The sequence below is a fragment of the Lissotriton helveticus genome, chromosome 9 (genome assembly GCF_964261635.1).
Source record: "Lissotriton helveticus chromosome 9, aLisHel1.1, whole genome shotgun sequence".
Lineage (NCBI taxonomy): Eukaryota > Metazoa > Chordata > Amphibia > Caudata > Salamandridae > Lissotriton > Lissotriton helveticus.
The window spans coordinates 960,462,033-960,750,390 of record NC_136070.1 but is presented as its reverse complement, the minus strand read 5'-3'; the positions used below and the strand labels follow the sequence as shown (position 1 = coordinate 960,750,390).

The 288,358-nt window shown below is 46.5% G+C and overlaps 2 protein-coding genes and 1 pseudogene across 5 annotated transcripts; all 3 read right to left on the bottom strand.

Annotated features, from left to right (window-relative positions):
• Positions 1-60,388: 60,388 nt before the first annotated feature.
• Positions 60,389-274,588, bottom strand: MON1A (MON1 vesicular trafficking associated A). Of its 4 annotated transcripts, none has more exons than XM_078661249.1 (6): positions 274,513-274,588; positions 171,784-171,939; positions 149,669-150,139; positions 131,721-132,486; positions 97,795-97,942; positions 60,389-62,439 (listed from the first exon to the last, which is right to left on the bottom strand). In XM_078661249.1, exons 2-6 carry the CDS (start codon positions 171,908-171,910, stop codon positions 62,299-62,301), a joined length of 1,653 nt encoding a protein of 550 aa, XP_078517375.1. In that variant the 5' UTR covers positions 171,911-171,939; positions 274,513-274,588; the 3' UTR covers positions 60,389-62,298. The 4 variants fall into 4 exon arrangements, with proteins under 4 accessions (XP_078517375.1, XP_078517376.1, XP_078517377.1 ...); XM_078661250.1 differs by having other exon boundaries at positions 274,469-274,581; XM_078661251.1 differs by lacking the exon at positions 274,513-274,588 and adding an exon at positions 267,510-267,602.
• On the bottom strand, positions 178,998-186,346 carry LOC144783087 (uncharacterized). Its single transcript, XM_078662249.1, has 3 exons — positions 184,752-186,346; positions 183,201-184,045; positions 178,998-180,062 (listed from the first exon to the last, which is right to left on the bottom strand). Coding segments are annotated over exons 1-2 (1,338 nt in total). The 5' UTR covers positions 186,089-186,346; the 3' UTR covers positions 178,998-180,062; positions 183,201-184,044.
• Positions 274,589-279,658: 5,070 nt separating the features above from the next.
• Positions 279,659-280,331, bottom strand: LOC144783328 (serine/threonine-protein kinase mos-like; annotated as a pseudogene).
• Between the last annotated feature and the right edge of the window lie 8,027 nt (positions 280,332-288,358).

The window sequence follows — 288,358 nt, the reverse complement described above, 5'->3', positions numbered from 1 at the left end:
TTTTTATTGTTCTATATTTGATCTCCTATTTATTTTGTATTTGTGAGAGTTTATCTGCAACTTCTGTTAATCTTTGTATCCCATATTTATGTTGTCTTCATTTAAATTGTATTTTGTTTTTATTTTTTTATTGTCTTTATTCATATGCAGTGTCTACATATTCAGCCAGTGCATCATTTGTAGTCTGTGTTGTAATAACCTTTATGGCTATTGACAGTATTAATTGTATTTGTGATTTAGCTAAATAAGTATTTCAAAACTGTTAGTCTGAGGATTGTGTCTGTGTTTTTTTTTATTGCTGTGTTTTGAAGTTTATTTGGAAAACCAAGTTAAATCCTGTGAATTTTTCTAATCCTAAATTTCTAATAAATGTACATGCTGCACCTTAGGGAGTAAGTCTTATGCACGATCGCCAATAAATGGGTTTTCTAAAATATATTGTCATGCGAGAATACTTTAGCAGTCTTCACAATAATCTCTGCACCCCCACAGACAATTATATTCTGATTGTGCAAAACTTAAATCGTTCAGTGGACTGAACTTCATTGTTTTGGTTTATTTTGGTACATAAGATTTATAAAAATTAAATGTTTTATTAAAAGTAGTGACACAATTAAAGTGACAAATAGGGAGACAGGTCCACTCCTTGGGAGTGACACAAAAGGCAGCAGAGAGGCTTCTCTGTGACTCTCAAAAGAGGATAGGCATGGATTCTTACTTCCTTTCCGGGATGCTTATCGTATTCCAGTACTCACTGGCAGGGGCGGTAGTACAAACGGGTAGTATGGAATGATGCCTCTTGGGTTGGGACTGCAGCCATGTTGGCATTTGGAAGAGACGTGGAAGGACCTTTTATAGGGGGCGTAGTTCCAGGTGCAAACCCTCACATTCCAGGTAAATGGCACTTTCATAGACCACAGATAAAAGAAAAAGGGAGGGGCACGTCTCTCCAACAATGGCGGGAAGAGAAGGGAAGGAGTAGAGAAAAAGGGTCTTAGCCACAGCTCAGTCCTTTATGAATAATCAGTCAGTCAGACTGGGAACTATTCTTGGGGTGGAGGAGGACAGATTCTCCTCCTTCATGTCTTTCCTGGTATGTTTGGGGGATGTGTTTCCTGGACAAATTGTCTGCAAAAGGGAAAGGGGCAGCTGTTCTTTGTGCAGAGAGGACACATATCGTCGTCCATCAAATACATGTAATTGGGGCAGTCACAGCAACGGAGCCGGTTGTTAGAAATGTCACAGTGAAAGCCACAGCTTTTTATGTCTAACTTGAGTTGAGGAGTAGGTGGGAGGGGGAAAGAAGGACATGACACTACGGCGGGAGCAGCTGACTGAGAAACAAAGGGTTCGAGCCTCTGCATTACCTTACCAACATCCCGTGATTATGGGATCTCCTGGCTTTAAAACAAAATGAGATAAAAAATATATAAATGTGATTTGGGAAGGATGAGGGAGTGGGTGGGATAATATGGCATGGAGAGAGTAAGTGAAGGGCAAAGCTTAATCCAATTGGAAAGAAAAACGACGGGCAAAGCTGAAGCCAATCGGAAAGGAAACAAGATGAAGCTCATCGGAAAGATACAAAAGTGACAGGCAAAGCTAAAGCAGAGAGCGTCCGTGGCAAGCAAGAAATTGCAAAATACCATTCAATGGAAAAAAGAGTGCACCAAACATATGATAAATAAAGACAAGAGTAAAGGGTCATGTAACAGGGGCAGTCCCTACAAAAGTCAAAATACACACAAAGGCAAACAATGAGCAGCGTTTCACGAATGAAAAGAAATAAATTTTGACAGGCACAGGAAGGAACAAATTGAAAGTGGTGGGCGTGGTCTATGCCCCAGGCTAGATACAACATGCCTCTCAGTGCAGCGCATGTGCACTGCTAGGCTCGACCTAAAAACCGTAGGTAGCACATCCTTCTCTGTTCAAGCAGCCAAACTATGAAACTCTACCCCCAAACCTAAGATCCACAGATAACTACCTTATCTTCAGACGACTACTCAAGAGTTGGCTCTTCCCCACATAACCACCATGCTCAAACATAAATATACAGCATATCCTTGTGTATTTAAGAAGTTATTTTGGATTATATAGGTGTACCTATATATGTGTATCCCTTTGTATAAATATCCATACTACTATTATAAAGAGAGAGCTGAAACCTTTGAAGCGGGTAAGCTCAAGAAGTACAGCACCAATCACAACACCCAATACAGCATTGGAAAGGGGAGTTGCAACAGATGGACATAGGCTATACAGGTGGCCACCATATACATTAGAAACGTCAAAGAACCTTAGGGGTAAAGTAGTCTCTTGTGGGCGTCGGCGTGTCGGGGGCGTGTTCGTGGGCGTGTCAAACTACACACATTTTACTTTGTGGACGTAACCGTTGTCAGAGGGGCGTGGGCGTGTCAAACTACACACTCCGAGGGCGTGTCCGGGGCATGGTCGTAGCCGTGTCAAAGTACACACATTATACTTTGTGAGAGGGGCGTACCACAACAGCATTCTCAGAGGGGTGTGCCACAAATTTTATAACAAAAAAATGGCCGCGTCATTCAGTTGCACGCCTTTCCATTCACGAGTTATAATCACTTCTTACACGTCTGTATAGAAGACACAAGGTGCGCCGCATTCACGCACATTGCCATTCAGGCGGCGGTAATAACATGTGTTGCGAAGCAACCTTTGTGGGCATAAGCATTACCGATCTCAACCGGGGATAAACGCAGGCGTCTCAGAATGCACACGCCCACAAGTCTCAGAATGCACACGCCCACACACAACAACGCTGAACAGCATGCACACCTCACGACGTGCACGAACGCTAATCTCACTGTGATGAGATTAGCGTTCGTGCACGTCGTGAGGTGTGCGTGCCCTTCAGCGTTGTTGTGTGTGTCCGTGTGCATTCTAAGACGCCTGCTGCATTGGAAAGCGGTGGGGTAGCGTTCGGTAAAGTTTGCCATCCTTCAGGTAAATCTTTTTTATACCCGGACAACGTCGGGACGGGCAGCTAGTGTATAATAATCATGAATATAAATATGTATAGATATTCATTAACTCTGCTTAACAAATGTACATATTACTTATGGTTATATTATTCTATGTTTCACATGTATGTAGGTCACTGCATACATAAGTGAATTTTTATCATAACTATTAATCTACAATTGCTTTACTATTGAATACAAACAAACAAAATTAGCTTAAAGTACAGCAAAACTTGAAAGTATGAGTTTATTAAATACAACTTAAATCTAGATATATTACCTTACTTATACACATATATCTTCCATGTATCTTTATATTTATTACTTTATTCCAAATTCAGCATCTCCAATGCATTACCCTATTTCTCACCCCATAATTCTCTCAATATATCCTCTACTTCCACTCTCTAACTTATCCCAAACCCCACCCTGCTACTATGAGCCCCAAAATAACCCTTTCTAGACTCTTTACTCCTCTACCCCTCCTTGCATCCTCTCAAACCTCTTTTACTCTTCGGACCTTCCAAACAAGCCTTTCTAAACCATTCTCTTTAACTCTTCCTCCCTCCCCTCTACTCATCCCAAACCTCCTCCTGCTGCTATGATCTCCAAATAACTTTATAGACACTTCCCTCTCCTATCCCTCTACTATCCGTTATCAATCAAAATAACAGACTCACATGTCCACTGCTCAAATGAATTTAATATTTCTCAATACTAATTCACCACTAATCCTTTTTTGGTTCCAGAGTAGAATGCTACTCGCCGAAAAGAGCTGTGACGCCTCATCTGAGTTTGTAAGCAATATATAAATACAATTACAATTTCTTTTTCTTTCAGGATCTAGATCACAGAATGGAAACAGGAAAAGACTTCCTCACATAGGGACTAATAGGGACACACGCCACCTTCCATGACAGTTCATTGCAGGCAATCTACAGTACACTCAATTAATTCATTATACCAGGAAGAGACTAAAGGCTGGTAGATAAATGTAGACCATGAAGTAATGTTGTTGGTCCAGTTCCCTCATAATAGATTGAGAAAAACCTATTAACCTGAGATACAGTGAGTCACTTCCGCTAAAGGTCTCACATAGGGACTAAAAATGAAAGGTCAAGCACTTCTTCAGAGGCCCCAGTCCGTGTCCTTCCTCCAAACAGGATCATGAAAGTTCTAGAATATTTCATGAGTGTCCTTTCAGAGCCTACAGCAAATTGTGCTCTCAAATCACTTTTTGACCCCACTTTTTAAAAGTTTTCTTGTTGGGAGAACCCCCTTTAAAGACCCAGAAGAACATGTCTTTCATTATTCTGGTTCCATTGAGTGTTCCAGGGATATGTGTTTTTAGTAGGTGTATTGTGTCACGGGAATTTGATTTGAATATAGCTGGGTCCAAACTGGAATGACATGGGGAGCAAAGAAACAACGGATTTAGGACCAGATCGCTGTACTGTGGTGAATGTATGGCATTGTTCTTCATTCTGTCCATCAATTGTTCTTTTTGAATTTGTCACAGGAATATGCCCATCAGAATTATTTTCTGAATCATTAGATGACTGTAAGAAATTGGATTACTGCTTGAGGGTGGGGGTAAAACCCTACTCAAGCAGTAACCACAATTCCTGTGAGGGGGAGGCACAAGCCAACCGGAAATTAACCTGAGCTCAACCGTCTGATAGCTTGGCACAGAGTAGTCAGGCTGAATTCAGAGGCAATGTGTAAAGTATTCGTGCAACACTTTAAACAGTAAAAAAGTGAAAAACACCACACATAAAGGATCCAAAACCAGTTTAGAAAAATAGTTTTGTTTTTTTCTTTCAAAAAACCTTTATTCGCATTTAGTACATTTTACACAGCTCGACGCCTACAACCAAGTAAAAGCTTGGCCGGCAGCTCCTTCAATGCAACATTTTAAAAATTCGTCATGGAGGCATAGCAAATAGGTGTTATACACAGCAAGCCGCCTACAACCACATCGGGCCGGCCGCGTTTCAAGATTAATTACAATCACATGTCCGTAGATTGGGACTGGAGTGCAATCGCACAATTGTGCTTGTGAAGAACTATAACCTCATAGTGTACAAGCTTGGAGGAGATGCCCCTATCAACCGCCCCACCACTTAGTAAACAGGACCAAGAAAACCTGGCGCAGACGTGTCTTATTCATGGTGGCAAGCTTATGTATATCGCTACACAACTTTAACCAGGAACAACATAGGTCATAACAACAATGTCCATCCGGAATGGATATATCATGTAATAGTCCTTACAATAACAAGCTTATAATGAGCAGACATATTTTGGCCGAACATTTCGGGGGTGCAGCACAACCGGCTACTAGTCATCTGCAGGGAGATAGCCTGGTATTAGAGGGGAGCAACTCTTGTGGAAGCTTGTAAGGACAAACCCTACCTGGATGTCTAGATTGTTGAGGTGAGGTATTGGTGAGGGGGGGGGGAGAGAAAGCGGGTGTGAGGGGTTGGGGGAGAATGGGGGGGGGAGGTGGTGGGGGGTGTGTGGAGCTGTATAGGAGCGGAGGGGTGTAGGGAGGGTTAGGTGGATTTGGGGCGGAACCAGATGTGTTCCTTCTTCTCTAGTGACAAATTGTTATTTTTTAATAAACAAAACAATACCAAAATGACAGTAGAATTGAGGATTTGCAATTTTAAACACTTCAGTGAAAATAGTGCCAAAAAGCACAAAGCAGTGGACATCTGGTTGCACCAGATCGGGACAAAGTCACAAGTTCAGGCCAATTGTGTTGGAGAGCTGGCTGGCTATAGGGACTCAGGCCTGCTGAACAAAGTACCTGAAATCCTGGTTTACGGAGCATTGCGAGAGTCCATGTCAAGCGATGCATTGATTCCGAGGTGCGGCAAAGCTGCGATTTAAGGGCCTATGTGGTTGATTGGGCTTGCGATGTGAAGTCCAGCATTAAGAATGCATTGCGCAGTCAGGGCAATGAGTTGGTTCCGAGGAGCTGTGAGGCTGCAGTGCAGAGTCCGGTGGCGTTGCCAAGGCTGCCATCGACTAGGGATGCAAGGGCCTGGATCAAGTATGCGTCAAGCAGCAGCTGTACCGAAGAGGCTGTGGGCAGCATATACGATGCGGGTCTTTCTGACGATGCGTCAGCTCTGTCCGGGGTTGCGCCGCAGAAATGCGTAGGTTCCACTGGAGTCACATGGGCTGGCAGAGCACCTTAGGCCCACTTCTAAAGGTCCAGGGCTAGGGTGGCACCACTTGGCAGGGCAGACTCACAAATGACTGAGTCCAAGGGCAGGGGTCTAAGGATGCAAGGCCAGCTAGCCCTTGGAGTCACTCTGGGATCCTGGGCTCAACAGATGCAGGTCCAGTCCTTCTCACACAGGCAAGCGAGCAGCAGGTCAGCACAGCAGGGCAGCAGAGTGTCAGTCTTTTCAGCAGCACAGAAGTCCTCCTTCGTGGCAGAGTATCCATAGGTCCAGAAGTGTACTGAAGAGGTGATGTCTGAGGTCCAATATTTACACCAGGTGCTCTTTCTATCGAAGGTGGGAGAAGCTTTTAGAAATTCCTTTAAAGTCCCTAGGCATCACACCTTCCCTGTCATGGTCCAGAATAACTACAGGGGGTATGCAGCCCTTTGTGTGGATGCAGGACACAGTCTGTTCAAGTCTACATAAGGCTGTGCCCACCTCCCCCATCCTGCTAGTGACGACCCATCTGGACACACCTAAGCTCTCTATTGTGTATGGTTGTCTAGGAGGAATGCACAAAGCGCAACTGACAACTACACCCAGTTATGTTATACAGAGACAGGTTGCAGACACTAAACAGCTAAGACAGGAAAATGCCAACTTTTTAAAAGTGGCACTTTTGAAACTGTAATTTAAAATCTGACTTAACCATAAGTTAGGATTTTTCATTATAATTACAAAGACACCAAACATGAACTTGTCACCTGTTCCCATTTGGAAATTACAGCTTATTGAATGTAACGATGAAAATATGGTACAAATACAACATTGCTATCATAGTACTTTACCAACAGTTAATTTGCAACCAGAATTAGTCTGCTTATAGTCGATTCAGTAGGAACTACCGTTTTAATATGTCTTTGCATGGGAATTGACATTGATGCAGCCATGCAAGTAATAAACCATGTACCTTTAAATATTTGCATTTGAGTTAGTTGTAGAGCTAATGTGCCTATCAGAGTTATTGTGCAAGTTAATTTTGCTATGATAACGATGCCACTGGCCAGTACATATGCCCATCAGAAGTATGATGCCCTTGAAGACAATTATCAAAATGATGGTGAGGGACCCTATGTACCCATTATAGTCATTATACCTGAAACGATACACTTAAAACACTTTCCTAGAGAAACTAGACATCAACATTCTTTTGGCAGTAAATATGACTCCTCAAAGTTGATGAGCTAGATAATAAACCAATAAACATGTCAAGTTGAAGTGCATAATACACTAGTATTATTGCTGAGCCTGTGAGTGTGCAATAACCACAGTACTGAAGAATGTCATTAGAATATATGGCTATACAGACTATTGTTCCTGCTACGATGCTCATCAAATGTACTACACTAATGAATATGCCATCATAGTTACTGAACAATTCATGAACAGGGGGGTGCATTGCACCATTATAATTTTTGCAAAGAGTGTATATTCAAAAACAATGTGATAAATAACATTCAAAGCAGAGCTAATGTCAAGTACTGTAGAATACATTTGTTGAGAACAGAAATAAATAGCATTACTTCATTTCCAGTTCCTCTGATTTCACCCTTAGCTAAACATATTATTTACCACTCAGTGTGAAGGTTTTTATGGCTTGTGTTCTGTAAATCCCAGAGACTGAGATAATGAAACAACTCTACTAAATGTCATCCATTTATTTCCCTTATATTTAAGTAAGGGAAAGTAGAGATAATGTGATAGTAGATAAGTGTGGCAGTCAGTGAGCATGCCAATGATTCAAAGCAACTAAGAGCTATTCAATTAAAATGGTTTTACCTGTGCTTTTATGGAAGAAGTGCCTACCGGCTTCCCTCAAATAAAGGGCTGTCCAATCTCCTTTGAACAGAAACTTTACTTCCATTGTGACTGTGGCATTTATGGAGAGTAATTGTAATTGTGTGTGAAGACTTCTTGAGTATAGGACATGGCCATCCGCCTCCTGTTTAACCTGCCTGAATACTCCTCAATATTTCACTATCGAAGCCAGCTACACTGGCTTTCAGGAAGAAGAGGGTCATTTTCAAAGGACGGGCTGTGGCACACACAGCCTTCTACAAGGCTGGTCCTAAATACTAACAGAACAAATTGATCCCCTATTGTCTTAAAAGACAATTGAAGTCTCAATTAGCCCACCTGCTATGTATTCCCTTTACCAGACATAAGAAATGTGGAAGCTCTGCCTGATCAGTACTAGCAGCTAAATATTGGAAAGAACTCCCAGTAGCCCTTAGAAGCACCCCCGACACAGAGACCTTTCGTCAACAACTGAAAACTCACCTGTTCAAAGACTAAACTGGCTTCCCCTCCCTTCTGCATTGGGCCTAGCGCCAGGACACTCTAGTAGCAGCTGTGTGCTCTACAAATCCCAATATTCATTCATTGAGTGAGAGGCTCGTGAGTAAGCTTTGCTGTTAGAATGATGAAGTCTATAACTTATCTAATGTTTTATTTTTTTTTCTAAATTGTTATGTGCTTATATTTCATACTATACTTTTATCTCTTATTGTAATGATTGCTCTCCTTTATTTTCTCTCATATATTTATGCTGGAATACATTTGTGATGTACTGTTTTAATAATTATACACGTGTTGTATTTTGACACCTTTTCATTCTTAAATAAAGTTCACTTTTAAACCTTAAAAAAAGAATGATGAAGTCCATACAACTTCACATTTGTACTAACAACAAGATAGAGATTGACTGTAGGGCTGTTTAGGGTCCATGTTGGACATGGTTGCCATGTGTTGATAGCCTTTTCCCTCTTCTCTCATCACAGTGCCCCTGTGGGTGTGTGAGGAAGCCCAACACCATTTGAGGTAGCTGCAGCTCCTCAGTCAGAGGGATACCAGCTGTTTATCCTCTTCCTGCGGTAATCTGCATACCTAAAGTATCTGGCCTCCACAAAATACCGATTCCGCTTGGACAAGTTAAGCCTAGGAGAAGCCACATGTGAAGCCCTGAAGGCAATGATTACACAGTCTCCATAATTTTCTAGAAGTGGTGGAGTCCCACAACATTCAAAAGGTACAGATCAATCAATCAATCAGCATTTGTATAACGCAGCACTGTCACCCCTAGGGGTATCTGGGCGCTGTGGGTGCAACGTCTCTATCGAAGAGCCAGGTCTTGAGTTTCTTCATAAAGTCCGGCAGGGTGTGTGATGTTCGAAGATGGAGGGGTAGGTCGTTCCAGGTCTCGGCGGCGTTGTAGGAGAAGAAGCAGCCCCCACTGTGGCTGCGACGGATGCGGGATGTGTGCACACAGGCTTGTGAGGAGAGCAGGTGTCTTGCGTGCAGGTGGAAATGCCGTAGATGGTTGATGTAGACTGGTCCTCGATCGTCCAGAGCTTTGTAGGCATGTGTGAGGACCTTGATCTGGCATCTCTTGCTGGGGAGATAGTGGAGGGTTCTGAGGTGGGGGGTGATGTGGGTCTGTTTGGGGAGGTCCAGGATGAGTCTGGCTGCAGCATTCTGTGTGGTCTGGAGTCTTTTAAGGAGCTGGGGGAGATACCGGCATTGAGAGTGTTGCCGTAGTTGAGTCGACTGGTGATGAGGGCCTGGGTGACGGTTTTTCTGGTGTTGACAGGAATCCATCTGAAGATTTGGTGGAGCGTGTGAAGGGTGTGGAAGCAGAAGGAGGCGACTGCGTTGAATTGTCGTTCCATGGTCAGTTTGCTGTCGAGGATGATGACTAGGTTGCGTGCATGGTCTGTAGGTGTGGGTGTATGTTCTGTTGGCCACCAGCTGTGGTCCCATACGGTAGTGTTCTTCCTGAAGATCAATACTTCTGTCCTGCTGGAGTTAAGATTAAGGCAGTTGTCTCTCATCCAGTTGTCTACGTTGGTCATGGCATTGCAGAAGTTGATTCTGGTGGTGGATGGATCTTTGGTGAGCAAGAGAATGAGCTGAGGGTCACCTGCATAGGAAATTATGTTGAGGCCATGGGATCTGACAATGACAGTCTCTCTGCAGTCGAGGAGGGTTCTGATCTCAACAGTGACAGTGATCAGGGTGGTCTCAGTGCTGTGGATTGCACAGAATCCTGATTGGGAGCATTAGGTAGGTGGTTTTGTTCCAGGTATTCGGTAGGTTGTTTGTTGATGGCCTTCTCGAGTACTTGGTCCAGGTAGAGGAGCAGGGAGATCACCAGGGAGAACCCTCTACTGATCGCTGGGATCAGTAGAGGGTTCTTTAGGAGGGTTATGACCTCTGTGTGTTTCCATCTGTCGGGAAAGGCTGCTGTTGTGGTGGAGGTGTTGATGATACTGGTGAGTTCCGTACCGATAGGGTCAGTTCCGAGGTTATAAGACGTGTGGGCAGGGGTCTGTGTGTGCCCTGGAGTGAATGGAAGGCATGATGGCCGTGGTGGTCTGAGTGGTGAGCGGAGGTGAAGTGGTGGTCATTTAACTGGTGTGTGCTGGTTGGTCGAGGCTGTTGAGGTTAAGAACAGTGGGTTGGGGGTCGAAGTTGTTATAGATGGTGGTAATCTTGCTGTTGAAGTAGTCCGAGAGTGTGTAGCAGAGTTCTTGAGAGGGGTGGATTGTGTTTGCAGATAATCTGATCTGGCCATAAGTACTGTCGCCAACAGCACCGCTTTAATTCCACTATATTTTGAATTGGGACTGAAGAGAATTAATGACCCGGCAGTGCTTACACCTCTAATGTATCGGGTTCGTCTCTGGTCTATATCGGAGTTAAGTGGTTATAGAGATGAGCTCAAAGATCTACTAAATTTAATGGGTGCAAAGGCAGTACTCTGGCTTAAATTTGTTTCACGTTGGTTTAAGAGGCTGGGTCTCAATAGGATATGGGATGCGCCAAATGCTATATCCCGAGCCGACATTGTCAATCTGAAAGTTTGCTACTGGGCACCCATACATGAATGTTATATAAGATGTGGATCAAATGGATCGTTGGCTAACATGTACCTTGATTTTAAATTGGTTTTGTGTTTTGAAACATTTTTAGATTCTATATCTCGTCCCCTTGCAAAAAGCCTGTATGTCCATTTTCATTTAAGCATTCTCCCATTGAGATCCTTTACTAATAAATGGAATAAAGATCTGGTCACAAGCCTTTGCCCTGCTTGTGCCTTGGACAAGGAGACCGAGACGCCTATATTGTTTTTTTGTCCAGCATACCTTGGGTCTCGCTGCAAATGGATCCGCCCAATATGTGGGTCCCTGGGCTTGTAAGATATTTAGTGGCCCATAGAATTTAAAAAAGTGATCCGTCTTCAGCTATTGTTTTTGCTGTCAGCAAATTCTTACAAGCTGTTTGGCATAGGCGCAGTAAAAGTTTAAAGGAAATAGCACATTGAAACATGCTGTGCACTAACAAACTATAAATATAACCTCTGTACTACATATTTAATGTACTCTTATAACGTTTTTAACTCCTCACGGTTTTAATCTCCTAATAATTAATTATCTGTATTCAATTTTAAGCCGTTTCTGTATTAATTGATTACAGTGCGGAATTAAAAGTGTATTTACCGAGATTTTACAGTTATGCATTTAGGGAATAAAATGTAAACCGACTTGGGCATGTGCAATTTTATTTATTCATTTAGATATTCTTTTTAGACGTATTTTATTGTATTACTGTATATACACTTTGATGGTTCATGGTAACCAAAATAAAGTATTCTACTATGTTAGAAATGTGGGTCTCTGTTTGGCAGAGGTATGCACCTTTGTCCAAATAGGAACCCTTGCTTCTAGTCAGGATAAGGGGGATACACACTTTAGATAACCCCTGCTCACTCCCTGGGTAGCTTGGCACGAGCAGACAGACTTATCCCAAAGGCAATGTGTAAAGTATTTGTACTCAAAACACACAGTAATACAGTGATAACACCACGAATGGACACCCCACCAGTTAAGGAAAAAATAAAGTATTATTATCTAAACCCAACAAGACCACAACGACACAAATCCAACATACATGTTATAAGAATATGACTTTTCAAAGGTTTCAGGCAACTGGATCCATAGAAAAATATGGATGCGTGATTCTACACAAAGTACATGTAGATGCGTCAAAATCCACAGGGCTAACAGCCACAGAGATGGTAAGCGCTGAGAAACAAAGAGATGCGTCAGTTTCTGAGACCTTGGGGAGGCGATACAACAGTTTTGCTGCACGCAGGAGAAGTGATGCGTCTAATCCGGTCTGTAGGAAGAAGTGATGCGTCGACTCCAAGACGGTTCTGGTCTGTGGATGATGCATCGGGAAAACTTGCTGCAAAGGTGCGATGCATGGAAATCAGAGATGCAGCAACGATCGATGTTGCGGCAAGCAGCGCTGCGTCGGTTTCTTCAGCCGTGATCCCTCAATGCATCATGAAAATTTACCTGCCCATCTCTCTCGTCCTCTTCGCCGCCAAAGTCACCGAAAGACTCGTAAACACCCAGCTGACGGCCTTCATCGAAGAGAACTTCATCCTAGACGAATCTCAGTCCGGCTTCCGCACCAACCACAGCACCGAGACCGGCCTCCTCACTGCCACCTATGACATCAGCATGCTACTCGACCACGGACACACGGCGGCCCTCATCCCACTAGACCTCTCTGCTGCTTTCGACACCGTCTCTCATCACACCCTCGTTGCCAGAATACACGAAGCTGGGATACAAGGAACCACCCTCTCCTGAAACTGTTCCTTTCTCTCCGGCAGAACCCAGAGGATCAGACTCCCCCGGTTCCTCTCTGAACCCACAGAGATCAACTGCGCAGGACACCAAGGATCATCACTCAGCCCCACGCTCTTCAAAATCTGCATGGCCCCCCTCGCTGCCATCGTCAGACAGCACGGGCTCAGCATAGTATCATATGCCGACGATACCCAGCTCATCCTCTCCCTCACCAAGAACCCCAAAGACACCAAACTCTGCTTCCAGCAGGGAATGAGGGACGTTGCAGCCTGGATGAAAAGCAGTTGCCTCGAGCTCAACTCAGAGAAGACCAAGGTCCTCCTCCTCGGACCCGCCATCTCACCTGGGACAACACCTGGTGCCATCTGCCCTCGGGAGCCCGCCCACCCCGACAGAACACACGGGACCTTGCCATCATCCTCTACTTCTCACTCACCATGACAAGCCAGATCAACTCCGTCGCCTCCACCAGTTTCAACTGTCTCTGGATCCTCCACAAGACCTTCAAATGGATCCCTCCTGATTGCAGAAGAACCATGACCCACGCTCTCATAACCAGCAGGCTGGACTACGGCAATACCCTCTACGCCGTAATCAACAGAACTCTTCTTCACAAGCTCCAAACCATTCAGAACACCGCAACCAAGAATCGTCCTTGGCACCCCACAACACAAACACATGACCAAACACCTCCGAGATCTCTACTGGCTCCCCGTCGAGAAGAGAGTAACCTTCAAACTGCTCACCCACTCCTACAAATGCCTCTACCACATCAGACTCAAATACCTCAACGAGAGAGTCTCCTTCCACATACCCAAGAGGAACCTCTGCTCCGCCGACCTTGTCCTCGCTGAGACCCCCCGCATCCGACAAACCAGAGCAGGTGGAAGAGCTTTCTCCTATGTAGCAGCCAAAGCCTGGAATGATCTCCCTGTCGACATCAGACGCTCCCCCACCCTCCACACCTTCAGGAAGAACATCAAGACGTGGCTTTTCGACTGAACCGGAGCTACACCCTCCCCCCCAGTGCCTTGAGACCCTCGCGGGTGAGCAGCATGCTTTATAAACCCCCTGATTGATTGATGCGTGGAGATTCTTTAGTTCTTTGGGTTTCTTCTAACTCCCAACAGCAAGAACAACATCTAGAGGCCCACAACTGGAACATACACCTCCTGATAGGTCAGAACTCTCAGCAGCAGAGTTCAGGGGAGCTGGGGACAAAGTCTTTGTGTCCCTCAGACTTCTGAACAAGGGGCCAACATACACAGGCCCTTGAGGATCTTCTTCAAGCAGGTTCACAGCAAAGTTCCAGTCTTTGTCCGTTTCTTGGCAGAAACAGCAACTGCAGGCCAACTTCACAAAGCACAAAGCAAAGGGGCAGTACTCCTCCTCAGAGCTCTTCAGCTCTTCGCCTTGGCAAAGGTTCCTCTTGAGTCCAGAAGTGATCTAAAGTTCTGCGGTTTAAGGTCTACTACTTATACCCCATGTTGTCATTGTTCTCTTTGTGCAAGGGTCTCTGAGCCCAGTCCAAACCAGATCTGTCCAAACTGGTGCAGTACGACCACAGGGGGTGGAGACAGCATTGTGCAAGGGAGACAGGCCCTGTTAGGATACAAGGAAATCTCCTCCCACTACTCTAAATGCAGCCAAACCCTATTCAGCTCAGCTCTAAGTCATCTAGGAAGGGCCAGACACACCTCAACCCCCCCAGTGGCTGTCTACAGTGAAAGCACATCCCCAGCTCCTGTAACTCCAAAACCAGACAGTCAATCCACTATTCAGGCAGAGGCACACAGAATGTTCGAGCAAGAAAATACAGACTTTCTAAAAGTGGCATTTTCAAACACTTAATTTTAAAAACATCTTTACTAAAAGATGTGTTATTAAATTCTAAGTTCAGAGAGCCTAAAATGTATTCCTCTATCTTGTCCAAATGGGAAGTTATGACTTGTAAGATGTTACAAAGTATCTCCCATTCTAACCTATGGGGCAGATAGCCTTTCAATAGTGAAAAACGAAATTTGCAGTATTTACCTATCACGACATGTCACACACACCAGCACATGTCCTACCTTTCACATACACTGCACCGTGCCTGGGAGGGGGGGTCCCTTGGGCCTACCACAGGGGTGTCTTACATGTAAGAAAAGGGACGGTTAGGGCCTCGCAAGTGGGTGCACTTGCCAGGTCGACATGGTAGTTCAAAACTGCGCGCTGACACTGCAGTGGCAGGTCTGAGATACATTTACAGGCTACTCATGTGAGTGTCACAATCAGTGCTGCTTGCCCACTTGTAGCATTTGATTTACAGGCCCTGGCCACACACACAGTGAACTGTACTAGGGAATTATAAGTCAATCAAATAGCCAATCATGGAAACACTAATCCATAAACACGATTTACCCAGAGAGCATATGCACTTTAGCACTGATTAGCAGTGGTAAAGTGCCCGAAGTCCTAAAGCCAACAACAACAGTCAGGAAAAATTAGGGAGCTGAAGCAAAATGTTTGGGGATAACCCTGCAAAAATGGCCAAGTACAACATACTATAACTATACTGGGTATCTTATTACCATTTTCCTTTTACTCTGAGCCTGATAAACCAATGCGGTGACCGGCCTTAAGATGATCTGCCTACATGTGGAAAAAAGCTTGACTGTGCAGAGCCAGATGACTGAGAACTGTGAGAGGCAGCCGTTGGACTATGCCTCACTGAGGAATACAAAATTGCCCCCAGCCAGCTTCCTACCAATCATTAGCTGCTGCTTAACATCATTTGGGATACAGAGGAAAAGCTATCACTGTTGGGTTAATTGGCCTATTTCTTCTATGACTTTCCCTTCTCTGTGCCTTCTAGTTCCCCCTAGTTTCGAGGATTCCCCTAATCTCCTTCCTGGAAAGTTTAGGGGTGATCTGCTAACTGGAGGTTGAACTGATTCTAGACCGTAATAATTTTGGTTCTAGAACAAGTGATTCTGAAGACATCAACATTTAAATATCTTGGTCCTATATCATGATTGCTATTATCTTTTGTCCTTGCAAGTCTTGTGCCGAGCGGTGGAAACCATTGTCCCCGGGTTTGCTTTCTTGACTGCAGCCAGTTCTTTCAGAAATATAGGCCCTCCTCACCTTTTGTGCCATGTGAGACGAAATTAAGTCAAATTTTTTCCTTAGCTAGCTTTTTTTCCAGTGAACGAAACCTGTGGCTACTGGGACGCAATGGGCCCGTGTCCATCCCGGAACACCGAAAAACCAAAGGCTGGACTTGGTAGGGACTATTTTGCATGCTGGGCTGGATTGGCACTTTGGTCTTTGGGGCAGCGTCCACAGGCACTTTTGAAGGACCTGCACATTGACATATATAAAAAGAAAATCTGCAAATCCTAGAAAACAAATGTTTTACATGGCTACCCTCTGTGTTTTTCATGGTTATTTTGAAAGAAAGGTAAACTAAAATTTCCTTCACCTTGCAAAAAGACTTGCAAAAAGAAAAGTGTGTTTGGAGTCAGACAAACCTGTCAGAGAAACTCTTGCATCTGCAGTGTAACACCAAAATAAGTAAATACACAATATAGTATTTTATAATACATAACAATTTGATATGTGCTGTTCTTGTATAAATAATGTAAACAAGAAGTATCATCAGAATCATTAACATCATAGCAACAAAAAATTAAATAAGTGTGAAAGGTAGATGCTGATTTTTAGCTACTCTGAAACGAGAATGAAATAATTAATCTCTGACTTTGAAACATGAGCAGCAAAAATAAGTGACAATTGAGCACATATAATATCTTTTTAGCTTAGAGACAGAAAACTAACATGCCAACTTTAATAGAAAACTAAAAAACGAAATACTATACCCTAACTCTTACCATGTTAACGTACCTGTGATGCATGTAACATTGTCCAAACGTTTAGCAAAACTGTGTGGTGTACCACCGACATTTTGACTTACATTTATTTGGGATCCAACAATTTGTATTTATACTAATTTTGGATCCACTATTTTCAGATGTCGTAATGGTGTACAGGTGTATGTATGTATATATATATATATATATACACTATATATATATATATATATAGGGTTTTTCTGCGTTGTTCCTCATGTAAGGCGTGCAAGAATGGGGTTAGTAGATCAGAATACCTGTCTTCATTGTTTCCCACTCCCATCAAGATTAAGCAAAAGTTGAATTGCAGATCGGAATACGCAGTATATGTACTGGAATGTCCATGTGGTCTGAGGTATGTGGGGAGCACCAGACCACATGTGTACAAAAGGATCTTACAACACCTGCGAGCCATTACTAATGCAGATCCAGCGTATCCGGTCGCAAGACACTTTGATAAGGTCCATGCTAGGAATGCTTCACTTTTGCTGTATTTTGTGATTGACACTGTACCCCCACAGAGAAGAGGTGGAGACAGGGAGGCCTTACTTAGGAAATTGGAGACTAGGCATATCATTCTCCTAGATTCTAAGATACCCAACGGGCTCAATAACAGTGAAGATTGTTATACTCATTTATGAATTGGCGGCTCCCTAGTAATTGGTCTAACAGTATACTGTATTAACAGCTATAGGTATTGTTATTTGCTGCTACTGAGTAAAAGGTAGCAAATAATTGTGAATTACCCTATGAATAAGTCCTCCACACGACTATAATTACATGAAAGTTAACATCGTACTTATGATTTTATTTTCACAGGTAGCACGTTTATATGAATTGCATAATGGAGTATGTCTTGTTATCATGCACAATGATTAGAGTGCATTTTGCACAGTGGTTTTTGCCCACTTGGGCGTGATTGGTTTACATTGCAATGCTGCATACAGATGCAGCCAGTCTATTGCACTTTATGCCCACTTGGGCTGGAAGTTATGCTAGTCCGTCAAATAATATGTATTGTATTGTTTATACATGTTCTGGCACTAAGATGTGGGATTGCAATATATTTTGCTTCTGTTGTTGTTAGACAAGCATATGGTAGAAAAAAAATATATATACGCTACAGCAGTAGGGGCAATGAATGGGAATATTTATTGTTTTAAGGCAGTCCAATTATGTAATTGTTTTAATATTATTCGTAATTGCCTCGCTCATACCACAGTGTGCTAACGGGACGGCCAAGCCAATTTGAACTGATTGTTTTTGTATAAACATTGTGTGGTAATTGTTGGTTTAGACTGTTAGAATATGGTTAAACTTTTAACCTTATGCGACAAGCGTCTAAGATAGCAATAGTATCTTTTCCAGCTTCATTATGCTAATTAACTGTGTGCACTTTAAAAAGGGTGATCAGCCCCCATGACAGTGTCATGTGATCAAGGCTTGGTGAAGCCGAAATGCGTCATGGCGGACTGGTGTTGGGTCTTTGAATAAAAATAATCCTTCACTATCTATGGGTCTTGCATCGTCTACTTTTCCAGCTGTTGTTCTTTTGGAAGACGTCTACATACCGAATATATATATATATATATATATATATATATATATATATATATATATATATATCAGAGTGGTGGTCACCAATCTTTGGTTATAGTTAGGACTACCATTTAATAGGAAATGGCTTTTTTGGTTTGTTATTAACTCTGGCTGCGTTTGATGAATCTTCACAAAACTTTTTTAAAAAGTGGTCTTTTTTCCTCACCTCCTTCATGGCAAGTTTTGGGGTAATCTGTCAAGTGGGGGCTAAAAGAAATGGGGATTTTTCAAAATGCAATTTCCCCACTCAGTTTCCATAGGAATTTTTGGACAGGGCTACAACCAAAATGGCTGAACAAAATTACAGCAAATTTGGCAGAAAGATCGATCTTGGTCCAGGAAGCATGTTGTTTGTGATTTAGTTTAAATCCGTTCAGAGAAGGCTCGCAAGATTCCAGTGGTTGCACAAAATAAAAATAAATAGAGCAATCTGATTGGCCGAGGTTATTTTTTTTCAATTTTACCGCCTCGCTGTTGCAAGAGCATGAGCCCAGCAAAAACTTGCTTTATGATTGGCTGGCTGAAGAGTAATGTTGCGGCCTCCATTTCAGTATTACAGAAACTTAGTACATATGTCCTAAAAATGAAAACCAAAATATGATCTTGTGGGTTTCGCAAGAGCCAGTGAGGCCCCCTGGACTCCTTCTGGAATCTCAATGGCACACAGGGACTGCGCTGGCTACCGCGGGACAACCACTGGATTAAAAAAATATTTTTTAAAAGGGGCACAGGGCCCGAGTGTTACTGATCGCTTTCTGTGGCCAATCACATGCCGCCGCCAAACTCCACACCTGGTGGGAGTGGTTGGCTACCCATGGGGAGTTGGATTGAGGGCCTGGCATAGGCCAGGCCTGGCGACCCAACCCATGCCTGTGCAGCTTGGGAGGAGGGGGCAAAAGCAGCAAGCTGACCAAGCTGGGCAAGCATGAGGAGCAGTCGTAGGGCAACGGAAAATGGAGGGCAGGGGGAAGGAGGGTGCAGGGGTAGCTAACCAACCATGCAGGACAAGCAAGAGTGGCGGTGGCAACACAACGACCATTGAGGGCAGGAGGGAGAGGCAGTGGCAGTACAACAGTACATGCCAACAGACCGAATCAGATGGGGACTAACAATTCATATAAGCTCAAAAGAGCTTTATTTTAGCTGTTTCCCACTGAAAATCTCCTCTTTTTCAATGTAAGTCAGTGGGGTAAATCAATTCCCCTGATTTCTTTTTCTCAAAATCTCCCTCTTACCAAGTTCAAAATGTTGCCATATTTGGTACAATGGACCAAGGAGGGCAGGAGGAATGGTTTAAGGACATGGCCTCAGACAATAGAGGGCAGAAGGGAGGTGGCAGGGGCATCATACTGACGTTACATGATAGGCACCAGGAGCAGCACAATACAACACACAGGGCATGTAGGAGGGCATTTCAGCTCAATGGACCATGGAAAACAATAGGGAGGGTACAACGCCATGCCCACGAACAACAGAGGGCAGGGTGGAAGGAGGCAAGGGCAGAAAGCTGACCATACAGGGCAAGCAAGATGGGCAGTTGCAGCACAACTGACCATCGAGGGGAGTAGGGTGGGGACAGGACATGCCAACGAACCATGGAAGGCAGAAGGAAGGAAATAGAGGTCCGCACATGGATAACAGAGTGTAGGGGTGCAAGGGGGCGGGGCAGGAACAGGAAGCCTACTATGCAGTGCAGGCAGGATGGGCAGTGGAAGCACAACACACCAGGGACGGCAACAGGGTGACTACAAGGGCATACACATGGACATTGGAGGGAAGGTTGGAGGGAGTCATGGACAGCAAGCTGACCACAAAGGGAATGTGGGAGGGGCCGTGGCAGCAAAAAAGACCATGCATGGCTGGCAGGAGTGTTAGTGAAAGCATAACAGACCATGATGGGCAAGAGGGAGGGGACAGGGGCATGCACAAAGGACCGTGAAGAGCAGAAGGGAGGGGTATTGGGCAGGGGTTTAATAGCAGACCACATAGGGTGGGCAGGAGGAGCAGTTGCAGCACAACAGAGCATGGAGGGCAGGAGGGAGTGGCAGCAAAATAGACCATGGAGCGCAGGGGGAGGCTAGAGGGCATGGTCTTGGACAGTGGAAAGCTGGGTGAAGGGGGCAGGGCCTGGGGCAGCAATCTGACCATGCCTGAGCAGTGTCAGCACCAAGGAACGTGGTGGGCAAAAGGGAGTCAGTACAGACATAGGCAGGGAAAGCAGGATAGGGGCAGCAAACTAAGCACGGAGACTATACAGGAGGGCAGTGACAGAGGCCTAGACTCTGGAATAAGAGGGCAGCAGGAGTGAAGGGGTCAGCAAGCTAACCATGGAGGGCAGTATCAGGACAAAGGACCATGAGAGCAGGAGGGAAGGGGGCAAGTGCATGGACACGGACAACAGAGTGCTGTGTGGAGGTGGGTAGGGGTAGCAAGCTAACCTTGCAGGGCAGGTGGTAAGAGCAGTGGCAGAACAATGGCCACACAGGACTAGAATGAGGGGGCAGAGACATGGATTCGGACAATGTAGGACGAGAAGTGGGGGGGCAGCAAGCCGGGGCAGCGCAGTGGATAATGCCAGGACAGGCCCTGCGTCCAATATCCCTCCCCGTGGATTACAATGGGCATTTTATATTACTTTTGTTTTTTTTAAACTAGAAATTCACTGAATAAACAAAGGTCAAATTGATGTTATATTTAGGAATAATACGAATATCTAACTTGATGTTTAAAAAAACCTTGTAAATTCACAGGAATAAAAAGGTTAAAGGGACATTATAGTTAGGTGAAAATGTCACTTAAACATACCATTTGAAATGAACAAAACCTGGAAAATCACCAGTTATAGTTATCTCAAGTAACTATAACTCGTGCCCTAGTAACTATAACTCACGCCCTTGCCATGCACTGCAGTTAACCTTGCATATTAAATCATGGGACATATTCATTGACTACATTTATAACATACCTAATTACATCTAAAATGGCATCATTGTTGACAATACTATGCATGGCGGGGGCGCGAGTTCTAGTTACGTTACCACACAAGTTATAGTTAAGGTGGGTCAGGGTAATGCTGATTGGTGATGTTCCCAGGTTGCAGATGTGGTGGGGACATGGATCCGTTGGGGCCCCTGAGTAGATGGTCTGCATGATTGCCGCTGTAACGTTCCTGGTGTGAGCTGTCCATTCAGTCAGGTGGCAGTCTTGGTTGGTGGTGGGTAGGTTAGCAACGAGTTCTCTGGTGTTTGATTGGTGTGCAACGTTGCTGCAGATGTTTGCAATTTTGTTGTGGAAGCAGTTGGATAGGGGTTCACAGAGTTGCTGGGAGGCAGCAATGTTGACAGTGGCTGAGAGCGAGGTGAAATCCTTGATGATCGAGAAGATCTCCTTGATGAAACCCTTGAATATTCTCAATCACTGGGGATCACTCAATCAACATTCCAGTTCATCATTTTACCCACACCGTTCCACTCTAAACAGAGGCCTGTCATATTCAAATCAATCTTGGTTCTGCTCCAATAGGAACAGTCTATCTGAACAATCAGGCAAATGCCCTTCCAGATGGCAGGTTTCTGCCATCATTCAATCAATCAATCAGCATTTGTATAGCGCGGCACTATCGCCCCTAGGGGAATCTGGGTGCTGAGGGTCCCTTGCCTCCATCGAAGAGCCAGGTCGTGAGTTTCTTTCTGAAGTCCGCCAGGGAGGTAGCTGCTTTGGAGGTCAAGGGGCAAGTCGTCACAGATCTTGGCAAGGGACCTGGACTGACAGTTCAGGCTGGACCAGCAACTGATCAGCCGCGGTCCGTGCAGGTAGCAACTGGGGGGCAGTGGGGCCCAATAAGGGGGGATTTCGAGGGACCATGCAGAGGGAAAATTAAATAAATAGTTAATTTTCCCTCTGCATCGTCTGTTGAAATACCCCCTCACGCGGCCCCACCGGCCCACTGCTGTTACCTGCACAGACCACGGCTGCAACCAGGCCTGGACTGGCCATAGCGGGCACCGGGCAATCCCCCGGTGCGCCGCAAGGGTGGGGGCCGGTTTTTAGCCCCTGGGGGCCGATATTGTTACAGTGCCGTTTTTGCAGCATAGCTGCAAAATCGGCCCTGCAACAAAATCGGCCGATAACCGGCCCTAGCGAAGTGCTCGGCGGCACCTCCAGCCCCCCCCCCCCCCCCCCCCCCCCCCCCCGAGTGGGGAGGGGGGGCCGGCCGAGCACTTTGCCAGGGCCGGTTTCAGTTCCCAGTCCGGCCCTGGCTGCAACTGATGTTCGTCACAGTCTGCCCCTAACTTATTTGTTGCCCATAGATCTAATGTTGTCTTGCTCGCTCCCTGTCTCTTCTTTCACTCTCTTTGACTGTCTCTCACGATCTATTTCCATTCTACTTTGTCTCTGCCTGTCTCTGTCTCTCTCATCTTTATCTATCTGCCCTGCACTCTCAGTTTCTCACAGTCAGCCTCTCCCACAGAGAGAACCTCTGACTGTCCCTCTCACCGCTTCTCAACACCTCACCCCTTCAGTTTCTCTCTACTCTGCGGTGTCTCTTGTCATCTCTCTATTCATCTCAGAGCCCCTTGTCCTTGGGTATGTGTGTACGACACTCGCCGGTGCGTTTTTAATTTGATCACAAACGAACATGGCCGCACGAAGTAGATAGTAAAAAACAGCAGAATCGATGGAAACTGAACTAATATGCGATAATGGAATAGGAAATGCAAGGCAAAATATTACTGTAGTAAGGCCTTCGGTGGGCCTGAGCAAAAGTTAAATTACGCTGGAGAAATTCATGACATTCCCAAATTTTGTGATAAGCTAAATTTGTGAATTTTTTTCAAAACCTTTTTTTTTTTTTTACCCAAGCAAGCATCTCGCATCAAAACATGTTTGCGATATACTAGTGAGAGAATGGTTGCCGCAGAAAATGTCTTGCAGAGAGACATGTCTCCTGCTGGTTTCTTGCGAGATTTTTTTATGCTAGGTGCATAGTCGGGTAAAAAAAAAAAAATGATTTGCGGTACAAGCAAATTCAATTTTGGTAGGAAAGTCTAATTTCACCAAACGTTTTTGAATTTCGAGAAATTTCATGAGGAAACAAATCCACATGCCCCCTGTACTGACATAACCAGGCATGTCTCTGATGCATTTATTTTATTTATTTATTAATAAAGTTTTATATAGCGCGAACGAGCCCACGAGGGTATCAGAGAGCTTTACAGTATACAATATAAAACATAAAAGGATGAGATAGTATGCAAGCATTTGACATTTGTCATTACGTACAAAAGAGGTATATGGTATATGGATAACATAGGTGACCTGTAACCAGCAATATACAGTTATTGAGCATTAGGTGGTTGTGCTAATAAACATACATATAATATTCTCCTTCGATCGACCATGGGTATGAGGTATAGGGATAATATAGGACAGGGAAGTCTGTCCGTGCCAGGCTTTGCTGTGCTTAGGTACCCCCACTGTGTCCAATGACATTGGAGCTGGGGCTGTGTGAGCACAACAAAGCACAGAGCTCTGGTAAGCCCAGGACTGCTCCTTGTAACAAACACAGGAGTGGGGGGCTGGAGAGAGGGATTGTCCTCCCTAAACCAGCCCCCTCTCAGATTTCCTGTAGAAAAGTGTCAGCTCGCCATGGAATATAAAACTTGTTAGATTATAAGGGTGCATAAATAGTCTTTCTGCAAGAAGCAGTTTCCTCGCCAAAGTCAGGCTTTCTTCTATACTGTAGCATGTTTCTTTTATTGCTCACCAATAGTTTTCTCATACACAGAATCTCATGGTTCTGTTAAACATCCAGCCTTAAGCGCCACCTTGCTGTGCTACATCAGCCATTATTCGAGAGGTGCTTCCATTGTGTCATTGTAGCGTCATATATCAACCAGAAATATTATTCAGGATATATTTCTTCTTCTCTTCTCAGTACCCTTCCTCGTTTTGGCCAAAGCATGAGGAACATATATTACTTATTTTATCTCAGTCTATTATATTGTATGTTGAGAAAATGATTACTTTCTTGTACTCGACTATCATTGCTCATAAAGGCCTTATACTTCACACTCATTAGGATTTTACATTAATGCTATTCTTTCGTTTCATATTATATCCCCGTTGTGTATTGCAGGTGCATTACGTTTGATTGGAGATGCATGTAATACCAGTAATTATCAGATGTAATTTATATAAGGATTTCCCAATCAAGGTGTTGTACAATGTTCGTTTGGCATCTCTTATTTACACCGTGATGTTGGGATTCTTACTATGCCAAACTTTTATATGCAAAAAAATGGCATACAAGGACAATGCATGACTGCCATCTAGCGTTTAAGAAGATCAACAACACTTGAATACTTCTATTTTAGCCACTGAACCACAGTGCGGCTTATATCATGACCATCACATTCAATAGAATTCATAGGCCATGGCACTGAGTCTATATTAAATATGTGATCTCTCGCACAGCAGAAGACTAGCTGGAAGCTGTATCTCAGTGGCATGAGCTTTTGCCTCTGGCACAAGTAATCAATAAGGTCCACCTTACGTAAAGTTAGTGTGTAACCAGGTGTTAATGGAATACACAATGTATGTTAAAATACCCCTCACACACCAAAAGGGCCCTTGGTGTCATGCTTCATCATTGGGGTCTTCCCGCCCCCGCTGCGGGACGGGGCAGTGCTGCGACAAGCGACTACGCTGGAGCACCTTTTAATTTTGAGGGTGCTATGTGGGTGAATGGGAGTGAGTGTCAGTAGGGTCAAGGGTGATACTCAATAAGTGATGTTAAAAAATACCTGGCCTAGTGGTAGAAAAAAATATTTAATAAACACTGGCTGGTATTGTTAAAAAAAGTGAAGCGGAGAGGTAAAGTGAATTAATGTACTAACTCTCCTGTGCGGGTCAACATGTTTCGGGGCTAAAAACCCCTTCGTCAGGACCGGGGGCTGATCCCCCTGTCACTCACTAATGTATTACCACATAAAATTATGGTGTATGTACTAAGTAGAGATCAATGTGTATAAATATAACTTATAAATATACTTGTTCCTGGCTATATCAGTAATGCTGATGTAAATAAGCTCAGGGTGTTTGGAGTCAGTGCCCCATGAGCCGACTTTGGAACGAAGGGTACATTGAGGATCCAAATTGACCCCCAGCACTGCGGTGATTCCTCCTTCGACCGTGGCTCGGAAGCCACGGTCGAAGGAGGCCACGGTCGAAGGAGGAATCACCGCAGTGCTGGGGGTCAATTTGGATCCTCAATGTACCCTTCGTTCCAAAGTCGGCTCATGGGGCACTGACTCCAAACACCCTGAGCTTATTTACATCAGCATTACTGATATAGCCAGGAACAAGTATATTTATAAGTTATATTTATACACATTGATCTCTACTTAGTACATACACCATAATTTTATGTGGTAATACATTAGTGAGTGACAGGGGGATCAGCCCCCGGTCCTGACGAAGGGGTTTTAGCCCCGAAACATGTTGACCCGCACAGGAGAGTTAGTACATTAATTCACTTTACCTCTCCGCTTCACTTTTTTTAACAATACCAGCCAGTGTTTATTAAATATTTTTTTCTACCACTAGGCCAGGTATTTTTTAACATCACTTATTTAGTATCACCCTTGACCCTACTGACACTCACTCCCATTCACCCACATAGCACCCTCAAAATTAAAAGGTGCTCCAGCGTAGTCGCTTGTCGCAGCACTGCCCCGTCCCGCAGCGGGGGCGGGAAGACCCCAATGATGAAGCATGACACCAAGGGCCCTTTTGGTGTGTGAGGGGTATTTTAACACACATTGTGTATTCCATTAACACCTGGTTACACTCTAACTTTACGTAAGGTGGACCTTATTGATTACTTGTACTTTCAGGAGAGGAGGACTCGCCCACCATGGTGCAGTTCAGCACCACCTCTTCACTCCCCCTTCTTGATAATTTTTTTTCTTTTGCCTCTGGCCTCACAGGTCCTGGCAGGACAGGGATTCACATTTTGCCAAAAAGGGTCAGTGCAGAATTTACATCATATTAAAATGTTAAGCATTTTTCCAATATAGATATAATTTCTACTTGGAAAAAACAGGAGAAATTTCAGCCATTCTATTTTGCACTAATCTCCCAAAAGCAGAAATGGGTCTCCTGCGGACTCCCTTTCCCCTTTCATTCAATTGAATGAGGCAGAGAAAAAACATTATCTTCAATTATATATTTATTTCATTCTTTCTATTGTGTGTTCTTGTATAGGAAAATTACTTGGATACTCTGTTGAATGTTTTTGTTTTCTCTTTTTGCTGTGACCCAATGCCTCAGCTGGGTTGGTACCCGCCTGTCTGTTCCGCTCAACACAACGGATGAAGCTGTGTTCTCTCCAAAATTTCTGGGAACACTTAGGAGCAGACCAAACTCCATTTATTAGGCAGAATAAGAAGTAGACATATTTTATTATTCAAGGAGGAGGCATAAACATCCCATGTCCTGACCTATGTATATACTGTGACCGGTTAAATATGGATTGGGTTGTGGCTTTGGTAGAAACCTTCCTCACATTCAAGCCACAAGGCAATATAAAGGAAGGTATGCGACATTAACCTCCAAGGCCAGAATATAGGCTGGGGGTGAGTGTCTGAAAAGTTTCTGAGCTCCATCCATCATCTCCTTGTTTTTGCTTTGTTCGCCTAAAGTTGGCAGGGTATACCCAGACGTGGGTCCCTTGTTCACTTTGCCACTGGATTCAAGCTAGCCTGAAACTGGTCCCAGGATGCTTGTTTCTGGTCCAGGGAAGACATGGGTTGGCAGTTCGGGCTGGATTGTTCCCATGAGGCACAGGGTCAAAACTGATTCGCATATAGCTGTGTCTGAACTGGGGTGGCGAAGTGAGCTAAAGAACCATGAAAAGTTTCAGCGCTCCATCCATCATCTCCTTGGTTTCGCTTTATAGGCCTGTCCTGCCAGGACCTGTGAGGCCAGAGGCAAAAGCTCATGCCACTTAGATACAGCAGAACATAGGGAAAGTGCACAGAGGTGGGCTGAACTATTTACACATGCCCTCACTTCCTGGTCCTGGAAACCAATGAATGCTCAGATTCTGTATAGAGTTTGGCTGCAGCCAATTAGAGTTCCTGCTAAAGGAGGGTGGCTTGACCTTTTGATTGCTGAAACCCGAGCCTAAGACCAGATGTCCTCTTTAGAATGTATTTATTTGTTTGAGGATCCTGTTGAAGACCTTAAATTTGAGTCAGTATTTCAGAGACAGCTTGTGACCCCCTAAGGCCAACTTAAGCTTCTACGGACATCATTTTTATACAACAGCCCTAATCGGTATCCGTATATGATTCCACTGTTGACCCCTAGCATTTCAAGAGGGCAGTATTTTCAACCCTATAGCATACAGAAGGGCTTATTTGCAAGCCCAATGCACCTCTGGTGCGTCACTGTTATTGACGCACGGGCAGCGCAATGCGCTTCCCCATATTTACAAGGCCAGGTAAAGTCACCCTGCGTGACTTTTTATGGCCTTGTAAATACGTTTCCCTTTCACCCATTACTCTGCTTGAAAGGGGCATTTCATGGGTGTTGCTGTGGGTGTTCCTACACAACATCCATGGAATTGGAGAAATACTTTTATTTCTCCTTGTTTTCTCCACTTTCTATGCGCGCTGCATTCTGCAGCATGTATAGAAAGAGGAAAATGCCTTTAATTATTGTTTTTGTGCAAGAAGTTGTCCCTTCCTGCGCAAAAACAATCATACCCTCAGTACAGGCACCATTGCAAAATGACGCAAGCGTGTATGCGCTAGCTCCAGCTGCTGTTTCTGCGCCAGCGCTGGGGAGGACAGGAATGTGCCATATCTTGTAGTTACAGCCCATTCCTGCCCTCTTATTTTGACACACAGCAGTGCAGCAGGGAGGCTTGCTGCGCTGCCGTGCGTTAAAATATTGTAAATGAGGGCCAGAGTCTTTAACCCTTTTCCGTGGAGGCTTTTCCTGACCAAGGCTCTGCCCTTTTTTGATGTATGGTGTATTTTGGGCTTAAGGCTTCAGAATCTTTTCCCACAAAAGATATCCAGGTCAAATTTGCAGCTTTTTTCCCCCTCCAGATTTTAGGGATTTTAAATGTAGCCATGGTATGAATTAACAAAACAGGATACGCTGTTAGCACCACTCTATGTGCAAAATCCACAATAGCGGTAGAAGTCCATTGTATGCCAATGAGAATGCGCTTGGTCCACCCCTTCAGGTCGCAGAACAGGACCAGAACCTCACTTATATCAAAGGACATGTCTAGACCTCTCCCTACACACTAGATTAGTGTGATGTTTGGTACAAAATCAAAAGCTGGTACACCAGATGCACGCAGGGGAAGCATCTGTAAACCAAGCAGAAGACATTCCTGCCCCAACACCCACCACTTCAACACATAAAACCATTCCAACATTAAACCTTTTTCAGCTCAACGAGGGCTTAGTTACATCCTTGTAACTCTTTTACCACTTAATTTCACTCTAAACTCTGCAAGATACCTATGAACAACACATAAATATCACACATCATCTCTGTCAAGTCACCTTTTCCATGGAATAGACTCCAGTTTCCTCCTAGATAGATTCACTTAAGCCTATCTCATAAAACTTTATGGTGCATATTCCGTTATTTATCCCCAACATTAAAATTTCCTTTGCTGCCTTGGGAGTTTTGTGTTTGTGTTTTTTTACTGTCTGACAGCTTTCTGGAAGCATCAGCCTTTGCTCTGTTTTTGGCAGGTTGGAGATTTGGCAAAAGGCAGGCGGTGCTGGAATCTACCCCTGTGGGGCCTCTGCGGTCCAAAGCCATCTCTCATGTCTCCTTTGAAGGATGATGAATTTGTGTATTCCCTGATACAAACAAGCATTCAGCCATCTTCCAGTAGTCCATTGAACAGATGCCTAAGGGGGCTTGTAAATATGTGCTGTGATATCTTGATGACACTGCTGTGTCCTTAAGTGATTGAGATTGAGACTTGCATATGGACATAAGTTGATGGCTTTCTACCAGCCCACTTTTTAAACATAAAAGATCAAAATAAATGTTTGGGGATGTATACAGACTTCCAGTTGCACTTTCACAGTGGAAGGCTCTGTTCTCCCATAAGGTGTGCACATCATCCAGTCCACATAGGCATGGAATGAGGAACATCAAGTCTCAAAGGCAACTTTGGTCCTATCTCGTAAACCATTCTCCACTGGAGTTAAGGGGATAATTCTGATTGGGGAACACTGGGGCATATTACCAAGCAATAGCGATAATTATCGCTATTGCTTGGTTAGAGACAAAAATTTACCGCTGAGCTGCGGCGATTTTTATCGCAGATAAACCTTGGTATTACCAAGGTTTATCGCAAATGCGATAAAAAACGGCCGCAATGCATGAATATCGCTGAAAAGTTAGCGATATTCATGCATTACCGAGCTAATGCTCTTAGCCATGTTATCCACCTCCCATTGGATAACATGGCTAAGAACTGCTCAGGGCAGGTGTTAGTTTTATCTCCAAAAGTTGGTAATAGGAGATAGCGATGTTAGCGACTGTTTCCAGTCGCTAACATCTTGGCACGCCCACTTTGCAAATATCACTGACATGCAAAGTGGGGCCCAAGATGGTCGCTATCTCCTACTAGCTGTCGCTAACTGGTGTTAGCGACAGCTAGGTAATAGGGAGATAATTTTATCTCCGCTTTCTTGGCTTTTAAAGCCAAAAAAGCGGAGATAAACCCCCTTGATAATATGCCCCACTGTTCTCTGGATTTTTTCTTGGGATGGTAGTCTTTAGAAAGCATTGTGCAGTGTGCTCGGTTCCAAGACGACGCTGAAACAAACTTAAGCTGGATGAGTTTTTCCACCTCCTATCGGCTGACCCGTGTGACATCTTGGGATCGCCTGATCAGGTCTATGATAGGTTTTGCAATTGGGTCTCCAGGGCCTTGGACACCCTTATCCCTTTGGTAACCTGTAAAACTGGAGCTGGTAAAGCCAGCCCCTGGTACGACGACTCACTGCGGGCTTTGAAGGTCTCCTGTAGGCGCGCAGAGCGGGTGTGGCGTAAAGCCTACAACAGCACGAAGAAAGTTCTATATCTGTCGACCGTGAAAGTGTACCACCGGGCGATATGTAGAACTCGTGCCGCATTTTATGCTGCACAATTTAGGAATAGCTCGAACCCGTCTAAGGCTATTTTTAAGGTATTGAAAGACCTTACTGCCAAAAAAGTCACTATGTCTCACCAGAGCTCCGTTGAGCACTGTGAAAAATTGGCAGAGTTTTTCCTGGAAAAGGTGAATGCCATCTATCGGGCCTTTCCTTTGGTCACTCCCTCGGCTAATCCATCTTCTAAGCCGTTACCATCTGAGGGATTACATGCCTTACCCATGTTAACATCTGATAGCCTAGACATATTGGCTCGCAGAGTGAAGTCTGGGTCCCCAGAGGATCCACTCTGCCCTGAGGTGTTCAGGGACCTAGCGGCACATGATATCTCACCGCTATGTTCGCTGATCAATCTGTCGCTTACATCTGGCAAAGTCCCACAGAAGTGGAAGCGAGCCATGGTTCGGCCTATTCTTAAGAAACCTAGCCTGGACGGGAGCAAGCCAGAGAGCTATCGGCCGATCTCACTCCTGCCGTGGCCGGCTAAGGTTATGGAGGCGCACGTAAATGCTGTCCTCTCGGAACATCTTTGCCGCGCAGATATCCTCGACGCTACGCAGAATGGGTTTAGGGCCGGTCACAGCACGGAGACGGCCCTGCTTTTTATGGTAGAGCATCTTCGCTCCGTGCTTGACGCGGGACAAACGGCAGCGCTTGTGCTATTAGATCTAAGCGCTGCCTTTGACACCGTCTCGCATCCCATCCTTCTGCTGCGCCTAGAGGAGGCTGGTGTCACCGGCATCGCTCTCGAGTGGTTCCGGTCGTTTTTAACCAACCGGGCCTTTAGCGTGACCGTCCCACCTTATCAGTCCAAATTCCATCCGTTAAACCTGGGGGTCCCCCAAGGCTCCTCGCTGAGCCCTACGTTGTTTAATCTGTACGTAAGGCCGCTAGCTGAGGTTGTCAAACAATGGGGTATGACCATGGTGTCATATGCCGATGACACCCAGCTAGCGGTCACGATCAGCGGGGATGCCGAAGTTGATGCCCCCAGGTTTCAACAAGGACTGCGGGCGGTCGCCAGCTGGATGACGTCCAACTGTCTCCAGCTGAACGCTAGCAAGACCGAGGTCATGGTCTTTGGCAGACAGCCGGAACTGTGGGGAGAGAGATGGTGGCCGGGGGATTTGGGACCTGTTCCCATCCCAGTCGCCGAGCTTAAGAACCTCGGGGTCTGGTTGGACCCCTCCCTCTCGTTTGTGTGTCACACCAAACGCACGGCCGCATGTTGCTTTGGCATCCTGCGCGGGCTCCGTCCTGTGCTTAAGTTCTTCGACGCTCCTACCAGGCAACTCATGATCCAAGCTACTGTCATCTCTAGGCTGGATTACGCGAGTTCCTTGTTGGCCGGGCTGAATCAGGCAGAGATCAGGCGCTTACAGAGGATTCAGAACGCCGCAGCTAGAGCGGTGGTAGGCCTCCCGAGATTCTGTCCTACTTCCAGTACCCTGCGGTCACTGCATTGGCTCCCGGTGGTCCAGCGGATCCAGTTTAAGGTCCTCTGCGTCGCCTATAAAATTCTGAAGGGGTCCCCAGCGACGATCCTTACGGCCCTTATGGCCAATTACATCCCAGCGCGACCCTTAAGATCTGCTGACCTGGAACTGGCCGTGGTGCCGCGCTTCAAGCGGAGTAGGGCTGGCGGACGCTCGTTTCGAGTGCGCGCAGCTGTTCTCTGGAACTCTTTGCCCCCGGCGATTCGCGCTATGAGCGATTTGCTCTCCTTTCGTCGTGCGGTAAAAACCTTTTTATTTCCTTAGTGTGTATACATATGTCTGTTTTTTGTTTAAGTTGTGTTGTGCAGCTGCCTTGTCGGGCGCCAGGACGCTCCTTAGCTGGAGCATCTGTGCGCCAAATAAAAACGCATAACATAACATAACATTAGTTCTGCAAACATTTATGCACCAGAAATGTATAACGGTACAATAGGTGTAAGAAGGGCGAAGTTGAGCTGGTAAAGCTGCTTGGTATTCGATCCATCTCTTGCAACGTGTGGAGAACAAACACTGTCACCATACAAGTTTCATAATGATAAATCTCTCACTCAATCATTCTATTCAGCTATGTATTTAGGATTATTCTGTCCGGGATTCCTCTGTCTCTTACCTTCTGGCACAGGTGTTCAATCAGTGTTGTTTTTTCCACATTATTTTCTCTTGAAATGGCCAAATGGAAAATTCTTTCACAAAATATAAAGAGTGTATACAAATATAGACACTCCGAGTGTTTTTTTCCAAAAAGTCAACCTTTATTTCTATATATGTATACTCATTGCATCTCCTTGAATACATATATTTTTGAAGCATGGCCCTAGTGCCTTTCGGGGTAACATTATCATCAGGTAATGCAATGCAATGCAATTCCTGGTTTAATGGCCTAACCAATCATCAGTCGGCGTCTAGCACAGACTGATATTCCTCAATCTAGGTTTAACAAATGTATGTATTCAAGAAGATTTAGCAAATATAAATATATGGAAAATACTGAATTAATGAAGGAAACACCTACAGTACTTATATTTTTCTATTTTGTCAAATACACTTTTTTTCCAATTAAACGTTGTGCTGCAAGAGAGGCGCTCTCTGAAAAGAGTGCGTAAAACCACTATTCTTCCAAACGAGCCCTTAGACTGGAGGGAGCACTTCTTGCACACAAGTGTGTTAAAATATTTAGGATCAAACACTGGTCGAAGTGAAGAGTGTGCACTCAAACGCTTTCACTCAGCTTATCAAAAGACAGGTGTTGACTCCTCAGGCCCAAGGTCCCAACAGTCTTGTTATCTTTAGGTCTGTTAAGTAATTCAGTAAAACAGAAATACAATTATTTATTTATTTACCAATTCATTTATTTACTATGGTTACTGCTATGTGGTCTGTGACTGGTTCACTGGTGTGCAAATGACGGAGGAAGGCGGAAGCTCTTTAGTGTTGGGCTATGGGTGTGGACGGTGAAGCTATTCAAGGACCTTGAGACCAGCCACGTTGTTTCCGCAGAGGAGGTGTTGCCCGCCATCGAGCCCATCAAGCCTGTTTACAATTAATTCAAAGTTAGGTAACAGGTTGAAAGGGCGCTCTGCAAAAAGTAAGGCCACGGTACACTTGAAACAATTTACGTTCGGTGCTCCAAGCAAGAGAGGGAGGTTACCAAACTCCCCCAATATTCAATGAGCTATGCTCTGAAAATTACAATTTTAAAGTTCCTGCTGAGCACTCAGAATGAAGATGTATAGATTCCGGGTCCAGTAAAAAGTCTTCAAACACTAGCAATTTTCTTCCTGAAAGTTCTGTCAGTATTCGGGAGTATCAATGATGCATAAAAGTAGTATTAATCTTATGACAAATCATGAAGAAAATTGCTAGTGTTTGAAGACTTTTTACTGGACCCGGAATCTATACATCTTCATTCTGAGTGCTCAGCAGGAACTTTAAAAAAGCCTGTTTACAAGTCCTGCAACAGCCTCAAGGAGAGGTGAGGTCTGTGTGGCCACCCGCGTGACCCGCGCTGAGGCGGTGCAGTGTGCTGTTGAGCCACTGAACCTGGTGTCTAGTCCAGTAAGCACACAGAAGTGCAGTGCAGGTTGAGTGCTTAACTCCACGTTTAACCCCCCTTCCTTTTTGGACCACTATCAGATTCCTGCCTCATTCTTCCTCTTGCCTCTCATTCTGCTGCCTCGTATGGCCTCTAGGGAGGCCATTCGGTGAAGCTGTGAGTAAGGCTGAGGCTGGAACTCCTACAGGATCCTCCCTCTGGACTGCAGTGCCTGTTCACTTTGCTGCTTGCTTCTGCCATAGTAGCCCTTTTGACCGGCTGCCAACTAGTTCCATTTGGGTTGTGGTGGAATGATATCTCTGGTGGCGAAAGGACCAGGGAGGTGGAGGAAAGAATTAGGGAGGTGAGGAGATCATTGAGCATGGCGTAAGCCCCCCATTAGAGGGGAGCCTCGCGCGTGGCAGCGGAGGCGGCCGAGCTAGGTCTTGGTGCGGCTTTCAGCCTTGCGTACTCACCCCTATCCACTGCAACCTCCCCTTAGCTGTCTTAGACAATTGTAAAACCTCTGAATAATAAGCCAAGATCACTGTGGCTATCCTCTGTCCCTCTCCAAGGAGCTTTTCTTAAATAATTGGGGCTAGCTTGGAGTGATTTCCTAGCGCGCTTGACTTTGTCAGTTAAATGACCTATTTTTAGGTGGAGAAGGATCAAAATGACAGCAAGGAAACTTCACTCTAGCCACCTAATTATGCCAAGGGTTTGCGTCAAAACCAAATCTAACCCTTTGAGGAACAGATCGACACACATTAATAGGATTAAGGGAAAGAATCAGATCTTCTCTTTTTGGGGCAAAGAGAAAACGACCAAAGGTGATACGAACTGCAACTTGGAAATCCCCATTAGAAAAAGTGCAGGTAATCTTTCTGCCTATTCTCAGCATCCAAGGATCCCTAAGGGGAAAGAGGAGTAATAACCCAAGACGTCGTAGCCTGCCTTTTGAAAGAGGACATTACACTTCTGTGCATACATCTGGAGTTTAGTCGCAGATGCAAGATGCAAGGCGCACGAGAAGGATAATAATTTAAATGCTCTGTTTATGCCTTCATTGACAACTGGCCTGTGACTTTTTAGGAGTACGCCCTCAGAACCCTCAACGGCAGTATCTCAAATATCGGCAATACCTGATCTGGAACAAATTGGTATTTTGTCATGTAATCCTCCAGGTGGAGGCCCAAATCTCTGATTCATTACTCTTGTTTGGAGAGAATGTTATCCTCCATTCTAGCCCTTCTAGAAACATTTGTGGTGGGGTCCGACTCTATTCAAGACACAGTTGTCATGCTCCTGAAGGTACTAATTAGTACCAAAAAGATAGGGAAATCAAGGGAAATCAAGTGTTCCTTGCCAAGGGGCAGCTAATGGGGCTACTCCTGAAGACAAGAATAACGTTTTGCCTCCTTGTGTCCCAAGTCTTGATTTTTGCTTATAAGCAGGAAAGCCCCTTGATAAAGCACCTGGGAATTTACGTAAAATAGGTTCTAAGGTTGAAAGCCCCAGACTTTCAATTAGATATCTTTTTGACCCCTGTTCTGCGGACTCTCTGGCATCTGGTTCCTCTATGAAATCTTCCAATACAGACCTCAAAAGTCTTTTCTATCTCTAAGACTAAATCTGTGCCAGAGTCAAGCGTGGTGGCTCCAACAGAGAGCACACAACCCAAGTGCAATGGCAAATGAAACAAGCATTGGCATAGCCTATAGGTCTCACCTTTGGGACCTTATAAGTCTTTAGCCATGCAACAGCTGATGTTGTTGCAGGAAGGATATTGTGCTGCATAACTAAATACTTGTAAGGTCCCAAAGGTGAGACCTATTTGCTATGCCAATGCTTGTTATAAAATTTCGCCGAAGCAGTGTTTTGCGGAAAGGCAATAAGCAAATGTGGGCCACTTTTTTTAGCATGCATGGCCCAATTTTTAATCCCAATCCAACCCTGGTCACTATTACAACACTAATATTAGTAGCTTGGGGTGCTTTTTATTTAACATAAGCAGCTCTTATTACTGAAAAGGTTGGAGACGCCTGGATCTGTTACATGGATTGTAACTTTTGACATTTGGGTTACAGTGGAACTCTGAAACAAACTCCATTACTCACTGTGCTATGTTGCAAATTGAAATCTGTGACCTACATGTTATACTTCATTCTGTGCCGTGGGTAGATTAATCAACTGTGATCAGAGATGATACACAAATATCGCCAGCGTGTGCATTAACCACTTGCACTATCGTACCAGTACTACACAGAGATTTGCTGGATAAACTTACATCTTTGTGGCATGCACTGTTAGCACCAGAGCTATCTTAAATGCATACTGTATGTTACAAATTAAATTAGTAAGTAATTGATTTGTTTTCTACTTGTTTTAATTGGGAGCAGAGGCTGTGAAAACAATGCATAAGAACAGGTGAACCGCAGGCACTCATTCGTTGACTCTGCACAAGATACAGCATCTCTTTATGTTACGGCTTTCAGTGAGTCTGCCCTCTATTAACTGTAACCCTTTTCTGCCACAGGCTCCAACACATGATGATACACACAATTCGCGGGTTCTGGGACTTTTCTACTTCTTTCTTTTTTGCAGATTTGTATAGCGTGAACTCGACTCGAAAGTATTGGAGCCCATTACATGAGCACCAGTTACATTACACAAAGACACATTCATTTCCAACACTAGCATCAAAGTTTAACTTAGAAAAATTGTCGAGCAACAGAGGTCGTTAACAATATCGAGAGATAGCAATACATGCAACATCTTTCTTCGATGGATTTGTTATGATATTGGGCTTTTCTGCAACCTTTAAAGTCAAAATAAGTGTTGAAGACGTAAACGAAACTAATGAAGCTCAATGTAGTTGCAAAGAAGACTGGCGCGTTTTTGTATGTCTCACAAGACACTGTGTCCCCTCCTACAAGCAGGGCAAATCTGGAACGTAGATGAAAATAAATGACATATAGAAGATCCAGTTGTCACAGCTTTGCTACAGGACGCGTTAACATCAGAAGTGTGATATGCAGCAGTAAAGTTAACATGTTGAATCATTTTCTTTGCAAACAGAGGGAATGTGCACCTAAGTGGCACCGGCACAACGCACACAGCAGTGAGAGCTTCCATTCACCTTTGCATCTTGACGCTGTGCTGCACTTCAAGCGGCAGACTATACAAAACATCAGCTCCGAATAGCCCCCAACATGCGGGAGTAGAAACAGAAAAAGGACAACAAGCGCTGAAACACAAGCGCGGCCCGCGGCCGCAAAAGTTAATTGTTGTGAGAGAGGGGGGGAGCAGGAGAGCCCGCAAGTGCTACGTGCGTGCGCAGTCTGCTCATTTTCAAGCACTGCACTCGTGCTTGTGGAGCGCCCCTGCTCGCTCATGGATGCCGCCACAAGCACGAGTGTGTGCTTGAAAATGAGCAGAGCGGCGGCTAAAGGCCCTCCTAAGCAGCGCATGCACTCTGCATAGGTGAGACCTAAAAACGGATAAAAAAGAAGAAATCTAACCGGTGATTTAAAAAAAAAAAAAGGCCCTAATATACTTCGCTTTCGAGAAGGGGAGGCTATATAAAAAATAACTGAGGTACCCAACCAAGATAACCAACAGGAGTGGTTAAATCTGGGCTCATCGATCCCAATTAACATATCATCTGCAGCAAGGAACGATTCTGGTACAATGATTTCACTCCCCTCCCTTATGCCTATTGTTCGCCCCTGCATACTTAATCCGGCGGCTGTTCTGTTTGTGAAATCATATCAGCGAAAGCAACTCTGATATCATCTGACCAGGAAGATCATCCTTCTCTTCCCCATGATGCTAATACCCTCATGCTAGACTTTGTCCCCCTCTTCCACTCTGACTTGATCCTGCACTGTGTGTCCTTACTTGCATGTTTTGTAGACATAAAGATCCTGAATTTAATTCAAAGCAGTGACATTTTGTTGGTATCCTTGTCCGGTAGTGGGTCAGGGATAAAAACAAGGGCAATTCTCCATCTAAAATTGTTGTGAATATGATACTTTAAAACAGTGAATGTCTTCAATGTGAAGCTATTGATGTATTTCCTGCTTATAAGGGCGTTAACATGCAGGATAAGGATAAGCAATAACATTGTTCCCTTATGACAGGGGGAATGTATCTGCCCCAAGTTCTGTGGTGAATGCCTATATCCCACCCAATGCCTCATTCAATAACATTGTATATAAGGTCTTTACCTATATTAAAAACACTCTAGATAAGGAGAATGCCTCTCATGTAATCTTGTTTGGAGACTTAAATTGTATAATCTCCAACCATGCTCTCAATTTATTAAGTGAAATTGGAAAAGAAGAAACGTTGCTTATTACCCCATATCCTTTCCATCTAAAACTAGAATTGATCAGAGAGAGAAGATTGTTTTAGACCTACTGAGAGGCAATGATTGTTTAATAACTAACGGGAGAATGCCCTCTGATTCCCCTGCACAGTATTCCCATAAATCCCCGATGGGTGAGGCTATTTTGGACTACCGTATTGTTGAGTATATTACCTTTTATTTGCTTGGTGATGTAAAAATAATTGATTCCATTCATAGTGACCATCGTTTGTTGCTTTTTACCCTTGAGGCAAACAGAACTCCCGTTAGCTCTAGGAAATTCGATGGGACTACTTCAAAATTTAACAAAAAACTGGTAGAACTCAGTGGGACCGCAGAATACTAACAATCTTAAAGCACTTATTAGAAAATATAGTTAATTCATCTGGATTCTTGGGAGGTCGATTTTCTGTAGTCTTTTAATCAGTTTATTAAGCAGATTGTAACAAACTCCATCCAAAGACACCCTACGCCCAAGGTCCCTCTAAAGCAGAGGTCTTAAAACTTTTTGATGCCGAGACCCCCCTGTCAAAAACCTTTAGGGTAAGGACCCCCCCCCCTGACAAAAATTACTAGAACTTGAGCCTCCTCCTCATTGCCACCTATCGACAACCATAAACGCCTCCAATTCCCACAGCAAATCATTTATACATTGGGGAAATAAATTAAACTGTGTTCAGCAAACCAAAGGTCAGTGGTTAGGGGCATGGTCAAAGGTGTGGCTAAAAACAAAGGGTCTCATTTACAAGGCATTGGCATAGGTCAGTGCCGCAAGTCTTCTTGTTGTACTGCCCTACGCCAATGTGAAACGGCAGGAATGCACCTTATTTATGAAAGTTGCTCCTCTGTTGGCAAACAAATTGCTGCCTAGCGCCAACATAGGCATGGAGGTTTTTGAGCAGGAATGCAGCACACATGGAATGAGGAAAAAATCAGTAGAAATGAAAACATTTCCCCTCGTTACGCCTGCTGTGGGGAAGCGTAAGGTTTGGCACTGCCCCAGGTTTACATGGTTTTGAAAATCTGGGGCAGCGTGAAAATCCATGGGGTTGTGAAAGTTTGAAAGTTTTATTAAATTAGCGCAGTTACTTAAAACCATAGCTATAAAATATCAGCATTAGCACAGTTATCATATTAGAAAGCGAAAGTGGAAGAACAAACTATCCAGGTTTAAGGGCCTATATATATAAAAGCAGTCTTGTCGTTATCAGTGTAATCGCATTACTGTGCTAGGCCTAAAATAAAATGGATTAAAACAGAAGGTACTAAACCACGGGGCAAAAAAAGTCTGTGATGAGTTTTTGGGGGGGAGGAGCTGGGAGCACAGGGTCCAAGGAGGGTAAAAAAAGATTGTCCAAGAGTCTCACAAATTTTCCAGACCTTGCGAGTACTTGCGTATCTATGGACGTAAAACACAAGGCCGATGCCTCCCAGCATGACCTAATGCCCCGTTTTAAATATAATGGTTTTAAGAGGAATCTTCTGGGGGCATCCAGGGCAGGGCAACAGCACAGAAGATGCAGCCATGATTCAGTATGGTAGTTGCACAATCTGCAGGCCCCCCCTCTCTTGTTGGAGCCCATCGATTGAAGGCCGTAGAGCGCAGACCTAGAAGGCGCATAAACATTATGTTCTTCCGAGCCACTGCTTTTAGATTTTCCAGGAGATAAGATTGCGGTTTCCCGGGAAGGTATGAGGTGTTCAGGGGGAGCAAGACGGTAGATGTTTTTAAAGCCTGAAGATCCATCCGATGGGAGATTACTTTGACCTGCTTATTAATAACCTTTTTCCAGACTGGGTATGGAATAGTGTCTGAAAATAGTAATGAGTTATTGATCTCTAGCATTTTTATGGCCTTTGTGATCGCCGGTGACAGTGTAGCCGAGCTTTTTATGACTGGTCCATAAGAGGAGGGGATAGTTTTTCTCCCTGCTGATAGGCCAACCGATGTAGCGGTGCGTAAGGGCTCTTCAGAGGAGATTGAGATTTGGGACTCTTGCGTGGGTTTCACTGTCCCGTTTCCAATGCTTTTACACTTCACACTGTCCAGGAGTGCGCTCAGGATTTCTTGGAGAGATGATAGTTTATTGATTATTGGAAAGCAGGAACAGGGGTTATAATTGTCCATCGGCCCTGCAGAACTTTCAAGAGACTTTAGCCTGGAGCCCAGGTCAGACAGAGCTGAAGCCAAGGTTTGAATTAGGTCAATCTGCAGTTCCATTTTCTGCGACTGCCATAGCATAGCTGTAGCAATTGCATCTTGCTTTGCATGAAGGGATGTCAGTGAGACCGAGATAGAGTTTATAGAGCCCGATGAGGCAAACACGGGTAGCTCCTGATCCTCATGCACTATGCTAGATGAGTTGGAATGCGGGCTGAAGCCCGGTGTGTGAGCAAGGGATTCTTCGATTCAGGCTTCGAGGGAAGCCAAGAAACGATTGGAAAGATTATTAGATAGCAGAGGACTTTCATAATTTAGGCTCTTTTTTAAAGATGGAGGATCCTTATGACTGATTTGGGGTTCACCTGGGCATAAACTGCATTGAAGTGAGGGCTTCGGTGTTGAGTCTACCACTTTGCAGTTGTCAGGGTGTTCCGAAGATGTAGACAGGACGCTGCCTTGAACTTGGCCTTGGACTTGTAGCTTAGCTGCCTTGTTTAATACGATGGTGTTTATAGAGTCTGAGCCCAAGACTGGTGCACATGAGTTTCCTGGAACTTTGGAGAAAGCACTTAGTAAGGCAATGGAGCTGTCCTGTATCGTGATGGCGTCGTCCTGAGAGAGCATAAGCGTCTGTTGGTTCTCGTGTGAGACAAGGGCTTTGGGCGAAAGCAGGTGAAGCTTCTCCGGAATTGAGCCTTTGATGTGAACAGGGCTGTGAGCAGGGCTGGCAGAGGTATGTTTCTCGTAGACCTGACTATCAGGGTTTGTGTCCGCATCATGCTGTAAAATTAGAGTGGGGGTGAACCAGTTTGGAGAACAGGTTTACCGAAAAAGTCGCTGATCCGAGGTTGCGACTGTGGGCCGCTTGAGTGTAACATTTTATCTTGGGGAGGCGGCGACTGCTGATGAACGACTCCGGGGGAGACGGCACGGAGAGTGGTGCCCTTTCTCCAGGGTAATTTCCTAAGCGGCTCAGAAGTCTCCATGAAGATATTCTTTATGAATTTGTCGGAGTCAGAGCTTGAGCTTACATAATCCCTCCCACCTCCCAGGAGTGATGAGTGGCCCAAGGATAATGGAGAGAAAACTGCGGGGACCACGATCCACCTGAGGGTAGGCCACACAGCCTGCACCAGCCCAAGAATGGTTTGTCAGGAATTGACAGGGTTCCTGCCCGGAATTGAGATTTAAAGTTGCCAATAGTCTCTCTTCTTCTTTTCCGGCTGGGTGGATGCCCGCTCGCTGATTCTCCCCTCTCCGCTCCGCTCCACTCCACTCAGCCCCTCTGAGTACACTATCGTATGTCAGCCCCACGGTTCCCGCAACACCACAGAGTCTCTTGGGGGCGGGTGACGGGCGGTGGGTGGGCGAGGGGCAGGCAGGGCGGACCGGCTGAAGTCCCCTGTAAGCCGCCTCAGCTACAGGTTAAGCAGCAACCGGTAATCAGGCAATCAGGCAGTTGAGCAGCAATCAGTCAGTCGGTCAATCCGCGAGTGAGCAGCGTCTCACCTCAAAGCTCTAAAGAACTGTGAGCATCCAAGCCGACCTCGGCCCTGACAGACCGACAGACCGACAGACCGACGGTAACTTTGCCGCGTAGGTTAGGGAGTGGAGGCCAATTCGCATTCGCAAGCCCAAACCAGCCGCATCCGTGGTAATCTGTCTTCGCCCCACCGGGCTTGGCCGGTAAAGCGACCGGTGCAGTGGCTCCCCTTCCCGACAGATTCAGCCCCGGGCACGGGCGCAAACCTTCCCACTGCACGCAGCCAGAGCCACTGCCGGTGCCACAGCCGGACAGATAACCGATCCGATAAAGTGCCGAGGGGGAGCCGCCGGGTGTTCTGTTTGGCGTGGCGTGGCGTGGCGTGGCGGCTGGAGAAGCGAAGGTAGCGAGGCTCGCGTGCAACACACTGAGGTGGAGTGGCGTTCTGATGATTCTGGCTCTCTGCTGCTCTCTAGCGGCATGGGGTTGTGTGGGAACACCCGCCGATGGAACACCTACTTGGCATAGGGTAAGGCGACGCAGCAACTTGCGCTGTTTTGTCTTACTCCATATCTATGAGGCCATGCAAAGCCACACAGGGTGACTTTGTCTCACCTCATAGATATGATTGAGATGCTTGTGCTGCCGAAGCTTACAAAAAAAACTGACGCTTCAGTGGCGCAAGCCTCTCATAAATTAGCCCTAATATATTTTGTTTGTTTTTAGGTCTTGCACCATCAGGTAGCTACATATAAAATAATGGGTAGCTTAAATGAAAAATACATTAAAAAATTGTTACTCAGTGGGAAATGCACTATATAGTACATTATATAACCTCTATTATTTAATGCATTGCATAGGTCTCTGTGTAACCAGAGAGCCACAGAATTAAAATTGGTTGGTGCAGTGGAAAATAGTGACTTGTGTGTTTTTAGTACTATGAGGTCACAGCCTGTGACAGAAAGCACTGTGAATGTGTAAGTCATTATTTTATACTTGCATTACACACATTACAAGATAGACTGCTACAAAATGTGCAAAGAGTTTTAGGATAACATTGAACTTCCAAAATGTAGATTTGTGTAATATCAGACAATAAATAATGCATTTTTTTCATAACTGTCCCTTCAGCACCCTTTCAGGGGAACTAAGTGCTGTGTAAATACAGTTATCATTAAATGGACAAACTTCACAGCTCAGTTGCTAACCACCACACAAAAAAACACCTCTTTGCAATGCTTGAAGTGATTTGGCTAGCAGGCCCCCTGGCATGAAGGCTTAGTTGGAGGATTGTTTTACCTATATGCTGGGCCTCTTACTTTTACAGCACATGACACTCAACTTCAGCTGAAGCATTTTAAGGATCCGGTTGTGTTGGTCTAAAAGGAAGAGCACATTTTGTATTCTAGGCAGAAGTTATGCCTGGAAATGTGCGACCCCCTTCCCAGGACTCCAGGGACCCCCTGGGGGTCACGCCCCACAGATTGAAGACCTCTGCCTAAAATCAATTCCTCTCCCGATCCTCCAATTGAATAAAGAAAGAAATAATTTGGTCAGGAAACAATTTATTGTAAACGTAAATGAGAGAAATAATTGCTTGTCCTTGCTGAAAAGCCACAAAACTCGCATAAAAGCAAGCCTAAAAAAGCAAGCCTGTGAGCAGATATGGATACATCTCAGAGAGGCAACCTCCAAGAACCATATACGAAACGTTTGGGAAATAGTTTCCGAAGGGTGCGGGACAAGGGTTAGATCCACCCCCTTCCCAACTGGAGAAATAGCTGGGTCAATTTTATTTCTGGATTATATGCAGCAAATGGTGAGATAGCAAGCGGCCCTTGCTCCGGAATCCTGTACATTCTCTTACAATCACTATGAAGGAAATTGAGGCTGCTAGGCGATCCTCTGCCACCAGGGGTGTGGATGAGGTACCAATCTCTGTAGTAAGACAGAAAGCTACGCTTTAGGCCACACTGATGTTCTCGATCTTTATATTCTGCTATACGAATACGACCGTTCCAACCTCTTGGACTGGAAGTATTATTGTCCTCTACAAAAAGGGGGACCATATTATTCCTGTAAGCTATCACCACATTGCCTTATTAGATGGGGTAGGTAAAGTCTTCTCCAAATGTTGGCACAGTTATACACCTGGGCGGACGACAGTAAAATCATACCGATGGAGCAAACAGGTTTTAGGAAAAAACATGGAACATTAGATAATTTAGCTGCCCTACACTTAATCAATGAGAATTATGTGGTCACTAGAGGTTGTGTGGTAAATCCCACTTTTATAGACTTTTCCATTGCTTTCAATAAAAGAGATCGCTCTGTGCTGTGGAAAAGTGTGATGGATCTCGGCGTGTCCGGGACCTTACTGCATCTAATCATCGCCCTCCATTCTATCACTTAGTGCAAGATACTATTATGGGGCAATCGTGGTCTTTCAAGGGTAATTCCAAAGAAGAATGGCTTAAAACAAGGCGGACTCCATGCCTTCTGCTTTTTTCTTTATATATTTTGGACCTGCCCTTCTCCCTTTCACAAAGTATAGGCTTATCAGGATTATTGGGGGACAGTCAATCTCATGTCTTCTTTATGCGGATAACATAGTGATACAAGAGCTTATCCTTAAAGGGCTCAATAATCAACTGGGGCACTGCCAGATTACCCTGATGCACAATTTGAAAATTAACACCACTAAAAAAAAATACTCTGCTTTCATGGTAACAAAAAAAAAAGAAATATGCCAATTTCCCCTACCATTTGGGTTCTCAAAAATTGGAAGTGTTGAAGACTTGTACCTTTTTAGGGAAAATAATGTGCAGCAATCTTAGAGACAGTGATCATATTTTAAACAATTCGAGTAAAGTTCAGTCTCAGGCTAAGGGTCTGGGTGCATATTATGGGGCCACAGGTAGAAGACAGTTTTTCCACCTTTTCGCTGTCTATCGGGCTAAAATCCCTGCCAACCTGTTATATGCAGTGGAGTTTATAGATATTGCTTCCTGGGTTTAAAAAAAATAACATTGAGGGGCAGATCTTGGGAAAACTCACTTCTTGTAACACGTCAATATCCAGCACTAAGGTTGGAAATGGGGGTTAAAAGTGGCTATGTCCAAGGCCTGTCGAGATCGTTCGCTGGGCTGCTGTCTTGAGAAGAGTGAAGGGGATACCGTAAGGCATTACATGGGAAATTAAATGTTTGTGGATAAGACGGATAAGACTCTACCATACCGGAGTTTCAAGTATGCCGCAGCCCAACTTGGGCTGGACCACAGTTTAGTACTTTCACTCCCCGCTTTTCAATTAAAGGCCTATTTTTAAAAAAACTTGCAGGCCTTAAGCTTTTGCTTGGAAAGTGAGGTTTGTGATAGGAAGAGGAGTTTAACAAAATAAAAGCTACCATCTCAATGAAAATATGTAACATTGAATATGCCCCATGGGGTGAGACGTCTCTGGATATTGTTGCGTTTGGATATGCTACCTTTAAATGGTGTCACATCCAAATGGTATGGTATTTCTGAAGCTTGTAATTTTTTCCAGAATGGTGTTCAAGAATTTAATCAGGTTTTATTTGTCTGTCCTGCTCTCATATTGCACCACCGGAAATGGCTGAGACCTATTTTCCTGAAACTGTCGGTAAATATCATCTTCAGAAGTCTTACAGCTATTAATGACACTCCTAATGAATTGTATTTGTTGTTGAATGTTTAATGTTTTAAAATGTTTCTAGATCCATATTGATCCTACTGTGAACACTGGGGTAGTGATGCTAATATTTATTAGTTATAAATGAATGTTATGATTTTTTTCTGAAGGATTTTAAAGTAATAGAGCGTATTGTATTAGCTTGTATGAAATTGTTTTATGTGGACCTCTTTGGAGTTCTGAATCATGAATTAACAAATTTGAAACTTGAACTTTTAAGATTTTTTTTTAATTAGTTATGACTGCATTGTTGCCAGCGTATATTTACAACAGCGTAGTACAATTCCTTGCTCATGCTAAAGATAGCTCAGAAGAAGGAAGAGCTGGTGAAGGGTATTCCACCCCACCTTAGTCTAAGGACAGTGTATTCAGTATTATATTAGAGCGATGACTAAACAGTAGAGTTTCCCATATACATGGTCTAACATTGACTTACAGGTTTGACGTAGATAATATCCTGGTTGAGTCTCATCACTTTACTGCTGAGAGGAAATTGATTTCAAAGTTTAATCCTTGGTTCTCCATTCAGAACACCATCTAGGTTTGCGTAATGATTGTTATATTGCATCAAGTATAACAACGCAATCTCAATGAATCAAATAATTGATATAACATTGACCGGTCGAATTTCTGCTTATTTTTTTGTTGCCCTTAGAACTATTAATGTAATAAGGAATTCAAGGTGTGTATCTGTCATGTCGTTTGACTAAACAGATTAATAACCTTATTTCTATTGAGTAACTTGCATTCAAATAATATGTATTTCTTATTTCTCCTTTGCAGGCTATGATTGGTTCCCCTTCTCCCCCACCCAGAGTACTTCACTGTCCTGGGGCACTTGAGCTGCACTGGGGAGTGGCATTCAGCAAAAATAGTGCAGGTGAGCTGCAGGGAGGAGGGGTTTGAGAACAGCATATTTCTATGTTGACTTTCGTGGCCTCACACAGCAGTGCAGGTGGGGTGGGAGGCAGGACACAATATGGCACTGCAGCTATTTTCAGACCAAGGCATCCGTTTTTCAATCACATCCCCCTGCAGCACAAACATTAGACGTAAAGTTGCAGCTGCTTTGCCTAGATTTACTTTTTTAGCATCTAATGTGCTGCCTATTTCTGTGGTTGCTGTATCACAAATACAGGTTCAGGTAAGATTGTGGACCTGCATGGTATTTTACCAGAATATTGTATTTTAAACTTCATCCTACTAAAATATCTTCAAGGTATATAGATGTGGAGTAAAGAATACTAAATCTATGTTTATCATTATACTTATCTTTATGATATTGTGGCAATAGATGTGGGTGAGACACTGAAGGCTTAAGCCAGATGCCTGGCTCAGCTCTTCTTGGACTCACAACCCAAAAGGAGCAAAAGGCTTCTTATGGCTTCTGCCACCCACACTGTTACCTCATTCACCAAACACCCACGCTCCGCCCTGCCCTTTCTCCAGCAATGGAGGTGCTGCCCAGTGCTGTGGTCATTTAGTGGATGGCCTGAGCTATGACGCCATGGAAGTGCTGCGAAAGGGCTCGGAAACGGATGTCATGTTAATGATTTGAAAAATAATTTTATGAAAGACCAGACGATTTGTAAATTCATTAACATCATCTCTCAAAACAATTTCACATCACTCCACAGTTTCTTGATATCCAGTCCATACAAGCTGCCTTTGATCGTGGGACTATGGCGGGCCGGAAAATCAGGCAAGGAGGCCGTATGTGGTGTGCAATGATGGGTCTTTAATCGTTTCAAGAACAAAGTCTTTACAAGCGGGGAGAAGGTATTGCGGGAATGGAGCTCCTGGCGATGATGTTCGGTCGTCTCCTTCGGGCGATTGAACAGGTACTCCGGTGAGGGGGTGGACTGGGCGATCCTCGGAGGAAAGGGAGAGAACACAAGGAGTGGTTAGTTCAGTCTGTTTCGCTAGGTTCTTGTCCCGTAACCAGCACCAGGAGTGCATAGGAGGTGAGAGCGACAGTGAGGGACGGGTAGCGGGACGGAAATCGGAAGGGAAAAGGAAGAGGGTGTCAGGTGAGGGATCGTGAGCGGGAACCTATGAACTACGTGCTATACAAGTGGTGACGTGCTATACAAAGTCTATACAGTGAAGGCCAGGCCTGGTGCGACTAAAGAGAGAGGTACAATATTTACAAGGCACCTAGTGTGCTACTGAGGTGGATTAGGTAGTACTCACACGCTCCGCCGCAACTCCCAAGTGAGTTGCGGCCGCTCTCCAGCCTCCTCCTCTGGACTCCACCAGTCTTCGCTCCACTCTTCTTCTTCTTCCTTCGTCTGGTCTGCTACAACGCCGGTCCGAGCCTCCTGCCACGAGATCGCTGCTCCGACGGTTTCTCTGTCTGTGCTTCTGCTTTTTCCTGGTTCCGGCGGTGATTCCGAGGCGGGACTTCCGGGATCAGGTGGTTGTGGTTCCGGGAGTCGTCCGTTCCTGATTGGCCCCTGGAAGACAGAGAGGGGTGGGGTGCTGGTTGTCAGGGCCGTGTCCAAGGACGCTTCCTCGCAAGCTGCCGTGAAGGGTGAGCGCCCGAAAACGGGAGGTACGGGCGGGGCTGGTGATAAACCCGTACCACATTCCCTTCCCCTAGCTGTCCTTCTTGTACGGGTTGGACTGAGGGGGTACCGGGAGAGGAAGTCGGCGTTACCCTGATCCGAACCCTTGCGATGGATGGTTTTGAATCGGTAGGGTTGAAGGGATAAAAACCAACGGAGGACCTGGTCATTGTGTCCTTTGTTCCGGGCCATCCATGCTAATGGGGCATGGTCTGTGTAGATAGTGAAGTCCCGTCCATCCAAGTAGTAGCGGAGGCTCTCAACTGCCCATTTAATGGCCAGAGCCTCCTTTTCTACGACCACATAGTTCATTTAGCGGGGAAACAGTTTTCGGCTCAGATATAGTATCGGTTTCTCGTTTCCATGTTCGTCTGTTTGGGAAAGAACGGCCCCTAGGCCTTGGTCTGATGCGTCCGTCTGTAACAGGAAGGGATGGGAGTAGTTCGGACTGGTCAATACCGGCTCTGAGGTCAAGGATGTTTTAAGGTCATGAAAGGCCTGCAAGATGGAAGGCGTAGGGTTTCGCAGGGTGACTTCGGTCTTGGCGGTCTTCTTCAGTAAGTCTGTAAGGGGAGCAGCTCTTTGGGAGAAGTTGGGGACGAACCTCCGGTAATAACCTAGGAGACCTAGGAAGGCTCGCAGGTCTTTTCGGGTTTTGGGGAATGGAAGGGCTTGAATGGCTTCTACTTTGCTCTGTTGGGGTCTGATGACTCCGTCTCCCAATAGAAAACCAAGGTACTTGACGGTTTGAGCCGCTAAGGTGGTTTTAGCGGGGTTGATGGTAAACCCATAGGAACCCAATGAAGCGACTACCTGTCCCAGGTGTTCTAGATGTTGTTCCCAATTGTCACTGAAGATGATGATATCATCGAGATATGCCCCTGCGTATTGGGAGTGGGGCCTCAGTATTCGGTTCATGGCCCTTTGAAAGGTGGCAGGGGCACCATGTAAGCCGAAGGGCAAAACAGTGAAGTGGTATAATCCTGCTGGAGTGGAAAAAGCTGTCTTTTTCTTATCCTGCTCTCGAAGGGGGATCTGCCAATATCCCTTGCAAAGGTCGAGCATGGAGATGAATTTGGCTTGCCCTATCCGCTCGACCATTTCGTCCACACGTGGTAGGGGATAAGTGTCGAAGGATGACACCTTATTCACCTCACGGAAGTCTATACAGAAACGGACCGATCCGTCAGGTTTGGGTACAAGAACAATGGGCGAATTCCAATCGCTCGTTGAGGGCTCAATGATTCCCATGTGTAACATTTGTTCGACTTCTTGTTGGATGACGGTCCGTCGGGCTTCGGGGACCCTGTAGGGCCTCAGTCTGACTACTGTCCCTGGTTCGGTATGGATGGCATGCTCCGTGATCGTGGTGTGCCCCGGAGAGGAGGAAAAGACGTGGGACGAGGGAAAAAAGGCCCGGTGAAGACCTTGTTTTTGTTTTACTGATAATCCGGGGTCAAAACAGGGTACAAAGGGGGGGTTGTGTGGCAAGGCACTGTAGTCAAGACGGTCTGGGGCCCCTCCCACTTCTTAAGGAGGTTGATATGATATATTTGGGTCATACCCCGTGTGGGGTCTAACTCTAGTTCATAGGTTACTGGGGTTACCTGTCGGAGAATGGCATAGGGGCCCTGCCATTGGCCCAACAATTTTTGATCAGACGATGGCATCATTAAGAGAACCAGATCTCCGACAGCCAGGGTACGGGTTTTGGTGCCTTTATCATATTGTCCCTTCTGGTGGTTCTGGGCGTTTTGCAGGTTTTGACGGACAATGTCACGTATGACGGCCAGGTGGGTTTTTAGATTCTCCACGTATTCTGGAAGGGGGCGAGTCCTATCTGGCTCGGCTTCCCAAGCCTCTTGGGCCATGTCCAGAAGGGTGCGGGGGGCCCGACCATACAGGAGCTCAAATGGTGAATAGCCAGTGCTGCTCTGGGGTTTGCAGCGAATGGCAAACAAGGCCAATGGCAGCATCTCTTCCCAGCGCCTGGCCTCTAGGGCTAACAGTTTCTTTAGAGTCAGTTTCAAGGTGGCATTGTAGCGCTCCACTAACCCGTCTGTTTGGGGGTGGTATGCTGCGGTTCGGATCTGCTTTATCCCGAGGTGGGAACACACTGATCGCATGAGGCGGGAAACACAAGGGGTGCCCTGATCCGTAAGGATCTCCCTCGGAAACCCTACCCTAGAAAAGATAGTGATGAGTGCTTTAGCTATAGTCAGTGTGGTGGGCTGCCGTAAGGGAACGGCTTCGGGGAAGCGGGTAGCGTAGTCCACAAGGACCAACGCGTACCGACAACCACTTCAGGAGGGAATAAGGGGACCTATAATGTCCATCCCGACCCGGCTGAAGGGGACATCGATGAGGGGGAGCGGTTGCAGAGGAACCCTGGGAGGCCGGTATCGGCTGTTTTTCTGACAAACCAGGCATTCCCGGCAGTAGGTTTTCACCTGTTGATGGACACCCGGCCAATAGAACTTCTCCAGGATGGCCTGACTTGTTTTCTCGTCTCCGAAATGCCCCCCCAGGAGGTGACTGTGGGCAAGAAACAGAACTTTATCTCGGAAAGGACCGGGGATTATCAGTTGGGGTACCTGCTGGGGCCCTTCCTTTCCGTACAACAGTCCTGCTTTCTTAAAAAAATAGGGACCTACATGTAAGGAGTCTTCGTTATCCACAGCTCTGGCCCATGCTTCCTGCAGGAGGGGGTCTTCCCTTTGGGCGGCCCTGAATTCTCTGTCGGTCTGCCAGGGGTGTTCTGCAGGAATCACCAGGAAGGCGCTAGAGTGGCTCCTTTTTTCGTGGCGTTTCTGGGTTCGCGTTTTCTTGGGTCGAGGCGTTGGAGCCATCACTGGTTGTTCCTGTGAGAAAGGGGCTTCTTTCCACCAACGAGACAGAGTCGGTGGTGTCTTGTAGGAGTCCGGGGAGCCCAGGATAATCACTCCCCAAGATCGCCTGTTCTGGGAGACGCGGGACCAATCCGACGGTGAGATCGGTCCCTGATCAGTGGGGTGTTGCACTCGGATCCGCGCTGTTGGATACCTTCTCGTGTCGCCATGAACACATTGTATATACGACCATACCCCGATGTGGTCCAACGGGGTTGATCATGTCTTGAGGTCGGAGGACACTTTGCCGGCATCCTGTGTCAGCCAGGGTGAGAACGGGTTGTCCGTCGATGTGCACCGGAATATGGAAAGGAGGAGGGGTAGCCCCCGGGCTGACACAAACATAGTTCCGAACGAGGCCCACCTCCATGGGCTCCTCCTTTTGTGGGCACATGCGGGCAATGTGGCCATATCCTCCACAATTATAGCATTGCGGCCCTGGGTGTGGAGGTCTATACATCAGGGGAGCTGGTAGCAAGGGAGGCGGCTCCGGTCTTCGTGGGAGCAGGGGTCTGGGTGGACGGCTGCCGCTTGAGTTGTGCGGTCGGGTATGAGGTTCTTCACGCCCTCGTTGTAGCTCTTGGGCTCTGTTGTAGGCAGCGGCTATCTCAACCGCAGTATCGAGCGTGAGGCGGGCGTGTTGTCGCACCCACCGCTGAGTTGCCGGATGTAGAGAGGCCAGGAACTGTTCCAAGTATATCTTCCCTAGGATATCGTCCTTTGACGACGTCTCAGGTTTCAACCATCGGTTTGCCAAGTCTTTGATGCGGAAGGAGAGGGCTCTGGGGTTTTCTTGCGGTCCCTCTTTTGCTTGCCGCAGTTTAACCCTGTATGTCTCATCATCGATACCTAAGCGCTCCAGGATACAGGTTTTAATATCTGCATAAGGTGTATTCCCCTGAATGTTGGCCTGTTGGTATGCGGCCTGGAGATCCCCGGTCAACAGCGGGCCCAGGTATTGACCCCAGCGGTCTTCTGGCCAGATGGCTGCCTGTGCGAGCCTCTCGAAATTGGTAAAGAAATAGTCCGGATCCTCCCCCGGCACGTATTTCTGTAGAACGATAGAAGGGAGGGAGGCAACCGGTCTCTGTCGACCCAGGGCATCACTAAGCTTTCCCATGGCCTGATCGTGTGCGGCTCCTTGGCCTTTGAGGACGTCATGCAGTTGACCTCGGTCGTCCTCCGCGGTTTTAAGGAACCTCTCCATTAAGGCTCCCCACTGTTCTTGGGTTTCCGCCATTTTCTTGACGACGGCCTCCATGCTTCCAGCTGATCCCACTTCTGACACCACCTGTGATCGTGGGACTATGGCGGGCCGGAAAATCAGGCAAGGAGGCCGTATGTGGTGTGCAATGATGGGTCTTTAATCGTTTCAAGAACAAAGTCTTTACAAGCGGGGAGAAGGTATTGCGGGAATGGAGCTCCTGGCGATGATGTTCGGTCGTCTCCTTCGGGCGATGGAACAGGTACTCCGGTGAGGGGGTGGACTGGGCGATCCTCGGAGGAAAGGGAGAGAACACAAGGAGCGGTTAGTCCAGTCTGTTTCGCTAGGTTCTTGTCCCGTAACCAGCACCAGGAGTGCATAGGAGGTGAGAGCGACAGTGAGGGACGGGTAGCGGGACGGAAATCGGAAGGGAAAAGGAAGAGGGTGTCAGGTGAGGGATCGTGAGCGGGAACCTATGAACTACGTGCTATACAAGTGGTGACGTGCTATACAAAGTCTATACAGTGAAGGCCAGGCCTGGTGCGAATAAAGAGAGAGGTACAATATTTACAAGGCACCTAGTGTGCTACTGAGGTGGATTAGGTAGTACTCACACGCTCCGCCGCAACTCCCAAGTGAGTTGCGGCCGCTCTCCAGCCTCCTCCTCTGGACTCCACCAGTCTTCGCTCCACTCTTCTTCTTCTTCCTTCGTCTGGTCTGCTACAACGCCGGTCCGAGCCTCCTGCCACGAGATCGCTGCTCCGACGGTTTCTCTGTCTGTGCTTCCGCTTTTTCCTGGTTCCGGCGGTGATTCCGAGGCAGGACTTCCGGGATCAGGTGGTTGTGGTTCCGGGAGTCGTCCGTTCCTGATTGGCCCCTGGAAGACAGAGAGGGGTGGGGTGCTGGTTGTCAGGGCCGTGTCCAAGGACGCTTCCTCGCAAGCTGCCGTGAAGGGTGAGCGCCTGAAAACGGGAGGTACGGGCGGGGCTGGTGATAAACCCGTACCACACTGCCGTTCCCAACCCCTGGGAGTAATGGGAAAAATGCAAAAAGCACAAATGCGTGAGCTTTGTGTGTATGTCTGCAACCGCCTCTGCACTTCACTTCAGTGGCGGCTCCTCCGCAATGGCGGAGAAGCATCGCCCCACTGCAGAATGCTGCAGAGTCAAGGGCAAGGCGGGGCAAGGCAATCCTCTGTTCACAGGCCAGAGACTTGGAGGAGGAGTGGAGGGCACTTGTAAGTGTGCATGTCTGTTTGGCCGGCCAGACATGCACACTTAGAATCTCTCCAACCAGATGTATTGTAAATTCATGAACATTATCTCTTGAAGCACTTTCACAGCACTCTACAGTGTCTTGATTGCCAGCCCACGCAAGTTGCTGCTCCCTACCCCTAGGAGTAATGGAAAAAATGCAAAAAGCCCAAATGTGTGAGCTCTGTGTGTATGTCTGCAACCGCCTCCCCACTTCACTTGTGTCACGCGAACATCTGTAATTCTGTGCTGGACTGTCCCAGAACTCTGTTTTGTTAATGCATCTGATTGACATCAGCCTCTCCTGAAATCAGTCTCTTTATTAAGTCCAGGAAAGCAGGTGGTATTAGCATTACAGTAGAGTATCCTGCATTCCCCAAACTTTAATACCTAATTTTGTTTAGAAAGGCTACTTGTTTCAGCGTGATTAAAAATGTTATTTGTGTTTTTATTTGATACAGTGCAGTACTTGATTTGAACCGGTGGTTTCCGGTGTCCAACACCTTCTCTTAATCATCAACACGGGCTCTTTTCATGAGCACCAGTTACGGACACATTTACATCCATTTATGGTAGGCACAGGGAGATTAAGTGATGTGCCCAGAATCACAGGATGTTGAGCCGACACTGCGACCCGAACCTCGTTCCCCAGCTCTGAGCCCCGGCACTTATGTTTTTTTTTTACAAATTAACCACTTATACAGCACATTGATGTGGCTGTTCACAAAATTAAACACAAAGTATTAACCTTTAATGTACCATGGGACAGAGAGAGGGATTCCTATTTGGCAAAGTAATTGCCCAATATGAAACTAGGGATCATGGGCTGAATGCCAGCTTCCTCACTCGACCATCTTGTGTGATCCTAGGCAATTACTTTCTATCACAGTGCCTCCTTTTTCTTCAAACTCACATTTAAGACCACCTCAAAATATATCAGTTCAGGATGGGTGCTATCAGTGGTCGAAGCGGGGAAAAAAGAAGTAGGGGAACTGTGGGTGGAGAATCAGGGGGCGGGACCGAAGATTGAATCAGTGGGCGGAGTAAGGAGTGTGGCTAGAAATAGCAAAACATACCAATTTTTAGTACGTTTAGCATTTCACTGACCAGTTACAGCTTATAACGTTATTTAATTAAAACAATGGCTAAACATGTTTATTTGAGGTTTAATTCAGGAAAAAACAAACACTCATAGGGAATACAGGTTTATGTAAAGCGTGTGAAATATAAGCAGGAACAACATGTTACCTTAATGCTTTTACTTTCATTGCTCCGAAATCCATGAGTATTTTTGTCTCAAACATTGAGGACATAAATACAGGGCTCCTCCTGTACACATATGTTAAGCGGGGTTTAGAAGAGAAAGGGACTCTTCAGGAGAATCTAGACTCACGGAAACCCTCAAAGGCTCCTTCATATTCATGTCAGCCAGCTAGCTGCTCAATCATAAGATAGCAAAAAGAACAATTGGTGGACAGAATGCAGAACAATGTCATACATTCACCCCAGTACAGAGATCTGGGCCTAAATCCATTGTTTCTTTGCCCACCATGCCATTCCAGTTTGGCCCCAGCCATATGCAAATCAGTCTTGATCCTGCACCCAATGGGAACAGTCCAGCCTGAACTGCCAGGCCAGGTCCTCTCTGGACTGGAAATAAGCATCCTAGGACCGGTTTCGGGCTTTCAGCCCTCATCAGCCAGGATAGCTTCATTCCAGTGGCATGGAGAGTACGGGACTCACGTCTGAGCATACCTGTCCCACTCGGGGTGACAAATGCAAAAAGAACAATTGTTGGACAGAATGCAGAACAATGTCATACATTCACCCCAGTACAGAGATCTGGGTTTAAATCCATCTTTTTTGCTCACCGTGCCATTCCAGTTTGGACCCAGGCATATGAAAATCAGTCTTGATCCTGTGCCCAATGTGAACAGTCCAGCCCAAACTGCCAGGCCATATGTATTCAAGTGTCCTTTCATTCGGGAAGTGAACACAAAGCAGTACCCACTGAACTATGCACATAACATATTGCTCTTTGATATGCATGGTACATGTTCTTTGCAGCAGGCATATTACCCATCTGCAGTATTTTAGATGAGTAAAACAGCTACTAGACAAAACATGCTCCCATCTCTCTCCAGCAGGTACATTGATCAACAAAGTTATCTTGGCACTTGTATTATTGACCGAAACCTGCTGAATATACAAAGAAATTTGCAGTGTTTTTAAAACTCCTGCACTTGTACAAAACCGGTCCCCCAAACTAAACTGGCCCCCTTTCCTTTCAGTCGCCCTGGGAAATGCCTGATCCTGCCCTTTCACTGCTCCTGTCCAGTCAGTACTCCTGCTCATGCTCGATCAACACTCCTGCTTCGTCAAATCCCCTGCCCCCTCCTTTCTCCTGATTCAGAAAAGGGGGTGGTGATGAACAGAGTGCCTGAATTAAGCAGACTACTCTTACCCAGTCCAAAGATCAGGGCTTGATCCATCACCGTTTTTTAGCTCACTGCACCATCCCAGCTCAGAACTTGGCTATATGCAAATTAGTCTATTCCTGTCCCAGTGCATGATGGGAACAGGGCAAACCAAACTACCAAGCCAATTCTTATACTGGGAAGGAAACAAGCTTCCGGGGACCGGTTTCTGCCATTTCAGGCGTCGTCGGCCCGGCTTGCTTGAATCCTGATGGTGCAATGAGCAAGGGACTCACATCTGAGTATACCCTTCCACGCTTATGGTGGACTAAATGATTCAGAAAAGGGGGTGGTGATGAACAGAGTGCCTGAATTAAGCAGACCACTCTTACCCAGTCCAAAGATCAGGGCTTGATCCATCACCGTTTTTTAGCTCACTGCACCATCCCAGCTCAGAACCTGGTTTCTGGCATTTCAGCCTCGTCGGCCCGGCTTGCTTGAATCCTGATGGAGCAGTGCTCATTGCACCATCAGGATTCAAGCAAGCAATTACCTCTCCTGCCCAGTCACCTCTCCTTTTCTATTGCCTGTCCTGCCCCGTCACTGCTGATGGCCCGTCACTTTTCCTGCCTTGTCACATTCCTACCCCGTCTCTTTTCCTGCCCCATTACCGCTCCCGCTCGTTCACTGCTCCTGTCCGGTCAGCACTCCTGCCCGATCACCGCTCCAGCCCCATCACTTCTCCTGTCCCATCACATCTCCTGCCCCGTTCACTCCCCCTATCCGTTCACTGCTCCTGCCGGTTACCACTCCTGCCCATGCCTAATCACCGCACCTGCCCCTTCACTTCTCCTGCCCCTTCACTTCTCCTGCCCCATCACCTCTCCTTTCCTGTCACCTCTCCTGTCCCGTCACTGCTCCTGACACGTCAACTCTCCTGCCCCGTCACTTCTTCTATCCGTTACTTCTCCTGCCTGTCACTTCTCCTGCCTGTCACTTCTCCTGCCCTGTCACTTCTTCTGCCCTGTCACTTCTTCTGCCCGGTCACCTCTCCTGCCCTAGTACCTCTCCTATCCAGTCGCCTCTTCAGTCCGGTCACTGCTCCTGCTCAGTTCACTCTTGTGTGCATTAACAAATTACACAAGATGTCAAGTTCCCCACAGTACTCTGTCTGGGGAAAGCTCCTCTGTAATCACCAACTCCGATCTCACTGGCACTTGATATGCTAAAGGCAGAGGGCGGGCGCATTGTCATTCGAATGGGGATAATCTGCTTTAATCGGAATGACAATGGGCCTGCCCTCGGTCTGTGTGAGCTCAGGGAGGGGCTGCTGCAGCCTCTGGAGTTCAACAGAGAAGTGCGAGCAGCCCCTGGAATCTGAATGAAAAAAGTTATCGTTTTTAAGTAGAACTATTCTTGCCGTCCCGGAACACTTTTTTGAAAGTAAGAAGTAGGGGAACGGACTGAAATATTTTTTAGAAGTAGGGGCATGCCGTGGCCTTCCGTTCCCGTCCAATTCTACCACTGGGTGCGATACAAAATTCTCTTGTGTATAGGGTTTAAGGCACTATATTGTTGTTCCATGAATAACATCGTAGGACACAGAAAATGTACGTATGACAGCTGACTTACCTGTTGGTTCACTCATGACAGCATCAGAGCAGATGAGTGGGGGTGATGAGTGTTTTTAAGTTCATGTTTAGAAACAAACACTTCTAATAGATATGCCACACAGTGCAGTGAAATAGTCTAATGTACTAAAGTGAAATGCTTCTTTCTGTTAAAGAAATACATTTTTTTCAATTTTAATGCGTCTTAATCGTATTTTTACATGAATTTTGTTGCACGATTTACGTTGCAAAGTTGGCTAATGGCTCTGCTCATGTTTCGCCTCAGCGTCAAGTCAGACAGATGGGCTTGGCTCCGGCTGGACTTTTTTTTAAAATTAATTTGCTGGCCCGCCCACTCCTGTGTGGTAGTCGATATTCTGACTTCAATATTTTTGCAGGAGGAGAATTTAAACATGATATTCTGAGCTACAAGAACCTGTAAGTGTGATACATTACAGTAATCTGTGGCCAGTACATCGCTGACTGGACAGCTATAAATGCTCAACAGTCATTTAAAGGCAAGTGGAACTGGGCGCATCATCTTATGCAACAATCCTGTCATAAACACTGCGTGTCTGCTTTCCTTTCCTTTTACTAGGAACGAACAGGGAGAAAATGATGCATTAGACAGGATATGGACTAAACTTCATAAAGCCTCTAGAGCTGCTAATACCACCCAAACTCTATATTTCATTTATAACAGAGCTTTATTCTCTCCATTGGCTCTCTCCCGTTTTTCATCAGACACTCCCTCTACTTGTTGGTCTTGTCCTCATTCACCTGCAGATCTCAAACATATGCTTTTTGACTGTCCTCCTACTGCCCAGTTCTGGCAATTAGTTTGGAAGCAAATACAAAAAAAAATTCACTTCCAGGTTCCCTTTTCCCCTACACTAGTTTTTCTAGGTTCCCTCGCACTGGAACTTCCTCTCTCTCCCAGTCATTATCTTTTACTTGACCTCTTTATAGCTGTAGCTTTCCATACCATCACATCCAACTGGAAACAAGCTGCAAATATTTCCTACCAATCTTGGTGGAATGCGGTCTGTTTTCATCACCGTCTGGATACCAACTATGTTTCCCCTATATCCCTGGCTATTAAACGGGACCTGATTTGGCTTCCCTTGGTAACATACCTTTCTTCCACTGCTCCTGCATATCCTTCTCCTGATCTCACCACGGTTGAAGTACGTAAACCCCCATGATTTTCTTATTACCTGATTGCTGTACCTATTAATTTTCGATATATTGTTTTTACCTTTCATTTATGTCCACATACCATTGTTCATAATTCCTCATGCTTGTTATGCTTACTTTACATGAGAATTGTTGTTGTATTGCTTATTTTATATATCTGCTTACTGTAACTCTTACTCCCCATTTCCTCCCTCCTCTCCTCCCTCTTTATTTTCTTCAATAAATCAAACTTAAAAAAAAAAAAAAGACTTAAATTCATACCGCCTTGTGCGCCCTCTAGTGGTTTAGGACAGTAGTCCCTAGTAGCCAAAAGGGAAATACTTGTAAGTTGATGTAGGACACCAAATACCGGTCGGCCGTTACCGACCGGTATTTAGTGTTTGACATGTAGGGGGCCTTATATTTACAGAATCGGTAGATTTACCGATCGGTACATTTACCGATTCTGTAAAATTCCGAATCGGTAAATTTACCGAATCGGTAAATACAGATGTAGGTGGCACTTTAAACAGTGCCACAGGCCCTTACGATTCGTTATTTACCAGCAAATACTATTTGGTGGTAAATAACGATACCTGTGTACACCTGTGCCAACACATACATGCCCTAAGGGCATGTATGTGTGTCACATGGCACACAAGCAAGAAACAGGGGTGCAACAGGGTGTCAAAGTGACACCCTGTCCCCCTTGGCAATTCGGTAATTTTACCGTTTCAGTAATTACCGAATCGGTATTTGCCATTGAATCCTATGGGCTTCAAGGCCCATAGGAATCAATGGCAAATACTGATTCGGTAATTACCGAATTGGTAAATACCGAATCCTACCGATTCGGTATTTTTTTACCGAATAATTACCTACATTAGATTTACCGATTCATGAATACCGAATTGGTAAAATTCGGTATATATGAATCGGTAAATCTAATTTACCTACATCTAGCCCTTAGTGCTATGAGAGGCTTTTCCTTTTGTACCTTCGGCAGGGTCCTTGATACTCCAGAATAACGATCATGAAGGAGAAGGACTAAAGAAACTGTGCATTATTGGCTGCCATTGACCATACAGCTGAAGTCTGCGACGGGCACACCTAATACGGCGACTCCAATGCAGACCCAGACTGTGGCTAGATTAGTGTCGTCCAGCCCCAAATTGTACATTGAACACTAAATGTACTTTTTGTAACTGCATTGAAAATTACTTCTGGTATAAAAAGTTTATCTGTTGGGTCAATACAGCCTTATTGCGTTGAGCAAAACCCACATGAGAGTTTCAGCATTGACTTTCTTACAAAAAGGATTTTGGGAGAAAGTATATGTTCTCATTTCCAAGGGTGCACAGTACTAGGTAGTCTTTCTGTCATTTTTAAGCACACACCCATATCTAAAACATTACCAATAAACAGGGTCTGACTTGAAAATATTACCACTTTTATTAGAAATTATCATTTTTAAAATTGATTATCTTTACAGTGATTTGTACTGAAGAGGAGCAACGCTCTGCACAGCTTGCGGTAGGCAGTTCTGAGGCTTGTCTCTGGAGCAAATGCGCACAGAAGCCAGGCTCTCCCAACTCTGTCAGAAAATAAACTTCTGAAACCCTCTGGTGGGTAATTCGGATGGGCCACCACTTGACTGAGAGGTATGGGGTAAGTATAGGAATTTGGGTAGAGAGTGGAGGAGGGTCTATAGAAATGTAACTGTCTGACGTCCATTGTGGATTCCTGCATAGACTTCCAGGGATCGATTAAACAAGGGGTACAGACTATAAGGCATGCAAGGAGTTCTTCTGGAGGGGCCACCAGCATTCTACTATAGAGACTGCATACACTTCTTTGTGTTCTTATTTCATTTAACTGCGCTGTCTGGCCAGGTTGCCATTTTGAGCCATTCTAAGAACAACGTCTGGGAGAGGGACATTTTCTTCTGAGCGCCTGCTGCTTATTGCGATTCCATGCCTGCTCGATCATGACCAAGATCGACCAGTTAGGAGACTCCGAAGGTCACAAAGGGTGTATTGTCTGAAGCGAAAAAGTAAGGATGCAAGGAACACATCTTATCAGGACTCATGGTTACCACCCCCTCGTCACCACCAATGTGCCTTTTGTTATGACTATGTAGGCGATCATTAACCATCAAAAGTACTCCAAAACTGCATCTGTCCCTAGAGGCCATTACACCATCGTCAAGAGAGACATGCATCACCAACATTTGCTGGAGGAACTGGAAACCATGGAGTATTTCTCCAGCGCTGATTTGATGCTCATGAAGCCTCTGGTATTTGTGGTCTGTTCCTCTCACGATAAAGATAATGCACAAATTTTAAAATCTGTTTCCAGGATCCAAATTGAGATATACGAAGAATTTACCTTTGAAGTATAAAGGAGCGACACTGTATCACTTGGTTGGTCCTTGTGCGAGTCATTTTGACTAGGAAGCTGTATGTCACTATCCAAGGGCAAACTACAAAAGCTCTCTTTGACACTTGTTTTCCGTTGTTGTCTTAGAGTTACTGCTCCAGAATTAATTGTTATCATAATACCCTGTTTAAAACATCAACAATGGGTTACACTAGACGCCCTTGGGCTGCTAAACTTCATCATGAGATAAGTCTGAAATCCATGGTTTCAGTTCCAATAATAATCCTACCAGCTACTATTGTTGTATCATGTATCCCCTATTTTAAAACGGTTCGACAAGGCTGTTTGGCATGGTCTATCACTGGTAGTTTTCGCCTTGCAAATCATCTATCACTTGTGTTGTACTTTAAGAATACCTTCTCTGGCTGAGACTTGTTGTGACTCTGTTATTCCATACCAGTGTTCTTCTGGGCAGTTACAGTACTGCTGAGTGCTGGAATGTAGTTCCAAGTCTCTGGTCTCCAGTGTAAGGATTGTGTCAGTTTGATTAAAATTTGAGGTCCATAGTGCACGGTTACACAAAACCCAGAACACTGCTGTACGTTGAAGACAAAATGAAGTTACTTTTGACATATTACCACCTCCGACTGTTGTCCGCAGTTAGGATGCACAAGCAGCCACCAGCGAGGATATATTCTCAAACCTGGAAGCATGAGCATCTTCAGGTGGTTTGAAGTTTCATGGTCAAGAAATAGGAACTCTCACTTTCTCTGGACGTATGTACACAGGAGGTCCAAGGAATGAGGATGAAGAGATGTTCATCGGTGCCTTGATGAAGCAAGAAGATCTGTTCGTTCGCTCTGTATACCTCCATTCCATCAAAAAATGAGAGAATTAAAAGGCAAGCTGTAAGGAGGAACCTCTCATCCCTTCCAGACAACAGAAACAAAGCAACCTCCATCAGTAGGTCTGTGGTGTGAGAATGAAGAGGCGGTCTTCCTCCTTGCGGATCCATTTCATTAGTTTGCTAATGCCACTGGCAGCTGAGGCTTTGGTCCCCAAGGGGCTATAACACATATAGAGCTCAAAGGCGTTGGTGACCTGTCGAGGAAAGTTGGGAAAAAGTCATTATTTTCTCACAAACTCTGAAAAGGCAAACAAAAAATGTACATTACACTTTATACTGGATGCTACCTAAACAAGCATTGGCAATGCAATAGGTCTCGCATTAGGCAAAGTTTGAGCTTTTAGTATTGTAAATGGCATTGGCTATTTTTTTTTGCAGTAGTTACGTTTTGTTTTTAGAAAAAGGGACATATAAAATATGTTGCATATTGACATATAATGATGCAGCCCACCTATGACTTATGCAGCAGCAAAATGGAGCAGCATTGAGATCAGAGTGCAGCTCTGGAGGCCACATGTCCACCCACATAAGAAATGTTAGAGGTTGTCCACTGACAAGTTTCCGAAATGGCGCCACCTCCTCTTCGTAACTGAATAATAAACAGATACAGAAAATACACACCACAAGCACTGCAATTTGGCAGCTGCGGCGTCTTCTGCATGATTATAGCCCCTCCCCTCCACATAATTCATCACTTGCCAAATAATGTATCACTTGCCACATAATTCATCGCTTGCCACATAATTTATCACTTGCCACATAATTCATGACACACAATTTATCACTTGCCACATAATTTATCACTTGCCACATAATTCATCGCTTGCCACATAATGTATCACTTGCCACATAATTCATCGCTTGGCACATAATGTATCACTTGCCACATAATTCATGACACATAATTTATCACATGCCACATAATATATCACTAGCAAAATAATTTATCACTTGCCACATAATTCATCGCTTGCCACATAATGTATCACTTGCCATATAATTCATCGCTTGCCACATAATGTATCACTTGCCACATAATTCATGACACATAATTTATCACTTGCCACATAATTTATCACTTGCTCTACAATTTGCAGATTTTAGCAAAAGCAAACATTCCTTTGTATCTGGAAAGGATCAGAAGTTACATCCTTACGGTTCCCCTACTTTCACTTATTGTAATGCGGTATTTAAAGCACATGCATGCATGTTCCCGTCCATATAAATCCCATTAACGGTTTCACGAGGAACAATAGTTGATAGACTCTGGGAGAGTTAATGAACCAGTGGAGGGGTGAGAGATGCAGAGTAGGGAGTTTTCAAGGGAGGGCTCGACACATGAGAGAGGAGTCCATGAACTTCAGAAGAGAGAGATGAGGAGTGATGGTAGTAAAAGGGAGGAGGCGGTATTTTTCAATTCTCGCCTAGGGCGGCAAAACACCTAGAAACGGCCCTGGGCGTAAGGCAGGTCCCCGCAGCCCCTGTGGTGCAGGGGAACACCAACAATTCATTGGGCCCCAACCCTTCAGTGGGGCCCCTTTACCCCAAAGCCAACAAATGCCTTTAGAATATGGGAGAGTCGAGCCCACATCATCACATTCTAGGGGGGGGGCGGTTATTTTGCGTTACCAGATGTTTCATTCGTGTACTCTCCTAACTCTGCCAACATTCCCACCCAGGCCCTGCCTTCTCGGTGTCCCCTCACTCCACCCACTGGCGCTCAGCTGCTCGCCCGGCGCGCTGCACTAATGCATTCTGAGTGCTGCGCCCATTAGTGCCAGTGCTGCCTCTGCTCCCACCACTCCCAAGCTCTGCCTGCTCCCTGGCACAGCCCTGGCACACCGGGCAGCGGGTGTATTTATAGCCGAGGTGCGCTTGGGCTTCCGCACATCAGACATCCGGGGGAGTCCGGGGGGCGCACAGGCTCGCGTTACAGGTGCAGCTGCCCTCCATGGCGGGCAGGCGGACCCGGCCGGGCTCTGGCGCGGTAAGTACCCTGTTCCCGAGGAGCTGCTACCGGCGGGGGGCTTTCCTGGGGATGGTAGCCCTCCGAGGACAGCACTGAGCCCTCCATGCTAGCAAATGGCGCTTTATTCCTGCGCTAGTGTTTTTATTTACAACCTGGCTCAAGGGTCGGGAATGGGAAAAGCAGTTGTGGGGCTGGGATACCGTGCCGGCTGCCAGGGGCTCCCGTGCTGAGGGCCGGGTGTCTGCTGCAACGTATCTTATTTACACCCCTCAGGCCAGTGTCGCGATGCAACAACCACACACAGTCTTCGGAGCCCCTCGAGGCATTAGGCAGAGTCTAGGGGGCTGTTGTTGCTAACAGGTGCCCAGCGATGTCCCCTGCCCTGTGCCGGCTCCTAGCGCCGCCCACCGAGGGCCGCACTGCCCCTTCTATGGCCCCAGCTTTGGGCTGCTGTCCAGGTAGCGGCTTGCAGAGTTCGATGGGCTGTGCGCGCCTAAACCATAAAAGCCCCCTCGTCTCCATTCTAGCCCAGGCCGTCTGCAGCGTGGGGCTGGTTCGAACACTTTAGCCAGAACTGATTTTTGTTTCTAATCCGGCCCTGGGACCATCGGTGCAGGCTCCTCACAATGCCCCAAAATTGTCATATTCTCATATATGGGCTCTCGGTTCCAGCTGCTTTCACTTCACCAAAGAGTGGCATTAAACAGTGGTCTGGCGACAACGGTTCAGCTTCCATAGGTATTTCACTTATTGGCCTCCACAAGTGGTAATTACTGACCTGGCGGAAATGCCCAGTTGAGGTGACCTGTCTACCTTTATTTATTTCATTTGTTTGCTCCCAATTGTCACTATTACCTTATGTAAGTAACACTCTGCCGGCCTGCGACCAGGAAGTCAGGCAGGCCGGCGCGACAACAGGAAACAGGAAGTAGGAGGGCGGGAGCCTACCCCGCCTCCCACGGAAGAGCCGGAAGAGCCGCGATTGGTTGCAGCACCGGAGCAGGCAGGAGCCTACCCTGCGCCCCGGTGCCGAAGAATGGAGGAAGAGTCCTGCTGCCGGTGAGTGGGGCTTCGCTTTGTGGCTGGCCTGCGAGGGCGGGAGGGGGGCATGTGTGGGCACGCGCGCGGCGGCGGCCTGTGTATGTGTGCGTGTGTCTTGGAGTCTGTGTGTATGCGTGTGTGACTGTGGGGGAGGAGGAGGAGGGGGTTGCCTGTCTGGGTGCCTGCGTGTCTGTGTAAGTGTAAGTGCGAGTGCGCGCGCGTGTGTGTGTGTGTGTGTGTCTGTCTGTGTCTGTCTGTGTGCATGCATGCATGCGCGGTAGGCTGGGAGTATTGGAGGGCGGCGCAGGACGGAACGTGCGCGTTCGCGCACACCAATCCAGCCTGGACTGCGCTCGTGCACCTTCTCGTCCGTCCTTCCCTCGAGACAGCTGACTATACGTCTCCAACCCTGGAAGCATCCTTTGGATGCTAATTCCAGGGCGAGACCTAAAAAGAGTCAAAAATAGTTCCCCTTGGAGGTCACTTGTCATTCAGATGAACCTACAAACATCAAATCACCTAACATACATTCACCCAGTTTAGAAAGAGCCGAGAACTCTACAGAATATTGAAATATTTATACCTCCAGATTTAATCTCCTTAAATCTCTGTTATCTCTTCTATTTATTTGTTATTATAGTATTGTTGTGGATCTCATGTACCTACTTTGATATTGATTTTTAAGCTAAATTTTAACAAATACATTGAAAAACATGTTTTGTTGAGGGCGTGGCTTCGAGGGCGACGATGGCGGACGTGGCTCCTTAGAGCTCCCGCCGGCCCGCAATTTATCCTGCCGAGTTATCCTTCCCCAAACCCACAATCACCCTTAAAACGACGGCGGCGGCTGCCGGAGACCGAAGACACCCTCCGGTGGTACTCTTGAGACCCCCGGTCGCCGGCTGCAGATAATACCCGCAGTGATACCCGCCGGGCCTACTTGCCGCCTGGGACGCCGGGGCCTCGATTTCGGCCACACCTCGCCTGCTGGCGCTGGTCCCTGGGCGGCTGGATTGCTGGCGGGCTCCTGGGCCTCGGGAGGCAGGGGCCTAGCGGCCGGAGTACAGACGGCGGAATCTCCTGCTGCAGCCCGGCTTGCGGACACTACTGGAGGTGCTGAGGAGGGCTCCGTGGACCCCGGGACTGGTCGGGTCCCCCTGGGCTGCCGGAGACGGAGCGGCGGCCGGGCAGGCGCCGGTGTGCCGGCGGAGAGGGGGCACGTCCTGATGCTGTGGATCCCGTGCTGTGACCCGTGGGGGTAGCTGGCCCGGAGATTTGCCCGCGCCATTGTTGGGGGCGCCTCGTCTTCCCGCCTTGCTGGTGGAACGGCCCGTGGAGCTGCAGCGTCTGCTTTCCCCCCCCGGCGCTGTGCCTAGCTTGGGTGACCGGGAAGGTCCAGAGAAACAGCATCGCCTGGCCGCCCAGGTCCCGGCGTTTGGTTGTACCCACCACCCACGGCGGCGGAGTGCTCCATGGACACAGGACACTGGTGGAGCCCCCGAAGGTGAGGAGCCGGGCTCATTTGCTGTTGGGGCCTGGAAGTTGCATGAGGCCATTAACTGTCTGAAACGGGCGCAGTGACCGTGCCCGGTAGTGGCATGCGGGTGTGGCGAAGCGCCCTGCGGGATTCCGGGTCCTGGGCCTCACCCCGGGTGGCGGCTGATCTTGGGTGACGGTGTGCGGAGAGACTACCAAAGACACTGGGCGGCCCAATACAACTATCCGGACCATGACCAGACCAGTAGCATTTTAAAATTGATATTGTTTGTTGCACTCCAGGCGACACTGTCACTATTTCTTTTCATTTATAAGTGCCCTGACTTGCTCTTTTTTCCTTGCCTGAAAACACCCCTTTCACTTTTCTCTATCTTCTCTTTTTCAAAGTACGGCACAGGCTTGTGTCATACTACTTGTCTGAAAAATATTGTGTTTAAATCTGACATTTATTGGTAAATAAATTCCTTGCCCGGCTGGGCAGGGAGAATTTAACGTATAGTAGTCCACTGTGTGCTATACTGTATTGTGACTATTTCAAATAAGCTAGGAACCCTTGTTTCTATAACGCAGAGGCGGAGGTGGCACGAACCCCGCCAAGCAGGGGCCAATCGACAAATTCACCGGTCCCAGTGGGGGCTCGGGGGCTGCCGGGGGTGGCCAGAACACCGGACCAGACAACGCGGCTCTGATGGCGGCCATCACGCAGTCCAGAGACATGTTAGATGCCAAAATTGGTGCGGTGGGTGCCGATGTAATGTTGTTGCGCCAAGACCTCCGCAATGCTGTTGCCCGCATCACGGAGACCGAGACCAGGATCACGGGAGTGGAGGGAGACGTTGGCGATTTAAAACGGAAAGTGATGGAGATGGAGAAGATCCAGAAGGGGCTGGCTCTTCGTGTGGAGGACGCGGAGGGGCGAGCGCGACGGAATAACCTGCGCTTCGTAGGTTTTCCGGAAGATTGCGAGAAGGGGCCCATGGATGCCTTCCTGACGCAGTGGCTGGAAAGCTGGCTTCCCCCGGACGCTTTGTCGCGCTGCTTTGTGGTGGAGCGCGCGCATAGGGCATTGGCACAGAAACCGCCGGTGGGGGAACGGCCTCGGCCAGTCATAGCAAAAATCCTAAACTTCCACGACAGGGACACCATACTCCGGGAGGCGAGGGCTAAATAAACTTTGCTGTTCGACAGCCACAGGATCATGATCTTCCCGGACTACACCAGGCAGGTGCAGCAGCAGCGACATTCTTTTCTGGATGTGAAGGCCAAACTGCGCGGCCTAAAGATCCAATACTCGTTGCTGTATCCAGCCCGCCTTCGAGTGGTTTTCAATTCCAAGACTCACTTCTTCGACTCCCCGGAGGACGTCTTCAAGTGGACGGATGAGACAGTCAGGATCCGACCGAACGCCCAGCCGGGACTGGGCTCTGGGCCATCGCGTGGATCATCGCAGGAGAGGAGGGACTCCGCCGGCAGGGGTAAACGACATCGGAAGTCCCACTCACGACGGCGTTCCCGGCCCAGAGAGGGACTACTGAATGGGACGCAACCTGACACTGACCAATCGGGGAAAGAAAACTGAACATGGGGTGATTCCATATATCATTGCTTCGTCTGGCTCCATTGGTAGAACCTGCGGAGGGCCTTGATCGGAGGCCTGGGTGGAGGAGCAGACGACGAATGGTGCAGTATAACCCGGGTCATGGTGGGACATGGGGCCTTCAGCTGGGTGGCACCTGACTGCTACGCTCTCCATGAGATCTGGGTGCTTAGTACGATGGGGGTTTGGGGTACTCTTTGTTTGGGCCGCCCGATCCTCCCTTGGCTGGGGGGTGACCCTGAGGGAACGGCTCTGTTAGTTGGGGGGAATAGTTGGGATCCATTGGTATGGTGGGTTTTAGGCGCTCTGTTTTGGGCCTGAAGCTCCCCATGCCGCGACAGGTACTTCAATGTTTTCTGAGGTATAGGGGTGAGGGGTGGGGGGTTGGGTTGTTGGGGGAACAGGGTTGGTGGAAAGGATCTGGGTGGGGGGTGGATGTTCCGAAAGGGGTGCACGTGTTTTTGCTGTTTTGGCTGGTATGGTGTGGGTGGCCTGGGTCGGGCCCTGGAGGCCTCAGAGACTTGTTCCTTGTGACTATGGTTGACACCCCCGGGCAGGACCTTACTAATGACTCTATGCGAATATTGAGCTGGAATGTTCGGGGGATGTTGGACAAAATCAAGCGCGGGGCGGTACTGCGGTGGGGTAAAAGGAACGTGGCTGATGTGATGCTCCTCCAAGAAACACACATGTTAGGCACAAAGGCACTGAGTTTGCAGCGATTTGGTTTCCATCAGGTGTTCCATGCCGGGATTTCCAGGGGCTCGAGAGGGGTTGCTATCCTTATCCACAGACGGCTGTCGTATACTCACGAACGTCACTGGCTAGATCCTCAGGGTCGGTATGTGTTTGTGAAAGGGACGATTGGCTCGGAACCAGTGGTATTTGGCTGTGTCTATGCCCCCCCCGCTGCAGTGGTCCTTGGCTGAGAAATTGTTTGACCTTTGGGCGGAGATCCCGGACTCCTTGGCTGTGATCGGTGGTGACTGGAATGATGTGGTGGATGTAAGCCTGGACAGGCAGAGCTCGCGGGGGGCCGCGGCTGCGGCCTCCTCTACGCGGCTGAAGGCAATGATTGATGGGCTGGGCGGATGCCTGGAGACACTTGCATGCCAGGGCGCGTGAGTATACGTATGTGTCGGCCGTACACGGCTCCTTCTCACGACTGGATTGTGTGTTTGTGCCGGGGGCCTTCCTTGACAGGGTGAAATGGGCTGCGATTCGGCCCAGGGGGCTGTCGGATCACTCCCCTGTTACGGTACAGATCGACTTGCGCAAGCCACGACGGCCCTTTAGGTGGAGGATGTCCACGTGGCACCTGCAGCAAGCTGACTACACACAACATATGCGCAGTGCGATAGCCCACTACTGGCAGGAGAATCTGGCGGAAGGGATTGACGCGGTGATTGTGTGGGAAGCCATGAAACCTACTATAAGAAGCCTTGACATTGCATGGTGTGGGGCTGCCCGTCGCACTCGGCAGGAGACCATTGTTGCTGCTGCTGAGCGGGTGGAGGTGCTGCAGGGACGATGTCGGGGAGAGAGGGATGATCTAACGCTACGCTTGCTTCTGCAGGCACAGCACTCCTACGCCTCGGTGTTACTGGATGAAGCTCGTCAAGCGTGGCTGGCCACGCGGAGCAGGGTCTACCAATGGGGAGATAAATCCTGCACTATGCTCCATAGGCTATGCCAACACACACTACAACCAATCACCCTGCCAGGCCTCATGGACGGGGAGGGTACCGCTTTAACTGACCCTGCGACCTTGGCGGCGAGCTTTGCGCGATATTATGCCGAGCAGTATGCTCCTCGGGAGTACCTCCAGCCAGAGGCGATTGCTGGGTTCCTCGCGGAGATTCCCCCTCGGGCAGTCCCGGATGAGGTGAGGGAAGCCCTGGACCTCCCCTTGACAGCGGAGGAACTGGGGGATGCGCTAGGCCAGCTCAATGTGGGCAAAGCACCGGGACCGAGTGGGTTCCCCAGTGAATTCTATAGAAAGTTCCACTTGCAGCTTGGGCCACACTATCGGCGGGCGTTGGAATTAGCGCGGGAGCGGGGTAGCCTACCGTCGGACTGGCGTCAGGCCGAAATCGTGGTGTTCCAGAAACCGGGTAGGCCCCCCGACCGACACGAGTCCTATCGTCCCATATCCCTGATCAACTTCGAGGCTAAATTACTAGCCAAGGCTCTGGCAAACCGTCTGCTCCCATATATTGCAGATCTGGTTCACCCGGATCAGGCAGGCTTTATGCCCCACCGGGCGACGCGACACAACATTAGGCGCGCACAGGCGGCGGTAGATGCTGTGGGGGCGACCGGGGATCGGGCGGCGTTGTTGCTAGCAGACATCGACAGAGCGTTTGACTCAGTCAGCTGGACATACCTCTTTGCCCTTCTGCCGCTCCTCAACTTGGGACCGGTGTTCATCTCCTACGTGAGGCTGCTGTACACAGATGTCACCGCCTCGGTGCGTATCTCTGGCGCGATCTCGGAGAGGTTCCCGATTGCCAGGGGAACCCGACAGGGATGCCCCCTCTCCCCTTACCTCTTCGCCCTGGCCATGGAGCCGTTGGCCACACGGGTACGTCTTGATGCACAGTATCGTGGCTTTGTGTGGGGAGCAGACCTCACAGATCGAATCGCTTTGTATGCGGATGATGTCCTTTTCTTTATGACTGACCTTCACCGCTCTGGCCCTCGCATACTGGACATGATGCAAGTGTTTGGCGAGGTTTCGGGACTCTTTCTTAACCCAAGCAAATCGACCCTTTGGGTGCTGGGCGACGAACCGGAGACGTGCCCCTGGGCTTCGGCTCTACAGGTGGCGGTCGGTGGTCTAAAGTACCTGGGTGTCTTCCGGTCGGTGTCTGCCACGGTCGCATGGGAGCGTAACATACAGCCGGTGTGGGATAAAGTCCAGTCGGACGTCAAAACCTGGTCTCACATGCCCCTTAATGTATATGGCAGATCAGCCATCTTCAAGATGGTCGCCCTGCCACGGCTCCTCTATCAATTACAGAACCACCCGTATAGGATTGACCCGCAGTGGTTCCGTCGCGTGAACTCGACGCTTGGCCGGTTTCTGTGGGCCGGGGGTGCCTCTAGAGTGGCACTGCGGACCTGCTTTCTGTCCACATACTGTGGGGGCCTGGCTTCCCCTGACCTCCTGTCCTACTACCAGGCCGCTCACCTGCTGGTTTTGAATGAGTGGTGGTATGGCGACCACAGCGACCCGGCTTATGCGCTAGAACACTTTTTGATGGGCGGTGCCACTCTACACACGTTATTGTACTCGGCCGGGCGGCGGAGGAGGATGCCGCGGGTCACTCAGGTGGTCTTTGTGATCTGGAGGCAGGTGCTGCGCCGTATGGGTTGGTGGGGCAGACTGACAGCCGAAACTCCGCTGTGGAATAACGGTCGGCTTCCGGCACTGGCCTCCTTATCGGGGTTTGGTGGCTGGGACGCCATAGGGATTTCCTCCCTTGGCCATGTCCTCACAGGGACTACCCTCAAATCCTTTCAGGATCTCAGCTCTGAATTCGACATGCCCAAGACCCAATTTTTCAAATATCTTCAATTCCGCCATGCACTCGCGCCGAGTCTGGTGGGGCTGGACCAGCTTCCCGAATTCAGCCCTGTGGAGGCCAAGATCTTCATGGGGGACCTGGGAGATAAGAAAGTTTCTAAAATTTACCAGACGCTGGTTATTCACTGCTCTTCTTCTCTCCTGTCACTGAAGGCCTCCTGGGAGACGGATATTGGCCCGTTGGATGAGGATGACTGGAGGGAGGCCCTTGAATCCCCCCGCGGGGCTGCTATTGTGGTGCGACTCAGATTCATACAGTTTAAATACCTACATAGAGCATACTATACCAGGGAGAGACTGTGGAGGGCAGGCCTCATTGCCGCTCCGGAATGCTTGCGCTGTGGTACTGAACGGGGAACGCTGTTGCACTGAACGGGGAACGCTGTTGCACATGGTGTGGTCTTGTGTGGGGCTGACCCGATTTTGGAGTGGGGTGTGGAATTGTCTGTCGGAAGTGTTGGGGTGGGATCTCCCCCGTACACCCAGGCTGGCCCTCCTCCATGTCCTGGAGAATGTTGGTGGTAACATTTATAAACGCCATCTACTGTTCCTGGGTTTGGTGGTAGCAAAGCGAGATCTGGCGAGAGCTTGGAAGAGTGACCGTGCCCCCCCACTTACCGCCTGGAAGGCGGGCTTAGACTTTCTTATGGGATTGGAACTGCCGGTGTTTGAAGCCAGGGGGTGCCCCCGGAAACATTATAAGATCTGGAAGCGGTGGGCGGACTACAGGGGACTGACTCTGGAACCCCCAGCTGATACGGAGGATGTGCCGCCTCTGGAAGGGGACCTTGGGCCCTAGGCCGATACCCGATACCTACTTTGCCTTACCTGTATATTTGGTGACCTGTGAACACGTGCACGGGGTTAGGGTGGGATAAGGGGTGGGTAGATGGGGACGGGAGTTGGGGTGTGTTCTTGGGGGTGGATGGGACGTGGGACGGGGAGGGGGTAATTTCACTTTTAGGCTCTCTAGGCATCCTGCTATATGTTTACTGTGGACGGTATCCTCCTGTTTGTGGAGAACTGTACCTATGCTCTGCCTAACATTTAAATAAAGACGGTTGTGAAAAACATGTTTTGTTAAATTTGGGGGTATAAATATGTCAACATTCTTGTTGAGAGTTTAGACATGACCTATGTTTATAGCTTTGGACCAAGCACAAGCACTTACTGTAGTTTGACATAAAGCCCAGTTACATGTCCAGCAATTTAACCATCATCGGATCCAGCATACCCCTTTGTTACTGCATAATTGCGATAAGGACCTCTGGAGCATCAGAACCATCTGAAGGCCACCCCCTCTACAACCTAGGCACATCCTAACTGAATGAACTGCTGACACCTAACTGTGTGGTATATCAGTGAGGCCTAATGTTTTTAATATTCCATTGACTAACTAGAGCAAATAACTCCACTCACCCAAATGTGTTCACATTGAATAAAGTAAACACCTCAGCTAGAGCACATGCAAAAGGGAACACTAATAAGAACGCTGCCACCACAGAGCTTGGCAGAACATCCACATGTACATATTTGTGTTCCCAATCAAAAATGAGCCTTCAGGGCAAAAGTTATGTCGGATTCAGAGAGACATAGACCCTGTCACACAGTATTACATAAAAGGCAACCTATTGATTGCAATGGATATTCCTTGTAGGTATCAACACAAAGTATAATAAAACAGGCAAAATAACATTTAGCAACAAAAGAATATTCTAATAATATTCTAGGTATCACAATGCATTATGAAAGCACATCTAAGGAGAATATTGGTTAAAAAAGGAAAATGTATTATTCTTCATGTATCATCAACCTAGGGCCTACCTGAGGGTTACACTCTAAAAAGTTAAAAAACGTGTGTCTTTTTAGTGAGACAAGTGTAATATGTTAAAAACAGTCGATGCAGCGTTTCGGTGTACAGTAATTTCCACCTTCATCAGGACGTAACAATTTCTTGTATTTAAAATCTTATTATATTCATTGGGTTATGTATCATCAATTTCATAATCCCTGGAGTGTTTCAATTAACCACCTTGATTTTGGCTGTTGGATTGGCGCCTCTTCTTCTATATGCAATGACTCCCTCCTGTAGTTATACGTTGGAGCCACCGTCTTGTGGGGTCAGGTATTTGGTTAAAATTTCAGCCCTTGAACGCGGCTTGGGTATACCAATGGTAATTTCTGGTTCCTCTATTGTGGGTCACCAGGTTTTATCTGGTCTTTTACATCAATTTAGACCTCAGGTGCTGATAAGTGAGTAGCGGCCTCCCTGCTCCAACATATGATTCCGGAAGTGCTTAGTTTGTAACCCTCAGGGAAGCCCTAGGTTGACGATACATGAAGAATAATACATTTTCCTTTTTTAACCAATATTCTCCTTAGATGTGCTTTCATAATGCATTGTGATACCTAGAATATTATTAGAATATTCTTTTGTTGCTAAATGTTATTTTGCCTGCTTTAATATGCTCTGTGTTGATACCTACAAGGAATATCCATTGCAATCAAGAGGTTGCCTTTTATGTAATACTGTGTGACAGGGTATATGTCCTTCTGGTTTTGTACATACCCCCTCCCTGTAAAGTCTATAGGGGTACCTTCCTTCCTTCCTTTTGATGGATTCAGAGAGAGCCATAAGAGATTTGAAATGCAATCACTTTAACTCCCAATCCCGCAGAATCCCATCTAAATTTACTTTATGCATTTTCACGCCTCTTATCATGAAGGCCTTGCTTACCCACACCCAGATTTGGAGAAGCAGGAAGAAAATGTCTGAAGGATCTGAATCAGCATTATGCACAGTCTGCCTTGGTTTGTAAAGAGGACCCGTGTCACATAAAAATGAACTGCTTCCTGCTGGCAATTTGTTTTAAACTTACACCCGAAAACTTTCCTGCACTTTGTGATTTACTAAGAATATATGTATAACTTCTTTCAACTAAGGCAACACCCACTGTTACGCTTTTCACTGAAAGACCCATCTGCCACGCTACAAAATAATTTTACTATATTTGATGGTGCGATGGCTCTTGAAGATGAAAATCAATGTCGTGAATTCAGGTTAGGAGGCTCATTGCTGCGATAGTGTGAGAGGAAATGCGCAGGACCATAGTTTAGTGGGGCATTGGAATGACTAATGCCAATGAAAAAGAATACTTAAGAATTTTGGACAAATGTAAGTAGTAGGAGTTGTGATTATCTTCATCAAATGGTTGGTAACACCATCACTAAGATCTCACACAGGGATTATGTGCAGATTTGAATTTTGCGTTGAGGAGATAATCAGTGCTCCGATACTCTAATGTCAGAAACAGCACTGTGCACAGGGGCGCCTCCTCCACTGTGGCGAAGAAGCGTTGCACCACTGCCAGGGAGTAGCTAAAGAAGGAAAAAAATAAAATGATAATAACGGAATGTTATTATCATTTTATTTTTTCCTCCTGCTGCAGCAGTGCGTGAAGGGGCGGGGCTGGGCTGCAGGGGAGGAGTGGTAGACACTCCTGTGCTGTGCGCAATGACTGTTTGGTCGGCCCTCTTGGGCCGCCCTTTACAGTCATGCGCACTCCCCTGTTGTCCATGCAGGCTGTGCCTACCCCTCCAGCCCCTGGCTAAGCGCCATGTCACGGTGCTCACACCAATCACAACGCTCCACTGAAGCCTTGTGATTGGCTATGGGGTGGGAGCCGGGCTGTCTGTTTCCTGTTCCGACCTGTAGTCTGATACAGGAGAGCAGGAGAGAGGACGCAGGACCCGGAACCCAGAGGCGGCAAGGTAAGTTTTATTTCTTTTTTGGAATGCAGCCCACGCCCCCCGCCCCCCTGCAAACCCACCACCCCAACCGCAAGCCATGCCGGCCAGCTGCCCCTGACTATGCAAGAGGTTACAAACCCAGTGGAAATGAGGAATCGATAATTATGTCTGTAGAACACTCAGAGTATAGGGTACAGTCCATCTTTGCCTAACCCTGTAATTCACAAATTAGAAAACTGTGCTCCAGAATTAACTTAAAGCTGAATCTTGGCTACTGGACAGTTTTAGATAAAAGGATATGGTCGTACCATTTATTAGCGGTGCGCCCAGACTTATATAAAATTAGATTAATTGAGGTCCTTCTAATGTATAGCCAATGTTGCCAGACTTTAATGTTCATAAGAGCTTTTCAGACCCACACAGTAGGCTTTAGTAATATTTTGAACATCAAAATGTTTCCTGCCATTTCGATTTTGCTCTAAGAACATCCCATATGGTTTACAGGGAATAACATAAAATATCAACCTGGGTCATGAGACCAATGATATCCTGTAAAGAAGAGAATGTTTATAAATGGATTTAAATTGACTCACTAGGGGGCATATGTAGGTAATTTCCATTTTGCGATTCTCAAATAGCGATTTTTAAGGAATAGCTATTTGAGAATAGCAAAATGGAATGTAGGTAATAATTCGCAATTTTCTTGCGAATCTCTAACATTCCTTATTTGCGATTAGCAAATTGCGAATCGCAATTAAGGAATGAGTGCCCAATTCATTCCAATGGGCCAAAAGGCCCATAGGAATGAATGAGGATACATTCTCAAATTGCGATTTTCTGTGAGAAAATCGCAATTTGAGAATCACAATTCCAAGGGTCAATCTACTAGCATTGTTTTTATTTACAATGTAGTGAAGCCACTTGTTCAGGCCGGTAGGCTCGTTTTGCTTTCCTTTTGTATAGATGACTCTGTTTTGTTAATTAGGGGCCCCCTTTTGATTAATACGGTTTTGTTCCCTTCCACCCCCCTCCCTTTTTTGTTCCCCTCTACAGAGTATTCAATTGTCACACACTCCTATTATTTTCCTCGTGGATAACGCGTCCACCGGCAATGATATCGTCATCTGCGGGTTCCTATGTATAGGTACGCATGTTTATCCCCCTTAATAAGACAGTTTAATCACCCGACATGGCCCTGCCGTGTCGTTTCCTTCCTTTGTGAACTATCACATATTGTCCTCCCTCTTTCTTAACTCAGATCGTGTTGGTTATACCGTATTCACCCCTTCATCATGATCCAATCTCTGATGATATGGAATAACATTGTTTGATTTCACGAGTGACTTCTGCTGTAAGTTCATTGATCAACTTAACTTGATGTATATATAAACCGCTATTCAATGGTTTATTCAATTTATTATTTCTTTTGACCTAGAGAGACGTTTCCACTTCTTTCCTTCAGTTGTGCCTGATATAATAGTTCGGCCATCCTTGGTTCCACCTAGTCTGCTGAGTGGGAATCCTAGTTTACTTTCCACCTAAATAACAAGCATCTTGGTATGTTTTATCTATTTTGATGTGCGTAGTTATTGCTAATATTATGGATTTATTCCTAACCATATTATCCCGTTTTGTACTAAATAGGTTTGTGTCCGTGTTCCCCGTCCTGATGAAGACCCCAATGCAAGGGATCTATTTCTGCCTGCGATCACAATAGGGGTCGAAACGTCGACTTTTTATGTTTACCAGCTTCATTCCAATAATCCTGTTAATGTAAACACATATGAAGCATGTTGGTCTGTAGTAATATCCTTGAACTTGTAGTCACTGATAAAATTAAATCAGTCTAATAGTTTCGGATGTTTGTAGCCTTTGGCTCTGGTTTTATGTCACTTACCCTTCCTACTCCACATTAACACTTTCCCTACCCCCCCCTTTTCTTGGGCACATTATCAAAATTGTAAAATGCTTCAGTTAATATGGTTGCCTGAACAAGTGGCTTCACTACATTGTAAATAAAAACAATGCTAGTAGATTTACTTTTTTTGTCCTCTTAATTGATTTTTCCTGATGGTTTGTGAATAATTTTCTGTGTACTTACTGGGACCCCCTCTTCTCAGTCATATACTTACCCAGGTCCCAGTGACGTGATTGGGTTAACCCCCCTTTTTGAATACTTACTTCGAGCAGGTGCTTCCTGCGAGGTTTCTTTTTCCTTTTGATTTTTTCTTGATTATAGCTTAGCACATCATGGTGGAGAGTGAGCTTCTCTCCTACTCTGAAGCATACATTGACCAACTATTGGCCAACCCTGAAAACAACTTTCTTTCATCAGACATACCTGAGATTGACTTCACTTTGAAAGATAAGATCTCTCGGTTGGAACGTCTTGAAAAGAAATTGATAAGAACTCGGTGGCATGGCCACCTTTTAACTAAATACTTGAAAGAAAACATCATCCCCATTGGGCTGCAAATTAAGATTGAACCCGCAATTTTTACTGAAGTCCCCAAATTCAGGGAAGGTTTCATCCACGTCTCTAACAACTGTTCTCGCCATTGGATGGTGTTGGGGGTTGAGACTGCTGCTGATCAGATTAAAATAATCACTGCTGAGATTGTCCAACTAAAGGCTGATATATCTGCCCACGCCAGGTTTGCCTCTGCCAAAGAAACTCTTACTAATCTGGACACTTCTCTCAAAGACTTTGAACTAACCACCCAGAACAAAAAACTTGAGAAACTGGCAAGCGACCTGCGGCTATACGATAAGAAAAAGACCTATGCGTATTTACAGGACGATTATTATCGTCAAGACAATCAAGGTAGATTTTCTTACAGAGGCCGTGGTTCCTTCTGCGGACGACGTAATTATTCTACCTTCTCAGACTCCTCATATAGTTCAGAGGGTGAGCAGGATCAAGCAGGCTCTAGCTATACATACCCTGGCCCCAACAATACCTATCCATTTCAGGATTTCGGTTATTTCCCACACCAATTCAATCCTTTTTTAGCTCAAGGCCCTGCACCTTGGCGACCACCTCGGGGCAGAGGCTTTACCAGACCCAGAGGTCAGACGCGCGGTCAATCTCCCAACACCCCATCATGGGGTGTGGGCCAAGGCCCTCCTACCAAACAGGTACAATTCCAACCCGAACAACACGGGGAACGGACAACACGTCGCAAGACCTATCGGTGGTAAGGTTAATCACCTCTAACCCTCCAACCAACCCAGTGGTCAATATATCCTCTTATACCCTGACCGACAGCGAGCAAAAAATACTCAACAAGGGACTATCCTATGTTCCTACGAACATACCTGACAACTTTTCTGTCAAAACTGAATTGTGTAAATTTTTCCGGAAGATCCGACTTAAATATTTTTTCAGAAATTTAAGTCCTTCACTCAAACAGTCCCATACTGGGTTCAGGCTACCATCTACCTTCGTACCACCAGCATATGCCATGTCTCACAAAATCCTGGCCTATGAAGACGTGGTATGGAGAGATGTCTGTCAGACATTAGACAAACGGACATATGTCAAATTCAACACTAGCAGGTCCGAAAAACTTGCTCTACAATCTCTTTCATTAAATAACAAAGTAGTCATCAAGCCCGCCGACAAAGGTGGGGCAATTGTTATTCAAGACGTAGTCAAGTATGAAAATGAAATTCTGCGCCAGTTGGATGACGGAGTCAGTTACCAGCGACTCCGTTCTGATCCATCTGCACCCCTGGCACTTGAAATTTTGGAGATAACCCAGGAAGGGTTGGAACTGGGTTTCCTGTCAGAGCATGAATTTAATTTTCTTAATCAAAAGAACCCCAGACTCCCCACTATATACACGCTACCCAAAATTCACAAAAGCATGCTAGATCCCCCCGGTCGACCTATCGTCTCGGGGTGTGGGTCAATGTTCGAACCTTTGGGTAGATATGTGGATTTTTTCCTAAAACCGATCGCTGAAACCACTGGTACCTATCTACGGGATACGATGCATACTATCGTATCGGCATTGTAGAGAACCTACCGTTTGATACCAATAAACAAATTTTGGTAACTTATGATGTGGTCTCATTGTACACCTGTATTCCACAGGATGAGGCACTAGCTGTAATGACCAGATCTTTGAATCAACGTCCTGTCCCCATGGCAGTTCCCACTGAGTTTATTATAGCCCTACTGAGAATTGCCATGACAAAAAATGTCTTTGTCTTAAAGGATCAATTTTTTCTCCAGACGAAGGGGGTCGCAATTTGCCCCAGATGTGGCTATTATCTACATGTCTACCTTCGAAGAAAATGTTGTCCTACATTATCATAATCCATTCAGAGACCATTTGGGTCTCTGGATGAGATATATCGACGATATTCTCTGTATATGGAATGGCTCTTCTGACCAACTGACATCTTTCCACAACTGGCTCAATCAACAGTCTCCACACCTCCAATTTACTATACACTCAGACCCCTATAAAATAGATTTTCTAGATATTTCAATCTTTGAGGATGATGGTGCATTGAAAACTAAGTTATATCGCAAACCCACCGAACGTAACTCCTTGTTACAATACAGTAGCCATCATCCTCGGGCCCTCCGGGATAATCTACCCTTTGGGCAGTTTCTTCGTATCCGGAGAAATTGCTCCTTCAAAGATCATTATATGGCCCAGTCAGAAGATCTGTCTATTCGTCTTTTAGAACTTGGTTATCCAAAAAGACTTGTCCGACAGGCCAGAAAACGCGCCTGGTTCAATCCCAGGGAAGAATTGCTTATCCCTGGAACTAAACCAGATAGTTTGAATGAACGCATTGTATGCGTACCTACTTTTTCCACCAAAAGCAACGACATCAAACGTACCATTAATCAACATTGGACACTGGTGGCTGATGATATATGCCAACCTGAACCACCCCTGCATGCTTTCAAGAAGGGGAAGAGTGTACGTGACTCTGTGGTTCGTTCTTTTCTACCATGTCCGCAAACTCCTACTCTGTCCTCTATGTGGAATTTACCACCGGTAGTGGGTCACTACCGTTGTGGGCACTGCAAGGCCTGCGCTAGCACCCTACAGACAAAGGAATTTGAGTATTTGCACATAAAAACATCCTTGAGATCCCACACAAACTGTAATTCTACCAACATTATATATGCTATTCTATGCCCATGTGATTTGATATACATTGGACAGACCCAACAAAAAGCCAAAGTCCAGATGCTCCAACATATGAGCAAGATTCGCTGTGAGGTCCAGGGGGCACCGCTTGTACAACATTTTAAGTCGTCAAGTCACTCACCAGAAAGTTTCAAGTGGGTCATCTTAGACACTTGGTCCCAGGGGTGGGAATATTGCAGAGATCCTGAACATAAGGGAGCTTAAATGGATGTTCCGTTTTGATTCAATTAACAAGGGCCTGAATGAATACGATAGTTCTTTTTCCCAGTTAGCGTTGCTCCGATAGTAGGTTCTATTTCTGGTATGAATCATGTGTTTTACCCGCCAATGTGAGTATTTGAGGAACTTGGCAGGCAATACATGGTTAATCTATCTATGACCCTTACCGTCATGTTGACAGGTATGACTAGATTTAATATATAACATCCTTTAACGTCCAGGCAGCTTATGTTTAATTTGTCGATGGGCCTTTACCATCTTGTGACAGGTACGCCCATAATGTCATATCATTCTCTGTTTTAAGACTGTATAATCCTTACCCCTGGTTGGCTTTTACCGTCATGTGACAGGTACGCCAAACTTTGGGTATGGTATTTGCATTATTCAATATATTTTGTATGTATTTTTATGTAGAATCAATTGTTAACCACTCTCCATGATTTACCCCTGAATATGGTGCTAATCGTCTCATTGTGGTATCTGATTGATCCTGTACATGCCCTTGCCAACGGTCTCGTAATTCGTTTAATCACTAATCCCTTCGCTCCTGAGAGTGCCCGAGTATTTTTAGCCTGTACCTATGCATTAGTGCCCCACTCTAAGATGGCCGCTCTATTTGGTATCCCATCTTCCTTGTCCCTTTTCTATTGTGTAAACCAATACACCACGTGACCGCCAATTTATCTTGCAATGCACGGGCTGGCCTCCGCTACGCGAACTCCGCTACGCTGCCGAGTCTGATACTTGGATTGAATCCCTGCAGTCCAGGTACATTTTGTCCTATTATTGCGAATAGTGCGCTCATTTCATTACTAAGACATTTGTGTAACAAAGCGATCCGGTTTTTCTCCTTGACAGATGCCGGTCCTTTGAACTTTCAGCTCGACTTTTTTCTATCGAGCCTTGGTGAATCCAATTCCCAACAGGAGACCGGTAGGCACGTTTTGCTTTCCTTTTGTATAGATGACTCTGTTTTGTTAATTAGGGGCCCCCTTTTGATTAATACGGTTTTGTCCCCTTCCACCCCCCTCCCTTTTTTGTTCCCCTCTACAGAGTATTCAATTGTCACACACTCCTATTATTTTCCTCGTGGATAACGCGTCCACCGGCAATGATATCGTCATCTGCGGGTTCCTATGTATAGGTACGCATGTTTATCCCCCTTAATTAGACAGTTTAATCACCCGACATGGCCCTGCCATGTCGTTTCCTTCCTTTGTGAACTATCACATATTGTCCTCCCTCTTTCTTAACTCAGATCGTGTTGGTTATACCGTATTCACCCCTTCATCATGATCCAATCTCTGATGATATGGAATAACATCGTTTGATTTCACGAGTGACTTCTGCTGTAAGTTCATTGATCAACTTAACTTGATGTATATATAAACCGCTATTCAATGGTTTATTCAATTTATTATTTCTTTTGACCTAGAGAGACGTTTCCACTTCTTTCCTTCAGTTGTGCCTGATATAATAGTTCGGCCATCCTTGGTTCCACCTAGTCTGCTGAGTGGGAATCCTAGTTTACTTTCCACCTAAATAACAAGCATCTTGGTATGTTTTATCTATTTTGATGTGCGTAGTTATTGCTAATATTATGGATTTATTCCTAACCATAATATCCCGTTTTGTACTAAATAGGTTTGTGTCCGTGTTCCCCGTCCTGATGAAGACCCCAATGCAAGGGATCTATTTCTGCCTGCGATCACAATAGGGGTCGAAACGTCGACTTTTTATGTTTACCAGCTTCATTCCAATAATCCTGTTAATGTAAACACATATGAAGCATGTTGGTCTGTAGTAATATCCTTGAACTTGTAGTCACTGATAAAATTAAATCAGTCTAATAGTTTCGGATGTTTGTAGCCTTTGGCTCTGGTTTTATGTCACTTACCCTTCCTACTCCACATTAACACTTTCCCTCCCCCCCCACTTTTCTTGGGCACATTATCAAAATTGTAAAATGCTTCAGTTAATATGGTTGCCTGAACAAGTGGCTTCACTACATTGTAAATAAAAACAATGCTAGTAGATTGACTTTTTTGTCCTCTTAATTGATTTTTCCTGATGGTTTGTGAATAATTTTCTGTGTACTTACTGGGACCCCCTCTTCTCAGTCATATACTTACCCAGGTCCCAGTGACGTGATTGGGTTAACACCCCTTTTTGAATACGCAATTCCAAGGGTGCCAGGGTGTTCAAAGGACACCTGTTGCACCCCTGTAATGTGCCTGTAAGTACATGTGGCGCACATACATGCCCTAAGGGCATGTCTGTGTGCCACATGGCACTTTGAATTTTTTTTTAAATGCATTTTTAAAGGAAATCACAAAATACCATCTACTTGAAGTAGGTGGTATTTTGCAATTCCTTATGCCAAAATCGCAATTTTTAAGGCACCCCTACATAGCATTTAAGGAATCGCAATTTTTGCGATTCCTTATTTTGCTAAGTGCCACCTACATACCAAAGGGGCGTTTGCGATTCGCAAACGCCGAAATTCGGTGAATTTCGGCGTTTGCGAATCACAAACGCCTACCTACATATGCCAATAATTGAGGATAGCAATGAGAAGGGGAGAGGCCGAAAGCTGCCTCTGGCAAATATACCGTGTTCAGAACAAATGCAGAGGTCTGGCTCTAAAAGCTACCTATCTAGTAAGTGTCGAAATATACAGTTAAGTCTGAGAAAGAAGCTACTAGTATGAGAACCACATAAAATAATATTTCAGTTTTATATCCTAGAAGTGTCACAATCTTGACTGGCTTCAGATGAAGGACCGTGTTGTTATAGGGTTCACCTTTTACAACTTCATTATATCCAGTCTTCTGGCTCAGTAAGCCACACCAATGCATTATGGTCATTGTAGCACAACAAATATATTTAGTGCAATTCTCGATGCATATTTCACGTTTTTTGTAGCTCCTCAAATATATCGAGCAAAGCTGGCCTGAAAGCATTTCAAATCTAAATTTTTCACAAAATAATTTGAGTACCAGTTTAACAGCAGCCTCTCTGCATGGCATCAACTTTCCCTGTAACACAGCCACATTTTGCCTCTAGGAAGCCACAGTGGAAAATACGAGAACAACAGAATGGGGCATGCACACCATCAGGCCAGCAAATGCATCACACGTGCAGTTCACGGCTTGATTTCTAGGCTTGTTTGGGATTATGGACCATGTAGTTCTGCAGTTAAGTTTTATCACGTCATTTGGATCAGTGGCCTTTGTCAGTGCATTATGATCATCATTGCAGTAGTACAATTAATACACGGAGTGCAATTCCTGATACACAATTTACTCTTTTTGAAGCTCAGCAAAGGATCGTAGGATGGTCTGAAAGCAATTCAAATTTCAAAATATTATAATGCCCCGGCGTGGGTCACTGAGCCAAAAGGCTGGATGTAAGGAAGCTATGAAATATAATTTGTATGATCCTTAACTATATGGCGTAGAATTCAAGCAAGTCTAGAAAAAAGAACGGATTATTTAAGGCATGAACAGCACCTGTACATGATTTGGTTGAAATCTTCCAGCATGACTTAATTGATTTTGAATACTACATTCTATTCCAGGCAAGAGACTTTAGTGATACTGTATAAGAGTCCTACAACTTGAGGAATCGTCACTGAAGAAAGATACTGATATTTCTAAAGCGAGGAAGTAATAGTAAATGTTCTGAATCTCCAAAGCAATACGGGAAGACCATACAAACTGATGGAGAACTCCCACAGAGCTTCAAAAGTGAGGCACTTGGTGTCCCAGAGGAAGGTGAGGACCAGACACGTTTTTTGGTGACATAGATGAAGGAAGCTTTGGGTAATCCCAACAAGGCACTCACAGAAGGAACTCACCAGTATTTTCAGCTGTAGACGTAAAAAGCATCCTTGTCTGAAGGGGCTTCGGACAATACAATCATGTTAATCTTGCAAAATGAAGATTTGAGAGACGTAGTTCTAGAGGCAAGGCGAAAGGACCTTGGGCGTAACGCAGGCCCCTGCAGCCCCAGTGCTGAAGGGGAAGGGGGGCTGCACTCCAGGGGCCCCCTCCGCGGCCACGCAGCCAGCAAGCATTACACAATGTGTGTGGTGCCGTGGTGATTATGTTACACTCGCCGTCATTGGACCAAGGCTCAGTCATAAATTAAATGGTGCGCAGATGTGTCAGCGCTGTCTGCGTGGTGGTCGTCTTCACCCTTAGGGTGGGGCATAGGGTGGGACTAGGCTTAGTGGCAGTGTCATGCTCAATTAAAGGTGCGCGTGACGTGAGGCGTCCGAGAGGGCCCATGCAGGCATAATTTATCAATTGCCAGCTAGCCTAGCCTTCAATCTGCTGCCTGCCCGCGCCTGTCACCGAAGCTGCAGGCCTCAGGTGAATCGGAGTCTCTCAGTCAGAGGGTGGGGTGGGCTGGGCTGGGCTGGGCATACAAGACTCGTAGTTGTCACAGTCACATCATGGATGTAACAAGCATTTACAATGCAATGGTTTCGCCTTTGGAAAAGTTAGAGCTATTGGCATTGTAAATGACAAAATTTGTATTTATGTATTCGTTTTGAAAACAGATAAATAAATGGCATTGTCATTTACATTGCCATTAGCAGTATGTGTTTATGGGCCCAGGTGAGTATGGTAAAATCCCGAGCAGGTGAGCCTGTGCTCTATCAGGCCAAATCAGTGGGGGCAGCGCAGCTTTTCTACAAACTGTAACAGTGACAAAGGGGCACTAGGAGTGGCAAGGATGAGCCAGTCAGACGATGCTTCAGAGCAGGCTGTTACAGGTAGCGGAGGCCAGTGAATGGTGCACAGCGGTGAAGGATGACTGGCCCTGGGAGGAAGGGCGGGTAGCAGGTGAGGCACGGCCCGTGTCAGCGTGCGCCTTGGAGGCTGGATTCCACAGCACTAAGGAGAGAAAGATGTGGCACACCTCATGGCATCCCTTTACATGTGTTATGGAGTAAGTGCCGGACTGGCCGTAGCGGCAGGGAGCCTTTTCCTGGTAGGCCGGAAGGGTGGGGTTGGTTTTTGTGCGGTGGGGACAGTTTTTGTTACTGGGGGCAGTTTTTGAAGCATTGCTGCAATAATCGGCCTCCAGGAACAAAAGCAGCAGCAGCGCTTCTCTCACTAGCTCAACCCCCCGGTTCTAAGGAAGGAATGCCTGATGGAAGGAAGGCCATAAAGTGGTAGAGCGTGGATGCAGTGGATAAGAATGAAAGTGAAAAGAGGACGTGCTGGGACCGTGTCACTGGTACTGCAATTCCCGCTTGATAACATTTAGAAAACCCACATTAATGTTATTCATATACTAGAAGGGCTGGAACAGTGTCAATGGCACAGCAAGTAGTGGTTTACGTGCAGCACACTGGTACATTTCAAATTTAGAACATTTGCAGAAAAGCTAACAGTATCAAAAGTATGTGTATAACACTACACTAGATTAGTGAATGTGGCGAAACTCCGATGCTGTTGCCTAAGCAAGTTTTGTGCGTTAACTAAACACGAACACACCATATAATCAAACATAACTAAAAAAGAAAAACAGTAAAGCACCCTTTTAAACGTAACATAAAAATCTTTTTTGAGGCAATTTAGAGAACCCATATTGTGACATACATACTGGAAGGGCTGTGACGGTGTCAATGGCACAGCAAGTTGTGCTTTACATGCAGCACATTGGCACTGGCCCATTTCAGTTATATCAAATTTGTCAAAAAGCTAACAGTATCAGAAGAACGAGTAGATTAAAAACTTGTAACAGTTCATGGGATTAGTGAATGTGTATAAACACAGATCCTGTTGCCTAATAACTTTTTGTGCACAAGCCAAACACGCACACACAGTGGCAGGCACGTTATCCTTAACGTTCAATTTTTTTGGCACAGTAAAAGGCGAAAAATATAGTGCCTTATTGTAAAATTTAGAAATCCATTATTATAGCATTTGAAACACTGGAAGGGCTGAGACCCTCTCAATAGTACTGCAAGCCCGCTTGAGAAAATGTATCGACACCCACTTTAATACAACGTATATGCTGGAAGGGCTGGGACAGTGTCAATTGCACAGCAAGCACACAACACTGGCACACTACACTGGCCCACTTTGGAGATTCAGAACATTTACTATTACTTCCTCGCTTTAGAAATATCAGTATCTTTCTTCAGTGACGATTCCTCAAGTTGTGGGACTCTTATACAGTATCACTAAAGTCTCTTGCCTGGAATATAATTTAGTATTAATTTTTAAACCATTTATTGAAAATCCAACAGTTTCAAAAGAACGCGTAGATTAAAAGAACTTGTTTTAACACTACACAGAATTAGTGAATGTGGCAAAACAAAAGATCCTGTTGGCTAAGAACTTTTTGGGAGAACCCATAATAATGCAACATATATAATGGAAGGGCTGGGACAACAGCAAGGGATTAGCCAATGCGCCTGTACACAGATCATGTTATAGCACACTGCTACTGGGCCATTTCAAGTTAATAGCATTTGCCGAACAGCTAACAGGCATGGACAGCGGGAGGGGGGCGGGAAAGGCACGAACAGCGGGAGGGGGGCGGGAAAGGCACGGACAGCGGGAGGGGGGCGGGAAAGGCATGGACAGCGGGAAGGGGCGGGAAAGGCACGGACAGCGGGAGGGGGTGCAGGAAAGGCACGGACAGCGGGAGGGGGGTGCAGGAAAGGCACGGATAGTGGGAGGGGGTGCAGGAAAGGCACGAACAGCGGGAGGGGGGTGCGGGTCCATTTATGGAGCTAGCCAATGGAAGAGAAGGCGGGACCAAAGCCAGTACTGTTCTAACATTAGATTTCGCCTGCGCGAACGCTGCTGCGCAGTGGACGCCAGGCGAAACCTAAACAAGCATTTACAATGCAATGGTTTCGCCTTTGGAAAAGTTTGAGCTATTGGCATTATAAATGACAACTTTTGTATTTATGTGTTGGTTTTGAAAACAGATAAATAAATGGCATTGTCATTTACATTGCCATTAGCTTAATCTCTCGCAAATGTGAGACCTATTGTACCCTACGGACGAGCTCATCAGACAGCAATTACTACCACACACACACACCCAGAGCCACACACACACACACCCAGAGCCACACACACCCAGAGCCACCCACACACCCACACCCACCCAGAGCCACACACACACACACCCACCCAGAGCCACACACACACAGAGCCACACACACCCACCCAGAGCCACACACACACACTTTGCTCTTCTGAAATGTTGGCATGTATGGTAGTGAGCTGTGTGTGGTGAGCTGTGTGTGGCGAGCGCCAGGCGAAACCTAAAAACCACAATCCTTCAGTGCAGGAAGTGATGACAGTGAAGGCCCAGCCAATGGAAGCCCCGAGAAAGAACAGCGATCATACAGAGTGTAATTCAGGGTAGTAGTGAACCTGCTACGTTAAACGATGTTTTAGTGAGAGGCAGGCTATTCAAAAAGCACCTTAAGGACGACCAACACCCACACATTGGAAACACAGAAAGGTGAGGCAGCTAAATAGTGCCAACCTAACACTAATAATACATCAAGACACAAACATTGCATTCTAGACGTAAGCTATTAGTAGCGATAAAAATTAGAAATGTATTACATTTTCAGAAAACAATACCCCAGATAGATAATTCAAGCGCTTCAACTTGATCTCACGTTGTGACAACCCGGCAGTATGGACCCAATACCGGTACACATCAAGTGTGGCAACCACCGATTATGTGCCAGCCTTATTTATTGTAGGGGAAAGACACTTAAAGACAAGGGGAAAGACGGATGGGCAAAAACTTACCAACTAAGCATCAGTGCAGAGAATGGAACCACGAGTGGCATCAAGCAATAGCTCTACAAAATAAAGTGAATATCTACATATGCTCGTAAACCTTACGTTAAAACCGTGATGTCAATTAATAAAATGAAGCTCTAAAAAAGTAACCGAAACTACCTTCCTGGTGGAGCCACACAGAATAGAGGGTGCGGGGTCTTTTACCAAGGCCTCCTGGCGTAGCGTTTGCTTAAATCCAGGCGTGGCACTGGTGTCTGCCAGACATGGGAAGAATTTTCAGTTGCTGTCGGTAAAACCGGTCCTTCCCACTCCTCGTATTATTTAACACAAAGGTTGTGGCCGCACCTTTATAGCAGGCATAGAGCTTTCTTTGCATCTCCGTGCGCGGTGCCGTATACAGTCAATAAAGCATGAGTGTGAACGTCCAAACGTTAAGAGCTGTTACTTATTAGCTTGGTTTTCTTTCTATTGGCCTCCTTCATAGACCTGTCATATGCAGCCTGCCTGAGGTAGCTGTATCTGTTCCAGGTCATATCAGGATATGGTTACAATGCCAACTGCCAACACCAGTACACAGTACACTTGTGAGTGCTTAGTAGGTTATGTCGACGCTTCATTCTTTCGGTCTCAGACTGTGTTTGAAAACATGGTTTACACTCTAAAAAGACAATATTCTTAGGTTTCAAATGTGTGCATAGGTAACATGCCTATTGTGTATTCTGGGAGTGTAGTATCCAAACTCCTAAGACCTGAAGACTGACTTCTGCAGCATATGCACGCCGTCATCCTGCAAGCCACCCTACTTGTAAACACGGAAATCCAATTTAAGAAACAACGCGGTTACCTTCCGCCTCATTACCCCCATGTTTTCTACATACCCAGTGAAAACATGGAAAATGCCGTTTACGTTTAGTAATCTGCTACCAGTTTTACTGCCAGCAAATTAGCATCGCCACAGACAGAGACGGCTGTTTGCGGTCCGGTTTGTTTGTTTGCTGGGGCGGTTTTTCTGTTGACTTACCTGCTATTAAAAGCCAACATTGCCTGAAGGAAGCTCAAATCATACATTTCAAAACACTTTATAGTGTGTCTTTACAAGTTGCAAATTGCCTAAATTTGCAAAAAACGGACCCACTAATGGGGCAACTTTTATTCTGGCACCGGGCATTTGTTCTGTCTCAGTCCAACCCTGGCCACTGGTAGGGCAAGTCACCTATACTCACTTAAGTTCAGTAGCAACTAGCTTGCTACAGCATCACGAGATGTGAGCTTCTCAACTCGCAGCATCCTAGGGGTTTAAGTGGGAAGAAAAAAGTGGGGGTGGGGGCCTCTCAAAGGGGCGTAGCAGATGTAATTAAGGGCATGGCTTGAAACACCGTGTTTAGCACAGTGCGCTGCCGACTAGTATTTTGCTACTTCTGTATTTTCATCCAGATATATAACACAATAAGTAACATTACACCTACAACAAGCCACCACTATTGGCCTTGTTAATGCTTGTTAGTCCCATAATGTAAATAATCAACAGCTATGGCTTTGTCGTATATAATACTGAATATGTTTCAGTTTTAAAATGCTGAGACTGTGAAAGTACTATAACGAGTCTCTTGAAGTTACATCCCAGTAAAGGGTGTTACTGCTGCAGAATTAAAATTTAAAAATCACGCTGACAGTGAGGGCAACTTTGGAGAACCCGATAGAGACCCGGCCCACTTAAAGCCCTGCCTCGGTCTCTGTGATCCTGGGCAGATCACCCAATTTCTCCCTCGCTCTCTAGGTCCAAGTTCCCTAACCTGTCAAACGTGAGAAAGCCTGGAAACAGACTCAACCACGCCCTCGGCGAGGCTGAATTACAACTCCGGTCTCTCACCTCCATAAGCGTCTCGTAGGGCGCCGAATTGTTGATTTGGTGCATGTTGCCCAGCAGGGGACATGGCGCGGGACTGGGCGGCAGGTGCTTTTTCTTCTTCCAGGAGGAGAGGAGCACGGCGAACAGAAGCAGGGCGAGCACCGCGGCCAGGAGCAGGGACAGCATGACTGCGTCCCCTCGGTGGACAGTTGATCTGACTGTTGCTGCCTTGTGCGCCTGCCCCGTAAGTGTGGCCACGCCCACGCTTGCCCAGCGTTTAACAGAAAATTAGACTGCCTAGTACGGGTTTTGCGTGGAAGTAGAATGTGGTGAGAGTCAGAACGACGTCAAGTATTCGTAAACCGCATGCCTCAGAAGTTTTGCTCATAAACCCAACATAAAGGCAGTTATGATACAAAAAAAGCACCTAAGGGCACACGGACAGCGGGAGGGGGGGCGGGAACGGACAGCGGGAGGGGGGGCGGGAACGGGCACACGGACAGCGGGAGGGGGGCAGGAACGGGCACACGGACAGCGGGAGGGGGGGCGGGAACGGACAGCAGGACCTCGCGCAACCCACCCCTGAAAACTACACTTACAAAATGGCGAAAAGAAAGCTTTAAAAAAAAAAAAACACCGCCCACCGCCTCATGACGATAGCAAGGGGGCGGGATGAGTAAAAATCGCGGGAACGCCCACGAATCTGCTCGGGAAATGCGCGATGCATCTCTGTTCCAATGGCTAGCCTCCATTTATGGAGCTAGCCAATGGGACAGAGAGGCGGGACGAAGCCCCATACATGTAAACATGTAAACAAAAGTTGGTTCGGCGAGGCGAAACCTAAAAATGTAACATTGCCCCGCAGCCCCTGTGCTCCAGCGCCCAGGGCGCAGTAGCTGTAGCGCACTCAGCACTACACTCTCTCGCCGGCGTTGCTGCCTCATAAATTAAATGGTGCATGCGTGCAGGTGACTTGAGCTCCCAGCAGCAAGGGGGTTGAGGACAACTGCCTAGAGTTGAGGCCAGAGATCTCTCTACTCCTGAAAGAGCTCAATGAATATATGGCAAATGTGCACTCCTACTGTGTCAATAGAGTGTCAAGTCAGGAACGTTTCAATCCCCCAGTTCTCGCTTCTCTGCATTGTAAGGTGCCCCAAGGTGTGACTTCTGTTGCCGTGTTCATGCTGGAGGCCACACAGACAGAGGTCCCACACACAGCTTGGCCTTCACACCAGGACGTCCGTACGTCCATGAGGTTTTATGCCTCCTGTCACATTTACATATACTTCTGAGCTGAGAAAACCAGTCCATGATGTTGGTGAGATAATATAACCTTAAAGAGCATGGCCAATATGACCATAAGCCAATGCGACTTGTTTAACTCAAAATCTAGAAATATCCTGATTGATATTACGTTTTATCATCTTGATCACCAACGTGGTGCCATCGACAATGTGAAGGAAAAATATCTCCTTTCATATAAAGGATTTCTTGAAGGCCTGGGGTCATGACGTAAATGTCTGTACTCGAGCACAGCACTGCGGTGCACCTGTTTTTTTGCATTTGCACGGTCACAAGGGAAATTATGTATTTTTTCCTGATACTTATTCGAATCTTAATACCCGCAAACGGTACTGCTCTGAATATCTGTTTATAATTGTTCTGGAAGATGTGAAAGGCAGAAAAATCAGAAACTCTAAAAATAGGATGCCTATTCAAAGTAAACTCTACCCTCCGCCTGATGCAGAAATATCTGAAGCCATTCTTGCAATCCATGCCGAAGTGTTGACACAGATATTTGACGTTTTTGAAGTCACAAGAAAATCATGTGATAAGACGTTATCGCATGGCAGATCAGGACATGGCACGAATGGACCTGGCTGTGGTAGCCACAGATCTCCACACACGGCCAGCATAACAGCAATGAATGGAACTGATGGAATCAATCAGAACCACTAGTAGCTCCCCAGGGGCATTCCATTCACTGGTTTAGCTTATATGTCCCATTGGAGGCCAGCCATGTGCACCACATGCCCCAAAAGGCACAGCTCAGTAACAAATGCTAAACTACCTCTATTCGGAATGGGAAGACAAGCAATCCCAAATTTGCATCTTCCTGACTACGAACCTCACTGTATACTCTTGTTAGTAAATACCTTTTTTATCTCAAAACAGAACCTGTTTACTTTTACTAAATAAAAGTGCACAATTGTGACATTCAGAATGATTGTGCGTCAGTATGGTAGGCATGTAGTGTAAAAGTGCACATTCTCTGCAGCAGTATAGCCTAAGAGGTTGGCCTCTAATGAAAGCAAGAAGATGGTCCTACCTTCCCAAACATTGTGGGTACTATAAAGCCATAATTGTGTTGTACAGGGCATCTCACATGCCAGGGTCCAAGAGCCATTGCACTAATGATAGCAACACGGTTTAATGTCTGGATAAGAAAAGAACCTAAACCAATATAAAAAACGTTGTGGTTGAAGGGGAGTAGTGAGAATATTTTCCCAGTTAAACTATCACGGGTGGTAGAGGACAGGAGGTACATGTTTTTGGACCTGGAAGAAGTAAATAAATTGTTGCTATCCATTAAAACAAGCGGGGTCCCATCATTCTCACAAGATAGATCTCACAAGTGGCAAATGTGCTAGCCATACAACCAAACTCCTCCAACTATACTTGAAGGAGCCCAAAGTAACGAGATGAAGATCTACTTGACGTCTGTGTAGCTTCAAGGTAATAATCAGTTGGATAGAAGCAAGATGATTGGATTCAAGCTCTTGGGAACCAGTCAATGCAACACACAAAGACTCACAGTTGGACTGAAGGATGTGATGAAGCCCCGCTGCTTCGTCCCATCCATCTTCTTCCCCTTTTTGACCCATCCTCATGTGTTCCTCTCACTTACCAGACCCACTCCAGTATTCAAAACAATCCCTTTATTTTACCCACACCCAAAAATGGAATCCAGCAAGACTCCAGGCATGGAAAGCTTAGAATTGAATGCCTCATCCCTTGCGGGAGGGATAGGAAACGCGAAAGGACCATGTTAATTCAGCTGAACGACGAGCAATCACAAAAAGAACAAAAATAAATAATGACTATGCATGTAACATGGTTGGCATAAATATCTATCTACATTATATGCAAACTTGGCCCCATTGGGGTAATGGATTTTTGATGGAATATTTATGTTCGAAAGAGAAAAAATGTTTTGTTAAATAAATGCTGTCACCTGTAAAAGCATATCTATATGCTACCTATAGCTAGCTGATTATGAAGAGAAGTAGTACCAACAATCCATGTTAATGTTCAATAATTTTATATAGATTTTTAACATCCATGCTAACCAAGAGGTAGTTTTCTTCGCATAGTATATCATATATATTTTCAGTAGACGTAAGGAATCTCTGGTGTAAGAGGGTAAGATAACTACAAGGGGAAGGAAGTGAAGTGGGGAGCTGATGGTTTGATATTGGCCATGTCAGAAACACTTACTTGAACTAAACAGAAACAATTATTCGTATTAACTTTGTAATTTTGCAAATTGTAGCTGATATATACATATATATATATATATATATATATACACACACAAACGTTTTTGGATTATTGGATTAACTTCAAACAACTGCCTGCCAGAGTACTAAACATTTTGATGCTGGTGTATCAAAATTACTTAACATATTTTAGAGAAGGTATTGTACTCGCATATAATGTAGATAGATACTTATGCCAAAGAGATTCCATCTATAGTCACTATTTATTTTTGTTTTGCCCTTACTCGGCCCTGAAGATGAGGATGATTCAACGAGACACATGTTGACTGACTATAACATCAATTTCGATCTCTTGGCCTACAAATGAACAGAATGACTGGGCTGGCTGTGAAAATAATTGTGATCCAATGGCCTATAACGGAGTGGAGTGCGAGGACTGGGATAGAAGACAGTAAATGTGGTTATAATCAAATGAAATAGAAGAGATGCATTTTAAAACCAATTATGCGCTGGAAATTGAAACTTTGTATAGCTAGCTGTTTGAAACTGATAAAAACAATTACATAAAGTGGATCTTTTCATGTTTTCTGTATCAAATTTTTTTTTGTACTTTTGTAATATGAGAATAAAATACATGTATCTTTCAAATGCAATGTGAAAATGAGCAATTTTTGCAACATGAAGTAAACCCCTTTCTTATTGAATGAATGGTTATACCAGTTGGAGTTCTGGTACTCTTCGGGTGGGGAGCCACAACTCCATGAAAGGTTAAATCAATACAAATTATCATGAGATTCAACCACAGAAAGAACTTGAGGTCCACAATGTCAGTGACCAATAGAGTGGTCCGACAAAAACGATGGAAATAAATGTTCCGTGTTGGGATCCTTCCTAGTTTACCCACTTGATTTCCTAGAAAGTAAGAATACATGAGGTATAGTAGAGCCGGGATAAGTGCCCGAATTTTTTTATGAACAGTAAAATGTAGGTCCATGTACCAAAGTGATAAGCATACTTTCTCCCTATTCAGATGAGCAGTCAAGGTGTTGTGTAGAGAAGCAACATTCAGATGAGGACCCAATTCTGGATAAATGGAAATATTGCAACATAAAATTCATTTTACAGTAGGAGAAAATAATTTAGGGAGCACAAACATACAACATAAGTTGGGCAAAAGTAATGTCAATTTTAGAAACCAATGAGGTGCAAAGGTGTAGAGCTATACATGTAATTTTTTAGATATTTATAAACATAGCAGACTTCTTGGAATAGTAGTATATGTACTGTATTACGTTTTTTACCCTTTCAAGATGGCTACTTCGTTTATAATCAATCCAGTGAATGGCACCACAGCCCTGGGGAGCAAACACGTCTGAAAATGGATGCCACAAAACAATAAATCAACCTCTTTTTGTAGAACCAATTTAACATGCTTTGGTCTGCACTCAGTACAGTAGGTTTGACATCTGCAACAGCCTGCAGACAGCTGATCGGCATACCATACAAAAATCAAAACAACCTATGGCTCACATACTAAGGTTTTTCTTTCAATGGTGGAATAATGGGTTTCATGTATTCTTTATTTACATGATGCAAAAGGCGTCCGTGTTCTTTCTGTTACCCAGTATTTGCACCAGCTCCTCTCCTAAACCCAAGAACTCGCATCAACTGTGGTTACACAGGTTCTTTCAAATCATAAGGCTACAACGCAGTGCCTCCGCAATCACCTTTCGCATAATTAAAATGTTACTCTTCTTGCGGACTCTACACAGTCCCTTTATATAACAATTGCTTCAATGATTCTGTGAGGCCTGAATACCAAAGCATGAACTTTCTTTAAGCAAACTTCCAAAAATTACTGGAGCTGGACTTTATTCCTGGAGAGATTCCATGAGTGATGGCCTTCAACAGATCAGTTTTGGGTTCCACTCCTCCATGCATTAACAGGTAACACAAAGTCTGCACTTCAGTTGAGTGAAAAGTGCACTTGTCTTTCAACAGTAATTTTTCGCTCCATAAATAGATAGCTAGCATTTTCTTTAATTCCATGTAGTGCTGAGAACCATTGGCCACAAATATTAAAATATCCTGGAATGCTGTTGCTCATAGAACCTTTTGGACCAAGTTTTAAATCCATTCCTAGAACATAAGAGGATGCTGCAGATACCTGCCAAAAGGGTAATCTCACATATCTAGATGCCCCCAACTGATGTTACAATCATGTAAGTTACCATAACTCCAGGACGCACTCCATCTGATGGTAATGCCATCCCTCAGTGGTTGGGAAATAATTAGATGATACCCCCTACACAATTAAATCTTTAATTTTAGCTAATTAATGGCAATCCATATGAATGTTTTTGTTCACAGAGCACACATATTTGCAGATATGTAAATCACCGGGTTTTCCTTGCCTTTGCCAACTGGGGAAACCCACAGAGTAGATTCAACTTGCTCAATATTCTTGTCTTTGCACATTTGTTCTAAAGGGTCGGATGACTTTTCTCTGATTCAGAGCGGTTTATGACACAGCGGAATGCTATTTCTTTTAATAGATTTTATCATCGACAAGCCTATGCTGCAAAAGTTGTGTAACGTCCAGCGAAGTACACCATGCAAAAAGGTACGAAGTAGATGACTAATATGGGGCGAAGAGGAGGCCTGAGGAGAAAGGTCTGGGTGTGGCAGCCAGATCTAGTAGTTGAGTGAATGGAAGAGCTAGTATTTCTGCACTCATGAGAATTATCTAGTGTGCTATAGTATGGATCTGCTGTTTAATTGGGTTCCAGGAGCCACAGTTGTGAGCAGTAACTTAATATTGGAGAGTAGTTCCTTCTCTCTATTGAAGTTTTATCCAGAGAGCGATGGGAACTTTGTGTATTTGATGCTAACTCAAAGGCAAACAGGTGTAAGGCACACATGAGCTGACAAAGGTGAGGTGTTTAGTTTGGTCTGTGCTTGGGATACAGCAGGTCTGGCCTAAATACACAAAGCTGTGGCTGGCACTGGCTGCAGTAGTGGTAAAGTGTAGCATTGCAAGGAAATGGGGGGCCCAGGTCTTGCCGAATACGAAGGTCTGGGAAAAGGATCTTGATTGGTGCTGGCAGGAAGAACACACAATTTATTTTAGTAGAGGTTGCCTGAAGAAATGGGAGAAGATTTGGGGGAACTGGCAGGGTTATAGAGGGGAATGAGCAAAGACTGTTTCCCCACTAAGTGGATTTATCATTCACTACCTAACGCAAAGCTAAATGTAAAACCAAGGTACGACAGAAGATGCGTTGACATTGTATTTTGATATATTGTTGTTCAAATACACTGCAATAAAAATACATTTTTTTAAAAACGTTTGCATCCCTGCTGTTCAGCAAAAGCAAGTTTCATCAGGACTGTCGTACCTCAGCACTTTTTCCTGGACGAGTTCCTTATTGTTAAAGTTTGAACTATTTTAAGCAATCCTTAACTGCTTTCAAAATCCAGGTTTCTCTGACCATATAAAGAATTACTAGCATGCTTTAACAATACATGGACCCGCTGGCTCCGTAGCAGAAGGATTCATCCTTACCCATGCCAAGAGATTTTCACTGGGCCCTGTGTAGTAGATGTTATTCAATGGATGTGAAGAACTGTGGGCTCGACTGTGCAAATACTGGTACAATCCCAGAAGCCTCTCCTTCTCTTCTTCGGTAACATATGGCGCTTCTATTTCAGGGCTAGTAAAACAAAACCGTAATTAAATTTTAATGATAGCCACCACATTTTGAAACTCACGCGATGCAACCCATTTGTTTAGTCATTGCTTTCTTCCTGGTTGAATAACATCTTGCTCTACAGAACCTTCCAATTATCACCATAAGAGTTACCAGTGGCAGACAAACAGCGGAGTATAAATGCCCATTTAATAACTGTTTATTGTGAATATAACCACTATGTTGAGACCATGTCCTGAATGATGGAATCTTTCACTCCTGAACAATTAAGTAGTGCAATAGGGAAGATGTATCTTACTCTAGCCAACTCTCTTTGCATGCTTCATCAAAAGAGAAGATATGGGAGCTATTTCTTCACAGACAGTCAATAGTTGACCTTCCAAGGTAATCTCCTGCAAGAGACACCAAAATATTAAATATCCAATGCAAACATAAAACAATCATCATTAGCTTCAAAGTGTTTGATTTAATGATAAAGCGCTGAGATACATTGGTGACCACTATAGCTTGGCCTACATTGAAAGTAAAACAAGTTACTTGTTGCTTATGACTGCTCCCAATCACTGGAGATCTGGTTTAATGTAGCAATTCTCTTTGTCTTTTCAAGCAGTTTCAAAAATTTCCAAATGGTGTGCTTCAAATTGAGTTTGGTCTCAGACACTGGTATGGCATTATGGAGCACTGGGGACGTGACATGTTCACTGTGTCCTAGCCGAGACCTGAATTCACCTCATGGCAATGTGCTCCAAGCACCTTACAATGTATCCCCCTTTTGTGCTGTCACATTTTTGGTCCCTTCATGTCAGGACATCACCACTCCCTTTATTACAAATAAAACTCTCGGCATCTTAAACGTGTTTGGCATGCTTCACATTCTATTTAGAATTAGCTTTCTCATTAACCTTCTCCATTTTGGTTTATGATCGCCCAGATCACTGAAAAGTTCCTTCTATAGACACCTGTTTCCAAGAGTGATAAGATTTACAGGATGCACTATATATGTTAAAGCCCACACATGCATTAGCGTGTGACTTCTGTAACATATGGTGTGCCGTAGTATGTAGAATGTAGAGGTGCTTCCGATTGGTTGTCCTCTGTGTGGCTACTCCACTGAGTTTTTATGTGGTGCTACATGTCAGGGTGAGACAACTTCAGACTCCTTGTTCCTTCATGATAACATGGGCAGCTTTCTTTGCCGGTAAGGGTACCACTACAGAGAAAATCAATGATGCGGATACCAACTTGTCAAGCCAAGATCAATTAATACTTTAGTGCAGATTCCTGTTCATCTGTAATAGCTGGTAATACCATAGATTAGCCGTGACATTGGCTTGATATATACTAATGGCAGAGGAGGACAAATCCCACATGTAGGTTGAAATTTAAGGTTCTGTTTCAAATTGTCAACTACAAAACGACACCAACTCTTGCAAGACAGGTAAACCCACCAGTCAATTGTCTATAAATTGAAATCCAACAGCCAATGAAACTATTGAGCCATCAAATAACACACACACTGACAACCTGTGTATGGATTACCAAGGTGCCTGGGTTGTCAATTTCCTCATTTCTTCGCACAGTAGACGGTAACTGAACGACCGTGCCTCATTGAGACATTTTGATCTAGATATCATGGACTGTGTTTCTGCGTAAATACCAATCACTTAAGCATAGAAGCCACAGCCTCTGCATCTCTACCCCTGTTCCTGGAACCTATAATTTTCAGAAATGAAAATGCTCTCTATATTTGTGTCAGTTGCATGGACCACCCACTTCTAGTGGCAATTATCATGTGCCCCTACAGTCTTTCAATGAAACAAATCAGTCATATTTGCCAGTCCACTCTGGCAACAAGACCCAGCATCGGTCCTCCTCGAGGAGTTGTGCCGGTTTGGAGAGGTCTCAGGTCTCCATATAAACCCAGTGAAATCTAAACTGATCCCCATTGGACGACTAGCCAACTTGACGCATATGGAGTTGTCACAGGTAGGGTTGCCATGGGTAGGAGAGTGAACATTTTATTTGGTGATAACACTGGCAAATACAGCCCCAGCTTACCTAGATTCAAATATTGGGAGAGCAATTGAGGGAATTAGATGTTTCGTACGATTTGGTGTGAACGACCACTCTCTTTATTGGGTCGAATAGCACTGGTGAAAATGATCATCCTACCTCGTTGCCTATACGCACAATGACACTAGGTATATGGTACCATGACATTACTTCAAAACATAAATGCCACAGTGTCGGGCCTCTTATCTGGCAATCAACATAGAAGAGTGAAACTAACAACACTACAAAGAACATGGGCTAAGGGGGGGGGTGTTGTAGGTGCCTTGTTTGGAATTCTACTATATTTGGTTCTGAACTACAACACGCTGTACGTTGGCTGGACAAGAACGACAATTGGGAACGACGCCCGTTGGTGGGCACACATGAGAACTGCCCGCTGCCAGAGCGAACAATGCTTTGAGGGGCGTCCCCCCCTCAACCCCATATATCATGCGTCATGTGGTCACGGTATGGGACAATGTTGTGCGACGTGTTCGACGACGGGCACCTTTTGCACAGCAAAACTTTGAACATGTGAACTTTGCATCCTTTCACCTGTATAGCTGACTCTATGTCGGTGGAAGAAAGGGAGCTGGCATACGATAGGTGACTTATATGTAGAGGGAAGATTTATCTTACATGCAGAAGCAGAAGTTGCCTTTAACTTCGGGACAGGTCAATTCCTACAGTACGAAAAAATCTCGAGTGTGGCAAGAGAGATCTGGCCAACATCCCCCAAGGAATACCCTAAGACTAACACGCTGAAAGTGATGCTATACATGGCAATTGGCAGAAGACTGATATCGCACCTTTATAAGGCCATTTATTTATTTATTTATTTATTTATATCATTTCTAAAGCGCGCTGTAACCCTACGGGCATCCTGGCGCTGAAAAATGCGACTGATGGGCTGGTCAGTAAAGCAAGGACAGGGGGGAGGCTTTAAGGAGGTGAGGCATTAGGAAAAAGCCAGGTCTTGATCCTTTTGCGGAAGAGCATCAGTTCGTTGGTTTTCCTGATTGCCAGAGGCAGGCTATTCCAGAGGTGGGCTGCCGCTATGCTAAAGGCTCTGCCCCCATAGGTGGCTTTCCTGATCCTGGGTATACTAATGAGATTGGTGGAAGAGGATCGGAGGGCCCGTGTGGGTTCATACCACTTGAATTTGGCCTGCAGGGGCTTGGGACCCAAACCATGTGCAGCCTTGAAAACGGTACACAGAGATTTGAACCGGATCCTCTGCTGAATCGGTAACCAGTGCAGCTCGGCCAGAGCAAGAGTGGTGGAAGAACGACGTCCTCGAGAAAGCACCATCTTTGCAGCTGCCGCCTGGATGCTCTGAAGCCTGGAAATCAGATAAGCAGGAGATTCCAGTAGCAGAGCATTGCAGTAATCCAGGCGGCTAAGGATGATGCTTCTGACCACGGTTGCTCTGGTATGTGCTGGTAGTAAGGGCAGCAGCTTACGAAGGCCACGTATTAATGTGAAGCAGCTGCTCACCTGTCTGTTAACGTTGGACTCAAGACTCAGTTTGTCATTGAAGTTAACCCCCAGGTTCCGTACAGTTGTTACTGGTGCCAATGGCTCACCTGAGTCCAGAGGCCAGAAGTCGGTGGGCAGGTTTCCATAAGGGAAGAACTGCCGGAAGGGGAGCTTCTGATACGAAACAAAAATGGGCCAGGTTCTTGGAGAAGCCTCTGACAGACAGGGGATGGGAGAAAATTCATGAGGGGGTGAGAACAGTGAGCTTCAATGTACTCTTTAAACTCCTTCAATATATTATGATCCACCAGACGTATCTCAGCCGTCGCACCTTACATTTAATATAGCCCGCTCGTACGGATGAATGCCTGAGATGCAAATATAGTGCAGCAGACTTCCTACATATGGTCTGGGCCTGTCAGATGTTTCGCACCTACTGGTGCAACATGCTGACATGTCGTCAAAGAGCCACGGGATGGACGATTCCTGGGAAGCTCCATCAGTTACTGTTAAGTTTACTATCCTCATCCAAGGGTCAGAAGCTAAATAGACAGTTTCTTATGCTGGGACTCGTGCTAGCAAAAAGGTGAATTGCTATAGCATGGCTCTGTTATAGACCCCCACAGAGTGAAAGCTGGATGAGAGATATGCATGAATAGGCCACAGTGGAGAGGGTTTGAATTACGTTTTAAAGAAGGGATGAGGGGAGGAGCCAAGATGGCGACCAGGACGGTCGCGTAGGCTCCCGGCTCCGTGACCCTCCGAGCCCCGCACAACTATCCTGCATATCATCCTGTTATCGCGCTATGTTCTGTATTGGGGAAGGAGCGCTGAAATTGATGGCACGATTCCCGGCTCCCTGCCGGCCCCGAAATCGGAGACGTCCGCAGCGGTAGTTAGCGGCCCTAAAGTCTCTTGAGCCGGGACGTGGGTTGCAGGGCATGGCCGGACGAAGAAGCAACAACAGCGGCCATCTGTATAGGGGCGGAGTCGGTCTACTAGTGCGAAGTGGCCATCGGTCAGGTTTTGGCCGCGGACGCCTTAATTGACCGGCAACGTGGCGATGTAGCACCCCCCGAAGCGCTGGCCTGTTGGATACATTCTATGTCTGCGGAGCACATACTGTGACGACCCCGACGCTGTTTAGGATTCGGCCCGGTTTTCGCGGGCCGCTCCCGAATTCTCGGCTGGCGCCGCTCGGGGCGAGGACGATCGCTGCTCTCACGGGCGCACAACCGACTCTGCAGATCCTGCCGGAGATGAGACTGTTTCTGGGATACTGAGGTGCCCCCATTGCTGGCGCTACGTGGTCTCCGGGAGTATTCACCTGCAGGCTGGGAACTAATGCTTGGAACGCCCGACGACCCCCCCATCCCCAAGATGGCGGTTACGATGCAAGACATCATGGCGGCCATAGCTGATGTCCGAGTCTCTCTTGATGAGCAGTTCGCAAAGCTGACCACTGCTCTGGATACAGGATTCATTGCGCTCCACCCGACAAGAGCTGTTCCCGCCGGGGCCGACGAGGGGGAAGAGCCCCAGCTAGTAATGCCCTGTGGGCTTGTTGACGACGTGGTTCAGACGCAACTGGACATGTTCCCCCCTACATCTTCCCACGGTCTTGTTCACCATGAGCACAGTAATTGTGTAAGCAGGGCTTGGCGATCTGAAGAATGTCTCTTGGGGGTCCCCCAGGGATCACAGGGGCCGATGTCAGACTTATTGTCTTTGAACTTTGTGCAGGTGCTTTGGACATCTTGTCGAACAATCCCCGTTGGATGTTGTGAACTGCTGTTGCTTACGGCTGGCTTGGGGGGACAACCCACCGATCTGTCCTGGTTGCCCTTGTTGCCCACGTCGACTAACATGGCGGCTGGCCGGTTGATCTCTGCTGACGTTTTGGATCGAACGGGAAAGGGTTGAGGTCATGTCCTGGATTGTTAGCCATTGTGTCTTCTCCAGCGTCTGTAGGATTAACCCTCTGCCTCTTTTAGTGAGTGATCAAAACCGCTTTGCAGATTTGTCGATGGTGGACGGTGGCCCTGCTTTGACTTTAGACTCTGTGTACGTCTATCCTGTTTTCCCTTCTTTCGAATTGACTTTGACACTCTACTGTTTTCGGTTACTTTTGTGCTGCTGGCGGTTCGGATGGATAGAACCCGTGTGAAAAATCGCAACAATTCATTTGTACGGGACGGGGTCTTTGTGATGGAACGTGAGGGTTTGGGCTGAACTGGACTGGACTTTGATGCAATGTTTCTTTTGTCTTTGCTGGGTTATATCTGTGGGAGCGAGGGCCAGACGTGGTTCTGAGTGTTTGATATTTATGTGTCTGATGTGTTCGGGACGGGACTTGCTGCCTCATGGAGCCGGGGATCGGGCGGGATGGTCCTTTTTCTGCTCGCGACTCCCCTACGAAATGTCTCTTGCTTTGCTGTAACTTGCTTAACATTACGGTACGGGGTGTCTGTTCTTGGCGGGGGGATGGGAGTCCGGGAGCTCGTATTGATTTGTTATATTCTCCTCCTCCAACTTTTTCCCTTCCTTGGGGTGTAGTTTAGGGGGCGACAGGCACGCTGCTAGTGGGGTTAAGTTGTAGCCATCTGCAGGGGTGTAGGGTGGGGGGTTTGTGGGGGGGGGGTTTATTTTTCCTTTGTTATTTTCTATGACCGTTCTATTTCCCCTTTCTTTTCTTCAGAAGAGCTGTGGCGTATTCTCCTGATTCTTGCCTAACGTATCCGGGTGTCACATGTTTGCTCCGTACATCCTGTACTCCTGGTGGGCGGGTGCTGTTGATGGGTGCCTGCGGTCATTGCTATCCAATTGTTTTGCTTCTGGTTCACGCTGCATTTGATTTTTCTGCTGATTATGACTGTACATTATTTTGTCACTTCATTTGCCCGTCCACAACTGTGCTGTATTTTGTTTAATGACACCCGATATGTATAAATTTTCCTCTTGTGTTATAATAATAAAAAGATTTATAAAAAAAAAAAAGAAGAGATGAATAAAGAGGATGACCTACAGGCAAGGTCCCAAATGATTGCAGAGATAAAGGTGGACATGTCGAGCACCTCAGGTAGCGTAGAGGCTGATGCCGAGACGCCTAGTATCCATTAAGTTAGCGTGAAGAATAACAGATGGGGAATACTACCTGACCTCAAAAGACCATGTGAATTGGTATAGAGCCCTCTTATTATTCTTGGATTTAGCACACAACACGGAGGAGGTGGGAGGGGAGAGAGATAACAGTTTGTTATGGCATAATAATTGTTGGCAGTCTGTAGCGGGGGCTTATTGTCCTAAATGCTATTAATAGGAGAAATGACAGTAATTTGGTTTCGGTGCACATGTCATGATGTATGTAAAGCTTTAAAATGCCAATACAATTGTTAAAAAATAAAAATTAAAAAAACAAGACCTAGCATCGAGAAACTCAGAATCCCTGTGCCAAAACCTTAAGCAACTCAGTACTACAGAAGATAAGCTCTATGAACCCTACTTGTTCCCTGAGCTTTCCAATATTAGAAGGGGCAGGCTTTGTAACCTGAGCTAGTTATCAAAGCCAATTGTTTCTTGGAGTAACAGGCTTTGAGTACAATGCAAGCCCAAATGGGGAGCTCCGTGAATTTGTGTCTTTAAAAGCATCTGATTGGCCTGACGCGTTTCGCAGTTAGCTTCCTCAGCGGCCGTCAGAACGAGTGCATGATGGTAACTCGTTAACCCCATTACAGCAATATCATGCGTCCTGGATGGGCGGGTCATATGACTCAACACGTTGCATGTTGGGAAACTGAGTCCTTTCTTTACTCCTATATGGATGCACCCAAAGTTTTTGCTCAATAAAAGGCTCTCACATGAGCCCCGAATGCGGCAACTCCCCTCAATCCATCACGCATGTTCCACATCAAGGACTCCACTTCTCTCAGAGTCCTGTAGCCCCCCATTTTCTTTACCGGGGTGGTGCGGCCCAGCGACAGGACGGCCGCATGTTACATCATGCTCTTGGGGTGTCCAAAGATGGAGCCACACTCAAACGTGTGTGTGCATTCCCCTTAGCATTTTATCTGGTATGGGGAGCTCCGTGAATTCGTGTCTTTAAAAGCATCTGATTGGCCTGACGCGTTTCGCAGTTAGCTTCCTCAGAGGCCATCAGAACGAGTGCATGATGGTAACTCATTAACCCCATTACAGCAATATCGTGCGTCCTGGATGGGCGGGTCATATGACTCAACACGTTGCATGTTGGGAAACTGAGTCCTTTCTTTACTCCTATATGGAACTCTGAGAGAAGTGGAGTCCTTGATGTGGAACATGCGTGATGGATCGAGGGGAGTTGCCGCATTCGGGGCTCATGTGAGAGCCTTTTATTGAGCAAAAACTTTGGGTGCATCCAAATCAGTGCTTTCTGTGTGAACAGGACCCTACCTATTGAAGTGTGTCAGCACCTCCCATTCCTCCCTGCCCAGGAAGATACATCAGAATGCAGAAGGGTGCTCAGAATGCAGATGAGTCTCACCTTCCTGTGTTTGTGGCTGTCTAGAAGGAATGTGTAGCTGTCACCCAACCCAGACATGTATTGGAGACAGACTGACGAGTACAAAGAACAGTAAGTACAGAGAAATGTCTACTTTCTAAAAGTGGCATTTCTAAAACAGTAATGTTAAATCCAACTTCGCCAGTAAGGAGGATTGATCATTGCTATTACAAACATATCAAACATGAAAAACCTACTCCTCTGATCAGGAAATAAAGCTTAAAAGTGTATGAAGAAATTCCCAATGCTGGCCTATGAGAGGGGTAGGACTCACAGTAGTGAAAAACAAAATAGGTTGTTTATCACTACCAGGACATGCAAAACGTAAAGATACATATCCTACCTTTTACTTACATAGCACCCTGTTCTTAGAGTTACTTAGGACCAACTATAGGGGTGACTTATATGTAATAAAAGGGGAGTTTAAGGCTTGGCAAGTAGTTTTAAATACCAAGTCAAAGTGGCAGTAAACTGCACACACAGGCAAGGCAGTGGCAGTCCTGAGACCAGTTTGAAAGGCTACTTCGGTGGGTAGCTCAATCAGTGCTGCATCCCATTAGTAGCATTTGAAGTACATGCTCTGGGTATATGGTGCTCGACTTTACAAGGGACTTACTAGTACAACAAATATTTCCAATCATGTATACACCAATGTCATCATATTTAGGGGAGAAGCACATGCACTTTAGCACTGGTTAGCAGTGGTAAAGTGCTCAGAATCCTAAGGCCAACAAAAAGAATAAGCAATAATGAGAGGCAAAAGGCAAAAGGTTGTGGGAAAGCCCACCCTAAGGATGCCAGGTCTAACACCTATGTAGCTTCAAGACCTCATGGTCTAATCAACATGTAAGGAGAGAGATCAACTATTTATGAGAAACGTCCAGCAAACTATGGCAGTTATAGGATATGGTGGGTTAAATTTTTGAAAAAGGTCAGTTTCAAGCAGAATTTAAGTCTGAGGTTTCAGTATTACACCCGTCAGCCCAACCCTATATGGAGACCATCTCGGGCCCACTGAGCAGGTTCTTATATTAACGCCTTAGGCTATCCACTGCCCAGTTGATTTGCATCGGGAAAGCATGCCATCTATTTTACCATAAGTCCATCTTACTATGGATATCATCTGCTGCACAAGAAGACATCGAGATAAACATTGTATGGGGGTAGTCACTTACTATTCGCAGCCCAATGAGCGAATCCTTTTCGGGATACCAATCACCATCTACATCTAGTGAGCCAATCTTGCAAAGGGTGAAGAAGCAATCCACTACACAGCTACCCAATTGTGCTCTAAAAGCACATATCGAGTGCGAGTGATTTGACTTTTATATGAATCACAGATGCAACCCACTTCTAGTTTATAGACTAATGTACCACAGCCACATTTCATTCAATGCCCAGTAAACCCATACCAGATGCCATTTACTATTTTATTTATTTTAATTGAAAGGTTTTATATAGCGCTGGCTAGACCCGGAGGTATCAGAGCGCTTTACATTAGTATCAGACAATAGTTGCAGGTAACATCGTTACAAAGGTTACACAGTTATAAGAACATAGCTACATAGTAACATGTTAGGTCGAGATGAACAATAATGACACATGGCTCAGGGAAAATGCAGGTAAGGTGAGAGATTCAGGGGAGAGGGGGTAGGAGTAGGGAAAGTAGACATCGAATGAAGGAGGGAAAAAGGGGGTGGGTGAGAGACACAGCATGAAAGAAGAGGGGGAGGGTGACGAGGACACAAACCGGTAGACTAGTAATAGCTACGTCCAAAGTCTGGTAATAAGTGATCCCAGGGGAAGTGGTATTATTTCCCCAACTCCGTTGTGCGAGGTTCCCTTTACGCAGTTCATAGTTTCAACGATTGCTCCATAATGGAAAGTGAAAATAGTGCTTGTGAAAGGGTCAAAAAGTGATAGCAGGAATGAATTGCCAATATTTACAATATATACATTTGATGAAAGAGACCTGTCTAACAATGTTTGAATAGACTAACTAACCACCCCAAATCACAGGATGCCACGAATGCATAGTAAATTATCCGCTTTAGGGCTTTGAAAAATAAGTACAGGTCTGAATTGAATGTAAAGTCGATGTTTCGACCCCAGATATTGGAAGAAAGTGATTCAACCCTTACAAGGGGGTCTTCATCAGGACCAAGGGGGAGCAACATAGATAGAGCACTGCAGTGAAGTTAGAATGATGAGGCTGGGTCGCTCCTGGTGTAAAAAAATGTAGAACAGGATTGTGGGCTAAACAACACTTAATGAAAGAAGGCCACAGGAATAATCCAATATAAGTCTGTGTCCAACCTCTATGGAAAACTTGTTTCAAAATGAAGGAATATGCCAAATGAATCAGCTTCGTTCTCGTAAGAGGAGATGTATCACCACAGGCCTTTCACAAGCACTATTATGAGCACTATTTTCACTTTTCCCTATGAAGCAATCGTTGAAACTGTGAACTTACTATCATTGTATTATATAAATCGTTTTGATTATCAAGTGGATCTGATCAGTGGTTAATTATCTCATTGTGGGGTGGTTTGTTTCACTGTAGTTCCTTCTTGAGATTGTCATTGTTCAGTTGGACCAGTCTTTATATGTACCACTATTAGCCCAGGTTCAACTGGGTACTGGGTATACCCCATTGTTATGTAACAGCCATTTACTATTAAGCAACTTGATTCTTGTATCAATGCCCGATGTAATCCCAGGATATTAATGAAAGAATCATTGACTGCGATGATCTAATGACAGAAGTAATATGTCAAGACATCACTACAGTTCCCAATATGATTGTCAAGTAATTACTGTGCACTCACACTCCTATTTCAAGCATTACACATACTAGAGACTCTGAATCATGACGCGCACCAGAACATATTGCTTAAGGCCTCTAGTCACCACCCAGAAGATTCCACAGCACACGGCAAAAGACCGTTCATGATGTGTCACTTGATGGGGTCGATTTTCAATTGTAGTTATTGCTCCAGTACCCAAAGATGTGTGGAAATGCCTGGCTTACAAGCTCATCACTGGACATGTACAAAGTTAAGTCAAGGGTGAATTCAAGATAATATCCACCTGATCCGGTAAATATCTTGGCCGACACCCTGGACATGAAGGTGACCTCTGGAGTTGCTCTTATTTCTATTATATCAATTAACAAGATTTGCCCAGCTATGGCCAACCTGACTAAATGAGTGGTGGCCAGAATGTAAACTGACATTTTTCACCCTGGAGCAGTTCCTGTATTCATGGTCAGAGCTACTTCCATGAACAACGTGGTGCCAGGTTCACCGTGCCATAGCATCACGACGAATCAGCCTTACCTCAACATTTTTGAAGACCGCCCTACCACCCAAAGTAGGAGTTTGTCTTCGAAAAGGACATAATTAAATGCCTCCATGTGCTGCAAGTTTTTTTCAGTGTGTCAGAGGAGTAGTCCTAAAGAGGGCATCTGCTTTAATACCTTTTCCACTGCTGATGGAGCCACTACAAATGTGTTTGCAAAGGCGGAGCCAGCATCTACAGCACTGCTGGGCAAACTGCATTCTCCACTAAAAGGGTTTGGAGAAGCGAAAGAAGGGCAGCTAGAATACACGCCAATGCTTGGGAGATGTTCCAGTACAACTTTGTGAGTAGATGTTCGCCAAGCACTGGCACATCCTGGCTGTACTCTTGTTAACATGATGATTGCTACTAAACTAGATGATTATCCATTTAGGGGACCTTGTTATTCATCAGTTTTGCATTTGTTTTATATAGTGTTTAAAAAAAAGATGATGAATGGGAGGGGTTTTAGGTGATGGATAGAGATGATGGGAGAGGGTGCAGAGGTAAGGAGACAAGCACTGGGGAAGAGGAGGTAAGGAATGAACTAGAGGGCAAGGAGGGAATAAAGAGGAAAGGGAAGCGAGAGACGAGGATAGGAGAAAGCGGATGTAATAAAAGGGAGAGGGGGTATTAAAAGGGAAGGCTGTGGAGGGGACTGGAAGAAGATGGCAGGGCCGGCTTTAGAGCAGTTGGCGCCCCGTGCAACAATCATGTTTTACCCCCACCCTCCCTTCCTATCACCACCTCCTTGGATTCCCTCATGACCACCAGGCAAAAGTGCCCCTCATCTCTCCATAGCCCCTCTCACATACATTTCATTTGTTTTAAAGCACTACTAAAGGCTGACATTACTAATAAGAATGTATATATATCCAAACACACACTTTTTTTTTACCAACATTAGGAATGGATAATGAAAGACTGGGTAGAAAAGAACAGAACATCCTAAGCTATTTTATGCAGTTTGCCTGCGGCTCTTTAATGACAGATCGTAACAGTCACTCTTCTGTATTAGGGTTGTAGCTGATGGACAACGGTAACAAAAGGTTCTCTGTGTCAAACGTAGTAATCACCTCAGCTATCCACTCAAAATACAGATCTGTGATCTGCATGATACGCGTTCTTTGTAGCAGCCATATTAACCCCCTGCACTACTTTATGACCAGTCAAAACTGCACCTAGACAAATCTCTGATCTCTCTCTCGCAATAATATTAATTACAAGAGTTATCTTGGCATTGTTAATGCTGCCTGAAAACTGGATGCATAAGGAACTCTGCTTAAGGTGTTTTTGAATTGTAAGTTATTGCTAAACACTGCTTACTCCCACCCGCCCCACACAGGTCAGCGCCTCTCTCCAGGTCAGTGCCCAGTGGGGCTGCACCTGTCGCACTGCCCTACAGCAGGACCTGGTAGACGGTGATGGCAGGGGTAGTAGGAGAGGTAAAGGAAGGGGAGGCAGAAGAGAGATGAAGAGAAGGTAGAATCATTCTGTATGGGAGGGAAAGTGGATGAGGGCAGGGAGATTAAAAAGGCAGGCAAATGAGGCAAGGAAAGGTTTAGAAGAACAGTAAAGAGAGATTAAGGTTAAGGTAAGAGATTGGGAGAAAATAAAATGAAAAAAGAAGGCAAAGACAGGGTGAAAGGCGGGTAGGCGCACAGTAGATGCAAATAGGGTGAGATAAGGCAAGGGAAAATGACAGCTGAGACAGTGGTAGTGAGATAGAGGGCGGAGAAGTGAAAATAACAGTTCACTGAAGGGAAACACATTGAGGGTGAAAAGAGGAAACGGATGGGGCGGTTGCAAGTAAAGCGATTTGTAAGAATAAAGAGGAGGTGAGAAAAGGTGCTATGAGAATAGGGACAGAGAAGCAAAGCAGCTAAGGAGGCCAATGGAGGGAGAATAGAAGAGCTTAGGAGGAGGCTGAGGGAACCCAAGGATCACAATGCTGAATGCATCACTGTTCTAAGGCTTGATGTGACATCTCTCTATTTGAATATGCCTGCCTACGGTTTTTAATAGAACTCTAGAGGTGGACTGGGCCGTGTAAAGAGCAGAGTTAGACTCACGTCAGAGCAAGTAGCTTGAGTGTGCATTGCATCATTGCAGTGCCTCTGAAAGCCCAACTTTAGAAGAGCAAATGTAACCCCATACTTAGAGTAGAAGTGCTATCTTGAAAGTATGTAAAATGGCCCTTTACCGCCCTCAAATATAAACATGGCTTACTTTATTGGTAACACTTTGATGGGTTGGCAGATAATGACCACATAACAGTGTTGTCATAATAATACTCATCATTTCTGCAGTGCACAAAAAGGCTTGACTTGCCTCCTGGCGCTCAAAGAGCAGAAGCTCTTATTAGCCCACTGAGTGGTATTCACATACTCAACTTGACACCATTTTCCGAAAGACCTGGTGAGGCAAGAGGTGTTTTTCAGGCAAATGGGTAGATCTAAAACACACAGAGGAGGTTTCAGAGGGGTGGCAGAAGTGGGGCTTTGAATCCTTAGGTGTCAGTCACCCCTACCAACAGGAGGAGTCAAGTGAAGGATGCTGGACTCTGCTCCTTCTATTTCCTGGCTTCAGATTTGAGAGAGCCAGCACCTTCATCCTGAAATCTTTGGGCCATATGTAGGTAGCTTAATACCGGTCGGTTACTTGCCGAAAATCGGTAAATTTGCTGTTACCGACCGGTATTAAGCTTTTTCTAATGTAGGTGGCTTGATTTTAGGATTCGGTAATTTACCGATTCGGTAATTTAAGGATTCGGTAAATTACCGATTCCTTAAAATACCAAATCGGTAAATTACCGAATCCTAAAATCCTATGTAGGGAGCACTCAAGTGAGTGCATTTCCGATTCAAGGATTCGTTATTTACCACCAACTACAAGTTGGTGGTAAATATCGAAAACCTTTAAGAAAGCAATTTTGTGCTTCTTTAAAAGTGCCATGTGGGTGGTTGGCGTTCCGGAGAATCCAGAACCGCACTCTGTTGATCTCCTGGTTGAGGACCTGATCCAGAACTACCTCTCTCCGTCTGGGCTGAGTAAGTTCTTCGCAGTGGAGCGTGCCCATCGTGTTCCGGGAGGCCAGGGTAAGCCTGGCGCCCCGCCGAGGCCTATTGTTGCGAAACTCTTCCACTATAGGGATCGGGACGCTATCCTGCAGGCATCACGTGTGAAGGGCCCGGTGGCCTTTGAGAATGCCACGGTGAACTTTTATCCGGACTTTTCACAACAGGTGCAGAAACAGCGTATGGGCTTCCGTGGAGTCAAGAAGCGTCTCCGGGACATGGGACTGCGCTACGCTATGCTTTTTCCGACCAGGCTGCGAGTTGAGTACAATGAACGAACCTTTTTCTTTGATCGGCCTGATTCTGTGAATGACTGGCTGGACTCCCTGCCGGACCGACCTCCTGCGGCTGAGTCCGCCGCCCACCCGGGTGGTGCTGAGGGTGGTGTAGAGAGCTGAACTATTTGTTTATGCCCGGGTCCTCGTGTAAAGTAACTTCTTCTGGGGTTCTATGCCTAAGTGCCTCTGCTGTCTGAGTGTTTTCCTTGTGATTTTTCTTGTTGGGGTGGCGGGTGGGTCAGAGCCTTTCCTCCTCCGGGGTCTTTTTGTAGAATGGGGGTTCTTGGGCGACAGGCACACTGCATGTTGGGGTGGCTTTTTAGCTTCTTGCAGGGGTGCAGGGTGGGGGGTGTTTCCTCGATTGTCTGGGGGTGGGTGGATGGGAAGTTTGATGTTTGTGTGTTGTGTTCTCAAGGCGATTTTATCTTGCTAATGATGTTTTTGATGTCATGCTCATTGGAGGGGGGTTGCGGCGTTGCTGTGTGGGATGGGGGTAGCGGGTTGAGGTTTATTTCGTGGAATGTTAATGGTCTGGGGGATCGTATTAAGCGGGGTGTGGTGTTGCGATGTATACGACGTTTGTCTCCAGATATTGTTTTTCTACAGGAGACTCATTTGGTAGGCAATACATGTCGTGCAATGAATAGGTGGGGCTACCGCCTCGCCGCACATTCGGGGTTTACCACGGGTTCCAGGGGGGTGGGTATCCTTGTTCGGGCTTCCCTCCCCCTAGCTATTGATGATGTGATCCTTGATGATCGGGGGCGTTACGCCGTCCTCGTGGGTAGCTATGAGGGTCGAACCCTTTCCTTGTTTGCCGTTTATGTGCCCCCCGGTCTACAGACCTCTACCTTTTCCGATTTGGGCCGTGTGTTGTTGGACCTCCCTGATAGTACTCTCTTCATAGCAGGTGACTTTAATTCTGTGCTCTCCGGTCTACATGATCGTCACCCCCCTAGGGACACCCCTTTGGCCCAACAGTGGCTGGGTGGGTTTCTGGATACGTTCGGCTTGGTGGATTGCTGGAGACTTATGCATCCTACTCAGCTTCAATACACTTTCCACTCTGGGGCCCATGGGAGTCTGTCTAGACTGGATTATTTCCTGATGCCTGCGGCACAGTCGCCAGCGGTTCGTGAGATTAGACACCTCCCCCGGGGCATCTCTGATCATTCCCCGCTCTGGCTTTGTTTTGAGGTGGGGCGGAGGCGGCGGGCCGGGTGGCTCCTATCAACCCATGGTACCTCACCTCCCCCCGAGACCCGCAGTCTCTTGATTAAGTCGTTGGACAACTATTTTTTAGACAAAGAGGGTTCCGTCTCCTCTGCGGTATCCCTGTGGGAGGCCTTTAAGACAGTGATTCGCGGGTAGGCCCTTTCCCTTATTGCCGAATCCAAAAAGGCGAGGAATCGGGAGGTGGTAGACCTTGAGAGGGAGATTGCTGAGATGGAGGCTGACCTAGAATCGAATGTTACATCTGATAAACTTCACGCCCTGGGTCTGAAACAATTTGCTTATAAGTCTTTGGTCACAGATGCGGCTAAACTGATGTTTCGGGAGCAACAGGGTCGTTTGTATGATGTGGGGGACAAAGCGGGTAAATTACTGGCATGGTTGGATAAGACGGAGAGGGCGAATCGTGTAGTGCCTGTGATTCAGACTTCGAGTGGCGTAGGAGTGACAGACCCGGTTGGAAGAGTTGAATGTTTTGCGGATTACTTTCGTGCGGTTTATACCCCTGTGTCTGAACGGGATGTTGATGACTCTCGCCTTTTGTTGCGTGATATAGCTCTGCCCAGTGTTTCCGATTTAGACCGAGTCTCTTTGGAGTCCCCTTTTACTACGGACGAGATAGCGACGGCCATTCGCTCACTCCGTTCGGGCAAAGCTTTGGGCCCGAATGGATTGCCAATTGAATTGTACAAGCTACGTCCTGACAGGGTGGCGCCCTATCTTCGTACCATGTTTTTGGAATCCCGCGAACGGGGTATTCTCTCATATGATCAGCGTTTGGCTACGATAGTTGTTATTCCCAAAGAAGGTAAACCTCGGGACCTTTGTTCGTCTTACAGGCCCATTTCCCTGTTGAATGTTGAACCCAAGGTCCTGGCTAAGCTCCTGGCAACCCGCCTCTTGACGGTCATTAGTGGGTTGGTTAATCCGGATCAGTCCGGATTTATCCCGCATCGCAACACGGCTCTTAACCTACGTCGTCTCCACGGAGCTGTTGCAAGGGCGGGGCTTCTGACGGAGCCGGCCATTTTGGCTTCGCTGGACGCCTCGATGGCCTTTGACACGGTAGAGTGGCCCTATCTTTGGGCAGCTCTTGAGAAATTCGGTTTTGGACCTGAGTTTATTGGTTGGGTGAAGTTGTTATACGCCGAACCCTTGGCACAGGTAGTGGTAAACGGTCGGGTTTCTGTCCCCTTCTGTCTTGGTAGGGGGACCCGTCAGGGGTGCCCCCTGTCTCCGTTGCTTTTCGCGCTTGCTCTGGAACCGTTGGCTGCGTGGCTTCGATGGGAACCTTCACTCAAAGGGATCCGTTGGTCACCGGATTTTGAAGACCGCGTCTCGCTTTACGCGGATGACATTCTTCTGTATCTTACTTCCCCGCGTAAATCTTTAAATGTCTTATTTGACGTTCTTACTTCGTTTGGTGTTAACTCGGGTCTGGTTATTAATTGGGCTAAGTCCTGTGTATATGTTCTCTCGGGTGTTTTGCCCCCATTACCGGACAGGTTTCCTATCCAGGTTGTCCAATCTGGCTTCAAGTATTTGGGGATCTTTATTACGCTGGACTCCTCACTCCGGTTCGAGCGTAACCTCCTCCCCCCGCTTCTTAGACTGCGACTGGATGTGGCCCGTTGGCGTACGCTACCCCTGTCTCCTCTGGGCAGGGCTGCCCTTTTTAAAATGATGTCTTTGCCGCGATTCCTATACGCGCTTCAAAATTCTTATGACGACATTCCCGCTACCTATATCAGGGAGATCGAGAGTCTTCAAAGGCAACTGATCTGGGACGGACGCCCACGTATCGCCCTTGCGAAACTTACCATCCCTTGGTATGACGGGGGCATGGCGCTCCCCGATATCAAGAGATATTATTGGGCTGCCCAGCTGTCTGCCATTAACCACGCAATGTATTCCCCGGGTCGAGATCCGGCCTTTGAGATGGATAGACTCCAGCTGCCGGGAGGGGATTTTAATAGAGCGCTTTATTCCAGATCGGCCGGGCGCCTTCTTGCAGGCCCGTCCAGGATCGCAGTCAATGTGTGGCGCGCCGCGAATGTGAGTTTGGGATGGGAGAATCGACTGACAATGGCGACCCCGCTTTTTGCTTCTGAACGTTTGGGGTGTCTCTGGTCTACTAAGGGCTTTGACCGCTGGGATATGATTGGGATATGTAAAGTGGGTGATGTCTGTGTGAAGGGTAGAGTGAAGTCTGTCCAGGCCCTTAAGGCAGAATATGACTTGAGTGATAGAGAGTTTTTTCGGTATTTGCAGGTCCGGCATGCCCTGGCCTCAGTTCTGACTCCTGATGTGACCCTGCCCGAGTCCTCCCCCCTTGAGGATCGTATACTGGATGGACACTTGCCCGATAGCACTATCTCCCTTATTTACAAGAAACTGATTAATAATCGCGCTGACTTATTGGTCCGACTTAGGGAGGTTTGGGTCGGTGACGGATTGGACTTGGATGACGAGGATTGGCAGTCGGCACTCTCTTCTCCGAAAGAGGTCGCCATCCCCGCCCGTCTCCGTTTGGTTCAACTTAAGATCCTCCACCGGGTGTATGTAACTGGTCCGCGTCTGGTTGTGATGGGTTTTTCCCCGGATGGCTTATGCAAGCGTGGTTGTGGGATGAGTGCTACATTTCTACATATTCTTTGGGAGTGCCCGGTGGTAGCAGCCTACTGGATTGATGTGCTTGCGGTGATGACTGTTGTGACTGGTGTTACCCTGCGGCCTGAGGCCCGACGATGCCTGTTGAACGTGTGGGAACCCACCGACTATTCTGTGGCCCAGACCAGATGGGCGACCTTGGGATACATGGTCGCGAAGCGGGACATTGCGCAACTTTGGGGCGCATCCAGACCTCCCGAAGTTTCGGTGTGGGAGGATAACATGGACTGGTCCATGTTCCGAGAGAAGGCCGTCTATGTGGCTAGGGGCAGACCCAGGGCGTGGACGAAGATTTGGGGTCAGTGGAATGCATATCGTGGAGATATTTGTACCCCTCCCTTGGTTGACACTCCCGATGTTACCCTATCTTCCTAGGCTGACGTTCCCGAAAATGTTTCATATTGTTTTAGGATTTTCCTGCCCTCCCCGCTGGCCCCCCCCCCCGGCCATGCCGAGTTTCATTGATTTACTTTTGTCTTCCTGATTAGTTGCTTCCCCTCCGCCTTCTGGGCTGACTTGACTACTGTGCATTCGCCTTGTTTAGAGTTTGTTGTTTTTATGACTAGTATAAAAAATTGTTATGTCCTGTCCTATGCTTCGAGCAATAATTGGTATGTGTTTTGTGCCTGGCCACGGGAATGATCGTTTGCTACTTATGTTGTGCGTTGCTATTAGCGGCCAGCCCGTGTGGTTGTAGGCCCATCTCTGTAACTCTTATTTTATTGCTCAATAAAAGTCTTTAACCAAAAAAAAAAAAAAAAAAAGTGCCATGTGGCAGACATGCATGCCCTTAGGGCATGTGTGTGTGCCACATGTGCACACATGCACGATTCAGGGGTGCACCAAGCTGCCAATGTGACACCCTGCCACCCTTGAATATATTCCCCCTATTACCGATTAGGTATTTACCGAATCGGTAATGGTGAATGGCTTCCCATTCATTCCTATGAGCCTCCAGGCCCATAGGAATGAATGGGAATTACCGAATCGGTAAATACCGATTCTTAAATACCAAATATTACCGATTCGGTAAAATTTACTGAATTTTTACCTACATACTATTTACCGATTCTTAAATACCGAATAGGTAAAATTCGGTATTTAAGAATCTGTAAATAGAGATTAACTACATGTGGCCCATTATTGTGCCATCTGCTTATAGCAGGTAGAGCCGTGGCTTTGGGTTCTTCACAGCCTTTAAGAAAGGATCTGCAGAATATCAAAGCAGGACCAATGAGAGCATCATTAAAGAAGCTTATCTTATTCTAGCACACGTTAAGGAAGATAAATCCAATATCATAATATCCCATGGGCATGTTTATGTGAAACAATAATAGAAACGTGTTATACTAATGGTTGTAATATACCAATATTCTGTTAACTGTGAAAACGTACACCAACCACTGGATACAAATAGTTTTGATTGAGGAAACAGGAGAAAAGTCTTCTAGCCTCAACCATATTCTTACATAAAATTCCCATGTATCTTCATTTTTAACGTTTTCATTTTTACAGTTGGGCATATTCCCACTATATCAAACGCAAACAAAAACCACAGATAATGCTAGTTAGAAATCTCTGTGAAACCTTTCACTTATTAGCTAAAGAAGTTTGGGAAAATATGCTAAAAGTTCACATTTTCTCCTTTGTTACCAAGCATCAGCGAAAACCCTGAAAAGCCCTCCTCAGAATGTCCAGATTCATGCAACTAGGAATATTCATAGCTCATATGAATTTGCATAATTATTTCACTATCAAATATATCAGTTTAACGAGTCAAATCTGGATCACAACTAATTAAAATTCTACAGCAGATCAGGCCGACTACTGGGACACACTATACTGTTGGTCAATATAAAAGTGCCTAACACGGATAGCCCGGAGTCCTATCGACACTTACAGGTGCAGACTGACTAGTTAGAGGTGGACCACATCTGTGTAGGGGGTATTTTAACTTGTTTCTTGATCCCACGTTTGATAGTACCGCAGACAACCCGATCACTAAACCACGATCTCGATGATCATTCAGGAACTCTGTGAAACACATACACTGATTGACGCCTGGCGGCAACATTACGCTTCACACAAGGCCTACACCTACTCCTCAGCACAGCGTTACACTTGGATTCACCTGGACTACTGGCTCCTTACGCCCACCTTGACTCCTTGGATTGATTCTATACTGCACCTTCCACGTACGCTGTCAGACCACTCCCCGGTAATCCTGAAGCTCTGCGAGCCTAAGGCTGGTGGGGTTGAGCGACAATGGCGGCTCCCCACAATGGAGCGCCAGGATGATGTAGTCAGGTCAGCACTCCGCACTGCTATAATAGAGTAGTTTCAGGTTAATAAAGGGACTGTAGAATCCTGGGCCACTTTATGGGAAGCCTTTAAAGCCTATACGAGGGGAATTTGCATTTCTAAACTTGTGGGAATCTTAAAGGACTTGGGCAACACCTTGGCTCACCTAGAAAAACAACTATTCGACCATGATAAATCCCAGGTGACACACGACTCACCTAAGTAGTTGCACCACCGTGTGTCCCTGATAGCTGATTTCTGGGAGGCAGTGGAAAGAGAAACTCATTTCCTGGGGAAATATGCAATGGCCAGGAAATGTGAAGAGGGTTAGAGACCCGGTCGCACACTGGGCAGACTGCTACAACCCGCCCCCCCACATATGTCACAGATACATTAGGCATTCAGGACAAAATACTTACCTACTATACCAACCTATAGACCACTCGGGCCTCTGCCGATACCACTGGCAGCGCCAGTTACCTGGAAGAAATATCCATGGTGTGGCTTTGTACTGCACACCAGCAGTTCCTCTGTGAACCATTCACAGTGGATGAGATAACCTACGCGATAGAGGCCATGGATGGCTCGAAGGCACCGGGCCTCAATGGGTGCTCAGGTGTCTTCTAAAAGACATATAAACATCAACTAGATCCGCATCTCCTAGAACTGTATCAGGAGGGTTTGGAGAGGGAAGTCCTCCCACCCACCATCCATGAGGCAGTGATAATACTACTCCCTAAACCAGGGAACGTTCCGCAGTATTGCAGCTCTTACCGGCCACTCTCATTTTTAAACTTTGACAATAAAATTTTGGCCAAAATGATAGCTACCCGAGTCGCCCTCCTGATGGATCAAATCATCTTGCAGGCACAATCTGGGTTCATCCCCCATAGATCCACAGCCCTGAACCTTCGCATGCTGTTCACGGTATTGCACAGATCTCCCAACATGCTGGCCGTGGAAGCTTTGTTGGATGCTGAGAAGGCAGTCAACTAGTTAGAATGGCAATTTTTGCATGCTACGCTGTGCAAGATGGGCCTCTCTTTAGGATTCACAGCCCTCATCATATTACTGTACACACAACCCACAGCTCACATCCAACATAATGGGACGCCGACTGCCCCTTCACCCTAACATGGTGAACACGACATGGCTGCCCGTTGTCACCCCTACTATTTATTATACCCTTGGTACGGTAACTGCAGGGGCAGCAACTTCACAGAGGGCTTCGATTCAAAACCGGGCCACTTTTGATTACACTTTATGCTGCTGATATAATTCTTTATGTGCAACACCCGAACGAGAACATGTCACACATCCTACGTGAAATAATACGCTATGGTACCTTTTCGGGCTACACATAAACTGGGGCAAATCTGTACTCTTCCCCCTCACATTAATACAGAGCAGAGTAAACAACGAATTCCCACTGTTGTGGTGTGATGAGTCAACTGAATACCTCGGGATACATGTTCACAGGGATAATGAATAGATAATAAGGCTTAACTACGGTCCTGCGATAGATAGGTTGAAGACATGGGTGGAACACTGGTTTAAACTTCTCCTGTCCATGGAGGGCGTCGTGCCATTGTTAAAATGGGGGTCCTACCACAGTTTTTGTATCTGTTTCATAATATTCCTATCCCGCTGACCAACACGTTTTTCACGACGCTCCGCACTACCCTTACACGCCTCATATGGTGGCGCAAACGGCTCAGAATCAGTTGGCACACAATGGTCTTTCCGTACAAGCATGGGGGCTTTGGAGTCCCCCATTTCCATCTCTACTATTTGGTGGCCCAGTGCAGCTTTGCTCAGGACTCGTCCCACCCAGATGCTTGGATACCTTACGCTAAACCTGAAGCTGACCTCGCTGCCCCTACACCGCAGGCTGCATTGCAGCAGGCCGGGCTGCAGCGAGACCCACACAATATACAGACTTTGTCCACCACCAGCTGGGCCTAGCAGCAACTGATTTGGATGATGGGCAGCCATTTGTGCTACTCCTCGAATATAGCTCAAGCTGCGAACCCATGGCTTCCCATCACGCAGGAGGCCCTGGTACGGAGAACTCTCGCCAGATACTCATTGTCCACAATTGGGGACCTTTTCCCCAATGGACATGCATTCTCACAGACGGAGGATACGAGTTTCCAAAATGCTCCCTCGATGGACCATGTTGTGCTACAGCGACTGCAGGGGGCACTCAGAGCCCAGACCCCTAGCTGCCCCATAGAGCCAACCAATTTCCCACCTCTGACGTTACTCATAACAGATACTGGAGGGAAACCACGTAACTTCCAAGCTCTACCGCACAAGCTTGACCTTGTTCCCTACTCGGGACGTCAAGATACGGGCCGCATGTGAACAAGACCTAAGGCACCCTCTAACGGATTTCCAATGGCATAAATGCTGTGCACAAACGCGTATTATATTCGTTAATTATCGCCGTAAACACTAACATTTTAAAAAGCTTTGGAGGGGGTATGCCACGCTGGCTAAACTACATTGAATAGACCCCACTAGACCGCACACTTGTTCCAAATGCCAGACTCCCATCGCAGACTTTACCCATATGACGGGAACCTGAGATAAGATAGCAAAGTTTTGGCAGACCATATTTACTGGACTGACAAATATGACACAAATTGACATATGTCCTACCCCATTAGTGGTACTCTTGAAAAATGTTCATGACAACCCTGCCACCTCACGACAATTAATCGCATTAGCCTTACTGCTCGCCAAAAGGGAAATCGCTATACAATGGGGCAGTAGGAAATCGACATGCATGGATTTACACTCTCATACACGGCAAAACTAACAGCGAGACCATGTGACATATGGCAACCATTGCGGGCTTATCTCCTCACGCTCTAAACCTCGACCAGCTCACAACCCCAATAACCATACCTGTAGTTTATACATTCGATGTGCCTGATTGGGATTCTGTGTGGAGGGGGGCTCTACTATGGGAGTGTACATCGGGCGCAGCACCACCCATCTGTGGAACCTGCTGGCCTACAAAGTATGTAATGATGTTCCTACCGTTGCCTGTCCCATGTCAGTGTATAACAAAGGGTGAAACTTATTGTGCACTAGGTCATTGCATTATGCCATTTATATACTGTGCCTTATACAAAACCGAAAAATAAAGTTTTTTAAAAACCCACTGGAATAATGTTTCATTGGGAAGAACTGCATCCATTCAGAACATATTCAGATTACCCTAAAAGAAATGTATTGTGAAGTGGACATGTTAATGAGGTACAATGGAAAAGTTGTAGGCACTAGTATAAGTCTCCAACTCAGAACATTTTAGCCATTTTAATTTTGAAAAACACACTTTAAACAGATACGAAGCCCAATTTTTAGTGACACTGGGGCTGTACTTCCTATGCCCCCTTTCACATATCTGGCTTCTTGCAATGGTTTGTTTGCATTTGTTTTAGTTTATAAGACACGTGCGAGCCAGCCTTGTGGTGCTGGATTTCAACTAGCTGACTATGAGACAACTAGATAAAATAATTCGAAACACAAAGATAGCCATACCAGAGTAAAAATATTGATGCCATACCAAATGCCTTGGACAAACAATTATTCAAGGGTAGTGTACCAAGTTAGTTATTACTTTGCCAAAATGGGAAAGAAACATTTGGACCAGGGTGCTATTTCCAGGAGAACTGTAAATGAGTGAATATATTCCTTTCAGCATCTTTACTGCTCCGTAACATTACTTCCCCACATTTTGCTTGGTGCCACCTTCAATTCACTAATTGATACATAAGATTACAGTGACCATTACATCATCCACTTTATTTTGTTCAAAACTTTACTATAATAATACCCATTTCCTTAATTTTACTGTGAAGTAAATTACATTAAATGTCAGTATTGGTAAACCTTTCCTAAGCCTAGACAATTATAAATTACATTTTAATGAATTAAAATAAGCCTCCTTGTTACGGTAGTAACCCTAAATCCAACAACAGATTAAATTAGGAGAAATAATTTGGAATATAGGAAATTACTTACTAGCAAGTCTAGTCCATAACCTATTTTTAATTTATATGATATGAAAAACTAATATCGTTTTGTTATCCCAATGCTATCCTTAAAAATATGATTAATTAAAAAAACAATTAAATAAACTGTATTAAATTAATCCTTATCCTAGCTCTACATTAAAATTATTATAAACCTTAATGTAACCCTAAAGCCAATCCTAGCTTTACACTTTGGTAAAGACATTTCATTTTAATTTAATATCAGTATTGTAATACAAACTCTAAATGTAACAGAATTATTTAAACATTGATGCCACTTGCACACATGATCTGAGTCCTTGGTCTGCAGTTTCAAAAGTACATTGACGGATCTTTACACGATGTCAAAGTCTAGATGACAGTCGATTGGCCAACGACTGATCTGGAGGCAGGATGTGTGTTACGACAAACAGGTTTGTTCATTAATGCCCAAACTCAGATTTCACCCCTTCATGCATATCCCATTAACAGGAGTTATTTCCGTGAACTGTTAATTTTTACAGTCAGGGTTGTTACTGTTTTCTTACCTATGAATCCCAGGTAATGACTCTCATATTCTTAGCTTGGGCTTCCTTAGGGCTAATGTTTATCCTGCACTTGAATGGCAGTCCCACCCCCCTCTTGGCCCACAGGGATTGGGCTCCTCCTCCTGGCTTCTCACTCTCTGTATTTCTCCAATTCCTGGCAGGCTCTACCACCTTTCTCCTGGAAGGAAGTAGGACCTACGGTAAAGAATAACCAAATCCCCACCCCCACGCTGCTCTTGTACCGGCCTGGAAAGAAGAAGGACCTATGGCAAGGAAGGGTAGCCAATCTGTGTAGCCAATCTCGACCTCTGCAGATAGAAACCTAGCTTTCACAGCTCGAGTTGTAGCCTTCTCCCCTTCCACACTCCTTGGTAGAGGAACATTTTGGCAAATTCTTGCCCCTCTATTGAGACTCCACCCCTATAAAATTCCAGCCCAGCCCCTTTCTCCTCACCAACAGTCCAGGGCTTTCTCAGCATTCTGATGTTTCACCGCTGTGGGGATTATTACGCTCTCTGAAACCTGCCTACTCTCCCTTCTCAGGTAAGTATTTCTGCTCTCCTCATTCTGGAACAGGAGTTCTGGTGAAAAATGAACATAGCTATTTTGTTTTGACATAACTAAAACACTAGGATGTTGGGCTGGGAAAAGGAACTGCCCAACCTTAGGTCAGTGGTTCCAACCGCACTATTATGTTGCGGCCGCCCATAGGGCAGTGGCAAGCCTCCATTTGTTAATGAAAGCTTGTGAGGGGTGGAAAAGGCCTGTAGCACAAGCTTCCATTTTGGAGGCTTTGAAACATCCCTGCACCTTGTGGCAGGCACCACGCTGTGCCTGCCACACAGTGCAGTAATTTTGAGGGGAGCACCATAGGGTCCCCCCAGGCCCCAGAGATGAAGCTGTGGAGGGATGGGGGCCCTGCTGGGGGCCCCAAAGACTCTTTCCGACATCAGTTCCATGTCAGAAAGGCCGACATGGTACTGCTATCGCAAAGTGCAATCATAATCATGACGGCAGAATCGAGGCTGGCTGCGTAGTCATTGTGAATTATGGATGGCTTCCAATGCACCGATGGGCTCCTTGAGCCCATCGGAAGCACCATGGATGGTCCCAAGGCCCGATGGCTCTGCCCGCTGTTAATCAAGGTTCAATGAGAAATTGTTCCGGTCAGAATTGTCACTTTTCCGTGGTCAATTTTAATGGTGCTTTGGGAAGCCTCCAGTTGGAGGCGTGGAGGCCGTGGGGGAATCGGAGCGATGATGTCCTTAGGGTAACTTGTGGGTAGCGAGATTAAAGCGGCGTGGGAGGACCGGTGTAATCCGTGTCCTGCCTGGATTCAATCCAGGCAGGACACGGATTACGCCGGTTTACGCCGGACAATTCTGACCGGAACCATTCCTCATTGAACATTGATTAACAGTTGCCTCACGCACTTACAGGATCGTTTGTGCTCACAGGCTCTTGTCCTGAAGATGATCTCGCTAATCTGAAATCGAAACGCCGTCGACCGCCCCAACATAAAACTCCATCACTTATTTCATTTAACTGTGGAGTTTTAACAAACCATATTGTTGTACAATGCGATGTAAATTTTAATATGTCACCTACACACCTTCACTTCACACACTTTTAACTATTTTCTGCGAGCACAATATATCACAAAGTCAATATATGATATAGCAAATTTATGGAGATAATAAATTTGTTGTCATAACCTATCCATATCATGTGTCTGTGCATAATAAGTAACTGTGTCGTCTCCGGACCCCTATGTGAAATATGTGTGCACTGATTTAACTCCTCTCCAAGTCTCTGCAGCCGAGGCTGGTAGAGGACCAGATAGGCCTCCTCCAAGACCGTTGTTTCCAGAAACACTATACTGTACCCCAGGTCTTACTAAGGGGTTAACCTTGTTTTGCTAAACTCTTCTCTAACACAAAGCAGCCCTCATTCCTGTCCCAGATCTCTGGGACGCTGACCGCAGTTCTGACGGGATCAGTAGTACTAGGGGATAGCTTTATTTATTTTTATTTTATTGATAATCAATTTTATTATTATTTTGAAAAGCAAACAAATAAAGTGACAGCACACATCTTACAAGGTAAAGCAAAATCAGCCCCCAGCGGGCAATAAAAACCACTGCCATAGTATGAATAAGGAGGCAAGCCACCCAAGCTGGAAAGCAGTACAGTGTTACATGGAAGAGCCAATGCAAGGAGTTTAAAACAGTAGGTTCAACCATTTGCCCCAAACCTTGTGGAATTGTGCTGGACAGCCACGCGCCTTAAGGAGGGGCTCCTCCTGCGCCATGCACCAGTCCACCCCCAGCGCCATTTTCAGAGGGTAGGGGGGTGGGCCTGAGCCCAGTCTGCAGCAATGTCTCGCTTGGCCCCAGCGACTGCCGTCCCGAGAAAGTGTTTATCCGCTCTAGAGCCGTCCAAGCCATCAAAGACGCCCAGGAGAAGGCGCAGGGGGTCGTGGGGGACCTGCCAACCTAAGGTTAGGGGCTGACTTTAATTGTATTACGGATATTGGGCTGCACCCTCCACTCCCTGACGCTCCCATACATAAGCTAGCAGAGGCACACCGACAGTGGCAGCAGCAGTGGGGACTGTTTTACTCAACATATGTTGAGTTATTAGCTTCTAGGCTGGTGGACATATACAATCAGGCGAAGCAGGGGGGGCATCTGCCTGAGTCGACGAGAGAAGCGATTATCACCTTGCTGCTTAAACCAGGGAAGCCAACATGTGACAGAACGGCATACCAATCGCTCTCCATGTTTAATTTGGATTACAAGATCCTGAGCCAAATCCTGGCTACCCGCCTCCTCCCTCATATGGCGATATTGATACACAAAGACCAGGCAGGCTTTATCCCCACCAGAAATATGGCAATGAACGTTCGGCGTCTCCTACATGTGTTGGAGGCGGACTCCTACCGGAAGGAAGAGGCGCCTGTTTTCGCTGTAAACATTGAAAAGGCATTCAATAGTCTTGAATGGCCATATCTATTCCAGGTGATGTGGAAATTCGGGCTGGGAGCGGAGTTTGTGGAATGGACAGCTCTCCTTTACAAAGAATCTACCTCCAGGGTCAAGATGAGAGGTCTGATATCGGACGCTTGCACAGTGGGCCGTGGTACGAGACAGGGAGGACCACTGTCACCTCTCTTGTTTGCCCTGGCTATGGAGCAACTGGCGGCTTGTGCTAGAACAGGCCAACACTATCAGGGCCTGGAGGTGTCCGGGCAGCTGTATCTTATTGCATTATATGCAGACGACTTATTGATGTTCCTGGCCAACAGGAGAGATGCACTATGGGGGGCTAAGGAGCTCCTGTATAGCTTAAGAAGAGTGGCGGGTCTCAGAGTAAACTGGGCGAAGTCATACCTCTTCCCTACTAAGACGAATAGAGTAGGTCCACAAGAGACAGAAGGAGTGAAGTGGGAGGACCGGTGTTTGACATACCTGGGCACAGATATATACCATGCACAAGGGAATTTATTGGAAGGCAGCATAGAGGGTGCGCTAAGGGGAACCAAAAGTAGATTCAACTTCTGGGGGACCCTCCCACTATCGGTAGCTGGCCGGGTTTCCCTCCTAAAAATGGTGACATTGCCAAGGCTTTTGTATTACTTTGGTACATTACCAGTTTGGATACGGGTGCGACTATTTACCCAACTTAAAACAATGATCTTGGGGTTCCTGGCAGACGGAGAGTAACGCTCAACACCCTCATGAGGCCAAGAGCGGAGGGATGTTTGGCTGTGGCTGACTTTGAAGCCTATTATCTTGTGGTGCAGTTGCAATGGCTCACGAAGTTGGTGGCAGGACAACTCAGAGGGACGGAATACCTGGGAGATGACACCCCGAGCCTACGACTGCTATCTCAAATACTACTGAAGCTCCGCATACAGGACTACACCATCCCCTCTGACTTAAAAACAGCACACAAATGCTGGAATAGGAGTTTGAGACAAGCACGGATCAAATGCCCTTATGCCCCGGAAATCCCATTGGCTCTATGTGAGGCACTGCCCCATGGGGGAGATTGGCGTAGATTGGAGACCTGCGGGGAGATGGGAATATCTACAATAGGAGAGTTATATGAAGAGAGCACTATAATCCCATTTAACAACCTCCGGGAAAGATATGGCCTACCAGGGGGGGATTTCCTATTACATTTGGCCCTCACAGCGACCATACGGAAGCACTGGCGGGAGGGACTCACAGAACCGCAGGGTGTCGATATATGGTGATAGCAGCAGGTACCTTTAAGGCGGTCACATGCCTCTACAGACGCATAACACACGAAACACTCTTACCTCTGACCGAGCTGCATCAAAAATGGGAGTTGGACCTGGGTGAGGCCATAGCCGAAAGAGCGCGGCGGAGCTAGTGGAAAAGGCATGGAAGAGTACATATACATGCTAGGTTCCAATTGGTACATGTCTATGTATTGCACAGAGCGTACCTTACCCCGGGTAAGATTAATAAATACTTTCCTAAGCAAACAGCCGATTGCCCGCGTTGCAATATGCAAGGAACAGAATTTCTCCACACGTTCTGGGATTGCCCGAAACCTGGGAAGCTTCTGGGAAGGGGTAACCACAGTATTAACGAACGTGACCGATAGAGAGGTAGTAGTAACACCGGGACATTGCTTATTACCCTGATTCCCCCACACAGCCAAGAACAAGGTGACAAGTACGTTTCTGGGTCTGGGACTGGTCTTAGCTAACATAGACATCACCAAGCATTGGAATGCGAGAGGGGTCCCTAACATAGCCAGATGGCAAAAATAATTTGGTAAATGGGCAGAAAGCGAGGGGGCAGTCAGATTGCAAAGAGCAAAAAGAACGGGGAGTGCGAAGACATTGGAAGAAGCCAGGGTATGGATAGCATTAGTGGAACTGCTAAAGAATCCAGATGTGGAGAGGGAAGAAGACCTAGCGGAGGAGGCCCCTGAAGACGAAGGTTGAACCCCACACCCTAAATCAAGATATATGCCGAATATTAGTCAGGCAAACCAGGACAACTGCCCCTTCACCGATAGTCCATTGATACAGAATTACAATGGCGGATAGCAGAGCGCAGAATAGGGCAGTCCCGGTGTAGAAGGATACAAGTTTGATCACATGTGACATGCCTGGGGGGCGGAAAGGGTGGGGGGGTTAGTTGTGGGTGGGTAAATGTTGTACAGTGACTACATGGACTACTTGAAGAGAACTTTATGGACCAATAAGGAAGTGTCCTGTACTACTAGTATGCATGGGCACAGGGAGAGGGGGCCTGGGCCACCGATATGATATTCCAGACCACTTTAGAAAGTAACAGACACCTACAGGAAGGAATCTTGTCTAATTGTAAAGTGTATCCAGAAGTCTTCTAAGAAAGATTGTTTAAAACCCAATAAAGTTTGTATATATATATATTTTTTAAACCTAATTAGGCCATTAATGTTCTCGCTTGTTGATGGTAATCTACTATCCTCTCACTATGGGTCCCCTTCCCAACCACAGAGGTCCCCGACTTGGAGAGTTCTACCTCCAGACTTTGGTCCCGGGGTATCTTATCCTTCTCGCAACAACAACAACTATTTATGTTTTAATACTGGATAAACAGAAAACATTTTAATTGGAAAGGTTAATACAACTCGACTTGGTTTCTATTAGCAGTAGTAACTGGATGATCCCCTAATGGTATGATAATCAATCCGGGGTCATATTTGATTCAACCATGTTTGCAACAGCTACAACTGATAACTATCATCTCTCTTTTTTATATCAAACATGAACCCAGCCCCTTTTCTGACTAAAATATCCTTAATTCAACTGACTCAGGCAGTTGCATTTTCTAGATTATTTCCCTGTGCTGAGGTGCGTGTGAATAGACCAAAGAAATATTCAAAACAATAGTCTGGAGTAAATATTGTGGAATACCATGTCATTAACAAAGGGCAGTCCTCAATAGATACCTATCATGTCACAGGGCCACAGTCCATTATAGAAAAAGGGAGAAAAGTAAAGAAAATTCAAATAAACAGATCAATTTTAATCATTCTATAAAAAATGATGGTTTGACGTACATTGTGCCAAAGTGCTGGAACCAGCCGGCTCCTCACACATTGTCAAAGGAGTTTGCTATGCTCCAGGCAATTTAAAAGTAGGCCAGAAGAATTATATTTGGCTTAAAGAAAAGCAATCATATCTTACCCTTTCGCACTCACTGTAAAGAAGCCTATAAAAACTAGATTCTTGGGTGTGGTGTGGACATTGATATAGGGCTTTTCTCTATATAATTATCAAACCAGTTTCACATTCTGTAGCACAACATGACCCTGTCTTCTGTTGCAGATCCAAAAATTATTTTTCCCAAAATGGCATCCTGAAAGTTTTGGTTGTAAATTACACAGGGTATTGGGAGTACAGCATATGTACCAATATCTGTCTACCACATGGCACACAATGATTTTTCAAAGTGTTAACTTTAATCAGAAAACATATTTACTGAGCGTATTAGAAAACGTTTAATTGTGTTCTTGATTTACTATTGGTATAGTTTTGGTTGTAAATTACACAGGGTATAAGGAGTACAGCATATGTACCAATATCTGTCTACCACATGGTACACAATGATTTTTCAAAGTGTTAACTTTAATCAGAAAACATATTTACTGAGCATATTAGAAAACGTTTAATTGTGTTCTTGGTTTACTATTGGTATTTCTTTCAAGCTGTACTTGTTGTAATTGAATGGTTTGTGTTGGTGTGTCAAGTTTTTATCTTTAGGACAATAGTTTGTATTTTAATATATTGTTTGTACTTTGTCACCCTGAAATGGCATATTCTCTGGCACAATTTGCACAGCAACACATACTAATAAACACACACACAATTCAGAGTTTTTTTTAAATCTACTACCAAAACATAATTAACTTGGAAGCTATTTTCCAGATGTTTGGGCAACATGATGGTGTAACTCCGTAAATGCAGAAAGTAACAGTACTCTTGAAATAATAGCAGGAAAGTAAATTTCAAAACAAAAGGGACGAGGTAAAGGCCAGACAGCCTCAACAGAGAACAGTACAAAAAGCCCAGTTCTCATTCACCTTTTCTAAATCTTGAATCTGACAAAATGAAATCAGAAAAGGTTATCACTAAAGATACTGTTTTCTTCCAGGAAACAGTAACTATTCCAACCCTCTACCCTTTAAATCCTATCGCCAAATGGAGGTGTATGGGGAAGAGATTATTAAACCTCAAAGCAGCCACGTTACAAGCCAGAGTACAGCCTTCAGTGTGCAATCCAGTGGTCACACAGACTTCAAAGGAAAGGAGTAATTTTTATGCAGGAGTTTTAATGCTGGCTAACTCGATGCTGTGGGACTGCCTTGAAAGCCACCACGTGCCTGTCATCTGTTAAGTAGCATTGGGTTCCATGGACCTCCTTGTCAAAAGCTAACAGTTCTTGACACGTTAACATGTCCCTCAACATACCCCACCCTTGCCCACTCACTGTACCGTAAGCTGTGTCCCTTCACCACCCTTCCCCTACACCTCCCTTCCCCATCATAGGGTCTTTCATGCTTCAACAATGCACCTTTGTTCCATCGAACACTTCTCACTTCCCTCAATATGATTGTATTTTTTTCCTTTCTATCACTGTCCCATGTCGCTCTGTTTCTCTTTCTCCTCTCTGCTCTCCAGGTAAAGAGCTTTAAGCCTCCTCTGTCCCTCACTTCCAATGCTTCCCAGCTCTGCTCCCATTACTGTGTACCTTTCTCACAGCTGACTATGTTTCAGCTACACCCCAAAGACCTGAAATATTGCTTAGTTTGCAAGTCCTAGATAGAGTTGTCTAATTAAAAATGCCATGATTTCTCATTCCCACTGTAGGTGAGAAAACTATTTATTTTGCCTTCTTGAAATGCCCCTCTAAGGGATTTTATCACGGAGTCATAACACAAAGGCTAGTACCTTTAATGACATATTTGTAGAGGGATCTATTATCCACCTTACGTTTGCAGTATTTAAAACATGAATGAGCAGCATAGTTATCTTTGCCTTTCCTTACTCAGGAAACACCTTCATATCACAGCAAGTACACTTCCATAAGTTGCCCACTTAGAGAAAGCAACCCTTAAATGTACTACTAGTTTTCAAACAAGTTCTTGCATGCAGACAACATGAAATAATTACACATTTTGAAAGTTCTTTTTTTTTCGAGAATACATCTTACCATGTAAAGAGCCCAGAGCTCTTGGATTTGTAGATGAAGTGCCTAAGTTCTGGGATTCCCACCAAGGAGACACTGTAAAAGGGGCTCTGCAGTGCCTCTTGTAGTGGATTGTATGCCCCTCGCTTCTTCATGCGCTCCAGGAATCTCTGCTTGCAGTCCGAGACGGTGAAGAAATCCTCACGGTCAGTGGAGATCAGAAGCAGGCAGAGGTCAGTCTTTTGCTCGATGTAGGAGATGTGGGCATGAAAGAAGCCACTGGAGTTGAACTTGGGCAGGCAGATGGGTGTCCAGGCCTCACCTTCCCGGAATGATGTAGATGAGCTTATGAGGTTAAAGAGTAAATGAAGGTCAATGGGGTGAAGGAACTGGTCCTTTTTCCTCACCAAGGAAACCAGCTGATTCTTAGACAATAAAATTGAGAAGACTAAGTTCTTGGCTTTGGCCTGCTGAAGGCTGGTGCTCACAACGTCCCTAATGCTAGCGGAAAGTGGAAGGCAACGCACGGCGCCCATCAAAAAGCTTGGGTCATGGGACATCAGATCCAGTAGGTTGTCCGTGATTCGCTCAGACCCTACCAAGAGTCGCCTGAGGTCATAATTCTGCTTCTGCTGGAAGATATGGTTCAGCTGTGTCCAGGTTAGCAGGCTGACAATCTGGTAGTAGATATAGAGGAGTTCCTGTGCAATCTCTTGCTCAGACTGCCGTGTACGAGCCACAGCCACCAGCACCAAAGGACTCCTGCGAACAAAGACTACCTTATACCCATCTGTTCCCAAAGGAAGAAAAATGAAACATCAAATGAGCATTATTATAAAAAGATGTTGGATTCATAATGCAAAGATATCCATCTTAAGGCAAGACCAACATTTATAACTCAAAGTTAAATTAAACAGCAACATGTGTAGTTCTAATACCAATACAACAGGTGATAAGATTGCTGGCTCTTTGCCTTATAATTTCCACCCTTGATAGGAAGCTGCGAGACAGCCCTTGAAGGTATCATAGCTGTAATTGGCCACCATTTTTCATTGACAGGAGCAGTATGTCATAAAAACGCGTGTATTGTTTTCCTTCGAGAAAGTAAAATTTCAAACAAAAAGTTCTTAAAAATCCAGAAGATATAAATAGAACTTATTTATAGGCAACAGAAATGCAAGATATAAAGAAACAGTGCAAGGAAAAAGACAAGAGTTGTAAAGAAAGGTTGCTTGAAAATAAAAAGGGCACAAACAGAAAATTCAAATAAAATGAGACCTAATGAGCAGAAAAACAACAGAGGTAAGATGAGCATTGTTCAGACATCCCGCTTTGAAGAAGGAAAAAGGGATCAGAGGTGGGTCTATGTTTTTTAATCTCCAAGACATGAAGATAGGAAGCAAATGTTTAGTGCCCAATGACATGTTGGGGTAACAAATGTAGACCATTAGAATCACATAGCACAATATCAGAATGTCACCTGCTGACCTATAAAGCTTTCCAAAATATTGGGAGAGTTAGGGCAGGAAGCCACCTCTTGGTCTTCACTTACAACAGACTGTATTGTAACTTATTAACGCCACATGGAGTAGTCGTTAAAATGCAGCCATGAATCACCACTCGGTTAGCGGTCATCCCTCCACCCTCACGAAGTGGGCAAAGCAGAAAATGAGTAGACAAGTCCTCACTCCTATACATTTCCCATCAGAAAGGTTTGTAGGTTATGGCCAACAAGAGAAAGTAATAGTGTTGCATCTAGCAAATGAGAGGAACTGACAAAATGCACTTACAGATTTTTTTTTGGTGGAGTTTTATATAGCGCTAACTAGATCCGGAGGTATCCGAGCGCTTTACATGAGCACCACGTTAGATACGGGGGCATTCATTTTTGTTTGGCACGGGGAGATTAAGTGATTTGCCCAGAATCACAGAATGTTGAGCGTCCCTGCTGAGACTCGAACCAGAGGTCGACCACCCTAACCATTAGGCCACATTCTCTCCCCAAAGATGGGGCACCCTGAGGTGTGGTTTTTGTGTTGAAGAAGTCAGGAAGGAGGGCCTAAGCTTTGGGAGTTAGGCAATGTCTGGCTGTGGATGAGATGGCAGAGGGTGCCATACTGTTAGTGAGATAAGGCAGGTTTGCAGATCAAGGGAGTTAATATCCCTCTGCACACTATTGGTAACTCAGGGCATCAGGCTCAAGTTTGACAATGGAAAGAAAAATATGGTATCAAGTGGAAATAGTTTAACAATGGCTTCTATTTATGTTAAAATGATGCTTGTTCACAAGAGTACTGTTGCATTTGGAGCTTGCGTAACACCTTGGAACACACCCTCCACACACTCTGTGTATAGGCAGTTATTGTCATGTTATTTCATGTTCAAGAAAAGAGAAAGTCCGGTTAAACATGAAGGGCCTTACAATGTGAACTCTTCTAAATGTTGAATTGGTCTTATTTTGTCGCAGTGAAGTTTCACCAGATGTTTTGTTGATGATCCGGTAGGGATACTTTGCAGTAAGAGGTCATGCTTTTGCTTTGCATTTTTTAGAGTAGTGACAGCTTCCCACTATCTCGATCATTCACCACAAAATGTCTCCAGACCACCTACTGTTTTTATCTTAATGGAATATCAAGGATATGGGATTCAACCTCCAAGTCGGCGACCTCATAACCAATATACCCAACTGGGAGAGGGCAATAGCAGGTTTAAGGAGATGCATCTGTTTTTATGGGCCTTGAAACAAGACATTAAACTTCAAATTCCCCCCAATTCCGCCTTTTGCCCTAAGAAGCATGGAGAATATGGACCTGATATGCACTCTCTGTGATGTGCTACCGCATGAGATTGCAAAGCACAGCTTTTTCTGCTGCCAGCACAGGTGTATTAGAAAAAAAGACAGCTCATCCTTAAATTGAGTAAATTGCGAACTACAAGGCAAATAAAAATAGTTTGATCTGAAATAATGTAGAATTAAAGTGCTACTAGGATCCTCACATTAAGAAATACTGAGTATATAATCAGAACCATCAGTCTGTCAATCATAACTACTAGTGTTAAATTATCCAAATGAAACATTTTTGAAGATGTAAGTATACATTGAAATGCAAGATATACAATAGTGTGCTGCATTTTTATGTAGTTATATTAAGTGTTTTAAAATTCAAATACAGTTGCTTAAAATAAAGAAACAATATTTATCAAAAGGCTGTCTGTCATTGTGCAGATGGTAAAATATGGCTGCTTTTGAATCTGGATAGATCCCTTATTTGCAAGCAGGTGAAGAAAAAGACAGAAAAAGACCAAGCCAGAGACATAGAACTAGACAGAAATTCTTGAGAAAGTAGTAGATTGAGCAGATTAGTTGCCCCACATACGATGGGAGAACTACAAGCTGTTTTCCAAACAGAACATCACAGGGGAATAATGGCCTACCATAAGAAAGATATGTCTTTTGGAGGAACTCGGTACAATTCAGAGTGGCAGATACTCCCAAAACACTACAGCAGAGTTTAAGAAAGAAAATCTAGACTATGTCACAAACAAGAGAAGAGCATTATCAGTGAAATAGCATAAAAAGTCATGGGTCACACCCAAGATCAAGGAGAATAAAAAAAGACACACCACATTCCTTGGTCAGTCCAATTGGTGAAGTGAAGTAGAACAGGTGGAACCTAAAAAGTGTTTCAAAAACCATGTACGGCCATATCACTGGTTGGCAAAGGGCAGATGGTAACAGTCATATGCATGTACAAAAGAGAGAAATCTATATTCTATACAAAAAATTGACAATGAATAGGAGCACAGTGAATGCCTTTATGGATTCCCAAACACCAGGATCCTGATCAACACCATTCGGGTTGTCAACCAGGTCACAAACTCCTCCTCACACCTATGTGCATCGAAGAATATTCACTGTGTTCAGAAGTTGACTTACTTAGTTTATACCCTGTGAAAACGGAAATCTTGATGTACCAGGGAACCAGAGGTTACAGGGCTCCTACTGTAATAACTAGAGTAGTTTACATTGGTGTCCAAGGGTAAAAGACATCTGGGGCCAACAAGTGAAATAGCCAAATACATCCTTTTAGCACTAGATTCTAAATGGTAATGCAGCTGAACAGCCCAAAACTAACCGCAGGGTGTGATGTAGTTTAAGGCATTCAGAATACAGGAAGACATTTCAGTAGCCATACTAATTGTCCAATCGTTCCTTAACCCAATAAAGGAAAAGTAAGAAAATGTACTATACACAAAACAATGACTATCGAAGAAAACCAGAATTCTCTAGCCCCTTACGATCTCCGAACACCACAGTCAACAGGTCTTGCAAAAGCTCAGGTAAATAAACTCCTATCAACAGCTTGACAGTGGATGGGACCTTAGGTAGGATGCTGGGGAATGCCTAGACGAAGACAACCCATTAGTAAATACTGGCCCAAATACGTAATGGCTATCAACATTGATTAACCTCTTGGAACATTCCCAGCTACAGACACAAGACTGTACAAAAAGACAAGTATCCTGAGCTTCTGCTAAACGCAAATGATCACACTCTTGTCCAAGACGTTTGGGTTGACCAGTGACAGATTAAATATTCATTAATCAATTGGTGCCTATCTTTTTGCTGCCTTTTGTCAATGTTTCAAATCCAGTTTAAACAAGCTAGATTTTCCTGCATTTATCTTCAATTTTCGGCTACAATTGTGAAAGTTACCATGATAATCCAGTGCAGGGCCTTTTTAACTTGGCAAAAGGCATGCTGGCCCATGACATTTTATCTAAGTGCATAGACTAATCCCTTTCATTGCAGATCCCGCTGCTACATAATTCATTACCTCTTTGTGTGACATTATTGTGCAATAAATATTTTTCTTAAATCAGCCATGATGCAGTCTTTAGAAGTCTGGATCATGCTTAGCATTCAAATACTACTAAATCAATCAACCATACGTTATAAAAGATCCCTTGGTGGCATGTTACTTATATTACAAAGAGGGTGTGAGCCACTGGAGTGGTGCGAGATGTGTGGCACTCCACCATAGCAGTGAAAAGAATGGTTAATTACAGGCCCATCAGCCCAAAAGGCCTTAAAACAGCCAGCCACGGGCCTCTAAAAACCATTGATGACCCTCTTTCAGCTTCCAATGCAACACTCCTTGAGCAAATGTGTCAAAAAACAAAGCAACCAAAATGAGTAACATAACTAAGTCTTTCATAATTTTGGATGCAATGCGGGAAGCTCCTTTCACCAAGGCTGTTCAAAGGTTTAACTGTAGTTGGTTCTGCTTAGATAATTTTGCAAGAGTGGACCAAGACCTAAACCTACTTCTTAAAAACTTTCACTGGGAGATTAAGCTGAACCTGACAGAGGGTTCTCACTGAGTCTCTCTGTAGAACAACTGAAACAAAAAGACAGGGTTAATACAAATTGGAAGCACCGAAGGCACACGGTAAACACTCAATCTTGGAAAGACCCCCTTGCAATACAAGTGATGCTAAAACTCATTAGAGAGACATCATTTTACAGCCATTAGTTATAGGCAGGGAACTCCGTTTTGGGTAAAGCAGAAAGATGCTTAACACAAACACAATTAAATGCATCCTTAAGGACATTTGGATGGGGCTTATAGCAGGCAGGACTCACTAGAATGGTTGGCTCTGGCTCCCCTTTAGCAAAAATCAGGACTAATCTTCTAGGAAAGTGTAAGCATTCTGCTGCAGACCTCCTAGTTTCACTTTGAATACTAAAAGGACAAAACCCTTAAATCTACTACATTGTGTTCATCACTAAACTTTGTCAGCTGTCTCTTTCTATCCAGACTGCTGTCTAAGGAATTACATTCAGGGAAAAATCACCAAGTAACAAATGTCACCAATGGAGTAACTTTATTTAATTTAACCCATGGCAAGTGGAGTCACTGTGGGAGACATGTTACCCTTCTTGACCAGATAAATGCAAATCTAAGTCTCTGGTTTTTGTACAGATCCTACTAAACGGTATACAGCCAACTGTAAGTGTTCTCACCATGGGCAAATAACGAAACTATTGAGCAAGTAGAGACTTTCTGGGGTTCATCAAACAATACGATAAAGTGGAGATGCTGGATCAGAAATTTGGTCACCTGCGCCATAGTCATTAACAAGGACACAACTCTACAGCTTCCCCCGAACTTTGAATTGCCACATGAGAATCCAATAGTTGAAGAAATTTGTCAGAGGTAATTCCATTTCAAGTTGTAGCCTCAATGGACTCAGCCACAACAACATCTTTGGTCACCTTGAATGTGAGAAGGTTAAGTACAATCTCAAGAACCTTAAGACCACTAGAAATAAATAAACCAATGTTCTGCTTAAGACACTGTGAACCCTAAGCACTTTATAACCCCTTTACATCGAATGCACCACCAAAGGGTGCTATAAAACATGTGTTGTAGTGTTTGTCTTTCCTGTGTGTCCTAGTGTCTCATCTTCCTCTCTAAAGGTTCCTTACGTTTCTATGAAGGCATCTTGGTGGTCGAGCGTCACCAGGGCCTGCAATCACTGCTCTTGGTTGTGGATTCAGTGCCGGCTTATGTTCTAGACCTATTTGTAAATTGGAGGAGGAGGACTTCTGCTAATGTGCTTTGGGACTCTGAAAAGATTAACTTTAATCAGCACGACTTGTTTCTTTCACATTTTGGCAACAAGAACTTTTCGAGAGCTCCAGTGACCACAAACTTCAGCAACCACATCCCAGATGGTCGAGCACCCATTGCTGAATCTAGTGTCTCATCATTTGTCCAACTGATGTTATCTGAGACCGCAGAGCATCAACCCTTACAATACCATCTACTGACTTCTGCATCTAAGGTGCCTAGCGATGTGTTGTGCAATCAACTGGCTCTGTGCTACCATGCTCTATACAGCCAACATAATCCTCAACTGCTAAGCAACACCGTCAGCTTGCTGCTGATCTAAGACCAGAAGGTGGTGAGTACAATCACCTTGACTTTCCTCTCTATGCTATCAATAGAAAGCTTGGGGCAAGTGTGTTGCAAATTTTGTTTCAGTAACTTGTTAATGGATTTCCTTATCTTCCATGTACTGTTTAAGTACCAACAGACTGACAAATATTACTTACAGCAAACTTCTAGTCAGCTGCTTTTTTTCTGGAAGATGAACTTTCTAGTAAACCTATTTTGTGCAGCCAAATTTATAATCCGTTCTGGGCAATTTCTGCTGTCTTTTTACCATCTCCAACTAGTGATACACTCATTATGTAATGGTGTTAATCACACTTCATCAAAAGCTATCAAATAAAATAAAAATATTGCAGTGCCTATTTATAGTACTTCAGAGGAGAGTGATGATTTATCTCAAGTTCTATATCAGTATAGTAAGGACAAAAGTCCAATGTTTTGCCCAAGAGGTCAAGATAAAAATAATGCTGTTTCAGTGAAACACAAGTTAAGCAATGTTCTCTTAAGGAACTCTCTTGAATGCTAAAATATATAAGCAGAAAAGGTTTGATTGGTCCGGAAGAATAATCTCAAAAGGTCTTACCCTTATGAGAAAGAAATATGTAAATTTGAGACTGTGTGCCTCCGCAGACCTTTAGATAAACAAATTCTGGTAGAATGCCACCAAAAAATCTCAAGCATCCAAAATGATGTGCTGCAATGGGAAAAAGTAAGTATTTTACTATGCTCAACCTTCGTGCTGCATATCCCCTGATTTAACTCACAGTTTTGAGCATTTAACTATGTTTATTACCTCAGATGGTGCAGATTGTTACCTGAGCATGCATATTGGTTGGCTGTTTTCATGTTGCAGAGGTTTATGGGTAACATGTTCAGGAACACAGACGAGATTTCTGCTTTCCAGGATGTCATTTTAAATTCTGCACTGTACTTAAAGAATTATAATAGCAAACGTATTGGGAATTCATAAAGACAGAAGTATGACCCTGCAAATAACAACATTTACGTGTTTTACGCAACTAAGCACTGTATCTAGGGCAAACAACTTTTAAGGGTGGGATACAATTTGAACAGTCCCTTCTAAGAGTCATATGAGAAGTACCAATGACCACTATCAGGGAACAAAGATCTGACTTTCTGTGTTTATTTGAGTATTACGCCCAACTTGTTTATGGTTTTTATACAGTTACTTTATCAATGTTTGTTTTCATTAAGAAAAAGTATTAAATTTGAATGGTTACAGGAAATGATGCAAGATTTTTTAAAGTTGTGAGATAGGACTGTTAAAGGTCCAGCATTTGCTCCATTTAATGAAAAGTTCCAGATGTATGTATGAGGGCAATGTCAACACAGTATTCATCTAAGGCACGGACAACTAAGAATTGATTGATTGCCAGATTACGAGGCAATTTGCTGGCAGTCCACGAGCATGCCAGTAAGAAACATTGTACAGCAGTGGCTGTTTCAGATACCGGCCTCCAGTGAAGGAGGAGGTTAGTCAGGAGGGCTGGTTAAGAGGGGTGATTTCTGACTGACAGTAAAACCAATATGGATATTTATTGTAGAGGGGCATTCAAGGATGAACTGGCAGTTGAGGGTAATCTGATTTTTAGAGGACACACATCTGTACCTCCTGAGGATAGGCGTGAAAACAATCAAGGTGCCCCACAAAAGTCATTTAGGAGAAACATCTACCAAGAAGTTGGTCAGATCCTTGTTCTGGTGACCTTACATGGATTACACAATTGTTTATTTTGTCAAGGAGTGTGCACATTGTTCGTGCTCAGATTAGTCTCTGAAGTTGAGACGCAAACCTTTGAATAAATAATGCACTGTGTTCCAATAGACTGTGGAAACTGTTAGGACTCGATTTTTTGGGACCACCCTGCGATGGTGTGAGGGAAGAAGCGAAGCTCATTATTCTGCTAATTGACTACTACTCCAAGTAGCACTACAGAAGTTGTTTTACAGAAATGGGTTTGCGTTTTTTTAAAGAGTGGTTTTATAGTGAAGCCCCCCATCATCTGTATTCTCTGAGAATGGAGTACAATTTACCTCATCCAAAACGAAAATGCTTTTCGCTAGGCTTGCTAATGTGCATACATGTATACCACTTTACACACCACCTTCAAATGGTCTGAAAGACAGCGTGAACTGTATTTTAAGTGAGAGTGTACAGTCTGCTGTGGCAAGGATGTTAAAAAATGTGTTTCAGGACAAAATTTGAAGTTACTATCTAAACCCACAATGTTCCACAGGATTTCTCCCTTTTGTGCTGCTGAGGAGCTGTATTCCTTGTTATGTATTTGTACTTGTAAAGCGCACTAATACCCCAACTGGGGTGTCCTGGCGCTGTAACGCATACCGCTGTGGATCCCTTTCTGGCTTTTCCCTGTGAAATGCCCACTCCTGGGCACCCCCAAGGTGAAGCCAGGCATGCAAGCGCTGTTGGGGCCGTTGTGGAGATTAAGCAAGCTATTGCCCAGAGTAGCAGAGTGGGACCCATGATTAGAATAGGCACCGAGGCGAGAATTATCAGGCCCGAGGAAATTTAGCCCAAGACCCGCCGAGGCGGGAATTGAACCCTGGTCCCAGGCTAGACCGCTGCATCAGGGTCTGCCGCTCTAACCATTGAGCCACACTTCTCTGATCTAAACCTCAGTTAGCTATCTAAAAATCATGCATGGAAAGTTCTGAGCAACGTGCATGAGAGAATGACAAAAATGATAAGTCCATGCAATATAAAACTAAATATTGGTAGGATACAAAACGTGGTACTAGGGAGTCCAAGGTTAATTCTAGAGATTGGATTAAGGTCAATAAGCCTATTTGGTGGGAAAGGGCTTCTACAGGTGTTTTAGTCTAAGTAATGTATTAACCAGGTCACACTTTTTGTCAAGTTAGATGGTGAGAGTTTGAACAGTTTGACCCTATTCTGGGAAAAAAATCTTTGGATGTTTGGAACGCCTTTGAGGATGTCTGGGAAGACTGTGGAATTGGAAAGCATGCACCTTGTTCTTCTTGAGAATCAAGTTGTTCTTCCTCTGCATTACATCTGAATCCATTGAAAATGCATGCGGATAAGGAGGTAAGAAGTAGCAGAATTGTCAAAAGAGCTTGACATTTGTGTGTTAACTTAAATATTTTACAGTCCTTTTTTGTATACAGAAGAATTAGCTTTCTATGCAAAAGAGGAAGATGTGTTGTCCCATGTGTCTTTCCCTTGTGCAAATGTCTTGTGAAGGGTGTCCTATTGTTTCCTCGCCAGGGGCGCGCTGATTTGGATTAGGGCGGGAGTTTCAGCTGACTAAGCAGACAATCGACCCAGACGGCAGGTTTGTGGCCATTGAAGGGAAATTAAGAGGTAGAGAAGTGGCCTTCTGTAGTGTGTACGCGCCCAATATCAACCAGCTAAATTTCTTGGCGGGACTGTCGGGATCTCTGGTGCACTATCTTGCAGGTCCGTTAGTGATGGGCGGGGATTTTAACTCTGTGACGGATGTCTTCCTGGACAGATCGCACCCACCACTGGCCGACTCCCCAATACACAGTTTAATCAAAGGGAGATTAGACTGGCAGACGCGGTGGGGACTGATTGATATCTGGAGAGTACACCACCCGCAGGACCGTGACTACTCTTATTTTTCGGGCATGCACGATCTTCACGTCCGGCTGGATGCGGTGCTGTGCTCTGCAGAGGTAGCGCCAACTATTGTGTGATCCGAATACCTGACCAGAACGCTATCGGACCACAACCCCTTATTAGTCGCCATGCAGTGGATGCCTGGGGTCTCTACGTTCCTACCTGGAGGTTGCGACCTGAGACACTGAAGGACCCGATTTTCTCTGCCACAATAGAGGAAGGGATTACGCATTATTTTGCGGAGAACACTGGAACGACTGCAACGAGGGTGGTGGAATGGGGCGCCTTTAAGGTGGTTGTCAGAGGGCTCTGCATAGGGAAGCATGCAGGAGTGCGGAAGGTACTCTTAACCGACTTAGAAACCGCTGATAAGGCGTTGAGGGAGGCAGAGCTGGCGCGACCCGGCCACCCGGAGCTTCAGGAACAAGTCTGCGCAGCGAAGGAAGCAGTAGCAGTAGAAGTGGAGCGCTTACGTAGATTTGATTATAGAGCGTACACGGTGAGCAGGGCCGGACTGGTAGTTTCGGGCACCGGGCAATCCCCCGGTAGGCTGTATGGGGTGGGGGCCGGTTTTCCAATAAGGGGCCGGTTTTGTGGCTGGGGGGCTGATTTTCAGTCCGACCGTCAGACCGTGAGTAACGTGACACATGAGTCACTTCAGAGAGAAGTCACTGTCCACTTCCAAGCAATACTACTACTCCGACCGAGTCTGCTCGAAGTTGTTATTTGCAACCTTTGGTTTTAAATAATGAAAACAGCGCCGAAAGGCAGGAACGGGCAGATCAGTAAGTATTCTGTGATGGTGTAGGATGACGGGTGTCAGAAGCCAGGGTCAGTGGAAGGAGGGAGTAAAGAAAGGCCTCTCTGGGTGCACTCCAAGCAACATCCCGAATCACAAAGAATTTCACTTTGGCTGAGGATACTGGTCCAGTAGATGGTGGGTCACATTCTGGCTATAAAGCATTACTGTCTCTTAAATGCTGGGACAGATTAGGGCCACAACACACCACTGTCCCTGCGGATGGCGAGAAAGATCTTGGCCCCGCCGCAGTATAGTTCCCACATATACAGGAACACAATGTGGCCACATGGCACCACACTTCTTCCCCACGTATGCCGGGACAGATTAGGGCCGCAATTCGCTGATAGATACATCCCCAGGTGCTGAGACTAAATGTGGTCCAGTGAGAGCTTGCCAGATAACCAATGTATATGGACTTTTTAAAAAGATGTCGAACAAAGCCATTTTCTGCTTGTTCAATGTATGAGGCTCGGCCGGCTGTAAATTGAACCTGGCAATTCTTGTAGAGGACTGGCTGACCAGCAGCCCTGATACTGCTGCATGGACAGCAGCGCTGGAATGGTGGAAGGGCACGGCGGGACTGCGGGTGCCCCTGGGATGAAATTGTGCAGGCAGAGAGAGGCTGAAGAGGGGGCAGGAGAACGAGCATTCCCACATGATGCGAGGGCCCATTGCCCAGGGGCTATTACTGACAGCTGAGCAGCGGTGGGCTGGCCCGATGAGTGGGGCCATGGATACTTCCGGAACAGGGCCCTGCAGGTGGTATTGAGGGGTGAAGTGAAGTTGGATGGCAAGGCAATAAAACGTATGGCCCAAAACAAGACCCCAGGGCTAGATGGGCTGCCCATAGAATTCTATGTGAAATACGTGGATCTATTGGCGCCGAGACTCAAAGAGGTCTACAGAGAAGCGAGGGAATCAGGACAGTTGCCGCAATCAATGCGGGAAGCATTGATAATACCGCTGCTGAAGCCGGGAAGAGAGAGCAGGGATGCAGCCTCTTACAGGCCACTGTCGATGCTGACAGCAGACTACAAAATTCTGAGTAGCATCATGGTGACCCGATTGTTACACCACATGACAGCACTAGTCCATGAAGACCAAGCTGGCTTCATACCAACGCGAAACACAACTACAAGCTTGCGTCCTGGTCTGACTGTCTGTGACCAGGTGGGGCCCTAGAACCGCGAATGGAGCCTGGGGGACTGACTGTCTGTGATTTGTGGAGGTTGTCTGGATCATACGCAGCAGGCAAATTCTCCCACACATCCTGAGCAGAGACCATCCTGGGACCCGGCACCTGGAGCTGATACCACAGGAGGGGTACGCTGGACTTGGCAGATGCTTAAAAGTAGGAAAGAGAAAGGGGAGAAACTGGCTCAAGCCAATAAAATTGAGCAATACACAGTGACGAGGCCGGAGGCACTTCACGTAAACCAAGACTGCGAACAGCCTACAGGAACACCTGATCAGGGGCCTACCATTGTGGAACTCCTAGTGGCAATTCAGGGCTGTCACGTTGGAAGGGAAAATGGACTATATGGCCATTGAGATTAAACATCTGTGAAAGGATCTATGGAAAGTTGCAGATTGTAACACGGCGATCGAAGATGATGTGGATTATGGACACTCTAAAACAGGAAGGTAAGTCATTGAGAGCCATGGAGGAGGAATTAAAATGCAGTGCCACGCATGTGGTAGAATGCCTGGAGGATGCTGAAGGCCAGTTGTGGCGCAATAAATGCTTGGTTTGCTTCCCGGAGTATGCAGAGGGCCCCTCGGTGGAACTCTTCCTGGAGAACTGAGTCACAAAAACCCTCAGACCCAGGAACTATCCAATTTCTTTTATTGAGAGGGCACATAGAGCACTGGCAGAGGTGCAGTGCTCGGGAGGGCCCCCGCTCCCCGCCATGATAGCTTGTCTTTTTAATTACCGCATTGCTATTTGCCAGCATGTGTCACATGCAGCCCCCCTCTAGTTATGAAGATAAGCAAATATTTATCTACCCTGATTACAGAGTCCAGAACTTGCGCAATAACATTTTACCTGTAAAAAGGAAACTGAGAGGCTGCAACATCAAACACAGCCTGTTATTCCCAGTCAAATTGTGTGTAGAATATGATGGCTGTGTTCGTTTCTATGAGTCCCAGCATGAGGTTCTGGACTGTCACTGGCTAGACACCCTGGGACAGAAAAGCTCTACTGGTGCTCCTAGTTGACATCAGACTCGTGCGAGCCCGTGTGGCGCTTCGGCCATAACAGGAAGATGCAGCTGGGGAATTTAGTTAGGTCAGAACCCCTACTGGTGATCACATTCTGGTGTACTTGGATTGCACCCTGAGGTCGGAGATTCCGGGTTTACTAGAACACAGTGCTTTTTCACAGATCAGACTGGTCCCTGACACACTGAGTAATAGCACAGATGCTGGGTAGGCTCTGCAGGTTTGGGATGGCACCAGGCAGGGCAATGAAGAGCTTTGACTTGGAAATTTGCACCATGGCTGGGGGAAGTCATGGTAGAGGACTCTCCTGCATGTATATGCCTGTGGTGTGATGCCAATGCCCGGATGGTCAAGATGTCCCGGGGAGGACTGGAGAAAGATGGTGAGCTGGTCACAAACTGTAATGTTAAAACACTGTTTGCATGACTGTGTTTCAAATTTCTTGCTGCATGAAATTCTATTTGATGCTCCATGAGGGTTGGCAAGGCAGCTAGGGGTGCCAACCTTGATGAAAATTGATATTGAATGTATGATGGATGAGGCAATGTACTGCTCTGTGGCTGGAGATGGCGGAGAGCCAGTCCACTTGCGGTCTGCAGAGAACCCCATGTCGGTCTTGCGGATCGGTTGAGACATAGATCCTCAGCCTGTACTACACCTAGTTACCACTTTAGCTGAGGAGCAGGAGGGGAGGAGGGAGGGAGTTGGACCGGTGACCAGTACCCTTCTAACCAATAGTTGAGCTGAAAGGAGTTCTGCATACTCTGCCCGGAGGTGGGGGATTGGGTGGGACTTAGGAAAATGTTGATTGTTTTTGCTGTTCATGTTGTTTTAAGGAAAAGTGCTCTTGATGCTCGTGAACCTCGTGTTAAGCCACCAGAGATGAAACTACCCAGTGGGAGGGCTTTGAAAATTAGTGCACAGCAGGGCCGGACTGGCCATAGTGGGCATCGGGCATTTCCCTAAAAGGCTGGAAGGGTGAGGGGCATTTTTGATACTGGGGGCCGGTTTTGCGGCAGTGCTTCTATATCGGCCCCCAGTAACAAAAGCAGCAGGGGGGCTGGTCCGTCAACATTGCCAGGGCTGCTTTGGGTTCCCAGTCCGGCCCTGACGGTGAGAGCCACACTGAGGGTGACAGAGCTGGACCTCTGTTGGCCTGGCTGGCAAATCCCCTGAAGAGAAGCTCCCCTATAGTGGCCCTGGACACGGTGGAAAGGGGGGTAGTCCACACCCAAAATGAGATTCTGCAGTGCTTTACGAACTACTATGAAGCTCTGTATAAGAGCAGGCTGACGACCGAAGGCCCGAACGCAGACACTTTTCTCAGTGACTTACAACTACCGGCCTGGACCAGGAGCAGGCGAAAGCCTTGGGAAAGGACATAGAGCTAGGAGAAATAAGAGGAGCAATAAAACGTATGGCCCAAAACAAGACCCCAGGGCTAGATGGGCTGCCCATAGAATTCTATGTGAAATACGTGGATCTATTGGCGCCGAGACTCAAAGAGGTCTACAGAGAAGCGAGGGAATCAGGACAGTTGCCGCAATCAATGCGGGAAGCATTGATAATACCGCTGCTGAAGCCGGGAAGAGAGAGCAGGGATGCAGCCTCTTACAGGCCACTGTCGATGCTGACAGCAGACTACAAAATTCTGAGTAGCATCATGGTGACCCGATTGTTACACCACATGACAGCACTAGTCCATGAAGACCAAGCTGGCTTCATACCAACGCGAAACACAACTACAAACATCCGGCGACTGGTGCGACTGCTAGGAGATGACGACTTGGGGGCACAACAGCCAGTAATACTCTTGGTAGACATCGAAAAAGCCTTCGATAGTCTGTATTAGGACGCTTCGGGTTAGGGGACGGTTACCTACAATGGACTAATGCATTGTACACGTCGGCGGTGGCCCGGGTGAGGATAGGTACGCTGGTCTCCTCACAGTACCCTGTAGAGCGGGGTACAAGACAGGGATGCTCGCTATCCCCGCTACTTTTTGCCCTGACAGTGGAACCTTTGGCGGTGGCGATGAGAAAGAGTGCCCACTATGGGGGGCGAAAGGCAGGGATGGTCAAAATTATATATCACTGTATGCAAACGACCTGTTGCTCTTTTCTGGAAAATGTCGACAGAGCATTGACAGGGGCCGAGGGAGTGCTTTCGGTTTTTGGGGAGGTCTCTGGACTGAGAGTGAACTGGTCCAAAACGTGCTTATTCCCACGCGACAAGGAGAGCCGCAGCCTACCCAGCTGCGAGCGGTGCGGTGGGAGCCCAGCTGCCTGAAGTACCTGGGAGTGCACATTTACCACGGGACGGAGAACCTGTTTGAAGGCAATATTGTTGAGGGATACGGGCACTGAAGGGCAGCATGGCCTTCTGGGCTATCCTCCCACTATCAATGACGGGCCGCACAGCATTGCTCAAAATGATAGCGCTCCCTAGGTTTCTTTATTACTTTAGGACACTACCAGTGTGGATACCCGGCGCTATGTTCAAATTACTGAAATCAATGGTGGTGGCCTTACTCTGGGGCACGGGACGTCGTAGAGTGGTATTGATGACGCTTATGAGGCCGAATGTTGAGGGGGGTTTAGCGGTCCCAGACTTCGAGCTGTACTACTTGGCGGCCCAGCTGCAGGTGCTTACGCAAGAAATAGCGAGAGAATTCAGGGGGCCGGATCTGGAGAGAACGGGAGGCATCCCTCGCCACGTCCTCTCGTTCATAGCACTGCAGCAGAAACTGGATCTTAGAGCATTGACCTTAGAAGAGAAAACACTAAGGCTCTGCTGGAACGGTTTTTAGCGGAGGGCGAATATAATGCACCCATATGCACCTGGGATCCCCCTGGGGATGGTGACGGCATTGCCGCATGGAGGTGACTGGTCGCAACTGCAGCGCTGGGAAGAGGCGGGAATCCAAATGCTGGGGCACCTTTATGACGATGGGACTTTGTTGCCCTATCAGGCCCTACAGGAAAGATATTATTTACCGAGGGGGGGGGATTCCTGCTGCACGCGGCGTTGACCAGAGCGATACAAGCGTATTGGCGGACTGGCTTTGCGGGACCAGAAACATCGATGGCCTGCCAATACGTCATGATGGCGGCGGGAACTTTCAAAGCGGCCACATGCCTGTACTCTAGGATGCTGAACGAAAAGCTACCACCTTTGGACACACTAAAAGCAAAATGGGAACTGGACCCGGGGAAAGACATACCGGAAGGGGCATGGGCGCTGGTAGTGCGAAGGGCCTGGAAAAGTACGCGAAACGCTCGGTTTCAGCTCGTACACTTCTATATCCTACACAGAGCATACCTCACACCACAGAAAATTGGGAAGTACTTCAAGGTAGTGGACACAGCGTGCCCTAGATGCACGAGAGCGGGGGCGGACCTGGCGCATATGCTTTGGATTTGCCCAGTGTTAGGCCCATACTGGAAGGAGGTGGGGGATACCCTGAATGCGGTGACAGACCGACAACTGGAGTTCGATATGGCCATTAGTGTATTACACTGGTTCCCCCACACAGCTCAAAAAAAAATCACGAGTAAGTTTGTAGACATGGGGCTCATATTGGCGAAAAGAGAGATCACGAGGCACTGGAAGGCAGCGGCGGGCCCCAACAGCAACAGGTGGTCGAGTGAGCTCCTGAAGTGGGCCAGCAGTGAGAGCACACTACGATACCAGCAGGCGCGCAGGCAAAACAATGAGAGAGGGCTAGAAACAGCGGCGGCCTGGGAGGCACTAGTGCAGGCGTTGCGGGACTATGGGACACCGGATGATAGCGCAGAGTAGGCGAACACCTGGAAAACGACCCTGGAACACGACAGGTGCATCAAGCACAATGACACACAATCACCCCTGTACGCTAACACTGTGTGAGCACATTACGATCGCGCGCGCCAGTGATGAGGATTGGGGAGGTGGGGAAGGGGGAGGGGGGACTGAGGGGAGTTAACAGAGGGACTGTTTTTGGAACTTAGATTAAAATGGTACATAGATTGTAAGAGTTGATGTATCTCATGGTATGACACCTGGGGACTGAGATAGGAGAGGTATTATAATGCTCAATGTTTGCCTTGTAAAAAAAACAATAAACTACGTTTAAAAAAAAAATGGGTATCCTATTGTTTCATCTTCATCACTAAGTTTCCCATGAGTTTCTGTGTCCACATCCCACTTGCATTCAAATAGTTGTCGTTCTATGTTTACACTTAGTGTCAGCTAAGGTTCTATTGTTCAGCGCTCTGGGCCTCTAATTAAGCAATCAACTCTTACCTACATGACCTCTTTGTTACACAACCAGCTAATGTGCTATCAAGCAAATTAATTTTACCTGCATGAATGGACCTGATTGCATTCTTTTCTGATTCCAAGAAGGACACCAAAGCCATCATTACACCAATGGTGCTGGAGAGTGACTCCTCAGAGCCATAGCGGGAATAGACCGGTTTGCCTGCCTCACTCAGTACAAAGACATGCTTCTGGTGCAGGCGCCAGGCCTCCATGGTCATATCCTCCTCTTCCTTTTCCATTGAGAGGGCCGAGTGTCGACGGGCGTTTTGTGAAGGAAGCTCCAGCTGATTTTCAGAGCATTCCCGCATCTCCTCCTCCATATCCACAGGTACGCCAGTAAGTTGGGTGCTCAGCTCACTGAAGTCCTTGCTGATCTGTCGCATGTTGGTAAAGTTTGCTCTCTTCTGTTCCCCTTCCTGAGACAGGTTCTCCACTGCTGAGCCTTCATCATCTGCGGTTAGGTCTTCATAGGATTTTGTGTGAGCGAACATGGTCCCATCCTGTCCAGCACCTACAATGCAAGCAACATAGAGGAAATGCTTCAATTAACTGATCAAATACACAAAACAGAAAGTGAAGAAAGTGAAAAGTTAGATGTGTGAAGGGAGTGAGAAAGGGAACAAACAAAAAGGTGAACAAATAATCTGAGCGAAAACACAAGGAGATTGGAGGAGTCCTGTGATTTAATATGTAAAAGACTTAAGAGACACAACAGAAAGAGAATTGAAAAAGTCACCAATGAAGAGGATACAACAGGAAGTAGTCGAAAGATTTGGGGCCAGGCAATATCAATTAATAGATGTGAAGATAGAGAGCAGTGGAACTGCAAAGCCAGAGACAAAAAAAGTAAGAGACAAAACAGAGGAAGTGATGGTGCCCAGTTCAGTCAAGGTTAAAACGTCATCCACACCAAAACCTCCAGACTGGGCTCTTTGTTACCACATTATACACTATTTTATAGATACACAATGTTGGCTCCCAATTGCTTGTGTCGTCTAACATCATGTGATCACTTTGAACACTGAGCACTAATCAAACTTCACAAAACTGTATTTACATACTAAGTTCTACTGCTTTATGAAGTGCATTTAATTTTTTTTGAAATGCAGCATGTCATAACATTTGCGTTTTTGTTAAGTGAATCCATTTTGACCCACTGCTCTAGTATAAACAGTTTACCAAGGTTGCTGTTAGGCATAATGGGTTGTCTTTGCGTTATGTGATGCTCTGTTTGGGAGGCCTCACTGATGATGCGTTTTCCAGCACCTAGCATTAGCTTCTAAGATGAACAGTGTGGGAGAGGTGGAGTTATGCCAAGGAGGTGAGGTCCTCTTGCAGATGTGCACATCTTGATTTCTTTTCCTTGCCTCTGATGGCATGTTTCCAGTCAATTAGATTCTGGCTGTTCCAGGGTACAGAGGCTTGGCTTTCATGAAGTACTTATTTAGTGGGGAATGGGTGTCTGCCTTCAGCTAGATGGAGTTTCTGAAGACCTGTAGGAGGATCTAAATATCCGTGTTGTGATTGGATGAGACATCCAAGCCTCTTAGGCCTTCAAGGATGATGGCATGAGGAAAATTCACCAAGGATCTGATCATTATACTTTTCATAATTTCCTAGGTAAAATGGGTTGAGGAGGAACAGGACACACACGTTTACGGAGGCAATCCTGTTGAGGTGCAGTTAGAGGTTGCAGGTATCAATTTCAGTAATTTACTGATGAGTTCCAGAGTGTTACCTTGCCTTGAGTTGGTGGAGTAAGAAGCTGTGTGATGTCAGCAGTGGCCAGTACATCAAGAAAGGGCACCTTCAAGATCTTTATGGAAGAATTACTATTGAGTGTGGAATGGCCAAGGAAGAATATATTAGCACAACTATCAATCAATCAATAAATCTAGCACAACTATTATAAGCTACTTGTATGAGATCTGTCATCATGGTTCTTATGTGGAGTTGTCTGGGTTATCAATGAATTATACAAATCTTTGCAGCTTCTGTGGCAGAGAAAGGTGGCAAGGATTATAGTTTGAAAGTGTTGCACACACGTTGCTGCTGCGGTATACAGACCATGAAGGTTGGTAGAGGTCTATGACCCCTTTCTCTATGTCGATTTCTCCAAACATTGCCTTGCAAGATCAGGACATCATGGATGTTGGTATGGATCAGAGGGAGATCCAGGTTTCCGTAACGAGTACTGATGTAATTATTTGTAGTGTGGTCTGTACTTACATTGACATGTGTAAAACTTCTCAATACGCATCGGCTATCAGAGGATTTTGGGAGTGTCCACAGTGCTTGATGTGGATGGTGATTAGCTGGATGCTTATATGGTTACATGGATTACTGACTGACATGTGGTGTGCCCGTGTGTTTGAGCTGTGATGCAGCATGGTGAGGTGGGTAGAATACACCCTAAAGGAGCATGGCTATGTTGTAAGTTTACTGAGGAGTAGGAGTCCCCGCCAGTGGCTCTTACCTTGCCCGAACAGGCCTAAATTGGAATTGTTATTGTTCTCCTTTAGCCAAAGACAATTGGGTGAGTGATGCTTTCAGAAACGCGCTTAGGAACTGGCACTTGTAATCTCGGTGTAGAGGTTGGAGCACCTTTATGATACTTCTCCAGCGTTTTTTTAATAGTACTTCTTCCATGAGTAAGAATATGTACGCAATTAGGACACATCAGATGGAGATGGAAAAAGCCCTAGACTCTGATGGCAGAAAAACAATCATGGGCATAAGCGATTGAATATGCTACTTACCAGTATGCATCTGTTCTTGGCATGTAGGGCTGCTAACATTCATATCTTAGCATTAGATCGCCGCCTAGTGTTGGGTCCGGATGATCGCACATTGTTGTCCTGGAAGAGTCTTCGAAGTATCCTGAGATAGGTGGCTCCTCCCCTGGACTACAGTGCGCATGGGCATCGGCTCCATCCCCAGATTGTTTTTCGCCATTGTGGCAGAAGATGGAGTGAAAAGTGTAAAGGATGTCCATGCTAATAAGTGAATACAATAGTATATCTGCAGCTGCGACAGGCACCGGGGAGGAGGGTGGGCGATATGAATGTTAGCAGCCCTACATGCCAAGAACAGATGCATACTGGTAAGTAGCATATTCAGTTCGAGGCATGTGGGCTGCTAAATTCATATCTTAGCATAGAATACATAGCAGTCCCTCCATTAGCGGCGGTTGCCTGTGCCAGCTGCAGAAACCTGAAAGAGTGTCTTGAGAACAGCCTGTCCTACAGCAGCTTGCTGCTTGGAATGTACGTCAACACAGTAGTGTTTTGTAAAGGTATGTGGTGTAACCCACGTGGCTGCTCTGCAAATATCCTCTAAAGGAATGTTCCCTAGGAAAGCCATGGATGCCCCCAGTTTGCGTGTGGAGTGCGCCCTTGGGGGTATCGTTAAAGTGCGCTTGGCCTTTTGATAACATATTTGGATGCACTTAACAATCCACCTGGCTATTCCTGCCTTGGAAATAGGGTTGCCTTTGTGTTGTGGTGCGAAGGCAACAAAAAGTTGTTTTGTCTTTCTAAAGGGTTGTGTCCTGTCCATGTAGTACATCAACGCCCTCCGTACGTCTAACGTATGGAGCATTCTTTCCGCCACCGTTTGTGGGTTTTGGAAGAATGCCGGTAAGTCAATAGTTTGGTTGAGATGAAACTGTGACACCACCTTCGGAAGGAATTTGGGGTTAGTACGTAGCACTACCCTATTTGGATGAATCTGAATGAATGGCTCTTGGATTGTGAGCGCTTGCAGCTCACTAACACGCCGTAGCGACGTGATAGCGATTAGGAAAGCTACTTTCCACGTTAGGAACTGGAGTTCACACGAGTGCAGTGGCTCAAAAGGTGGTCCCATTAGTCTGGTGAGGACCACATTGAGGTTCCACACCGGAGCTGGTGGTGTTCTTGGGGGAATGACTCGCTTCAGACCTTCAAGGAAAGCCTTAATGGCAGGCACTCTGAAGACAGAGAGATGCTGCCTGTTCTGAAGATAAGCCGCTATGGCGGATAGATGTATCCGAATGGAAGTGTACGCTAGATTGCACTTGTAAAGATGCAACAGATAGCAAATGATGTTAGGGATAGATGCATCTAGCGGGTTGATGTCATTGGCTGTACAGTAAATGACAAAACGCTTCCATTTCGCAGCATAGCATGCTCTGGTAGTTGGCTTCCTAGCCTCCTTGATGATGTCCATGCATTCCGGAGGTAGGTTAAGGTAGCCAAACTCTAGGACTTCAGGAGCCAGATTGCCAGGTTGAGCTGGTGCGGATCTGGATGCTGAATTTCTCCATGGTTCTGCGTCAAAAGACTGGGCGTGAGGCGTAGTCTTTGATGCGGCACCACTGAGAGTTCGAGGAACGTGGTGTACCATGCTTGGCGCGCCCACGTTGGAGCAACTAGGATGAGAGTCATCGCGTGCTGCCTTAGCTTTCTCGCGACCAGCGGTATCAGAGGGGCTGGTGGAAAAGCGTACGCAAATTTGCCTGACCAGTTCATCCATATCGCATTGCCCTGCGACTGTGGGTGAGGGAACCTGGCGGCAAAGTGTTGGCATTTTGCGTTTTCTTTTGTGGCAAACAGGTCTATCTCCGGATGACCCCACTGCTGAAAGTACGGGTGGAGTACAGATGGGTGTAACTCCCACTCGTGCATTTGATGGCTGTATCTGCTGAGCAGATCCGCCATCTGATTGTCCTTGCCCGGGAGGTGTTCCGCCATGAGGAAAATGTTCCTCTGAATGGCCCACTTCCACATGCCCTGAGCCAGATGAGACAGCTGTGGCGAGTGGGTGCCCCCCTGTTTTTGAATGTAGTACATCGCGGTCATGTTGTCCGTCCGGACTAACACTACCTTGTTGCACAGATGTACAATGAAGGACTTGAGCGCCATGAAGATTGCCATCAGTTCCAGATAGTTGATGTGCATCTTCTGTTGCTGCGTCGTCCATAGTCCCTGCACTGTGTAAGTGAGCAGATGAGCTCCCCATCCCTGGAGAGATGCGTCCGTTGTCAGGATAATTTGTGGCACTGGCTCCTGGAACAGTCGGCCCTTGCAAAGGTTGTGTGGAGTCCACCAATGCAGAGAGTCGTATGCCCGACTGGTAACCAACACTAGGTCTGTCAATTGTCCCTGAGCCTGTGTCCACTGATTTGCGAAGCATTCCTGGAGCGGACGCATATGCAACCGTGCGTGAGGGACTATGAAGATGCAGGAGGCCATCATGCCAATCAACTGCATGAACACTCTCGCTGGAAGTGAGTGTTGTGGTCTGAACCTTTGGATTAGAGACTGCATGCTGTCTATCCTGACTTGGTTTGGCTGAGCCAAGGCCGTCAGGGTATTGATCGTCGCACCTAGAAACTGCCGGACATGTGCCGGCTGAAGATGCGACTTTGGGTAGTTCAACGAGAAGCCCAGATCGTGAAGGAGGTGAATGGTAGTTGACATGTCCGCGGTGCACTGTTGTTCCGACTTGGCCTGAACGAGCCAGTCGTCTAGGTAGGGGTAGACATGAATGTTCTGCCTCCTGAGGTGCGCTGCTACTGTCGCCAGACACTTGGTAAACACTCTTGGGGCTGTGGTCACTCCGAAGGGTAGGACCTTGAACTGATAATGCTTGCCTTGGATAGTGAATCTGAGGTATTTCCTGTGGGACGGGTGTAGTGGAATGTGGAAATAAGCATCCTTGAGATCTAAGGTTGCTAAGAAGTCCCCTTGGTTCAACAAGGGCAGAATTTGTTGCAGTGTAAGCATATGGAAGTGTTCTGATAGTATGTACAGGTTGAGGGGACGTAGATCTAGAATGGGTCTGAGAGATCCGTCCTTCTTTGGAATAAGGAAGTACAGGGAATACACCCCTGTGCCTTCCTCTCCCACCGGCACGAGCTCGATTGCGCCTTTTTGCAGCATCACCACTACTTCCTGCTGCAATAAGAGCAAGTGCTCTGCGGACATAGGCCTTTGCCTTGGCGGGATGTTGGGTGGAGTGGATTTCAACTCTAGGCAATAACCATACTGGACTAGTTGTCGCACCCACCTGTCTGTGGTGATGTTTCTCCAGACGGGCAGGAATTGCTGCAGTCTCCCCCCGACAGGTGTTAAGTGGTCGGGGGCAGCGACAGAGAGTCACTGTTTGCTTGGGGTAGAGGAGCGGGAGCTGTTGTTTCCTCTGCCGCGACCTCTGTTGCTGTTATTCCTGTAACCTCCCTTGTTCTGTTTTGTGAACGAGGATTGTGCTCCACCTTTTGAGAACTGAGATTGTTGACCCATTTGTCCTCTGGTGACTCCACGTACACCTGAGCGACGAAAATTGCTGCCACGAAACTGTTGTGACTGTAGGGCCCCCATGGACTTAGCAGTTTCTGTGTCTTTTTTTAAAAAAATTTCTAGGGTGGTGTCAACATCTGGACCAAACAGACTATCAGGATTGACTGGCTGATTAAGAATGGTTGTCTGAATATCTGGTTTAAACCCCGAGATGCGTAGCCACGCCTGTCGTCTCAGCATGACGCTAGTGTTGATAGCTCTAGCAGCTGTGTCTGCGGCGTCAAGTGCACACTTGATGGCTGCGTTTGAGATTAGCTTCCCTTCCTCAATAAGCAGTTTGGTGCCTTCTTGGAACTTTGGAGGCAGGTGTTGTATAACCTGTTCTAGGGTGTCGTAATGCGCCCTATCGTAACGTGCTAAGAGTGCTTGTGTATTGGCAATGCGCCAAAAGTTTGCGGCCTGTGCAGCTACTCTTTTGCCCCCTGCCTCTAGCACTTTGGACTCCTTATCCGGGGGAGGAGCTTCACCCGTCGTCTGGGAGTTGGCACGTTTCCTGGCATTGGCGACCACAAGAGAGTCCAGTGGCAACTGTCCCCGAATGTATGCGGGGTCTGCAGGTGCAGGTCTGTACTTCTTTTCAATGCGTGGATTGACCACTCGTGCTCTGGTAGGCTCTTTAAATATATCCCCAGCATGCTTGAGGACTCCTTTAAGCATAGGCAGCGTCTTTACTGTCCTTTCAGAGACTGAAAATGTGTCGAAAAGGAAGTCTTCCTCTATCGGGTCAGCATGCATGTCCACATCATGATTGGCTGCTGCCCTCTCAATTAGCGCATGAAAACCTGCTGAATCCTCAGTTGGGGATGCACGTGCATTAAAAAGCTGCAGGTCCTGCCCCACACTTTGGGTGCCCTGGTCACCAGTGTCATCATATGAATCCGGTTGTGCATCTGGTTCATTGATAGGGAAATTGTATTGCTCGTCCTCATCATACCCCTCACCCGCAGAGTGTTCTGGTGAGGGAGTAGGGCTCCGTCTCGGAGGAGGCTGGATTGGTTCCATGAGGCCTGAAGCGTCAAGGGGCACCCTTTTCTTTTTCAGTGGGATGACATATGAGTCCACTGACTCTGAAGTGATTTTTCTCTTATAGAGGGTCAATTTGCCTGTGTCAGCGTCGATGAATTGCTCTGAATCATCCTCTGATTCGAGTACCCGACGTGGAAGTGGGCCAGCCGTTGAAGAAACCGTCTTCTTCGGTGCCGATTTGGTGGAAAAGGCTTTCGGCGCCTCTTTTGGCGGCAAAATAAAGAGAAGTTTGCCAGAAGGCTTTGCTGGATTGTCCTTTTGCGCCTGCGGCGATGATATCGGAGCCGACGGAGCAGAGGCCTTCTCCCTGATTCTCTGTAGTGAGTCGGCGATGAGGGACGTCTCACTGGGTTTAGGCGCCGACGAGGATGGTTTGAACTTTCCCTCGGATCCGACGTCTTTGTGGGCCTTGTGCGCTTTCGACGCGGATCCCGCTGTCACCGACCCCGAGTCCTGGGACCGGTGCGCAGACGTGGCAGTCTTCGATCCGTGCGCCTGCGTAGCCTCCGTGGAGCCGGCTTTGGCGTGCTTGGACGGCGGCGCCGCTGTTGACCCGTGCCGACCATCTTTCTTAGAGGACCCCTCCTCTGGCGTCGATTTTGATTGTGCAGCAGCGGAATCGACGGACTTCTTCGACTTCTGCGGACCGGAGGTCGACGGAGTCGATGGAGTAGCGGGTACAGACGTTTTCGCCGGCACGGCAGCCATCTTAGGGACACTCGAGTCCTTAAGTTTCGGTTTCGTTTTCGGGTCGGCCATCTTAGATGTAGTCGATCCCGATGCTTTCGGTTTCGGTTTCGATACAGTCTGCTCAGCAAGTAAGTCCGTGGCCGGGCCAGAAGGCGGGGCTGTGGCTTGCGGCATCGGGTCTTGGGTAAGGCCTACAGGCGATCCCGTGACCCGGTCGGTATCCTCGAAACCTTCGGGGCAGAGCTCGTCCCCTGAGCTATCCGCCGCGGCCCCATAAATCTCTTCGTCGTCTCCTACCTCATCGAAGTATTCAAGGCCTTGACCCACGACTCCGTCGTCGTCTACCGGATCCGCCTCGACCTCCGTCTCGGGTGGGGAGATTTGAAGATGATGACTCTGGTCCTCTTCATCTTGGTCGCCGAAGATGTTATCCGGATCCGGGGCCGCTTGTCTAGCTTCCATGCGCACCGCGCGCCGAAGCTTGAGAGTCTTCTTAGACCGGAACTGTGCACAGGCTTTGCACTTGCCGTCGTCGTGGTCAGGCGAAAGGCATTTGTTACAGACGGGGTGTAGATCGATGTGTGGGTACTTGGACCCACAGAGCGGGCAGTACTTAAACGGGCTCCGCTCCATGTTCAGAAAAGTTTTGCAGTCGTGTCGCGATGAGAAGGCCTCAAAGTCCGAAGAGCGAAAGAAAACTCCGCTTATTCCGGCTCCAAGAGACGGAAGACTCGAGACCGTGCGCAGACAATACCGACGCAAAAAAAGCGAGGCCTTTTGGCCGCTAAAAGTTAGTTTTTCTCGGTTTCGACAGGAAGACGTCGAGACCACATCCGAACCCAATGGCGGAAAAAAACAATCTGGGGATGGAGCCGATGCCCATGCGCACTGTAGTCCAGGGGAGGAGCCACCTATCTCAGGATACTTCGAAGACTCTTCCAGGACAACAATGTGCGATCATCCGGACCCAACACTAGGCGGCGATCTAATGCTAAGATATGAATTTAGCAGCCCACATGCCTCGAACATAACACTTACAGATCCTTTTCTCACAGTCCTCAAGATACATTTACACAAACAAAAAAATGTATGCCATGAGAAACATGGTTGGCAATTTCAAGAGACGGGTAGAATCAGGGACCCAAAAGCCTAGATCCCCTGTCTGTCAAAGAACCTGGATGTTTCCAGAAGTTAAAATTGTAATCTAAAAGCTACACTAGTAACGGTAAAATTACTAATTAAGGGATTGGTTAGGTTTGATTCCACCACATGCAGTAGGCTCTTTGGTTTACTGTTAGAAACTGACCCCAAGCACCTCATATTTACACAAATTCAGAACTCTTGTGCAAACTAGCCTAAAAATAATTTCTTCTTGTGTTGCATATTTGTGTATATAAACACGCCCAGAGATATAGACCGAGGCTAGGGTGGTGCATTTTACAAAGGCTCGCATGAGTACCTTTGACCTAGGCGTATCTGAACTGATAAACAGAGCAAGGGAAAGCAACCCAGCCAATGAGAAACAAGGTGAGTTAGCAGAAAGAAAAGCGAGAGTAGAAAAGTGGGATAAAAGAGTGGGAGGAAAAAGGGCACTAGACAAAAAAAGAGTGAGGAAGAAGGAGACATGAAAGCAAAGAAAGAGAAAAAACTAGTCAAAAACCTGGAGTAGAAGAAAGCAGAGAAAGACAAAAGGGAAAAAAAAGAAATAGTAAGAGAGACAAGACAGAATGAAGACAGGGAATGGACTACATAAAGAGGGATTCGTTAGAAAGGGCTAATTAATGTAACAGATCGAGGCAGCGAGTAAGAAGGACAGAAGAGAAGGGTTGCAGCCGGAATACCAAACAATGGTGTTGTGATGCTTGATATCGTGGATGTTACTAGTACAGGTGTTACAAAGCTATTGCCATGATATGTTGTACTGTCACGCTATATATTAAGGGCCAGACGTAGGAAGCGTAATTCCGGTCGGCAACGGCCGAAATTACCGATTTTCGGCCGTTACCGACCCGAATTAGGCTACTGAGATGTAGATGCCCAAATTGCTAATTCCGTAATTTACCGATTCGGTATTTTAAGGAATCGGTAAATTACCGAATTAGCAATGTAGGGAGCACTCAAATGAGTGCTTTCCCCTTTTGGGATTCGTTATTTACCACCAACTACAAGTTGGTGGTAAATAAAGAAAAAAAAACAAAAAGCAATTTAATGCAAATTGCTTCAGTGCCATGTTGCAGACAAATATGTCTGCAACATGTGCACCCATACACAATTGAGGGGTGCAACAGGGTGTCAAAGTGACACCCTGCCACCCTTCAATGTTTCCCCCAATTACCGAATCGGTATTTACCGATTCGGTAATTGACATTCATTCCTATGGGTCTCCAGGCCCATAGGAATGAATGACAATTACCGAATCGGTAAAAACCGATTCGGTAATTACCGAAACTTACCGATTCGGTAATTTTTTCGGTAAAATTACCTACATCCCATTTGCCTGTTCTTAAATACCGAATCGGTATGATTCGGTATTTAAGAATCGGTAATCTGGGATTACCTACATCGGGCCCTAAGTGTGGTGAAAAAACAGTGCAATAGGGAAAAGGCGGATGTTATTGTTTTATATTAGTGATTAATCAAGTTTATTGATTATGCACATGTAATGCTACCTTATGTCATTGCAATGTCGTCTTACGAAAATGTGCAGTGCTGTTATGTTTCATTACATGCAAAAATCTCAATAAATAAAATAAAATAAAATAAAAAAGAAAGACATAAGAGAAAGAGGGAGATCTGTGTAGATATACCAGATTCTTCAATATTATGTAGGACACACTGCAGTGTCGAGACTAGGCTTCCAGTACGGTGCATTTGATAAGGAACTCGAGCAAAGAAGCCTGCCTTGAACTAAGGAACTCCATTATCTCCATCATCCATTTTCAGATCTGTTGCTTTTTTGGTAAAAATTGGTACAGCCTTCGCAATCAGTTAAAGGCACATAAATTTGATATTAACATTTTCTGTCCACTTTCACCTTCTAACTCTAAGGAGAAACATGCCTCCTAACTTTGTCCTACACTCAGAAAATGTAGCTAGCGTGATGACTTGACAATTTATTGCTCCACAAATCCAACTTTCCTCTTCTTTCGCAGGGATATTGACAATTTTTAGTATTCCCAATTTGTATTTGCTATTTTCTTGACTATTGTTGTTACGTGTTCTATATTTTATTTCTCCAGGATTCTTAAGCTTGGAATTACTTTTAGTGTACATTTTGTGTTAGAATGTATTAAGTTGATTATGTATGAAAATTCCAGTGAGATATATTGTGAGGCTGAGCTTCTGGTTAAACTAGCTCACCTGGGTTGGTTGTGTATAGTGGAATCAGAAGTAAATTTGGAGTTCTAGGCTACAATTTCCCTTTTCGTTTGTGACTATTACAATGTTTTGATGGTGACAAGTTAGTGAGCCACCCTTTCATTGTAAACTCACCCACGGGGCATATTCATTATTACCTTAACAGTCATCTTGTATATTGACAATTGACAGGTTCTGGTGAATAGCGTAAAGCGGGTGAATCTTCTTGTATTTGTATCATTTTCTCCAAGTGTTTTTTTCTTTTGCCAGCAAAGGACACGCTGAAAAGCTTGTTGCGTCAAAGACAATTGACATATATGCCAGTAGGTGTTTCTCTAAAAGAATCAGTGTCCACAGTAGAATGCATTTGTGTTTCAGCACACTCAACAAACCAGCAGTGTAGCTCATTGTGCATTCCAACACAAGCCTAGAGCGCCACTGCGTCATCTCCATGCCACAGGCCCCTGGAAAGACAATTAAATATAAATTTCAACTGTGACACTCGCTCCTCCGCATACTGTGTTTGCTCAGCTTGGCTTTGACACACACCTATTAGTTGTAGCGAACACTTATTCACCAGTGTCTTTTCCCGAGCCTATTGTCCAAATAAAGGTTAATCGTCTAGGCGGAGACACACTCACCAATATTGGCATGTCACAATAATAAACCAATTGAAACCAATTTGGGAGCAATAGGTGCATTTAGATTCAAACCAAAAAGGCAGAGGTTTCTAAGGTTACATTAGGTGGAGTTTGAAGGAAGACCTACCTTTAAACATCTGCCAGCTATTGTTTCGGTGAAGACGATTTTCAAGATGAATACCAAGAGAATTTTAAAATCCGACTTCACCATAAGTTACAATTTTAAATTCTGAATCCAGAGACACCAAACTTGAAGCAGTGATCTCTTCCCATTCAGAAAATACTTTATTACGATGTAATACGGTAGCTCCAATGTTATCCTATGGGAGAGATAGGCCATGCAGTAGTGAAAAAACGAATTTAAGAGTTTTTCTATACCAGCACATGTAAGGCTTAAAAGTACATGTTCAGCATTTTAAACACACTGCGCCCTGCCCTTGGGATGTTCAGGGCCTACCTAAGGGGTGACATATGTATTCAAAAGAAGGAAGGATTGGGCCTGGCAAAAGGTTTATTTTAACAGATCAACAACTGCACACACAGTCTCTGCAATGGCAGGTCTGATGTGTTTAGAGGGCTACCTAGGTGGGTGGCACAATCAGTGCTACAGGCCCACTAGTGGTATTTAATTTACAGGCCCTTGGCACATGTAGTGCACTTAACCAGGAACTTATACACAAATTAAATATGTCAATTGGATATAAGCAAATGTTACCATGTTTTAGGGAACAAGCACAAGCATTTTAGCATTGGTTAGAAGAGGTAAATTGTATAGAGTCCTAAGGTTGGGTAATTGACCTAGCATTGCCGGCCACCAAGATTTGGCCCAAATAAATGGTTGAAACCCGAAGATCAGGACCTCAGTTTTATCACCATTGAGTCTGTGGTAGTTTTTTTTACCATGCAGATGGCCTGCATGCAGTTCTTCAATTTGGTGGCCAATGCCTCTATGTCCTTTGTGATGGACACCATTATTTGTGTGTTGTCAGCGTAGGACAAGAAAACCTATAAGTTGAACAATGTGGGGCTCAGGGAAGAACCCTGAGGAACTCCACTTGGGGTAGCTATGAGCTCTGAATAGAACTGATCCACAACCACTGTCTGTGACCTATCCATCAGAAAGGATTACAAGGGCTTCGGGGCCAATTCAGCTACCCCAATTTCCCGCAAGCGGCCAACAAGCCAGGAGGGAGAGATGGTATCAAAGACTGTGGAAAGATCCAGAAGGATCAGCACCGCAGCCTGTCCTGCATCCAGGATGTTATTGACTGCTGATAGCAATGCGGTCTTGGCACCCATTGTCACTCCTGAATCCAAACAGAGAAACATCCAACAGATGATGTTGTTCCAGATTGGTCATCAGCTGGATGTTCAGGTGTTTCTCCAAGATTTTAGTGGGTGTCTGCAGCAGAGAAATGGGCTGATAGTTTTTTTTTATCTGAAGAGTCTAGGTTGGGCTTTTTAAGAAGAGGCTTAACAACTGCTTTTTGCCAATTTTGGGAGCAACAGCCCGAAGTAATAGTGTAATAGCCTTATTAAGAGTTGATGTGAGGTGAGGAATAATATTATCAGCTTCCAGCTGTATCGCTTTAGACGAGCAGGGTTCCAGCTGGGAGCCCGATTTCACGCTGAGAAGATACTGCTCAGTCAATTCACAAGTCAAGGGGGAGAAAGAATAGTCCACGCTCTTGCTAATGCTCTTGGACTGTGAGGAACCAGAGGCTGCATAGATATCCATTTGAGCAGAAATAGAGGGCTCAGAGTTGAGACTATCCAAAATTGTATAAATATCGGAAATTTTGGTATGGAAAAAAAATGCCATCAAATGGTGTAGGTATACTCACTAGCACATTTCATTTTAGGAAATACGTTACATACGGAAGGCTTCAAGTAAACAGAAAGCGGGCTTTCCGAAGCGAACGTCTATGAAAGAAGGTAATTGGTGGCAACATTGTAACCGCATATAGATACAAATCGGTTTACAGAAAGGATTAAATAAAACCCTTTTCCCCCTCTAGTTACGAAGAGCCTGCAGATTAATATAAGAGCGATTAAGAGCGGTCAGCTCAAGCCACACAAGCAGTTCCACGAAGGCTAGAAAAGACATAGAGAATTGGATCCTGCAATAAGAGAACTACATAAGGTAGGCAGTGGCAAAGAGAAAAAGTGTGCTTGTGTTTAAAACACGCTTGAACATCATTAGTAAAGTGTTTCTGTCATGGTTTCAGAAATCCTTGACAAACGAAACAAGGAATCATCCTATCCAGTGGTATATAACAGTGTGGAGATTGAAATCACACTGTGACAGGTACTACTAATAAAGAAGTGTATTAGGGTACAGCTCAGTTTGTGAAAAATCGACAATAATAGAGAAGACACTAAACATTGTTTTATGTTACTACTTCTTTTTTAGACCTAGAAGAAAAGCCCTGATGAGGGTCCTGTGAAGAGTTTAACAGGACTTGAAACGTGTCGGCATATGGTTTAATCCATTCCAAATCAGGGGAGAAGAAATATCCCTTGCACCCAAAACGTATTGTCCATTGTAGTTTATAAATTAAGGAAACACTCTGTGGACAGTATATGAAGAGTCAAAAATAGGGCAACAAGACAAAAAGTAGTTGTTTTAATGTATTTGTCCTTCACAAATTGTTTGTTTCATAATTTGTCTATCCAAAGCGTCTGGTGAGTTTGTTTGTAAAGTAGGAATTATAGTGTATAAATGTGTAAATGTCTTTTATGAAATGTTTTTGTGATATGGAAACTAAATGACATTGTTTTTCAATTCTCCATGTGATTAATGTGTGAAAATACAACTGCAAAATAATAAGTGAGGTTGTTTGTAAAGTAGGAATTATTGTGTATAAATGTGTAAATGTCTTTTATGAAATGTTTTTGTGATATGGAAACTAAATGACATTGTTTTTCAATTCTCCATGTGATTAATGTGTGAAAATACAACTGCAAAATAATAAGTGAAGAGGTTTGAATAAATAAACCAGGATAAACACAAGAAGCAGGTGTTTGTCTATAAAGCTGAAATCATTTCAGCTTTGAGAGATTCGGAGATATAGTCTTACCCCCAATTGTGCTAGTTTCAAACGCCCCTGCCTATTCTTTGTCCCGAAGGCCTAACTCCCCCCTTTTTTTCAAAATATGATTACAGAAGGCCTGAGAGCTCTCAGTACTGGGGAAGCTGTGGGTGTGGATAAGAGGTTAATCAACTCAAAATGACCTCTAGAAGAGTTGGCTGATGCAAGCTTATTATCACAGTGTAGAGATCTCTCTTGCCTAATGGCCGCTTTGTATTCTGTCCGGATGGCCTTATAACTGGTTCTTTAGTGCGGTTCATAGCCGTTATGCCAGGCACGGGGGCAAAGAGTGAATGGCTGAAGTGAGCCATGTAGAAACCTCTATCGCTGCCAAATCTGTATCATCGTGGTCTGTCCAATTACAGCATAACATCGTGTCTTTAAAGGCCTGAGAGTCTTTAAACAACTCACTGTCCAGATGGAAGTTAAAGTCTCCCAAAAGGGTGAAGTTTTGTCTCCCACGATAGCCCCCCTACTCTGCCAGTTCGATCGAGTAATGGTACAGGCTGGAAGAAAGGCATCCACCAAGTCAGGGCCATATGAGTACTTATCCCAGGTCTCAGTGACAAAGATCTAGTCCGGCTCATGGGTAGTGATACAATCGGCCACCTCAATTCCAACACAGACAAAGTGAGAAAGGATGTGGGGTCTTGGATAGGGACGATAAAGCTACAGAAACTGAGATGTGAGGCAGGGAGGTGAGAAATCTACACAAACCATGTAGGATGCACATGTTAGCTTTTCTGGGAGGCAAGAAAACTAAATAGGTCTTATCTCACTTAGTTATGAAATCGTCTAATGGACACAGTCATGGTGAGATGTGCAGAATAAACAGCGACTAGCAGAAGAAACATGACTCAGGCATGTATAGATGTGGGGTGGCGGGGAGTACAGCACCCAGTGCTGAATGAAGTTGGGCACACCACCAAGGGAGTCTGGCATTAAGAGGGTATGGAGAATCCTCCCCTCCATATTAAATCCTAAATCAATGTATTATACCAGTATACGTATTTATTGTTATGAGGGTTCAAGAGGAGTTATTGAGGATTTAAGAAGTCAGAAATTGCTGGGTGGACCTTTGCAATTTACAATTACACATGACTGCCCGTAATGGGGAGAGAGTGGGGAGGATAGTTACAGAGGTTTCTAAAGAAGCCTTCAGAGCATGGTAGACTTATCCAAACATGAAGCATTGCAGCGGCACACCTTGACATCCAAGCAGCGAGACACCCGTGGCTCACCAAAAGGTAGAACAAAGGCAGATAAATGTATGCACAACTTACTAAGTATATGGTAGGTGAAGCAATTAGGATCCTTAATTAGAAGTTGCCTTAATAGTTATACCAAATGCTCATAGTTAAGGCAACACAAAATTGGCATAGTTGCCCTACAAATACCACATGTAACTGAAGCAGAAGAGGTCAAAATGTAATTGGATGTGTATTCCACATTTGTGATGGGAGTAACAACATGGGTCACACCAGGGGTACCATTTCACCACATTAAACAAAGGCAGCTCCAGATGGACGATATGTACTAACATATGCCTTTTTGTTGGGAAAGAGATATACATTGTAAATATTTATTTACCGAATGCTGATGGCAAATGTTTTTCAGGTCTGTCCGGACACCGTTGTGCAATATCTTGATACATCCATGTTGTTCACGGAGGGATATGAATTGTTTATTAGTTGGGGAATGTCAGGACCCCTTGCAAAAAGGCCATGGGGCAAGCAGGAGCTACTGGGTCCAAATGTGGTCCACTCTGACAGTAAAGTCAACAGCTTTCCAGCGATACCGCGCTAACTTAAGCAATAAGTGTCCCTGCGCCAGAGACAAGTCTTACCCACACCAGCAGGCGCGAAGAGTCTGGAGTCCCGGAGAACCCCTTCTCCACAGGCACTAGCAGCAGGTACAGCTAATTTCAGGTGAACCGGTCCAGATGACTACACTCAGTTGGTACAGAGTCTTTCAGTTGTGCTTCCGAAGTGACTTGAGGCTCTCTGCGGCTTCTGTTGTGGGGTAACTGTATGGTTCATCTCCCGGAAGGGGTTGGATGAGACGATCTGGTCTTTGGTCCTTTGTCTGGGTGATGGAGCAGAGATGCTCCCTCAGCGTCCCCACTTCTCCAACAGGCGATGGCAGATCAGATCTCAGTACCTGATGATCCCGGTTACCCACCTGGAAAAATGTTTCACAGAGTCTCACAGCACAGGGATGATCTTGTGCCCAACCGGCACAATGAAATCTTCACCTCGGCCCCTCCTGGCATAAGGGGTTGCCATCTGATACCGCACAAGGCTATGGCCTTTATTTCCTGTGGCTTGCATATGGAGTCGCCACCTCAACACTACAAACTGGCTTTGGCCCCATCGACGCAGCAAAATACACAGCTCAATTCCCTGGGGTCCTCTCCTGGCATACTGGAGTCACCGACTCTGTCCTGCATACGGCCAATAACCCAATCGGCGCAGCAGCTGTTTCCTCACACAGGGAGTCCACTCGACAGACCTCTGAACTGGACCTCAATCCCTCAAACTGTCTCCTGTTCCTCACAGGGTACACTGGTCTTGGCAAGCAGACAGGTGCTGGTTTTCCTGGGCATGTGGTCTTGGAATCCCTTGTTGATTTCCTCTCACCCAGCAGGGAGAACTGAAGGCCTTGGTCCCCAGTCCTGGTCACAGGCAGAAGTAATACAGAGCTTCCCCTCCTCACACCTTCCATCTGGCTGCTTGGCAGATAACACTTTTTGGTGTCTCGCACTCCACTTTTTATAGTCCATTTCCAGACACCAAGGGGTCGATTCTGATCCGTTAAATTCACGTCCGTACGATTCGCATCCGGAGCCGTTTCCGTACGACTCGTACACACACAGTACGACTCGCCGAGTACGATCCGGACCGGGGTATCAGGACGCGATTCGTACGGTCCACATCAGGTAAGGGCGATTCGTACGGTAAAGCACACATTCACATACACATGGAACGGTGCGTACCCCTCCATGATCGCAGGGGTACGCACTGTACCCCTGCGATCATGGGGGGTACGCACCGTACACCCGTCGGACATGGGGTACTCACCGTACACCCGGCGTACATGGGGTACGGTGCGTACACCCAAAGATGGCGGGGTACGGTGCGTACACCCAGTGATCGCAGGGGTACGGTGCGTACCCCTGTGATCATAGGGGGTACGCACCGTACCCGGGAGGGGCCGTTCCGTACCTGTTTCGGGGTGAACTCTGCTTTTACGGCTGTTTTCAGCTCCCGTAGAAAAAGGCTCGTATGGTGCGTACCCAACACGAATCGTACTTGCCGGTTCGGAAAAAGCAGCCGCGAACCGTACAGCTGTCGCGTACAGCGGGTTCCGAGGGAGAATCATACGGGGATTTCATTTGTACGGATCGTACTTCGTCGTACGTACGGGGGACGTTGCAGGGTACGATTCGTACGGGAAAAACGCTCCGACCAGCAATTCAGAGCGCTTTTTACCGGATCGGAATCGACCCCCAAATGTGATTTAGGGTGTGGGTCTTTGAAATTTTAGGTTGGGGTTCTACTCCTCTGCTCCCCTCTCAAAAAGCAGTCTATCACAGCAGGAGTGTCTCCAAAGTTGATAACTCCACAACACAGGTCATGGGAGTGACTGAAGTTCACACCTGGATATCAGCAACAGTCATATGTACATCAAAAGATTAGGCCAAGGCTCTGGCTCACAGCCCTATTCCTTATGACTCTCTTTTCAGCCCCATCTCCTCTTCCTGAGATGTGCCCACGCATTTTCCTGTGACCTCTCACTGAATAAATGAGCACCTTTTGAAGTGTACCGGGAAAGCCTGGTCTCCCTTCTCCAGTGTGTCCCACCCAGCTTATAGGACTGCAGCAATTCACAAATATCTCTGGGGAAATCTCTCCACCTCCTCTTCATGTTTCACCATACAGGCCTGGGTCTCCCAAAATGGAACCCAGGGCCCTCTATGCATTGCGCCATCGACAGGCACACACCCACTGCATGTATACAATCTACACACACTGCACAGCACTGTATCCTTCATGTACTGGATTACTCCCAGGCACAGATATATACAGCATATATATTTAATGTACATGCACTGCACAGCACTGTATCCTTCATGTACTGTACCACTCATAGGCACACATACATCCAGCACATGCAGTTACCATGCACTCACTGTTCAGTACTGCATTATCCCTGTATTGTACCATTCCGAGGAACACACACACCCAGCGGAGAAACACCACTTCCTGCGCTGCATAGCACTTCACACCAAACAGATGCCAGGCAAGGGTGAGTTAAACCCACAGCGGCTAAACTTTAAGAATAAGGGAGTCTGTAGGCTTCACTCAGGTGACACAGGTCAATAAAGACCAGTCTACTCCTAGTGACCATTATACAGTATGCTGCCACCACAGCACTCATGCTGCTTAGCTCCTGTTGAAGGCGGTAGCCTTCAACCACTATGAGGTAAGTGCTTTGGGCGCCCCTTAGGGGCCAACAAGACCACAATCTGTGAAACAGGCCTAGGTCATGGAGCACACATGTGATTCGTGCTTGCCTGTGACAAAAAAAAAATCAGCATTAGGGAGCCAGACATCAGCACAGTTTGGCACTCAGGGCAGGAGTGCACGTATATCACCATGTAGAATACGTTCCCGTCCCAACAGGGAAAAATTAAGAAATCTAACCAAGGCCCAATCCAAATGAAGTATGGCTGACTAACTATGGGAGGGATGTATAGAGTGGACATAGTGAACATCTGAAGGGTAAGACACCTGTTAGCACAGAAATCTTCTGTTTTTAGCAATACATGAAATCACTAGTAGGCGGGATCATATCCTGATGACATAGGAAGACTATTTCAATACGAAGACATAAAATACTTGGGAAGGTACTCGTTTGATGTTTTTTTTACAGGCACTTAACACAGGAGGATATTGCCATCCAAGCAAAGTCACATGGCACCTACATTCAGAGGCACTACAAGATAAGAGTGTTTTCAAGCAATATCAGGGAAGTGATCAAGCAATATTTTGAGAGCACGAAACACTGGGATCTTCCCCCTTTCTATGAGAAAGGCAGTCCTCACTATGATTCCTATGCAGAATACAAAGCCTTCTGAGCAGGAATCAGATCACCCAATATTCATAATCAAAATATTGAAAAGGGCCCTGGCAAAGATGGTAGAAACCCTGATACATCTTAAACAATGTGGTTTTAGACTGCTCAGAACCTACAACAACTGACATATCCTGCACTAATTGTCATTGGCATAAGGACACTATGCACTCACGGTGACAGCTATAGTGAAAGTTTTTGATTCCACTGGATGTGCTAATTACAAGTGATAGAGAAAATAATATATGGATCTGGCTTCTTAGGTTGTGTTAAGTAACTGTATTGACAACCAATGTCAACAGTGAAGACAGATCAGGGTCACCAAGCAGCTGGAGGGTGGAGAGAAGGACAAGGCCTGGTTGTACCCTTTCACCTCTAGTGTTTGCACTCATGGTCAATCCATTGGCGTCTACACTTAGATTAGTGTTGTGGGATTAGGGCATCATATCGGAAATAGCCACTTGATATAGGGCCTACATGGGGATGATACAGTTATTGATGAGCCAGCCTGACATACCTGCACCACTGCTTTGGTAGAATTAGAAAGATTTGGCAGGGCTGCTAAGTGCATTGGTTCGCTTTTCTGTAAGATTATATAACATAGTTTACTAAAGTATGTATATCAGTGGTATTAAACACAAGCATCTTATAGGTCTTTGTGCATTGGCCCCAAAACATCGAACAATGGAATGAAACGTTAATAATCAGTGAATATTTATATACAATTATGACACATATATATGGCTGTATCCGCATTGAACTTTTGATAAATGGCGATGGACGTTTCGGGCCAATTCACAAAGGTATAGGAGTATGTAAAGAGCATTCCTATAGTATTACTTGGTGTACTCAAAAATGCTTTTGTGACTCATCTCCAAAGAAAATAACTGGTATCAAATGTCGCTGTTTAAAATTTAGGGGGTCATTACAATGGCGGAAGGCCCGCCACCGCCAGCCGGTTTCACGTTCTAGGGTGGAAGTCCCCCCTTTCCGCCCGAGCCGAGGAGGGCGCCGGGAGGAAGGAGACCACATCCAGAGCCTGCGGCAGCGAGGATACAGAAAAGAGCATCAGGCGGCAGGTAAGTTCTTAGTATTTTACTTTTAATTTACATTGTTGTTTGTTTTCCTCCCCTGCCCACCGCCCACCGTCCCCCGCCCCACCACTCCACATGCACACCAGCCACTACTGCTTCCCATGCATAGTATCTGCCTCCGTAATCACCCTTTTCCTCCGTATTTGACAATGGCAGAACTTTTTAATGAGCAGTCGTAACACCCTCTTAATAATCATTTCCTTGCAAAGGTGTATTTTCCGCATCATTTAATGCGCTCACAATTCAGGACCCATATCCAACCATGTCTCCTTATTAGCAACACAAAATTAGGAGCCATCGGCTCACATCACCCGGAGCTGTAAGGTGACCTGGTGTATATTAGTCAAGGCCAGAAAAGACAGAAATTGATGGGTGACTCACCTTGGTACAAGTGTGAACCAAAATGCTGTGCTCTTTTGTGTGTGGCACAGTGCTACATTTGGGTGTTTTTGTTTCAAAGAAAACTAGGGCACTGCTAATGGGCAGTTGAGGATTTAAGTGAACTGATCCACAAAGAGTAGGCATCATGGGGATTCTAATCATTTAATTATTGAGTAGGCAATTAGTTCTTTCTTTTGACCAATTTCCATAAGCTGGTAAAAAAGCAAGGCATGGCACCTTTTTAATGATTAGTACACATGCCCTTCTCAACACGTCTGCCTAGTAATATTCATGAGAAGCAGAGGATGGGATCAAGTGCTGATGCAACTACGGTTCCTGTCTAACATCCTCCTCAGGAAAGGACTCCCCAAGGAGTGAAAAACCCTGTTCACTGTACCTGGTTCGGTTCCCTGGACCAGTGCCGGGGTTGGGCTCTCTGACCTCTCTGAAAACCGCGCCTCCACTGGAGCCAAAGAGCAATCAGACAACGCGGAAGACATCTTCTTTTGGACATCGGCAGCCATTTCACCAAGACGGTTCCAATGTGAAGGCCCTGTACAAAAGTCAGAAAATAATCTATCACGCCACGTTGTGCATGTGAATAGGTGAAAAGGCTATGGAATGTCCAAACTCATCCACATAAACTTTCATACACATACTTACTATTGTTGCACCAGCAGGAAGAAGATTTTGCCACTTACTGTCGCTACCGAGTAAGAGGAAGGTCTAAAACTCACAAGTATTTAGGTAGAAAAGTACTTATTCTTAACTAGTGCCATTTAAAAAAACAAAACTCTGCAATAAGTGGCTTCCAGCGTCTCATAAACACACAATACATAAATATTCTAGTAAATATGTGGCTCTTTTAGCGATAGAGGCAAAATGGTGGATAAAAGTCAAACAATTGATGATGTTAAGCATGGGTTAGCATGGGTGTTCCTCAATTAACATCGGAATAAAGCAAAAACAACAGGCTATGGCTTTCAAGACAGGGGGTTGAGGTAGAATCCGTAAGCAATTTTGAGTAATTGGACTAAATTAGCATTCCTGGAGTTCATCTGTGCGCTGTATTAATAGCGATCATTATTATGCAGTATTTAAAAAAACACAATCTGGGCAACTTTGTAGACACTCACTTGATTTAACCCCTTCCATGCTGATGACGGCCCCCATGCGTCATGCAACACGGTGGGCGTGTGCTGATGACGGCTGGGGGCCGTCATGAACCCGCCCACTCTTCAGAAGTTTTAAAGGCGACATTAAGGAGAATCTTTATAGCACTGTGCTAAATAAACTGTTTAGTAATCCAGACATATGTTTAACCCCTTGGGCGCAGAATCGCGGCCGCGCCCAAGGGGTTAAACAAATGTCTGGATTACTAAACAGTTTATTTAGCACAGTGCTATTAAGATTCTCCTTAATGTCGCCTTTAAAACTGGACTGAGGTTGGTAGCAAACAAGTCATTTTTGCAACAGAGTGCCCTTCCCACTGATTTGATTTGGATTTTAGCTTCAAGAGTAGTCTGCAGCACAGATTATAAAGCTATAAGTATACTCTGGCCTCAGAAGGCAACTCCTTACCCTCCTTAATATCCACAGTATCCCCACACCTAGGTTTGAAAATGCACATATCCCAGACAGAGTTTCCAAAGACCGCCTCCCTCTTTTTGCCAGTAGGCCACAAAGACCCCACATGGAATAAGAGGAAAGTTCATTATTAGCATCCTTGAGTGAATTCTTGGCACGTTAGATTAAGGTACATCCTACAAGATTAACGCTGGAAATAGGGAGTTTGAAATTAAGTGCTCCCCGTGGAATATACAATAACTAAGGAAGGCCTACTTTTAAATAAAATAGTTTCATGAAGAGATCAAGAGGGAAATTCGATGAGATGCACTTTGAATGGTAATGGTTTGCTGCTAAATCCAGCACAGTTGCACTTTTTTGAAAGTATTCCGAAGTATTTATTGTTGAAATAGTTTGTTCATAAATCTAGCACAGTTGCGCTTTATTGAAAGTAAACCAAAGTATTTCTTGACTACTGTGGCAATGTAACTATATTTGGTTTTTCATGGTAAATTCGAACTTTTTTGGAACAAGTAAGGATTTATTGTGATGATGAAGTAACTATTATTAATATTGTCTATTATGGTATGCTCTATATATTGTGGAAAAACATATCAACGTATGAAAGGCTTACTTTGTTTTTCTTTTGCACTTCGCTGGAAAATGTAATGATTCATTGTGAAAACAAAATGATGATTATTAATGTTATTATTATGGATTGCCCAGTGAATTGGTGAAAAACATATTATGGTAGGGAAGGTTTATTTGTAATAAGAGGGCCTCATAAAGAAATCAAGATGGGAACTTGACGAGTTGCACTTTGAATAGTAATAGTTTGCAGCTAAATTTAGCACAGCTACACTTTATTGAACGTATAGCAATGTATTAACTGACTATTATTTCTTTTTTATTGCAGATTAGCATTTTGCTGGAACAATTAAGGATCTATTGTGCTGATGAAATAACAATCATTAAAGATTATTGTGTAATATGGTAAGACCTATGTATCTGCGTAATAAAAAAAAGAATATGCAAGAAATAGAGTTTTCAGAAAATGTATATGGTGACAACGGATAGGATGTTGTCGTCCCATGTGCAGAATGATATTAGTATTCAGAGAACCCTTTTCAGATATGCAGCTTTTGCAGTGGTACAGAGCAGTCCTTTTGTACAAAGTAGACACCAAATATCCAATACCGCTTCAATAACTCGGTTAAATCTTGCAAATTATGAGAAAAATTTGGAAAACTACTTCACATGTAATGTTGAAAAAGAAATGCGTATGTCCAATGTTTCATACAAGACTTTACCTTTCAGTTATCGACAAATATTTTGGCAGGATAAACTCAAAGTGATTCTTTGAGTTTCAGAAGACCTAGCGGAATAGGCAGACATTTTGATACAAATAATTGAACCTTTGAATAAAAGACCTCCCTGAGGCGACTTGGGGCATACTTACGCAGAGACGGTGTGTGTGGGGTTTCTCTCTCTTTTTCTGCCTCTGTTGTTTACTAATTTGATACTTACTTGATCATAACAAAAAAGAAAATATACATGGAAAATGCAATTGTGTAAGGATGTACTTGGCCAGAAAGTTGTGATACTGATTATGAGTGCTGACTTATAATCAGTGCTGACTTATAATCAATCAAAAAATATAAAACATTTTTAAAGTTGCTATTTGAAAAATTACACAGTCTCTTACTTGGCACTATTTAGAAAAGTATTTTCAGGTGCAAGCACATTTTTACGATCGACATGTCAGGAATTCAAAAAAAGATTCCTGGATGGTGTTAATGGACTTACTACTTCGGATTTGTCTGCCTCAAATGCAGAGAAATTCAGTTGCAGATCCTACTCAAGGAGTGGGAGGGGCTGTTCCATTGAGTCGTTTGCCTTGTGAGTTTGGGAACACTCACAAACATGGACGTTTGTGGGCACTTCCAAACTACTTTTTTAATTACATTTGTTATATTTGTTAAAATGTATATTAAATCTAATTTATTTTTTTCAAATAATTATTTAATATTTTTCATATTATATATGTGCGGCTCAATGCTTTCCGTAAAGGGGGAGAGAGTGAGGAAATACATAGCGGCGTGGTCCCACCGCAGAGCTACGCACCGCCAGCTAGTGCGTCATGATTACCCAACTCTGGACTAAACTGTGTTGAATCGGTAAAACGAACTTGGGGTAACGGTCGCTGCCAGACACTGGAGTTTGGAATGGTTCCTCAGCAGCCTCAAATATAGGACTGCAGTTGAAGCAACACTAATCTGGAAACCACAATCATTCCGGTGAGACAGTAAGAATAACGGACAACCTGCTGGATGGTTTTTAATCGGACTGAAAACGCGAGACTACAAAGTCCATCATGCTTGGCTAACACCACACTATGGGTGACAACTAGAGGGCCGGTAATGATTAAAATCAGCAATTGTTGTGGCTCGCGAACAGTTCCTATTTGCCTGTGCTGACCTTTGAGAAAGTTCACAGACTGAACGAAACGTGTTAGGATTGCCCAAACTGCTCACAATAAATGCTTGCAGCATCTGTGTTGCGTGTGCGGCTCAATGCTTTCCGGAAAGGGGGAGAGAGTGAGGAAATACATAGCGGCGTGGTCCCACCGCAGAGCTACGCACCGCCAGCTAGTGCGCCATGATTACCCAACTCTGGACTAAACTGTGCTGAATCGGTAAAACGAACTTGGGGTAACGGACGCTGCCAGACACTGGAGTTTGGAATGGTTCCTCAGCAGCCTCAAATAAAGGACTGCGGTTGGAGCAACACTAATCTGGAAACCACAATCATTCCGGTGAGACAGTAAGAATAACGGCACAACCTGCTGGATGGTTTTTAATCGGACTGAAAACGCGAGACTACAAAGTCCATCATGCTTGGCTAACACCACACTATGGGTGTCCACTAGAGGGCCGGTAATGATTTTTTTTTTTTTTTAAACTTTATTTTTTCAGCAAAATAAACAATACAGTCCCCCCAAAATTGGCATCAGTATAGATAGATACAGGTGTATACAGTTCACAGTCCTAGTATGGCTCCAACAGTTGCAGATATAACAGGAGATGCAAGATTTAAATCCTCGGGATACAATGCTAGTATAGACACTGACAATAAGTGACTTGTGCGCAGTCAACAGGGTATTACTCCACCACCTACTCTCCCTCCCCCCCTCCCACCGCCCCTTCCTCAGGTCCTGATTCCTCGGAGGAGAACAATGCTGCACTAGTTGCATCGGAGTCGCTGCCAGCCGACCCCACAGCGCACATCATACGCCATGCAAGTAAGTCCTCCGGTAACCATTCATCTCTACGCGTATGCTTCATGTGCGTTTCTTGAGCCAATGTCCATTCCCCCACATCTCAAAGCCACAGTGTCACATCTGGCGCCCTTTGCCCCATCCAGGTAATAGCCACCCTCCTTCTAGCCAGTACCAAGAGCAGCTGTAGCATTTTATATGACAGATTCCTCTTCCTAGGTCTGGGGACCAGGGCTAACAAACAATGGAGCGGGGTTAGGTCAAGACTCAGACTCGTGACCTTCCGGATATGTACCACTACTACTCTCCAAAAGTCTCCTACCAGTGGGCACTCCCAGGCCAAATGGAGAAATCCAGCTCCGACTGAACCACACCTAGGACAGGCATCCGATTTATCCGCAGCAATGCGGTGCAAACCAACTGGGGTTACATAAGTGCGGTGCATGAAATTAAAATGGATCAGTTTAAAACGTGCATTACACGACACCTTCTTGGTAAGCGCCCCTATCCGCTTCCGCTGTCCCGGGTCTAAGGCAACTCCTAGAGGGCCGGTAATGATTAAAATCAGCAATTGTTGTGGCTCACGAACAGTTCCTATTTGCCTGGGCTGACCTTTGAGAAAGTTCACAGACTGAACGAAACGCGTCAGGATTGCCCAAACTACTCACAATAAATGCTTGCAGCATCTGTGTTGCGTGTGCGGCTCAATGCTTTCCGGAAAGGGGGAGAGAGTGAGGAAATATATATATATATATTTTTGCAATAAAGAGCCTTCGAATTGTTCCCCTATTGTGGCCTCTGCCTTTCCTTCGGGAGGGGGTTTTTGGACATTTTGTACATCGCTAGCCAGCGGCATGTTACAGAGGCCCCTGCACACAAGTTGGCCTGATCAACACTGGCTTTTTCCGCCTCGGCGAAAAACATTTTGTCTTCAAGTTATTGAATGGATCAGGCCCACCATTGTTGAAAGGAGGAAAAGAACCGGTGTCGGAGCCTTGAACTCCGCGTCGGGAGAGTCGCATTGTCGGACTTACCCCCGTGAATTGGATCCCTGTGGGCGACGGTGGTGCAGTTGGGGACTCGAGGAGGAGGCTGAGTGTTTCTGCGGGCACGGCAGGAATATGAGAGAGGGTCCTACCCCATTCTGTCATTCGCACAACCACTTGGCCGCCCGATCCCAGCTGATTGCTGCATGCTGGGATATGCAGTTCAACATACAATCCAGGAACTGTGTTAGGTGATATTGCATCATCAGAAGGGGCAGAGCGAATTGCGGCTATTTCAGTTGTTGCAGGTTCAGCAACTTTGTGGCAAACGACTCTCCTCCTTGACCATACTGGGCGCTGAAGAGGCTACACAGCCGAAATGCATACACCCGTTGTTGCCTTTTTTTTTCAATAAAGAGCCTTCGAATTGTTCCCCTATTGTGGCCTCTGCCTTTCCTTCTGGAGGGTTTTTTTGGACATTTTGTACATTGCTAGCCAGCGGCATGTTACAGAGTCCCCTGCACACAAGTTGGCCTGATCAACACTGGCTTTTTCCGCCTCGGCGAAAAATATTTTGTCTTCAAGTTATTTAATGGATCAGGCCCACCATTGTTGACAGGAGGAAAAGAAGCGGTGTCGGAGCCTTGAACTCCGCGTCGGGAGAGACGCATTGTCGGACTTACCCCCGTGAATTGGATGCCTGTGGGCGACGGTGGTGCAGGTGGGGACTCGAGGAGGCTGTTTGTTTCTGCGGGCACGGCAGGAATATGAGAGAGGGTCCTACCCCATTCTGTAATTCGCGCAACCACTTGGCCGCCCGATCCCCGCTGATTGCTGCATGCTGGGATATGCAGTTCAACAAACAATCCAGGAACTGTGTTGGGTGATATTGATGATCGGAAGGGGCGGAGCGAATTGCGGCTATTTCAGTTGTTGCAGGTTCAGCAACTTTGTGGCAAACGACTCTCCTCCTGGACCATACTGGGCGCTGAAGAGGCTACACAGCCGAAATGCATACGCCCGTTGTTGCCTAATTTTGCTATAAAGAGCCTTCAAATTGTTCCCCTATTGTGGCCTCTGCCTTTCCTTCGGGAGAGGGGTTTTGGATATATAAATATATATATACATACACACAGACACGTTGGTTTGAGTTAAGCAGGAGTTGTAGCGCTCACCATGGGTGCCTCTCCCTGCGGCGGAACCACGCCACTTTCAATATTGAAACACAATCCTTCTTCCGAAAGAAAAATGGGGCACACACCATTAGTTTTCCACAGCAAGCGTGATTTATTCTTGGATCCTTACAATAATGCAGGGTGAAAAGCAAGTGATCTACACGTTTCGGTGTCCCTGACACCTTGGCCACGATCAATTCTTTGCTTTTTTTTCTCATTATTTAAAAGCATTGTGAGATGGTCGTTGCATAATTTCCTGCCCAGTGATATTTAACGTCCAGATGCATTATGGTTGCTGTAGTTGTTTTAAGTATATATGAAAACTGAAAAAAGCAATACAATGTACTTAATATGAGAAAACAGATTTTATGTTGTTTTTAAGAGCTTTTCACTTGAGAATGTCACCTTTAGTAGCAAAGCCTATTAATTAGGGATTGCATTCATTATTTAATTCCCTTACTGCATGTTACTCATTTCATCATTTGCCTCTAGTGGAACAAAAAGGTGCATATTCTTCATCTCTTTCTCATTTTATGAATTCCTTGTTTATTGTCTTCCCTTTCTTTTTTTCTCTTCATTTCCTTCTAACATTTTTTTTTGTTACTCATTTTTTTTCTTTTTTGTTTTCTTTTTCTTTTATCCAAACATATTCATGTGCCTTTTTTTAAGTGAATGTATAATTCCTCTGACTGATTTAGGCCGTGTGGATTCAGAGTTCGAAGATTTAGACTGTGGCGAGATTCTTTCTGGCGTAAGAGTTTCTCTCTGCCTCCTCCTCGCACATTCCTCGGAATTGTTTCAATCCCGTAGAATTTCAATCGTTTCCATTCTCCTTCATGAACCTGTTCCATATGTTTCGCAATTGCGTTTGATCTGTCTTTATGGATCGTTGCTCTTACATGTTCCAGTATGTGTTTTTTCAGTTCACATATGGTGCTTTCCACGTACAGCAGTGGACACGGACATTCCACCACATTTACCGTGTATTGTGTTTTGCACGTGATCAATTGACGTATCTCCCTCATTTTGTTATTCGCCATTTTGACTTCTTTTGTTTGTTTTGCGATTTGGCACTTTTTGCATGTATGGCATTTCAGAAATCCCCTTATTTTCAACCATGTTTCATCCCTTTTCTTTGTTTTGAAATGAATGTGGATGAGGTGATCCTTCAAATTTCTTGCCCTCCGGTAGGTTATCGTCGGATGTTTCCCAACTATTTTACTCACAGTTTTGTCCAAATGCATGATTTTCCAATTTTCTCTCAAAATTTGGGCAATTTCTTTGCTATTCTGTGAGTAATCAGTTATTAGTCGTATGGGTTCGGGCTCTTCATTTCTTTCTTCACTTGGACCATTTAGGCATTCTTCTCGAGATTTCTCATTTGCTCTTGTCCAACACTTTTCCACATTGTTTCAATTTCAAATCTTTATTTCGGCATATATGCCATAAAAGAACAGTGCACACATTACATTGCATTCCATTGGATAAAACAACATATCACTACTTAAAAGCATTAGATAAAAATACAATTCATGTTGGAAGATAATTTGAGCGGAAACAATACATTCATATGTCGTTGGGTGGACCACCACATCGGTTCCAAACAAATCAGTTCAGTTACAATTGATGCCCCATTTTTTTCCTTTGATAAAAAATAGAAAGTAAAAATCTACTGACACAGAGTAGGGGAGGAGGAGATGAGGTAGCGGTACGGCTGCTTCTCCAGGCGCAGCAGTCCTATGCCTCTCTCTTGATGGACGAGGCTAAACAGGCGTGGCTGGCCACGCGGAGCAGGATATACCAGTGGGGAGACAAGTCCGGTACCATGCTCCATAGGTTGTGTCAGCAGCGTCTCCAGCCGATCACGCTGCCGGGCCTCACTGCTGAGGACGGAGTGACGATTACAGAGCCGGCCGAGCTTGCAGCGAGTTTCGCCGACTATTTTAGGTCACAGTATGCCCCACGAGACAGTCTCCGCGCTGAGGATGTGGCTAAATTTATTGACTTGCCGCCTCGGGCGGTGTCTGATGAGGCCAGGCAGGAACTAGATGCTCCACTTACGGCCGAGGAACTTGGGGAGGCACTGGGCCAACTTAATGTTGGTAAAGCACCGGGTCCGAATGGCTACCCTTGTGAATTTTTTAAGAAATTCCAGCTTCTCCTTGGGTCCCATTACCGTTCTACTCTGGAGGCTGCACGGGAGCGGGGCAGATTGCCACCTGACTGGTGCCACGCCGAAATCGTGGTTTTTCAAAAACCTGGCAAACCCCCTGACAGACACGACTCTTATCGCCCCATCTCGTTACTGAATATAGAAGCCAAGATTCTAGCAAAGGCACTAGCGAATCGCTTACTCCCCTATATGGCGGACTTAGTCCATCCAGACCAAGCAGGCTTTATGCCCCATCGGGCGACGCGGCACAACATCCGGCGAGCGCAAGCAGCGGTAGACGCGATGGGAGTCCTGGGAGAGGAGGCGGCTTTGTTATTAGCGGACATTCATAAGGCGTTTGATTCCGTCAGCTGGACGTACCTTTTCGCGCTCCTGTCTCGCCTCAACCTGGGCCCGGTGCTTCTGTCGTACATCTCGTTGCTTTATACAGACGTCACGGCGTCCGTTCGGGTCGCTGGGGCCACGTCGGGGGTATTCTCCATTGGACGGGGGACCCGTCAGGGGTGCCCGTTGTCCCCGTACTTGTTTGCTCTAGCTATGGAGCCTCTAGCGGCTTGGGTACGCATAGACGCACAGCTCCGGGGTTTTGTTTGGTCTGAAACCCTTTTTGATAGGATTGCCTTGTATGCGGACGACGTCCTCTTCTTTCTTACTGACTTGGATCGCTCGGGGCCCCGAGTGTTAGAAATTATGCGAGTTTTTGGAGAAGTCTCGGGTCTTTGCTTGAGTTTAGGCAAATCTACCTTCTGGGTGCTAGGAGGCGGGGCGGAGGTGGGCCTCTGGGCGTCAGATTTACGGCAGGCGACCGACGGTTTGAAGTATTTGGGGGTGTTCCTTTCAGAATCCACCCGTGTTACGTGGGAGCGTAATATCGTACCTGTGTGGGATAAGGTTCAAGAGGATGTTAAAACTTGGTCTCGGATGCCTTTAACCATTTTTGGTAAATCGGCGATATTCAAGATGGTGGCTCTTCCCCGTCTATTGTACCAATTACAGAACTACCCTCATCCCATTCCTCCCCAGTGGTTTCGACAAGTTAATTCTACCCTGAGTCGCTTTCTGTGGGCTGGGGGCGCGGCCAGAGTGGCCCTGAAGACGTGCTTCCTCTCCACGTATTGTGGAGGTTTGGCCACCCCAGATCTGTTGTCATATTATCAGGCTTCACAGCTGCTCATACTCAATGGAGTGGTGGTATGGCGATAGAGGAGACCCGGCATATGCCTTGGAGCGCTCATTGATGGGCGACCATACGTTGCACACGGTGCTCTACTCGGCCCGGCTGCGGCGGGCACTGCCATGCGTTATGAGAGTAGTCTTTGCTGTGTGGCGGCAGGCGTTACGTCGTATGGGTTGGTGGGGTAGGCTAACTGCTGAGACACCGTTGTGGCATAATGGTCAACTCCCCGGCCTGATGACACTCTCGGGATTTGATGGCTGGGATGCAGTCGGGATATCAACGTTGGGACAGGTCATGTCCGGGACTACTCTTAAGTCCTTCCAGGACCTTAGCGCTGAGTTCAGTATGCCCCAGACCCAGTTCTTTCGCTACTTGCAATTCCGGCATGCACTCACGCCCAGTGTCGCGAACCTCGACTCGCTCCCTGAGTTTAGCCCCATTGAAGCTAAGGTATTCATGGGGGACCTTGGCGATAAGAAGATCTCTCGCATTTATCAGACGATGGTGACCCACTGCTCTTCTACCTTGCTACCTTTGAAAGCAGCTTGGGAGGCTGACATAGGTCCCCTAGATGACGATGACTGGAGGGAGGCCCTGGAGTCCCCACGCGGAACCGCAATAGCGATGCGGCTTCGCCTAATCCAATTCAAGTACCTTCATAGGTCTTATTATACACGAGAGAGGCTCTGGAAGGCTGGTCTGATTGGCTCGTCGGAGTGTCTGCGGTGTGGCGCGGCTGTGGGTACACTGCTGCATACAGTGTGGTCATGCCCTAGACTGATTGGATTCTGGAGGGGCGTATGGAATTGCTTGTCTGAGGTCTTGGGATGGGACCTCCCACGCACTCACCGGTTGGGCTTACTCCACATACTCGAGGGCGTGGGTGGGAACATCTACAAGCGCCACCTATTGCTACTGGGCCTAATAGTGGCCAAGCGAGATCTAGCCAGAGCGTGGAAGGGTGTCCGGGCCCCCCCCCCCTGTGTGCATGGAAGGCTGGTCTGGATTTTTATATGGGACTGGAACAACCTGTGTTTGAGGCGAGAGGCTGCCCTCATAAGCACTTTAAGATCTGGAAGAGATGGGCGGAGTACAGGGGGCTGCTTCTTGATCCCCCGGTGGTACATGAGGAAGAGTTATAGACAGAGGTACCGGAGTGCCTCCTTACTGTGTCATGCCTTACGACCGATGATAATCTGTGTCTACTGCACGTGCATAGGGTTAGGGTGGGATAAGGGGAGGGTAGTGGGGGAGTTGGGCATTGGGAGTTGTTGGGGGGGACAGGGGTAGGGGAGGGGGATCCTTACTTTGATTTCTTCTCCTTTTCCTTGGTTTTGTTATGATGAGTGTACACTATGCTGCAATGTTTGGTGGCGCTCTCCTGATTGTGGAGAACCACGCCTTTTGCTCTGCTTAAACTCAATTGAATAATAAAATTACGTTGTGAAAAAAAAATCTACTGACACTAAATGTTATCGGTTGAGATGTATTAGTTGTTAGGATTCTCAGAGCCTGTGAACATGACCTCAGGCCTAAGAGTAGGCATATTGGTTTGATCCATCTCTTTCTTGCCTGAGCATACAGAGGGCAAAAGAGGAGGATATGCTGCTCGTTTTCAATCTGGTCAAGTTCACACATAGGACAAATTTCGTCCATTGCTTGGGACGATAAATCGCGATTCCTAGCCCAACGAGCCAAAGTTGTTTTAATTAAAAGGTTTCCATACCTAAATTTTAAAAATAAAGTTTTCGCAAGTGGGGGCTCTATTTCATCCATAAAAATCTCATAAAGAGGTTCGTCCTTAAAGTTTAGGAACTTTGAGACTAAGGTCCCACTAGTTGTATTGCTTACAGTCCTATTTGCTATAAAGGTCCAAAAGGCCCTTTTTAGGATTTGTTTGGGGTTGGCTGGTAATTGCTCAGGGTTCTCCCAGAAGTGTTTCAATCCTATACTACTCAACCAGGTCTTAACATGCCTTAGCCATGGGGTAGCAGTCTGGCTGTCAAGTGCCATAATTTCTTGTAACCCGTCTCTGTAATCTTGGAGTTCCGGGACATGCCATAATCTGACCCACAGCATTAGAGGTCGAATCAGAACTTGGTGGTCAGTTCTTTTGAAGTTTAGGTCCAATTCCAAGGGTACTAGTGGGGTGCCTCTCGGGACCCTCACCAGACTTCGCATAAAATTATTATCTGAGGCTTTAAAAGTCTCCTTGGCCCCAGGGCCCCATATCAACAAAGGCAACATATAAGTGGCACCCTTTGATCATTACATACTTCCAATAGAGGCAGCAAAATCTAAAGATCTGATCTATTGTGCTAACTTTTGATCTGAATCCAGCTTGGAATTTGGTTAAAATTTTGTTTTCATCCAGCCAGTCACTCACACGTAATAAAATGTGTTGTGAGTAGATTTTCTGTAGGATGTCCATTAAACTTATTGGCCGATAATTGCCTTTTTTAAAGATTAAAACAATTTCCGCTCCCTTCCAACTTTCAGGGAATTCTAAAGAGCAAGATAATGTATTGCACAAATAATTAATATAAGGTGCCCATACTTCTAGGTCGTGCTTGTATAGGTCCCCCGGGATCTTGTCCAAACCTGGGGCTTTCCCAGATTTGATTTGGGTTATTGCCAGCTCTGTTTCCCCTAAGGTAAAAACCAAATGGTCTGCTAAGAGGTCATGGTTTACCACATTCGTGTCCATCTGTGAGTCATCATATTTTTTATATAGGTTCGTAAAATGGGTAACCCAGGTTTGCTCATCCAGAAAAACATCTTTTGCCACCCTACCTACATGATTCCCATTTGCGACCAGCCTCCAGAAAGCCACGTTATCACGCGATCTGGCGGCTAGCAACAAATCAGCCCATTTGTCTTCCTCCCATTTTATCTTTGAGGCCCTTTGGATAGCCTTATAGTTATTCCTGGCTCTTTTTACGTCTCTTGGAGACTTGGTTTTTATTGCCATTAGTAATTCCCTCTTTGACTCTCTGCAGGATCTATCATACCATGGCTTGCCATGGGACAGATTCTGGGTCTTTTGCTGGGATTTTTTGGGTATTTTGGTGACTAATAATCTTGGGTCAGCAAAAAATTTCTGATGTAACAACATAAAGGACATTCTAGATTCGTCCTCAGGCTTTGCAGCTAAATAGGGTCCAAATATCCCAGCAAGAAGTGAATATATTTCACTAAGGATGTCACTGTTATCCAGTATAAACTGCCATTTTAGAGATCTTCTGTTGTTACTAATATGGATCTCAAGATTATCAGCACTATTTTCCTCGAATGGAAATTGCTGAACCGTATCGCTAAACAGTGAGACATCTAAAGTCAATATTAGGGGGAAATGGTCACTTTCAAACCGTTCCATAACTTCAAGGTCCAAAAGGTGTGTCCAGAGGGGTATAGAGGCGATCACAAAATCTAAGTTATTTTTATAATTATTCCTGGTAAATGTTGGTTTCTTAGAGCTATCGGATGGTAACTGTCCGTTACAAGCCCTAAGAGAATGATCCGTACATAAGTTAATCATTTGGAGACCCTGTGTTGAACATTTGACCGATTTAACGTTCTCAAGAGTAGGGATTTTGTTCGCCTGATCCTCTTCCTCAAAGATTTCACTAAGGCCCAAAACTGGCTCAAAATTACAGTTTAAGTCACCAGCCAGGATAACAAAATCTTCTCTGGGATCTAATCCACTCAGAAAGCAATCCAGTTTTATGATGGTTGGTGATTCTCTTGAAGAGGGTAAGGGCCTATTGTAGACATTTACTAGAAATAAATTCTTCCCGTTACCAAGCACAATTTTTAAAGCTAGTAAATCTACAGAGTTTGTATCTATCTTCTCAACTTTTGCCCTTAAACTTATTTTCACCCACAACAGAAGTCCCCCTGACGGCCTTCCACTTTTGGAGGGTATCGCACCTATACCATAGGTCTTATAGCCCACCCTGTGAGGCGTCTCCACTGCCCAGGTTTCTTGAAGTAAACAGAGATCAAAAGACTCTATAAAAAGTGCCCACTCCGGATCCCTCAGATTTTTCACAACTCCGGCTATATTCCAACAGACCAATCTAACCGGCAACTCAAGAGCAACTGACCTCTCGGGGAGAACCCTTGGCATCTCTTCATAACAATTGGAAACCACAGGTTGTATTACCAAGGGTGTTGCCTCTAATGATGTCTTGTTACTCAAAATGGTTGTGAGTGATACCTGTTCTTCTAAAATATTTACATCATGAGGTACATATGCATCATGGAGAGCAATCTTATCCAAACCAAAAGGCACAGAGTTCGCCAGTACATCAGGTATATTGACAACACCCACATCCCCAAGACTCATTGTTTCTGGCCCCTCGCCACCCTGAATCAAAAAACATCAGTCGCAATCATCTAGACCACTAAAAATGTCAAACCTATTAAAGGTTTCTAGAGGTGTAAAAGGTTTTAGGTGGTCCATCCTTCTATTCTGGAAATTGCGTGTTTTGGCCGGTACATAGTTCCATCCCAAAGAATCTGGGACTACCAAAGGACGAGGGACATAGTGCAAATTGCTTGTATTCTGTGGTATAGGGGGATACGTGACATATTGATTACTACCAACATTCTGTGCAGTAGGACAATTGATTGATTGAGTTTGGGTTGTATGCTGTAATGGTTGATACTGGGATGGATGGTACTGAGATGAGTGGTACTGAGATGGAAATACCACTGACCTTGGGTAGAAGTATGTTAGTGGTTTAGGGATTATTGTGTTCTTTGAGCCACCTAATTGCCAATTTAATATAAATTGGACAGCAGAAGGATCCCTAAAATTCACGACTACCACATCGCCATTAATGTCTTTGGGTCTGCCCCCTAGCCATTGGAGCCGACGAACATGGACGACCTCACCATTTATGTTATTTGCAATTGGCCTGTAAAACCTCAGCCAATGCATGATCTTATTCTTTAATTGTATGAAACCCTCTCTCTTGTTTTGTCCCAGCACAGGTACCCCTGTTAAGACGACCACATAGGGTACTGCCTCTGGCGGAAGTTCGGGCAAGGGTGTCTTTCTAGGTTCCCCCCCAAGTATGTCTGGTTTCCCCCACCTCCCTTGATGGATTCCCTGGGAGTTTATTAAGGATATTCTCAGTGGTTTTATTTACAACATTAATCGACAGTTGTTCATGGTTTTTTTGGTTCATTTTAGGGGTAATGTTGGGTTGTGCAGATACTGAAGGTATATTCCCCATAGGGTTGGAGGATGATGCCAATGGGGAAGGAATGGCAATAGGGATAGTTAAGGGTAATTGAACTGGTACTAGTATGTTAGATGATACATTGTTTGTTAATAAACTAGTAGCATTGTTTGGTACATTTTTAGATACAACATCCTTACTACCCAATGCATACTCAATTTTACACAATCTACATTCTACTTCCATCAACCTCTCCAAAATAGATGCAGAATAAGATTTAATTAAACTCTCTATATTGAGTAATGTAGCATGATCCTTATCCTCAGTAGGCACATTAACAACCACATTAACATCCATGTTGTCCTCATTGTCTGCTAGCAAATTTGGTAGGGGAGAAGATGTAACAAGGGACCCCTCCATATCTACTTGAGGAATACTAGGTTTCTTCACAGTGCTAATAATAACTTTTTTCCCAAAATCAGTACAGCTCAACTTAGGTTGTAACAAATCCCCCCTTTTTCGCCTTTTTTTGTTCGGCGGCGGACCGTAAATTTTCTGCAGGGGTATGGGTTTTTTTGCCCTATTACACAGTAATTTCACAGAAGGCAGAGCATTTCCCTTCGTCATACTTTGGCTACTGGTATGAGGAACTGGTGATAAACCATTCGAGTCCGTTTTTGGCGGAGTATTTGATATAAGCGCTATCACACTCCCATCCAAATGCTCGCTGTCCAAATTATTGACCGGCTCATTAACTATTACATCATTGTCAATATCAGTAGAGCAGGAAACAGGAAGCGAGGTCAGTGAAACTGACCTATTCTTTATACTTTCTATGGAGCGGCGGCGATCCGCACGCCGCTCCGCCATGACAATTTCCCTGGGGATATCAGAGGAAGATTTGGTAAAATAGTCATCAAGGGTCCTATTTAACAATACACCCTGTTTGTCTGCCGCCGGCTGATCAGGATTCGTAATAGACATTGTTTATACTTAGTCCAACAGAGCTACAGGGTAAGCCTAGTTGTAAACAGCTTCGATAATAAACAGTACCTGTCACTCAAGGGGACAAGCCCAGTCCAGTCTCCTCAGTTCTCGGAGGGTCTCAGAGGGTCCGCCCTTAGTCCGGGCTTTGTCCCGGGATGAGTCCCGCACACGCGTCCCGCTGACGCGTTGTGACTCCAGGTCTTATACGGGACGTTAATTAGGGGGTGGAGACACGGGAAGAGGCGGCAGGTGTGCTAGGTGATTCACGCACAGCCTGGTGGGCCTCGCAGTCCCGTCCTCCTGTGGCAGCAACTCTCTCCCCCAACGCAGCTTCAGTTACCCAGCGGGGCTCCAGGCAGGCAAAGCAAAGCACAAGGTCCAAATCTCCTCTGCGAGCGGCACCCGCATTGCCTGTGCTATATTTCCGATTCTTAAATCGTTTATTTGTGGCTGCACTATGTTTGTGCCATTCCGTTTCTTCACTGCAAATTCTTTGAATGCGAAGAAACTCCCCATATGGGATGCTGGAGATAAGTGACTGTTGATGAAAGCTGGTAGCTTCTAATGTGGCATTAGTTGCAGTACTTTTTCTATGCAGTGTGGTTTGGATCTGGTTTTCCTTGATATAAATTTCAGACCTGGCATGCTGTCATTGATGATGTTAAAATATTCTTGGAATTCCAGAGCTGACCCATCCCAAATGATGAGTAAATCGTCAATAAAGCGTATCCAACTGACGATTTTGTCTGTCATTTGGTCATTTCCTGCATTCCATGCCATCTCCTTTTCCCAGTATCTCATTGCTAAACAGGCATAATTGGGACTAAAGGAAAATCCCATGGCTGTCCCATTGTTTTGGCGATATACCTCCTCACCAAATAGGAAAATGTTCTTAGTTAGATATGTTAGTAATGTCACATGTTAGTTCTTAGTTAGTGATGTCACTGACCATGTCATGCATGATGTAATATATGACATCATCACCAGTGGATTGCGGGTGCGACAGTTACAGTTAGTACAACTAACTATAACGGAGGAATTTCAATGGTTTTGTATGAGTGAAATGTCCAGCTAACTAGAACACCCCTGAAACCTATGCTTTTTTCAATTAATTTCTAAGGTTTTTTAAATGATAATTCCTAACTATAACCTGCCTGAAACCGATGTTTTTTTCAGTGAAAAAAAAAAAAAATATATATATATATATATATATATATATATATATATAGCCGGTCAGCTCTCCTGTTTGTGCACAAGAAAGAAGCACTCTCTGGGGTTTCTTCACAAAATCCGTCAATGTTTTGTTTAGGGAGCAAACATGACGCGTTTCGGCATCCTCCTTAATCTAATGTTTGAATCGCGCGCCTCAAGCAGTGTATCACATGACAAGGTTCGCGACATAGTCAGTAAAAACAAACCTAAGCCTTTGTTTGTTTGTTATCAACACAATCAGCGCCATCTTGATACATATATCTTAGTACTTTAACATTGTAACAAACATTCGTAAATACGAATCAATTGTGTATTGCGTATTTGTCGTCACAGTGATTCATCTCAACAGTTATTAATGCATTATTTATACATTGCCAGCGGTGTTTCTAGCTTTGTACCGTCAACATAAATATTAAGCTTAATCAGACATCTCCATCGTACTACTATATCACGCCATGTATTGGCTTTAAGATACGATCAAAAACACCTCGTAATATACCAGTTCATAAAGCCGTATATCGGCAAATGATGTCATATAAAAATAACAGTTATCGGTCCAAGATAAAACTTCTCATCACAGGAACAAAGTTTAAGAAACAATTGAAAAACTCTTACAGTTAACATTACATATTGTCATACCCCTCACAATTATCTACGATCCCCCAAGCGCACTGTCAGCTCTTCGCCACTATTCATCTCATTTCGGATTTTTGTCTGTAGGTCTATAATATACCTAGATTCCAGTCTGCTTAGTCGCATCACTCTATCACCCCCTCTTACATTCGGTGGCACAAAATCAATGTAAAGATTCTGTAATAGGTCCCTATTGCTATGATGTTTCTCTGAGAAATGCCTTGCCACAGGGTATGTTACATCTTTTTTGGTTATTGCACGCATGTGCTCTAGGATGCGTACCGTAACCTGATGAATCGTGCTTCCAATGTACTGTAGCCCACGTGGGCAAACTAAACAGTACACTACGTAAGTAGTGTTAAATGTTAAGAAGTTAGTTATATTCTTCTGCTTTTCTAGGCCTGGTATATTGTAAGCAAGTGTTCTTTTACTAAAGGTACAGGCCTTACATTTCCCACAGGGATAAAATCCCCTTCGATCTTTCAGGGTCCCTGTGGGTTTGGACTCTGCCTCTAGGTGGCTATGTACTAGGCAGTCTCATAGTGATCTGGCTTTTTTAACGTTATTTGGGGTGATTTGGGCACATCTACCACACTATCTGTTCTAAGGATATGCCAGTTCTTCTTCAATATGATCCGTAGATCATTTGCATTCTCCGAAAAAGTTGTTATCCTTCTGAACTGTGATATGTTCATATTCTTGTCACATTTTTCTTTATCCTTCAAAAGATCTTTCCTTGGAATACCTTCAACCTTTTTTAATGTGGATTCCAACAGATTTTCATCATAACCTCTCATTAAAAGTCTGTCATAACTGGCTTCCACTGCTATTCTGTAATACTCATCCTCAGTGCTGTTCCTTTTTAACCTCAAAAACTCCCCATAGGGGATACTCTTTATCAGTCTTGGGGGATGACTACTCTTGGCGTGCAATATCGAGTTGCCAGCCCTCGGTTTGCGATACAACAACATCCTTGGCTTCCCCTCGATAATGCTAACCTTGAGATCCAGGAGATTTACAGATTCAGAGCAGACCTCGCCACTAAAGTGAAGATTGATGTCATTGCTATTGAGATGATTGATGAATTGCATAGCAAGTTCTTCCGTCCCTTTCCATACTATGCACAAATCATCAATGTAGCGATGCCACGGTATTAAATTATTCATCCACTTATCATTTTGTGGCGACCTGGACACCTGCTTCTTCCACCAGCCTATGAACAAGTTCGGGAAGCTGGGAGCGAAGCAGGTGCCCATCGCTGTTCCAGATACCTGTCTGTAGTATTGTTCTCCGAACATAAAAATATTGTTCGTAAGACAGAACTCAGTAAATTGTAATAACATCGTTATGTTCTGTAAATTTCATTGTTTTTTCCAATACAAAATACTCTACAGCTTCCAACCCATGATCATGGTTGATGCAGGTGTATAAACTTGTAATGTCAAGAACAATCAATTTATATTCTGGATCCCATTGCATGGCTTCCATATGACAGAGGAAATCTTTAGAATCTTTGATATATGATGGTAACTCAATCACAGATTTAAACAAAAAGTGATCAATAAAAATTGACAAGTGTTCCGTTAGACCACCCTGTGACGAGACTATGGGTCTACCCGTGGGTTGTGTACAGTTCTTATGAATCTTGGGGATATGGTAAAAAGTTGGAACAATAGGGTTTAGGCATCTGAGAACAAGATATTCCTCCATATCCAGCATTGTTTTATCATGCCAAATTTTTATTCATTCATGATATCTAACAATGCTTTCTTGATAGATCTCTTTTGTTATTTTCTTGTAGCAAGTTACATCAGAGAGTTGTCTTTCAGCTTCGATGCAGTATTGTTCTCTCGTTTGGAGAACAACATTCCCCCCTTTCTCCGAGGGTTTACAAATGATTGTCTCATCATTTTGTAAGTCCATCAATGCCTTTTGTTGATTTTTAGTTACATTGTACTTCCTTTTCTTAACTTTCATCTGCAACATGAAAGGTTCTTTATTGACTGCCTTCGAAAAAGTATCAATAGCGTCCATAGGTAATTGGGGCAGAAACTGAGACGATAGTTTAAAATGACTGTTGTCCTTAACTTGTTCTATTCCCAATTGTACCGTTCTTTGTACATTGTCTGTGTTTGATCTTACATTGTCGCTAGTCTCTGTTCTTAAAGATTCCAAGTCTTCCAATGCCTCCAGATCTTCTCCAGTCAAGGCATATATTCAGCCCATCAGTCTTCCTTCCTGGTTCCTGTCTTGCGCAGGTAAAACTTGAGACAGTATCAGGAAGAACAGGTGTTCTTGCGGCAATTTGACACAAAAGATAGCTGCCACGTGATAAACTCTGTTAGAAAGGCACTTGTAATGAGGAAACAATCTGAAGCGCTATACCTATGATATCATTATATTGTTCCTCTTGCCTATGAAATTGAGTTTTTTTTTCTGTAATGATTGGTGTACTGTATTTTTTTGAATATTTATGTCAATATTTTATATATGGTGTTTTTATGACTTTCATGGCTTATGTCGAATAAAGATTTGAAGAGAGTGCAATGCAGTACCCCAGCGGCTAGATACTATGTGGATATAAATCAAGAGGGGATACAGGATTATTTGATCGAGGTGAAGAACACCTATGACAGATTCTTGTTCACGAGACTCCGCCTCGAGTTGATCCATCATTTAGTGGTTTTCCCCAAGTCCTTGCATGGCACCAGTATTTACCTAGGTGCCCATGTAATGGACAGGCAAGACAGATAACTACGCATGTTTTACTGTTTTGCAGATTTTATAATGATATTAGGTCATGGAGATTGTGCCCCCTCTTTCTATCTCAAGGTATTATCCATCAGGAGATGGCAATTAGCTTTTTTTAAAAAAACTCTCAAACATACAGAAATGTTGTGTCATTCTTGATTATATCAAAAAGGCCCTTCGTAGAGCATATTCCTTAACCTACTTGGATGATTTATGTTTTGAGGAAACCTATGATGATCTTTGAGAACTTTCCACTTCTTTTTTTACAACCAAAAGATACAAATTGAAATCAAATGGGATCCTTGGACATTTCTGTAGAAATGTTATAAAAGAGAGATGGACATGTGAGTGGATTCCTTCCGATTTGTCGCTTTGCCAACCTATATCTTCTGATTAGTTCTTGAATGTGTAAATAAGAATGTTTTTAGACAAGTGAAGTGCATTTTATATTTTTAACGAATGTTTTAAATTATGAAATTATGATCTTTTAATTGTTGTTCTTTTATGGATTTGTATATAAATCCGAATAAAGAATTGAATGCAATGCAGTACCCCAGTGTAATAAACTGGGTGTCATCAAAGTTCCTTTCACAGAAGATCAGAGCTTTGGGTGCCAGTGCCACGCAGACAGATTATCAAAACTACATCTAGAGCATTATTACACAGGGTGTCAATTCTTATAAAGGTATGAAAACTGCACCGAGTCAGAATCAAGGGCCAGTACCCTCTCTAAAAGTTAGCAACTTCCACCCAGAAAATCTGAGCCCGTGCTGTCAGCATGCCATCAACACTCATCCAGAGTATCAGAACCCATGCGGTGAGTCGTAGCAATGCTCTCATCCAGAGTATCAGAACTCATACGGTCAGAGTAGCAATACTCTGAACCCAGAGTATCAGAACCAAATGTGTCAATACCACCTCCTCAGCATAGCAATATCTCACCCAGAGACCAGAATCCCTGGTGCCAGTGCTACATTTAAAGCTGATCAGTACCCAACCCGAGAATCAGAACCCAATGTGTCAATACCCCCGGACGAGTTATCAATACCTGATCCAGAGCATAAGAAACCAAGGCATTAGTATCTCCTGGAAGCAAATCAAGTAACTCGCCCAGAGTATCAAAATCCTGGAGTCCCGTCACAGGGTAAAATAAAAATCAAATACTCTTGGGTATCAATAAAAACGCACTACACAAGAGTTTCAAAACCTAGGATGTCTGTCAGTACCCCTTACGGAGGGAATCGCCATCTCGCCTACAAGTATTAGAACCCTTAGTCTTAATAACCAGCAGTTTCGTAAAGCAGGGATGTTGCCCGCAGTATCGCTGTCAGTGGACCCGCCCCTGAGAGCCAGGGTATCCGGTTCCCCGTGCACAGGGCATCAGTGCCTCCCCCCGCATCCTGTCACAGTATCAGTGCCCTTAGGGCAGTGCTCTCTGCCTGCAAACAACCGTGTATCCGCATCTGCAAATTCAGGGGCACGGGATGTTTATTCTGCACGCCCCTCCATCGACAAACACACACACCATCCTTCTCTGCCCATGAGGAAGAAGTGATATCGCCCTGCCCCCTGCCCCCTCCCCTCCCCTCCCCTCCCCTCCCTCCTCTGTGGCCCCTCCCACACCGGCTGTCAAATGCAGGAAGGAGCTCCCCGCCACTGACCTTCCCCTCCGCTTCCTGGAGGGACCTTCTGGAGTTTGGGGGTACTCGGGGGCGAGGGTCTCGGGCGCAGCGCGCGCCGCCTGAGCACTGCTGCGGCAGCGCCTGGCACCGGGCGGTGGGGCTGGAGGGGGTCGACGAAGCCCACAGGAACCGGCGGCGCAGTGTCAGGAAGCAGTCCCTCCTCTCAGAGGTCTTCCTTCCCACCTAATCTCTTATGCAGGCTCGCTCTCCCCGCCTGCTTCCAGCAAGGAAAGCACCCTTTAGGTAGCTCTCATCTCAAATGTCAGCGCCTTGGCAAAACTGCATTATGGGGATTGTAGTTTTTCTGTGATCGCATTATGCAACGTCCCTGCCCATTTTTTTGCGAGTACTTTGGGAAAGAACTATTAACACGAGACATAGCCGCCTGCTGGCCTTATTGTACAGATTTAACCCAGAATTGAAACCGACAGGCTGTAGTCGCTGCGTGTGCATATTTCATGGGAACTTGCTCACTTCACTTCACTTCCCTAATTGTCTAGTACCACTACTAGAAACTTTTTAAACACATGGAGTGATTTGAGAACACATGACTAAAATCAATAATCGCTAGTGCTTTATATTGAGGTGCAGGTACTCACTCTTTAGAATGCCAGTTTGCTCCTCAGAAGTACTGGTACTCTCCCATTAACTATATTGCAGCATCGCTGAGAAGTGCAGGTACTCTCCCTTTCAAATTGAAGAAGTGCAGGCACTCAGTACCGAACATTATCTGACCATTTAAAGCACTGATAATCACTGAATTAACCACTAAGACTAGGTTCAGAGTACTATTCGCCACAAAGTGCCTCAACGTCTCTTCAGGGATAATAAGCGCTGTAAAGTAAACGCCAATATAATACTAATCAGTTATGTTGTTTCCAAGCAAAAGCGCCAAATACTCTCTCGATTTACAGTAATACTGTCAGTCAAGTCTTCTGCTCCTCAGCAGTGTTTTTGTCTTGAGCCACAACGTTCTAAATTCCTTTCTGAAAGAGTCAAGAAATACTGGCAGCCTGGCACATGCATAAATTGTTTCATTTTACAAACGCTGCTGATTTGGAAATGCACAATTTATATTTATAAATATTGTTTCCAATGTCACTGCAGAACAGATTGAAATTGGTGTGCGTTCATGTAAACAAATTATTCAAAATATAGCTTAGTTTGAATCACTGCGGAATTGGGAAAACAATTTCTCCAGGAACCCATAATAAATCATGAAATGCAGAGTCTCACAGTCGACCGATACTTTATTTTTTTTAATCAATCAATCAAATCAATCAATCAATCAATCAATCAATACACTTGTAAAGCGCGCTACTCTCCCGTGAGGGTCTCAAGGTACTGAAGGGGGGGGGGTGTGCCTGCTATTGTTCAAATAACCAGGTCTTGAGGTGTTTCCTGAAGGTGAGATGGTCCTGGGTCAGTCGTAGGTGTGCGGGGAGGGAGTTCCATGTCTTGGCTGCTAGGTAGGAGAACGATCTTCCTCCGGTGGTGGTTCTGCCAATCCGTGGGACGCTGGTGAGGGCGAGGCTGGTGGAGCGGAGCTCACGGGTGGGAGTGTAGAACGAGAGGCGGCTGTTGAGGTATTCGGGGCCCATGTTGTGGAGCGCTTTGTGTGCGTGGGTGAGGAGCCTGAACGTGATCCTCTTGCTGACGGGGAGCCAGTGCAGGTTCCTCAGGTGGGCGGATATGTGGCTGTGGCGAGGGATGTCGAGGACGAGTCATGCGGCGGCGTTCTGTATGCGTTGAAGGCGTTTCTGAAGTTTGGCTGTGGTTCCTGCATACAGGGCGTTTCCGTAGTCCAGTCGGCTGGTGACGAGGGCCTGGGTGACCGTCTTTCTGGTTTCGGTGGGGATCCACCGGAAGATCTTTCGGAGCATGCGCAGGGTGTTGAAGCATGAGGATGAGACTGCGTTGACTTGCTTGGTCATCGTGAGGGAGGAGTCCAGGATGAATCCCAGGTTTCGTGCGTGGTGTGTGGGTGTCGGTGCGGTGCCAAGCGTAGTGGGCCACCAGGAGTCGTCCCAGGCGGATGGGGATTGTCCGAAGATGAGGACCTCCGTCTTGTCCGAGTTGAGCTTCAGACGGCTGTGCTTCATCCATTCTGTGACATCTTTCATTCCGTCCTGGAAGTTGGCTTTGGCGGTGAGAGGGTCTTTGGTGAGGGAGAGTATCAGTTGGGTGTCGTCGGCGTAGGAGATGATGTTGATGTTGTGTTTGCGTGCGATGTTGGCGAGGGGGCTCATGTAGATATTGAAGAGAGTTGGGCTGAGTGAGGAGCCCTGGGGTACGCCACAGATGATTTTGGTGGCCTCGGAGCGGAAGAGAGGGAGGCGGACTCTCTGGGTTCTGTCGGAGAGGAACGATGTGATCCAGTCCAGGGCTTTTCCTTGTATCCCAGTGTTGTAGAGGCGGGTTATTAGGGTGCGGTGGCAGACAGTGTCAAAGGCTGCAGAGAGGTCCAGGAGGATGAGTATGGCTGTCTCTCCGTTGTCCATCAGGGTCCTGATGTCATCGGTGGCTGCGATGAGGGCGGTCTCGGTGCTGTGGTTGGCTCGAAATCCGGACTGTAATGGGTCAAGCGAGTTGTTTTCTTCGAGGAATGCAGTCAGCTGTTTGTTGACGGTCTTCTCGATGACTTTAGCCGGGAAGGGGAGAAGAGAGATGGGGCGGAAGTTCCTGAGGTCTTTGGGGTCCGCTGTTGGTTTCTTCAGAATGGCGTTGATTTCTGCGTGTTTCCAGCTTCCCGGGAAGATGGCTGACGTGAGGGAGCTGTTAATGACGTTCCGGAGGTGGGGTCCGCTGATGGTGTCGGCTTTGTTGAAGATATGGTGAGGGCATGGGTCGGACGGGGAGCCGGAGTGGATGGTGTTCATGACGCGGGTGGTGTCTTCAGTGCTGATGGGGGTCCATGCGTTGAGGCTGGTGGTTGGGGTCGTTGGTTTGGTGGCTGAGGCGGAGTCTGGGGTCCGAAGCTGTCGTGTATATCTGCGATCTTGCGGTGGAAGAATGTGGCGAGGGAGTTGCAGAGGTCTTGCGACAGTGTGATGTCGTTGTTGCTGGCGCTGTGGTTGGAGAGCTCTTTGACGATGCTGAAGAGTTCCTTGCTGTTGTAGGCGTTGTTGTCCAGACGCTCTTTGAACGATGTCCTTTTTGGTGGGGCGGATCATCTGGTGGTATTCACGGGTGGCGCTTTTGAGGGCTGTCATGTTTTCTGAAGTCCGTTTGTGGTGCCAGGCTTTTTCGAGGGTTCGGCATGATTTCGAGGGCGTCTGTGAACCATGCGGTTTTTCTGTTGCTAGTCTTGCCTGGGGGTTTCTTCAGAGGGGCGAGGTCATCGGCGCAGTTGGTGATCCATTGTGCGAGATTGTGTGCTGGTGGGAAGGTAGATGGTGGGGCTGCTGGCAAGTTCCACGGCAGCCGCCGGGACACCCGCAGATAAGAGCAGGGGGGATGCTGCTGCCTCAAAACTCGTGCCTCCCGGGGCGTACCGCCCCCCAAGCCCCACCTTGCGGTCCTGTTCCATGTATCACTTTGTTGGTGATACAAAGCAGTTTGAATGTGGATCTTCTGGCAACCCGTAACCAATGTAGGGCTTTCAAGGCAGGGGAGATGTGGGCTTTTGGCTTTATATGTAAGAGTAGTCTGGCAACAAAGTTCTGAATCCATTGTAGTATTTTCATACTTATTAAACATGATCTGTGGTAGAGGCTATTTGCATAATCGAGTTTTGACAGAACAAGAGAGGTAGTAGCCTGGACATTGTGTGGAAATCAACCAGATTTTTCCAGACCCTGCAAGAGATTTGGAGCTGGATCGACCAGAAGCCTCAACCCGGTCTCATCTGGGATCCCCGGAACAGGCATTCACGTAGGGCCCAATCGAAATGCAGGACCAAGGCTCGCACTTCCGCTGCCCCATCACAAGCCAAAACGGTGATGGATCAAGCCCTGATCTTTGGACTGGGTAAGAGTGGTCTGCTTAATTCAGGCACTCTGTTCATCACCACCCCCTTTTCTGAATCATTTTTGTCCACCATAAGCGTGGAAGGGTATACTCAGATGTGAGTCCCTTGCTCATTGCACCATCAGGATTCAAGTAAGCCGGGCCGACGACGCCTGAAATGGCAGAAACCGGTCCCCGGAAGCTTGTTTCCTTCCCAGTATAAGAATTGGCTTGGTAGTTTGGTTTGCCCTGTTCCCATCATGCACTGGGACAGGAACAGACTAATTTGCATATAGCCAAGTTCTGAGCTGGGATGGTGCAGTGAGCTAAAAAACGGTGATGGATCAAGCCCTGATCTTTGGACTGGGTAAGAGTGGTCTGCTTAATTCAGGCACTCTGTTCATCACCACCCCCTTTTCTGAACCATCACAAGCCAAAGCACAACGAGAAAGGCAGAAAGAAATGGCAGCATCACTGAGCAGCAGCGGGACAGGACCCCTGTCACCCAAGGGCTATGGGGGTCAAACGAGACTCAGACTCTGACACAGCTCCACCTTTTCTGGGGGATCGAGTCTTGAACTGCCTAAGGTGACCCCAGGAGCAGTGGATGAAATCTTCTGAAACAGTGGACATGTTGGTAACCTATTTTGTGGAACTATGATCCTTACTAGTGGAGGGAGCAGTCCCAGTAGATTTACTACCTTTCGATCAGGGAATTATGCAAATATACACATCACTGGGGGGAGGACCTGGTGGTAGAGCACCTTTATGGCTTCACCCCCCTGATAGTGAGAAGCATGGGTACTTCCTCGAGTTGTTGTAATCTGAATGATCATTTGGATGGGGTTTTAGGCCAGTTTGTCCTGGGGAGTGGGAAGTGGGGTGATTGTTATTTCTTGAGATTTTGGGAACCCATGAGTTGCGACATTCTACAGCATTCTCCCACGAAGCACACTGGGGCACTGGGTGCCAGAAGATAGATGAAGGCTGGAGGAGCACGCTGTGCAGCGACTGACATACAAGCTAGGTGGCGGCTCCATGACTTATACATTCCTCTCCTGAGCCATACAAGGTATGCCTACAATGTCCAAGCACTATAAAGTTTTTCCTATTTGAACAGAAGGGGCATTCACTGTCGTGTAGTACCTATAGTACCCATGCAGGACCTGCGCATTTGGATAACATAAAATGTGGGATTAGTGGCAGACTGGTTCCGTACACCCCCACGAGAAATGTTACCCTATTTACATTTAAGCTAGCTCACAGTGCCACTAGTGTCTTCTCTTATCGGGGAGAGATTCGTTTCTGGCAACCTCAGAACATGACAACCCTGATCCCTCAAGATCATGGAAACAATGTACTACTTTTCGCTCAGTCACTCGTGCTCATTTAGTTTATCTCAGAGATACACAGAATAAACAGTATGGGCATTTCAATAAGGGTTTATTGAACAGTTGTTATTCTTGTGTAAAATATATAAGCTGCAACAACCATTAGACAGTAGCAGAGATATATCATTAGCAGTACTATGAATATAAAAGGATAGTACAGTTCTACCATCTTGCGATAAGTATGAATAAATACATGAATATAAAATGCATGATAAAAAGGTGCGTACTCCTACAAGGCCTATCTAGATGTACCTAAGTGTACCTAGCATTTGAGTAGGTGTAAAAGCCAATAATCCCTCTAGGATTTAGTCGAACCCTATTAACTGAAGTGTGAGAATGTAGAAGCCTTTCTTGGTCCCGATTTGGACACCCTGCGAGGGATGTTCAGACCACTGTCAGCTGGAGCGTCTGCATGCAGGAGCCTCAGCGTCTCTGGTCAGTGTGTTGGCCTGGAAGTCTCTGTTCCCTCTAACTAACACTAGCAAGAGGTGCTATATTTATGCAGAAAGTATCTTTGGCTCCATTGTCCCTTGTTGCTTGTATTAGCCATTGTTGGGTTTGAGGATGACGTATGGGATGAACCGTGTACATAGATATGGGAAGGAAGGTGGTGTAGCCCCAGCGTGGTTTCTAAGAACCCTTATGAATATTCATTCATAGTGTGTGAGTCTATTGATGGAAGTATAGGACTCTATTGTTCAGGAGAAACCCTCCTTCTGCACCCAGGACAAGAACTAGGTAAAGGTTCAATCCTAAAAGACTCATTTACAGTGTAGTGTAGGGGAGGTAATGTAAGTGAAGGGGTACAATGTTACCCGGGCCTATATTAGGGTACCTATATGAAACATAACATCAAATAGCACTCCTGCAGGAGACACACCAAACGGCCAGGGAAGGGTTGGCGCTGCAGCGCCGATGGAGAGGCCAGGCATATTACACAACTTACTCGGCCTACGCCAGGGGCACACTAGTGTGAATATGAGCTGGGGATCCATTCCAACAAAAAAGGTGACTTAATCGACCCTGGGGGCAGATATGTTGTGGTGACAGGCCGCCTAGAGGGCCAGGACGTAGTGATAGTGAACATATATGCACCCAGTGTAGACCAGTTGTAAAAAGAACAATGGTCCAGAGCAATTTCAAAAATAAGGTAAAATGATAGACAGACCATAGTAGGCTGCTATTAGTTTGTCCATGTCCAGCCGGACGTGGAGTTTATTGATATTCAATGATCAAGAGATTTATAACATTTCAATTTAAGAAACAGTGTTTCAAAAGTAACGGGCACAATCCTGTGCTTAACTCAGGACAGAAAGTAAAGTGAGAGATAGTTGGTAGAGAAGAGAGGAGATTTTTCAGGCAAAGAAGAGTAGAGCAAACTGGTGCACTTTTTAAATCAATGTTGCAAGTGTATACCAGAGTAGTGCATACAGAAATTAATGCAGAAATAATCACACTGTATGGCTACTTAAAAAGGTCGACGTTTCGATCCCGCGCTCTAAATTACATAGGGATCATCATCAGGACTTTATGAAATTGCTATGCCTGGTTTAAACAATGATGCGCCTGTGTGGGAAAGGAACAGGGAAAAAGAGAGAACGATTTACAATTAGTTATTTACTGGAGAGTTTAGGGAGGAGAGACATCAGTGTGCGTCCAAAAACAATTACTTTACATTATATTCGGAATCGCAGTGAGTTTGGATACTTAAAACAAGATAAATGGCATTGGGACTGGAATTGTGAATAAGGGTTATTTCCAAAGGCTTAAAGCATCAGATGGGTGATCGTGATAACTAGAGGGGTGGACAGGGCGACAAAACAATTACTTTACATTATATTCGGAATCGCAGTGAGTTTGGATACTTAAAAACAAGATAGATGGCATTGGGACTGGAATTGTGAATAAGGGTTATATCCAGAGGATTAAGGCAACCGATGGGTGATCGTGATAATTAGAGGAGTGGACAGGGCGACATGCAGGTGATCGCAACAGAGTGAGGGGTTGAACAGTTACCTCCGGGCTGTGCGGTCGGCTCGTAAATGACGCCGAGCGTAATGGTAGTGCAGTCCGTGCAGCGCAAACTTAATGTTTCGGTTGCTTCCCTTCCGAAATTAGGATGGGGCCGGTATGGATAATTGGAAGACCGGCCCGAGTGGCGCGGTGTTTCTGTTGAAATTAGAAAACATTAGAAAGTGATAGAACGTGCGCTGGTGAAAACTGATCGGGGGAGAAGGAGGTTACCTTAAAGATTTGGATAATTCATTTCCCGAATAAAATGGAACCGGGATGGAAGTGGCAGCCCGGGTGCTGGGGTGTTTCTGTTGGAAAGCCACAGCATGAGAATTAGGTACGGCGAGGTGATAGGTCATGCGCGGGGTAGGAAATAATAATAAAACATACCAGGGGATGTTCACGGTTGTGTCCAGTGAACACTGCAAGGGCACAATGGTCCTGTGGTAGGGTAAGCGGTCCTTCAATAATTAGATCCGCTGTATGGGGTAATGAGGAAGGGTTACATTTGGGAGTAAACAAACAGTGGCGCTACGGAGGGATGCCACTGGGCAGGGCAGCAGACTCACCAGAATGGCGGAGCGATGTCCATGTGTGTTGTGCACGCTGGCACGTCAGTCCACTGGGCTAAAGCTACGGGAGCCATGACAGATAGATCGGCCCGTGTCGAGAACACGTGACCAGGTCGGGCGGGGCAATGAACCCGTAAATGCAAGTGCAAGCATCGGTCCAAAGCGGCGGCCATTTTGAAGTGGTGAAGATGACATTGGGGAAAGTGCTGCTTAGTGCAAGGGTAGTGTCATGCAGTGATGTTGTGACATTATTCCAGTATACCATTAACACAATTATAAGTAACATGGCAGATTACACAAGATTTAATTTTTAAACGAGGGGCATGGTCCTTTTGCCTCAGGAGTAGATTCAATGAGACAAGGTTTGTGTTTATACCAGGGTCGTCCAATCCTCGCTTTTGTTGAGCCCAGTCCTTATGGTATCAAATTGGATTATACTTTTCAATTCCTCTCGATTTAGCATCTGGGTTAAGTTGCCACCTCTTTGCGGTAGTTTGATCAGCTTCAGAATTGTCCGTCTGATATCATCTTCATTGTGGTTTGCTTCCGAAAAATGTTCAACCAGTGGCGCATTTGGAGTTCTGCACCTGATGCGACTCCTATGTTGGCAAATGCGAGTCTTGGCCTTTTGGGTTGTCTGACCAACGTACATTTTGGGGCATGGGCACAATATTGCATATATAACATTGTTGCTGTTACAATTAGTGAGGAATTTCATAGAAACAGTACATCCTTTGTGAGTAAACTCTCGGCCTTCCATAGTGAATTGACATACATTGCATGCACCACATTTTACATGCCCAATTATAGGAGGAAGACCCCAGTTGGATTCGATTGTAGATTGCAAAGGTGGGGCAGGGAGTGCAGCCCTGACCAAATGGTCTCTTAGATTTTTGCTTTTACGGAAAGCGAAAAGTGGTCTTTCCAGGTTGATGCTGCCAGCATTAATTGCGGGCCAGTGTTTCAGAATGGATTTTCGAATTTTGTGTGACACTGGGGAGAACGTGGTAACGCATTCAATTCTGTCACTTTTCTCGCGAGTTTTTGGTGTCAGCAGTACCTCGCGCGGGCAGTACCACGCCCGTTTGGTAGCTGTTTTGACCAATCTTCGCGGGTACCCACGATTTCTCAATTTGTTTGCCAAGGCGCTCGCTTCCTTAAAGTAGTCTGTTTTGGATGAGCAATTACGTCTGATCCGCAAGAATTGGGAGTATGGGAGGGAGTCTTTGAGGGCCCTAGGGTGATTGCTCTGGTAGCTAAGAAGCGTATTGCGTTCTGTGGGCTTTCTGTAGAGCCTTGTTAGGAGTTCGCCTTCCTCATGATAAACTGTGGGATCTAGGAAGTCAATTTGGGCCTTGTCATGGGTCAGGGTGAATTTTAGGTCAGCACAGTTGCTATTGAGCCAGTGTAAGAATTGGTGTAGCATGGCTATATCGAGATTCCAGATAACAAAAATATCATCGATGTAGCGACGCCATAACCTGATCCCTTTGCAGAATGGGTTGCCATCTGTGAGGATTGTGCCAGTCTCCAGAGCGTCCATGAAAAGAATAGCTAGGTTGGGGGCAAAAATAGCCCCCATGGACGTGCCCTTAATCTGTTGATAATAAACATTATCAAAGATGAAGAAATTCTTGGAGAGGCAAACTTCTAGTAGTTGTAAGATGAACAGTGAAGGTACCCTATGTGGGCGTGGGCGGGAGTCAAGGGTTTTTTGTATGACTAAGAGAGCCGCTGACGGGGGATGTTTGTGTAGAGCGACTCTACATCCATGGTGCACAGGGTGTCTTGTGAGGGATCAAAGGGAAGATGTTCAATTAGATTAATCATTGCCATGCTGTCCCTTATATAGCATGCAGTGAGGGGCACGAAATCTTTGATAAAGAAATCAACATACGATCCCAGAGGCTCTAGTATTGAGCCGCACGCAGACACGATGGGTCTGTCGGGGGGGTTAGTGAGATTTTTGTGAACTTTCGCAAGGGTGTAAATGACAGGCAGTCGTGGAGTCTTTACATTAAGGAAGTTAAATTCTTTCTTACTCAGAAAACCTTAATTGCAGGCATCTGCAGTGAGTTTGAGTATGGTTTCCTGAATGTCCTTGGTTGGATTCCTGGGCAATCTTTGGTAATGATCTGTGTTATTGAGTTGCCTCATGATTTCGGCTTTATAGGAGTCCAGGTTTTGGAGGACAATACCGCCACCCTTGTCCGCGCTTTTGATTATCAGAGAGGGATTGTTTTTCAATGTGCCTATAGCTTCCTTTTCTTGGCGTGTGATATTATAAGGAATAAATCGCTTTTTATTTTCCAAGTCATGTAGATCTTTTAGTACTAATTTCTCGAATGTTATAATTTCGGACACGGGCCGATCTATCTGTCATGGCTCCCGTAGCTTTAGCCCAGTGGACTGACGTGCCAGCGTGCACAACACACATGGACATCGCTCCGCCATTCTGGTGAGTCTGCTGCCCTGCCCAGTGGCATCCCTCCGTAGCGCCACTGTTTGTTTACTCCCAAATGTAACCCTTCCTCATTACACCATACAGCGGATCTAATTATTGAAGGACCGCTTACCCTACCACAGGACCATTGTGCCCTTGCAGTGTTCACTGGACACAACCGTGAACATCCCCTGGTATGTTTTATTATTATTTCCTACCCCGCGCATGACCTATCACCTCGCCGTACCTAATTCTCATGCTGTGGCTTTCCAACAGAAACACCGCGGCACCCGGGCTGCCACTTCCATCCCGGTTCCATTTTATTCGGGAAATGAATTATCCAAATCTTTAAGGTAACCTCTTTCTCCCCCCGATCAGTTTTCACCAGCGCACGTTCTATCACTTTCTAATGTTTTCTAATTTCAACAGAAACACCGCGCCACTCGGGCCGGTCTTCCAATTATCCATACCGGCCCCATCCTAATTTCGGAAGGGAAGCAACCGAAACATTAAGTTTGCGCGGCACAGACTGCACTACCATTACGCTCGGCGTCATTTACGAGCCGACCGCACAGCCCGGAGGTAACTGTTCAACCCCTCACTCTGTTGCGATCACCTGCATGTCGCCCTGTCCACTCCTCTAATTATCACGATCACCCATCGGTTGCCTTAATCCTCTGGATATAACCCTTATTCACAATTCCAGTCCCAATGCCATCTATCTTGTTTTTAAGTATCCAAACTCACTGCGATTCCGAATATAATATAAAGTAATTGTTTTGTCGCCCTGTCCATCCCTCTAGTTATCACGATCACCCATCTGATGCTTTAAGCCTCTGGAAATAACCCTTATTCACAATTCCAGTCCCAATGCCATTTATCTTGTTTTAAGTATCCAAACTCACTGCGATTCCGAATATAATGTAAAGTAATTGGTTTTGGACGCACACTGATGTCTCTCCTCCCTAAACTCTCCAGTAAATAACTAATTGTAAATCGTTCTCTCTTTTTCCCTGTTCCTTTCCCACACAGGCGCATCATTGTTTAAACCAGGCATAGCAATTTCATAAAGTCCTGATGATGATCCCTATGTAATTTAGAGCGCGGGATCGAAATTTCGACCTTTTTAAGTAGCCATACAGTGTGATTATTTCTGCATTAATTTCTGTATGCACTACTCTGGTATACACTTGCAACATTGATTTAAAAAGGGCACCAGTTTGCTCTACTCTTCTTTGCCTGAAAAATCTCCTCTCTTCTCTACCAACTATCTCTCACTTTACTTTCTGTCCTGAGTTAAGCACAGGATTGTGCCCGTTACTTTTGAAACACTGTTTCTTAAATTGAAATGTTATAAATCTCTTGATCATTGAATATCAATAAACTCCACGTCCGGCTGGACATGGACAAACTAATAGCAGCCTACTATGGTCTGTCTATCATTTTACCTTATTTTTGAAATTGCTCTGGACCATTGTTCTTTTTACAATTGATCACGCACCCTTGGTCCAAAGCCACCTTAAGGGTCCCCCCTTGTTTTTTCTAGAGCCCAGTGTAGACCAGGGCGCTTTCCTGATGACTTTGTTGGGCCCCTGGTCCACCCAACCATAATCGGAGGGGTTTTAACTGTGTAGCAGACCCCCAGACAGATCAATCTCACCCACCATTGATAGACTCCCAGGGCTTCAGAGTAGGCCACACTTTTGCAGGCTGGCAAGCTAGGTGGGGACTAATTGACTCTTGGAGGCAGACCCTCCCACAATCTTGGGATTACTCCTTTTTTCGAGTTTACACGAGCTCCACATTCGTCTGGACAAATTTCTCTGCACTCCTGATGTGCATAGCTTGGTTTATTCCACAGAGTACTTGGCCCGCACAATTTCAGATCACAATCCTATGCTTCTGCATCTGCAATGGGCACAAACTAGACCATGCATTCCAACATGGAGGTTGAAACCGGAATTATTGGAGGATCAGGTGTTTCTGGAGGTAATAAGAGGTAACATTGGTCAGTATTTTGTGGATAATAATGGCACAGCCTTCTCTTTACACCGGTGATGCGGGGCCAATGCAAAGCAGAGTCAATGGGGGTCAAAGACACCTTACTGGGGAAGGTGCTGCAAGCAGAGAGAGACTTGTGTAAAGTGGAGACCTGCAGGCCTGGGTAGCCAGACTTGCAACAAGCCCTCTTAGATGCTAAGGAAAAAGTAGCAGCCCAGGTCGAACGGATCAGGTGGTTTGATTTTAGACAATACATATTGCAAACCCATGCTGAATGGGACCATACCGGATCCTTGCTAGCCTGGTTAGCTAATCCAAGGAAGTGTGAGTCAACTATAGTTGAAATAGAGGAAGAAGGGGGGACCCGCGTATATAGCTAAGAGATCAATACCCTCTTTTTTCAGTATTACTCGGAATTGTACAAGAGTACCAGGCTGCACGATGGAGAAGCAATACGAGGTTTCCTGATGGTGTTGCCCCTCCCACACCTCACGGAAGAGGAAGAGGAGGAGCTAGGTGGGGACATCACTCCAACAGGAGATAAAGGTGGCAATTAAAAGTATTGCACATGGAAGGACATTGGGGACAGACGAGTTTCCGACCAAGTTTTACACAGCCTACGCTGAAGAGTTGACCCTCAAGCTGGTAGCTCTTTACTGCGCAGTCAGTGACTCCAGATACCTACCTGATAACACCAGGCAGGCTCTGATAGTACCACTGTTAAAGCCAGGAAAACCTGCGTATAATCGCACAGATTACAGGCCTTTCTCGATGTTAAATATCATTTACAAGATCTTGAGCAGAATCTTAGTAACTAGATTCCTCCCCCTCGTGACCAAATTGATACACCCTGATCAGGAGGGATATATTCGCAGCCGGAACACAGTGCTCAACATCAGAAGCCTCTTGGCATTGTTGGAGGCCAGTGCCGGACTGGCTCTAGCGGGCAGCGGGCAATCCCCCGGTGCGCCACACGGGTGGGGGCCGGTTTTGGGCCCCAGGGGGCCGTTTTTGCACCATAGCTGCAAAATTGGCCCTGTAACAAACTCGGCCGAAAACTGGCCCTGGCGAAGAGCTCGGCGGCACCCCGACCCCCCCCCCCCCCCCGGGGGGAGGGGGGGCGGGGGCGGCCGAGCACTTTGCCAGGGCCGGTTTTGATTCCCAGTCCGGCCCTGTTGGAGGCCAACTATTATGATCACTAGGACGCAGCAGTGTTTTCTGTAGATATAGAAAAGGCCTTTGACACTCCAGTCTACGCTACTCCACTCTACGTTATTCCACTTTATTTCACCCCACTGTACACTACTCCACTCTATGGCACTCCAGTGTACTCTTCTCCACTCTATATACCTCCACTACTGCATTCTATGCCTCTCTACTCCACTCTAAACTGCACTGTCCAAATTTGCACTTGACTCTATGCTCGTACACTCTATTATACAACACTCTACGACAATTTCCAACACTGCACTACTAAGCACTCCACTGTATATAACTCCACTCTATAAAAGTCTATCGTACTTCATGGCACCCTACAACATTCTATTCCACTCTATCCCTTTACACTCCACTGTCCAACTCTATACTCCACTCTATGCCCTACACTTCAATGTACAACCATCTATTTCACTATACAACACATTTCTGTGCGACACAGCATTCCACTCTACTGTACGAGACCCACCTCCAATTTCTAACTTTACTACTGTTGAATATATTCAATGAAAAAAACAAAGGTTAAAGCTTAGTTTTAGTTAAGAAAACGTATTTTCCCTATACAAACCCAGTTTAAACTACACAAACTTTAAAAATTCTAAAGTTATAGTTATAATTTTCATTTACAATTTTATCCACCGCCTTCAAAGTATTATAAGTAGCGGCCCTCTCTACACACTTTCACCTCGCTAACCTGACAACACTAACTATAACTCGACACTCTACCATGCTATACAACGAATTTACAAATATCATATATGTTTATACAACCACCCTCAGTCTCCTACAACCACTTTCAGACCTCTCTGAGACTCACCAAACCCACTCACAGACCCACCCAAAGACTCATGCATCACTCAAAGACCCACACAGACACTTATGTACCCAGTCACAGAACCACTCAGACATTCACGTACCTACTCACAAACACACTCAGAAGTCATGCACCCACTCACTCCTCCAGTCAAATGCTCATGCATCCCCTCATAGACTAACTCAGACACTTATGCACCCACTCACTCACTCAGAGGCTTCTGCACCCACTCACAGACCCACCCAGAGACTCATCCACCGACTCACAGACCCACGCAGACACGCATGCACCCACTCACAGATCCACTCATATTCTTATGCACCCTCTCAGTGACTAAGTCAGACTCATGCACCCACTAACAGACCCACTCAGAGACTCATGCGCCCACTCAGAGACACACTCTCTCACCCACTCAGAGGTTCATGCACCCACTAACAAACCCACTTAGACATTCACGCACCCAGTCACACAACCACTCAGAGGCTTACACACCCCCTCACAGACCCACTCAGACACTCATGCACCTACTCATTGACCCACGCATAGACTCACACCCCCACTCACAGACCCACTCAAAGACTCATGTACTCACTCACAGATCCACTCAGGAGCTCATGCACCCTTTCATGGACCCACTCAGACACTTGTGCACCCACGTAGAGACACACTGAGATACTCACGCCACCAGTCACAGACCCCCTCAGACATTCATGCACTCACTCACAGACCCACTCAGTCATGCACCCACTCACTCACCCAGTCAAATGCTCATGCACCCACTCACAGATCTACTCAGAGACTTATGAACACATTCTGTCACTGATTCAGAGGCTCATGCACCCACTCACACATAGATTCACACAACCACTCACTTAATATATGTTAGAAGTAGTATCACTCATTAATAGTTCACCATGTGTACTAATTTAGCTTTTATAGTAGCTTAGTGTATATGTTTAACAATCATAAACTCTTAGAAAATACACTCACTGGGTGATGTTATCAGTGATGTGTTTTGAGATGTCATCAGTGATGTAGAGAGAATGTGTGTGTGTGTGTGTTTTTTAAATGCTTGTGTTACAACTGATATTCATACCTAAGCACTGAGCTGCCTTAGATGGCAGGGTCCATTCCGTGGACCTCAGGTGATTAATATCATTTGGTTCCAGCATGCCCAAAGGAGCTCTGATTCTGGCACCACCCTCTTTAGGCTTATTGTCCACTTTGGGTTGTTTGGGACCTCAATTTAGTTGCCATGGTCTGCTGGGATCTGGCTCGTTGCCCGTGTTTTCATTTTGGTAAGGGACCCTATGACACCTCCCCATCCTGGAGGTCACCCAAAAAATGGTGAGAAGGTTTATCACCTCTCGGGGAATCCACAGGGCGATTGCCCTCATGGCATAAGCAGTCAGTTTCATAAAAGACAGTCAGAGCCACTCAAAGGAGTATGAGGGGGGGGGGGGAAGAGTTTGTTTCTTTTTACCACAGCTTTACTATAAGCTTTCTGAGCTCCACGAGGTTCAACGGGCCGAAGGCGCCACATTCCTTACCCCAAAGGACAGTTACAGCCACACACAGAAAGAAGCTGGTGCGAAGATCTCTCTTCCCAGTGGCCCCAGCGTGGATGAGGACATGTTCTGAAGATATGTTATGTTATGCATCAATAAGATTGACAAATTCCTCTCCATATGAAGGAACACCTGGTCCTCACTCTCCTGAAGTACCTCCTCCCTTTTAGCACCTGCCATGTACTTCAGGTTAGCTTTCCTCCTAGGGCACAGATTGTACTCCCAAAAAGCCATCATACCATGTTTGTCATTGTACTGCCACCCTGATTATTTTGCAACTTAATTGTTTTTCTTTTAAGGCAGAGAATCTGGGCGATATATTGCTTGTCTCCGCTTCCCCCTAAGGACGTTGCAGAGTTCTGATAATTCACAAAATCAAGGTTGAATAACCCGCTCTCTCCGAGGCGGCCACATTTTGAACTCTGCTCTAGTGGAAGTAGAAACCCTCAATATGCGATGGAGCCGGCTGCTGGTTGAGTAATCCTGTCTGTGGGTGCATGCCACTGCACCTACAGCTGCCAGATCCACCTCTGCAGTTCAATTGCAGAGCTCTGCCCAACCAATCCCATTCGCACGCAATGTGTCGGGCCTATGCTAGGATCGGGATCATCAAAGATGTGGTCATCCTCTGAGCGTCTGTCGAGCACACCCTGAAAACAAAAGGAGTCAACAGGGAACTTGGATACACCATGCAAGACGGAAAACATCCTTTACGACGCAACTTTTACCACGCAGTGCCTTTACAATGCAGGTTTTTCAACGCAAGTCATTACAACGAATTGCGCTGGGGGGGCGCTCTAGGATAGGTAATAGTTTAATTTACTATCCAACACCTTCCCTACTATCCACGGGAACTGAAGTTGGAATAGTAAATTAAACTATTCACTATCCAGCACCCACCAACGCAAGTCGTTGTAACGACTTGCGTTGAAAAACCTGCGTTGTAAAGGCATGCGTAGTTAAAGCATGCGTTGTAACAACGTACATCCATGCAAGACAGAAGAGCCACTTTACCTAACAAACCGCACATTTATCCCCCAAAACCTTATAAATTAGTTCCCAAGAATAGTACTTATCTGGATGGCGAGTAACGAAGAAAGAGGAAGTGATTTTCTTGAGGACAATTTATATGCACCCTCCGAGTGCAAATGAGATTGTTGTTATTTACTGAAGGACTCACGGGATAAGGAGTCCTTTGTACCGTCTTATAATGTTGATGTGTTGCGGCTGCTGAACAATAAAAAAAAAAGTAGGTGCATAATCTGAGTCTCCGGCTCCTGATCCAGAATTGCACAGATGACTATTGAAAATATTATAGCATGTAAGAGTACTTTCAATTTCCACATCCAGTGAGAGGGACCACGTTATAATCTGTGTGAGCTGACTGGCAATATAAACAATAGGGAAGTTTGATGGGTAGAGCAAGATCCTGGGTGGTAACTAAGGGTGGGCGTAGTTCGCGAAGTAGCGCTACGGGAAGCTACGCGAAGTGCACTTCGCACTACGCGAACTTCACGTAGCACTACACGAGCTGCGTCGTAGCATGTTCACACCATTCAAGATGCATTTTCAATGATTGCACAGTGCAAACAAGCATCCGGCACTGAGCAATCATTGAAAACGGCATCTTGCACAGTGCGAGCTGTAGTTTTCTGCCGCTTGAGTTGATTTTTACTCGAGGGCAGCTTTCTCAACGCGAACTAATAGTTTCTCATTGCGAGCGGTCGCGAGCATGCACGACCACTCGCAATGAGAAACCTGACCTTCCCGCGTTGAGAGTCTCGCCGAGATGTCATTTTGCTTGCTCGCGGTCGCGAACATGACGCTGAGGACCGCGAACAAGCAAAAAATGACCGCTACACTGCACTACGCGTGTTCGCACTGTGCTACGTGCAGCTCGCGTAGTGCGAAGTTGCGCAAACTTCGCAAACTACACGAGCGTAGCGTAGTGCTTCGCCCAGGGTTAGTGGTAACCGCACAGTGTCCGGTCCCAGTCCCACTCGGGCCTAAGCAGAGGTGCCTTAGGCAGAGCTCCTATTTTTATAATCCCCAATCGGTGACCAGCTACAGAGGTTTCAGCGCGGAAATATCCTCCTGCCCCAAGATGGCACCCGGATAGAGCTATTAAGCCTAAAGGAGGGCTAGGCGGCTGGGAATCTGAGCATACTGCAACCCTTATTAGTTAATGGGTGTCCACCTCAGGCAAAGCAACCCTCTGTGGAGAGCAATCACCTACAACCAACTCCTCAAGGAAAGAAGTAGACAACAGTTAATAAAGACAAAATGCGAGATGCATGGCAAAGAGATATGTTACCAACTGCAAAATGGAAACCCTATACAATATTCAGCGAGTGTTAGATAAAATAACAAAAGATAAAATATAGCAGTTAAAGCAGACTATAACTGGTGTGACAGAGTTAAAATTATGAACTATCAATCTTCAGTGCTCCGTTAAGAGTAAGCAATGAAATAAGTCAGGAAGGTTCTAAGAATCATCCTCAAACTATACACAGGACTGTGCATTGTGTGTACACATCTTGATGGTATCTAAAATTAGAGTAAAAGTGCAATATAGGCACTAAAAAACATTGAATATAAGCATGACCCTTGTGGTACCCAACATGTGATGTTTACAGGTTTTGAGAGGAAAGGACCCAATTTAACTTTTCAAGTTGGGAGTCTCACAGTGGTTTAGAATGTAATAAATAGTTCCAGCATCTATCGAATAACATCCAAAAAGGTCTGTTATATCTGTTACATGTAACCTGTAAATACCAATAAAAAAGAATGTAATAAATAGAAATTGCATGAGGAAAGAACATAAAACAATTTTACTTTATTGGCACAATCCCCTCATTGGAAAAGACTCAAATGTAACACAATAAGGAGAACATTAATTAAACTCCTATCCCCTCAGAGGGCACCACATTTCAGATTTCTCTAGCAACAGTGTGGAGAAATATGGATAACAAAAGCCTATGTTAGGTAGAAGGGATGATTGCATGTGACTACGGGCTCTTTGCCTTGTGCTAAGAACTAGGCACTATAGTTTACGTAATTCAGTTTTAACAGAGCATTCAGTGGGTGACAGATGGCAGAAAGGCTCGTACCACAACAGAGGTACAAATACCAGAGGTTAAAAAGCAACAAACTGGGGATTTACAAAGGTAAGAAACATTCCCAAAATTCCTGCAATAATATTGCCAAGTGTTCCTGCAGTGGAAAAAAAATAACAAGTTATTACAAACTTTATGATTGGTAATTTTTACACCAGCCTCATTTTAAGTCTTTGGATCAGCAATGCTGAATTAGGACATTCTCACGGAACGTTACTAAACAGCACATGTTCAGCAAAGGTCTGGCTCTTTATCTTTCAGTACTGAGCAGAATAGAAAAGGCAGACAATAGTAAACCAGAGCTAAGTCGCATGAAACACAAGACACAAAGAATAGATTCAGAAGGGTAGAATCTACTGGCTCAAAGGACCAGGCTAAAGGAATTGTGATGCAATTGGTTGTGGTTTATATACTTTTGTGAAATGATATACTTGATATTAAGAGGAAGGTTGTTGGCAAGCTACTGCACATCAATTGGAATGTCTTTCCATCCACACGTGGGACACTGGCATGAGGGCCTAGGTAACGTGCAATTGTTTATAGGATGAAGTGCCTCCATCTGAGGTTTATCTTCGCCTTGTTCTACCACTGTCACTCCACAGCAACCTCCACATCCACTGCTAAGTCTCAACTGCTGAAGGGACTGGCGTAAACCCATTTGCAGGAAGTGCTCGTTTTGTAGACTATTCGTTTAATTTGACTGCCTTGATTACTGATATTCTGGGGACAACTTGTACCTGTGTTTATTTCATTGATGTCTTTCTGCAATCAGTAGAGTATGATGTTTAGAATCTTTCACATAATTTACTATTACCATGACACACATGCAATAAGTATTTGGTTCTATTTGATTTAGAAACTATCTTCAAAGCTGCAAGTACAGCGGTACATGCAAAGGACACATTTGAACTCTTGAAGCGTGTGCCCTGCATGGTATGCAGTCATATTCCACAGCCATAAGAACTCAACTACATGTATTTGGTATGCAGATTTTTTAGTTTGGCCTTAGCCTCTTATAATCTTGTGTGTACACAAATGCCTAGGCTTGTCCCATGACTTGGGGGGAGGGGGGGGACGAGGGGCAAACCAAGCGTGCCTTTATTTGTGGACTGTGGACTACGTTACTTGTCATGGGTTTAGCATGAATCAATAGTTTTGACCAGCCCTTTTTAGGTCTCGCAGAGAGACCTAATGCCACCCATCCACAAAACTGACTTTTTACGACCCGGATTTGTAGAAGTGCACATGCTCGTGACCGCGCTTCTATCCCCCTGCCTTGCTCTTCAAAGGCTCCCCTTACCATTTGCTCCTGCCTCACTGCCCACTAGTTCACACTTCACGGCCGCAGGCCGTGACTCGCATCTCTACTCCCCCCTGGTCTCACATCAAAGGCATTAGCCTCCCACAGGCTTCCCCCTCCCCCCCCCCAACGTCCTCTTTGGCTCCTTAACTTCTGCCCTCTTTCCCCCCTTCCCTGTTCCTTTTTGTGTTCTTCGATGGTTTCTCTTGTTTTCTTGCTTCCTGCACTCTTCTCTTATCTTTCCTCTTCCTGCTCACTTTGAAATTTTCATTTCCCCCCTTTTCCTTCCTCCTCTAATTCTCCCTTATGGTGCTTTCCTCAATAGCTAATATTTTCTCCTTGTTTTCCACCCACATTCTCCATTTCTCCTTCCCGCTGCCTGTATTTCACAGCACCTCTTAAGAGGTTGCGGGGAAGAAATGCCGTGTAACATGCTGGCCGCTTCAGCAGGCTTGTGCTGTATTTTTTGTAATCAACACAGCGCCCACTTTTCTGCTGGGTGCTACCATCGAGCCTGCCGTGCCCATCACTAACCTCTAACTAACAATTCAGTGGCATGCTTTATGCTCTGTTCGTGTTTTTTAGCTTGGCGCCCCTTCTCTGTCATGACTCCACCCCCCCCCACCACCACCACCAACCCGCGGTTGCTGCGCTTCCTCTACTTTTCTCCCCTTCCTCAGCAGAGCGTGTGCGAGCCTTCTTTTTAAAAGGAATTTGTATGTTTTTTTTTTTTAACAGTTACGGAGTGTGTGTGTGTTTACAGGGCAGTGGGTAGCCCCTGACACAGTCTATGCTGAGGGTCCCACTTCTCTGGTGGTAGGACAGCATTGGTAGCGCAGGAGACTCACCCTGGCAGGCTCCATAAGTGCTGCAGCGGCTGCGCTGGCACGGCCTCCTTCTTGGCTGGGTTAGGACTTTGCTCTCCCTGGCTGTAGCTACCATGAAGCCTGCTGCGCCCATTACTCCGCTCTAAGTAACACTTCAGTAACTAATTGGTGGCAATCATTTGTCGCTATTGCCTCCCCTCGCGTTCTCCATGTGACTTGCATTTCTGCCCAGCCATCTGTTCCCCAGCTCCAGCACCTCCCCTGCATTGTAAATGCTTGTTCATACCTGAGAGCTGCCTGTTTAGATACATGTTGGCCAGCGAATCCTGCTCAGAGAGCTGTAAAGCCAGCAGGTTTAGTTTGGCATAGTGGAATTGTATCTGAATTCATAAATGGTAGTGTTTCCTGCCATGCGTGTTCTCACGGAATACATTTTTAAATGTGCATGGTTTCATTTCATCCTTTATTATGCAGAATCCAGTCTACCAGATGAGTCGTTCTGGGATACATGTTACTGAAAACGTCACTTTGAGAACAGGATTGTAAAAGAAAGAAGGAAACGTGGTGTGGTGTGGTGTTTCAGTACTTTTTGCTAAAACAATGAACTTCGACCCTGCCACTTAAGAACTCCGCACGTTGCTCACTTCCATCGTGCAGTGAAGCAGCTTGTGTTCCACCCCCCCCCACTCACTTAGGAAGAACACTTGACACTTCTGCCCCTGCTTAGTGATGTAGGTTTTACTAGAAATACATTTCCCATGTGATTTTTACCAGCACATAGTTTTCTAGGACCGTCTGTTAGAAGAGCTGCTTTGATGCTTTTTCTAATTATGTTCTTTGATTCAGTGGCTTGCCTTCAGGACTATTAAACTGTTAAGGAATGTGGCCATTGACAGAAGATGCCATACAGATTCATCTCAGTCATAATAGCAGTAGTCACGTGTTCCTGTATAGTCCATTTCATTTGAAGCAGCCATACTGCTCATGCTCCCTCCCAGAAAAAAAACGAGATCGAGGCTTGCTTTGATCTCTCTCCCCCACATCAGCCGCTAGTGAAAGTCAGTGTTTTTGTAATTAATCATGGCATCATAATAACTACATGAGCCCAATGTCTTCTTGCCACAACTATATAATCAGACTGATAAGACTGGTAATGATTCTTGCTGCCTTTATTTGGGAAAAAAATGTGATCATCCTCAGCCTTTCTTTGTAATACTTTGGATTTGATGTTACAGTTTAAATCGCTTTATTGGCATTTTCATATGAAGATGGCAACAGGTAGAGCGCAGCACTGCTGAGTCCTGGCCTCTGTCTCATCTCGGACCCCGACCATCGCCGGAGACTCTACCTACGGCGCACTCACCCGCCTGTCACCTCTGTGTCAGAGCGCACTCTGCTGTCACCGTCCCTGCACTCTCGTCTCAGTGTCAGACCTCTCTTACTCTCGTCTCAGTGTGTGTCAGACCTCCCCCCTTACTCTCTGCTCTCATCTCAGTGTCAGATCTCTCTCCCCTCTCACTCTCCGCTCTCTCTTCCCTCTCACTCTCCGCTCTCTCCCCTCTCACTCTCCACTCACTCTTCCCTCTCACTCTCCGCTCTCTCTTCCCTCTCTCCGCTCTCTCTCCCCTCTCACTCTCCACTCTCTCTCCCCTCTCACTCTCCACTCTCTCTCCCCTCTCACTCCCCACTCTCTCCTCTCCTCTCACTCTCCGCTCTCTCTCCCTCTCACTCTCCCCTCTCACTCTCCGCTCTCTCTCACCTCTCACTCTCCACTCTCTCTCCCCTCTCACTCTCCACTCTCTCTTCCCTCTCACTCTCCGCTCTCTCTTCCCTCTCTCCGCTCTCTCTCCGCTCTCTCTCCCCTGTCTAGGCTGCTCTCTGACTGTCTCCAGTGGCCTCTGTCTGTCTCTGGTCACCCCTCCTCACCATCACACACCCTCACATCCACTCACCCTCACACCCTCACCCTCACCCACCCTCACACCCTCACCCACCCTCACACCCTCACCCACCCTCACACCCCCTCACCCCCTCATCCTCACACACCCTCACACCCTCACCCCCTCACAACTCTCTCACCCTCACTCACCCTCACACCCCCTCACCCTCACACCCCCTCACCCCCACCCACCCTCACCCCTCCTCACCATCACATACCCTCACATCCTCTCACCCTCACACACCCTCACTCACCCTCACCCACCCTCACACCCTCACCCACCCTCACACCCCCTCACCCTCACACCCACACCCTCACTCACCCTTACCCCCTCATCCTCACACACCCTCACTCACCCTCACAACCCTCTCACCCTCACCCTCACACCCCCTCACCCTCACACCCCCTCACACCCCTCACACTCACACACCCTTACCCTCACACCCTCACCCTCAGTCACCCTCACACCCTCACCCCCCTCACCCTCACCCCCACACACCCTCACTCACCCTCACACACCCTCACTCACCCTCACACCCCCTCACTCACCCTCACACCCCCTCACTCACCCTCACCCACTCACCCTCACACACCCTCACACCCCCTCACCCACCCTCACACACCCTCACACACCTTCACACACCATCACCCTCAGACCCCTCACCCTCACACCCCTCACCCTCACACCCTCACCCACCCTCACTCACCCTCACGACCCTCTCACCCTCACCCTCACACCCCCTCACCCTCACTCACCCTCACACCCCCTCACACCCCCTCACTCACCCACACCCACCTTCACCCCCCCTCACACACCCACTCACCCTCACACACCCTCACCCTCACACCCTGTCACCCTCACACACCCTCACCCTCACACCCCTCACCCTCACACCCGTCACCCTCACACCCCTCACCCTCACACCCCTCACCCACACACACTCACCCACCCTCACTCACCCTCACGACCCTCTCACCCTCACCCTCACACCCCCTAACCCTCACACACCCTCACTCACCCTCACACACCCTCAGCAGCATAGCATAACAAAACCTAGCAAAGCATAGCAAAACATAGCATAGCATAACAAAACAAAGCATAGGATAGCAAAACCAAACCTAGCATAACAAAACAAGAAATAGCATAGCAAAACACAACAAAGCATAGCATAACAAAACACAACAAAACATAGCATAACAAAACATAACAAAGCATAGCAAAACAAAACATAGCATAACACACAACAAAACATATCATAAGATAAAACATAGCATAACAAAACAAAGCATTGCATAACAAAACATAGCAAAACACAAAGCATAGTATAACAAAACACAGCATTCATAACAAAACATAGCATAACAAAGCATATCAAAACATAACATAACAAAACACAACAAAACATAGCATAACAAAACACAACATAGCATAACAAAACAAAGCTTAGCATAGCATAACAAAACATAGCATAGCATAGCATAACAAAACATAGCATAGCAAAACAAAGCATAGCATAATAAAACACAACAAAACATTGCATAGCATAACAAAACGTAGCATAGCATAACAAAGCATAGCATAGCAAAACACAACAAAACATAGCATAACAAAACATAGCATAGCATAACAAAACAAAGCATAGGATAGCAAAACTAAACATAGCATAGCATTACAAAAAAAAGCATAGGATAGCAAAACAAACCATAGCATAACATAACATAACATAACAAAACATAGCATAACAAAACACAACAACACATAGCATAACAAAACATAGCAAAACACAACAAAACATAGCATAGCTTAACAAAACACAGCATAGCATAACAAAACAAAGCTTAGCATAGCATAACAAAACATAGCATAACATAGCGTAGCATAACAAAACATAGCAAAACAAAACATCTATAGGCCCTCCCTCTATCTATCGCCCTCCCTCGATCTATCTATCGCCCTCCCTCGATCTATCTATCGCCCTCCCTCGATCTATCTATCGCCCTCCCTCTATCTATCGCCCTCCCTCTATCTATCGCCCTCCCTCTATCTATCACCCTCCCTCTATCTATCGCCCATACTCACTCCCTCTATCTATCGCCCATACTCACTCTATCTATCTATCGCCCTCACTAACTCTATCTATCGCCCTCACTCTATCTATCTATCGCCCTCACTCTATCTATTATCGCCCTCACTCTATCTATCTATCGCCCTCACTCTATCTATCTATCGCCCTCACTCTATCTATCTATAGCCCTCTCTCTGTCTATCTATCGCACTCACTCTATCTATCGCTTCACCACAGCATCACTCAGCACCACCACAGCATCACTCAGGGGAAATACAACATTACTAGGCGCTACCACCGCATCACTGAACGCCACAGCATCACTCGTCGCCGCCACAACATCACTCAGCACCACCACAGCATCAATCTGTGCAACCAATTAACAACTGGTTCAAATATGTTCTCTCAATGTTTCAAGCTTTATTACAAATGTCACAAAAAGATGTTATTTCACTTCTGTGCTTGGATTTTCATCACAATAAAATACAATTAACAAAATCTTCACAAACATTATTATTTACAAAAGTTTAAGCTATTGCCATTATAAATTACAATAACTTTTATTTAAGTATTAATTATTAAAAAATTTAAAAAACATTGTTATTTGTAATATCAATACATCTAAGTCACGCAAATACAACACATATTGCATTACAAATGCTATAGGTTTCACATTTGCAAAATTTAAACTATTGGCATTGTAAATGACAAAGCTAATAATTTCGCTATTTTCAAAACCAACACATAAATAAAAAATGTGTCATTTACAATACCAATAGCTCAAACTTTCCTTATTTATTTTTTTTTTGTCCTCATTTTTTGCCATGGTGGTTTCTAGCCTCTGCGACACCCAGCAAGGGAGGATGGCATAAGGGAGAGGAGTCGCGCTGTCTCAGTTAAGAACTGGGTGGGATGCAGGGTAACGAGGTAAGGCCATATCCCGCAGCCACGACATACTCGATGCCCATAACGAAAGAAGACCTCATTGCCGAGCTTGCAGCTGCCAACCACAGGGCCAGTTACTACCATTACTGTTGCCAGCCAGAAAGTCCACGGAAGGGGACAGGGAGGGACAGGAAGGCGCAACAGGAAGATTGTAGCCATGGCCGCGTAATCATCGGACCTGGGGGAAAATAAAACCAAAAAAAAAAAAAAACAGTACCGTAAAAGGCATCAGACAGGAAGATACCAAAAAGCTCTTCTATCTTGTCTTCCAGCCCTGGCGAGATCTAATTTTGAGATTTGAAGAATTGATTTATGCCAGTCATGAAAAGAAGGAGGAGAGGGATCTTTCCATCGCTTACAAATCTCTCTGCGGGCAGCCAGGATGGAATAAAAGATAAGGGTCGCGGCTGAGCTTCTAGTGTGGTCCACGACACCAAAGATTACAAGGCGAAGGTCAATTATAACACTGTAACCCAGGGAGGATGTGAGCCTGCTGCCTATAGAGTCCCAGTATAATGCCAAATGAGGGCAGTCGAAGAACATGTGCGCGTCAGAGGCCTCTTTTAGACCACACCGTGCACATGCCACTGAAACACCCGGGGAAAACTTAGACAGTCTTTGTGGCGAATAATATGCCCTATGTAGTGTAAAAATATGATTTCTACGAAGCCAGGCTGGTTTAACTAGGTCCCACAGAACCTTGCAGGACACTAGCCACAGATCTTTCACATTCAAGCCTGGCATCAAAGGCCCCCACAACAGTTCAGGAAGATGGAATTCACTGTCAAGTTCTTCCAGAATTAGGTTGTACCATAAGGATGTCTCTTTCTTTACAGGTGGTTTGTCCAGCAGCAGAGATTCAAGATGACACCCTTCCCCTAATAGTGGGTAGTTCCTGTGTGGGGATTGGGTGGTAAATGCTTGGGCCCAGCTCGATATTTGCAAATATTTAAATCTTGAAAGATTGGGCCCCACCTTATTTACTAGACAATCCCACGGAAGCAGGGCACCCCCTACAAACAGATCTCCCCAAGCTGCTATTCCGGCTTCTCTAAGAGGGAGAGCTAAAGTGTCACCAACCCAACCTGGAGCTGCGGGAAGATCCCAAATTGGAGATCTACAGGAATAGTAGCCTAGTTTTATTGAGGACCTTAGCTTAGCCCACATTTTTGTCTGACCCTGCAGCACCTTCAATTTTACCTTTTTAAAGAATTTCGGGTCGCCAAATTTGAAAAGGAAACCCGACTGGCCTACCCCTTCACCCTTCAGTAAGGCCAAAAACATGCTCCCCAATCCCTCGCCTGTCGGTGTTTTCAGTAGCATTCGTGCATGTGCAAGTTGGAATGCCCACGCATAGATCTGCAAATCCGGTCCTGCGAGCCCCCCTTTTCCCTGCGGCGCCTGATTTTCTTCCATGCTATCCTGGGATTTTTCTTATTCCAGATAAACGAGGTAATATCACCCTGTAGCTTAGCCAACCAAGCCGGATCAAAGTAAAGTGGAATTGTGTTAAATAAAAAAGAGACCTTGGGGAGAATAGTCATTTTCACCAAGTTTACTCGGCCTAATAATGACAGGGGAAGATGCATCCAAGCTCCCATAAGCTTACGACATTCTTTCGCAACTACAGCAAAGTTTAGGTGAGCGATCGAGTTAATATCCTTAACAATGTTTAACCCCAGATATCGCAAGCTGGTACTAAGTTGCTCCTTGAAGCCCGACAAATCTTCATTCCACACCATTATCTCAGTCTTTGAGGCATTAACCTCATATCCTGAGACATCCCCAAATTCCCTCGCAAGCTTGATGGCCGCCGGGAACGCAGTAGTAATGTCTGATGTCATAATCATTACGTCATCTGCATAAAGGGCTACCTTTTTTACCCAGTCTCTATAGATAAAAGGTTTGATGGTATTATCCTCTCTTAATTTATGAGCAACGGGCTCGATATAGAGATCGAATAATAAAGGGGATAGAGGGCAGCCCTGTCGTGTACCTCTTGTAACCGCGAAGGGTTCGGATAAACCCCCGTTTATCAATACACTGGCCGTAGGACTCCGATACAACAGTTTTACTGCTCTACAAAAATTCTTACCCACGTTGAATTTGGCCAAGGCCCCCGACAGGTACAACCAATTTACCCTGTCGAAGGCCTTGTATTTCGATTTATATAGCGCACGAATCACCCAGAGGTCTCAAGGCGCTTGCTTAGGGAACCCGTCCTGGTATTTCCCTGTGAGATACCCCGGCCGGGTATCCACAAGGTGAAAGCCAGGCATCCCGCCGCGAGGGGCCGTAGTGGAGATTAAGCAAGCTATTGCCCAGAGTCGCAGAGTGTGACCCCGTGAGTCGAGTAGGCACCAGAGCTAGAATTGTCGAGTCCGTGGAATTTTTGAGCCCGAGACCCGCCGAGGCGGGGAATCGAACCCTGGTCCACGGCCGATCTCAGCTTCCGGGTCTGCCGCCTCTAACCACTGAGCCACGCTTCTCCACGCCTTGGTGGCATCCAAAGTGAGAACAGCCAAAGGGATACAGTCTAAGGTCGCCATGTCTATGGCTCCGATGAGATCATAAGTCAACTCAAAAAGTTGACGACCCCTAACGAAACCCTTCTGACTAGAATGTAAAATATCAGGGGCGACCAGGCTCAACCTCTTAGCTAAGATGGAAGCAAATATTTTGTAATCCGTATTCAGGATTGATATAGGGCGGTATGAGCCACAGTTGGTGGCTGGCTTACCCGGTTTCAGTATGAGTGTTATGGAAGCATTATTCCAAGATATAGGTGGAGGTACCCCCTCTTGTAAGATTTGATTGAATAGAACCACAAGGAAGGGGGATATTTCTTCCGTCAAATTTTTATAAACCTCGGCCGGCAGGCCATCAGGGCCAGCTGCCTTGCCTCCCTTACTTCCCCGAATAGCCTCAACAACTTCCTCCACTGTGATCACATCGTCCAAAGAAGCATTTTGTTCCGAGGATAATGCAGGTAGGGAGGTGTCGTTCATCCAGTTATCTATACTTTCTGGGGGAATATCCTTATCCTCCTGATATATATCCTGAAAAAATTCTTTAAAGGCAGTTCTGATGTCAATGTCGGAAGAAAAGGTCCCCGCGTTAGTTGTTACTGAGTCAATTATATTACGTGCCTGGTCGGTCTTTGATTTCCAGGCCAATAGTTTACCGGCCCCCTCTCCGTATTCGAAGAGAGCTAATTTGCTCGCTTCCCATTTCTGTTAGATGCGTTGGTTTAAGACGGAAGTCAGCTCCCCTTTAAGGGTAAGCAGTTCCTCATTCAAGAGTGATACGTTCGGGTTGGAATCATTGCTACTAGTTTCTATGTCAGCTTGCGTAGTAATTATCTTAGCTTCAATAGAGGCAACTTCTTGTACATACTGCCTCCTTCGATATACCACCTTATTTTGGATTATACCACGCAAACAACATTTAAAGGCGTCCCATACTATGCTAGGCTCAGCAGAGCCAATGTTTTCCTGCATAAACTTCAAGGTCTCAGATTTAATGAACGTAATATCTTCCGATGAAGAGAGAAGGGATCGGTCGAAGGACCAAGACCTAGAAGAAGGTTTAATGACTCCTTCAAGAACCAAAGATACTGAGGAATGATCTGACAGATGGGAAGGTGAATAACCCACCCACTTGACAGCATCAACCAAATTGCGACTTATTAAAAAGTAGTCAATTCTAGATTGATGGCGATACTTGTAATTCCGAAATGAGAACCCATGCTGTTGCCCAGCCCTAGCTCTCCACACATCCACATAACCATACTGTTTCATAGAATTAAGAAGAAAAGCTCTGGACTTAGATAATATTTGCTGTCTGCTACTCGGGGTCTTATCTAAAAGGGGGTCCAGCACTATATTAAAATCCCCTGCTATGATAGTTGGCTCCGAAAAGTGTAGCAACTGGGAAAATAGTGACTCCAAAGCTGTGGGGTCATCCCGATTGGGTCCATAGTAGCCCACTAATGTCAAGCGTGCATCCCCTATAACTACTGTGGTAATAGCCCATCTACCTTCGGGATCTACCTTCTGCGCAATCACTCTTGTACTAATGTTTTTTAAAAAAAAGATAGTCACACCCCTTATATTAAGTACTTGTGAAGAGGACACTGAAACATCTATCCATCTGTTCTTTTTAACTAGATCGAGAATCTCTGCTTCGACTAAATGTGTCTCCTGGAGTATAATGACCTGCGCATCCGAGTCCTTCAGATATTGTACAATTCTGTTTGCTCTTGGCTTGGTGCCCAGGCCATTAACATTCCAGGAGAGAATCTTTAAGTTACTCATACAATGTGCCCCATCAGCTGAGAGCAGATAAGAAAGAAGTACTGCCTAGAACTCTTGCCAAAAATAAAGGTACTAACCTTGCTGTAAGATGAAAAAAAGATATCAGAAACCAATCTGAAAATGAGGAAATGTTCATGCTTTTTTCCCAACCCCCTACACCCCAGTGCCCCAACCTACCACCCCCCCTCCCATGAGAAACCCTTGTTCTAACTAACCGGAACAAATCCGGTTTGTGGTACCCCTAACTCTAGCCGAGCCCCAGCAGAGAGGCCATGTGTAAATAATTCAAATTATTCAAGATTGGTTGTGCCTTAAAGCTCAAACTTTCCTACTGCGAGACCTATTGCATTGCAAATGCTTGTTTATCTGTGTAAGTGTGTCCATTGGAGGGCCACTGAACCAAATGTTTGAAGTTTTGATGCAGTCAATTAACCCAGATCCTCATGGTAACATCCCAAGTGTATGTTGTGCATGACTGTAATAGTGGCCTGCGAGGTAAATGCATTGTATGTATAAGTGAACCAGAATCATTGAGGGCTGTAAGAATCTATTTTGCAAGAAGGTCAAGGTGTTTTCCCAGACAGTGAAAGTGTATTGCTGACATCCCTGATGCTGGAGGGAGGAGACCACTTGTTGTTCCAGTCCCAGGTTCTTTATGACCAAGGAAAGGAGTGCTCCGCAGAGCACTCAGAAGAATGCTGTGCAACCAGGGCTAATATGTGCCTGATAGTCAGCTAGCTTCCCAGAGGTGAGGGGGCATTATCTAAAGTCTGGCCTTACTGGAAGAAGCTGTTCATCAGACCTGTGGTGCCTAGTAGCCAACTCTCCTGCTGAGAGAGGAAAGACGTGAGACAACTTTGCAGAAGCAGTGACTATACAGAAAGAGCCAGAAGCAGCAAGACTCCAGTACTGGTAGGGTCTGCCAGAGGAAAGAGGACAAAGGAGAACAATCTGCATGTCCCAGGTATCAATGGGTATGAGACTCTCCTCGCTGTGGTTCCAGGCTGGAAGCACTGAATCAAGGCTGTCCACTGATGTTACACCAAGAATTGAAATCACAGCTGGACCTGTGCATCTGGGACTCAAAGAAGTGTGACCAGGGGCGTGGCTAAGACTCCGATGCAGTAAGACGCACTCTGTGTCTACTCCATCTCACGGTGGCCGGCCAAGCACATATAGCAGCTGCGAGACCTCGGGACAAGGCCTGACCCTATCCTGGGGTATGTGAGACCCCCACGCCACCTTGGTTGCCCCGTGGAAGACTCCGGTCCCGTGCCGGGAGTTGGCGTGAGAAAGTTGCCGGTGGGAGCGACTTCATCTGCCATCTTGGTTCCAGCCCTGACAGAGGCTGACGATTTTGTCGCGGCCTGGGAGTGTGGTGTTTGTGATAGCGCTGGCGCTTTTATTAGCGGCGCATAAACACTCAATAATACACGGAGCCGGTTGTTGGTTCGATCGCGGCTCCGGACTAACTCTCCGGGCACGCCCCCTTTATTTTTAATAGTGGGCGCGTTACATCACGCGCCCGCGCTTACGTGTCCTGACAGGCGTGGGTAAGCTAGACCGCTACCCTGCGCCGCAGGACATTACATCCTTCTAACCTTTATTTGAACAAAAATACAAACAGCATTATAGAAAAAAAAACGAGGGTCTGTTACCAGTCTCTTGGTTTGAGTCTCTGGGTGGTCACACCATGAAATCAGCTAGCTGGGATGACGGGGCTGGATTCCGGCGCAAACCATACCTGGATTGCTCCCCTCGCGATAGTGGCACGGACGGTGTCACTCTCGGCGAGACCCCAATTGTCGGAGACTGCATGGGTGAGCTGGGCAAGCTCTCCCCCGGCGTCTCTAACGGATGTACGTTGTTACAACGCATGCTTTTACCACGCATGCTTTTACAACGCAGGCTTTTCAACGCAAGTTGTTACAACGACTTGCGTTGAGGGGTGCTGGATAGTGAATAGTTTAATTTACTATTCCAACTCCAGTCCCCGTGGATAGTAGGGAAGGTGTTGGATAGTAAATTAAACTATTACCTATCCTAGAGCGCCCCCAGCGCAATTCGTTGTAATGACTTGCGTTGAAAAACCTGCGTTGTAAAGGCACTGCGTGGTAAAAGTTGCGTCGTAAAGGATGTTTCCCGTCTCTAACATCGGCTGGGTTTCCAGGTCCATTCGGTTCTCATTTTCGGTGGGGTACTGCCTTGGTAGCTCATATTCATCTTCGTCAGTTTGCTGGCTGGGCCTGGCTGGCGGGTGACCTGGTTCGTGACGATCTGGTGCTCCGGGGTGTACCTTTTTGAAGAATGAAACGTTCCTAGTGACAACTTCTGATCCTCTCTGTGCAGTCACCATGGTGCCTGTCCGGCGTAGAACGGTCCAGGACTTGTGCTCGAACGGGAGCCGGAATTTGCTTCCTGGATATCGGTCTTTGACAAATACGCTGTCCCCTTCTTGGATGTCCGATTCTCTAGCTCCTCTTCTGGCACTGGCTTGATCATTGGATCGGGTCCGGTTTTCCAGGGTCTTGTCTACATCCACTCTAGCGGGGATCCAATCGGGGTGGTTTGGGAGAGTGACCTTCACTGCTTGGCCCATGGTTGCTGGGCCTGGGGCTGCTTCGGTGGTGAGATGAGGTGTCTGCCTGTACTCTCTCAGGAAGCTGTATATGGCTCTTTCCACAGGCGATCCGTCTGCATGTGCAATGCGTATTGTTTTGTTGAGCGTACGCATGAATCTCTCCACTTCCCCGTTGGCTTGGGGCCCGTGGGGGGTTACTTTCCGGTGTTTGATTCCCCAGCTCTGTAGGTAGTCCGCAAACCCCTGTCCCTGAAAAGGTGGGCCATTGTCGGTTTTGACTACCTCAAATATTCCGTGCGTGGCAATGGTTTTTTCGAATTTGGTGATGACTTCCGTGGCTGCCTGGCTTGCTACGATTTCCACTTCGGGATACTTTGTGAAGTCGTCGATGATTACCAGCGCATAGTGCCCGTCCGGAAGGTGTCCAAAATCAGCGCTTACACATTCCCACGGCCTTTTGGGGTTCTCCTCCGTGATGATCGGGTGAGGGCGGTCAGGTTGTCCTGCTGCTTGACCCCATGTACAAGTCCGGACTTTTTCTTCCACCATTGCGTCCATTCCTGGGAACCACACTTTGGCCCTCAGCCTGCTCTTCGTTTTTACCATGCCTTGGTGTCCACGGTGTGCCAGGTCCACGGCTTGCTGAGCCAGGCTGAAAGGCATTACCAGTCGGGGTCCTCGCAGGAGGCAGCCCTGGCTGTCGACCGACAGTTCGTCTCTGACCCGCATCATGGACTCTAGTGCCCCTTTTGCTTGCGGCGTCCGCCTGTTCAGGGTAGCTTGGATCGGACGCCAATCGTTCATTTGGACCGCTGCGGTGACTAGTTGTAGACACTCATCTCTCTGGGTTGCTTCAATGATGGATTCCAGACTCATTGGCAGGGGCCGGGCTCTCTCTAGTACCAGCCGGATGTACTCTTCGGTATCTTCCGCCTCCTCCCTTTCCTTCTTTGTGGCCTTTCGGGGATGTCTTGAGAGATAGTCGGCAGGGTTCGACGAGCCAGGTTTGTACTCGACCCGGTAGTCATAGCCCTGGAGCTGGAGTATCCACTTTTCAATCCGAGGTGGAGGTTTGGACACTGAGCCTTGGAATAGGGGTATGAGTGGTTTGTGGTCCGTCAACACCGTGAAGGGATCGCCATACACATAAACGTGGAAGTGTCGACATGCCCAGTGGATGGCGATCGCTTCCCGTTCTATCTGTGAATACCTTTGCTCTGTGTCTGTTAGAGAGCGGCTCGCGTATGCAATCGGGGCCCATTCTTCATTGTCTTGTAGTTGCGTGAGCACCACTCCCAATCCATATGGGCTGGCGCTACTGCGACGTTGGTGGACTTGGTCGGGTCGAAGTATGACAGTGTAGTATCCGCTGACAGAGCCTGTTTTGTGGCATTGAAGGCTTGTTCCTGCTCTGGGCCCCACTGCCATGTCGTGGTGGATTTCGTCAGTTACCTCAACGGTTTGTTGAGGTTGGAAAGATCGGGGACGAAGCGTCCGCAAAAATTCACCATGCCTAGGAAACTTCTGGTTTCAGAAATGTTAGTGGGGGCTGGGGCTTCTTGGACGTCCTTCACCTTTTCGGGGTCCGGGGCGATTCCTTGATCTGAGAACGTGTAACCAAAAAAACTGATCTTTTTTCTCAGGAATTGACACTTCTCCCGATGTAGGGTCAGGCCGGACTCTTTGATCCTTTGTAGGACTCCCCTCAGCCTCTGATGGTGATCTTCCACTGATGATGCATAGATGAGCAGGTCATCGCTCACGTTCAAGACTCCCGGGAGACCACTGAGTACTTCGCGAATGGTGTTTTGGAACACCTCAGCGGCGCTCGAGATCCCAAAATTGAGGCATCGGTACCTCCGGAGGCCTACGTGTGTGGAGAAGGTGGTTAGGTATCTCGAGTCCGGGTTCAGCGGCAGTTGGTGATACCCTGACCTGAGGTCCATCTTTGAGAACCATTTTGCGCCGTTCAGCTCTCCCAGGATGTCATCAATGGTTGGGGTTAGGTGACGTTCCCTCTTTACTGCCGCGTTTGGGAGGCACATATCCACACAGATTCGGACCTGTCCAGGCTGTTTCGGTTTCCGAGCCACCACGATCGGGGACACCCACGGGGTGGGTCCGCTGACTTTCTCGATAATGCCCTGCTTCTCGAGCGCCTCCAATTCTTCTTCGACCTTCTTCTTCAAGTGAAACGCGATGCGTCTGTGTCTCAGTGCCACCGGTTGGAACGATGGGTCAATGTGGAGAGAGACTTCCTTTCCTTTTAGGCATCCTATGCCTTTGAAGACATCTCCAAATTCCTCTAAGATGGCCTCTAGTTCGTCTTCCAGCACTGCCATGGCGAATGATATGAGCCTCAGCTCTTCTGCTGATTGTCCACTAAGCAGCATGCCGCTGCCTTCCTTGGTTACGTATACTGTGGTAGGGACCTTGAGGTTGTGATGTCACAGCTCCATTTTGAAACATCCTATGAGTGGAATGGGCGTCTTCTGGCCATATGCGAATACCCTGATTCTTGCTTCGCGGAGGGGGGGCTTATTGCTAAGCTGGTTATACACGTTGGCCGCCATCAGTTCAATGGATGCTCCTGTGTCGATCGTGTCTCTCACCTCTTGCTGATGAATATTGATTCGGCATTTTGGCAGGCGTCGCTTCTTTTGTCGCGGCTGATCAATCGCAAACACATAGTGAACCGGATAGTCACTAGTGTCGTCGTCCATGTCTTCACTATCTCCTTCCTCCACGACTGCTTGCGCAGCTTCTTTCTTTGATCTCGTCGACCTGCATACCGCCGCATAGTGGTTCATCCACCCACATGCGCTACACCTCTTTCCTTTTGCTGGGCAATCTTGCATGCGGTGGGGCGGTCCTCTGCAGTATCCACATTCCTTGTGCTTGTCCTGCTGTTTCTTGCCGCCATATTGGCGCACTCTTGGCTTCACAACGTTCGCCGTCTCCGCCTTGTTGACTTGCTCTGTCTTGATGGGCCGATGGAGGGCTGCTTCCATATGGGACGCTCTGGCCTGCGACAGCTCCTTGGATCGCCCGAGTTTTAGGATGTCCGCCAGCGGTTTGCCGTCTTCCTGGAGGATGGTGACTCTGAGTTTGGAAGAGTAGCACCCTTGGATTATCTGTCCTCGGATTTCTTCCTGTTCGTCCTGGAATCCACACGTGCTGGCCAATTCTTTCAATCTCCCATGGAAGGCGTCCAGTGATTCTTCTGCGTCCTGCTTGACCTGGCGGAAGATGAACCGCTCGTAGTCTTTACTTGCCATAGGCTCGAATTGCGCGTTCAAAGCGTTGAGGAGGGTGTGGTATGTCTTCAGCGTGGCTTCCACTATCGTTTTGTATATACGGTGGATATCTTTCCCTCCCAGGTGAAGTAGTAATGCTCTGCGCTTCTCCCGGGCCGTGCCCGCCCCTTCAAAATAGATTTTGAGGCGGTCTACCCAGTCTCTCCATCGCAGATAAATGGCTCTATGGCGGGAATCATCGCCATTTTGGCGCGTGCTTGGTGCTCTCCGCGGCACGTGCGCTGTTCACCCACCTCACGGGGCGTCAGTGAGGGGTTGGCCGGGGGGTTGGCCGGGGTCAGTGATGACTACGGCGGGCAAAACTCGAGTGGCCGTCTTTCCTCCCTTCTTTGCAGATGGTAGCCTGCTAGGTGCACAGCCCTGACCTCAGTGGGGCTCACGTGGCACTCCGGCACGGGCTAGCCACAGGGGTGGTGAGGGTCTCCTTATTGTGATGCCGGGGGCTTCCCACGATGGCTGGTACGAGTGGGGCTCCTCAGGCTTACTGGCAGCAGCGTGTGGCACTTGGAGACAGCAGCAGGCTCACACGAGGCCCTCGTGGTCTTCCTGGGCCTAGATAACTCAGATCTCAGAACCTGCTTCCCAGACTGCAGTGGAGGGGGGGCACTTGGCACAGCATGGGATCATTAAGACCCTCGTCGCCAGTGTGGTGTTTGTGATAGCGCTGGCGCTTTTATTAGCGGCGCATAAACACTCAATAATACACGGAGCCAGTTGTTGGTTCGATCGCGGCTCCGGACTAACTCTCCGGGCACGCCCCCTTTATTTTTAATAGCGGGCACGTTACGTCACGCGCCCGCGCTTACGTGTCCTGACAGGCGCGGGTAAGCTAGACCACTACCCGGCGCCGCAGGACATTACAGGGAGCTCAGCAGAGGGAACCTGGCTACTGACTCACCATCAGGGGGCTGGCCTTTGGGGACTGGGGGTCGCAGACTGGGCTCCGCCCACCACCTGCGCTACTTTGAATAAATTGAGCCTTGAAGCATTTGAGGCAGTCCTCTGGCCCTGCGGCTGTTCAGGGGTGGACTTTCTCCGCCGGAGGCTGGAGACTGCCGACATCGGACCCTCCTTCTCTCACCCTGCAGACCTCTGCATCGGGGAGGGAGCCCTGAGAGACTGGGCTTCTCCCTGGAGGTAATGGGTGCCTGCGGCCGGCAGGTCCTACATTGAGCCACCATCTTGTGGGCCTTCTCCCCGTGAAGGGGGGAGGGCCCGCCACGCTACCACCACTGAGGCTGAGCTGCGGCGCACCCAGTGGGGGTGAAGTGAGTGATCCTGCATCCCCCCAGAGTGGGTGAGGCACTGATTTCTTGCCCTTGTACCCGGAGGGCCTGAGCACTGTGGCGGAGGAGGAGGGGGAACTGACTTCACCTCCAGGCCCACTTGGACAATCCTGAGGCCAAGTGCATGGCACCTTGGCGCGAGAGCAGAGGTGAGGAGGGGACTCGTGGCCGGAGTGGGGGGGCCATCTGTGTGCCCTACGGGGGCGGAGAGGATCTGTTGTGCACTTGGCCAGCTATCTAGGTCCCCTTCACTCCTCCACCAATCCTTGACTTTTGCTGGCAGTATGGAGGAGACATGGGCCTGTATTTCTATGAGAGGGTTCCCTTGATGCCTCTCAGTTGGTTCCTCTGGGGTGACCACTTGAGGAGATCGGTTTCCCGATTTTGGCAAAATACCATGATATCAATTCTGAATCACAAACTATTACAGTCAGATAAAATTATAACCACTGCTTTTTTTTGCTTTTCGGTGTCTTTATTCATATAACATTTCAACACTGCTCCCATCAGCCAACATGTGTTTCGCCGCATCAGGGATGTAGTCCCGCGACTTCCTCAAGGCTAATAGATCCACGTATTACGTCTTTGGTTAATGGAGATAATTCTGGACCACAAAGGGTTTCTGTTCTTGAGCGGCGTCCCAATATGAAAGTCTCTTTCAGATCCTAGTGTTCCTGTTATTTCCAAAAGTCACCAAGCTCAATGAACTTGATCTTTATCTTATCTGACGCCGCTCCATGTCGTCCGAGTAAACCGAAACCGTAGTGATTCAGAATTGATATCATGGTATTTTGCCAAAACCTGGAAACCGTTTGAACAATAATAGATGTGTGCTGGGGAGTGAAATCTATTTCTATGATAGCTGAGGCTTTTTCTGTGGAGTTTGGTAGTTCTCCACACCTTGCAGCACCAGCAAAATTACTTGAGAGACTTAGATACACTGTGAGGATCTTCCTTAGGGCGCCTTATACCTATACTAGATACCACTTTTCAGAACAGTGCACTTGAGGAGATCGGCTGCACAGTCAGGCAGCAAATCGGAGCCTGATTGCATTTCTCTTTCCCTCGACCACTGGCGAGATCATGGCCCGCAGGATTGGATCGTGCTGGCTTCCTTGACCCTGTCCGTGCCCCATCATCCCCGCTGCATCCCTCATCATCTGAATCTTCTCAGGGGACACAGCTGGGGCACTATTGACTGCCAGGCATTCTCCCGCCCCTATATGGAACCTTGATGGGAGCCTTGGCTGTGGCACTGGGCGGCAGGGGTGAGAACACCCAATATCATCTCTCTGGGATCTGGGCCACGCTTCCCCCCTTCCGAGAGGATCCCTCGCCTTGTTGCCTCCCTTTTGGGTCCCTCTTGATAGCCCTAGACTGGGGAATTTCAGGGGTAACTCTCCTGCCTCCCTTGGACTAATACCCTGGAGATCGCCCCCGAGAACGGCTCATATGGATTAACGGGAATCCCGGTCGAAGTATGCCCGCACCAAAGGGGGAAAGACACTGCTCCTGCTGCCTCTAAAGAAACAACAGTCACTTCTCTCTCTGGGCGAAACCACTTTCTATTGCGGTGGCTCAAAAGACCCCCAAGATGGCGGCATCCCCAGCGGGGACTGAGGCGAGCTCCCTCACACAAGCCTTCATGACCAATTTCCTCGAGGAGATAAAGACAGAAATTGTCTCACTCAAATCAGAGTTCAAGTCATGCCTGCAAGGCATCTGGCACGAGGTGACGGAAATTGATGCCAGGGTTGACAACCTCAAACGAACACTCGACACATGGACGAGGGACCAGGAGGAACTCTGGCGCCACATGGCAACGCTCAAAGACCAGCACATAGAACTCCAGATCAAACAGGAGGACTTGGAAAATAGGAGCTGGAGTAATACCCTACGTATTAGAGGGGTCCCTAGGGGCGCGGACAGCCAAGACATAATGACTTATATGGCGGAACTTCTCCAGGAGATCAGGGCTGATGAGGACGCCTCCCCCTACACTAGATAGAGCACACCGAGTGCTAGCCCCCGTGCCAATTCGAATCTAACCCCTGATATCATAACCCAAGTGCACTTCTTCACAGAGAAGGAGGCAATTATTTGCGTGTCCAGGGAAAAAGCAGATCTCTCTTATGCAGGGCACCCCATACAAATTTTTTAGGATCTAGCCCCAATCACTCTGCGATGACACAGGGACTTTAAACAAGTTACTGACAAAATGAGGGATCTTAAAATCAAGTATCAGTGGGGGCACGCTTTTCCCAAAATTTCACATGGGAGGGTAGACGTCAGTCTCTTAGATCCTTGAAGGAGGCTCAACAGCTGCTCCAGCTTCAGTCCGATTCCCGACCCACTAGTCCGACCTCGGGTGCTGCCCGCCCTAGGACTCTCTTCGCACGGAATGGCCTACTGTGCCTCCCCCTCGGGGTCGGTCTCGGAGGCCAAGCAACACTTCACAGCAGACCCAACAGGACATTATCTACCATCTTCAATCCATGGGTGGTGCGTGGTCCCCAGCCCGCTCTCGGCCGGCCTCTGGACCCTCTTATCCTGCTGCCTCTTGAACAAATGAACATAGTCTTTAGAGTGCTTCGAACCCTCGGCCAGGGGGCAATGAGTGCCAAACCCTATGTGTTCATGATCTCCCTGGATTATTTGATTGACTTGTGGGTGTGGTTGTTTGACCAGTGAGCTCTCTTTAATCTGGGTTAATTCACCTCCAGACATGATTTCGTATTAGGGAAATCACAGAATCCTTTGGGGGGCACTAAGTCTTATTTCCCGTCATTATAGAGTGGACCGGTCTCTGGACACAGTGGTAACGACCAATTACACGATCCTGCTGGCCCCCGCCATTCAATTGACCCATATGAGGAGGAACTTCCTCAGAGTCGCCCTGGTCCATACCAATAAGCTTCCCCAGGACTGGAATGGTCTATTATGGCCCGATTGGCCTATTCTTTATTTGAATTGTTTTTTCCTTTCTTTCTTTTCCCTCTCCCCTTCCTTCCTGTGGGTCCCTTAGGGGGAAAAAAACGCAATTCACCCTGCCGCTCGGCCTACTTATTGCAAACGATCTTTGGCCTTGGAGAGTGTGGTGTTCAGGGATCTCAATCAGTAGACATACCTTTTTTTCTATTCTCCATTTCACAGTCATGTTTCGTTGGTTGGGCTGGAGGGGCCCTTGGGAGAGGGGTGGGGAGATACAGCTTTAAAATGGCGTTCTCTTTCGCACACGACTGATCATGGCGCTATCTCCTGATTCAAGAACCAGATACCATTTTCTTACAAGAAACTTACTTTCTACAGGCAAATAACACAGTGCTTGACTCATTCTAAATACCCGGGCCAAGCATGGGCCTCTTCAACATCTAAAACAGCAGGGTGGCCATTCTTCTTAAGTCAGGCATACGCATACAGGGAGCCCGGATGGTCCGAAATAGGGGGGGGGGGCGGTATTTAAAGCTTTAGGTGCTAGTTCATAACGGACCTCTTACATTGATCAACATTTATGCTCCTAAGCAGTCCCAAGACGCATATATCAGGAACCTATTAAAGGAGCTGGTCTCTCAAGAAACGGGACTGATCCTTCTTGGGGGGACTTTAACCTTGTATGAGAACCATGCCTAGATCGCAGTTCATCTTCTTTTCAAGGTACTGGGGCTATGTCTGGAGCGCTCAAGCAGGACTTTGAGGCCATGGGCCTTCTGGATGCGTGGCGTTATGTGGAATTTTAGTTCGTGAACTGAACATCATCTGCGCCATCTTGCCCATTCCTCAGACTCACGTATGAACATACACGACAGCCATTTTAGGTACCATGGTCTCCCTGTTCACGATCGATCATCAGCGCACTCCCTGACCCTGCAAGCATCCCCCATGCACCCTGGCTGCCCCGCGCTCACATGCACAAGTCATGAACCCTCCTCTTCCGCATGACTCTGTCTCTGGGAATCACACCCCGCGCCTGACCAACACCTCCTTTCCTTCCATGAATACCCCTCTTTTGATAAACCCCTCCTCTATGCTCGATTGTCCACACCGATCCTTTCTTTCATGAATATCTCTCCTTTGATGACCCCTTCCTCTGAGCCCGATTGTCTGCACGGACCGCTGGTCATCCCTTGGCCTGAGGATACAGTTTATTGCCCACTACTGTATGCACTCGCCCCTCTTCAAAGGAGCTACTATTGATCATGACCTCCCCACCCCCTGAGATTCGATCAGGCGCACACATTCCAAAGGAATCGGCGGAACACTCAGCTGCGTGATAGCCCCATCCTATTGTATGGGGGGTGAGGACCTCTACTGTAGCCACGTGTTGGAATGAGCCGGAACTGGGGGGTACCGGGGATGTCTTTTTTCATTACTTCACAATGTCTTTATTGTAATAAAGAGCGGTCACATGTCGTAAACCAGTGTATAAAAGGCCAGGCCTCAGAGAGGCTGTTAGAGAGCACCTCGAGACGATACCTTGTTGTCCGATCTGATGTGTTCTGCTCCATCGGAATAAAACTTGTTTTCTGTCTTCCTGTCTCCAGCGCCTGCCTCTTTATTTGATAAACTTCGTATGGTATTAGAGGCGTTTAACGCCGGGCAAAATTACTTAAGAAACATCGACTAAATCGCCTGACCATTTTTCTGATTTTCCTCAATTGGCGTCCCAAGTGTGGGGCCCATCAGCGACACGTGGATCCAGTGGGAGAGGTCCCGACGACAGAGTGAACGACTGCAACGATCGGGAGAGCTCCTGTCCGATAGACCCTCGTCTGACAGCCGATCATCCGAACTTCACTGGTTCCAAGCAGACCTCTCCCGAGTGATCTACGGTCCTGACTGGGAACCATCAGGAGTGCCGCGGTAGCAGCAGAGAGTAGAGGACGATCGGGCGCTGGAAGCGGAAGACGAGAAACTGTCCATGCGGTCCGGGTAAGGTCGTGACACACGACGAATTGCGAATTGATTGATTGTTTGATTGATTGAAATACTAGTATTTGCATTGTCGCTCTTTGAGATATTCGCTGCCTGCAAACGGGGAGGAATAGGAATATTCTATCTCCCTTTGCGGATAGTGAAGGGTAGGTAACGCGGACTTTTGTCCCCCATTGTAATCTGCTGTACCTATTTTTCTCCCCACTGATTGATTGTCCGAACATAGATTGTTTGGAGTATAGTTCTTTTGAGGTTCTCTGCTTGCAAATAACGTAGAATAGCAATATTCTGTCTAGTCTTTGCAAATAGTGAAAGATAGGTAGTGCGGACCTTTGTCCCCCATTGTAATCTGTCATGCCTGTCTTCTCCCCACTGATTGGTAGTTGGTACAACCCGGACCGCTTATTAGAGATGAACCATCCAGCTCCATTGGAAGGCACCCCTGATAAGGACATGTTCACTAAGCAAGGACTAGTCGCTATAGCTTATAGTAAGTTATGGCATAAATATACAAAAAAGGACCCCGAAAGTCAGTGGCCACTGATAGGTTCCTTTGATGATCATAAAATAAAAACGTTAGAAGCAGCTGTTAGAACAAATAAAGCAACGCCCACCATGCTCGATAGTATCGGCATGTGGCGCAAAGAAGCAGAGCAACGAAGGAAAAGAGAAGAAGCAAAAATAGGGAAAGAGTTACGAAAGGCAGCCCACCTGGCCGCTAAGGAACTAGATGAAGAAATAAGAAGGAGAGAGGAAGTTAGAAAAACGCAAGAATCAGGGTCGGCAGGCCAATGCCCTGTTAGGACCCCCTCTACGCTCTACCCGGAGATGCCCTCCAAACAACGGGCAAACGACGAGTTACTGCTAGGTCCTCCGATTATCTACATGCCCCCTCCTTATGCCCCCTGCCAGCCTCTGGCACAGCACCTACCAGTTCTGAGTGCGGGCGAGGGTGACCCTAGCGCTAGTGCCCCGGCTCTTACGGCCTTCGCACCGGCCACATTGGTAACAACATCAGAAGAACTCGAGACTAGCAAGCAGCCAACAGCCAGACCAAATAGGTTGAGCAAAGACGAGCGGGATGGGATTGACAAGATAGCAAAGACACTGGTAGAACGGAAAGAGAGCGAAGAATATACGATGGATATGCACAATTCACATGCCGGTAGCCACAGACGGCATTTCATTTTACGGTTCAGCTACCACACCCTGAACGCATATGAGGATAGGTATCAAACTAAGGGTCCTGCTAAGCTGACGGCTCTATATAGAAAGGTCGATGTTGGAGATGGGACTGAACGCGATGTGACGGACCTCTTCATGCAAACGCTTGAAGTCTTCCGCCACCTCACGGAACAGAAACCAGAGGTTAAGATCACAGTCCCTGAAACGGCTGAGTCCCCATTAGAAGTAGCCAACACTATGATGCCTATCAGAGAAGCCGCCCCCTACTCGGTTCCCCCAAGAGGTCAGTGAACAAACGACGATATCAACCACGCAGATGCAAAAGGAAGGGTTGTGTACAATTGGGTTTACCAACCCTGGGATCGACAAGATATTTTAACCTTTAGGCAAACCCTGCCTGATTTAAGGAAGAACCCGACAGCATTTTACACCGAATTAGGCACAGCCTTGGGCTCAACGATAATGACTCTAGCAGACATTGATTTGTTTTTCGGGTTATGTCTGCCGGCTGACGTGTGGAAGCAAATCCGGAAAGCCGAACACACAGATCTGTTCGGACATACCTGGAATCAACTCAGTGAGCTAGATAGACGACGAGAGCCCGGAAGGAAACCGATAAAAGACATACTGGAACTTCCGGACAAAATAGTTCAGAAGTTAAAAACCTTGATCCCAGAGAAAAAGGTAGATTGGTCAATAGTCACGGCTTGCCGTTAGAAACCCCAGGAAGACGTATCAGAATACTTCTCCCGATTTGAAACGGTGTTCTCCGACTACAGTGGCCAAGACATGACCACCGCAACCGGACAACACCTATTTGTGCAAAACTACGTAAAGGGTCTGTCACGAGAGGTTTCCCAAAAGTTACAAACGAGCGAGAGTAGTTGGGGGGCCTCCAAACCCGCCGCTATTCTCCAAATGGCTCAGTACTACGAACACCAAAAGGATGAGAATGATAGGGCAATCGAGAGAAAGAAGAAAGATTTGAAAGAAAGGGTGATGATAGCCCAGATACAAGGGGTGGCAGTCGGGAAAGAACTACACAGGGGGAGCTACCAATCGATCGCCCCTAGAAATCCACCCCCAAAGGACCGCACACCCACTCCCTACTCTGGACGAAGGGACATAGAAGATAATCAGTGTGCATTTTGCAAAGGATTCGGGCATTGGAAGTCTCAATGTCCGGCTCTTCTGGAACTAATTAAAAATAAAGAAACGAGGGACATGATGAATGGCCCCAGGACTAGAGGACAGGGACGGGGGTACGCAAACGACACCAACAGCGACAGACCAGGAAGATCGAACACATTTGACCGTCCCCGACAGAACCAGTACCAACTATCTGACAGTGAGAACACTCCCGACTTCGCATAGGACTGCCAGGGGCAAGGGAGGGATCCAGTTGAGCTCTGTGTTGACCAGCAAGGTCCTTACGTCACCGCTAAGGTCCTGGGTACAAAGTCTCCATTCTTGGTAGACACTGGAGCGACACGTAGTGTATTATCAAAGCGACTGATTCCAAGGGCACCCTTGTCTGGCTCACACATTACATCGATAGGTTTCGATGGAACGCCCTCCACTAATTCCCTGTCTGTACCTATCTCCTTTGACCTAGGAAACAACCCCACTGACACAACATTTCTGCTCTCCTCCAACTCCCCTGACGCCATTATGGGTATTGATTTACTAAAACATTTCCGAGCTACTATTAGGTGTTCCCCAGATGGAGTCCGAGTCATCCTGTACGACAACCCGAGCATGTCCAGATCCCGCCCCGCACGACATATGTACTCTATAACTGATGCTGACCTAACCTTGCTCGACACCCTACCCCTGTACCTATGGGCCAGAAACGACTCGGATGTAGGACGAATGATGATCGACCCTGTGCACATAACTGTTCGACCAGACGCAATACTCCCGAAACTCCCACAGTACCGGATATCGCCCGAAGGCGAGAAGGCATTGGTAGCGATTATTCAGTCCCTGGTAGATGCAGGAGTGGTAGAGGAAGTGGTTAGTAATGTCTGCAACAGCCCTATCCTACCCATTGTTAAGAAGCAAGGTGAGGGAGATGAGAAAGCGTACCGCTTCATCATCGACCTGCGAGAAGTCAACAAAGTGGTGGTGCCACAGTACCCCGTAGTCTCAGACATCACCACCATTCTGACCCTCATCCCATCCACTGCCACCACCTTCACCGTTATTGATCTCAAGAATGCATTTTTCTCTATCCCCATCCATCCAGACAGCCGTTATCTCTTCGGCTTCACCTTAAAAAACCGTTCGTACCGATTTTGTAGAGCTCTCCAGGGCTACACTGAAAGTCCCAGCATTTACAGCCAGGCCCTCAAAAGACAGCTGGACGCCGTCCAGCTACCAGATGGAGTGGTGTTGATCCAATATGTCGATGATATCCTTTTGGCGGCCGACACCACTCCACTTGCAATCACGGCCACTATCCAACTCTTGCACTTTCTTGCGGAGAATGGCCACAAAGTCTCCAAAAAGAAACTGCAGTTCTGCCAGCCTCAAGTGACATACCTAGGCCATCTCCTGTCCAAAGAAGGGAGGAAACTTACGCCCGACCGAATCCAAACCATCCTAGACACCCCCATCCCAAAAACACAGAAGCAAGTCCGTTCATTGGTGGGACTTACCTCTTTTTGCCGACAATGGTTACCAAATTTCAGTCTCATTATAAAGCCCCTACTTTCCCTGTTGGCCAAAGATGTTCCCTTCCCACTCCCTTGGACCCCCGAATGCCAAGCGTCCTTTAAGGAGTTGCGGGATGCCCTTTGCTCGGCACCCGTCCTAGGAACACCAGATTACTCCAAGCCCTTCTCCCTCTTCACTCACGAAAGGGAGGGATGCGCATTGTCTGTTCTAACTCAGCCCATCGGCTCCAAACAACGCCCTTGTGCTTACTTCTCTGCCACTCTTGACCCAGTCGCCAGAGCTTTACCTGCCTGCCTTCGAGCAGTAGCCGCCGCTGCTGTCTCTATCCGTCAGAGTGAGGGAATAGTACTTTCGAACTCTCTCACGGTGTTAGTACCCCACGCAGTTGACACCCTTTTGAACCAGACCAAGACCCAACACCTGACTAGTGCACGACTGACGGGGTACGAATTGACCCTACTTGCACCCCACATCACTCTGAAGAGATGCACAACTTTGAATCCTGCTACACTGTTGCCCTTGCCTGAAAATGACCCCGATGTGCCCCCTATACACGACTGTGTGACCCTCACGGACGAACAGACTAGGAGTAGAATTGACCTCCGAGACATTGCTTTTACAGACCCTGATGGAGAACTATGGGTAGACGGCTCTTGTATCAAACTCCCAGACGGCACCACTTCAGCTGCCTATGCGGTGACGACAGCCCGAACAGTAGTTGAAACAGCCCGCATCACGCAACGATCCGCACAGGCGGCAGAGCTAGTTGCCCCCACACGAGCATGTATCATAGCAGCAGGAACCACGGCGAACATTTACACGGACAGCCAGTATGCCTTCGGGGTGGTTCATCATTTTGGGCTCTTGTGGAGGGAAAGGGGATTCCTGACGTCCCACGGCACGCCCATCCTTCACGGAGATCTAGTCTCCGCCCTGATTAAAGCAGTTCTCCTCCCCAAACGATTAGCAGTGATCAAATGCCAGGCACACAAGAAGGTGACGGAATTAGTTGGACAGGGAAACGCACTGGCCGACATCACTGCCCGAACCACAGCTGAGAATAGGACGACGACACGCATATTTGTGACCAGGTCACAAGCAGAAAAATGGACTGACGCTAGGGAAATGATTAGGGACATCCAGTCGGCCAGCACACCTCACGAACTGACTGAGTGGGCTCGGGTGGGTCTAAAGGACGATGAAGGCTGCTGGCGGACAAAAGACACAAACAAATGGTTGCTGCCTGACTCATACTTGATTCCCATACTGACTATGGCACACTCCCCTGCACACATAGGTTCTGCCCCCATGATTAAACTCATTTCCAAAGTCTGGCACAACAACAAAATCCCCGACTCAGCCAAACGCCTGTTCCAGCAGTGCCTTATCTGCCTACAACACAACCCCGGGAAAGGAACTGTGGTACCCCGGGGAGGGTTTGGGATCCCCGACCACCCCTTTGAGGTCCTCCAGATGGATTACATCCAGCTGGAGAGATGCCAAGGCTTGAAGTACGTATTAGTCATTGTATGCGCCTTCAGCAAATGGGTGGAAGCCTATCCAACCCGTGATAACACTGCCATGACTACTGCCAAAGTACTACTGAAAGAGTTTTTCCCTCGCTACGGCCTTTGTCGAATTTTATGGAGCGACAATGGCCCCCACTTCATAGCTGAAGTTATTCAACTAATCTTGAAGGGGCTGGGGGTAAAGCAGAGGTTCCATGCGGTCTTCCACCCCCAATCCGCTGGCCTAGTTGAGCGACACAATGCTACACTGACACTGTCAAAAATAGTGGCCACCACAGGACTTAAGTGGCCAGATGCCCTCCCACTGGCATTGCTATCGATGCGCTCCACTCCCACTAAGCACCACTTGACCCCCTACGAGGTTGTGTTTGGGCGACCAATGAACCTCTGGACTGCCCCCAAACCAACATCCATTCACGACGTCCCCGACGTCCTGCTGTCAGATTATTTATACAAGTTAACTAAAACGTTGTCTGTCATTCATCAACAGGTGCAGCAGGCCATCCCCGATGCTTCCAGGGGTCCCGGTCACGATATCCAACCGGGAGATTATGTTTTATTCCGGAATTTTCAACGGGCAAAGAGTCTGGAACCCCGGTGGACGGGCCCCTGGCAAGTACTGATCACCACTCGGACGGCTCTTCGAGTAGAGGGGAAGAGGCACTGGCTGCACGCACACCACTGCAAGAAGGTCTCCTCGACCCTGGCCACGACAGACAACGTCGACACCCAAGAAGAGCTCCTGAACAAAGACCGGCCATCACTGAACTGCTATCCTGATACCGAGGCACTTGAACTTGCAAAATTCCCTGATCCCACTGTGCCATCCCGGGAAGGGTATTTCCTGCGTCGAAAGGAGGGAGCTTCGGCTAAGTAGACCACGGACTAAGTTAAAATCTCAGAACGGTGGCCTAAAACAACCAAGGGTTACCCGGAGAGAAGCTAAACAAAGTCTGTGGTTCTGCCCACTACCGAGCACCTTGAAGATGATGGAAGCGCCAGATAAGAAGATGATGGAAGCGCCAGATAAGAAGATGATGGACGCAACCGGAAATACCCACTACAGGAACCCAAAGGCTGACAATTTGCACAAATCAAAGACAATCGCCTTCTTCATTCTCTTCCTCCTTTGCCTCCTCCTCATGACTTCCTTCTGGATCTTGGAGGAAAGCACACCCGCTCATCAGATATTGCCGACCACTGCACAGCCAACCACCATGAAAGAGCATCACCTGATCTCCCTTTCGCCTCAGCTCCGAGAAAGGCGTAAGGAGTTCTGGAACAATTCCTTCGTGCAACTATTGCACCAGCACAACCTTGCTGCAAATGCCACAAACTGCTGGGTCTGCGGGCTGCTCCCGCATGCCACTGGACACTCCATCCCCTTCATCCCTTCTCCTTTCTCAGTTCACGGCTCCTGCCTCGCCTGGTTGATCCTCTTGCAGGAAAGCCACAAGGACAACGCCGCTTCTGGTCAAACAGTGTCACACTTCTACTATGGGTTCTGGCTGAACAAAACAGGAAGGACGTCTGCCCCCTTTTGTCCTGTGACCTCAGGTTCCTCCTTCCATATGAACATCCCTGCCAAAGAACGAGTTGAAATGCAAGTGCTCCACAATCCAGCTAGACCCACCTTCTCCCACCTGCGGAAGCGAACGGCTGCCACTCTGACTGTGGCCCTGTCTGTCATCAATGTCACAGGTCTCGTGTGCCTCGAAGGCCAGGGAACGCAGCTGGTGGGTCACAGTTCCTGCCACATCACCAGAACATTGGTCTCAGTTGATCCCCCCTCCTTTGTTGCTTCTCCGAATATGTACTTTGTTTGTGGCATCAAAGCTTACACTTGGCTCCCGAAAGGTTGGAGGGGTACGTGCTACATCGCCTTCATTCTTCCCCCCACGTATGTGGCCCCAGCCTACCATCACCGGCAAAAGCGCGCCGGAGACATTGGACAAGCCGACTCCACCGGAGCACAGTTCCTGGATGCGGTAAAGGGACTTGTTCCTCTGTGGGGCCCAATGGCAAATAGCCGCGCTATCCGACACCTGACTCAGGCAGTAGAAACAACCATTAACATCACGGCTGGCATCCTCGCTAACAACACGGCTGAGCTTCAGGCAGTCCGCCTGGTGGCTCTTCAAAACCGCCTTGTTCTAAATGTGGTTCTGGCCGACCGTGGAGGAGCATGCCGCATCATCGGCTCCAGCTGTTGCACCTACGTGCCAGATAACTCGCCTTCAGTCTACAAAGCAATCGAACACCTCCACAGACTATCCTCAGAGGTTCACCAGGAGCAAGAAGGATGGTCGCTTGGAAGCTGGTTTTGGGACACTTTGAAGGACTGGGGATGGAGGTTGTTTACATTTATACTGATACCAGTCGTGATACTGTGTGGGTGTTGCTTAGGTATTCAATGTTTGCCACCTTTGTGTTCACTCATTTCTAACTGTATGTGCCCTAAGACTTTGGACTTTAGAACTGAGCACATGAGTCCCCTCTATGAGATAGAAATACGTGGTCTTATGGGGATAGATCCGAATTGACAAGCTGGCGAGACATGTTAAAAGGGAGGACTGTGGAATTTTAGTTCGTGAACTGAACATCATCTGCGCCATCTTGCCCATTCCTCAGACTCACGTATGAACATACACGACAGCCATTTTAGGTACCATGGTCTCCCTGTTCACGATCGATCATCAGCGCACTCCCTGACCCTGCAAGCATCCCCCATGCACCCTGGCTGCCCCGCGCTCACATGCACAAGTCATGAACCCTCCTCTTCCGCATGACTCTGTCTCTGGGAATCACACCCCGCGCCTGACCAACACCTCCTTTCCTTCCATGAATACCCCTCTTTTGATAAACCCCTCCTCTATGCTCGATTGTCCACACCGATCCTTTCTTTCATGAATATCTCTCCTTTGATGACCCCTTCCTCTGAGCCCGATTGTCTGCACGGACCGCTGGTCATCCCTTGGCCTGAGGATACAGTTTATTGCCCACTACTGTATGCACTCGCCCCTCTTCAAAGGAGCTACTATTGATCATGACCTCCCCACCCCCTGAGATTCGATCAGGCGCACACATTCCAAAGGAATCGGCGGAACACTCAGCTGCGTGATAGCCCCCTCCTATTGTATGGGGGGTGAGGACCTCTACTGTAGCCACGTGTTGGAATGAGCCGGAACTGGGGGGTACCGGGGATGTCTTTTTTCATTACTTCACAATGTCTTTATTGTAATAAAGAGCGGTCACATGTCGTAAACCAGTGTATAAAAGGCCAGGCCTCAGAGAGGCTGTTAGAGAGCACCTCGAGACGATACCTTGTTGTCCGATCTGATGTGTTCTGCTCCGTCGGAATAAAACTTGTTTCCTGTCTTCCTGTCTCCAGCGCCTGCCTCTTTATTTGATAAACTTCGTATGGTATTAGAGGCGTTTAACGCCGGGCAAAATTACTTAAGAAACATCGACTAAATCGCCTGACCATTTTTCTGATTTTCCTCAGTTATGCAGAACCTATTCGCATGTTCATCGGTTTTACTACGTATAGACCACTTCTTCCTATCTCAATCACTTATATGCTCATTAGAGTCTGCAAGCATATCGGACATATTGATCTCGGATCACCCTAGCAGGCCTGGGTATGGCAGCACGCTCAGTCCCTCGCTGGAGGCTCCCCCCCACATATCTCAGGGGATCAGGTCAACGTGGCTGAAATATGTCAGGCAATCCAAATGTACTTTGAAACAAATGATCTTCCCGACACTGGTGACCATGTACTCTGGGATGCATTCAAGGCAACCATCTGAGGCGTTATTACCTCAATTTAAATTACCCGAACCCGTGAATCTCGCCTGGTCGAAGTCGGCCTCTCCCGCGATATTAAAGTACTGGAGAGACAGGAACACTCCGCACCCTCCATACAATGTCAAAAAATGCCTGGCCTCTCTCCACAATCGAGATCGGTAAGTATCAATGGGCCACATCAGAAGCGGATAAACAACATGCTTTCTGTACCTTTTTCTCGTCCCTGTATGACCGGGGCGAGGTCGCACAGGAGGCGATTGAGCCTTTACTCGCTTCGTGCACTTGGGAACCGTTAAATCCATCTCATGCTCAGCAACTAGATGATCCGATTACCCCAGAAGAACTTCTAAAACCCTTAAAAAGCATGCCGCTGGGGAAATCTCCAGGGCCTGATGGCCGTACGGCCTCCTTCTACCGTCTTTTCCTCCCCCAGCTGCAGGCTCCGACGCTTCGGTTATTTAACTCTTTTGCTAACACTGGCAGTGTGACCCCCTACTATGGCCGAGGCAGAAATAGCTTTTATCCCTAAACCGGGGAAAGATCCGGCATCCTGTGCCTCTTACTGCCTCATCTCCCTCCTTAACATTGACGCCAAAATATTTACAAAAATGTTGGCACATCATCTGGCACCATTCCTTCCTGGCTTGGTTGATCCTGGCAGGTTTCATTCACCAAAGACAGGGGGCAAATAACATCAGGCCCACCTGGTGCAGAAAGCTCATTGGCGTAATATTCCTGCATTCTTGCTCTCCCTTGATGCTGAGAAAGCGTTCGACAGGGAAAATTGGACCTTTCTCAGAGCGGTACTACGAAGGATAGGACTGGGACCAGTCATGACATCTCGTATAATGGCCCCTTATATGTCGCTCTCGGCTCGAATTAGAATTAATGGCCTACTCCCCCCGATTCAGATCCACAGTGGAACGCGCCAGGTGTGTCCCTTGTCACCCCTGCGCTTTGCCCTGGCCATAGAACCCCTGGCAATTACAATACACCACTCAATGGTGATTAGGGGCATTCCATTTGCAGGAATTGAACATTAAGCTGCTCTCTTAGCGGATGACCTGCTTCCGACTCTTGCTGACCCTCAGAGCTCCTTTCCCGTCCTGCTTCTCATACTTTCTCAATTTTAATTTTGGGCTTACAATTAATATTAACAAATCACAGGTATTGAACCTCACCCTTTCCCTTCAGGAGATTGCTGAGTTAAGTGTCCACTCCCCGTTCCAGTGGGCCCCTCATTCTATTTGATACTTGGAGCTTAACCTCACAGCCACACTGGACTCTTGGACTCAGTTTAACTGGCCAGAGTACAGACGTTCTGTTCGAGAGGACCTGAAAAAATGGAAATTGCTCCCAATATCGAGGTTGGGCTGTCTTGATGCGGTAAAGTTGTCTATTCTGCCCAAACTATTGTTCCTCTTCCAGTCACTCCCGACCTCTATCCCCCAACGGGACATTCTAAGCCTTCAGGCTGAGGTCAATTCTTTTATTTGGGGCAAGGGGAGACCCAGATTTTCCAACAAACTCTTAATGTTGCCAAAAGACCGAGGGGGTCTTGCATGTCCCAATCTCCTTGTCCATTACTGGGCATCACACTTGCGCTTTATCTCAGAGTGGGTAGTTCGCAAAAACAAGAAGCATTAGTTTCATATGGATAGGGCGGTGACTTGTTGCCTCCTATGGGATCTGGCCTAGCTACCAAAAAGAGTGCGTCCTCAGGGTGCCTATATCGCTACTCCCACAAGAATGGTCCTGGAAATGTGGGACAAAATAGCGATTAGATATGGGCTTACTTCATTCCCCTCCCCTAACACGCCCCTGGCCCACAGCCCCAGTTTCCCCCCGGCCCTAAGAGCTAACTCGTTTCAAGATTGGGTGGCCGGTGAGTGTCGTACAAAAGCTGACCTCTTCGCGGGAGAGACTTTTAAAACATTTGACCAATGTAGACAGGATTGCCATCTTCTCCCCAGGGCACACTTTCAGTATTATCAGATTAGGCACTGGCTACATACTACTGAAAATACACTGGGAGCCACGCGCACATTGACCCCTTTTGAACTGTTAGTACGATCATCCATTGGTTCACGGGGCCTGATCTCCCGAACCTACAAGGTCTTGCAACGCTCTCCCCCTCTGCCTCTCTACCCATATCAACGTAAGTGGCATATAGACATTGCAGAGGATGCCCCCCCGAGCACTGGGACCAGCTATGGAGAGACATCCCTAACACTTTTAAAAGTATCACACAACAAGAGTCGGCCTATAAAGTGAGGACACATTGGTATTATACCCCCCTTCGTCTCCAGAAAATGTTGCCCACTTCCATGACACTGTGTTGGTGATGTAGGGCAGACACGGGGTCTTTTATTCACAAATGGTGGTCCTGCCCACTCCTGATGATCTTTTGGAAAGAGGTGCTGTTCCACATCAAGGATGTAATAGGGTTTCCCATTCCGAGCACTCCTAGGGTGGTAGTTCTGGGACTTTGACCTCAGTCTCTTAAGGCCATGACTCACTCAGACTGGCGTTTGATACTTTACATGTTAGGAGCAGCAAAACAGACCATCATGCTCCACTGGAAAAAGGCCTTAACACCCCCGTCTTCGTTGTGGCTCACCCAGATATTGTTTTTAACCAATTGTGATGAATTCATGTCTTATAATGTATCAAATACTTTTTTAAACAAAATCTTTTTATAATAAAAATTCTGATGTTTTTGTACATGAAATAGTTTATGTCTTTGTGGTTCTACTATAGCATATAATTGGCGAATAGGCTAAATGGAAACATGTTGTGATGAGTGAATGACTTAGTTCCCCATTGAAATCAAAAACCCAGGGAACATTCAATTCTTTTTTGCATTTATTACCCTGTTCCTGTGGGTGTGACTAGAAGGGTACTCTCTTTCTCTTTTTTAACTATATTAAAATTGTAAACTTTCTATAATATTGTTTGATTAATAAAAGAGATTTCAAACACAGAAGTGTGACCATGGCTCTTCTCATGCAGTCTGACCTAGAGACTGGTGTAACTTCTTTGCTCTGTCACACCACAACCTAGTACACCAAAGCAGGCCTGAATCAAAGCCTAACACTCAGAAGTGGGTAGGAATGCAGCCGTGATGAGATCTGCCTCTTGTGGCCACCACAACTTAAATTTTTAAGAAACAACAATGGTCCCATGCATCAAAGAATCAAACGTCAAGATAAATACAGACACAGTCGATTCTGTATTAAGTGACTTGTCCAGCCGGACAGAGGTCTAAATGTATTTACTTAAGCAGGAATAAACAGAGAATTTCCTTCGACAATTTCACGTTGTGGGGCACAAGCCTGTACCCCAATTAAACACATACACCTTAGTACACTCAAAGTGAACAGGAAAGGGCTTTTAGGCAAAAAGCTTAAGTGTTCTCAAAATCGCAGTTAGAACAAGAATTTCAAGATGCACCTTTACATCAACATAGTACATCATATAAACAATGTATAAGGCACATAAACTGGTCAACGGCGTTTCGATCCCACTTTTAAATCAAAGGGATCATCATCAGGACAAGTGCCTAATTAATTTCAAGCCTCTAAAACCTAAAGGAGAATGTGGGGAGGAAAGAAATATAGGGAGATTTATAAAAAATCAACATTTTTAGACATTGACTCACAACGTGGTGATGGGTGGAGGAGTGGTGTGGAGTAAAAACAAAGCAGGCAATTCAATCCTTAACACCACAACAACACCACAACTTCAAGTCACCTAAATCTTCAACCAGAGGGCCTCCGACCTTGGCTCCTGCCACAGAGGACCACAACTTTGGCGCCGAAGCAGACAGCCTGTATGGCCAGACGCATTCACTCTCTTCCAGAAGCATTAGAGAGGCTGTACATTTGTGCTGGCTGGCTGATGGCCAAACCTATAAGATCCTGAACATGCACCATGGGAAGAACACAGAAACTAATTTGAATAGTGATAAACAGGGTGCTACCATAGACATTCCCGCCACAGCGGGAGAACCATCTAGTCCACAGAAAATGGGAATCCAGGCAAAGAGGAATAAGATAGCAGATCGAGGCACAGTTAGCCCAGCACCCAGTCCATTAAATTGTGCCTGATCATTATTACTTGTGCACTATTTAGTTATGGTGTATAATAAAGTACTTTTATTTTTAAAAGTAAAGCACTGGGTTGGGCAAGGAGCTATTGTGCTGCTGTGTGATTGTTGAGCTCTGAGCTTGACCACCCCACACTACTTCCCAGAGAAGACTTTGGCTTCTCATTATTGGTACCACTGAGAGTAGAGTGCAGAAGGGGCTGACCAGTTTGTAGAGCCATAGTTGGATTGACCCAGGAAATCAAAGGCAAATCACCTCAACCCCAGCAGATGAGGACAGGTAGCTCCTGATTGCCCCACTAGGTCTCCTGAACGGGGTCTGACAACTGGCGTCAAGAAGAAGAAAGATCCTACAAAGGCCAGTTTCTATTTCCAACAAAAGAGCAATAAGTTCTACGTGCACATGTTAAGACCTGCTCATTAATATGACATATACAACGTTATTGAGGGTAGACCTTGATACTCCTTCCTGAAAGCGGTCGAGGGATCTGTATTTGGCTATATGGTGGATGGTTCCAAGGAACAAGTCAAGTTAGTTCTTGTTATGTTATGTCTATTTGAATACCGCACAGCTCAATTGGGAGAATATCCTGTCACTGAAGCAGGGGCTGTAAGTCTAGTTCTTCAAATAAAGAGCCTATTTGCTTCTTGGTTGGCAACAGTGAGTTTTTTTCTCCTATTGGTGGTTTCCTAGCATGCATTAACCTACTAGAGGGTTCTCTGGGGTGTGTCTCTGTTGATGGGTTCCCTGGGATATGGTTTCCTTTCCATCTAGCATAGACATGCTTAAATGTAAGTAACATTCAGGGCCAAATACTAAAGATATTTTTAGTGTGGTGGGGGACTCTTGGTTATTGGTCTGACTGGGAGTTCTTGCTGTGTTCCCAGTTGAATCACATAAGATTGTAAAATATGCACTGCTTTTAGCGAAAAGACTGGATGAAAGGTTTTATTTATTATAACAAAATTTCAAATTTGAATAACATAAGGTTACCATTCTCATCAAGACCCCACTAGCTGTGTTCTTTATAAATGCAGACTCTATGTCTGCGTTATAAGACATGGATACAGATCCTGAGATACATAGTAATGTTACAGAACAGACAGGAAGAAAAGGTACCTCTCCAATCAGAAGAGCACTCTTGTAATCCATTACATTAGATCATTATGGTTTGATATGTCATTTACCATATGGAGAGATACAGGGTGGTACATAACCTGGATACACTAGGTCCATAAAGATCACTTTTCAAATACTTCAATATGATTTGCATGACCTTCATGGTTGTAAGTCATATATGCAAAATGGACTGCATTCTTATTTATTGTTGAATATTTATGTAATGTAGAAAATCAATTAAAAAAGGAACACAATAGAAAAGATGGTGTTCTAACTGAAACATATATTCATGGTGTATTGAAATGAGTGGGTGGGAGAGAGGGAAGCCAATGATTTTAATGTCCTTAACCAGTCGATTGTCACAGAGTGACTCAAGAAGGAGTGTTCTTCCCACTTAGGCAATATCTGTCAGACTTGATGAAGAAGAATCCAGAGAAACTTGCAGTGTTAGGTAACAAGAGGTTGGCTAACAGGGTTAAAAGAAGCATTGACAAAACCAAAAGGTCTCGGCAATGCCAGAGCGATTAGCCTTGTCAATGTGAATGTCTTTTAGCCATGTTGTCTAGCAGAGCATCTGCTGTTCAGCATAGCTAAAAGTCACTAAAAGCCCAGAATCACAGGATGTTGAGCCTACGCTGAGCCAAGTTTATTGTCCTGCCCCTTCTAATACAAAAAAGTGCTATGACGGAGCCTGCGCTGGCAGCATCATAGCACTTTTCCAGTGACTTTCAGCCATGCTGAACAACGGATGTGCTGCTAGACAACATGGCTAACAGACCTTCACGTTACCAAGGCCAATAGATTGGGTATTGCAAAGATCTATTGGCTTTGCCAGTGCTTGTTCAGTGTTGATGGTGTCTTGCTGAACAAATGTGAAAGTGAAAGTGAGAAACAGTTGAGGCGCTATTAAGTGCAGTGAGGATGTTTCGCAATGGCCAGATCTGCAGACAGGGGAACTGGGGAACCAGATTCGAAGCCCAGGGTGGGCTGAACAGTTTGTGATTCTGGACAATTTACTTACGCTTCCTCCTGCCTACGACAATGAATGTGTCATTGTGTAATGTAACTGGTGAGCACCATCGGCTGGAGTTATCACTATGGCAGGATTTAGGACGGAACATGCGCTACAATACCATCGGATCGGGCATAAATAAATAAAATCAGCAAAAACGGGAGAGGTGGGGAGGAAGCAAAAATGTAGCAGTAAAAAAAAAATACCTTAATTGAAGGAGGATCAGCGACAAAAATGAATGCGTCATTGTGGAATGTAACTGGTGTGCACTTAAAGCCTTCCAAATGGGGGGCGCTAGAGGGCGCACGGCAAAATGGCCGCATGCCAGTGTAGCTCTGCCCGGCTGAGCTAATATCCGATCATTATCCTCCACGAAATTGCAGCATCCACAACAATACTATGCAGAAACTGAAGGGTAACACTCCTTGGCAGCACGTTTTGGCACTTTGGAGAGCCTAAAGTGGCCTAGGCATTGGAAATCCAGCTCAACACGGCCTGAGCGAGCATACTCAAAATGGCACCTGTGGAGCAGCCCCACGGCTGAGCTCTCCCGCTGCGGCCCAAGCTGAGGGAATTATCGGCGAATCTAGGAGGCGACAGCCGGCACTGGGTGAGGGCTGCCGCGCCGGCTGCGGAGGTTGCTGCCAATTAGACATCGTAGATCTGCCTCTCGGTGCGGAGTCCCGGAGAGTGCAGACGAGGAACAGCAGCCCGACTAACACTTCCTGAACCCGGCTGCATTTGAGGGTGCCCGCCAGGCGCTACGACCTCCTGGTGCTGACCGAGGTGAGTGGGGCGCGGCCAAACCGGGCCCGCAGCTGCGGAGGTGAGTGCGGGCCCTGGAGGAGGGTTGCGCTCCTAGAATTGTGGGGAGCATTGGGGGAAAGAGTGGGGCGCGGGTACAGAGGGTGCAGACAGCGCAGACAACTGCCTACTGGAGTTTGCATGCCAGAAATTTGGGGTGCCGTGGAGGACAGGCTGAGTTGTCCCCTTCCTGCGGACTGTGTATCTAGAGGGACGTCAACTCTACCTTTGCGGCCTCATCCTGCGATGCAGTCCTGAATTGATGCGAGCAGCAACTGCTGTGGGTATGTGCTGTTAGGCGCAGGGAGACTGCAAGATCATGAGAACCAAGCGCTGAGCTCCACAGTAAAAAGCACTTAGTGGCTGCGGTGCCGGTGGCCCTGGGATTGCGATTCAGGCATCTGCTGATGGGCGATGGATGTGCCCTGGCTGTGTGGTATATGAGTACAGGACTTGCTGGAACCCTGTGGCCTTGCGCTGAATACCTGTGGCCTGTGGAGTCCTCTGGCATTGAAGTGCTGGTTCCCCGCCTGTATTCTCGGAATTGTTGACCTGCCCCTTTGCCTGGAGAGGATTGCTATCGAGGTCTCTGCCTGTGTTGATGGACGACTGATGTGAGACTGAGGGGCCTGTTCTGCGTGTCGCATTGTGGCCTACTTGACCGGCGTCTGCTGCTCTGCCCATAGGGTGGAAGGCCCGGAGTGGGGATTGTGAGCTTGGGCATAACCTGACTGTAAGCCCCTTCTATTGGGTTTTCTCTGACATTGATGTGTGGGGCCGTCATCTGGGCCAAGGTCTTTGGGGTTGTGAACTAGGTGGCGGACCGCCCGGGGTCTGTCCTACACAGCAGGTGGCAGCCGGACTTGCGGGGACTGATTCTCTTGGCCCAGAGGTCGGGGGAACATGTTGCTTGGACCTTGTCTACATCACCCTCACGATTAAGTGCAGAACTGCGGGGGGCTCGATTGGTGCAGTTTGCTTTCCATGTGGCACTGCTCACGTGGGTGGGTTGATTACCCTCTGTCTACAGATTCCGCTCTTGGGGCTGGTCTGTGGAGTTTGTCAGTCATTGCTGCTTATAGCGCTTCCTATCCAGGTAGCACATACCCTTGTGGTCGATAATGGGTAGAACGGATAAATCGCAACCTCGCCTCACGTTTGAGGCAAGAAAATCAACTAAAACAACACAAAAAGGGGCCTTGGACTCAGAGGTGGATGCTCTAAGCGATGCCCCCTTCACTTGAGACAAAGTTGCTGGCGATGCAGCACAGGCTCCAGTCCATAGAGGATACAATGGTGGCTGTGAACCACCGCTTGGACCATATGTCCGCGCAGTTGGAGAAACAGAATACCAGCATGGGCGAGGTGGAAAAACGCGTGTCTGCGACGGAAGATGGACTGAGTGAAGTCGCGGGTAAGACACTAAATATGGAGAAGGGCTTGGCACTCATTCAGGCCAAGAATGAGGATTTGGAGGCGCGGCCCCGCTGCAGCAATATTAGACTCACGGGGCTGCCGGAGTCCACCAATGTGGGAAAAATGGAGACCTTCGTGGAAAATCTCATCAAAGATATCTTCGGTACCGAACAGCTATCCAATCAGTTTATTGTGGAACGTGCGCACTGATCCCTTGCAGTGCGGTCGGTCCCGGGGGCCCCTTCCCGCTCTATCATAGCTGTGTGTTGAACTACAGGGTTCGCATTGCCATACTGCGGATGGACAGAGCTAAGGGTGCTATTGTTCATCAAGGGAATGCTTTGGCCTTCCTCCCTGACTTTACAGTTGCTGTACAGGCTGCCCGCAGGGCATTTGGTGCAGTAAAAAAAATTCCTGCAAGCTGAAGGGGTCCCTTATGCGATGTTGTATCCATCTAGATTGTGGATCGGGCCTGATGGGGACTCTAAAATCTTCACCAACCCTAAGGAAGGTCTCGAACATGCGAAGCAGCGGAAGCAGAATCGGAGGGAGTCCAGCACGCTATCAGACGATGAGGAGCAGTAGTGGTGGACTTGGTTATTTCAGGAACTGGAACATTGTCTTATGGCTCTCTACTGTGTAGTGTAACATGGGTTGAGAACACTGTTTATTTATATCAGTATGTGCTCGCCTAGGCCGGTGGGCTCATAACAGTTTACACTCTGGGGTGCTCTTGAAATGAGTATTGTGGTACAGTTAATAGACCAGCTCAGCCGCCTCCTACTAGTTGGGAGGTTAGGAGTGCTGTGATGCCCCCCCTGAATGGGTGTACCCCACAAATCAGTAATTCTTTGTTGTTTTTGTTTGGGGCAGGTTGTATCACAATGGGATGGCTTTGGTGAGTTGGGGAAGATGAAGTGGGTGGGGGATTGTGGTTCAGGGGACAGTACTGGCAATGTCTTTATGCTGGAAACAGTACTTTGAGTTGCATCATCTAACAGCAGTCACGAGGGATGGGATATATTATATTAATTATAGTGTGCCATGGAATGAGAGGTATGAGTGGTAAAGTAAGGTGTCTGACCTGGAACGTGCGGGCCCAAATACCCCCCAAAAAAATCGGAGCATTACTGGCATACTTGGACAGGATGGATGTGGAAGTGGCGTTTCTCAAGAGACGCATCTTACTAGGGCCTCGGAGCGGAATATGGGTGCTTGATGGGCGAGTGTGCAAATAGCGTCCTCTTACTCCACCTATGCATGGGGTGTGATGATTCTTGATAAAAAGGGAGTCCCATTTACTGTCCTGAGTTCTGACACTGATGAGCAGGGTTGTGTGGCCATGGTTCATGGTCAGTTGAATGGTATGCATGTTCTACTGGTCAATATCTATGGATCGAATACAGATGACCCTTCCTTTGTTACGGCTGTATGGCGTCGTATTGCGTGGTTCCCTTCGACAGAGATTTTCTGGGGGAGGGGGGCGATTCCAACGTGAGCTTGGATGGAGCCCTTGATCGTGTGTGCAGTGGTGCAGCCAGACTTAAGCAGGCATCGGGATGTTGCTGGGGATTATAGAAGCAGGAAATCGACATGATGTGTGGCGTATTCAACATCCTGGGGTAAAAGAAAACGCATTTGTATCCTCTGTACATGGGATGTGGTCCCGCATAGATTTTTGGCTGGTTACCGAGGCCGTTTGTACATGGGCAGTGAAGGTCAGTCACATGGCACCAACACTCTCTGATCACTCTCCGACAACACTCTCTGATCACTCTCCGGTGATCCTAGAATTGCAGGTACCAACTTGTGAGCGGACACCTTTTACATGGCGGTTGCAACCGTCTTCGCTGACGGACCCTGTTTTCAGACAGACCATCGGGGAGGCGATTGGTAACTTTTTCAGGGACAATCAAGGTTCAGTAGATAGCGCTAGAGTGATGTGGGAAGCATTTAAGGTTACGATTAAGGGCACTTGCATAAGTGCGCCGTCGGGAGTGTTGCGGGACATTAGACGTAGGATTCATAAGCTAGCAGCGGATATCTCTACACTAGAACGGGAGTATGATAAGTCCCTTTCTCCTGCCACATTAGCTGCAATATGGGATCTTGTTACGGAACATACTGATACGGTGGATCAGGAGATGTTACACAGATCCAGGCACACTATAGCTCATTACTATGGAGAGGGTGGTCGCCTGGGCAGGTCCTTGGCCCAGAAACTGGCTGCACCACGCAGCCAGGCCTGTGTTACTGAGTTGCTGGATGAGGACAGAGTTGCTCATTACACAACTCCCGAGATCAGTGATATTATTATTAGTTATTAACCTAAACTCTATGCAAAGGGGGCGACTGTGCCGATAACGGAAATACATTCCTATCTTGATGATGAGGCTATGGGGTGGCTATCTCGTGAACACAGGGAATACATTACACAGCCTTTTGATATCAAAGACGTTAAGTTAGCTATAATGTCCCTTTCCACCTGTAAAGCTGCGGGGCTGGACGGGCTCCCCAGCGAGTTCTACAAAGCTTATGTAGATGATTTGGCCCCTTGGCTGCTGGAGGTGTATGCGGAAGCATACGATAAGGGAATACTCCCACCCTCCCTCAAAGAAGCGCTACTGGTGACACTCTTGAAGCCTGATAAGGCTGCTAATCGTTGCGACTCCTATAGGCCTCTTTCAATCATCAATATAGATGCCAAGATATTGGTAAAAATGATAGCCAACAGGCTTCAGCCACTTGTCCCCCTTCTGGTTCTGCCGGACCAATCGAGTTTCGTGACAGCTAGATCAACTGCGCATAACTTACGCACGGTGTTCTCCACATTGCATTATTTTGACCATGATTTCCAGGCGGTCGCTGTGTTATTAGACACAGAAAAAGCCTTTGATTCCCTTCAGTGGGGTTTTATGTTTACTGTCTTCACTAGAATGGGCCTTCCTCTGTATTTTCTGCAGTGGATTAGGGTGCTGTATACGGAACCCCTGGCACGAGTACGCGTTAATGGTTGGGTATCATCAGCATTTCCCATTGAGCGAGGCAAGTGTCAGGGTTGCCCCATGTCGCCAATGCTCTTCGCACTCGCTTTGGAGCCGTTGGCCTGTAAACTTAGACAGCAGCATGCTGCGGTTGCATTGCGCTTACATCAGCGGCTACTTGTAGTCTCACTCTACGCTGTACTGTATGTGAGGGAACCTGCCACCTTTCTGCCGTCACTTCTCTGGGAGTATGTTAATTTTGGGAGATATTCGGGCCTGTGGATTAACTGGTCAAAGTCAACTGTGTTTCCTCTCACAGCGGGAACACTGGAGGTAGCGATGCAATTCCCGCTGGCGTGGACTCAGGACCTGGTGAAGTATCTGGGGATATGGTTGCACAGGGATCCAGATCGAGTGATTTCTGAGAACTATGGCCGAGCGCTCACACGGATCACTGAGCAGACGGAGCGGTGGACCCGCTTAACTCTCTCGCTAGCAGATCGAATCGCTGTAATTAAAATGACTATCTTGCCCAAACTACTTTATCTTTTTGTAAATATCCCGATTAGACTGAACATCACGCTGTTCCGTGCCCTTCAGTCGGTATTGCATACATTCGTGTGGGGTGGAAAGAAACCCAGATGCATTTGGGATGTCTTGGTTCAACCATTCGACCGTGGTGGGTTCGAGGCGCCTGATTTACGGCTTTATTACCTCTGCGCTCAAGCGCAATTTGCACATTATTGGCATTTCCCACAGCGATTTCAACTTCACACAGCGATAAGAGTCGGATGCCGTTCTCCCAATGCCACTGCAGACGGCAACCCTATCGGGGGATGGGCGGCCCTAGGACCGAAATAAACCCTGTACTGTGCACCGCATGGGCATGGAGGGCCTTAGCTAAAAGGTACCAGCTTACCTATCTGTATGCCCCTTCGTTGCCACAGGCAGCACACCCGGATATCTTGGCGGCTCTGGAGAAAACTGCATTGCGGGAGCCGGCTGCTGTCGGAATTACTACACTGGGGGTCTTGTATAAACTGGGGCAGTTTTGATCACTGCAGGACATACAGGGGGGTCGGAGTAGTAGATTTATGTTAGGGTTCACATATGTCCTGGTGCGGCAAGCGGTTAAGGATATCTATACCTAGAACGTTGCGAGCACTGCAAGCGGTGCTGGCAGGAACGGAGAGGAAGGGCCTAATTACTAGGCTCTATAATGCCTCGCAAAGGGAAAATGAGCCAAAAGAACATCCTTTCTTTCTGAAATGGAGTGTGGCGCCTGAACAGTGGCAAACCTGCTGTGCACTAACCGGGCGCCTCACATCGAATTGCAATCTCCACATGATCCACTTTAAGTTTTTGCACCAATTATATTATACCCCACTGTAGCTTCGTAAGTTTGGGTTGCGGGAAAATGTTAATTGTGTGTGGTGTGGACAGACGGATGCCGATTTTCTGCATTTGGCATGGATGTGTGTGGGTGTTTTTGAGTTCTGGTCTAGGGTCGTGAAGGTGCTAACTGATATTGTGCTGAAACCAGTGCAGTGTGCCCCGGAAGTGTGCCTACTAGGTAGCATTCAGAGTCTCAAGCCCTGTAATCGGTGCATTGTGGCAGTCTCTACCCAAATGGCTAAGAGGGTGGTGGCACAGAACTGAGGGGTGAAGTCCATTCTCACTGTTAAAAAATGGATTTGTGATTTATTTTACTGCAGGGATCAAGTGGGGGCCTAAGCATAAGAAATACCTGAGGCTTCTCGTCCTAATGATTTTTGGTCCCCGCTTACTGTATACTTGTTAAGCCACCCTGACTTGTGATAATGTGATTGACTATATGCTGTTCAGTGCATAGATGAGAAACGACTAATACCGAGACTCTATCCATTACCATGGCTCATTATGTAATACACTAATGTGTTTGTGATGCTCTGATTCTTCCAATTGTATGATGCTATATCCTTGATGTGCCGAGGGGGGGTTGGTGGGGGCGGGGGGTTATATTACGTTGGGGATTGTCGCGCTGATTAGTGCATCCCTTTGTACTATCACATGTTTCTCTTAAAAATCTAATAAACAGATTTTTTTTTTAAAAGCTCTCCAATTCCATCGGCTCATGTTCGCACCATGGCAAGATGGAGGACAGAGCGAGCGCTCCAATACCATAGGATCATGCAAAAAAACAAACAGGTGCTGTTTGCGTTTTAACAACTTTTTTAGAAATGCATTCTTTTATTTGCATGTGCATGCATTTTAGTGGTATGTGTGGATATATATATACAAGGGAGATGGTCGGGGGGGCGTGGCTTGATGCCGATGGGTAGGCAGCAGGGCTTACGAGCTCTGTCACGTCGGCCACTGTTCGGCACCATCATGATCCCCTATGTGGCATATCTCAAACAGAGAGCGTGGCCCTGAAGCCCTGTGATGCGAGTGGGCTGAAGTGAAGCTCTGGAAATAAGTCCGCAAGTGAAGAGCCTGGGGGAGAAGTCCGGGCGGCCGGAGCTGCAGCCTGAACAAAATGGCGGCATCCGTTGGAGGACACGCTGGCGTGGCAGCCAGGACCGCTGAGCCCTGAAAACAGCGAGGCCCTGCGAGATTCCACTGCCCCGGCGCGGAAGGAGAGGTGGGAGCAGTAGGCTGAGGGTAAGGCCGCCGAGGTGAGGTTTGGGAGCTTCGATCAGAGGGGAGAGAGCAGCCTAGGCGTCCTGCTGCTTGCGGGCACAGCTGGAGTTGAGAACCATTCGGGCCCTCCTTGGCCTGCACAGCGAGCAGGCCGCAAAGAGACGCATGGCTCTGACATACCCAACAGCCTCATCGCTGAGGTAGGGACCCACTTCTCCATTGCCTCAGCTTGAACCGGGGGCACGGACTTTATCCCCCAGGCCACCCCTCTACTGAGGCACCTCTCTGAATCATGGTCGCGCCGGGAGGTGCATAAAGTGAATAGCAGGCCCTTGCTGCCCGAGACCCGCTTCTCTGTCGGCACAGTGAGACGCGATTCTCTGCTGGTAGGGACGCGGGGCAGACCTGCAGGCATGCAGCTGGATTAAAAGGGCTCATGAGACTGGGAGAGAGAGGATCAGTTATGAACAAGGATTCCATGTGACCGCTTGTTCGTTACAACTTCCTGATAGTTGTCACCCTAGAGCAGGAGGGGCCTGGAGATACCCGCGTTAGCAGCAGTTGGGGGGGGGGGGCTTAGAGTAGGAGTTGTGGGGTGGGGTGGGTTGCCAGCGACTTCCCGGAACCGGATGGCCCAGGAACATAGTCGGGTTGATTTTGTGATATGACATTGAAGTGACCTGGGATTGGGTGGGGAGGAGGTGGTTGGTTGTTTTGGGATAAACGCAGAAACGAAGTGCTGCACTTGACCCGTGTCCTGCATTGGGCATGCACCGAGGTGCCCCCAGCGAACTGCTTCATTGACGCGCCGCCCAGCCTCCGGGATGTGGGCTAATCGGCTGTGTATTAAGTTGCTATGATGCTGCATGATGGGCCCCCTGGTACTTGGGTTGGTTTGTTGGTTGTGTTTCTTCCTGATTCTGCAATAAAAATATATTTCAAAAAAAAAAAAAAATGAGACTGGGAGAGAGAGCCCAACCAGCACGGTAGAGAGAGTAGAGGAGCTGACTGGAAATAACAAGAGAGGACTAAGGACAGGGAGCTGAATGCTGCACGGGCCCTACACAGATAGAGACCTGAAAAGAAGGCCCAAACACTGAACACCAGTGGAACCGGCGCCAGGGAGGTTGCCCTGCACATACACTGAGGCAAGAGGAGGCAAGGATAGCTGCCCCTGACCCCAAGGAGAATGGGTAGCTGATCCAGGAGAGTATACAAGGAGGGATTTACTCCACCACCGAGATGGAGAAACTCGACCCTTATGTGAAACTGTACCAGAGAAAATCACATGCTGAGGGGTTGGGAGAGGGCAGAGGAGGGAGCACGATTCGGCCCAGCTAGACCTGCACCGGGCGAGAACCTCCACATACGGAGGTAAGGACCAGGTCCTTAACAGAGCGGCCGGGTAGATTCTAATGTAGAGGCATGTAAAGGTGAGCTCCCATATTAGATACAACACGAGAAGGTGTAGATGGGAGATGATCAACCTGAGAGACTGTAAAGCCGCACTTAGAGAGCTGGAGTTCGCCCCAGAGCTGAGGACAGGATGACTATTTAAAGCGTTGCAAAAGCGACATCAAGCGCCCACTAGAAAGACGGGAAACTTACTTGCAAACAAGGGCTACTGAGCCAGGGGGACGTACAGGAACAGCAGAGGAATCAAGAATAACTATGGGGAAGCAGACCAAGAGGAGAGATCGTGAGGAAGCACAGGCCGACAACCCCCCAGAAGAGAGCGAGGTACAACCCCCCCCCCCCCCCCCCCCCCCGCCTCTGGGAACCCGACCCTACAGGACATTTTACAGGCCATAACTCTCTCTAGCGAGAGGCTGGAGGCTAAAATTGATTCAATAGGAGAGGATTTGGGCCTATTGCGAAACGATCATAGACGCTTAGAGGAGAGAGTCACAGCAAAGGAGCGCCAGATCTCTGAATCTCCCCCTGCATTGACAGAAATGAAGGCCCAACTTAAAGCATTGGAATCGAAAGTGCCGGTGCTGGAGCTCCGGGCTGAAGATGCCGAAAGTCGCTCATGAAGAAATAACATCAGAGTGATTGGCCTGCCCAAGAAAGTGGAAGGAACAAGCATGATAGGAAACCTGGAGGAGTGGCTCAGCGCGACAGTGGCACCAGAGTATCTCTAATCATTCTCTGCCCTTAAGAGGGCCCACCAAGTCTTGGCGAGACCACCTGCCCCGGGAGCCTCTCCAAGGCTGATGATAGCGAGGCTCCTGCATTACCGGGATAGAGACCACATACTGGTGCAGGCCCGACGGCAAGGAGAAATCAGAGTCAACAATGTGGTGGTGCGAATATTCCCAGACTTCCCTAGGGAGGTACAGCAACAGAGGAGCTCTTTTCAGAGCGTCTAGCTAAAACTCCGGCAGCTCAACTACAACTGTGTGATGCAATACTCTGCTAAGCTACGAGTGTCCATATCTGATGGAACAGAGTTTTTTACCACCCTGCAGGAGGCGTGGAACTGGCTGGAACTGCACTGCGGAGTATCCCCTCCCAGGGACCAGAGGCGCCGTGAAGGCCGAGATAGAAGATCCCGCAGAAGAGCGCCCAAAAGAGACACTCTGGCTCCAACACAGGCAGAGGTGCAGATGGAGCGACAAAGCGCAATGCAGGTGGTGACGATGATCAGCGGAAAAGGACCACACTGCGCTAGCTCAGAGGCCGTTGGGTCAGGATCGGACTCAGATTCGGAGCCGGACTCAAGTATCTCTGAGGCCCCGAGCAGTGAACTCCCCGAAGTGACACAGAGAACGGCTGATGAGATCATCTGATGGAGCAGGTGGGGGGCGGGAAAGATGCGCAAAGCAAAGCAGGACAATATGGCAAAGAGGGGAATCTAACTATAGCAGGGGAATGTAAAACAACACTGGATGCTGTAGATGAGCCAGGCGGCGCGCTGGCGGGCAGATGCACCTGAAGCATCACCTGCCCCACCTACACACCCCTTGAGCGAGTTCTTCACAGACACAGTCTGTTAGTTTGGATGGAAGGGTACTACCTGCTTGTCCTGGGGAAGGGTCGTTGAGAATGTTGTTTATTTGTTAGCTTGCACATTGGGGAAACACGAGTCGTATCACATGTTTACATCAGCAGAAATTAGTCGAAGCAGCAGATTAGTAAATGGGATTTGAGGAAGCAAGGGGGAGCGGAAGAGGAGACTAACACATGGCAGAAACTATAAGATATAAGTGCTTAACCTGGAATATAAGGGGTAAGCATACCATGGTCAAGCGCTACAATGTGTTCTCCTATCTTAATAGACGGGGAGTGCAAATAGCAGGAAACGCACCTCATAGCCAATGAAAGACAGGCTCTCCAGAGACGATGGCTAGGGCAGCCATTCGACAGTACATATTCGGCCTACGCTAGGGGAGTACTGATTTGGATAAGGGACAGAGTGCCTTTCCAGCTAACAGACACGCTGATTGATCCTGAAGGCAGATATGTTGTAGTGCAAGGGAGACTGGAAGGAAGAGCGCTGAGTGTAGTAAATACATACGCCCTAAATGTCGATCAGGTATATTTTTTAGCCCCACTGACCTGACAGCTAGCTCCATACTTGACTTCCACAGCGATCATAGGTTGGGAGTTTAACATTGTGGCAGACACCACCCTTGACAGGTCTCACCCACCACTGCGAGACTCCCTTATGACTTGTAGTGCACGGGCGTTCAGAGAATGGCAGGGACAGTGGGGATTAGTGGACTCTTGGAGAACCCTAAATCCCCTAGAAAAGGTCTACTCCTTCTCAGCAACACATGAGGTACTATGCACCTCAGAGAGACTGTAAAGCCGCACTTGGAGAGCTGGAGTTCGCCCCAGAGCTGGGGACAGGCTGACTATTTAAAGCGTTGCTAACGCGTCATCAAGCGCCCACTAGAAAGACGGGAAACTTACTTGCAAACAAGGGCGACTGAGCCAGGGGGACGTACAGAAACAGCAGAGGAATCAAGAATAACAATGGGGAAGCAGACCAAGAGGAGAGATCATGAGGAAGCACAGGCTGACAACCCCCCAGAAGAGAGCGAGGTACAAACCCCCACCCCCAATGGATGCCTCTGGGAACCCGACCCTACAGGACATTTTACAGGCCATAACTCTCTCTAGCGAGAGGCTGGAGGCTAAAATTGATTCAATAGGAGTGGATTTGGGCCTATTGCGAAACGATCATAGACCCTTAGTGGAGAGAGCCACAGCAAAGGAGCGCCAGATCTCTAAATCTGCCCCTGCACTGACAGAAATGAAGGCCCAACTTAAAGCATTGGAATCGAAAGTGCGGGTGCTGGAGCTCCGGGCTGAAGATGCCGAAAGTCGCTCATGAAGAAATAACATCAGAGTGATTGGCCTGCCCAAGAAAGTGGAAGGAACAAGCATGATAGGAAAACTAGAAGAGTGGCTCAGAGCGACAGTGGCACCAAAGTATCTCTCATCATTCTCTGCCCTTGAGAGGGCCCCCCAAGTCTTGGCGAGACCACCTGCCCCAGGAGCCTCTCCAAGACTGATGATAGCACGGCTCCTGCATTACCGGGATAGAGACCACATACTGGTGCAGGCTAGACGGCAAGGAGAAATCAGAGTCAACAATGTGGTGGTGTAAATATTCCCAGACTTCCCTAGGGAGGTACAGCAACAGAGGAGCTCTTTTCAGAGCGTCTAGCTAAAACTCTGGCAGCTCAACTACAACTGTGTGATGCAATACTCTGCTAAGCTACGAGTGTCCATATCCGAAGGAACAGAGTTCCATCAGATATGGATATACATAGTACCCCCACATGAGGTACTATGCACCTCAGAGATACACGGCCAGGTCCATATGGTTGAATACCTGGCCAGGACGATCTCGGATCATAACCCTGTCCTCATGGGGCTTAGGTGGACAGGTCCTAACCCAGTAATCCCTACCTGGAGACTACACCCAGTGGCATTGGAAGACCAGGTTTTAGAGAAGGAGACCGGGAAAAGATTACACAATACTTACAGGATAATGGCAGGATGGCAACCTCTCTCTTGCCAGAGTAGGATGCCTTTAAGGTGGTGCTAAGAGGCCATTGTACACCAGAGACTGCAGGGGTCAGACGCATGCTCACATTGGAAGTCCTGACAGCTGAAAGGGAGCTTAGAGATGTTGTGGAGCGGAGGTGACTGGGGCACCCAGAGCGGCAGATGGAACTTCAGGAGGCAAGGGAGACGGTAGCCCGAAAGACTGAGTAACTGCTCTGTTTTGACTATCGACAGTACCTAGACTGCACACATGCTGAAAGAGACAAGTCAGGCTCTTTACTGGCATGGCTGGCTAATCCAAATAGCAGGGGGTCCCCAATGGTGGAAATGGAGGATGAAGATGGGAACAGACAATATACTCAGGAAGGGATCTTTACCCAGTATTATACCAGACTGTATCGCAGAGCCCCCCAGTCCGGAGATGAGACAGTAAGGGAATAATTGGAGGGGCTGAGACTGCTGCGACTAGAACCAGAGGAGGCAGAGGACTTAGGAGAAGCTATCTCCCTGCAGGAGATGAAAGTAGCCATCAAACACATGGCACATAACAAAACGCCAGGAATGGACGGATTACCTTCTGAATTCTAGTTGACTTAGGCAGCGGAGTTAGCCCCCAGTTTGGTCTCGCTGTACGAGGCAGCCAGAGCACTGCAAATACTACCGGACACCACTAGGGAAGCCCTTATAGTCTTGGTCCTTAAACCGGGGAAGCCAGCGCCAAGTTGGCACATGCGGATCAGGCGGGCTTTATTTGTAAATGTAAATGTATTGCGACTTATATAGCGCACGTATCACCCAAGGTATCAAGGCGCTTGCTTAGGGAACCCGTCCTGGTATTCCCCTGTGAGATACCCCGACAGGGTATCCACAAGGTGAAAGCCAGGCATCCCGCCGCGAGGGGCCGTAGTGGAGATTAAGCAAGCTATTGCCCAGAGTCGCAGAGTGTGACCCCGTGAGTCGAGTAGGCACCGGAGCGAGAATTGTCGAGTCCGTGGAATTTTTGAGCCCGAGACCCGCCGAGGCGGGGAATCGAACCCTGGTCCACGGCCGATCTCAGCTTCCGGGTCTGCCGCCTCTAACCACTGAGCCACGCTTCTCTATTTCACAAAAGAATACTGCCATTAACATCAGGCATCTCATGGCTATACTGGACGCAGGAGACTATTCGAAAGGGGATGCAGCAGTGTTCACGGTGGATATAGAAAAGTCGTTTGACAGCTGAGAGTGGCGATACCTGTACAAGGTACTGGAGCAGATGGACTTGGGCGAGGACTTCATGAGATGGGTGAAATTACTATATGCAGATCCGAGGGCCAGAGTGCATATGGGAAGGTTATATCACAGAGTCAGAAGGTGGAGAGGGGTACAAGACAGGGGTGCCCTCTATCCCCACTGGTATTTGCCCTAGCCATGGAGCCATTGACGTGTTGCATCCGGGTTGGACGGGGCTATGTAGGACTGAAGGTAAGGGCGACCCGCCAATATATCGCCCTATATACGGATGATCTCCTCCTCTTTCTCCGAGATACAGAGGAGAACTTACGAGGCGCCAAAAGTATGCTAGAAGTGTTTGGTCACCTCTCAGGACTGAGATTGAATTTGCAAAAATCTACACTGTTCCCCATGACACCAGACAGGCTTCCTCCAGAGGGATTGGTATGCCTACAATGGGAGCTCACCTGCCTAGAGTATCTGGGGGTGAGAATATACCACAGAGTCACGGACTTAGTAGAGTGCAATGTGGGTAGGGGATACAATCCCTCCGCTCCTCTATGGAATACTGGAACTCCTTGCCGCTGTCCGTGGCGGGCAGAGTGGCCCTGTTGAAAATGGTGGCGCTCTTGCGCCTGCTATACATCTTTGGGATTCTTCCGGTATGGATCCCGAGTGCGACATTCCGAGGCCTGATGCAGCGCTACACAGCGATGGGGGGATTGGCGGACCCGGACCTGAGGCATATTACCTTGCAGCGCAGCTTCAATGGCTCGTGAGGTGGCTGGCGGTAGTAGGTGTCAGGCTCCACCATACGATCCTCAGGACTGTGTTGATGCTCTATAAGGGGCCCACCTCTGGACTACCCCAAGTCTGGCTTATAAAACAACACAGACTTTTGAGGTGATCGAGGGGGGGAAGGAAAGGGTAGGGACTGCGGGGGGGGGAGATCTGAGGACGAGAGAAGAAGGACACAGAGTGAGCACAATGCTACTAATAGCAATAAACACACAAAATGAAAGAATGCATTTTATACCCTCTTTTTCCCCTCACCTGAAAAGCAAAATAAATGGAGCCTAAGCCATAGAAGAGAGCGGAGGGCAGAGGTAAGATCACTTCATACACTAAGTTTGCAAAAGACAAAAGATAATAAGGACATCACACAACTGTATTATCATAGTATTATCAAAGTATATCACGTTTCCTATTTCCTTATTACACCTACCAATGTGATGGAAGTGACACAGATACTTTAGACCCCAGTGGTGACATACCCTCACTGATCTCTCTCCTGGATATAAGTAAAAGAAACAACAAAAGCAACAGCTTTAGGAGGTATTGTAATTCAGTGCTAGAATGTATAACTCTTGTTCCTAGTTCTTTTCTCCAGGTAGATTGTGCAAAATAGTAAATGTCATTTTTTCAGAAAAGCACTTAAAACCTCCTTACGGTAGTTCTCCACAAATGAACACTCCAGCAGTAAATCTTACAAATGTTTGTGAGCCGTAAATGATTTACTGTAATGAACAACAAAGAGTTCCTCTGCACGAGATCGCCGTCTTCCAATCTCATCCAACTGAGGAGCTTGCGAATAGAAAAACAACGTAATGAAACAAAAAAAGGCTCCTCTGCACGAGACCTACAAAATCCGGTCTCATCCAACAGAGAAGAGTTCTGATATGTGGGAGGCAAACCCCACCTCCTCTCTGCCCGAAATCCCAGCTCAGGCGCCTGCCACGTGATACATGACCCACAAGTGTTGCTGGGAAATGTAGTTTCTGCGGTCACTCGTTCCTTACCCAACACACTGCAATGAGGCAGGCAGTGATTACCGGTGACAGGGCGATCATGACAGTACATCCCTCTCCCAAGAGTCACTGACTGCCAGACGGCTTACCAGGATGCGTACGATGAAACCTGGCAATCATTCTAGGGGCATGCACAGCCGAGACAGGTTCCCAAGGGTCCTCCTCGGGCCCTAACCCTTCCACGAGACCAGGTACCACAATCTGCCTCGCACCAACTTGGAATCCAAAATACCCTTAACCTCATACTCTCTTTCTTGATGGACCCAGATAGGAACGGGAGGCTTTCTCACCGGTCGGACAGAGGGTTTGAGCAGGGACACATGGAAAACAGGATGAATGCGAAAATGAGCAGACAGTCTCAGTTTAACAGACACAGGGCTAATGTGCTTAACCACCCGGTAGGGACCAATGTATTTGGGAATAAACACACTGTGTTTCCGAAACATAATGTCTTTTGTGGACAACCACACCCAATCCCCCTGCTGGAATATTGGACCAGGTCTGCTGTGTTTGTCTGCCTGTACTTTATATCTGTCCTTGGCCTTAACCAAATTCCTACGAGCATCTAGCAGCGTCTTACGCATAAGCAGTAATCTTGTGCGCAGCTCAGGATGCTTGGTATTAGTGGAAGGTAGGATCAACGGGGTAAACCGAGGATGGAACCCATAGGTACAGAAAAAAGGGTTGTATTTAGTTGACAAATGAATGGCGATATTGTAGGCAATTTCCGCCACCCATAACCATTCAACCCAAGCATCAGAAGTGGTATTGACAAAGCACCTCAAGTATTGTTTAAGGGTTTGGTTCAACCTTTCTGTCTGGCCATCGGTTTGGGGATGGAAACTCGTGGATAGGGATGAAGTAACATGCAGCTTTGCACACCATGTTTTCCAGAACCCCGCAGTAAACTGGGCCCCCCGATCAGACACTATAACTTGGGGAAGACAATGGAGCCGGACTATGTGGGTAAGCAATAGGTGGGCCAGCTGGCTAGCGGCTGGGGCTTGTTTGCATGCAATAAAATGTCCCATTTTAGTCAGGTAGTCTATCACCACTATAATAGCGGTCATTCTCTGGTCCTTGGGTAGCCCTACCACAAAATCAACAGAAAATTGTTCCCATGGTATTACAGGAGTGGGCATGATTTGAAGCAATCCTTGTGCTTGGCGATGATCCGTTTTCATTTGTACACAGGTAGTACAGCCTCTTACCCATGACAATACGTCTGGACGTATAGTAGGCCACCAGAATTGTCGCAGCATTTTCTACAATGTCTTTGCACCCCCCATATGACCTGCACACGGTAAGTCATGACACCAAGTAAAAGCCTGTTTACGTATGGTGCTATTCGGAAGGAGTATCTGTTTGCTCTTCATGGAAAGGCTCTGACGCATCCTCCACTCTGGGTGACTTTTGAGACATTTTCTCCACTCAAAGGTTTATATCCCTCTTCTGATCCTTTGTAAAAAATAGTTAGTCTGTATTACCCCTAGCACTTTGCTGGGCTCAATAATAGCTCTTTCTGTATTTCCTTCTGTTGGTACCACATGTTCTTGATGCGTGAGGGCGTCGGCCTTCTTATTGTCAATGCCTGGGCAAAAGGTAACTATAAATCGAAATTCAGCAAAGAACAACATCCACCTAAGTTGTCGTGGAGTAAGGTGACGAGCTGCTCGCATGAATTGCAAATTGCGGAGGTCGGTAAAAACAGTTACTTGATGAGATGCCCCTATTAGCCAGTGTCTTCATTCAAAGACATTCCTGTTTGTCTGCCGACCGGGAAGACGCTGGCCCACACGCTCCGTAACCTTTTCAATTCAGATCGGATATGTTGAGGGGCAAAATGACGTTTTTTGACCTGGAATACGATTAACTCCCCCGCCATGGAGATTGACAATAATAGAATAAATTGATTTTTCGAGTCCAACTTGGAATACGGCAGAGATACAGCTACTTCCACTGACACTTACAGCGATGGCAAGGACCACGTTCTCTCAGGTCATCTCTTGATTCCTCAACAGGAACAGCCCCACCTTCCTTCCCCTTCCCTCACGTCCTGACGAAGACCCGCGTAGTAAGGATCGATCGTCCTACATCCTATGGGTCGAAACGTAGACTTTTCTCTACCAACTTGAACTCCTACAGAACAGTTTAATGTTTATAGCTGAATAGGAGATTCTGTTATGAAATTCACTCTGATGTTTATACACTGCATTTGACCTCTCGTATGGGGATCTATGATTTCTTGTAATTTTGAAATGTGGACATATGCAAATGAAAAATTCTTTTGACTAGTGATGTTGAACTATCAAAAATGTGTATCACTTCCCTTGCACTTTCCCCTCTCCCCCGTGGGCGCATTGAATTTATGTAAATTGTGTATATATTTATCCTTTGACTAATGAACTATTGAATAATTAGAACAGGTGCGGTGAAAATAAAAACACCGTGCACCCTGATTCGGTCTATTTGAATTAATTTATCTTAAACACTGTGAATCTATTAATTTGTTGTGGTGTGTCTGGGACCCCTGTTTCATATATACTGTCCAAATACCCAGGTCCCACTGACTATATGGGTCCAACCCCTAGATTCATAATATTCATTCAAAGAAAGCATCCCTGATGGCCAGCAGCTCTTTTTCGGCTATTGTGTAGTTCTGCTCTCCGGTATTCAGTTTCCGAGACATAAATGCGATGGGATGGAGGTATCCCGTCGTCTCATGTCTTTGGGAAAGGACTGCTCCGATTGCAATTTCGGAGGCAGCTGCTATAAATGGCAACCTTGATTGGCGTGAACGAGAACTGGAGCCGTGGTAAAGGCTTTTTTCAACAGATCAAACGCTCTTTGTACCTCCTCCGTCCATACAAATGGCGTATTCTTCTAGTCAACCGAGTCATTGGAGCCACCAAGTTAGAGAAGTGTCCAATGAACCTCCTGTAGAAATTCGCGCAGCCCAACAGGCTCTGTATATCCTTAATGTTCTTGGGACGTGGCCAATCCACTATGGCCTGGACCTTTCTGTCAGCCATGACTTGACCAGAGGGGGTGAGCACCACTCCTAGAAATTCCACGGCATTCACGTGGAACTCACATTTCGTGAGTTTACAAAACAAGTGATTGTCTTGTAAAGCCAGCAGAACTTGACGCACATGAAGGATGTGCTGACGCACATGAAGGATGTGCTCTTTAACTGTGGCAGAATAAATGAGGATGTCGTCGATATATACTACTACGAAGATATCCCAAAAATCTCTCAAAACCTCATTTAGAAAAAACTGAAATGCGGCAGAGGCGTTACATAGCCAAGAAGGGCATCACAAGGTACTCAAACAATCCATACCGCGTCTTAAAGGCCATTTTCCATTCATCACCCTTGCGCATAAGCACAAGGTGATAAGCCCCTCTCAAGTCTAGTTGAGTGTAGATACATGCTTCTCTCACTTGCTCTAACAACACTGGGATCAAGAGAAGCGGGTATGTTTTTTTTTACTGTGACAGCATTTAACACCCTGAAGTCGATACAACACCTCAGTTCCCCGTTGGCTTTAGGTATGAAGAGAGGTGAGGCTGCCGGGGACCGGGAAGGACGAATAAATCCCACATCTAGGAGTTTGTCAAATAGATCCTCAGATGGTGATTCTCGGGTTGAGTAAGGGCATAAATTCGTCCACAAGGCACCACTGCTCCGGGGACCAAATCGATGCGGCAATCATATTACCGATGTGGCGGGAGTTCTTCCGCTTTAACTTCGCTGAAGACCTCTACATAACTATGATAGTAATCCGGAAGGACTACTTCCTTTTCTGCTGCAGTGGCAATGTGATACATGGTGGGTAACACCGTTGAAGGTTGGATTGACGTCGTGTTGCAGTGTTCTTGGCAATAGCTTGACTGTAACTGTAAGATCTGGTTGGCCCAGTTGATCACTGGCTCATGTTTCCGTAGCCAAGGCAGTCCCAAAATCACTCCATAGTGAGGGGCTTGTATGACATTAAAAGAGAGCAGTTCCCAATGATATCCATTGTAGATGAGTTCATATTCTTAGGTGTTATGGCTGATCGGACCGGATTCCAATTCTTGGCCATCAACCGCATATACTAGTTCTGGCTTGTTCTTGCGGAGGAGATGCACCCCTAATCGAATGGCTTCTTCTTTGTCCATGAAACAGTCTATAGCCCCTGAATCGATCATCGCTCTGATATGTTTGATCTCATGGTTTATGCATATCTCCATGAAATGTTCAGAGTCACAAAACTCCTCAGCGTTTACTGAAGGGATGGTATTCTTGCTTGAGCGGTTCCCTTCAAACGGACTCAAGCACTGAAGTTTTCCGCTGTTACTACAGCCAATTGACCTGGCCGAAACCGACCTGATTTGGGCTTAACAGGACATTCCCGAAGGAAATGACCCTTCTTACCACAGTATAAACATAAGCCTTGCTTAAGTCTATGATCCCTCTCACTAAGCGTGGGAGAGGCTCTCACGTTTCCAACCTCCATTGGCTCAGATCTTGCCTCTGTCTTTTCAGCTGCAAACCCTCGATCATTTATTGGGGCAGGTCTCTCCTTCCTTTTACGATCTCCTTTCCTCTCCCTTATTCGGTGATCCAAAAAGAGCGTCAGATCTATGAGGGCCGAGCAAGTACGAGGTTGGGGTTTGATTTGCGCAAGGATGTCTTTCAATTCCTCGGTGAGACCTTGATAAAAGATCACTGATTGCTTGGTTTCTGGCCAGTCGGTTTCTGCTACTAGCCGGCGGAAATGATTTAAATAGGTCACCAGATATGAAGACCCTTGCTTGAGTTCAAGCAAATCCTTGTCTGCTGAAAATGTCTCTGCCCTACGATCAAAGGTTTTCTCAAACTCATTTTGGAACATATCCCAACCATAGAGCATAGGAATGTATCCTCTGACTATGGGAACCGCCCACTGCGCTGCTTCCCCACCTAAATAAGGGATCAGGAAGGCCACCCTAGCCTGGTTCGTTGCAAAAAGTTTGGGTTTACACGTGAAATGGAGTAATACCTGGGTCATAAATCCTTGGACCTTCTTTCTATCCCCGTGGAATCTTTCGGGTGGGGCCAAAGGTACTTGGGCTGGCATCTCCACCACCACTGATGCTGGGTGAGGGGTACCCACAGTAGATGGGTTTCTTTGTAACAAGTCAACCCTGGTTTGTAAAACCGCGGTTTCTTGGCGGGAGGCAGCTAATTCGGCCTGCACCAATACCAAGGCCGCCATCACATCATCCAAAAAGGCCATCCTTAACCTCAACACAACCGGGAGGAAATACAATCCGTGGGCTGATAATTCTGTCAGGTTCCACCATATGATCCTCAGGACTGTGTTGATGCTCTATAAGGGGCCAACCTCTGGACTACCCCAAGTCTGGCTTATAAAACAACACAGACTTTTGAGGTGATCGAGCGGGGGAAGGAAAGGGTAGGGACTGCGGGGAGGGAGATCTGAGGACGAGAGAAGAAGGACACAGAGTGAGCACAATGCTACTAATAGCAATAAACACACAGCATGAAAGAATGCATTTTATACCCCTCACCTGAAAAGCAAAATAAATGGAGCCTAAGCCATAGAAGAGAGCGGAGGGCAGAGGACAGATCAGTTCAAACACTAAGTTTGCAAACGACAAAAGATAATAAGGACATCACACAACTGTATTATCATAGTATTATCAAAGTATATCACGTTTCCTATTTCCTTATTACACCTACCAATGTGATGGAAGTGACACAGATACTTTAGACCCCAGTGGTGACATACCCTCACTGATCTCTCTCCTGGATATATGTAAAAGAAACAACAAAAGCAACAGCTTTAGGAGGTATTGTAATTCAGTGCTAGAATGTATAACTCTTGTTCCTAGTTCTTTTCACCAGGTAGATTGAGCAAAATAATGAATGTCATTTTTTCAGAAAAGCACTTAAAACCTCCTTAAGGTAGTTCTCCACAAATGAACACTCCAGCAGTAAATCTTACAAATGTTTGTGAGCCGTAAATGATTTACTGTAATGAACAACAAAGAGTTCCTCTGCACGAGATCGCCTTCTTCCGATCTCATCCAACAGAGGAGCTTGCGAATAGAAAAACAACGTAATGAAACAAAAAGGCTCCTCAGCACGAGGCCTAGAAAATCCGGTCTCATCCAACAGAGGAGAGTTCTGATATGTGGGAGGCAAACCCCACGGCCTCTCTGCCTGAAATCCCAGCTCAGGCGCCTGCCCGCAGAGAAATGCTAAACGCAAAATAAACAGGAACGGATCCAACTATAGTTCTCCAATTCCCCCAAGATGGACGAAAACAACGTCGTCCCGGGCCAGAAATAGGCGGTCTGAAGAGTAGTACATATGCACTCTTACCGCCTAGTAGAAAAGGGAAGTAGCAGCGAGTTAGTCAGCCAAACCTGGAATCCAGAATTATCGGCGCCGCAGCCTCCAGAAAACGCCATTAAATTTAGTCTCTGGCATTACACGCAAGCCACGTGATATGTGACCCGCAAGTGTTGCTGGGAAATGTAGTTTCTGCGATCACTCGTTCCGTACCCAACACTCTGCAATGAGGCAGGCAGTGATTACCGGTGACAGGGCGATCATGACAGTAGGAATCCGGGAGGCGCAATGCCCATTTACTTCAGAGACCCCAGATCAGGCAAGAATACTATTAAGATTGAAGCGAAGGCTGTGCGTAGGCACTGAGGAGACAAGAACAGTGACACAGTGCTGGGCCCGATGGTTGCAGCACTCCAGATACAGAATCCCCTACTCCCCAGACCTACCTCTAGAAATGCTCAGGTACTTACCGCATGGAGGGAACTGGGCGGGACTACACGACTGGAGGAAAGCAGGAGCGACTGTAGTAGGAGACCTATTTAGAGACTCCCAGATGCTTCCTTTTGAGGAGTTTGACCTCCCTCGAGGCCACTTCTTGATGCACAGAGCCCTCATCACGGCGTTCAAGAAACATTAGGGCACTGGATCAGTGGAGCCAAAGGCACTAGACTGTTGTAGATATGTGGCTCTGTCGGTGGATAGAATTAAAACGGTCTCCTGTATTTACAGGGAATCAAAAGTTACATTTAGAGGCCCATGGAACGATTGAGGCTTTAATGAGAAGAAGACCTGGGAGTACTGATTACAGAAGAGAATTGGGGAGCCATTGTGGAAAGAAAGAACCCTTAAGATATGCAGGAATGCATGGCTTAAGCTGATAAATTATGACGTCTTACATAGAGATTACCTCACACCCGCGCAAATCAGACAATATTTCCAAGCAGAGGAGGCGGCCTTCCCCAGATGGGGGGGGGGGGGAAGAGGCGCATGTACTGCACATGTTCTCGAACTGCCCTAGCCTGTGAGATTTTTGGGAGGAGGTGATAAGCATGACAGGAAATATTATAGATAAAGAGATACTCCACACACTGGGCCACTGCTTACTGAGCTGGTTCCCACATATGGCCAAGACGAAAGTTACCAGGAGGTTTCAGGACCTTGCATATATATTAGCTAAGTGGGAATTCACCGAGAATTGGAAGTTGACAGAGGGACCGAGAATAGAGACCGGGAAAAGAGAATTAGAGAAGTGGGCGGGAGCAGAAAGTAGAATCCTACTAAGGGAAGCAGGACGGGGTATAGGAAAACTGGAAACTGCAAGGGCTTGGCAGAGGCTGGTAGATGGCATATGGGCACTAGACCTAGACAACACCACGGATGCTGCCCAATCGAGCCCACCGTCACCAGACATGGAAAACAGGGAGACGGCCCAAGGAGAATAAAAGAGGGAGAGTAGCACACAAACTTCCTAGCTACAAGTGAATCCCAAATGAGAGCAAAAGACAGAATAGAAGATGTGAACATACACTGCTAGAGAGACTAACCTGCAATTAAGCGACTCGTTTCGGGGGGGGAGTGGGAGTTGAGTTCTGGTACAATAGAACAGGGAAGATGGAAATGTAAGTTGAAAATGTGTACATGTATCCTGAAAATGTTATAATGGCAATGTGCTTAAGTGAAATGCCAATAAAATCTGTTTAAAACGGTCTGTAAATACAAGTACTCGTATGGAGTGCTTGAAAACAAAGAGAAAATAGCTGTGCAAACTGAGAGCAGTGTTAAGAGCCATATAATTGGTCCATACGCTATGGGAGGGCCAAACACAAGAAGAGGGCATTACGCCCGCATGCCATGAAGAATGGCATCAAAGAAAATTAGAGCGACTCTGAAGTTTACCAATGGCAAGAGTAACTTAGTAAACATCGTGGTTTCACTTCTGGATTGGTGGCGGAACATCCGGGCCAGTGAAGATATCAGAATCTCACAGCACAAAAGACTCTCGCAGCCTCTGAGTAGATGCCGGGCAACATTTATGGTTATTTCTGCATTTCACCTTCTACCCGTTTTTCACACAGCTTTACATCCCCACCCTTTATTTTTAGGTCTCGGCCTGCGTAGGCTGCGCTTGCGCAGTCTCGCTCCATGACTTTATGTCTTAGAGAGTGGTGCTTGAACCCGCCCCTCTTCTCCATTGGCTGGCTTCCTAAACGGAGGCCAGCCATTGGAGAAGAGGGGCGTCTGTTCGTTTAAGCCCCTTCTTTTTCAGATTTATATGGACAGAGAATTCACTATTGACAATAGGACCAAAGTTTATATTTTGGTATGCTAGGGAAGGATGAATGTATTGGCCAGTGTGTGAGTTGGATGTTTTGCAAATTTGTAAAACGTATTGTTCATTGAGACCTTTATGTAATGTAATGTTTTATATTTGTACATGCACAAAAAAACTGTTGATTTATTTATGAAAAAAATAACGCTCCACTAGTGAAAAAGTGAACCAATAAACTAGTGACGTAAGTAAAAACGGACCGGTATGCTTTTTTCATAAAGGTCCAGAAAAGGGGGTGGTGATGAACAGAGTGCCTGAATTAAGCAGACCACTCTTACCCAGTCCAAAGATCAGGGCTTGATCCATCACCGTTTTTAGCTCACTGCACCATCCCAGCTCAGAACTTGGCTATATGCAAATTAGTCTGTTCCTGTCCCAGTGCATGATGGGAACAGGGCAAACCAAACTACCAAGCCAATTCTTGTACTGGGAAGGAAACAAGCTTCCGGGGACCGGTTTCTGCCATTTCAGGCGTCGTCGGCCCGGCTTGCTTGAATCCTGATGGTGCAATGAGCAAGGGACTCACATCTGAGTATGCCCTTCCACGCTTATGGTGGACAAAATGATTCAGAAAAGGGGGTGGTGATGAACAGAGTGCCTGAATTAAGCAGACCACTCTTACCCAGTCCAAAGATCAGGGCTTGATCCATCACCGTTTTTTAGCTCACTGCACCATCCCAGCTCAGAACTTGGCTATATGCAAATTAGTCTGTTCCTGTCCCAGTGCATGATGGGAACAGGGCAAACCAAACTACCAAGCCAATTCTTGTACTGGGAAGGAAACAAGCTTCCGGGGACCGGTTTCTGCCATTTCAGGCGTCGTCGGCCCGGCTTGCTTGAATCCTGATGGTGCAATGAGCAAGGGACTCGCATCTGAGTATGCCCTTCCACGCTTATGGTGGACAAAATGATTCAGAAAAGGGGGTGGTGATGAACAGAGTGCCTGAATTAAGCAGACCACTCTTACCCAGTCCAAAGATCAGGGCTTGATCCATCACCGTTTTTTAGCTCACTGCACCATCCCAGCTCAGAACTTGGCTATATGCAAATTAGTCTGTTCCTGTCCCAGTGCATTTTGTCCACCATAAGCGTGGAAGGGTATACTCAGACATGAGTCCCTTGCTCACTGCTCCATCAGGATTCAAGCAAGCCGGGCCGACGACGCCTGGAATGGCAGAAACCGGTCCCCGGAAGCTTGTCTCCTTTCTGGTGAAGAATTGGCTTGGTAGTTTGGTCTGCCCTGTTCCCATGATGCACTGGGCCAGGGACAGACTAATTTGCATATAGCCAGGTTCTGAGATGGGATGGGGCAGTGAGCTAAATAACGGTGATGGATCAAGCCCTGATCTTTGGACTGGGTAAGAGTGGTCTGCTTAATTCAGACACTCTACTCTGTTCATCACCACCCCCTTTTCTGAATCATTTTGTCCACCATAAGCGTGGAAGGGTATACTCAGACATGAGTCCCTTGCTCACTGCTACATCAGGATTCAAGCAAGCCGGGCCGACGACGCCTGGAATGGCAGAAACCGGTCCCTGGAAGCTTGTCTCCTTTCTGGTGAAGAATTGGCTTGGTAGTTTGGTCTGCCCTGTTCCCATGATGCACTGGGCCAGGGACAGACTAATTTGCATATAGCCAGGTTCTGAGATGGGATGGGGCAGTGAGCTAAATAACGGTGATGGATCAAGCCCTGATCTTTGGACTGGGTAAGAGTGGTCTGCTTAATTCAGACACTCTGTTCATCACCACCCCCTTTTCTGAATCATTTTGTCCACCATAAGCGTGGAAGGGTATACTCAGACATGAGTCCCTTGCTCACTGCTCCATCAGGATTCAAGCAAGCCGGACCGACGACGCCTGGAATGGCAGAAACCGGTCCCCGGAAGCTTGTCTCCTTTCTGGTGAAGAATTGGCTTGGTAGTTTGGTCTGCCCTGTTCCCATGATGCACTGGGCCAGGGACAGACTAATTTGCATATAGCCAGGTTCTGAGATGGGATGGGGCAGTGAGCTAAATAACGGTGATGGATCAAGCCCTGATCTTTGGACTGGGTAAGAGTGGTCTGCTTAATTCAGACACTCTGTTCATCACCACCCCCTTTTCTGAATCATTTTGTCCACCATAAGCGTGGAAGGGTATACTCAGACATGAGTCCCTTGCTCACTGCTCCATCAGGATTCAAGCAAGCCGGGCCGACGACGCCTGGAATGGCAGAAACCGGTCCCCGGAAGCTTGTCTCCTTTCTGGTGAAGAATTGGCTTGGTAGTTTGGTCTGCCCTGTTCCCATGATGCACTGGGCCAGGGACAGACTAATTTGCATATAGCCAGGTTCTGAGATGGGATGGGGCAGTGAGCTAAATAACGGTGATGGATCAAGCCCTGATCTTTGGACTGGGTAAGAGTGGTCTGCTTAATTCAGACACTCTGTTCATCACCACCCCCTTTTCTGAATCATTTTGTCCACCATAAGCGTGGAAGGGTATACTCAGACATGAGTCCCTTGCTCACTGCTCCATCAGGATTCAAGCAAGCCGGGCCGACGACGCCTGGAATGGCAGAAACCGGTCCCCGGAAGCTTGTCTCCTTTCTGGTGAAGAATTGGCTTGGTAGTTTGGTCTGCCCTGTTCCCATGATGCACTGGGCCAGGGACAGACTAATTTGCATATAGCCAGGTTCTGAGATGGGATGGGGCAGTGAGCTAAATAACGGTGATGGATCAAGCCCTGATCTTTGGACTGGGTAAGAGTGGTCTGCTTAATTCAGACACTCTGTTCATCACCACCCCCTTTTCTGAATCATTTTTCATAAAGGTCGGCATAAATACTTATAAGTGACGTCCAGTACTGGCAGTTGTGTTGTTATTTTGATAGATTAGGCTTAGCCTTGCTGGATCAGAGCCACGACCCTGTGTCGTTTTTCTTGTGCTGTGCTAGCAGCACAATGGCGGGTTTCAGGTCCAGGTGCAGATTGCTGTGCGAGTGCAAGAAGGTCAGACCCCGGGCCACTTCGCGGGCATAACTGAGGCAGCTAGAGGCGCCAGTGCCTATTTCCCAGGGCTGTCCGTCTTCCCCGTAGGCCATTCTGGGGTTTTGATTGCTATAGATGGCGTGGTGCAAGGTGCAGCTGCCCGTGTACTCCATGATGACAGCGCCCAGGCTGTCGGGATCCTCCGGGCCACAGGGGCCGGCCGCCAGCACCCGCACCAGGTTATCGTGGCGGGGCAGCCGCGTCACGTTCAGCTTGGCCCAGAAGCTCCGCCTGGAGGCCAGCCGTTTTTTTGCAGAGCGCTTCACCTTCTTCACAGCCGTTTCGCTGTATAAGTTGCTCGGTAGACGCGGCCGAAACCTCCGGCCAGAGAGGTTCCAGTAGAGACACTTTGGACCAGTTGATGGAGCAGCAGGCCAGGCGTGGGGGCATGCGACGCTCCCGGCCATCGGAGGAGGTTACGGAAAGGGGCCCGCCCTTGCGGGAGAGCGCGAGCGGGCTGCTGCTGTAGGCCCGCAGCTCCACCGATGGAGAGAATTCCCGCGGGAGGAAGCGCTCCAATGGTACAGGGGACGGCATGCCGGCTCAGAAAGCGTGCGCGTTGGAGTCCCTCCACTTCACCACATTGTAAAGTGGACGGAGGCGCCATTAGGTCTATGCACTGACTGTAGGGAGGGCCCCATGCTTCGCATCAACAAGAGACAGCTGGAGTCACTTGCTACAACGCTATCTCAATAGATGCACCTTTATTCTATCCCCGTTTCTGTGGACGTGAACTGTTGCCTCCGTACCTAGTTCAGCTTTTCTTCTTGAACCCAGATGCACTGCAAAATTGGGGAGAGTGCTGAGGAGCCACAGTCGGCGCGCGAGCAGGCTCCTGAAGCCAGAGTCACAGCCCGTGATGAAGACCGCGCGGCCCCGGGATCAATGGGGTTCTCCGTGCCGGCCGCCCAACGCCAGCAAAGCCAGGGCGGGCACCGCCAGCACCAACGCTGCGCACAGCGGGTCCAGGCACCAGCAGAGGAGGAGCAGCAGCAGCGGGAAGCCGGCTGGTATTTTTCGCTTTTCTTGCCTCTGTTCCCTGCTTGTACCCGATTTTCTTGCCTGTGTGTGTGTCTCTGTGTGTGTGTGTGTGTCTGTGTGTGTGTCTCTGTGTGTGTGTGTGTGTGTGTCTGTGTGTGTGTGTCTGTGTGTGTGGGGCTCTGTGTGTGTGTGTGTGTGTTGGGCTCTGTGTGTGTGTGTGTGTGTGTTTTGGGCTCTGTGTGTGTGTGTGTGTGTCTCTCTGTGTGTGTGTGGCTCTGTGTCCGCTAATACTCTCTACTACTCCCTAATGCTCACCTATTGCCATTGTAAATGACAATACCATTTATTTATGTTTTTTAAAAAAACAAAAATTGAAAAAATGCCATTTGCAATGCCAATAGCTCTAACTTTAACAAAGCCGATTCTTGCTCACCTCAGTGTTCCTGCAAATTGAAATTCAACCAGATTACTGCTCTTGCATCTTTCCTTGCCTGTGCACTGGATTTTCCACCACGGCTCATCCAAGGACGTTTGACTGCTCATCCATCTCTGTAGCACCGCTCTCCTCTGCTAGGAATCTTCCACTCTGGGTGTCTGTCCTGGTCGGACTGGAGCTAGTTACAGCCTTCCCTTGCTAAGTGAGAGTTACGCCGCTGACATGCTTAGCACATGTAATTGTGTTACATTATTTTTTAAACAAGCACCGTGGCACATATAACTGTGTTACATTCTTTTTTAAACAAGTTATCATATTTGTTGTTGTTCTTTATTATTGTGTTAATGGTAAAAAAACTATACTTCTGTGATGAGTATAAGCTGCTGCTGGTACCATTCTGAACCTGTATCTCCAGTGTCGTATCCTATTCCTTGTTCTCCCTTTCCTAATTGAGGTATTACTATCGACACCGCAACTGGATCGAGAGGACCATTGAGACTGTCGGCTACATCCTTTGAGGATATACTCCTTTAATAAAACCCTGACCTTCAAGTCCAGGATGGATCCAAGGGTCGATCATAGAGGTGTGATGGGATTTGAGTAGGAAATGAAGAATTTTCCTTAGAATGTGAAGCAGATTAAAACAGGAGCTGGCCGCAGCATAAAATAGTGTTTTAAGAGAGACCATCTGATGATCAAGCACCACTCCAGGGGCCTTCACATTTGCAGGCAGGGTCAAGGGGCACCCCCATACTAGCAAGCCACAAAGCGATGTAGCATCAGTCTGAGATGTTTCCTGGAATAAGCAGGTCACTTTTACTAGTGTTAGGGCTCAGAAAGTTGTACTCCATACAAAATTTCATGGCAGCCATCCAATAGTTCAATCTCAAAGAAGCTTGATTGTCCAACCCGATGATAAACAAGAGTATCATTCACATAGAAGAGGACTGTGGGTTACTAAAGAGTTGATACAATCAGGTAAGCGGTTGAACCAAATTATTAAACAGTATTTGTGACAGGGAGAAGTCCTAGTACAGTCCAAATGAAGCTGATTTGGCTCACCTGATTGGGGAAAATTCTAAATCAGTAGTTTTCCGATTTTTTTCTACAATCATTCATGGCCAGATGTAAAACCATTCTTTTTTGTGATTCGCAAACTGCGACGTTTTGCGGCTCGCACTTTTCAACTCGCAAAATGGAATGTACAGCAGTGTCTGAGACAAGGTTTGCGATTCCCAAATAGGACACAACTGACCTGCTTCATTAATATTCAGGAGCCAGGTCTCAATTTGCGACCCATTGGGAATGGCCTGCAAACACAGGGATGGTGGCCTACTGGGGACAGCAGACACCAAGGTCTGTGTTTGATTTTTCAAAAAAGCAGCTTTTTTTCCCAAATGCAGCCCATTTTCCTTAAAGGAAAACAGGATGCGTTTAAAAAGAAAAAATGTCTTTTCATTTTTTAAGAGCAGACAGTGGTCCTTAGGACCACTGCCTGCTCATAAAAAATATTTTTGTACCCATTCAGAAAGGTGAAGGAGCCCCCCTGGGGATCCGTTTGCGAGTGGCTTATCACCTACGTGAAGTAGACGGTAAATTGCGAGTGTTTTGCGACCGCAAAACAATTGTACATACCATTCTGACTCGCTATTAGGAAGGGGCGCCCTTGCCATGCCCCACACACCCCTTCCTAATAGCAACTCACAAACACTATTTTGCAAGTCACCGACTCGCAAAATAGCGTTTGTACATCCCACCACCCTTTTTTGTAGTCGCAAACGGGCCGATTTTCTGTTAGCGGCCACAAAAAAACGCCGTACATCTGGCCTTCAGTGTTGTCCAGTATTTCACTTATTATTTCAATTATCATTTCCCTGCTCTGTGGTTTTAAGCAGATAGAAGTAACAGAGTAGTATTCACCCGAAGGAGCCAGTTTGCAATTCAGTGACTCATAATGCCAGGATTGATTCTAGGCATGTTCAGAGTGTGCAAGAACACTGGGCCCGCATCAGTGCACCACAATGGGGTCCCTCAGTTGCCTCGGCCCAGTAACTTCTGCCTGGCTCTGCCACAGGAAACACGGAGGGATGAAGGAAAGGGGCAAACAAAAATAAGGGAAAGATTAAAGCGATTAAGAGGCATCAGGGAAAAAGAAGAGTCAGAGTAAAGAAGGAAAGAGAAATAAGAGGGGAAAAGAACCAGATAGGAAGAAAAAATGAAAACCTTCAAGAAAAAAAGAGTGGCAATTAGGCAAGACACAAACTAGGGGGAGAAACATGAGGTATTGGATTATGAAGGATGTAAAGGAGAGTATTGAGACAGATGATTTGGGGCAAGGAAGTAAGAGAATGGTCTAATGAACTAGTTACTTACCTTCGGTAACGATATATCTGTAAGAGTCATATATTGTCATATATTAGATATAGATTCCTTACCTTAGAATTACCCCCAGGTGTCAGACTCGTTCCGGAGATTTTTTCTTTAGCAGTACCCCTTTGCATCGGTAGGTGGCGTCGGTCGACTCCGCATCCGTCATTGGAGTCGTTGTTGCCGGAATGACGTTGCAGTGTCTACGTAGATGCAGCCCCTGCGTGCTAACGTCAGTTCTTTACACGACATTCCACGCCAGAAGCACAGAGCCATGCAAGACACTGACCACTGGTGCACATAACTAGGGCCCTGAAAGGGAGTCCCTTACTCTAGAAGTCAGTTCGCAGAACGGGGAGGATGGGTGAGGCGGTAAGGAATCTATAACTAATATATATCTCTTACAGATATTTATCGTTACTGAAGGTAAGTAACTTGTTCATCTGAAAGAGACTATTAGTTATAGATTCCTTACCTTAGAATAGATACCCCAGCAATACCAACCCCGGAGGTAGGTCTGCGAACAAGTTCACACCATAAAGTCCTGGAGAACCGAACGGCCAAAGAAGCCGTCTCTCCGGACATGACTATCCAGGCAGTAATGTTTAGTAAACATGTGCAGTGATGCCCACGTGGCTGCCTGGCAGGTGTCACTGAGGGGGACTCCACATCCCAAAGCAGTAGTGGCTGGCGTCACCATGGTGGAATCGATGCGCAGTCCTACCGGAGGCTCCTTTTACTCCAAAGAATAGCTGATTTTAATGCACAGGACGACCCATTGAGAGATGACCGTTTTTGCACCGCCGACCTTTCTTAGTGCCTACATAGCCAACAAAGAGTTGATTGTCCACGCGGCAATGTTTTCTGCGATTCAGATAAAATAATAATGCACGTTTTGGATCCAGACGGTGGAGTCTCTCCTCCTTGGAAGGATGCAGGCAGGAAGAAGGTGGGCAAAGTGATGGTCTGTCCTATGTAGAAAGAGGTAACCACTTTGGGAAGAAAAGAAGGTCTAGTTTGAAGGACAACCATGTCCGGATGGACAGCAAGGAAAGGAGGATTAGAAGAAAGAGCCTGAAGCTCACTCACCCTGCGAGCAGAGGGGATGGCAACCAGAAAAGTAGTCTTTAAAGTCAAGAGTCTAAGAGGACAATTATGTAGTGGCTCGAAATCAGCACACCTGAAGAAAGTTAAGACCAGATTCAAGTCTTACTGGGGCATTACGAGAGGAATAGGAGGAAAGCGGCGAGTAATGCCCTTAAGAAACCTATTTACAATAGGGGATTTGAAAAGAGAACGCTGATCAGGAAGGCGAAGAAACGCTGAAATGGCTGAACGATAGCCTTTAAGAGTGCCCAGAGCAGAGCCCTGCTGGGCCAAAGAAAGAATGAAGAGAACCTCTGAAAGAGGGGCAGAAAGGGGATCCACCACTTTTGCTGTTCACCATGCTACAAATTTGTTCCATCTACTGGTGTATATGTTTTAGTGGAGGGACGCCTGGCTGGCAAGATGACATTACAGACTTTGGGAGGAAGGTCAAAAGCTGTCAACTATCGCCGCTCAATCTCCATGCAAGGAGGTGGAGGCTGGACAGGTTCGGGTGGAGAACCGTCCCCTGCGGCTGCGACAGAAGATCCTCCTGAAGAGGCAGTCTGATTGGAAGATCGATGGCCATGTTCAAGAGCTCGGGATACCAGACTCTTCGTACCCAATCCGGAGCCAAAAGAATGACTTGGGCCTGGTCGCACTTGATCGTCTTCAGCACTCTGGGCAGAAGTGGTATAGGCGGAAAGGCGTATAGTATTAAGGCTCACCTGACGTATCCACGGGAACGAGAGACAGGAGACTGAAGAATATATCCCAACTTCCCTCTATCACCAATCCGCCAACGGAATCAAAGCAGAACCGGTGTTCAGGGGGAAGAGGGGAGGAGAAAGCTGAAGAAGGTCCCTCGGCACGGCATGGCATCAAGGTTACTGGAGATTTCTGTGATCCTGCAAACAAAGTTTTTTCAATACACTACTCTGAAAAGACTATAAGGCATGACAATAAAACAATCACCAATAACGCAACAAGGTGTCTACCTGATTTGTTCCCCTCTTCCACTTGTGTCCACTAAAGCGTGTTACAGGAATCAACAATCCATTCTGCCTAGACAAATATAAAAGAGAGAAAGAATCACCAGGGTAGTGTGCTATTCTATATGTAATGGTCTTTATGTATTGGTACGTACCAGTGTAGGTAACTAAGAAGAAATAGAACTGTAGCCCAAAATGAAAAATAACCAAGGCTGACTCTCCGTACAGTGGTGAACAAAATATGCAAAAAGTGCAGGCCACACCAACCTTGTCTCCTTTACACTCAGGAGAGCTTAAATGCTGACTGCTGAGGAGATTTTCAGTCAAGAAAGATAGAGTGTAAGGTAACCCCTTAGTTCAGGAATTTTATAAAGCTGAAGACCTTCTTTTGTCTACCAGGAATGCATTAATATAATGTGTCTCCTTAACTGCAGGAGTTCGTAGGCCATATGTAGGGACTTCACACACATAAGAAATATGCCAACAAAGAAAATGCAGATGCTCATGTGCGCCACAAGGATCCCTTCTTACAAGTGCTTTTAGTAGTAGCTTTAGCAGACGTATTACATTCAAGCAAGCGCAAGCGCGTTACTGCCTTATTCTGTGGTTGTTCTGTAAAACAGGAGCGGCCCCACCGAGGGATATGCTGCTGAAGGAATCGGGGAAGAGGAGCGAACCTCACCGAGTACTACTGAGCCGAAGAGCCGGGGCAGAGGAGCGACCCCCACTGGGTACTGCTGAGCCAAAGAGTCGGGGCAGAGGAGCAGCCCCACCGAGAAAGGTAGTGCAGAGGCGTCCGGGTGTTGAAGAGCACCCGACGGGAAGAGACTGGTAACTGGGCGTCGATGCTAGGAGCGGTGACCCGGAAGTGACACAAAGCCCCAGACGGGAAGGGAAACTCTCGCCAGAGCGAGGGAGTGTCGCCTTGGGAATTCCAACGTGCAGTACTGCTGACATTGCGCGTTCTCTTTGGTGGCGAACAGATCTAACCAAAGCTCTCCCCACTGCTGAAAGAGACCTTGCACCACCTCCGAGTGAAGATGCCATTCGTGATCCATTATGCACCGGCGACTGAGTTTGTCCGCCCTGGCGGTCAAGGAGCCTGCCCCGTGTTGAACCACCAAGGACATGTCCTGATGTTGCAGCCATGTCCAGAGGCGAAGAGATTCTTGACATAGGGTCCACGACCCCACCCTGCCCTGTTTGTTGTATTACCACATGGCCGTGGTGGTGTCCGTGAACACCTGCACTACTATTCCTTTGACAGAAGGAAGGAATGCTTTCGGTGCAAGATGAATCGCCCGGAGCTCCAGAAGGTTGATGTGGGGTCCGGACTCCGCCGGAGACCAGAGGCCTCTGATCTCCGCCTCTCCCATGTGGCCGTCCCATCCCAGAAGAGACCCATCTGTCACTACTGTGAAGGCTGGTTGGGGAAGGGAGAGGGATCTGCCATTCACCCAATTCTGGTTCGTTAGCCACCACTGCAATTGGTGTGCAGTACCCTCCGAGATCTAGACGCAATCAAAGAGATTTCCCTGATGCTGCGCCCACTGGAACTTCAGGTCCCACTGCAGAGCCCGCATATGCCATCTGGCACGATCCATCAGCAGGATGCAGGAGGCCATGAGGCCCAGCAGCCTCAAGATCATTCTCACCGAAACCCAGGATAGAGGCTGAAACATCGGTATCATAGCCCGAATATCCCAGACTCATTGCTCGGGAGGATAAGCCCAAAACCGCACTATATGTGAAACTAAATTCCTTATACCCAATTTATAACCAGGGGTGGGGAGGAACTTTACATCACGCATTGCAAGACTATGCTCTAAGATACAGGAATACAACTTTAATGTTTTCTTTGTTCCTGGTCCCAAAAATCAAGCAGCAGATTATTTATCCAGATTGCATTGTCAAGAGGAAAAGAGGAATATGTGTGATGATGAGGACGACTACGATGTGGTAGCCAACATGAATGATGTACCTGGAGGGAATTATGAGGCATTGTGGATCAATGAATATGGCAAGGATGAGGAACTGAATCTGGTAAAAAAAATATTCAGTAGAGGAATGGCCTAAGATTAAACGCCTTGTTGGTCCCCTTCATTCTTTTGCATAACTGGCATCTGAGTTGTCAACAAATGGGGAATTCTTTTTAAAAAATAAGCGCGTTCCCCCAGTGAGTTTACATAACCGTCTCCTGAAGTGGTGCCACTAGGGACATATGGGGATGTCAGCATTGAAGAATCAAATGCGTGCTCATTACTGGTGGCCATGTGTTGATGCAGACGCTGACTGTATGGTTCAGCAGTGTGAGGTGTGTCAGTTGGCTTATAAAAATTGTGATACCTGGGTACCTCCAAAGCAAGTGATGCCTTGGCCAGACATTGCTTGGCGAAAGGTGGGTCTAGATACAGCAGGTCTCTTCAGAAAATTGCCAGGCAACTTAAGGTTTACCATTGTGCTGACTGATTACCACTCAAAGTGGCCTGAGTTGTAGTTTGTCAAGTGTGTTATCTATGGTGGGGGTCAACTAGCCTTGATTGAGAAGCTCTTGATTGGGAAGTTTGGATACCTGGTGCTGTCCAGGTTCCCTGAGAACACAAAACAACTGTTAACCGCAGTATTAGCCCTTGGCATCACCACTGACCGTATGGTTGGATACTTGGCGGGAAAATACCTTAAATTATCTAAGTTTGCTACTG

Bases quoted from the DNA above. Each gene is read 5' to 3' on its own strand.
- MON1A (XM_078661249.1), bottom strand. From the start codon at position 171,910: ATGGCTGCCGATGTCCAAAAGAAGATGTCTTCCGCGTTGTCTGATTGC. The intron at 150,140-171,783 runs GTACAGTGAACA...CTTGCATTGTAG, and splicing joins GGTCCAGGGAACCGAACCAG to GTGCTGGACAGGATGGGACC. The intron at 97,943-131,720 runs GTAAGATGTATT...TTGTTTTACTAG, and splicing joins AGCTCTGGGCTCTTTACATG to CCCTGAAATAGAAGCGCCAT.
- LOC144783087 (XM_078662249.1), bottom strand. From the start codon at position 186,088: ATGAGTCTTGGGGATGTGGGTGTTGTCAATATACCTGATGTACTGGCG.